The sequence below is a fragment of the Momordica charantia genome, assembly GCF_013281855.1.
Source record: "Momordica charantia cultivar OHB3-1 chromosome 6 unlocalized genomic scaffold, Mcharantia_2.0 BLBB01000006.1, whole genome shotgun sequence".
In the NCBI taxonomy this organism is placed as follows: Eukaryota; Viridiplantae; Streptophyta; class Magnoliopsida; order Cucurbitales; family Cucurbitaceae; genus Momordica; species Momordica charantia.
In genome coordinates this window covers 2586179-2824059 of record NW_028275164.1, presented here as the reverse complement: position 1 = coordinate 2824059, position 237881 = coordinate 2586179, and the positions used below count along the sequence as shown (strand labels likewise).

The 237881-nt window shown below is 33.7% G+C and overlaps 34 protein-coding genes and 1 long non-coding RNA gene across 59 annotated transcripts; 21 read left to right on the top strand and 14 right to left on the bottom strand.

Annotated features, from left to right (window-relative positions):
• Positions 1–10900: 10900 nt before the first annotated feature.
• Positions 10901–14247, top strand: LOC111006846 (phosphoethanolamine N-methyltransferase). 2 transcript variants are annotated; one of them, XM_088126093.1, is made up of 12 exons: positions 10910–10984; positions 11015–11061; positions 11149–11264; positions 11359–11496; positions 11637–11774; positions 12459–12602; positions 12768–12878; positions 12956–13100; positions 13191–13633; positions 13708–13761; positions 13861–13935; positions 14042–14247. In XM_088126093.1, exons 2-12 carry the CDS (start codon positions 11028–11030, stop codon positions 14141–14143), a joined length of 1500 nt encoding a protein of 499 aa, XP_087982219.1. In that variant the 5' UTR covers positions 10910–10984; positions 11015–11027; the 3' UTR covers positions 14144–14247. The 2 variants fall into 2 exon arrangements, with proteins under 2 accessions (XP_022134624.1, XP_087982219.1); XM_022278932.2 differs by having other exon boundaries at positions 10901–11061.
• A 1622-nt stretch (positions 14248–15869) lies between these two features.
• Positions 15870–19699, top strand: LOC111006863 (phosphoethanolamine N-methyltransferase 2-like). Of its 2 annotated transcripts, XM_088126170.1 has the most exons (12): positions 15870–16018; positions 16142–16242; positions 16331–16468; positions 16549–16686; positions 17632–17777; positions 18000–18075; positions 18276–18417; positions 18579–18859; positions 18941–19102; positions 19189–19242; positions 19335–19409; positions 19497–19699. In XM_088126170.1, exons 1-12 carry the CDS (start codon positions 15985–15987, stop codon positions 19596–19598), a joined length of 1449 nt encoding a protein of 482 aa, XP_087982296.1. In that variant the 5' UTR covers positions 15870–15984; the 3' UTR covers positions 19599–19699. The 2 variants fall into 2 exon arrangements, with proteins under 2 accessions (XP_087982296.1, XP_087982297.1); XM_088126171.1 differs by lacking the exon at positions 16549–16686.
• A 1796-nt stretch (positions 19700–21495) lies between these two features.
• WOX1 (WUSCHEL related homeobox 1) lies at positions 21496–24614 on the bottom strand. The gene is made up of 4 exons (XM_022279092.2): positions 23813–24614; positions 23398–23706; positions 23108–23169; positions 21496–21952 (listed from the first exon to the last, which is right to left on the bottom strand). Exons 1-4 carry the CDS (start codon positions 23964–23966, stop codon positions 21608–21610), a joined length of 870 nt encoding a protein of 289 aa, XP_022134784.1. The 5' UTR covers positions 23967–24614; the 3' UTR covers positions 21496–21607.
• Positions 24615–28677: 4063 nt separating this feature from the next.
• On the top strand, positions 28678–31034 carry LOC111006840 (Pentatricopeptide repeat (PPR) superfamily protein). Its single transcript, XM_088124736.1, is given in 10 exon segments — positions 28678–28829; positions 28832–29105; positions 29107–29145; positions 29147–29498; positions 29500–29758; positions 29761–30291; positions 30294–30422; positions 30425–30490; positions 30493–30713; positions 30803–31034. Coding segments are annotated over 9 exon segments (1953 nt in total). The 5' UTR covers positions 28678–28741; the 3' UTR covers positions 30708–30713; positions 30803–31034.
• A 4197-nt stretch (positions 31035–35231) lies between these two features.
• LOC148210559 (putative calcium-binding protein CML27) lies at positions 35232–36080 on the top strand. The gene has a single exon (XM_088126161.1). It carries the CDS (start codon positions 35337–35339, stop codon positions 35850–35852), a length of 516 nt encoding a protein of 171 aa, XP_087982287.1. The 5' UTR covers positions 35232–35336; the 3' UTR covers positions 35853–36080.
• Positions 36081–44064: 7984 nt separating this feature from the next.
• LOC111006897 (ras-related protein RABA6b) lies at positions 44065–47251 on the top strand. Its single transcript, XM_022278997.2, has 2 exons — positions 44065–44391; positions 46723–47251. The coding sequence occupies exons 1-2, from the start codon at positions 44174–44176 to the stop codon at positions 47159–47161; spliced, it is 657 nt and encodes a 218-aa protein (XP_022134689.1). The 5' UTR covers positions 44065–44173; the 3' UTR covers positions 47162–47251.
• An 805-nt stretch (positions 47252–48056) lies between these two features.
• GC2 (golgin Putative 2) lies at positions 48057–55543 on the top strand. The gene is made up of 10 exons (XM_022279153.2): positions 48057–48327; positions 48600–49697; positions 50704–50814; positions 50953–51012; positions 51733–51790; positions 53127–53179; positions 53344–53433; positions 54193–54318; positions 54958–55005; positions 55087–55543. Exons 1-10 carry the CDS (start codon positions 48274–48276, stop codon positions 55456–55458), a joined length of 2070 nt encoding a protein of 689 aa, XP_022134845.1. The 5' UTR covers positions 48057–48273; the 3' UTR covers positions 55459–55543.
• Positions 55544–57834: 2291 nt separating this feature from the next.
• Positions 57835–63713, top strand: MPK9 (MAP kinase 9). The gene is made up of 11 exons (XM_022279154.2): positions 57835–58451; positions 59707–60115; positions 60188–60315; positions 60447–60506; positions 61071–61220; positions 61617–61772; positions 61860–61997; positions 62079–62152; positions 62473–62574; positions 62806–63052; positions 63221–63713. Exons 1-11 carry the CDS (start codon positions 58038–58040, stop codon positions 63293–63295), a joined length of 1953 nt encoding a protein of 650 aa, XP_022134846.1. The 5' UTR covers positions 57835–58037; the 3' UTR covers positions 63296–63713.
• LOC111007017 (Tetratricopeptide repeat (TPR)-like superfamily protein) lies at positions 63658–68721 on the bottom strand. The gene is made up of 4 exons (XM_022279152.2): positions 67147–68721; positions 64905–66606; positions 64652–64806; positions 63658–63822 (listed from the first exon to the last, which is right to left on the bottom strand). Exons 1-2 carry the CDS (start codon positions 68668–68670, stop codon positions 65800–65802), a joined length of 2331 nt encoding a protein of 776 aa, XP_022134844.1. The 5' UTR covers positions 68671–68721; the 3' UTR covers positions 63658–63822; positions 64652–64806; positions 64905–65799.
• Positions 68722–70094: 1373 nt separating this feature from the next.
• LOC111007358 (Putative AT-hook DNA-binding family protein) lies at positions 70095–71261 on the top strand. Its single transcript, XM_022279705.2, has 2 exons — positions 70095–70796; positions 70873–71261. Exons 1-2 carry the CDS (start codon positions 70327–70329, stop codon positions 71243–71245), a joined length of 843 nt encoding a protein of 280 aa, XP_022135397.1. The 5' UTR covers positions 70095–70326; the 3' UTR covers positions 71246–71261.
• A 4966-nt stretch (positions 71262–76227) lies between these two features.
• LOC111006830 (GPI-anchored protein) lies at positions 76228–78405 on the top strand. Its single transcript, XM_022278911.2, has 2 exons — positions 76228–77073; positions 77897–78405. The coding sequence occupies exons 1-2, from the start codon at positions 76402–76404 to the stop codon at positions 78233–78235; spliced, it is 1011 nt and encodes a 336-aa protein (XP_022134603.1). The 5' UTR covers positions 76228–76401; the 3' UTR covers positions 78236–78405.
• Positions 78406–80620: 2215 nt separating this feature from the next.
• On the top strand, positions 80621–90437 carry LOC111007090 (transducin family protein / WD-40 repeat family protein). 5 transcript variants are annotated; one of them, XR_015791430.1, is made up of 7 exons: positions 80621–81190; positions 81533–81694; positions 82336–82522; positions 83456–83878; positions 84211–84618; positions 84797–85104; positions 90110–90437. XR_015791430.1 is itself a non-coding variant. In XM_022279278.2 (6 exons), the coding sequence occupies exons 1-6, from the start codon at positions 80793–80795 to the stop codon at positions 85052–85054; spliced, it is 1836 nt and encodes a 611-aa protein (XP_022134970.2). In that variant the 5' UTR covers positions 80621–80792; the 3' UTR covers positions 85055–85633. The 5 variants fall into 5 exon arrangements, 1 of the variants encoding a protein (XP_022134970.2); XR_002600962.2 differs by lacking the exon at positions 90110–90437 and adding an exon at positions 85257–85633; XR_002600961.2 differs by lacking the exon at positions 90110–90437 and adding an exon at positions 85229–85633.
• LOC111007075 (alpha-dioxygenase 2) lies at positions 85908–90340 on the bottom strand. 8 transcript variants are annotated; one of them, XM_088125070.1, is made up of 12 exons: positions 90206–90340; positions 90024–90140; positions 89765–89902; positions 89412–89672; positions 89078–89227; positions 88809–88942; positions 88413–88626; positions 88046–88191; positions 87662–87889; positions 87112–87314; positions 86627–86870; positions 85908–86399 (listed from the first exon to the last, which is right to left on the bottom strand). In XM_088125070.1, the coding sequence occupies exons 3-12, from the start codon at positions 89855–89857 to the stop codon at positions 86174–86176; spliced, it is 1899 nt and encodes a 632-aa protein (XP_087981196.1). In that variant the 5' UTR covers positions 89858–89902; positions 90024–90140; positions 90206–90340; the 3' UTR covers positions 85908–86173. The 8 variants fall into 8 exon arrangements, with proteins under 8 accessions (XP_087981196.1, XP_087981199.1, XP_087981200.1 ...); XM_088125073.1 differs by having other exon boundaries at positions 89765–89875; XM_088125074.1 differs by having other exon boundaries at positions 89765–89875; positions 90032–90140.
• Positions 90438–95890: 5453 nt separating the features above from the next.
• On the top strand, positions 95891–104111 carry MYB4R1 (myb domain protein 4r1). Of its 2 annotated transcripts, none has more exons than XM_022279423.2 (11): positions 95891–96363; positions 97184–97283; positions 97417–97699; positions 98726–98922; positions 99614–99784; positions 100789–101103; positions 101678–101836; positions 101947–102096; positions 102234–102440; positions 102539–102574; positions 102782–104111. In XM_022279423.2, exons 1-11 carry the CDS (start codon positions 95967–95969, stop codon positions 103731–103733), a joined length of 2967 nt encoding a protein of 988 aa, XP_022135115.2. In that variant the 5' UTR covers positions 95891–95966; the 3' UTR covers positions 103734–104111. The 2 variants fall into 2 exon arrangements, with proteins under 2 accessions (XP_022135115.2, XP_022135114.2); XM_022279422.2 differs by having other exon boundaries at positions 99611–99784.
• Positions 104112–104946: 835 nt separating this feature from the next.
• LOC111006970 (small ribosomal subunit protein RACK1) lies at positions 104947–106975 on the bottom strand. Its single transcript, XM_022279091.2, has 2 exons — positions 106021–106975; positions 104947–105281 (listed from the first exon to the last, which is right to left on the bottom strand). Exons 1-2 carry the CDS (start codon positions 106900–106902, stop codon positions 105180–105182), a joined length of 984 nt encoding a protein of 327 aa, XP_022134783.2. The 5' UTR covers positions 106903–106975; the 3' UTR covers positions 104947–105179.
• A 2937-nt stretch (positions 106976–109912) lies between these two features.
• LOC111007373 (peroxisome biogenesis protein 3-2) lies at positions 109913–114696 on the top strand. Its single transcript, XM_022279723.2, has 8 exons — positions 109913–110130; positions 110226–110287; positions 111284–111445; positions 111538–111737; positions 111855–111985; positions 112828–112955; positions 113397–113624; positions 114223–114696. Exons 2-8 carry the CDS (start codon positions 110274–110276, stop codon positions 114479–114481), a joined length of 1122 nt encoding a protein of 373 aa, XP_022135415.1. The 5' UTR covers positions 109913–110130; positions 110226–110273; the 3' UTR covers positions 114482–114696.
• A 1009-nt stretch (positions 114697–115705) lies between these two features.
• LOC111007458 (microbial collagenase) lies at positions 115706–117304 on the top strand. Its single transcript, XM_022279831.2, has 4 exons — positions 115706–116039; positions 116374–116571; positions 116659–116718; positions 116903–117304. The coding sequence occupies exons 1-4, from the start codon at positions 115806–115808 to the stop codon at positions 117188–117190; spliced, it is 780 nt and encodes a 259-aa protein (XP_022135523.1). The 5' UTR covers positions 115706–115805; the 3' UTR covers positions 117191–117304.
• Positions 117305–118709: 1405 nt separating this feature from the next.
• Positions 118710–120022, bottom strand: LOC111007459 (glutathione transferase GST 23-like). The gene is made up of 2 exons (XM_022279832.2): positions 119607–120022; positions 118710–119135 (listed from the first exon to the last, which is right to left on the bottom strand). The coding sequence occupies exons 1-2, from the start codon at positions 119913–119915 to the stop codon at positions 118773–118775; spliced, it is 672 nt and encodes a 223-aa protein (XP_022135524.1). The 5' UTR covers positions 119916–120022; the 3' UTR covers positions 118710–118772.
• A 3014-nt stretch (positions 120023–123036) lies between these two features.
• On the top strand, positions 123037–127821 carry CDKD1;3 (cyclin-dependent kinase D1;3). The gene is made up of 8 exons (XM_022279162.2): positions 123037–123369; positions 123844–124142; positions 124249–124357; positions 124641–124766; positions 125031–125266; positions 125349–125672; positions 126308–126429; positions 127585–127821. Exons 1-7 carry the CDS (start codon positions 123265–123267, stop codon positions 126357–126359), a joined length of 1251 nt encoding a protein of 416 aa, XP_022134854.1. The 5' UTR covers positions 123037–123264; the 3' UTR covers positions 126360–126429; positions 127585–127821.
• Positions 127822–129463: 1642 nt separating this feature from the next.
• LOC111007022 (protein DETOXIFICATION 16) lies at positions 129464–133620 on the bottom strand. 2 transcript variants are annotated; one of them, XM_022279159.2, is made up of 8 exons: positions 133267–133619; positions 131646–132190; positions 131475–131561; positions 131342–131398; positions 130922–131160; positions 130056–130174; positions 129883–129969; positions 129464–129801 (listed from the first exon to the last, which is right to left on the bottom strand). In XM_022279159.2, exons 1-8 carry the CDS (start codon positions 133525–133527, stop codon positions 129742–129744), a joined length of 1455 nt encoding a protein of 484 aa, XP_022134851.1. In that variant the 5' UTR covers positions 133528–133619; the 3' UTR covers positions 129464–129741. The 2 variants fall into 2 exon arrangements, with proteins under 2 accessions (XP_022134851.1, XP_022134850.1); XM_022279158.2 differs by having other exon boundaries at positions 129883–130174; positions 133267–133620.
• Positions 133621–134243: 623 nt separating this feature from the next.
• On the bottom strand, positions 134244–137670 carry LOC111007436 (protein DETOXIFICATION 16). Of its 2 annotated transcripts, XM_022279802.2 has the most exons (8): positions 137328–137669; positions 136672–137216; positions 136503–136589; positions 136369–136425; positions 135941–136179; positions 135006–135124; positions 134796–134882; positions 134244–134625 (listed from the first exon to the last, which is right to left on the bottom strand). In XM_022279802.2, exons 1-8 carry the CDS (start codon positions 137616–137618, stop codon positions 134566–134568), a joined length of 1485 nt encoding a protein of 494 aa, XP_022135494.1. In that variant the 5' UTR covers positions 137619–137669; the 3' UTR covers positions 134244–134565. The 2 variants fall into 2 exon arrangements, with proteins under 2 accessions (XP_022135494.1, XP_022135495.1); XM_022279803.2 differs by lacking the exons at positions 134244–134625; positions 134796–134882 and adding an exon at positions 135812–135868 and having other exon boundaries at positions 137328–137670.
• Positions 137671–141667: 3997 nt separating this feature from the next.
• Positions 141668–150340, bottom strand: LOC111007088 (DEA(D/H)-box RNA helicase family protein). Its single transcript, XM_022279277.2, has 19 exons — positions 149752–150340; positions 149128–149282; positions 148935–149022; positions 148542–148787; positions 147550–147645; positions 147204–147392; positions 146945–147104; positions 146674–146804; positions 146003–146176; positions 145431–145703; positions 145123–145317; positions 144625–144828; positions 144402–144471; positions 144133–144281; positions 143673–143981; positions 143356–143415; positions 143092–143244; positions 142883–142993; positions 141668–142736 (listed from the first exon to the last, which is right to left on the bottom strand). The coding sequence occupies exons 1-19, from the start codon at positions 150145–150147 to the stop codon at positions 142251–142253; spliced, it is 3645 nt and encodes a 1214-aa protein (XP_022134969.1). The 5' UTR covers positions 150148–150340; the 3' UTR covers positions 141668–142250.
• Positions 150341–151977: 1637 nt separating this feature from the next.
• UMAMIT4 (nodulin MtN21 /EamA-like transporter family protein) lies at positions 151978–154418 on the bottom strand. Its single transcript, XM_088125569.1, has 7 exons — positions 153940–154418; positions 153775–153837; positions 153570–153686; positions 153212–153458; positions 152788–152946; positions 152488–152639; positions 151978–152387 (listed from the first exon to the last, which is right to left on the bottom strand). Exons 1-7 carry the CDS (start codon positions 154131–154133, stop codon positions 152228–152230), a joined length of 1092 nt encoding a protein of 363 aa, XP_087981695.1. The 5' UTR covers positions 154134–154418; the 3' UTR covers positions 151978–152227.
• A 1422-nt stretch (positions 154419–155840) lies between these two features.
• On the bottom strand, positions 155841–162951 carry LOC111007206 (Protein phosphatase 2C family protein). 4 transcript variants are annotated; one of them, XM_088125573.1, is made up of 12 exons: positions 162394–162533; positions 162208–162315; positions 161715–161823; positions 161138–161174; positions 160944–160988; positions 159870–159922; positions 159234–159395; positions 158070–158153; positions 157616–157705; positions 157455–157502; positions 156864–156999; positions 155841–156369 (listed from the first exon to the last, which is right to left on the bottom strand). In XM_088125573.1, exons 2-11 carry the CDS (start codon positions 162273–162275, stop codon positions 156871–156873), a joined length of 825 nt encoding a protein of 274 aa, XP_087981699.1. In that variant the 5' UTR covers positions 162276–162315; positions 162394–162533; the 3' UTR covers positions 155841–156369; positions 156864–156870. The 4 variants fall into 4 exon arrangements, with proteins under 4 accessions (XP_087981699.1, XP_087981696.1, XP_087981698.1 ...); XM_088125570.1 differs by lacking the exon at positions 162208–162315 and having other exon boundaries at positions 162394–162951; XM_088125572.1 differs by lacking the exons at positions 156864–156999; positions 162208–162315 and having other exon boundaries at positions 155841–156553; positions 162394–162950.
• A 577-nt stretch (positions 162952–163528) lies between these two features.
• Positions 163529–168726, top strand: LOC111006812 (uncharacterized). Of its 5 annotated transcripts, none has more exons than XM_022278885.2 (3): positions 163548–164244; positions 166669–167228; positions 167908–168726. In XM_022278885.2, the coding sequence occupies exons 1-3, from the start codon at positions 164083–164085 to the stop codon at positions 167909–167911; spliced, it is 726 nt and encodes a 241-aa protein (XP_022134577.1). In that variant the 5' UTR covers positions 163548–164082; the 3' UTR covers positions 167912–168726. The 5 variants fall into 5 exon arrangements, with proteins under 5 accessions (XP_087982272.1, XP_022134577.1, XP_087982271.1 ...); XM_022278887.2 differs by lacking the exon at positions 167908–168726 and having other exon boundaries at positions 163552–163704; positions 163960–164244; positions 166669–167462; XM_022278886.2 differs by lacking the exon at positions 167908–168726 and having other exon boundaries at positions 163554–163708; positions 163960–164244; positions 166669–167462.
• Positions 168727–169890: 1164 nt separating this feature from the next.
• On the bottom strand, positions 169891–171734 carry LOC111006905 (uncharacterized). The gene is made up of 2 exons (XR_002600917.2): positions 170913–171734; positions 169891–170570 (listed from the first exon to the last, which is right to left on the bottom strand). It is a non-coding gene; the product is annotated as an uncharacterized LOC111006905 (long non-coding RNA).
• Positions 171735–178866: 7132 nt separating this feature from the next.
• LOC111006967 (uncharacterized) lies at positions 178867–181359 on the top strand. Its single transcript, XM_022279089.2, has 3 exons — positions 178867–179992; positions 180621–180782; positions 180881–181359. Exons 1-3 carry the CDS (start codon positions 179090–179092, stop codon positions 181109–181111), a joined length of 1296 nt encoding a protein of 431 aa, XP_022134781.2. The 5' UTR covers positions 178867–179089; the 3' UTR covers positions 181112–181359.
• A 2074-nt stretch (positions 181360–183433) lies between these two features.
• Positions 183434–187772, top strand: LOC111006852 (uncharacterized). Of its 2 annotated transcripts, none has more exons than XM_022278936.2 (5): positions 183434–183590; positions 184399–185294; positions 185412–185579; positions 185676–185954; positions 187545–187772. In XM_022278936.2, exons 1-4 carry the CDS (start codon positions 183437–183439, stop codon positions 185940–185942), a joined length of 1485 nt encoding a protein of 494 aa, XP_022134628.2. In that variant the 5' UTR covers positions 183434–183436; the 3' UTR covers positions 185943–185954; positions 187545–187772. The 2 variants fall into 2 exon arrangements, with proteins under 2 accessions (XP_022134628.2, XP_087981559.1); XM_088125433.1 differs by lacking the exon at positions 183434–183590 and adding an exon at positions 183627–183767.
• A 3924-nt stretch (positions 187773–191696) lies between these two features.
• Positions 191697–194541, top strand: LOC111006815 (uncharacterized). Its single transcript, XM_022278891.2, has 2 exons — positions 191697–192985; positions 193487–194541. Exons 1-2 carry the CDS (start codon positions 191868–191870, stop codon positions 194349–194351), a joined length of 1983 nt encoding a protein of 660 aa, XP_022134583.1. The 5' UTR covers positions 191697–191867; the 3' UTR covers positions 194352–194541.
• Positions 194542–196073: 1532 nt separating this feature from the next.
• LOC111007394 (uncharacterized) lies at positions 196074–199564 on the bottom strand. Its single transcript, XM_022279747.2, has 4 exons — positions 199206–199564; positions 198349–198744; positions 196765–197179; positions 196074–196385 (listed from the first exon to the last, which is right to left on the bottom strand). The coding sequence occupies exons 1-4, from the start codon at positions 199450–199452 to the stop codon at positions 196184–196186; spliced, it is 1260 nt and encodes a 419-aa protein (XP_022135439.1). The 5' UTR covers positions 199453–199564; the 3' UTR covers positions 196074–196183.
• A 1181-nt stretch (positions 199565–200745) lies between these two features.
• On the top strand, positions 200746–203429 carry CYP77A5P (cytochrome P450, family 77, subfamily A, polypeptide 5). Its single transcript, XM_022278874.2, has 7 exons — positions 200746–201395; positions 201659–201769; positions 202025–202241; positions 202401–202734; positions 202838–202899; positions 203008–203080; positions 203218–203429. Coding segments are annotated over exons 1-7 (1299 nt in total). The 5' UTR covers positions 200746–200894; the 3' UTR covers positions 203219–203429.
• A 2507-nt stretch (positions 203430–205936) lies between these two features.
• Positions 205937–206381, top strand: LOC111007315 (non-specific lipid-transfer protein 2). The gene has a single exon (XM_022279632.2). The coding sequence runs from the start codon at positions 205985–205987 to the stop codon at positions 206264–206266; it is 282 nt and encodes a 93-aa protein (XP_022135324.1). The 5' UTR covers positions 205937–205984; the 3' UTR covers positions 206267–206381.
• A 1974-nt stretch (positions 206382–208355) lies between these two features.
• LOC111006925 (uncharacterized) lies at positions 208356–212275 on the bottom strand. The gene is made up of 6 exons (XM_022279030.2): positions 211479–212275; positions 211036–211250; positions 210489–210780; positions 210306–210391; positions 210140–210231; positions 208356–209172 (listed from the first exon to the last, which is right to left on the bottom strand). Exons 1-6 carry the CDS (start codon positions 211746–211748, stop codon positions 208925–208927), a joined length of 1203 nt encoding a protein of 400 aa, XP_022134722.1. The 5' UTR covers positions 211749–212275; the 3' UTR covers positions 208356–208924.
• A 6726-nt stretch (positions 212276–219001) lies between these two features.
• LOC111006965 (LEAF RUST 10 DISEASE-RESISTANCE LOCUS RECEPTOR-LIKE PROTEIN KINASE-like 1.2) lies at positions 219002–222001 on the top strand. Its single transcript, XM_022279085.2, has 4 exons — positions 219002–220160; positions 220442–220489; positions 220586–220870; positions 220976–222001. The coding sequence occupies exons 1-4, from the start codon at positions 219494–219496 to the stop codon at positions 221911–221913; spliced, it is 1938 nt and encodes a 645-aa protein (XP_022134777.2). The 5' UTR covers positions 219002–219493; the 3' UTR covers positions 221914–222001.
• Positions 222002–222062: 61 nt separating this feature from the next.
• On the bottom strand, positions 222063–224833 carry LOC111006926 (glycosyltransferase BC10-like). Its single transcript, XM_022279031.2, has 2 exons — positions 224174–224833; positions 222063–222833 (listed from the first exon to the last, which is right to left on the bottom strand). The coding sequence occupies exons 1-2, from the start codon at positions 224723–224725 to the stop codon at positions 222189–222191; spliced, it is 1197 nt and encodes a 398-aa protein (XP_022134723.1). The 5' UTR covers positions 224726–224833; the 3' UTR covers positions 222063–222188.
• Between the last annotated feature and the right edge of the window lie 13048 nt (positions 224834–237881).

Sequence of the window (237881 nt, the reverse complement as noted above, 5' to 3'; positions counted from 1 at the left end):
AAATAATCAAACTACATGATGTGGGAGTATTTTAGTACATATTTACATTAAATATCTTGTCATTTTTTTTCAATTTACATTATTATTTTTTAAGTATGGAGATAGAAGATTTGAACTCACCATATTTTAATGGAAAATAAATATTTTAGTAAGCTGAGTTCTCAAACTTATTATTCTAATATTCTCTTCTTAATTTATAAAACATATAAGAAAAAGTCAGTATCATGTTATTTTCATTAACATGATGAATAAGGTGAAAATTCTTTTTCTTATCCTCGTATTCAATTTAGAGTTATGATTTCATCATTTTCTAAATTTCAAATTGATGAAATTAAAATCTTCCTTTTTTTAAAATCGGCTTAGTGGCTTATTAGAGATTTAAAGAGAAAGATAAAAGAATATCTACGATGAAATGAATAAATCAAATAGTTAGGCATATATATTTTCTTTTATTTGTGATGTTACATTATTGGAAAAGATCGCCCAACGTGTGTGTGTATAGTAAAATATCTAAATTCTAATCACAAGAAAATGTCTAACACACCCTCCTCAAAATGTCAATTATTAGAAAAATCATAAAATATATGAATTGAAATTATGTTGTGCTGTGGGAAAACCGACTACCCTGAAAGCGAAAATCCGACTCGACCGTGGTGTGATCGAAAATCAACCGTCCGTCCCTCAAGATTAACACGGCAACTCCGAGACACGTGCACTCGTGATTGGGAGTTGGAACACATATTACAATTACCCAAAAATTATTAAAGCGATAGAGAAAATGTACCCTTTTAACAACAGTTAAAAAATAGTAAATAAAACTATTTCTTTTAACTAAGAATTAGTCATTCCGAATATCATTCCCGCCTCAAAAATCAAGAACTTAAAAATAATTTTTTCGAAAATAAAATTCAAATGTTTTTTCAAATGTTACATCACATATGAGGTAAAAAAATATCTAATTTTTTTAATAAAAATACTCGACACAGCTTAAAAAAAACCATCATGGCATAGAAATTATTGCAAATATTTTGGTAAATTTTAATGTAGGAATAATCCTAATAAAATGTTTTAGTGGCCAACTTCAACCTAACTCAGTTTATGTCCGATAGCAATCTAACAAAACTCAAGTGATTAAAGTATCTATTTTCACCTAAAGATTGTAAATTCACATCTCTACACCCTATGTTGCACTAAAAAAAGATAGTTTTTGGATGAAAAAATACAACATTCTACGTGGACCAATTAAGTCAGTTCGATAAAGTCCAAACTATCGAAATAGCCCAAAAGGAAAAGACCCACCGGAGAACTTGGTATTCTCCAACTGGTCTAAAAAAGAAACTTTTTCTCTCTCTTAGATGGGCGTGTGTTTCTCTCTCTAGAGTTAGGAGTTAGAAAATTGGTAAATGGATTGTTGTGTCTCCCACTAACTTTTGTTTGGTCGGCCGTTTCCTTGACAATACTATGTGGTTTTCTCACCTCTCCATTTTCCCTTTCTATTTCTCTCTCCCATTCATCCACGAATTATATTTCGTTAAATTATAAATTTGGTCTTTTTCATCGTTAAAGAATGATAATTCAAATTTCTGATATTCAATCGATTTTTCAATTCTTAATAGATTGTGATACGTTGTTCTTATATTATTTAAATATTACATTGTGAGTTGATTTTTCAAACAAGTTTAAGTGTTTCGTGGCTTAAATGTTGAATTGACAAGTTATCATTGGATTATTATAATAAAATTTAAAGTTTACGGATCTTGTTAATTAAAAACTTTGTGAAATATATGGACTAAACAAATACAACTTCGAAAGTTTATGCACTTATTAATGTAGTGTTTTCAAAATTTGGGATTTAAACACAATTATAAAAGTTTAGAGGCAAAGTTTAAACAAATTAGATCAACACAATTTGGTTCTTCATCTATCCTTTTTGGAGATGTAAAAATAATATATTGCATGTGTTAAAATTGCAGAGAATTTAATTTATAGCATGTAACCGAGATAATATATTTATAAATATATACTTGTTTAAGATTTCTTTTTTTTTTTTTGATAAAAAACTAAATATAATTCCATTACGTCGAAAATGAACAATATTATATTATTTTTGGAAAAACATGGAATTCCATCATGTTGACATCTCTGTATTCTCACGTAGTCACTTTTTATTTGTTTGTTTCTTCAATAAAAATAAGTTATATAGGGAAAAAGAAAGTAAAAAAGGACTTTTCTTCAACGTGGAGTCGGTTTTATTGTAGAAAAATACTATGTTTTTTTACCGGTGAAGATAATTTCTTAAAAAAAATAATGATATCATCCCCTTATATTTATTGTATTAAAAAAAATTAAAAGGAGTGATATTGTTAAATCTAATATAGTTCAATTTCAATTTAGTTAAGTTGTTGTCAGCTAAACATAATTGACACATATTTCCAATCAAGATGTCGTGAGACTAAAAAAAATTAGTTAAATTGTTAATAATTATTTAGAGAAGATTTTAGCATTAGAGAGTAGGGGTGCAGGTCAGAATCGCCAAAATCGAACCAACTTCGGTTTCGGTTTGGCTCGGTTCGTCGGGTTCGCTAAATAATATGCTCAATCGAAGCATTTCGGTTTGGTTGCGGGTTTGCTGGTTCCAAACTGTATGAACCCGAACCAAATCGATAATATATATATTATATATTTGTTTTCCTTGTAATTTGAATTTTGCTGACAACCCGCGCTCGTCTGTTCGGCTTCGCGTTCCGTCCGGCTTCCGAGTTCCGTTTGCCCACCCGTTCCAATTCCATGTCCCTCCCATTATTATTGTGCAATTGAATTTATGATTTTGAAATTCGAATAGTCCACTTGAATCCACAATTAATCAATTGACAATTGCCTCAATCCCATCCGCAAGCGTGCTGGTTATCCACCAAATCGAACCGACAAACCTGTCGGTTCTTCGATCGGTTCGATGCGGTTTAAGAAGACTTTATCAATTCAATTAGGTTTTCTATATTTTATAATATATATTTTCGGTTCGGCTTCAATTCTGTCATCAAGCCAACCAAACCGAGCCATTTATATCCCTATTAGACGGTAGACAGGATTTGTATACAATTTTAAATACGTTTCTCAAAAATTAAAAATAAGAACAGCATCATCATACCAAAATATAAAAGAAATTAAATACATGTCATCTATTAGTAAATAAAATCTTCCTTTTTCAATTATAGAAAAGATGTGTGTGATAAGATCCAATTTGATCCACTAATATTACCTTTTACCTACATCAAATCAAAATGTTTGAGCACTTGAAAGTTATTATGTGCTTTTAGAAGCACACCTTTTAAAATTAAAATATGATATCTATTACCTTTTGCTAAAGTAATTGAATTTTATAAATATCTTTATTTTCTTTTTTAAATCATTCCATGGACATTAAAAGGAGAGTTAGATCAACTAGATTATTGACGTTAATTTAAGAGTTTTTTCTTTCAAAATTCTATCCAATTTTTACACCTAAACTAATGAATATATCATTAACATTTTGTCGTTGATATTAATGTCATAAAATAAATCAAAATATAATTTACCACATGATGTTGAATTAATATACAATTTAATTCGTCTTATTAAAGGTGAAATTTCGCAAAAAAAAAAAGAACCAAATTTCAGTTTATATGAGTTATTTTTGCATTTTACTCATAGTCAAAAACCTTGGTGTTAAAATATTATATTTATCTTATCAAATACCATGCACTTTTAATTTTTTTTCATTTTAAAATTTGATAAAAAGAAATTATAACAATTATCACGAAGATCTATTTGGCCCCATTCACTCACTAGATTCTAGTTTTTAAAAAAATATATTAAATTGCCCACTTTAATAGTTCATCTAAATATTATATCAAACGGTATTTTAAATGATATAGATTGAGTACTCACCTATGATAGCATTTACATAACATATCCAATTTCATAAAAGAAAAATAATAATAATAACAAACACTTTAAAAAGAGAATTTTTCAATATAATTAAAGGATGGGATTAGAATTTTGCTTTTATTTTAACTTGGTTGCTTTGTTTGTTTCTCTAAACACTTTATTATTATTATTATTATTATTATTATTATACATACATACACAATACACATACATATATACATACATACACATATATTATCATTTTGCAGCACTATTATTTATAAAGATTTTTTTTCTTTTTAAATAACTCATATAGAGAGATTATTGATGAATTTTTAAATTCAGAAGAAGAGTGAGATGAAATGGCCCGTGGAATGTCTGCTTTATGGGCCCATTTATCCATCTAAGCCCACGGGCTTTCAATAATTGAAATGCATTGGGCTTCCGGCGTTTGATGGAACCATATCCATTGTATAACAGTTGGCCCAGTAGCTTCAGGCCCACTTTTAAACAATTTTATTATAATTAGTTGTTTCTAAAGGTTACAATAGTTTTTTAAGTTTTAGTTAAATATTTAAAAAAAATAAAAATAAAATTCACAAAAGTTTTAGTTTAATTTTTCAAAATTTGAAATACATACATTCAATGGCCCAAAAAATTCTTGTCGAAAAAAAAAGCCAATCAATTCCCGGTATTTTAGAGCTCGTTTGGTAACATTCCTGTTTCTTGTTCCCGTTTCTTAATTTTTAATAAAGAAAAATGAATTGCATGGCTCCAACATCCATGAATTCAAGTATGATAAAACAATCTTTTTTAGTTATGTTTTGAACAAAGTGGAAATGGAAACAAATGTTCCCAGACAAGGACAATCAAGAAAAAAAGTTAATTGAAAAATGCTTAAATTTATGATGAAAATTGGAAACGAGAACATTACCAAACGAGTCCTTAGTTTCTAAAAGAAAAGTTTTTAAAATTATATAAACATAATGATATTTTTTGTACTCTAAATGTTACACTTTTCTTGACACTCTATCTACTCCTAACTCGGGGCAAAAACTTCCCGTTCCCATCTCTGTCCCCCATTCAATTCTCCATCCTTGTAAAATTTCCAACAAAAATTTGAAAGGATCGAAGAGATTCTCACAGATAATTAGTAGGGATCGAATTTCCTACTTATTATTGTTGTTATTTCTCTGTAGCAAGTGTTGTTATGTATTTAAAATAAATAGCAAGGGGAACGTATTCTCTGTCGTCGTCCCGGTCCCCATTTAGGTGATTAGGACAAAACATCCCCATCCCCATCCCCATCGGGGAGTCTAAATAGAAACTCACTATTTTCTTTATTTAGCTCCACGAAAAATAGATTTTTTTTTTTTGAGATATCGTTTCAATACCTTTTTTTTAGTACGCATAATTCTAATGTTTGAAGAAAGTAAATTGTGTGGTTAAGAAAAAATGGTTGACTCGCAATAATACAGCTCGAACATCTTTTTTTTAAACGTGTTTAATACAATAAATAAGGATGATGAATTCGAATACTAATTACAAACTTAAGTTCATGTTGGCTCCAACATTTTACTTTATATAATTGCTAAATGACAAGAATAAAAATTTAGTTTGATCCTGACAACTAACGCATTAATAATTATTCTTGTCAATTTTGATGGATTCATCTCATATAGTTGTCCTACTTTTTTATCGATAAATCACCATTTTTATGTAAATGATAAGAAACGTTAAATTAAGTAAAATCATATATTATCAACAAAAACAAAAATTGGTAGTTAAATTTTCTAGTCAATTATTGAGCTAAAAGAATCATATATATAACAATCATAGAAGTTGAATGGCAATGGCAACTACCTTACCAATTACTCACAATAATTTCTCACTACAAGACATTGAAATCTTTACATGAAATGTCATATTCCATCCTTATGCGGCTACGCACCCATGCCAATTATTTTATTTATTTATTTATTATTATTATTGTCGTTATCTTTTTTTTTTTTACAAGATCCATGCCGATTATTGAGGCACAAATGTCAATGTCAAAGAATCAAATCAAATGGATTAAAAAAAGAAAAAAAAACCAATTTATTCTCCTCGTTTTCTATTAAATTTAAGCCATTTACATTTTATTTTTTTAGAAAATACTTTTTAAGAGGAGTAAATTTTTGCAATGTGGGCCACAATCTAATGAACTTATGCACCAGTGGCATTAAATCGAGAAATTGGTATAGCTATTTCTATTTACATCTTCAAAATGAATAAATTATCTCAATTGTGAAAATAAGAAGGTTGAAATATTATTTTAGTCCTCGGCATTTGAATTTTGATTCATTTTAGTCTCTGTTTTTTATCTCTATAGTGTGTACTTTTAGCTTTTTTTGTTCATTTAGTTTATATATTTTTAAAATATTTGTTTTGATCTCTGTACTTCTAAGAAGTAATCATTTTAGTTCTTTAATTTTATTTTAATATCATTTTTCTACCTTAATTTTAACAAAGACACTACACTCAATACATTTATTAAAATGTAATCATGATTTTATATTAAAATGGTTTTTGTATATAATTTGTTTTAAAAATGTTCAAATAGGGATAAAAAATTGTTACTTTTTAAAGTACATGGATCAAACAAACCTTCTGAAAATAAAGAAACTAAAATGAACTAGAGTTGAAGCAGGTGGACCAAAATGAATATTTCAAAAGTATAGAAACCAAAATAAATCAAAGTTTAAAAATAAATGGACCAAAATAGTATTTTAACCAAATAAAATAAAAAATAATATCTTATTGGAATACATCGACGTACATGACTCTCCCAACCTTTGTTGGGTATTCTTTGATCTAAATTCTCGAATGTTGTTGTACCTTTGCAATAAATTGTTAAAGTGTTTGCGACTCCATTTTGCTTACATTGTAAGAGCGAGTGATTTAGTACAACATGTGGGGGTAGGATTCGAATTCACAATCTCATGGTTGGAGGAAGGTGTTAATTACCGGTAAGCTAGACTCACTTTTTAAGATAAATAAATATACTTTATAAAAGAAAAGTTGTCATTGTCCGTACTATTTTGGAAATTCCTTTATTTTATCATTTATATTTATTAATATATTGGTTGAGTTTGGAAATTTGGGGTAGGTAGATTTTTTATAAAAAAATAAAAAAGAATTTAATTAATAGAAAAAGATGTTGCATGGCATTGAAGGGTATCACCCTTTGCAGAATTCAATAGCCAAATTAGAAAATTATAAAAGCCAAAAAGATGTGGCTGCTCGATGGAGATGATGGAAAGAGATGGTACCAAAATTTAAAGGCTATTCTCTCAATGTCCAACAACAAATTTGATTCATCCCAAGAGTTGAAATCTTCCCTACTACTTCTAGCAGCCGAATTGTGGTGAGACAATGGAATTCAATAAGAAGGCTGTTGCAATTTAAGGAGCGAGCAATCCGGAGACATTCGAGAATCGCAAATAGCTCAACCAACAAAGGCGGACAAGCAGTAGGAATGTGACAGCTCCTACGACGTGAATTTTACTATTAGAATCACGGAGAAAGAGATCCAAACCAGTAGCATTATAAAGATTTCTGCAAGCCCCATCAGCCATCAACATTTAATTTTTAAGACAACTCGGGGGAGGGAATGTCAAATCTTAGAGGCCAGGGTTCTCGAAGACCCAACATATAATGTTTTTGAAAATATATATGTAAAGCTAACGTGCTCAACGATAATTGGTATATGTCTCTAACTAATAAGTCATGAGTTCGAATTCTCTCATTCCATTTTTTGTACTAAGAAAATAACATTCATGTGAAAAGAAAAGTAATAGTCACACGTTATAACGACCCGATTGGAATCATTATGAAAAGAGGAGAATCCACTTGAATCTTATTCTAAAGTTTGCATTATTATTATAATAAAACAATAATTTAGTGGTGGACGGAAAAAAATGTAAAAGAAATGTCAATAACATGAGTGGACCTCGTGTAAACGTGGCCATCAGCCATTGGTTGGGTGGTCAATTCCATTTAATATGTATATCTCTGTGAGAGGTCATTTTTATCATTCAAGTTTTTCTTTGCATCAAATGATATTTTTCTTCGCAAACTTGTGGGTGAGAGATCAAGCTTTTAAGCATATTAAAGAGTTTACAAATATTTTAATGGTTGAATTATATACTTGAATTGATATATTTAACTTTTTAGAATATTTTTCTTAAATAAAAATTATAGACTATGTTGGAGGTAAAATATAATCTTTCATTTGAAAATATCCAGCGATTGAGTTATTGAACTCGTCCAAAGTGCACCCATATAGCTCGGAACCTATTGATAGCCTGCGTATAGGTTGATGTTGAAGTATATCTCATGCTATCATTTGTAACCGCTTAACTAATTATGTGAATGGCTTAACATATGGAAGTCGTGAGAGGCACAACCTTTCTCTTACAAATAGACATTCATTTCTGCATGCAGATATACTAATTCTTCGTCTTGAGAACTATAGGTCGGGTTCGTACATATTCGAGCGTCGAAATGTTTGTTCTTTTTGTGCATGTCTCTCATCACATAGATCGTTTCGAATAGTTCGATCTATTCCACCTCGCACGTGTTCTCAAGACAGTTAAATTTGGGTATAAGCTGAGTTCATTTAATATTGTGAAAGTAAAAACTAACTATCAAAATTTCTTAACCGAAATTATATTACGTTGGTCGATTTCTTAGTAAAGAAATAATTTTTGTTTTATAGCAAAACTAACCGCAGGACTTTCGTTGAAACCGTGAAGACTAATTATCTATTTATATTATATTCACTTCACTTATTTATTAAAAATTATTATTTTCCAACAATTTAACAGAAGTTTTTTTTCCCATAAAGAAATAATTTTTATTTATGGGTATTTGTTATGCATTTTATAATTAAAAGAATGATAAATAATTTTTGAAACATTACTAAAAAATAGAATACAAAAACTATGATACGATTACAAAATTTAAAAAAAAAAGTAGAAAAATTACGAGGGGAATACTTAGACAAGCATTAAAATGCTTGTATCTTATTTGTTTTGAGAAATGCAATTAGATTCTTTCCAAAAATGTTTTCTCCAACCACAAACTTTTTTTTCTTTTTCTTTTTAAAACATAAAAATAGACCTCAAAAAATCAAAACTTCTTATTATTTGTTATTATTTATTATAGAGTTCGAGAGTGGGACCCACCTTGTGAAGGAATTTGATAATTCCACTCTGGCCCCACCCCCCACGCCTTATTTGTCCGTTTTTGCAGTCTTTTCGCCACTTTCCATCTAAATTTGCCCATTCCCAACAAAAGCGCAAAACACAATTTTTTAGGAAAATTTTTATATTATTATTTTTTTAATATAATCTTTTAATTTTAGGTTAGAAGAAAACTACAAAATATATTTGAACAGAAAAAAAGTACAATATATATATATAAAAAATGGAAAAAAAATATTTAAATTGATCTCTAAAGCTTTTTCTTTATTTTTTAAATTGATCTCTAAAGCTTAACTTTTTTATTTTTTTTATAGTTGCTTTACTTATAACTTATGACCTAAAAGATCATAATATAACACATCTCTAATTTAAAATTTTAATAGAAAATAGGGTTATTTAACCTGAGAGAAGAAAGTAAAGTAATTTTAATGTTAAAAGAAATATTGATCAAAGAAATTGACCATTTAAAATAATATAAATCTCCATACATGTCGAGTAACTTGAAAAATGGTTTTTTTTTTTTTAAGGTTTTAAGGATTTTTTTTAAGTATGGTTTTAACTTTTAGGATAAATTATATTTGAACTTTTAGTTGTTGTGATTTTAGCATTAATAAAACTATTATAATAATTTGTTTAAATCATTGATTTGTCCATTTGGATTGAAGTTAATTTCAATCTTGGTCATATATAAATATATATGTTTGGATTTGAGTAAATTTTTAAATAACTTTGTTAGACACAATACTTAAATATAATAATTTTTTATATTCCTATAAAATAGTTGAGTGGAATTTCTTTGATTATCATTTTGCAATTCATTAGTTTAAATGTCACTTTTGTCTGTTGCCTTACAACTTCAGTCCCATTTAAATCAACTATCCTATTTATTTTACTTTGGTCTATAAAAATTTAAAAAATATTTAATAAATTTGATTCTTATCTTTATTTTGGTTCTAACAAATGCGTGACTCAAATATTTGTATTAATACAAACGTATTAATGGAAAACAAAAATTAGCACCACACAAATTGGGTAATACAATTATCAGATAAATCTATATTAAATGATAAAATAGTACCAATAACTAAAAGTTTTTTTTTTTTTTTGAATTTTATAGACTACCCTGAAATATAAATCCTTTTATTTTTATAAATGTACATCAAGGTTTCAATGGTGATAGAAATATCGAAGTCATCATTTCATACAAATATCGATAAAATTATTGATAAAATGTTGAGGTTGATAAATGTTTTTTGAAAAGTTATAAAAAATTTGTAAAAGATATTTAAATTAATAAGTATTTTATTTATATAAATAAATTAAAAAATAATTAATATTAATACTATGTCTGGGTGAGATTTTGTCGACATTTTTATAATATTATGGAAATATCGATATCGAACCTATAATTTATAAATACATGAAAATATCAACATTTCGATCACATTTAGATATTTAATATAGAGTTTACTACATTTTTTATATTTATCGGGTAGTAAGTATCATATTTACCATCATACAAAAATGATCCTTTTTTTAATCTATTTTCTCATCGTTTATGCGTCTCTCGAAATTGACCATTTAAAAAAATAATAATAAAAAAGTATTTTTATTTTATTTATTTAGTCTAAAGTTTTGTTATGTGATGGTAATTTTTTGGATATGATCATGAGATTGGACTCCATGCCGTCGTATTTATTTTCTAATGGGTGCAGCAGATGGAGAAATTGCTCATCTTCCTCTATAAAAAGCTGCATGAACTGCAAGGCCAAATATATAACCATTGAACTCAAACACAGAGCCAACTGAAATTACTCTCTCTCTCTCTCTCTCTCTCTCTCTCTCTCTCTCTCTCTCTCTCTTTCTCCGGCTCTAATGGCTACTCCGGCTCCGGCTCCGACTTCTAATGGTGCTCTACATTTGTCCCTAATTTAATGTATATTTGGTGTAAGATCGATGGCGATGGAGTGAAATTTGTTGTAATTTTAATTTGCAGGCGAAGAGCGAGTAATACAGAAGAAGTACTGGACAGAGCACTCGGCCGGACTGACGGTGGAGGCGATGCTGCTCGATTCGAACGCCTCCGATCTCGACAAAGAAGAAAGGCCTGAAGTAATTAACTAATATAATCGAACGATTTAACTTTAATTTCCATTCGCTAGCAAATGTGGAGTGTTTAATTTCGAATTCGTTCGAGAAATTGCAGGTGCTTTCTCTGCTTCCGTCGTACGAAGGGAAGTCGGTGGTGGAACTTGGAGCCGGCATTGGTCGCTTCACCGGCGATTTGGCGGAGAAGGCCGGCCAGGTTCTTGCATTGGATTTCATCGAGAGTGTGATCAAGAAGGTAAGGGATTTTTCTTCCGATTTGGATTTTCGTTTCAATTTTTTGCCCTAATTTCTTGTTTGTTTGTTGAGATTTGGCTTCTGATTTGGATTCCATTTTTAAGCCCTATGATATTTCTGTTAATTGGTTGGTATGTGCAGAATGAAAGCATTAATGGGCACCACAAAAACGTAAAGTTCATGTGCGCTGATGTAACTTCTCCAAATCTCAACGTTTCCCAAAATTCTGTGGATTTAATCTTCTCGAATTGGCTGCTCATGTATTTGTCTGATAGAGAGGTAAATTATATATATTATACGAAGAGAGTTCTTTTTTTTTTTTTTCACCTCTAAAACTTGCAACTTATATCAAATTTTTACCGTAGATTTTTTATTTTATCTTGACCATAGACTTGTTAAGTTTTACAATATTCACCTTTAAAAAGTGTTGTAATTTGTATAGTTAAAAAAAAATATTTTTTATAAGTATTTAATGAATTATAAAATATATATTTAGTATGGAATTAAATTTGTGAGTTTTTAAAGTCTTTTACATTATTTTTTATTCAAATTAATGAAAATCAAATAGATGATAAGAATGTCAACATTTATATAAATTTAGGAATAAGATAAAATTGAAAAGTTTATATTTTTTAGTTGGATCTTGGTAAGATCTCATAGCGAAAAGAACGTAACAAGCTTTATAAGGATTTTGCGTGTTTTTGGGTTGAATTTAGTGTAATTTTGTCGTTGATTTATGAGTAATTTTTTATTGTTCCTTTTAAGAGAGATTAATATGATAAAATGGACAGAATGAAAAGGTTAAATTGACTCTTGACTTAATTTTACATTATCCCGTTCAAATAATTTGGGTGTTAATCAACTGAAAAGTTTTCTTTCTTGACTATGATTTATTGCATTTCTTTCTACTAAACTTGGTTGGATTTAAGTAACCATTTTGATTTTGTGTTACAAATTTTGCAGGTGAAGAACTTGGCAGAGAGAATGGTAAAATGGTTGAGAGTTGGGGGTTATATTTTCTTCAGAGAGTCTTGTTTCCATCAATCCGGAGACTGTAAACGAAAGTACAACCCCACCCACTACCGAGAGCCAAGATTCTACACAAAGGTACTGCCAAAAACAAATCAAAATTTACCCTTAAACTCCTTAAACATGGACCACTTTTTTCCGTTAATCTTGTAAATACTTCATAACTGCTACACCTTCCCGATTTCTTGGATTTGGAGTTCTTTTGTTTCCTGCAATAATCTGAGCTTCTGGGGTGCTCTGCAGGTGTTCAAGGAATGCCATATGCAAGATGACGCCGGAGATTGCTACGAGCTCTCCCTCGTCGGCTACAAATGCATCGGAGCTTATGCCAGAAACAAGAAGAATCAGAATCAGGTAATTAACAAATTCCGATCATAAATTCTCTCTTCTGTTTTCTCAATTTCCAAAAATCTGGTGGTGGGTTTCTGCAGATCTGCTGGATATGGCAGAAGGTCAAGAGCTCCAACGATGACAGAGGATTCCAACAATTCCTAGACACAGTACAGTACAAATGCAGCGGCATTCTCCGCTACGAGCGTGTGTTCGGACCAGGGTTCGTCAGCACCGGCGGAATCGGTAATCGATCCAAAAACCGAAGCCAATAGATTAGTGAAGTGATTACCATATAATTAACTAAATGGGTTTGAATTGAATATGAATGAACAGAGACGACAAAAGAATTTGCGGCGAAACTGGAGCTTAAGGCTGGGCAGAGGGTTCTGGATGTGGGTTGCGGAATTGGGGGAGGAGATTTTTACATGGCGGAGAATTTTGATGTGGAGGTCGTCGGAATAGATCTCTCCATTAACATGATTTCTCTTGCTCTGGAACGCGCAATTGGGCTGAAATGCGCCGTTGAATTCGAAGTCGCCGATTGCACCAAAAAAGTGTACCCAGAAAACAGTTTCGATGTCATTTACAGCCGAGACACCATTTTGCATATTCAGGACAAGCCTGCACTGTTCAGATCATTCTACAAATGGCTGAAGCCGGGAGGGAAAGTTCTGATAACTGATTACTGCAAAAGCGGCGGCGCTCCGTCGCCGGAATTTGCAGAGTATATAAAGCAGAGAGGGTACGATTTGCACGACATCAAATCCTACGGTCAGGTAACAAAATCTTCTTATTTTGGTTTTGGTTTTGGTTTTGGTTTTGGGATTTTGACGAAGCTCTGGTTGCTTAGATGCTTGAGGATGCTGGTTTCAACGACGTCGTTGCAGAGGACCGCACCGATCAGGTTTGCAATTTGCAAATCTTTGTCATGAATATAAACAGAAATTGATAAAGCTGTTGAGATTTTTATTTTTATTTTTTTTTAATTTTTTGTTGGTTGTAGTTCATGAGTGTTCTTCAGAGGGAGCTGGAGGCTGTTGAAAAGGAGAAGGAAACATTCATCCATGATTTTTCTGAAGTGGGTTTCTTCTTCATTTTTCATCTTCTCTTTTGCAACTGATTTAGATTCCATTTTTCTGTTTTAATTTTGGTTTTTTTGTTTGTTTGTGTTTTTTTAAATACAGGAAGATTACAATGAAATTGTTGGAGGGTGGAAGGCAAAGTTGAACAGGAGTTGGTGTGGAGAGCAGAAATGGGGATTGTTCATTGCCCACAAAACAAAATGAGCTCAACTTTTACCTTTATGTTGTAATTACTTTGTTATTCAGCAACTGCCTCTATCACTCTATGATTTCTATCATATTAATAAATTAAGAAAATAATTTAAATATATTATTTAACTTAACCATTGATTCCAACGGATACACCTAGACTAATAAGAGATTTAATAGAAAACGAACATAATTCGACAATAATTTACAGAGGTTATGAGTTCGATCTCCATCCTTACATGTTGAAATGACACATTTTTTAGGCTAACAAATTTTAGTAGATTTATTATAATTTTTTTTAGTATAATGGGTGGGAGGGGAGATTCGAACTCTCAACCACATATTTGGATACATATGTCTTAACTGTTAATCTATGCTTTAGTTGACCTTTTAACTACTTATTCAAGATAATATAAATAGAAAAACTAAGATAGTAAGAATTTTTAAATTTTATGCTTATTTACTAGTGTAGGTAACTATTATTAAGGTTAAATTATTAATGTTGTAAAAAATAAATCATTATTGGGGTTGGAGAGGAAAAAGGGAAAAAGTTAAAATAGAAAATAGAAAAAAAACCTATATTTTCTCTCCAATCATTATTGGGGTGAACCGCTCAAATAATTGATGAATGCAATTATTATTCTGTCGCATCACTAGAAGTTGCATGAAAAATCATACCAAAAAAATCCATGAAACTCTTTTACTAGTTGAAATGGTTAAGGTACCTATCTCTAATCAAAATGTCATGAGTTCGAATCTCATCCCCACATGTTATATTTAAAAAAAAAAAAAAAAGAATGGATAAAATTGTAAAAATGATACTACAAATATAAAAAAGAGATTCGTGCTTGCTTACACAATTTTTGTTTTCTTAACAAGTTATTAACTTTCAACTTGGTATGTTTGTACATAATAATAATTAATGTATTTTTATTTTCCTGTTTAGTATAAAAAATGTGAGGTGTGAATTTAGACTTTCAACTCAAAAAAAAAAATAATCGCTGACTTATGTTCATGTTGGCATTATTATCATGATCTATGTTTTAGAAAATGGTACATTTTCCAATCAAATTAACTTATATTAACCACAAATTAAAGAAAAATGATAAGTGAATTCAAGTTTAATAGATAGAACATGAATAAGTTTGATTCACCCTTTATAATTGTTAACTAAAAAAAGACTTTCAAGTCATAGAGGATAAATTACAAATAATATACCTGCATTTTGATTGGTGTGTTCGGAACAATCCAAAACATTTCAAATCTTTCATTAATTAAGATAAAAAGTCAAATATATGTAGAATTCAGAAAAGATTAAAGGGAAAAAAAGTCAAATCCGTGTAAATTACAAATGATAATTTGATTTAATGTAGGTAAGGGTGAAAGTTAGCTCACTTAGTCAAACTCTTGGACCATTAAAACAAACAAAATCATAAAATAAAAAAGAGTAGAAATTCAACCGTTTTGATCAATTGAATTATCATCTTCTAAATATGTAGGTTATTGAATTAAAATGAAAATTTAATAATTATATTAGATTAGATTAAATCACCATTCAATCTTTCCGCACTATATCATATTAAAATGATTAAAATATCATTTACTTCAAAAACTCAAATGATAAACGTTTTAGTAAAATAAATAAGCACTAGAAATTGGAACTCATGAGCTAAATTTCGTGGTAGAGGGAAAAAAAACATTAATTTTTTTTTTTTTTTGAAAAAAACATTAAACTAATTGATTTATGATCAAAACCAACTAATATAATATTTAACAATTTATCAATTTCGAAAGAATGTTCTTCTTCTCCAGATATCAGGATATTGTACTTCTTCTGTAAGCTCCATTTTTCAACAATGGCGTCCTTCGCTGGAGCCGCTGTTGCTGATAGTAAGTCAATAGGAAAACAGAATACCCTTGAATCGACGGATTCTTCTTTCTGCGACTTCGCTTTCGACTTCCATTAATTTAATTGGAAAGATTACAGAGATTATTTTAATGGGTGTAATTCAGGGGAAGAACGTGAGAGACAGAAGAAGTATTGGATTGAGCATTCTGCAGATTTGACCGCCGATTCGGATTCCTCTGAAACTGACTCGGAAGAAATGGCTGAAGTAACTCACTCACTCTAACTTGAAAAGACAATAAAAGCAAAATTTCGACCTAAAATAAATCCAATTCCGCTCTCTCTGCATTCTGCAGGTGCTTTCGCTGCTTCCGCCGTACGAAGGGAAGACGGTGGCGGAGCTTGGGGCTGGCGTTGGTCGTTTCACGGCGGAGTTAGCTCAAAAGGCTGCGCAGGTTCTCGCTGTTGACTTCATTGAGGATGCGATTAAGAAGGTAATTACAAATGGAACCAAGCCCTTGGGTTTTTCTGTATTTGTTTCTTTATTTTTCTTAGTTAGGTTTCACTTTTGCAGAATGAAAGCATAAATGGGCATCGTGAGAATGTTAAGTTTATATGTGCTGATGTGACTTCTCCAGAACTGGATATTTCTGAAAACTCTGTGGATTTGATCTTCTCAAATCAGCTGCTCATGTATTTATCTGATGAAGAGGTAGAAACAGCCTTGATCTTCTTGTCCATTTTCTCCCATTAGTCATGGACCACCTAGTTTTGGGATGTGAACTTTGTTCCACATCGAGTTAACATTGGAAAATTCTTAGTATATAAGTAAGGATAATTTCTCCAGGGATTTTTATTGGTAGCATCCAATATGCTTTTGTTGGGTTTGTAAAAGAGTGAAAAAGAAAGTTTCACATTGGCTAGGGAAGGGAGTGATCCATAGTATATAAGAGAGGATAATTATCTTCAGAAGTCTTTTAGGTGAAACTAATAGTAAAGTTGTGAGGGCTATGCACAAAGCGGACAAAATCATACAATTATGGAGATGCTTGGGGTACCGTTGTCCTTAATAGGTTTCAGGGAGGCTGAGGCCCATAGCGAACGATATCATATGTGAGGAGCTCGGTGTCCTAACAAGTAGAGACGAAGATTTGATGAGAGGCTTGGTGGTCCTTTATTTGAGGAGAAGATTGTTGGGGATGAAAACATGGGTTATTTGAGGGGTTTGAAGACTGCAAAATTCATTGAATATTGGTTTTGGAGTACCCCACCAATGTGACATGACAAGAGTCGATACATATGAAAAGGGCATATGGGATTCCTCAAATCCTCTTGTTTCTGCTTTCCTGTTATTTTCGCATTCGTTCTTCTCACCCGCTGAAGAGATTGAAGCTGGCTCTGTATTTGGTTAACTTTTTAGTTCCTACAGAGCTACTATGTTATCATTTTGTTTTATTAGGCCCGATCAGTTGTTCGGTTTGGTCAACATGCTTCCATCTGTTGGATCTGCATATTGTCTGAAATATGATTTTGTTTTTACGTTTGATTCCTTGGCGTCGTTGTAGCACCTTCTAATCTATTTTGTTAGTAATTCTGTAGTCTCTGTGTTTTCTTCAAATTTGGCTTATCAGCAAAGTAAATTGGTATGTGGATTCAGGTGAAAACTCTGGCAGAAAGGATGATCAAATGGTTGAAGGTTGGAGGTTATATTTTCTTCAGAGAGCCTTGTTTCCAACATTGTGAGAAATCTGATAAAAGGCACGATTTGTCCCACTATATAGGGAACCAAGATTTTATTCAAAGGTTTGTTTGTCTTAATAAGTTTGTTTTTTTTTTTTTTTTTTGGTCTGCCTCATGCTTAAGTCCTAAAAAACACTGTTTAGAATATGATAGCATCTGTTAGCTGCTGTGTTCTGCCATAAAAACTTGTTATTGCCAATCAGATTTGCAAAACATATACTACTCTTCATCTATCTTTACTACTTTATAGGTTTTTAAGGAATGTTATACAAAAAATGATTCTAGGAACGTTTTTGAACTTTCTCTTCTTGGCTGCAAACCCACTGGAGCTCATTTGAGGGACAAGGAGAGTCAAAATCAGGTGAACAATCCTGGTCTATGTTCATCCTTAGCTTTAAATGTCCTGCTGTGCTATCTTGGCTATCAAATGGAGTGTTTTCCGTTAACTCCATGGTTGCTTATTTTCCGTTAACTCCATGGTTGCTTCTTTGTAATGTCATCTTTTCAATAAAACTTTATATCTTGAAAAGGATTGGCGTTGGCCCATGTTTCATGGTATAGATTTGCTGGATATGGCAAAAAGTTCATTCAGACAACGACAGAGGCTTCCAACAATTCTTAGACACAGTTCAATACAAGAGCAGCGGCATATTGCGATATGAGCGTGTTTTTGGACATGGATTTGTCAGCCCTGGAGGTTTAGGTACGACTTGTCGTGTAAGTTTCTAAGAGGTTCAAAGAATTTGACAACTTGGTTAGGCTAGAGCTCTTAACCACTCTGTTTAGCAATTCGACAATTCGCCCGAGTACGTTTACCCTCTAGAACATCCTCATTTCTGTAAGTGATTCCTTGTGTTTGATCAGAAACAACAAAAGAATTTGTAGCCAAATTGGACCTCAAGTCTGGTCAGAGGGTTCTTGATGTTGGTTGTGGCATTGGGGGAGCATGCTTCTATATGGCGGAAAACTTCAATGTCGAGGTCGTAGGCATCGACCTCTCCATCAATATGATCTCTCTTGCTCTTGAGCGCGTCATTGGACTCAAATGTTCCGTTGAATTCGAAGTTGCTGACTGTACGAAGAAAACATATCCAGACCAGACATTTGATGTCATATACAGCCGTGACACCATTTTACACATTCAAGTGAGGCCATCTAATTAAGTTCATATCTTCATATCCCTTTGAATTTTAAGCCACTTCAACATCATGTTTCAACTGTTCCAGGACAAACCTGCTCTCTTCAGATCATTCTACAAGTGGTTGAAGCCAGAAGGTAAACTTTTCGTAACCGATTATTGCAGAAGCACAGGAACTTCCTCGCCCGAATTTGCCGAGTACATCAAGCAAAGAGGGTATGATCTGCATGATGTAAAATCCTACGGTCAGGTGCTTCGATTCAGTTTAACTTTCAGAGGTGTTTTCACTGCGTCTTTTTCGGACATATCTCAATTTGTTTCTCTTTTGTTTCCTAGATGATTGGGGATGCTGGTTTCAGCAAAGTCGTTTCAGAGGACCGCACAAACCAGGTCTGAATTCTGCATCTCTTGCTCTCACATATGACAATATGACATGAAAAGAAACTGTGTATATTGACTTTAACCCTTCATTCTTCCTTCAGTTTATACGAGTTCTGCAGCAGGAACTCAAAGCCGTTGAAGAACAAAAGGACACATTTATCCATGACTTTTCTGAAGTTGGTTCCCTCTCAGTTCTTCCTTCATGTGGCTTATTGTCAATTCTGTCTGGAATACATTTAACTGTCTGAGTTGTTCTTATACAGGATGGTTATAACGACATCATTTGCGGATGGAAGGCGAAGCTCAACCGAAGTTTATCCGGTGAGCAAAGATGGGGTCTGATCTTTGCCAAGAAAACAAACTGAGTTCTGAGTTCTGATTACTGATTTATGGTATAAGATTTCATCCAAAGACTACTGTTGAAAACTTCTTGAATAATAAAATTTCTCTCCGTCATTACACTTGAGCTCTTTTAGGTTGATATTTCTATCATCTTAACATTCATCTTGATAATAGTGTATTGAGTACATGCAAGGGGCGGGATTCAAACTCACTTTTTAGAGAGGTTGGGAGATCGAACCTTCAATCTTATTCTTTGGGAAAGTAATAAATATTTAATCGAATTTCTGATGTACCTTTAATAGTTAGTTCAAGAATTGAAGATTTTCCGTCATGTTTATAAATTGGCGTTTAATTTGGGATGACCAAACAACCAGTTGCTATTCAAAATGAAGAGAGTTTTTTCAGACACTGGTGTGCCTTAATTGCCAATAAATGCCTACATTAAATTGATAATAAATACCAAGTACAAATCATTTAAAATGTGCCTAACATACAAGGGAGAAAATGTATTGAGGGTATTTTTTTAAAAATTGTTTTGCATATTAACTTTTAAAATTGTCTTTCTTGTTTTAATTGTAAACTATATATATATATATTTTGTAACCATGCTTTAATTTATTTTTATGCATATTAATTTAAAATTTTTAACATATTTAAATCTAAGTTATACTTGAGAAAGAATCAATAATTATACATGAAATATTATTCATATTTTAGCCCATTTCTCCAACTATATATATAGATATATATTTTATCTACTGGATTACTTTTAAGTTTTACTAGAGATTTCTATTCTATCAATCTACCATTGTTTGATTCCTGTTGAATCATATATCCTGGTGGGTGCAGGGCAAACGATTTTAAAGCGGACTCCTATTCATTAGATAGAGAATATTGACAAGATTTCGTGATTTCCAATTCAACAGGTGAAGAGGACTTGAACCTCCTTGCTCTTTAGTACGAGATTTTGAGTCTCATGTGTCTACCGTTTCAAATATGAAAAAATCATTTGTCATCCATGATCCATATTGGCAATTTTTCAAAAAAAAAAAATTTGTTCGGTCAAATAAACACAGCTTAGGAGCTTAGACATCTCTGCATAGATTGCGGGTTCAAAGAGGGGTTGCTTATTTATGATGTGATGTTGTAAAGTAAAAATGATAAGAGATTCTTACAGATGAGTGTGTGTGTGTGATATGCATATGGCATTGTCCTTAATTTACTAAAAATGCAGGTAATTCAGGTAAAGAACAAAAAAAGGAACTTCTCGAAGCAATAATTTTACAAGTCACTTCAAAACCTGATCTTAACAACCCATATTATTTCAGCAACGTCATCTCTTTCCTTTCTTCTTCTCCCTCATCGCCATTGGAATCCATCTCTCAGATCTCAGAGATTCCATTTCCATTTCCAGTCCCAATTTCATAAATCTCCATGTCACTTCCTCTGTCATTTCACATCTCTGCAATATTCCATGCATTGCTCACCATTCCACCAACATATATGTATGGGGGCCGGCCGTTTCACAACCTTTTTTATATTTTTTTTTAAGTTTCCTCATTCTTTTTAATAAAGAAAAACAGAATTGCATAGCCAACCACCTAAAATAATGTTTTTATTTATGTTCTGGAGTAAAATGGAACAAGGATAAAAAGTTTTGTTTTGGTTGTTTCTAAAGTTTCTACGTACAATTTTGAAGATCCTTCTAAAAAGATAAGAAATAATAAATATAAATAATTGTCAAATGCTTAAGTTTCTTAATAAAATTAGAAACGAGAAACTATTTCTCCGCTTCCCACCACCGGTATGAATATTTTTTAGACCAAAGATTCTCTGAAGTTTTTAGCAGTCCTCGCTCATATGCTTAATTCATTCTTCGTTCATTCTAACATATATGTGGTGTCGGTTCTTTCACGCGGCTCTAAAGATTGTGAAAACAAAATCACAGAAGAACCCTAATCTTCCATTTGCTATGTTAGTAATAAAGTCAACAGCTAGAAATAGCATGCAGCCAGAAATTAAAAAAGAAGAATCAGTTTTTGAGTGGAAGAAATTCAAAGAACTGAAAAGTAGTAGTGGGGGAAAAGGGGGAAGTTTTGAGGACTGTCATGTTGTCCGAATCCGACATGATTCCCAGCTGATCCTCTTGTCGTCCCTCCCTCTCGCTGTCGTTTTCGTTTTTGCACAACTTGGTGCTCCGGAGAGGAAACAGCTGAAGCGTCGTCGTTTCACATCCGTCCCGCACAAGCCCGTTACTATTTTCTCGGTACGGTTCGTCCACGAGGCCGTTTCGGTGGTGCAGGGTTTTCCTCCTAGGGTTTATTACAAGTTCACCGTCTCTTTCCACACATTCTCTTCTTCTCCTTTCTTCACGTTCCTGCACGGAGATTAATCAATATATTATTGAAACATGTTTTCTTATGAGCCGACATAAAGCTCCGCCTCAAGAGAATTTCGATATGAACAACATAAATATAGCATAATAAATAAGACACTTTATTATGTTCTTTAAAGTTTAAAGTTGAAGGTTTGATCTCAACCAAATATTTCTTGAACTCAAAAACATAAAAGGAAAAACAAGTTCGGAGTCTAAGAGTTATTATTCAAAAACTATAATATCACTATGACTCGAAAAATGTGCTTTTAGAGGATTTAAGGTTCACTATGTTTCTCTCTTCCTCATTCTAAAAAGAGTGATCATCTAAACATATATGGTAAGATTTGTTAAATTTGAACTTTTAACCATAAAAAGAAAAATACCCAAACGGTAGCTGGTCAAAAATTTGACATCCATTTACCTTTTTGAAAAAATATAAAAAAATGTATATTTTACATTTCTCTCTTTTGTCAAAGTTATAATAATCCTATTTAAAGAAAAATACCTGGCTCGTAATTAGTAATGAACAATTTTATCTTTATCACCACTAAATATTTAAGGACAAAGTTGCTCCTCCTTATTAAGAAGCCAAGTATTTTTCCCAGATAAATGTCTAGATATAGTCATTATAAAAACTTATAAAACTAGAAACTAAACCCTAAAAGTTGAGTAAAAGGGTATAAAATTTGGGGGAGAGGGTACGTGGCCAAATAGGGCTAAGCTAGGAGATTGAGATATAGAGAAATAAGGCAGCCACAAGGACATGATATATCCCAAACAGATCAACAAAAACAGCCCTAATCTATGGCCTATGACCCGACAGAAGGGAAGAAATGCAGCCTTTTGGGGCCCTTCTTTACATTTCCCAAAACCAAACCTACCTTTAATTTTAACTTTACTTGATTAAAACCCAAACCCCAAAAAGAAATGAATCTCCTTTTTTTTCTTTTCTTTTGGGGAAACTCATGATGCTGATATGCACCACAGCTTAATCATGTCACTAATCAGGAGTTTTGAACAAACCCCATCTCATTTCTTCTCTTCTCTTTTCTGGATTTAAAAAAAAAGGGTTTTTTTTTAATGGGTTTTTGTTTTGGGATCCGAAGAAAGACAGAGACTAATCGAAAAATGTAGAGAGAGAAAGAGAAGAGAGACCTGTGAAAGTGTAGTAGTGCAGTTCGTCTTTGTCTGTTGAATTTCGTACCCTTTTTCTGTCCCTGTATGAAGACAATAACCAACACAAAAAGAATTCAACCTTTTTTTTTTTTTGGCCCCCTCTCTTTCTTACGTTAAATTTTTCAAACTGCAATCGACACACAGTCAAAAAGAATGTATCATATATGAATATGAACAAGCAAAAACAAAAAAAAAAGTTGTAATTTTTGTCATGTTCTTCCTTGAAATTTGGATGAAGAATTACAAGTTTGAAGTTGGAATTTTATTACCTGAATGTTTGGTTTGGTCGGCGGCGGTTTGACGGCGTCGTTTCTGGCGCTCTCTGGCCTTGTGATTCTGAAACCAGTAGAAGACGTTTTTTCCTTCAATCTTGCCGTAGCGGCGGAGCTGGGCCGTGATGTGCTGAATTTGGTCGGCGGACGGCGTCCGAGTCCCCCGCCGGTAGAGTTCCTCCAGAATTCTCAACTGCTCCGCCGTCGGATTCCACCTCGACGAGCTTACAACGACCGCCGGAGAACTCGACGACGAACTATCATTCAACTCTCTCTTGCTTTGCTCATTCAAATTCAAATAACTTGCTGCTGACAAATTTCACCATAAAATCATACCATTTAGATTAAATGAGGTCATAGAAATTTGAAGAATATGAATAAAAGATTAAATTTACGGTGAAAAAATGCATACCCAGATGGTAATATTGGGCACAGAAGTTGGCGCCATTGACGCGAAGAGAAGCTGGCAAAGGTCGAGGAACGAGAGGCCGAAGCTTGCGGCCGCCATTGAAGGGCTCAGAGAAGCTAAATTCTCCGCCATTATCATCGTACCCCAAAGTCCACATTTTGAACACAAAGTTGGCAACTTTCAGCCTTTAGTTGACAGAAAAAACCAAACTTTTCTCTTCTTTTTTCGGTTTATTGGGATTTTGGGGAGTTTAAAGCAAATGGGTATGATGGGAATGGTTTGGGGAATTGCAAAATGGAATTATGGAAGAATGGGAAGAGGGGAAAACAGTGGGATTAGGGTTTTGGTATTGTATATAGTAAGAAAAAAAGAAGGAATTTTGATGGGTATTGGAAAAGTGTTTGAAGTGTGTGTTTGGAGTTGCAGACATTAAGAGATGGCGATTGATCAATATAACATAACAGAGGAGAGATAAAGAGAGAGAGAGAAAGAAAAATGGTGTTTGGTTAAATAATATGGAAGAAAGGCATATAAGAATTGAAGTTGACTATAGGTAGAGTAGAGGAGAGGTGAAAAATAAGTAACAGAGGGGGAAGAAAGGGAAAGCGTGGGATTCTGGAAGAAGGGTTTTGGGGATAAGAGACTCGAAAACGACATGACGAGATGATGAGGATTATCATAACCTTCATCATTCATACCCCTCTTTCTTCTTCCCCTTTCCCCTTTTCATTTTTACCTCCCCGTTCTTTCAACATTGCTTTAGATACAACGTTAGTGGCGAATTTACAAGGTTGCAATTTGGGTTCGACACCTAGTGACCCTGACATTCTCCTGTCTTCCCTGCAATTTGGGTGTGCTATTTGCTTGACTTGAGTCGTTGCTTGCTTGAAAGAGCGAAGATTGTCTCTACAAATTAAACTATATGTGAGGAATCCTAAGATCATGTCAGCATAATTAAGAAATAACACATTCGTTATTTTGGTGACTCAATCCTAAGAACTACGTAGTTTACGGATGATTTTTTGGATTAGAGATTGGAAAGCAACATGACGAGATGATGAGGATTATCGTAATTAATTACCTTCGTCATTTATACCCCTCTTGCTCTTTCCACTTTCCCCTTTTCATTTTTACCTCATTCCATTGAAACATTGCTACAACGTTACTGACGATTCTAAACAATAGTTAATCTGTATGAGATATAATTGTATTCCAGCTAAGATATCTCCTCTAATTTGAATGAGAGGGATCTCGAGATCATGCAAGAGCGTGATTAAGAAAGGAGCACCCCCGACAATCTAAGGTCACAATCGGACGAACTTGTAATTTAAGGAGCACACGATTTGTTTTTTGTTTGTGTGGGGTCTGCATATTTGTCTCTCTTGTTAATATATTTGTTGTGGTTGTCCAGTGGCTTTCACACTTAATTCTCCATTCCAACTGCCGCTGTGAGCTTTCACTCTCTCTTCTTTGTCTGTCTCTAAAAATTTGTTGGGTTTAATTTTGTCTTTCTACTGAGGGATGTGTTTGTGGGTACAGGCACAGGTAGCTGTGTAGCTGGTGGCTCCATCATATCTCACATACATTGTACGAATGTATTTATAATAATCTCTCTCTCTCTCTGCACATCCACACACCTCTCTTTCCAACATTCTGCCAATCCATCCCACATTATTATTATTATATTTTGCCCCCAATCATCATCTAATCTTCTCCCTAATCTCACATTTAACTTTAACACAACAACACAGCTCTTTTTCCATTCCCTAAGTCCCTTTGCACCAAAAGGGTAGTATGTATCCATTTCGGTTCGATATCGAGTCTCTCTTCGTATATCTACGCAATAGTATGTGGAATTTTCTACTTGTAGGTGTATGATTAATTGCTTTTTACTTATGGGCTCATATGTAATGAGGGTCTCGCAAAGAAAATGGTTGTCTTTATTTATATATATATATCTATATACACACGAGTGAGAGGTAGGATGGGAGTATTAAAGGATATATATGTAAATGAAAGTATGAAGTTTGATTTGTGGATTTTAAAGATTATTGTGGAAAATGGATCCTAGGGATATTCATTGGGATGGGTGGGAGGGGGCTATTTCATTCTCCGTCCCTGTTAAAATTCCCACGAATTTTTTTCGCGGAGATCGGGCTGGGGATTCCTCATAGGGATCAGGTTCTATGTAGGAATTTTTCCGGTTTATTCCTTTATTTTTTAAATTATTTATCAATTGAATATTTTTTTCATATGAAGTTTTAATTAAATGTTGAAATTTCAACGATAAAATTTGATTTATATGGTCCAATTGTCTGTATGAGTGGGTAGAGAAGAATATGATTTTTTTATGACACGTTTGACAACGTTCTCGTTTTTTGTTTCTAGTTTTCAATTTGCTTAAGAAATCTAAGCATTTTGTAACTAACTAACTATGTTTTATGTTTCTTTCCTTTTTGGAAACATTCTCAAAATTATCTAAACATTTTGGAAACAATTAAAACAAGTTTCTACCTTTTTGTTCTCATTTCCATTTGTTCCAAAAATAAATTAAAAAAATTATTTTATCATAATTGAATTCATAGGGTCAGCAATTCATTTTTCTTTATTAAAAATGAAGAAACATAAACCTTACCCAACGAACCTTTAGTGTATATAGTGACTAACAATATTTTTTTAAATCACAAATTTCTCAGCTGTGTTCTTACTTTTTTTTTTTTTACATAATTGAAAACTTAAACAAATATTTAGAAGACTAGTGTTTTCTTTTCTTTAGTTTTTAAAATTTAGATTAGATTTTGAAAATATTTTTTCAAAAAAGTAGATAAGAAAGCAAAATAAAACACATGTGAAGTAGTGTTTAATTTTATAAAATAAAACAAAAAAACTTAGATATCTAATGAGTCATAGTTATATGTCGTCCAATATGACTCATTAGACACCAACTGAAGTTCAAACACTTATTAAACACCTATACAAATTTAAAGACGTATTAGATGTAAGATCTAAAATTTAATGACGTATTTGACTAGTAAATTAATTAACCAAGAGATGTTGAACTTTTGTAATCAAATTTCTTCAGAAGGGATTATACTCACATTTCCAAAATGGGTTAATAATGTAAGTAATAATAATAATTAAACAAAATAGAAGAGATATTATTATATATATGAACTGGATATGTCGTTTCAGAATCTTTGTTCTGTCTGGTGCGACGACCTTGGAGTTACTGGTCCCTTGGTCCATACCATATATTATATTATACTATATGATATTCATACTATATTATATACAAATGACTCATTTTTCGAGTCGAGTCACTGACTCGTCTCTCAACTCAACTCTGACTCGTCTTTTTTTTTTTCCATAATTATTAATTTTGTTCTGAATTTTTGGTTAGAGAGCCTAAGCCTACGCCTTTCAATCCTCTCTCCCATACCCTATTTTCTGCCTCTATCTATTTTGTTTCTCTCATCGATTTCTGCTACAAAATTACAAACTTCTTCAAAATTAATTGTCTTGCTTGGTTGAGTTCTAAGTATTTCATGTGAGTCGTTATATAGATTATTCAACCTTTTGTGTGTTAGATGAAAAATCATGCTATATTATTGATAACTAAAATTAACATCAAACGACGTAATTTAATTAGTTAAAACATGTATCATTGAGCTAAGAGTTGGGACGAGAAATAATTTGATGAAGCATTCCGTTCGCCACACACTAACCTCATTCACTTGTTTATTGTTGAGGTTGTCAGTATACAGTGCCCCACAACTATAGTATAGTGCGGTTGAAAGTATACGAGCATACTCGCCCGTTTCTAATTTCAAGTACACCGCTTTTTCCGGAACGCAATCTAACCATATGTATATATCTATATCTATATATATCTTCAATGCTGTCATTTTGAATGTTAAGGTTGGCTTACGAGTTACATGAATTGAGAACATACTTTACACGCACAAAACACTATGTAATATCTATTTTAATTAATGAAATATGTGAATTTAATGCATAATTTTAGTTCCAAAATGAGAATAACTCAAATAGCCGGCACATATATCTTCGGCTAAAACGTTGGAGATTCAAATTCCACCGGAACTAAAAAAAAGTTACAATGCAAATTATTTAAATGAGTTTGGTATTTTTTATGTAAAGACAAATGATGATCCAAAATATATAGATATGGCACATAGCTATAAACTCAAATGAATTTTTTTTTTAACCAACTGAAGTAAAAAAAATAATTCAATCCCAATTTCTTGACTAAATGTTTTAGATGTTAATGTCTATGTTGATAAAAATGTAAAGGTCTCAATTTCGTAGAAATGTCGATGAAAATATTGATAAAATGTCGACGTTGATCAATATTTTTTAAAATGTTACATAAATAAAAATTTTGTTAAATTAACAAATAAGTATTTTTCATCTTTTCTAACTAAGTTTAAAATGATTAATAGTAATATTGTATCTATATTTGTGATATTTTTTCACAATACTATGAAAATATCGTTTTATCCTTTATGTCGATATCGAATCCGTAAACATATAAAAATGTTGTAATGTCAATAGAAATGTAATACTCGAGAAAATATTTCAATATTAGAAATTAAAGTGTGTGTGTATATATATATATATATATATAAATATTTGTACACATGCGGACGTATGGAGATTCGAACGATACGTGCCTTACCCGTTGAGCATAAGCTAAGCTCAGTATACATTTAGCCCCAATAATAATAATAATAATAATCAAGGTTGAATACAATCTAAAAATTAGACCAATTTCATTGGAAAAGGAAAACAATTTTCCACAAAAGCCCCTCTTTGTATAGCAAAGATCCCAAATTGGTCGCATTTGATAAAAGCGGGAAGGCGAAAATTTCTACCGCCAATTTTAAAGTCCTAACCCACAACAATGCGCCTGCAATGTTTCCCGCCGCCCAAAATCGGTCGCTCTCCATCAAAATTTCCCTTTAAATTATCGCCATTTCGCCGCTTCTCTTGCTCCTCTTCACCGGAACCGCCCCCATCAACCACCGGAAAATGGGACGGGTGGCTGGGAATGGGCACCGGAAGAGAGCATCGCCAGCGTCTCCTACTGGACGAAGAAGATTCACTGCCTCTGCACCAAGGACCGAAACGTCGATGAAGCGATCCGGCTACTCGACGATCTTCGCCTCCACGGCTACCAATTGCACCCTCTCGATCTCTGTAGCGTAATCCACGGTCTCTGTGATGCTCGCCGTTTCGATGAAGCGCACTGCCGTTTTATGCTCTCTGTTTCTTCTCAGTAATGTTCTTATTGCTCGTTTGCTGGATTTTGGATCTCCGCTTAAGACTTGTTTGCTTGTTTGATGCTAAGCCTGAGTTTGTTTCTTCTACAGTGAATTATAATCGATTGATTTATCAGTTTTGTTCGTTTTCTCTACCGAATGTAGCTCATAGGATTTTATTTGATATGACGGGTAGAGGGCATTGCCCAAATGCTGTTTCATATACTACCTTGATTGATGGATACTGCTGTGTTGGTAATGTACCTGCTGCAAAGAAACTGTTTGATGAAATGCCTGAGAATGACGCGGAGCCTAGTTCTCTTACATATAGTGTTCTAATTCATGGTTTTCTTTGCAAGCAGGATTTCGAAACTGGGAGGGCGTTGATGTGCAAGCTTTGGGAAAAGATAAAAGGGGGAAAAGGATCCCTTCACGAACAATGCTGCTCTTGCGAAGCATCTTATTGATTCTCTGTGCCAAGCAGGTTCTTTCCACGAGGTTTTTTTAATCGTAGAAGATATGCCTCAGGGGCAGAGTGTGCATGAGGAATTTGCTTATGGGCAGATGATAGATTCACTTTGTAAAGCTAGAAGACATCATGGGGCCTCAAGAATTGCATATATAATGAGGAAGAGAGGGTTTAATCCTGGTTTACTCTCGCATAATTCTATTAGCAAGGAATTGAATTTGGGTACTCACCATCTGAACTTACAAATAAGGTTCTTGTAGAAGGTCTTTGCCTAGAGATAGACATCCAGGCAAAGGAAGTTTTTCAAATAATGATAGACAAGGAAGGTGTCGACAGAACTTGAATTTACAACATATACTTGAGAGCTATTTGCCTTGCAAATAAGTCAACCGAGCTCTTAAATACATTTGTTGTAATGCTTCAAACCAATTGTCAATCTGATGTTATTACCCTGAATACAGTTATCAAGGGATTTTGTCATATTGGAAGCATTGAAAAAGCTCTAAAGGTATTAAATGATATGATGATTTGTCAATTTTGTGCCCCTGATTATGTGAACTTCACGACTATTATATATGGGTTACTGAATGTTGGGAGGATCCAGGAATCTCTTGATATATTATATAAAGTAATGCGAGAAAAAGGCATTATGTTGCGTGTTGTTACATATAATGCTCTACTATTTGAGGTTTATTTAAATTTCATACCTTTTGACAGAATGGTTAGGAATGGTGCCTGGCAGACAGTACAACATATGCTGTGGTAATTGATGGGCTATGTGATTCCAATAAAATTGAAGAAGCTAAGAGATTCTGGAAAGATATAGTCTGGCCGTCAAAGATTCGTAATAGTTTTGTCTATTCTACTAAGGGCTTTGCAACAATGGAAAATTTAGTGAAGCTTGCGATTTCCTATATGAACTAGTAGACTCTGGGGCTACAATATTGTGATCAATACTGCGTGTAAGTTTGGACTAAAAGGAGAAGCATATCAACTAGTCACAGAGATGAGGAATAATGGGCTAGCCCCTGGTGCCATAACTTGGAGGATTCTTCACAAATTACATCAAAGTGAGACGATGAAATCACCTCCCAAGGATTTAACTAGTCAACCTAGAGATGGCCGTGACCTGACAGATTTGAAGGATTAAATCTCGGTAAAAGCTTGGTCGTTCTGAACAGAGAACACACCCCCGGAACATCCATTCCTGTGATTCTATTTTGAAGCCACCATGTTTTTTCGCAGGTCTCATGTGCATAGTTGGTCTCAAAACCATGAAAGTTGACATAAATAGACCTTTCAAAACATTCCTGAATGCATTTGTAGCTCCTCAGTTGAAGGGTTGTTGCATTCTATATAGACTTATCTGTTTTCTGCCAAACATTCATGTTTCACTTGTAAGCCTAAGTTAATTTCCAGGGTGAACTTGAAAAAAAAAATTTGAAAGCAATTTGAGGAACTATTTTCACTTCTCTAATTTTCACATTCAGGATTCCATATGAACGTAGACTATGATTTTAAGAGAGAAAAGACACATGATCTGGTATATGCTACTATGTATGATTATGGATAATATTTTATTTGTCCAATGGGGAATGCAAACTATTTCTCGATACTAGAAATTCGTGATATTCATGTATTAATTTATTTCCATTTTGTGGTTCATAGGTAACGACTTGTTATAAGGGCGAAGCAATGCTATGAGAATCGAGTGGTTATCCAGCGATAAGGTAAAGTTTTCTTTTCTATGACTTTGTACTATCATTTTAATGTCGAGGACGTACAACATATCTTTAGTTTGCTAAAATATATACCAAAGTTCTTTCTAAAAGGGAAAAATATTAAAAAAGGTGCAATCACATCTACCTTTTTTCTTCCTTTTTTCTTTTATGATAGGATTCGAACTAGAAATATACTGAAATATTAAAGATATAGAAATTACAATAACTTCTAAGTAATTTGAGGTACTTGGACCCTCTCCTTTCTTGAGTATTCTTACTCGAGCCTAACCTAATAATATTCTCAGTTATATCTTGATAGTAATCCTATCTTTTAATGTGATGAGGTAGTGATTAATTTTCATCAAATCATTTGCTTTTCTGTTCCGTGGTCTGAATTTTATGCGTAAGTTTGATCGTTTTGCCTTTACATTTTCTTTGATAATGTTAGAAACTTGATGTGTTATTTTTTTCCTTTTCCTTTTTCTCATATATGGATTTTAGTGTTAATGTTTAGGGGATGCCAAACAACTTCACCTGAGTATTAAGATTAATAGTAGAATAAATCTATTTATTGGAAGCTGATTTCCTGCTGGGATTTTGGCTGCATTATTATGTTAACAACTTATCTTAGATGGTAAAAGGAAAATTATATATAGTTTGGCTTGGTTGATAATGACTTTATTTTATTATTTATAGTTTTATAAATGAGGTGGTTTACTAATAATTCTCTTGTCCTCTTTTTTTTTTCTTCTAATTATACAGTATTTTGAATGCTAGCCCATATTTTTTAAGAACAATTTTTAAACTGTGGACCTTTTTTGCTTTATTTTTATTTTTTAAAAATTTTATGCTTATTTACTAGTTTTTTTTTTAAATCTTATTTCAGTGAGTATTGAAATCGTAGTCAAAATCCAAAAACTAAAAGGAATAATTTTTGGAAATATGTTTTTATTTTTAAAATCTGACTTGAAATTTTGAAGGGAAAAACTAAACAAAATAAATTTTAGATCGTAGTCAAAAGCAATTTATTTATAATGTTCGAAAAGAAAAGGTGTATTCCAAACAAATTTCATGAAAGAATCTCAACGGAAAATAAAGAAAAACATGAAAATCTCTAATTGAAGTGTTAATATAAATGAAGATGATATGATAATGTTATGATTAATAGATAAGAAAAACTTTATCCATTATTTTTAATATTACAATTCAAGCTGAATGAAAATTTTGATATCTTCTCAACTTTTACTTTTTATTATTTTCAACACAAATTATAAACTTATTGATTTTATTACCTATGCTCTTAGTCTTTTTAACTTTGATCTATCACATTATTTCCCATATTTTCTTCTTACACGTATTTCTTTTTCCTTTTTGACTAGTTTCTATAGGACTTTTTTTTTTAATATTTCTTTTGAGTAGTGAGCAAAAGGAGAGATGATTAGTAATATAATGCGTAAATGCTCAGTTGTTGTCGTAACACATTCATGCTCAACTGTTGTGGTAACACAGTCCCCAGAGGAGGATAGGTAGACATACATGGGAATTGGAGATTTAAACTCGTGATCTTTTGGTCAAAGATATGTGTCAATTATCATTGAGTTTAAGTTCATGTTATCATAAAATTACCATTTTAATCTATATTCCAAAAATTTTATTAGTAATTTTGTACACAATAAAAATATTTCAATACAATTTTATTATTATATTTTAACAAATTTTGTGAGTGCATGCCAAATTTATGATAGGAAAAATGATATAAAAATAAAAATGAATTGATTAAAATAGTATTAAATAGACGTGTTTGTAAGTATATAAATTAAAATGAATAAAAAATTTAAAGTAAATAGTTAAAAGAAACCAAAATTGAAATCAACTATTGAAGTAACAAAGCGTACTGACATACTAAAAAAAGGAAAAAAATCCAAGGGAACCGACTATTATTTTGTTTAATATTTTATAGAATCGAAGATCTAGATTAGGCTTGGATTGTACAAATTCTGCACGGAAATCAAATTAAATCAACTTAAGAAAGGGGAGATGGGGGGTCACGTGTATAGGAAGTTAAAAGGACACGCGTCAAGGAATAAGAGGTTCAAAATTGGATAGTGATTATTTAGTCGGTTGCTTTCCTTCTTGTGTGGAAAACGCGTCCGATCCCCACACGGCGTCTATTTACGCTCTTTTTCTTTTTTCTTTCTTTTTAGAAAATTCTTCATTTTCTTTTTTTAATTTTGTATTTTCGATTGTGATGTTTTTATATTCCATTTCGATTTTGAAAATTCTATATCTTGTTGTTTTAGAGTTATGTTTGATAGGTGATTAAATTTATTTATTTAATTGAGTACAATATGTAAGGATAAAACATCAAACTCACAGTCTTTTGATTTGACATATATGTTAATTATTTCATTGAGTTATGTTGGCTTTGGTGGAGTGTTTAAATTTTTAATTTCGTAGGTAAATTTTCTTAAAATGGAAACTGACATTTTTTTAAACTTGTTTAATCTAATTGGTGGATTCGATCGGTTAGTTTTAGTCTAAAGTTGAAGATATATAATTTCTCCATTTTTCATTTTCTATTTTGGATGAAAGACGAAGAGGAAGAAGGAACGATCGAAGATGAAAGAATAACAAAAGGGGTGTGAATTTGAAGAAAATTTGAGGAACCAAAGAAGATTGAGAAAAAGGAGAGTTGTAGCATTGAAGGATAAAAAGAGCATTATTGTCATCTAGTATCATTGCATGAAAAAATCTCCTACACAAAAGTAAGTCTCACCGTTGAGATTGAGACACAAAAGAAATAAAGTAACCTTATTATTAAAATAGAATAAGAACACAAAAAAAAAAAATTATTATTATTTCATTTGTCATACAGTCTAATAATATTAGATTTATTAGTGGTAGGTAAATTTGTAGTCTGCAGACTCTAGTTTATTTAACTTTTTACTCTATTTGTATATTTTTTAATTCAAATGTTAATGTTGATGACGAGCTCAAAATAAATGCAAGATAAAATTTAAACTTCAATAAAAAATGTAAAGTCATACCATCGTTAGAGAATTGGTTGCAAGTGGATTCATGGGATATTTTGAGAACTTATTTAAGAAAATAATATATAAATGCAAGATGTAATTAAGAAATAAGGTTTAAATTTTAATCTTTATGGTAGGATCTAAACTTAAAAAAATAACTATTTTTCAACCTTGAAAATTTTAAAATAATCTTTTTGATTGATGCATGCCAATATCAATACATTAAATTAAGATTTTGTGTAGTAATATTTGTATTTCTTATTTCTTGTTTCCTCTTTTTTAATATTATTAAAATAGAACTACATTGTTTCTCTTTTTTAATTAAAAAAAAAACTAGAAACATGTTTAATAACTTTTTCTCCTGTTTCTTGTTTAAAATTTTAAACTAAAAATTTTAATTTTGTAAATTAAATATTCAAAATTTTATTATGTTATATTTATCCTACATTAATAAGTCAGAATGATAAAATAATGTCTATTCATGTTTTGGAAAAAAATATAGAAAATGAGAGCAAGAAATTCAATTTTGTTTTTTTCAAGATTTCTATACAATTTTAGAAAGGTTTCTTAATAGGAAGAAATTAAAAACACAAATAGTTGCCACCTATTTTTCTCAAAATTTATAAGTGAAAAAGAACATTATCAAACGATGTTAAATATCTTGATTTAAGTCATATTATATATCTATTAAAAGTAAAATAGAATCAATTTGCTTTTGTTTTTTTCTTTAATAAAGACAGGAATTGAAAAATTGAGAATTGAGGGACTAAAATGAAAAAAAAATAATAGTAAAGGTAAAATTAAAAAATCAAAAATCAAAAATGGGGGGCAGATTTTTATTGACCAAAAGGAAGGAGAAGGACCGCATCTAAATTGGTTGGAAAGAGGAAAACGAGGAAACGCAGTCGGCCATCTCCGCGTCTTCTTCCTCTTCCCACTATAAATACCCCTATTTTCCTCTTCCTCTCTTCAACCATAACCAGAAATTTCCTCTCTCTGTTTCAGATTCGAATTTGACCTCTGAACATGGCGACGGACCCGGCCGCCGCGAAGCCCAAGCCCTCCGTCTACCTCCAGGACAGCGAGGAACTCCGCAAGGTTTTCGACCGCTTCGATGCCAATGGCGACGGCAAGATCTCCATCTCCGAGCTCGATTCCGTCCTCAAGACCTTGGGATCCTCCATCCCATACGATGAGCTCCGCCGCGTCATGGAGGATCTCGACTCTGACAAGGACGGGTTCATCAACATCGACGAGTTCGCCGCCTTCTGCAAGGAACCGATGGCCTCCGACGAAGCCGGTGCCGCCGAGCTTCGCGACGCCTTTGACCTCTACGATCAGGATCACAACGGCCTCATCTCCCACTCCGAGCTCCACCTCGTCCTCAATCGCCTCGGAATCACCTGCACCAAGGAGGACTGTCAACGCATGATCTGCTCCGTCGATTCCGATGGCGATGGAAATGTCAATTTCGAGGAGTTCAGGAAGATGATGACCGCTAATTCCAACTCCAATGCGCCAAACGGAACTTCCGCGCCCTAGCCCTAGCTTCTCCTAATTTCACTATCAATTAGCTCGCTGTGAGGTAACGAAGTCGATTTCATCCTCCGTTCCTTATCTCCTTTCATTTCACTGTTTCTCCTTAATCTGAATCCGTATATCAAAGTGTTCTTGTTTTCTTTACCGATTGTAACATTAAACTCCGGATCTGTCTCTGTTCTCCCGGCATTAATGCCAATCTTTAATTTCAATTCCGGCTCCTTTTGGTTCTCTCCAAGCAGGCCTCGGCCTCCGACTCTAGATCGAAACAAAATTTCCGATTGACTTTCCGGGAATCATAACGTGCACTGCAGTTCAGTACTCTTCTTCTTCTTTTTTTCCTGGAATTAGAAAAATAATCGAAAACGAGTCAAACATTCTATTAACGGAAAAGATATTGTTAGCAAAGTCAATTAAGTAATGACAATATTTTTAGGCCCTTAATCACGCCCATAATTTTCCTTAATCCTTCAAATAACAATACCAATTTTTTTTCTCAAAATATATATATATCTTATATACCTTTCATTTCTAGTGGTTTTTTAATTTTTAGGCCTTGTGGTTGTATTGTTATTCTCAAAAAAAAAAAAAAAAAAAAGAGACCAATTTTTTTCTTTTTTCTTTTCCTTTTTTGTGATTCCAAAGTAAAGGCCAAACACAGAATTTATCTTATATGCCTTTCGTTTCAAGTGGGTTTTAGTTTTACACTATGATGTATATTCTTAGAACATTTTAATTATTCTGACAACGATCTGTTATTATTATTATTATTATTTTGAATTTTTGGTAATTTAAAGTACAATAGATAGTTTTAATTGACAGAAGTGTTCCTTTAGGACAGAAAAAAACTACCGAGTAATTTCTCGAGTTTTAATTATTTAATAAAAAAAAGGGTCATCTTTTATAAGGTTTTGTCTTGTGAGAAAATTCTCCCTTATCCAGATTCCAAGGTCCAAACAAATTTATAAAAAAAAAAAAAAAAACCTAAAATAAGAGATGGAAAAAGACCAAAAATTATCATACAACGGAGGAAAATATACATATTATTGATTTATGGATACTGGCAGATGAAGTGTGGAATCAACCGTTTTTTTTAATTTGCTAAAAACAATGCATCGAAAATCAAATCAAAATGATTCGATGGATCATAGCATAGATCATAGGTTGAGAAAAATTCATTTCATCTAAATTGTATGCCTACTTATTTAAATATGTTAAATAAACAACAATTTAATTACATATAAACTTTTTTATAAACTAATATTTGTGTAGAGGGTGCCAAAATTAATGAATTTAGCTCACTAATTGGCACTCTGATTAGAATCTTTAATATAATATAAGAAAGGTAAATTTAAAAATTTTAATAGATCAAGGACAAAATTAGGAATTATCTTTAAAAAATTAAGGATGTATCTAATTTAGCAAATACATAGATTTTGCTACTTTATTTATTGGATGAAAATGGACCATGGCATTAATTAGATATAACCTTTCTTTCAAAAAAAGAAAATTAGATATGCGTTCACATCGATAATAAATTATTAATATGATTGCCATATTGGGACTAATTTTTCTTTTTCTTGCATGCATAATTTTAAACATAAATCACCAATGAAGTTAATAAATTATGGTAAATTTAATATATGAGATATTTAATCTATAACTTCAATTGAGATTGATAAAATTAATGCTCATAGGATCAATTATTTAACTTTGAACATAACTAAACTTGTCTAAAAATCTAAGAATGTAAAGTGGAAAATCTTTACACTAAACAACACTCCAAAAAGCATGTGAGGCACATAAAGGAAAAAATTATTTATTTCACATGAGCTCAACCTATCGACTCATTAAAAAATGCTACATATTGACGACAAACCATCTTATTAAAAGTCACCATGGAGCATAGCTCAACTAGGTTAAGGTATATATCATCAACTAAAATATCGAAAGTTCGAATTCCCGCCCACACGTGTTGAACTAAAAAGAAAATGTCATTGAAAAAATGTCAATTCAAACATATCTCATAATCAGCTATATATTACCTCTCAAAAGACAATAGTTCAACCATACACTACAGAACTAAAAACGAAAAACAATCTCGTTAAAATAATGACATGTACACTCGAGATGCAAAATTTTTTCCCCTCCTCAGAAAAGGATACATACATTCAAACTTCTAACTTTAAAAGAAAAAAAGAAAGATGCTATTTAGGGTTGGAAAGGAGAAAGTCGAACATTTGTTCTTCATAATTTGTATGAGTTTGATAAAACTAAAGTAATTTGATTTATTATATATGGATATGTTGAAGTGCATTTCTTTAATAATTTGGAGATATATGGGGTGTTTGGGTACGTTGATGGAGTGAAAAGACAAAGCAAGAGACACAATAAACGACTTCCACGTCTCAACTTTTTTTGGGTTAACCACTTGCCACTTTCCACGTCATTAAATATATATATATATATATATTTTGAATTTTCAACTTGATGAAGAATTATTAATTTCTTAATTAGTTAATTATTTTGATTACATCCTTGAATTTCAAATATACTTATATTTAATTTCTATTGTTAATATATATCATTAACTAAAATTTCAGCCACCTAAACTTAATTTAATTGGTTAAAGTACCTATTTTCAATCAAAAAATTGTTAGTTCGTAGTCCATCCATACATATTGGATTCATAATAAATAAAATAAAAATAAAAAACCAAAATTCCAGTATCTTAAGAGGTATTCCATGACAAAATATTAGTTGAGCCAATATGATAGACTAGGAAGACAACCCTTTTAGCTTATCTTAGATTAAAAAATTTATACAGAAAAGTTTGGAAATTTTTGAAATTTCTTTCTCCAATTTGCCCTTCTTAAATTTAAAGAATTATCGGGGCACAAAAATTTACTGCTCTTTATACATTTCTTTCTCTACCCAAAGTTTAATAAGCTGAATTGAATAAACTAAATATTATCAAATATTTGTGTGTGAGAGTTTTGTCAACATCGTGCTCCAACAATATAATAGTGTCAAAATAGAGATAAAATTATTTTTAATAATGGATTTGTGCAATAATGAATAAATGAGTACATAGTGACCAAAGTAAGGGCTGTGGAGAAACATATTAAAATCCCGTCTCTATATACATATATTATGCTTCTACTGGTGTGGGCCCCAACAAGAGTGGCAAAATGGTCATATCACCCCATCCATGATTCTCTTCCTATTGTTTTTGGTTTCACCCAAAAAGCCATCATACCAATGGAGATAATTATCCTATCTTATATATCCATGATCATCTCCTTCCCTAGTCAATGTGAGACTTTGTTTGCAATCACCTTACAAATCCAACAGTTTGAATAGATGAATAAGATAAGATCGAGGTTTTCAAACTTGCTCTTTATAAACTCTTCCTCTTCCAACCACGATGTTATTAATGAGGAAAGGAACGTACCCAAAAGGATTTAAAGAATAGGGAGATTAGGTTTTTGAAGTCACACTCTATTTCAATACATTTATTATGTTAGGTGGAGAAGTATTTTTCATCTCAAACCTTTGCGTTAAATCTTTTGAGAGTAGTTTTCTCCTCCACACAATACTTAGGGGCAGTCCCTTTTAAAGATTAGTTCACGAGAGGGAGATATAGAGCTATAAAATATTGTTGTTTAGCTATGCTTGAGAGAAGTTTGGGGTGGTTTGAATAAGAAAAAGGATTTCGAGAGAACATAATTGTTGTTGTCTTGAACGAAATTTCAACACGAAATCTTATCTACGCTATTCAGACGTGCACCCTTCAGAATCAGATTGCAATCAGATCGAAAGCTCAGAAAGATGAAACCACACGTGTGAACCTTCCTATGTGTGACAAGAGTTCAGCATCTTTTGCTTTGTCATTCCCAACGGTTCAGGATTCTCAAAGTTTATTATGTTAGAAAGATTGTATTGAATGCTGCACATTTTTCTAATTTTTCCCATGTTTCTTATGCAGCTCCTTTGTTCTTCTACACCAAAATTTAGAAATGGTTCATGTGGGCCAACTTGAGCATAAATTCAATTGGTTTTAGATATATATTCTCAATTAATGGGTTGCAGGTTTGAATCTGTACATGTTTTTGAACTAAGAAAAAAGAAAAAAATATATATATGGAAGCTCAATCACATCACTTCTTTAATACAAAGATCTCTCTTTTTCCTTCCAATAAAAACTTTCCTTTTCTTTATCCTTGGAAAAACTCATAACCCCAAAACTTTTTCAATAATTAGAGGGAGAGCTAAGCATTTCTAATGATAGACTTAAAGATATAAGAAACCAATTTTTTAAAAGACACGAATTATGGATCTCAGTACCTTTTGAGATTTTGAGAAGAGTTGCTCTTTGGAGAGCACAGTACGATGAAAGTTGTAAGCTGTGTTCGGGGGGGAGTTATTGTCTATTGTTGGCCTCTATGGTAGAATCAGTCGGGGGCCTGAGAGGCGGTGGTTTACCTTGTGGCGGATGTCAGCGGTTCGAGTCCGCTTATCTCCAACTCGTGAACTTAGCCGATACAAAGCTATATGATAGCACTCCATTTTTCCGATTCGGCAGTTCGATCTCAAAAGATGATTGAATTTCTTTTTCCAGTGTTCTTGCTTTCCTAACTAGCTTATTGGGGGTTGCCCTACCAAATTTTTTAAAAAGACATAAATTACTGACTTCAAAAATGATTGATTTCCCTTTTTTTTCCCTCTAGAAAATGATTAAGCTTAAGCTTAAACCTAGGACGTTTCGTTCTGATACCATGTTGAGGATGAATAAACCATCACTCAATCCAAAAGCTTAAGCTGATGGGTTGGATAAATTTAATTCAAATATTGGATATCCAACAAGAAATAGGGTGAGTTTGAGGATAAGTTTTTATTTGGTCCCTTAAGTTTTAAAAACTGGCATTTTAATCATCAACCTTTTGAAAATGATTCTAAATATTCTCTCGGGACAAATTAACCACTGCTGGAGGGGGAACCAATGAAAAGGGGGAAGGGAAGGAAACGAATGGAAACTGTCGCATCAGTAGTAGAAAGAAATATTTTAACACCTCATTTTAAAAATTCAAGTAAGTAGAATCTACCCGTCAATTTAACTACCACGTCATTTTTTTGTTAAATACATTAAGCGTTAATTCGTTCTCAAGAACTATTTAAAATTATTTTCTAAAACTTGGAGGTTAAAATGTCGAACTTTTGAAACCTAAAAAATCAAATAGAAACATATCTTCAAATTCAACGGAAATACATATTTAAAAACCAAAGGTTTGAAACAGGTTTTGAGAGTAAATTAAGGAGGTCCAATTTGGCATACTTGAATGGACCTACCCTAGTGGGCTTCTTGGTGGTTGAGTCCTAAGCTAAACCTAACCTTCCTAATCAGGAAAAGAAAACAGAAATAGACAATTATTTATTTATTTATTTATTTTTATATATTTAAAAAACCTTTTTTTTAATATACTAAAGATATTGTAAAGGAAATATTATTAATCTAGAATACTTTTTTAAATGTTTTATGGTATTTTATTACATATTCAAAAGTGCTCGACTTTTTTCTACAAATATTCTAGATTACTTTCGGATAAAATATTTATTTGGTGTCTTTTTTAAATTCAAAAGTATTAGTATTAGTACGAACAGTTCTTTATTTAAAAAATTATTCCTTAAAAAATGTTCAATAATTTACTGGATAAGATTTAATAATCATTTGAGTTCGAGACTTGTAAAAATGAAAAAAATCATTTTTTATTGGCCGTATTGAACACTGATATTTGTTTTTAATTTCTATTTTTTAAGAAAAATATTAAAGTATTTCTGAAATAGATAATCACCATGAAACTTTAACAAAATCATTTTAATTAGATTGAATTCACTTTTAAAATATTAAAAATAGAATTTCCAAACACATTCTTAACTATTGATATGCAATTATTTTTTTTTTCTATTCAATGGTACTTTCATTTTTTTTAAAAAAAAAACTTGCTCATATTTTTAAAAATTCACAAGGGCTTCAATTAATTATAAATTTATCTTCTATTCTAAAAATATATATATAAATTTATCTTTACGCTGAGAAAATGTAGGTATGTTCACCGAAACTAAATTTTAATAATCCTCTCATTAATAGATATAATTATTATAACCATTGTTCATTCAATTAAAAAATTAATAATTAAATTTTATTTTAATTATAAAAATATATAAAAAAAAGAAGTAACCTAATTTAATGTATGATATGATTATTAGGCAGGAGGATCCAATGCTAAGTTATAATCACATCTAAATTAAGGAAATTATGAAATTATGAAAGTAATTAGATTAGCCATCTTGTTAATCTCGCCAGCCAACTAGGATACAGCGAGAGAACTCCCCAATTGAAAGTTCCACATTAATAACATTATAGTTCACACAAATTTAGAACATTTATTCAATATAATTTACATAACTAGATAGTTTCTTTAATATTATGGTCATGATATGACTCACTATCGTATATATTCATCGATAAAGTTATTTTTTTAATTCTCTTGTATGGGATAAAAACAGATATGTTACGTGGAGAACAACGGAAACTCCAAAGACAAGATCTGTTCTAGAACCTCGGAGTCATTTAGCGACCGACCTTTAAACTTATCCAAAAGGTAAACTAAGTGAACTCCATTTGGTTAAAGATCTCGCTTGACTCCGACCTTGTGCGCCCGACAGAACGGCCTATGGTAACAAACTTTTCGAAAAGCGCGTAACTGACAGTTTGGATGTCTTTGTCAAATCTCAACCCTATAAATAGAGAGCATTATTATGGCATCAAGTGCGCAATCAAAGCTCGATATTACACTTAAAGTCGAACTCCTATTGATTTAAACGCCAAATTGTTTACCTCTCTTGTGCAAGTCTTCCTTGCCAAGTGGACACTCAAACTCGACCTAGTACTTAATCTTCAACGATTCCGAGCTAGACCAAGAATCACCATAAGCATTCTTCTTGAAAGTTTAAACATCCTACTTTAGTCTATAATTTTTCAAATATTACTAGCTCCCTAAACTTTACTTAAAAAAACTATTTTAGTCATTCATGTTAAAAGTTTGATCAATTTTAAAATATAACATTTATTTCATTACATGTGATTTTAAATATTTGTTAATAAAATCGAGTAGACGAACAAAAGACACACGACCTGTAATTAACAATAATGGGTGAAATTACATTTTATGCAAATACACATGGTAAAATAAAAAATGTAAAAATGTAAAATTTAAAATACAATAAATATAAAAATTTGCAGGCAGAATTTGCTGACGGGATTTGGATTGGGGTGACAGCAAGAGATAAACCTTGGAAAGAGAGTGGGAGTGGACGCTATTGGGCCATCTTCTTTCTTAATGACACCCACAGGGCACAGGCCCGTTTAATAATAATTATAATAATTATTTATTATTGTTATTATTATTTATTAAAAAAAAAAAAGGTCCATCCTGATCCATCATGTCGTTTCATGATCAATCATCAATGTTTGTTCACATGCGACGGCACTCGAACGAAACCCATTTCTTTAGAAAAAAAAAATAATAAAATTAAAAAAACTTTCTAAGAAAAAGTAACAATAAAAGAAGCAAAAATTTAAATACTATTATTTTTTTAGTAAAATAAGTGAAAGCGGAAAATTCATACTTATGATTTATTGGTCAAATACATATGCCAATTATACGTTGAACTAAGTCCATATTAACAATTTAAATAATACTGTGATGATATATTTTTTATCTTGATTGATGTCTTGTTTTGATTAGCGTAATTTCAATTTTTGTTCATTTTTTAAACCTGATTTTGATTTATATATTTTATTAATTATAGCATAACATTTTATTTATTAATTTTTTATTGTAATAAATTTATATTAAAATTTTCTTTTGGAAATATAGACTAAATTGATATTTTTTACTGAGCATGAGAACAATTTTTTTTCTTAAAGTATATAATCAAAATAAATCAAAGTTTAAACGAAAGAGATATGTTGTTTGAGTATTTATTTTAGTAAATAAACTTAAATCTCGTTATCATACCACCAGCGAGTGTTTCAAACGAAACGAATATTGAGTAAGTAGATATTTAAAATAAAAAATTTAGAATAAATAGGATTAAATAAGAAAAATTAAAAAACTCAATCGCAATACAATATAATATATGCGAAAAGGAAAGAAAAGGAATAGGAGATTTATAAGTAAGAAACTAGAACTAGAAGGGAAGCGGCGTGGTCATTTGTGTGTCCGAGCCCTGTTTTTAGCAGAGAGAAAAGAAACAGAGGAATGGCGGATTCTTTCGACGAAGAGTGCGATTATCTGTTCAAGGCGGTTCTGACCGGCGACTCCGGCGTCGGAAAATCCAATCTCCTCTCCCGATTCGCAAAATCAGAGTTCCGTTTGGACTCCAAGCCGACCATCGGCGTCGAATTCGCTTACCGGAATATCAAGGTCGCCGGTAAGCTCATCAAGGCCCAAATCTGGGACACCGCCGGCCAAGAAAGGTACGCTCCCACCCTTCTTCTTCCTCCTCTTCCTCTCTTTTTTTCTTTTCTCTCTCCTTTCAATCGATAAAATAGAGGGAAAATTCTGTTGATAGGATTTTTAGGGTGTGTTTTGTTTGGTTCTAAATTTCATGTTTTGATAGCTTATTGATTTTTAAATTAGGACACTTTAGTCTAAAACGAACATAACTAGTGGTCATCGGCTCTGATCATAGGTCGTAGATTTTAAAAAAAAATTAGGAACAGTTTAGAATTTACAATTAACTTAATCTCGGTATGATTAAGTGAATAAGACATTATTATCCGTATAAGATATCCCTTAGAATTGGAGAAGAAGAGAGAAAAAAAAAAATATTTGTTTGTGTGGTAAGTGTAAGGCCGGCCTATTATCTAAATCATATTTGTGTTTTTTTTCCTTATTTGTTTGAAGGGAATCATATTTATGTGTTTAAAATACTAATTTTCAACTTTTTTTTCACCTTACAAATTTGACGTGAATATTATTTAAATAGTTAAATTTTAGTGTTTCTTTCTTTTTATAATCTCACAAGTCTACAATTAGAGGCAATTAGTGAACTATGTTAGTTTTATTTCTGTTACATACTTTTCTTCTCCGATGATATTTACATGTTATCCATAGTGACGACATATAGGAGTAAATCACTATTGACTCAATGATGATTTTTCAATCGAGTAAATCACATGAATTAATTCTATTGACTCAATGATGGCTTCTTAATCGAGTATGTATTTTAAAATTTTGTGAATCACAATAGGTATTTGAAGTTATGAGTTACTCCTTCTTAAAAATGTAGTATTCCTTTCAATAATTTGACAAATGGTATTTAAAAAAGAAAATTTTTTTCACAAGGATTGGACCATTTTTCTTAGTTCAATGACTAAGCTTGAGATATCTAATGGGTTTCAATCAATAATAATGATCAAACCCTATTAGTCAAAATTATGGATTAAAAAGGAGAAAATTTTGATCTTTTTGGAGGGACCCATAAACCTAAAAAGAGAGATGAAACTTGTCCTCTTGTGTCTGATTGAAGGCTAATATGTCTCCAAATTAAACAAATGCATTACCCAAAAAAAAGGAGAGTTGATAGAAGGAATAAAGTGCCTCAATTTTAATTATAAACTTTTTGAAACTTTAGTTTAAGGTATTTATTATTAATCCACCTTTTCCTACCCATTTTTATTCTCTCGAGTCATCAGCCAATTTTGAGCACTAGATAGTTGGACTTTAGTCATTTTTTTAGGTGGGACGGAAGATTTGAATGTCTGACATCGAGAAAATTATTATATACCTTAATCGATTATATATTTTAATTGTTGAATTATGTTTATGTTGGCTGACCATATATATATTTTTTAACTAAGAGTGAGCAAAGAAATATGGAGAGATAACTTTCCTTTCTTAATGTATTTTATATTTGAAAAATTATACAAAAATGTTAAATTTGTTCATTAGAATTTATGAACAAAAATTAAATCAAAGGATAAAACGATCAATTATCCAAATTTTAAAGAAAAATCTATGTTTTAAAAAATTGTTTTGGAAACAAAAAAAAATTTGTTCCAACATGAATAAAAGTATTTTTTTTATCATTATTTTTTTTATTAAAAAAGAAAAAAAAACTTAATCGGGACATTATCAAACAAGAAGTAACCAATCTATTTTTTTTAGTGTGACAAATAAATGAATGGCTTTCCCCACATGTGTTTTCCCTTTTATTTTTTCTTTTGTTAATCAATCCAACGAGGACTTGCCACGTAGAACTATTTTAGGAACAAAATTGGTCATAAAAGTAGGGGAAAATAACATTAAAGAAAGGTATAATTATTGTTTTCCAATTTCCGCAAACAAATGCCGTATTTTCCGAAAAGGCGACAGTTTTTTAAAGTGAACTTTGTCATCGTCAGATAAATTATTTATATTTTGTATAAAATATTTGAGAACGGTATTTAACTCAAAGATATAAAATATTATTTATTGTCTTAATATATTACTATCCAATTTTATTATGATTTTATTTTCTATTTCTTGTTCTGTTTTGTTTAATGTTTCCTTCTAAAAAATTAATTCAAAATCTTAACTAAATTATACGTTAAAATATAGTTTAGATATTTTAAATTCATCTCTATTTCTAATTAGATCTCTAAATTTTAAAAAATTTTAAAAAATTTAGTCATCTTGTTGTTGTTATATTTAACAAATAATGTATGATTTGTTTTCTTGTTGTTTGAATTTATTATTAGAGATATTCAACATTTTCTCAATTTCAAAGACTAATGTTTTAGTTTAAATTTAATTATGATATATAGATTTAGGGCAATTACAAGTTCATATTATCGAGGAGCACTAGGGGCATTGCTCGTTTACGATGTAACCCGAGTGGCGACATTTGAGAACGTGAAGAAGTGGCTACGGGAATTGAGAGAGTTCGGAAATTCAGACATGGTCATAATTCTCGTGGGAAACAAATGCGATTTGGGTCATTCTCGCGAAGTGCAAGAAGAGGAAGGGCGGCTCTTAGCGGAGTCAGAATCATTATTTTTTATGGAAACTTCTGCTATGAAAAATGTGAATGTGGAAGAAGTATTCCTCCAAATGGTTCGTAGGATCCATGAGATTGCTTCCCAAAAAGCTTTGGATTTACCTAAACAAATTGAAAAGCTTGCTGCTTTTCCAAATGGGAAAGAGATTATTAGCATTCATGATGTAACTCCAACCAAACCTGATTCTTATTGTTGCTCTATATGAAAATTTTGTATTAAATACAGTTTGAAACTCTTAATCTTTTTTAGTTTTTATATTTATATATATACATATATAATAAATATTTTAGTTATAGCCTTTAAATATATACAATCATCATGTCTAATATTTGACTTATAAAAAAGAAGTCTAATATTTGACTTTGAATTTAGATAACCTTTATTAGAATTTCATTAAATAAATAATTGATGCTACCTTAATTGCAATATTTTGTACTAAAAAAATGTAATATTTGAGGTATGATTGGGAAAATATCGTATATCCTATTCGTTTAGTGAATGTAATATCATAAATTATAGTTCATTGTTGATATTAATTTTCACCACAATTTGATATTCTACCTAACCCAACCAACTTACCCCATAATTTTAACAATAATCATACTAGAAAATGGCTAATAGAAAAAAAAAGAAAAAACAAGAAAATGAAATATGAATGCAGACATTACTTACATAAATTGAAAGGATAAGAAATTAGAATGAAAATAAATCCAAATGAAATTGATCTGAACGAGAATGATAAAAATCAGATGTATAACCATAACTATAACACCCCTTCTTATTTATAGCTAATTACAAAATAAAGAATAAAAAAAGGATTAACGAGGTTGTTTGTTTGCAAGGATAATATAATCGTCTCGCATGATAACGAGCGCAAACTATTAACTCTGGACAGTATACGAATATCACAGGAACCAAACAGGCCTTTAAAGATTGGAAATTTGAGACGCAGATTAACGAATGCGTCGGTTACAGGGTGGTTCTCACTCGTGTGTGACAGACCACTGATGGTTCTCAGATCTCTGTGACTCCAAACCGTGGGACCCACCCAGAAAATTCAGCAACAATCCACGCGTTACCCTTCCACGTGACCCGCTTGTCACTGTAGACATCTCGGCCCTCCCCCCCTTCTTTCTCTCCCTCTGCCCTCTATTGTCCTGCTTCTTCTTCAATTCTCTGCAAGTGCCACATCTCAATCAAAATCCACGACGCTGCTTTGGAAAATTGTTATTATTGTATTTAATTTGATGAGAGTTGACTAGGTTTCTCCTCTGATTTCAATTTCTCTCGGAGGAAGCTGAATCGCTGGGAAGGATCATGGCTAATTGGATCTCCTCCAAGCTCAAAGCGGCTGAGAGCATTCTCCAGCAGGTGAATTTCCCCTTCCCTTCCCTCTTTCTTTTTGTTCTTATTGTTTTCTTTTTGAGAGTTCAGTGGGAAGTCGAGAGGTAATTCGATTTTCTTTTTCTTGTGCGTTCTTTGGAAATTGTAGATCCGTAATGAGTCATGTCTCTTGATTTTTGGAGAATCTAGCTGCGCATTACCGCATTGACAGTGTAATTTATCTCTATGTGGATGTATGTTTTGCTTTGCTTCGTTTCTTGAGGTTGTTTCTTTGTGTTTGTGTGAAATGGACAATTCAGATCGATCAGCAAGCGGCGGAGTCGCTTAAGAAGGGCGAAAGGCCTCCAGCGGTGGATAGTCTCGAAGCTACTAGTAAAACTGGGGATATTTTGCCTTTAAAGGATCAGCTCAAGAAGAAGAACCAATTAGACAACGATTATCATGGCAAAGTGCGCAGTGATTTAAGTTTGAACGTCAGCAGAAACCAGGATAATGTGATTTCTGCCGTGTCGAAACCCTCGCCAAAATCACCTACTCTTACGGATAGTGACTGGACCGAACTGCTCGGTACACCTAATCAACCTTCAACTTCGGCTGCATCCCGCAGTAATGGTTCATCTTCAATTCGTGGTGTGAAGAGAGACGGTCGCAGACCAAATAATGGAGGTTCAAATATTTCGGTGCTGGATTTCAAGAAAACTCAGAACACTAAAAGTAACAAGTCCATTGGGGAAACAAAGAAATTAAATAGGAAAGCAAGTGATGTGGAAGAATCTAATATTTCAGTTTCGTTGGGGACAAATTCAAGAGTTGATCCGAAAAATGATAAAAATGTTGCACACTCCGAAGGCCAAGAATTGGATAAAAAAGAGGCTGGAGGCAATATGTTAGTCCAAGCAAAAAGTGTGGAAAAAAAAGAAATTGGTGGGGATTTTGATTCTAAGGGTTTTACTTTAGAGAAATCTGTGCTAGCAATACGAAATGGTCAGTCTTCAGAAACAGTGCCGGATAGAGATCAAGCTAAGAGGATATCTGATATGAATTCCATTATGAAAGATGCTCAAAATCATCGAGGAAGTGGTGTTTCTGGGAAGCATAAATCAGACGAAGTTTCTCGTAGTTCTATATCTGATGATGTAAGAAAAGAGTGGACAGGCTCTTCAACTAGTGATGGGAGTTCTGGTTCAGATTCGGACTCAGGTTCAGCTTCTGATTTTGAAATTGAACGTGAGAGGGAAGAAAGGAGAAAAAAGAGGGAGAAATTTCTGGCTGAGAAAGCAGCAGCCAAAGCAATGGAGGCTATCAAAGAACAGGAAGACTTGGTTGCCAGACTGGAGGGTGAGAAGCAGAGCCTGGAAAAAATACTGGAGGATCGAGCAAGAAAGCAAGCAGAAGAGGTAAATTGTGTAGTTTCTTCTTATTAAATTTAGAATGAGTTTGATAATCAATTTTGTGTCTGAATCTGCTCAATGTGAATTTTGAATTGTGGTTCTATTACACCAAAAAGAAAAGAAAAACAAAAAAAAAGAAAAGCCAGGATACTAAATAAGTATCCTTATAAGAAAAAAAATTATGAACTTGAACAAATCACCAGGCAGACCTCTATCCACTTGTATTCTGAAAGAGATATACTTCAATTCCCAATTTAAGATGCCTTTTCAAAAAATTTTAACTATAATATATGATAATCAGCTCCTTCCCAAGCGTTGTGGAAACCAATTGGCTCTATTTTAGTCATTCAATCTGGACATTTAAAGTTGCTATAAGTTACTTCCCTTTGATATCTCTTCCCTAATCGATCCATCTATGCTGACTCACCTACCGTGAAGCATTCTCAGGAAGCAGTTTTTGAACTTTTTGGAGGAAGTAAGATGAATAATCGAATATTTGTTCAATTTTTAAAATTAGAAACGGTTTTATGTTGGTGAAGATGGAACTAGGAAATCCTAAAAAAAAATAAAGAAGATGGAATTATGATATAGAAGTGTGCTTAAGCTAACAGACTTTGATACATAATTTATCCAAAATGAAATTAAGGCTTACAATGTAATCCTATAATAATGACAAAAAACTCCAGTTTCTCACATCCCAATTAAAATATGATTAATAATATGCATAATTGAATTAAACATATTTATAAATCCAGTTGGGATAAAAATACAATATTCCAACCGTTGGCCTTTAGTTAGCCTGCTTTCTTTTTGCCATATAGGTGCCAGGTTAGTTGAAAAGATACCTATTTATGAGGCAACTTTCTTGCGGCTTTTAATCTCTGTTGGATACATTTTTCATTTTTGTACTTTGTTTTGAATGGACTATGAACAATTCGTCAATACCCAAATTCTGATGTGTGGAATATCGATTTTATTTTACAATGCATATGCATATATTTTTAAAATTCAGGCTTCAGAGCTGCAGACATCTATGATGGAAACAATGGAGGCTGTTGAGCTTGAGAAGCAGAAGCACAATGAAACTCGTAGAGAAGCCCTTGCTATAATGGCCAAGCTTGAGGTAATCAACCCACAACATGTTTCTGTTTTTATAGTTATTTCTTCCTAGTGCTTTTGGTGATAAATATTGCACCTTTTTGAAGAATATTACGTGAGCTTTTTATTGTTTTACATTACTAAAGCAATATATGGTTTGCAGACTGAAAATGCCGATCTTGCAAGAGCCCTTGCTTCTGTACAATGGAATCTTGAGTTAGAGGTATGATGAGGATTGGTAGGTTAATATAGGCCACTATATTGATGCGTTGGAAGAATTGTTTATATTCATGCCAATCAGCCGCTTATTAGCCATGAATCCCATTTGAACTTAACTAGCCTATCATATAATGTAAAAATATGCAGGTCCTCCTTATCTAACAGTCAAATTTAAGTATTGTACTTAGTTGTAGTAGTTATAATGATTTAGCATATAAAAATAGACGACTTTGATTCAACAAATTTACTTAAAAAATTTACAGAATGATGGAAAAAGACTACTACCCGGTACCCATAACTTTCATTAGTGAAGATTTAAATGGACACATTAAAAAGTCGTTATTAACACATTTACAAATCAAGGGTGTTTGCCATTATTGAATCTTAATTGATTTCTCTGCCTTCGTAACCTAGTGGTCAAATTAAATGTTTTAGTAACATAGGCCTTACTCTATTTCCCTTTTTGGCCTTATCTCATTGAAGACTAACGATGACTGCCAAACAACAATCTTATGGTTTTTATATCTAAATATTGCGAAAGATAACTGGTCCTGCATCTTGTAATGTTTCATAGCCCACGTCTACCTTTCCTGCTTGAACTTTGCAACATTTCTGTCTGCTTATGAGTTATGGGCAAATGCAATATCTTTACCTCTACTTCATACTGTACAAGTATTTGATGGATGAGAGCAATGGGGCTTTATGTTTCATCTTCTTGGACCAGGGTAAGCGGGTTGCAGGACTTCGACAGCAGATTGAATTGAAAGAAACAACTCATGAAGGTACAATTGTTCTTCTGACAAACTGATCTTACTATTGATTTGAGAAGAAACCCTCTTCAGATTTTGAGAGAGATTGGCACTGAAAGATGGACGCTAATTTTGATTGCCTACTTGATTCAAATTGAGTATTCTTTTTGGAATTTGTTGCCATAATATTTCTTCAAATTTTTATGAATTTCCAATTCTATAGTTGGCAATACATCAGTTTTGGGTTTTCTGTGAAAGCTCCAGTTCTCTTCTTTCATAGTAAGATAAGAAAGAACGAACTAAAAGTACAAAGAGTAGTAGAGGAACTCAAACTTTGACTTTTAAAACACACACATTTTTAATTGATGAGACTTGATTGCGAGATATTTCCTACAAATATTAGTTGGAAATGGTAAGTTGCAGTATTAGTTGCTTGTTTCTGTCTGTGGCAGGTTTAATCTGACTGCACGATCAGTACTTCTCAAAATGGTTCTCATCATTGTTTTTTTCCTAAACAAATAACCAAGGACATGAATTAATGAGCCAAAAAAAAAAAAATAACAACCTAAAGGGAGTCCTATGCCAAAGAGGAAGAATGAAACAGGAGGCTTTAAATCTAAATTGATGAGAAAAGTGGGAACATTAGAAGTGTGGAGCATTCTAATTAGAGACTGTAAATTGTACACGATCACAAAAATTAACAAAAGAATTATTGAAAAAATCTGGAATGCCTTTCTTCCCAAAGCAGTCGAGGGAGAGCTCTAATAGCATTTGACCACAAACCACTAGTTTTATTTTTGAGCCACTAACTTGAGAGCAACTCTAGAAGCCCGCCTTCCACCTTTTTGGGACAGCACCAAGCTAGATCAAAGCGTTGATAAATGAAGTTTCAATCTTTGGAGGCAATTTGAAATGGAAAAAAGTTGACTCAAGGTTTCATCACTGTTGCATTGATCAAGGTCCAAGGTTCTCACTTCTCATCGTGGATAATGATTATAAATTAGTATAAGCAATGAAGAAGTTAACATTCTTTACTAATGGTAGAACTATCTAACTTCATTTCGTCAAAGTACTGTTTTATAGTCCTAACCATATTTGTAAAGCTAGGTCAAGTCAAATGCACTTAATTGTATATCAATAATCTGATCGTCTTGTTATCACGTTATATTGGTTAATCAAATTTTCATGTGACTCGAGCATCCATGTGGATCACGGACATGTTTGTATATAGTTTGGATTATAATATAAGATACTCCATGTGGATTGTGAACATGTTTCTATAGACTTTTGACATTTTGGTATGGTCAATATTGTAAGCGTTTTGTTGCTAATTGTATTATAGTTCTTGAAAGCTCTTGCTTTGTTGTAGAACTTAGGAGGAGGATTGCAAGCTCTCATCAAGCTGGAACATCGACAAAACCAGTAAGAATTCATTTGCTTGTGATTGTACCAGTTCTCTTGTAGCAGTTTCTCTCTTCTTTCTTTTCTCCCCTCTTTTTGCCCCCCTTCCCCCCCAAATCATATGCATTACGACCTTTCTGAGATAATTTGTCTTTTCTGATAGCTTGTACTGCAAAATGTTGTAGTTGGCTTTTAAAGGAATTGAGTTTGAATTGGAGATCCTTGATGCAGAGCACTCTCTCATCACTGATAAAGTCCTTAAATTGCAGGAAAAGGTTAGCTTTTTTAGTAATGGAACTGGAATCTCATATTATTAATTTTCTTCCAATGCATGATCTTACTAAAATGTAAACTTTATAAAGACATTCAGATGGTCTTTTGATTTCTTTGTCAATGGAGCCTCCTCTCTTCGTCTCTTCTAACTGGCAGGCATGAAATAGTAGTTTTGATAGTTACACAAAATCTGGTTATGAGCTCCTTAGCAGCATTTTATATTCTTTCCCATTCTTTTTCAGACTGATAATCATTTAACTGTGCCTCTACATTCACAATGTCAAATCGTCCCCCCCCCCCCCCCCCCCCCCTCAAGAAAATTTACAGTAGTATTATCTTATATAAAAACCCTATTTACAATGGCAGTATGATTAAAATTCCTAATTGTCCGTCTTTCTTTTTTTTTTTTATCGGTGGATGCAGTTCTAGATGAATTTGCATACTTGTTAAAATAATATTCTGCTATTTCTATAAACAAAGTATAATACCGAAAAGGGGTATGCGTGTGCATCAATGTCATACCATACATTGTAACTTTAATCTTTCATTGAGTGAATAATTTGGGGAAACGTGCACATTTTTGGGATTGGTAGAAAATTTCAAAAGTCTGGTAATTTAGCGTCTGTTTATGTACCTCTTAAATCTGAACTATAATGTTTAGATTTTCTAATGATCCAATTGTAAAAATTTGTTATTTTTGAGGCATTTGAAAGAAAATAATTTCCTCAAAATAATTGTATTGCCTTATTTTGGAATTATAGGGGAAAAAGTTGGAAGAAAACATAGAGTTGATGAGAAAAGATATGGAGGAACCAACTGAAGTAGAAGTTGAAGTCAAGCGAAGGCTTGGCCAGATGACTGACCATTTAATTCAGAAGCAAGCTCAGGTTTGTCTTTCAATGTTTCTCCATTTGAATTGTAAATTCCAGTTTTCCAACTTCTATGAACCAGGTTCCATACTATCTCTATCTCTCTGGGTAGAAACTCTACGTGGTATGCATTCTTCCTTAACTTGCAGCTCCTAGATATCAAGAACACTGAACATCTAATAGAATGCGTTATGTGGCATTAATAAATAAAAGATTGTAGAAGCCAGCAATCAGCCCTTGATAAATTAAAGATGAACTGTTTTTGTTGCATGATATGACCTAACTATTAAGGTTCCTCTACAGAGATAGAAAGTTAAATGTGATGGTAAGGAACAAGCCGTTAGTCAATTTGGAACTCAGTAAAAATCAAAGCACATGAGAGAAAAAGGTGCACGATTTTCATTTCCTAGCGGTTTCTCCTTCCTAAACCTCATTCCCTCCCCATTCTCCAAAGAAATTCGAGTTAAATGTGATGGTAAGGAACAAGCCACTGTCGTTAGAAGTTTAGATCTCAGCAACATTTCTTCCTTATTCTTTTATATTCCCTTCTATTTTCCTGTCATCCTACATCAAAACCGTGTCAGATTATAAAATAGGAAGTGTAGCTTCAAGGATCATGAGTTAAAAACTAACTGCTGGAATTTTATTTTGAATTAGGTGGAGGCACTGTCTTCCGAGAAAGCAACCCTTCTCTTCAGAATCGAGGTACTTCCACATCCTAAAGCCATATCCTAACATCTCCTAAACATCAGAAATTAACATGAACCATCTTTCTGCGCCTTGCAGGCTGTGACGAGGCAGCTAGAAGAAAACAAGTCAGTGATGAATACAAACGATATTTCCAGTAGCTCGTCGAGGGACTTGGAGTCGGGAAAATGGGAACTTTCAGGTTCAAAACTGAGACCGATGTTGCAGGACAAGATCCACTCCGGGAAGAAACACCTAGGATCCCTGATCCAGCAACTGGATGCAATATATGGAGCAGGCATGGTGTTCATAAGGAGAAATCCAGCAGCTAAATTATGGTCAGTAGTTTACCTTGTATGCCTTCACTTTTGGGTACTTTATATTCTCATGTCGCATTCTCAAGTAGACACAGAGACAAAGTCTGGTGCTGTTATTTCCTTGGAAAACATCAATGCCTCTTTAAACATGTGATTTTCTTTTGCTCTCATTATCACAAACAGATGCCTCCCTTTTCATAAGTTTATATTATGAAATATACCATCTTATATTATTTCTACTCTTAGTTCTCTCAATGCGAAATAGCGGTAGCCCGCAGGCGTAGTGTAGTAGAGACTTCATGTGCTGTGAGAAGGATTTAACAAGTTGGTAGCATTTCAGTAGGATTTTAGATTTTCTGAGGACTTAGCTTTTGCCATATTATTGGTTTCTTCTTCATTTGAACTGGTCAAGTTCTATTGTATCTACTAACTTTGACAATCAATTGCTGAAACATAAACCATTTTCTAGCTTTAATTTCGAATTCTACTTGAAGTTTAATACTTGCATTTTACTTGAAGTAAAAAACTAAAATAGTTGTTAATAAGTAATCTGTTTTTTTATCCGAACTAAAAATTCCTAATTTTTTTATTCTCACCCCACATGTTGAACTAAAAAAAAGTAAAATAATTTAAGAGTATAGATGACCTTGTAAATTATAAATACGTAATTTTAAAATAGAAGATGTGATTAACAAATCCGACACTAGAGATGCTCTTTTGACTTTTTTCAACTCTCTATTACCAAGGTATTAAGTTTTTATTAACATACATCCCTATAGAATCGCAAAAAAAATCAACAAAATATAAAAAGAAAGATTCACAAAATATTACTAATGATTTTTAACTTATTTAAAAATGATTAGATGTTTTTGTTAATTTAAATATTGATTATGAATTTTTTCATTTTTCATATTTAAAAAATTTCTATTGTTATCGATATTTCTATAAAATTGTGATTTGAATATTTTGAGATTTAAACCATGGTCTATTACAGATTTTAAAATGTCCCCTTTCAAAAATTTTGTCTTTCTTTGATCTTATGTTTCAACTCATCCTATTGCAAATAGATAGATCTATTTTTTCTTTTATTTTTCCTCAATGAAATTAAAAATGAAAATGATTGATTCTTACTAATTAAATGTGGGACATGTGATGTTTTTTTAAATTAATAAATGAGATTAGATACAGGTGGAATGAGACTCTTATGTACAGACAAAGTATTGATAATGAGACATGACATTTCATGTTGACACATCTACAATATCAATTACTTGTTTAATATTATTACAATTAAAATAAATAAAATGTTGTGTAAAAGTCCTATAATCTCCTTCTATCAAGGTCTAATTGATCAATTGGTAGTTTTTAATAGAATTCTTCCCACCCACCATTCCCATATTAAAAACATCAATTTTTTTTTCTTGGGTGTGAAAATCCAAATCTTTAACTTGTACCTTTAATGGAAAATTTTAAATGCACCAAAGAAAAAGAAAGAAAAAAAGAGGATGTTTTATCCAACTTAAAAAACCAACCAACAAGAAACTTGTGTTAATTGACGAGAAAAATCTCCCCCACATTGCTACTATTCATCTAATATTTGTATTTTTAGAGAATTTGAATGATCTTTTTAATTCAATAATATTGACCTTTCGGTAGAAAATACGTCTTAAACAAGAATTACAATCATTTTTTTAAAAGTTGGTTGAAATTTAAATAAAAATAGACTGAGATTCAATATCTAAAAATAAAATCAATTTTCACAAGCATGTAATTTTATTTGTTATTTAAGAAAAAACCAAGAAGTAATATTAACACATAAGTGGAAAGATAAGTTTGCTTTAAAATGTGTGTTTTTCTTTTTTTGACGAATTGCTTTAAAATGTATGTTTATCTTCTACTCCAATATAATATGTTAGACTTAGACATGCGTCAATCATTTTATCCTTCAATGAGACTGTAAAATTGTTCTTTACAATCATCATATTTCCTAGTTATGTGGTTGTTAAATGTGAAACCTATATTATATTATGTGTTAGGAATAGTATATGTCCAACATTGATTGGAATACTTTTTCCAACATATCAAGTTTCTAAATCTCATGAGATCGACCCTTACTCTTTCATTGAAGTCGGAAGTTCAAGTCTCCCACTCCCAATTTATTGTACCACAAAAAGAGAAAGTATTCTCATTTATCATTTTTTAAAATTATAATTAGTATTTTAACCATCATGAGTGACTGGTCCAAAATGACTGGTGTACTGTTAATTAGGAGGGAATGAGTTCAAATCTCATGATCATCACCTATTTCAGAAATTTGTAATTCCTATGTGTTTAATTAGTATTTTATCTATTGAACTATTGATAATTGAAAAATTATAATTATAATTGAAAGTGGAGATTTGAATTGATAATTTAAATTAGTTATGCCCAAACACCTATAAATGAAATTGAAGATTGAAATCATATAAATAAATTAAAAAAAAATGATAAATTAGTATTTGATCATAGAGTCAAAATATGCAAGTTGTACAAAAATGATCGTCAGCCTTCATTATTGAAGAAGCCAAGGCAGCAGAGAGAGACAGAGAGATGAAAGATGGCGAAGGCAGCGAGAGAATAGAGAGATGGAGCGCATAGAGTGGGGAAAATGCAACGCTGTATGAACAGAACAATCGAGTGGCTGTGGATCCGATCAAACCCCCAACAATAAACTCACCATTTTTCCTTTCTTTTATGGGGAGTGGAACTCTCGTGGACGGTGTTCGTCGCTGGTTCCAACGTCGCGCTTCGCATTCTTCTTCTTCTTCTTCTTCTTCCTCTTCTAATTTTAGCCGTAATACACTTCCTCATCCCTCTGATTCTGATCACAATTGCCCCAATAATGGTGTTCACAATCCCCAAAACGGCAACCAGTTTTATCTGAGCGATTTGCGCGCCCAATCGTCCACTGCCCCCCTACGGAAACCCCTTCGGAAACGTCCCCAACAGGGAGAGGGAGAGGGAATTCCTCTTGAACATTTACCGGAAGAGGACGACGACGACGACCTTGATTACTCTGCCTTGAAGCTCATTAAAGTTCCGAAGCGGACCACTCACTTCAAATCTCCTCCTCCTCCTGCTTTCGCTTTAATGGACTCCCACAAGAAGGTATTTCTTGCTTCTTCCTTCTCTTTTCATCCATCTCCAGATCTGTCTTTGGGTTATTGCTGGATTTGATTTCCTTGTTCTTGTTCTTCTTTGATCTTTACATTTTGTTGGTATGTTCGTTTCATGATTGCTATTGTCAAACATTTTCTTCCAGTAAACTTTTCTTTCTTTCTTTCTCCTTTTTCTTTTCTCTTTTCTTGGCATAGGGTTTTCCTAGGCTATCGCCGTGATTGGCTACAGGGCAAAAGTTGGAAATGTGGAAATATTAAATTTGAGAACACGATGCTTCGGCATTTGAAAAATTAGGAACTCTGTCAAATCCAAAATTGCCCAACTTTTCGACACTGAAACTTTTTTTTTTTTTCTTTTCCTTATATTGTCCTCCGTTTCAAACAACTGGTGAGAAATCGTTATATAGGGTATGAGCATAAGTGTTTTGTTTTTAGAAGAAATGGGTTCTTGGAATTATTTGAAGTCCCCATCACGGTTGTATCTTGCAATGTTTTCTTGCCTCTTGTCTTTGGCCTCTTTCTGTTGTTGTTCCATATTTACAGGGATAAGGCATAAGAGTCCTTTGACTTCGTCCAAGTCTCATATTTCCTTGTCCATGTCTTATTTTCTCAATTGGCATTATAATCAATTGATTTTCTATGAAATAGTTTTTCTTAAATAATTCTGTTTCTTGTTAGAAAAATATGGACTTTCTTCTCCTTCCTTGAATGCATACATGAATGCAATTGATTCCTGGTGGGTGGGACTACTTGTTGAATACTCCCTATTCTTCAATTTAAAAAAGAAAATAAGAAAAAAACTGTTTGTTGAGTACGCATTCAAATCAAATATGGGATCAAAGAGTTGTATATTATACTGGTCAGTTTTTGATTGGTTGTACGTTTTTGTTAAGTTAATTCGGAAATTTTTTATGTTTCAATTTCAAGAGTATTCTCAGCCTTGAAATGAGTTCTTCACAACTTCTCCTAAATTCATTCACAGTGGTGTGAAGAAGAAATGACTTCTTGCTGGGGGAAATTATAGCCTCAACCGTGGGATTCTTGATTTTTATATAAAGATCTGTGGGATTGTTAAATATTAGGGCCATTGGCAATTGTGAGACTTTTAGCATAGCATCTTTAACACTGAGTTTTCTCTCTATTATTATAAGCATATCATATGTTAAGCAATAGCTTCCAAATCATAAGTTCACGTAAAATATTTTAATCTTATTTTGTATTTGCTTTCCTATAATGTTGTACAGGGTGGGTTGGAAACAGAGTTTTTCACAGAGTATGGAGAGGCAAGCAGATATCAGGTTCAAGAAATAATTGGCAAGGGAAGCTATGGTGTGGTCGGTTCTGCCATTGATACCCATACTGATGAGAAGGTCGCAATTAAGAAAATTAATGATGTTTTTGAGCATGTTTCTGATGCCACAAGAATTTTAAGAGAAATTAAACTCCTACGGTTGCTCCGTCATCCGGATATAGTAGAAATAAAGCACATTATGCTTCCTCCTTCACGAAGAGAATTCAGAGATATTTATGTTGTTTTTGAGTTGATGGAATCTGACCTTCACCAAGTAATTAAGGCCAACGATGATCTCACTCCTGAGCACCATCAATTTTTCTTGTACCAGCTTCTTCGTGGTCTGAAATATATACATACAGGTTGGTGGTCTCCAGGTATTTATTGACTTTATTGCTTTTCGATTAACTGATCAATTTATCCTTTTTTTCCAGCAAATGTATTTCATCGTGATTTAAAGCCCAAAAACATTCTAGCTAATGCCGATTGCAAACTGAAAATATGTGATTTTGGGCTTGCTCGTGTATCATTTAATGATGCTCCATCTGCTATTTTCTGGACTGTAAGATTGACTATGGAAACTTTGACACTTTTAATTCTTTTAAACTGTCTTGTTATTTTCTTTTTCTTTTTTTTGTATTCCAAGAGTTGGGCTTGTCGTGCTTTTGCTGATTAATATTCTTCTTTTTAAAGGACTACGTTGCAACTCGGTGGTATCGTGCTCCTGAACTTTGTGGCTCTTTTTTCTCAAAAGTATGTTGCTTTGCACCTTGATTATTCTGTTCTTGTAGTTGAGCAGGCTTGGTAATATGACTATTTGATATTTTTAAGCTCAGAATTGACTGTGGCGCATGGGATATCTCTCTCTCCTTTTTTTAATTTACTGGCTTTATGTTGTGTTGAGGAGGAAGTATCTCTTATTATCAGTCTCATATTCTACATGAACCATACACGTTTGAGGTTTGAATTTGTTATTTGTACTTCTTTTCTTATTTACACTCTGTTTGTGGGCAATTTGTTTAGACACACTTGATATTTCTGCTTTCATTTATTTCTCAAGTGCAATCCATCTTGTCCTATATTGGCCTTTTTGTGGCTTGCTGCTAGTGTATGGACCTGTTTTCTACATCTAAGTCTCCTACGGATTGAGAAGTGAAAATAGTTGATGGTTGGAGAAAATGTTGGGTAGCTACTTAGTATTGGGATTTAACTGATATAGCCATTTGGTGTGTAGCAAGCCATAGTAAGTTTACCTAGTGGGTATTCGTTTCTGACTAGAGATGTTAAATTTGACTGATCTTTATGTTATTTTTTCAGTACACTCCTGCAATTGATATTTGGAGCATTGGATGCATATTTGCGGAAATGCTCACTGGAAAGCCACTGTTTCCTGGGAAAAATGTGGTGCACCAATTGGATCTGATGACTGATGTGCTTGGCACACCTTCTGCTGAGTCCATTGCTAGGGTTCGTTATAGCAATTTCAATGCTCTCTGATGTTGGTTTTCTGCTTTCGTTGATTTTAAAGGTTGTAAAATTTTCTTACTTGTCTATCTTGAATATAACTTGCGAAGTTGTGAATCATGAACTCTAATGATAAACCATGAACTCAAATCTTCCTGAGGATCACTTGGCTTGTCTAGGTGCTGTAGACAAAAGGGTCAGTCTAGACCTCCTAAAGGATTGACAAATGCTTATAAGAGGCCTGAATATTATAAATGTTTGAAAATAAACAACGCAGTAGTAATCTGTTATGGAGAGTTCTGGGTGTTCACTGTTGCTACAAAAGAATTTTCCTTAAAATTGCTTTGAGGATTCGTTTGACATTGTCTTTGTATGGCAACCTTTCAATCATATTTACAGATTCGAAATGAAAAGGCAAGAAGATACCTTAGTAACATGAGGAGAAAGCCGCCTGTTTCTCTCACACAAAAGTTCCCCAATGCGGATCCCTTGGCTCTCCGCTTACTTCAGCGCCTGCTTGCCTTTGATCCCAAAGATCGTCCTACAGCTGAAGAGGTAAGTGAAGTGATTACCAAAGCTATCCGCAAGATATTTGTATAAAGGACTCATTTTAGATAATGTTCAATATGGTGATGTACCCAGGCATTAGCTGATCCTTATTTCCACGGTTTGGCCAACGTCGATCGGGAACCATCAACTCAACCAATTTCAAAACTTGAGTTTGAATTTGAGAGAAGGAAATTGACGAAAGATGATGTTAGAGAATTAATTTATCGAGAGGTTTGCCCCAAATTCGATGCTTTATGCTTCAACTACTTATCATTATAACTTCATTGATCTTTTTATTTGATGTAAAAACAGATCTTGGAGTATCATCCTCAGATGCTGCAGGAATATCTCCGCAGTGGAGAACAAACTAGTTTCATGTACCCAAGGTGAAAATCCATATTCATGATATATTATAAGCACTACATTACCTTTGTTAATCTTTGGGGAAAATTCAAAGGTTTACAGGAAATATATTCATTCCGAGTCAAAGATTTGATATGAAGGTCAAAAATATATTATGTTGGTTTCCTTCCATACTTCTACTATTTGTTGTTTTATGTATATAAATATCACACTCTCTCTTCAATATCACAAGCATAGAATAAGTTTTTGGATTCAACTTATAGAAGTCGCTGGCAAATAGTTGAAATATGGGTGAAGGCTGATTATTCTTTAATGACCCTCACTTTTCTTCATATACTCTCAGTGGTGTTGATCGCTTCAAACGCCAGTTTGCACATCTGGAGGAACATTATGGCAAGGGTGAAAGAAGTTCTCCACTTCAAAGGCAGCATGCTTCATTGCCCAGGTAAGATTAAATATCTTTATCATCTTCTTTCGAAAACGAAACAATATAATTATGTTATGGAAGTTGTACAAAAAGTGAGGAAGAAGAATTGTCATTCCCACATCCATCTTATCAATACTCTTTACTGGATATAAAATATAATTGGCATGTTTCCATTTCTTGGTCTTTCTTATGCAAGTTAACAATATTATATCCACGCGACTAACCTTTTCATTGTTATGGTTTCTTCAGGGAAAGAGTTTGTGCACCCAAAGATGAGGATGCTCAACACAATGATATAGAAGGAAGAAATGGTTCATATGTTGCTTCATCTCTTCAGAGTCCCCCAAGGTCACAGCAAGGGGATGGTTCGGAAAATGCAAACAGTAACGAACAAAATGGACCGAACAAGGCAAATTACAGTGCTCGTAGCTTGTTGAAGAGTGCCAGCATTAGTGCCTCTAAATGTATAGGTGTTAAACCAAGAAAAGACCTCGAGGTATGAAGTTTGTTTTGTTTTGAGAATTTTGAGGGTTCTGTTTTCTTTGTAATTTTGTTTCATTAGTTGTATGATTAACACGACAGGTCTCAAAGATGGAAAAAGAAGAATGCAATTTTATGTCGAATCAGAGCATTATTTTTTATGTTTGTTCTCATTGATTGGCAGGAGGAACCGATTACGGAGACTAACGACGAGGCAGTTGATGGATTGTCTCATAAGGTTTCAGCCTTACATACTTGATATTTCATACCTTGTATTTTTCCTTGAGAGAGTGTGACAGAAAGCACAGGGCTGCTCGTTTTGCATATTTTTTTTCCTAAAGGACATGTTGGCTACAAGGCAAAGTGTAGCAAAGTTTCACAAGTCAGGTAGAAGCTAACAACAGGATCCCTCCCATTATTTCATGCTTAACTTATTGTATAATTATTGTATTACTGAGATTAAAAAGAAAAGGGATAGTTCTATGAAATTTGATTTATTTGTATTTTGAAGGGCCCTTTCAGGTTGTTACCTCATGTGGCATAAATACAATACCTCGTTGGAGAACAAACAAGCATTGGCTTATAGCTTTATTTCACAGGCTTGTAACTCAATGATCAAAATGAATATTGTACCTTGATTGGCAAGTTTGATTGAGATAAGTTTAGTTTTCCAGCTACCTTAAAATATTCTCAGTGGGTAACTAGTTTCTGATATAAGAAAAATTACTCTACCAAATCATGGGTTGCAGCCGCTTCAAGTTTCAACATGAAGTGAATTTTTAATACCTGCAGACCAACAAGAATGGCAATACAAGTCTTGGAAATAAGTTGCAGAGAAAAGTACTTGAAAATTCCATCATGATAAATGAACCTAACAAAGCATTTAAATCACCTATGAACTTTAAAGCTTAAACTTATAGATTTTGGTAAATTAATCTTTATAAATATCTTAATAGCTAAGAATACTTGTTTGTAGACTTGAAAATTTACACAATACCCTAGCTGATGTAATCAAACTAGGAGAAAATGATACAACATTGTTCGAACACATGATCTTCTATTTTATTATCATGTTAAATCATCCATCAACCTAAAAAGTTTAAACTTATGAATTACGGTATATTTTTAATAAGATGCTTGCTTTATATATTGAATGACCTAATGCATGCCAGACCTTCCCGGCTCCTTTCTTGGTTTTAAAGAAATTAAGGAATATAGACCCTACCATTTACATTAGAATGTGGGTGAGCTACGTATAATTTTTTGAATACTGAAGTATTTTTACTTCAAAATATTTATGCAGCCAAAAATACTTCTAAAAAAAACAATTTAAAGTGTTTTTGGATAGTACCTAACCAGTGTTATCTTTTTTCTAAAGTGTTATTTTTCTTTTTTTCTTTTTTTATTAACAAACTTACTCTAAATGAAGTTTTTTTAAAAGAATTGTATGCAAACAGGGTAAAAGAGACATGTTTATACATTATTCAAGGAACAAATGACAACAAAGCAACGAATTTTTTTTTTTTTTTCCTTTGTGGAGTAGGACAGGAAGGACGTAAAGGTAAATTAAACAAAAAAAGGTGGGGCCAGGAGTAGTTCCTTGGGGGAACATTACCTCATCTTCCTCTCGAGTGAAATGAAGCTTGCTGCTATACATGAAGAACAAGCAACAATCATTGAGACCTCACAAAAAATATTCAGCCTTTTAATCAGTCATTCGTGAATGTTAAATAACTTATTAGGCTAGCCTGAACCTCCCATCCCTTGGTTCTGCAAAATGGAAGATCAATAAATTATGCAGTTAGACAAGATCAGCAACGAGTCGCCTCAAAAACCAATATTAAGCTCGACAGTCCTTAATAGCTTACCGGAGATTTGGCATACCAAATATGGCGCCAAAATACAATTTTCACTTTAATAATCTCAAGTAATATAGACGTCTCGAGCTACAGTTCTGCACTTCAATTGCTTCTTCGACTAATCGAAAGAATTGAAAACATGGAGTTCATATTTCCAACCTCGGCCCCTTCTAAAAACATATAATGAATTCTGCTAACCTGATGAGGCCTATAAAAGTTTCAGAATCCCTTACAACTCTTGATAGGTTGAGCTGTTTTCCAATTCAATTCCTGAAAATTTTCATAACCTCCCAGTAAAATGAGTCTCTTTAGCTGTTGTGCTACCGACGCCAGTGTAGGTGTAAAGCACCCAAGTTGTAGAGTACATAGCAAAGAGCACAACCTCAAATATCCTGATAGCTACACTTGTCTCACACAATGGTAGAGTCAACTGAAAGCAAATCATAAACAGAAGACTTTCGAATTCCAAACAATATGCTTGTAGTTTCCGAATTGCCAATAGCAGTAGCACAATCTCAAGAAGTTAAAGCCTGCATCTTCAGATAGCAGTAGCATCATGATGTGATACATACCATTTACAGCAACTTTTATTTTCTCTGTAATATTCACTAACGTTCTTCTCGTGTCATATTTTCTCTGTAATACCACGAAACTGCACTCAATGCTAACAAGGTTCAAAATTTTTCGCAGCACAAGCATTATGAGATGGAAAATCTCATCCTGATGTATTTTAAGAAAATCTGATCCCTGTCTCACTCCCGAAAACACTTCCAGATAGCAGTTATGGTTAACCGTGCTAATTGCACCAATTTCTGAACGTCTTTCTACAGGTCATCTAACCGCAGTTCAGGGCTTCCCTGAATAAAATGACCATATTATCAAAAGAATGTGACGTTAAGAAATGTCACCAGTAATCTCCACAAGAGCATGAACCTTCACTGAAGTGGTGAAAGCGGTTAGAATCCCTCAAGATTATCTGTCTTTTGGCAATCTTGGATATGTGTTTGATGGCATTGTGACAGTCTTCACACACCCGCAAATTTTTTATCACTCGGATTGGTCTCCCAGCTGGTATAGCAAGAATCCCAAATGCAACTGCTAATTTTTCGCTGTGATACTTGAGCATGTGCTCCTTTTCCTCCTCTTCCACATCATGGAGCACCAATTTTGTAGAAGAAACATATCCATCCTTCTTCAATTCCAGATCTAACTCGTCTAGATAAGCATATATTCTCTCGCTTTCTGGGTGTGAACTATCTCCAACACTGAATATGTGAATCTTGTTTTGTACTTCAACCCAACTATATCCAGGTACTTTCTTCACTCCCTTGTCCCTCATTTTCAATCTCATCTCACGAACTTCACTCCATCTCCCTGAAGCTGCATATAAATTTGAGAGAAGAACGTACATTCCTGAATTATCAGGCTCCATCTCAAAAATCATCTCAGCAGCCTTCTCACCTAATTCTGTGTCACCGTGAATTCGGCTTGCACCAAGGAGAGCACCCCAAGTTGCTGCATCTGGGTAAAAGGGCATGTCCCGCATTAAATTCAGAGCCTCGTCCAGCCTACCCGCACGACCCAGTAGATCAATCATGCAAGTGTAATGTTTGGAATTTGCTATTATACCGTAGTTCTGATACATCGAATTAAAATATTCCATGCCTTTATCGACTAAGCCAGTATGGCTGCAAGCAGATAAAACACCAACCTAGAATGTCCAATAAAATAGGTAAAAATTAGATGAAATCAGAAAGTTACATATTAGAAAGAGGAGAATAAAAGGAGCTTCTAAGTATGTCCTGAAGTTTTTTCATCTAAAATGTTGTGAGTACAGTTCTTAGTATTGAAAATGCATCCACTCATTCGGATGGTTGTTATGGTTTTTTATTCCACCAAATTACCTGCAGGTTGTAACTATGGTTGAAAATTAGCAAACTAAGGGAGTCAAGTGACCGCAAAAATAAATTTGCAATACGGCATGCTAATTGGTTGCTGCACTCATACTAATAGACTTAGTTTCCTCCTTTAGCTTTCAAAATTAAATTTCATCAGTAATCAAAATCTTCGAGGAGCCTTCATATAAGTACTAAATTAAATTGCTATCTGCATATCACTCTCTTCCTTTTTATTTCTAGTTTATTTTCTGATTCCCAGAATTAAATTTGAAGCAAGTGCGGCTCTAATGCTAATGGTTACAACATGAAGATCAAATTAAACAAAATATCAAAGTCTTAGAAAACTTCCATACCAGCGTGACATCATCAGGTTTGATTGTCACCTTCATTGACTCAAAAACAGCTAAAGCCTCTTTACCAAATCCATGCCTTGCGTAACCTGCAATCATTGTATTCCAGGAAACAATATCCTTCTCTGTAATATCTTCAAATACATCAAATGCCTCTTCTATACTTCCACACTTGCAATACATGGCAAGAAGTGCATTTCCCACATAATACCCTGTTTGGAATCCTGCCTTAACTAGTCGTCCATGCAGTTGCTTCCCTAGCTCGAAAGCAGCAATTTCTGCACACGAACTCAAAGCACATGTTAATGCAGACCTGTTAAACTTTCCCCCATCTCTTTTCATCATAATAAAGAGTTGCAAAGCCTCTTCACTCTGCCCACTTTGGGCATAGCCGGCGATCATAGCTGCCCATGATATACAGTCACGTTGGGGCATCTCATCAAACAAAATCCTGGCTTGATCAATATTGCCAGTCTGAGCATACCCAGTAACCATTGTATTCCAAGAACTAACATTCCGGGAAGGCATTTGGTCAAACAATTCCCTTGCCTTGTCTATTTGCTTGCTCTGCACATACCCTGCAATCATTGCATTCCATGAAACTTCATTCTTTTCAGGCATTTCTTCAAAGATCCTAGTTGCTTCGTCCAACATCCCGTTCTGCACATAACCAGATACCATGGCCGTCCAAGCAAACACATCTCGAATTGGTAACTCTTCAAACAATCTCCGAGCTTCTGTAAGCAGTCCATTCTGAGCATAACCTGTAATCATCGTATTCCAAGAGATATTATCTCTAACTGGCATACGGTCAAAAAGACTCCTCGCATCATCTAGCCGCTTTTTCTTCACATACCCACCCATCAAACAATTCCAAGAAACTATCTCCCAGTCCATTTTCGAATCAAACAATCTTCTAGCATTCTCAATCCTCCCATTCTGGACGTACGCCGCCAGCAACCCATTCCATGAAATTTCATTCTTATCCAACATTTCATCAAATATTTTCCTGGCCTCCTCAACATACCCATTCTGAGCATACCCAGACAACATAGCATTCCAAGAAACAACATCCTTCTCAGGCATCTGATTAAACAGAAGCCTAGCCGCACTAAGATTCCCATGCTTCACGTACCCACTAAGCATCACATTCCAAGAGATCAAATCTCTGTGGGGCATTTTATCAAACACCTCCCGTGCATGGTCAAACTTGTTATTGTTCAAATAACCAGATATCATGGCGTTGTAGGTGACAGTACTCCGACGGGGCATACCTTTGAAAACGCCGAGAGCGGACTCGCATTGGCCATTGCGCATGAAGGCGGTGATTTTCCTGTTCCATTTGACAACATCGGAGTCGGTAATTGTGGGCTTAGTGCTTTGGGATTCGAGTTTCCGGGTCAATGATTTCTTCGACGGAGAATAAGTTGAAGAGGCCCGGAGCTTGCTGGTGATGGATTCAGTTTGAATTGATCGTGAAGAACAGCCGCAAAATAGGCTGAAACGGCAATTCCCGCGCGCTTGCATTACCCCGGCGACCGATTGTGCATCGATGATTCGGCTCAAATATTCTCGATGTAATATATCATTAGGTTAATTTACGTAAATATCCCTTTACATTATTTCATTATCATTTATCAAAATAGCTCCGTCAATTAGAACATTTTCTTATAACCGTTAAAATTAAAACTTAAAACACATTAGTACTAAAAAAAAAAAAGAATGAAAGAAAAGATCCCTTAAAAAGACATTAGTAACCATTGTGGAATTCAAATTGGTAAATATTTTTTTGTTTTGGGGGTAAATTACCTTTTGATAACTTTTTCATTTTTTTTATTAAATTATGTTTGATTTGTACCATTTATTTTTTATATTTCCCACACTTATTAAAAAACATGTTTAAAATTTTTAGACAAATTTCAAAAACAAAAATTAAATTTTTTATTTTGTAAACACTCTAGAAAGTAGATAACATAAAAATGAAATACATAGGTAAATCTAGTATTTCTAAATTTAATTTTCAAAACATAAAAGCAAAAGTAAAATAGTTATTAAACAAGATCTAAGGAGTTGTACCTCTGAAAATTGATTTAAAATTATTTTTATTTTCAAAATATTAATTGCATGATTGAACGAGTTATAAACATTAAGGTCCTTGTCCGTGTTGAAATCTGTTTATGAATTTATGAATACAATATAAAAGTGAATTACAATTTTTTTTTTCTAAAGCCATATTTGTGAGATTACACTAAAAATTTGAGGAGACAAAGACAATTACTTTAACACACCATATTTTAAAGAATTATTTCAAAATAGAGTATTGGGTTTTTTTTTTAAAGGAAACTTAAACTTCATTAAGGAGGGAGAACGAATACAAGATCTGCATGGACATAAATCAATAGTTAGGACATTTTGTTTTTTTTCTAATAGTCGAAACATTTAATCTTCCTCCCATATTTAGTGTACTAAAAAAATTGGGTGTTAGAAACAAATGAAACTCTTTATATTTATAATACATATTTTTACCATACATATATTTTTACACTGGAATAACATTCTTTTCCCTTTAAATTTAGGTTAGTTCGGTCTTGCATAGCAAGACATTTTTCACTCTTCCAAACTATTTAAGACTATGCTTATGTTAATTACCATTCTCCCCTGGAACAAAAATATTGTTTTTTTTTGTTCTGTTTCTCCTTTCAAATAATCATTCATTCCTCTTCAAATTTCCATAGTTAATTAAATTAGCTTGATTTTTTATAAGAATTATTCAAATACTACTTCACAACACTAGACCGTGCTTGTATTATTAAATTAATTAATTTTGTGAAAACAGATATGGTTTTGCTTCTAGATTATTTAGAATGCTTCCCATTAGAATATCAATATCTTTTGAGCTAAGACAATTAACATGAAGAACCAAGTCTGTTGGGAGGTAGGCAGTGAAAAAGCAAAACATACTTAAGACAACCTTAACATTGTTTTTATGTTTGCTTTTACTTAATCTTCTCCTAACCTTGAACCATTCTTTCCTCCCCAAAAAATTTCTCCATTTTTTTCCCTTTAAAATCTCCATTGGACCCCTCTTCTTAAGCCCCATCTCCCTCTCCTTCAACCTCTGCCCTAATTTCACATAAAAAAGTGAGCTCTTTTCCATTGGGTTTTTATCTTTTTGAAAGCTTCATGCAATTAATGGCTGCAGCTGGTGATCAAGATATGGCACTTCACTCTCTTGGGTCTAAAGTTTCTGTGCTTTCAGATCATGAACCTGAAAAATGTGGCCATGTTAACAATAATGTTGGCAATCACCAACAAAGACCTTGCTTTGATCCTAATTCTCTTGTTTCTCCCAAGGCTGTGCCGCCGATTTCGGTGGCGGCTGAGGGCGATCAAGCTCTCCGCCGCCCTCGAGGGCGTCCGGCCGGCTCCAAAAACAAGCCTAAACCACCCATCATTGTCACCCGAGATAGCGCCAATGCTCTCCGCGCTCATGCCATCGAAGTCAGCTCTGGCTGTGACGTTAACGAGAGCCTATCCAACTTCGCGCGAAGGAAACAACGTGGCGTTTGTATTTTGAGCGGGAGTGGATGTGTCACCAACGTCACGCTCCGCCAGGCTGCCTCCTCAGGCGCCATCGTCACTCTTCACGGCCGGTAAATTATATTGCTCTACAAATAAACTATTGAAACATTGCTAATTTGAAAGCTTAAGCTAATAAATTCCAAATAGGTTTGAGATTCTTTCATTGCTGGGATCAATCTTGCCGCCGCCAGCGCCGTCGGGGATCGCCGGGCTAACTATTTACTTAGCGGGCGCGCAAGGGCAGGTGGTCGGTGGAGTGGTGGTGGGTGCGCTCATTGCTTCCGGCCCCGTCGTGATCATGGCGGCAACGTTCATGAACGCAACATTTGACCGCCTGCCGTCGGATGACGACGAAGCCACCGCCGCCATGCAGAGCCAACACTACCAGAACGGGCGGAGCCACCACCACCTCGATGTTTCCGATCTGTACGGAGTGCCGCAGAACTTGATCACCAACACCACTCTTCCGCCGGACTTATACTCTTGGGCGGCGGCGGGCAGAACCATGTCGAAGACTTAGAGCGACGTCGTTTTCCATTTCCATTGCCGTATTCAGTTGTTATATGTATTTTCAGAAGAATATTTTGCGTTTTTGTTTTTAAATTTCGCGAATTTGTATCAGCTGCAATGTTCAGTTCACAGTTTCATAAAGTTTCTATTTATATATATCGTATTGCTTTTCGTAAAATTTGCAAAATTTTAAGATAATCAAATGACTTTTTTTTTCATTAATAATATAAATGATTCGATCATAATTTGTTTAAAAAGTTGATTTTTGTAACATTTTTTCAATTTTATCATACGTTCTTTACAATTATTGCATTGTAGTTTTTTTGTTTTTTTGTTTTTCTAATACCGAGTACATATTATATGTTGGTGTTAAAAGAGAGAATTCCAACCTATACCAAAGCAATTTCAAATTAATAGATGAAATTGGTTTTATGAAGATCATCACATGGAAGGAAAAAAAAGCCACAAGTACAAAAATTCTATTGAGAGTCTTTGATTTGAGTTCTGAGTTATTAATAAAAACGTAAAAATAATTATTAGCATTATTGTATCTATACCAACAAAGTTAAGGTACACCTTAATTTTCTGTGGCTCAATCTCGTAAGAACTCGTTCAAAGTTAAAGTGCAAGTATATGTGCGTGAAAACAAAAACGTGCTAAAAGGACACTATGTTTGGTCTATATATATAAAAATAATCTTCCCTCTCGCATGACATTATAAAACAATTTCGATTTTTGTTTATTGTGTTATGTTTTGTAATCAAAATTATTCTACTTTCGTGCCTCAATTTTCAAAATGCACAAATGATGATATATACCACCTATATGTGTTGGTCTTTTTTTTTCTTTTGATGGTGCAAATTGCATCACATGATTGCAAATGTGTTTCAATATACGTCACTAGATTTCTTATAAATTAAAGGTACACAATCATTTGATAATAATAAACAAAACGGAATTTTTGTTGGTCTCCTGAGATTACACAATAACAAAGATACGTCTTGGGTTTTGTGGTATCAACTATTATAAGGTCTTGAATCATGTGGTTGTACATAGCTCGTTTTTTTTTATCAAGACTACAACGTAAGTAGAAGAAGTTGGCTTTATACATCCTGCTTCAAGAAAAAAAAAAAAAAAAAAACTCTTCCTATCCTGACATTGTAGACATATATTTTGGTCATGTCGAACCAATATACTAACATTAGAACTTCAACACACATTTAAAATAAAATAAAAAAGGAAAAAACCCCAATTGCAAGATATAAAAAAAAATAGCTTTTATCAAAATAGTATATACATAAAATTATACTTACATAGTACGTAGATGATAATAGAGGGTGGGTATAATCGGCTTATAACATATAATATCTACAACTCAAACAAATTTCATGGTTAAAATATTATTTTAGTTTGTTTTACTTTTTGTTTCAGTTTATTTTAGTCTTTATATTTGGTGATTCGTTTTGATCCATGTATTATCAAAATGTTCATTTTCATCCCTATTTTCAAAATTTTAACACAAATTCTAAGCATGATAAAAACTCGTCATGTTTATATTTTGAAAAAATATATTGTATATTGTGTCGTGTTGAAATTGAGATATAAAAAATGAGATTAGAAATAAAATTAACTAATCAAAATGGTCTTTTTTTTCGTCAAAAAGAACATTTTCAAAGTAGAAAGATCAAAATGAACCAAAAACGAAAGTAAAATATTTTGAAAATACAATGATAAAAATTAGGATTAAACTAATATTTTAACCCTATTTTATACACATTATCAAATATCAAGTGGATCTGTGCAGGGTGTACATATTTTAATTAAAAAATTAGAACCCAACATAGTACTTCCTGAACAGACTAAAAAAAGTACACATTAAAAAACCAAGAATAGTACCTTTTTCCCTTGATCAAAACTTAAAAGATGAGTTTTCCGAGAGTCACATGCTTGCAATTCACAAACAGTCAAAACAAGAAAGATTAAGCTCTGACACTCATTAGATTCACCAAAATATTGCCCTAATTCATTACTTAGCAAGAAAATTATTCTTCAACATAAGTCCATCAACTCATTAATATTAAAATATTACCAACCATTAAAGAAACATCATTGAAAATTGAAGGAAGAATCTCAGTTTAAATGTAATATGTAAGGAAAGTTGTTACTTTTTTTAAGCTCTGTTTTTAACTTCCATTTTAATTTACTTTACTCCCTGTAATTTTTTTATTTTTATTATTGTCTCTATCATTCCACTAAAATTTATCATATGCCTCCATCATCCACCAGAATTAACCAAAATAAGATACTCCACATCATTGAAATATATTAGACGTTAATGTCGAAAAATGTTTGAAATAGACTGGAAGTGTGGTTACTCTCGAGCTAGCTTTTTCATTGCTCTGTACTAAAACAAAGTCAAAGTCATTTGATATAACCTATCGCATTTGATCTTTATTACTTTTAGATGAATGTTTCAGAAAAGTTCTACCCTAACACAATTTGTTAAAACATAAATCTTTTATTAAGGAGTCGAACGTTCGAATCTCCAATCTGCTACGTTCAATATATTGATTAAATTTGTAATTTTTTTATTTTTGTTTTTTTTTGTTCTTTAGTATTACTTTTGAACGATGTTTGGATGTAAACAAGGAAATGGGTGGGGTGTGGGAGCAAACCCAAAGTCCCTCTTGCAATGATACATAATGACAAGAATGGTGGACCAAATCCATCTGACTTTCTTATTTTTCATTTTTTCCTTTTTACCATTATGGCCCTTTTTTTAATTAAAAAAAAACTTTTTTATTTTTTATTTTATATGTTATATAGTGGAGGGAGAAGGGCAGAAAGTGTTCTCTGTTGCCAATAAAGTGTAGACTTTTCTTTCTTCTACCTCTGCAACAATGCCACTTTTTACTTTCACAGTCTAAGTGCTAATTGATATTTCTTATTTACAGCGAGAGAGAGAGAGAGAGAGATTCTGCCCTGGTTGCTGCAGCTTTCTACAGATAAGGCGTGCTTGGTAAATATAGAAAACGGTAAAAACGGGAAAAAAATTAATTACTTTTAAAGTTTTACCTTTATATTAATTTTAACGGTAAACTCTTGATTTCATAGAAGGGGCAGTCAACATTTCAAATCCTAGATTACTAATATGGTAATTAATTGATTTATATTTAATTTAAATATTTTTTAAACGGAATTGACTTTATCAAAAAGAGAAATTTGTCGTCAAAACGATCATAACTTAGTGATAATTGACATATATTTCGAAATATGCCACAAACTATCCATTTCACCAGTTTAATGTTAAAATGACTTAACCATAATAGTTGATTTTTTTTCCCTCAAATTCTAAAACATTCACCTCTACTTTGTATCTTTATCTAAAAAGATAAAAAGGAAAAGATGGGTAATATAATTATGATTTCTCAATCAAACAATAAGAATTTATTCATCATTATTTTTATTGGGTGTTCCCCAATCAATGTCATTAAGCCAAAAAATGCAGCTTTGAAAGTGGGTGGTAGTTTTAAGAGAATATGAAGTGAAATAATGAGAGGTTGCTTTCGCTGCTTTAATATTCAGCCGCAAATGATGTAAATGCTATTTCTTTCCAAACCCAAATCACTTTTTTTTTTCCTTAAAAAATTCCCTTCCCTTTTCAAGTAAACCCTAAGCTACGACTTAAAATTAATGTTTACAAATTTATGGTTCTAATACCAATAGTGCCAAAAAAAAATTAATAATAATAGCTTTTGTGTATAATTTTATAGGGACGGTGACAAGTATGTCAAAAATATTTAGTAAAATTAACAAAATAGCAATCACATTTAATTTTTTTCAAATGTAATGTTTTAAAAAGAAAATGGAGGTTCAATTTTAAAATGATAATTTTACTTAAATGATATATATGTGTAATATATGTGTAATATATCTGATATACATTTGATATACTACTGATATGAGTATCTGATATACTTACAATGTGTATGTAATATACATCTTATATACTACTGATATGAGTATTTGTATCATATGTATGTGATATACATCTAATATATTATTGATACGAGTATCTGATATACTACTAATATAAGTGACAATTTTCACTATATTGAACATTTCAAAAACAAGTGACATATTTTGTTACTCATTTTTCGGTGCAGTATGTAAGAAAGAAGAAATAACAAAACATGTGACAACATTAAATATATTATAAATGTAAGAATTTTCCTGCGTCACCCTTTGTGTATGATATCATTTACTACAACATGAGCCATAGAAAATAAATTTGGAAAGGTTCATTTTAATATCACCCAAGAAATACTTCCAGAATAAATTTTGGCAGTTTTTTTTCCTTTTAAAGACATTTTATCTCATATCTAGAACTAGTGGGAAATTTTGTACGGTGGTAATTTCATTCACTAAGTCCACTAATATTTATAAAAGTAAAATTATAGGATGAAAAAAAAGAGCATGATACTCTAGTACTTGAATTTTCTCGCTTGGTGTTGTAGATAAATATGAATACTCTTTCTATTAACTATTTGTCAGTCGACGTCATATTAAAAATGACGTAGGATCTACCAATATTAAATAATCATTTATAAAAATAATATTATAATGTGAACAAAAGAGAGTAGTTACTCTATTAATTTCTCCACTCCCAATGGTATTTTACGTAGCTAGAATTACTTTTAAGTGAGATGAATAATAAAGTTATAAGAGTTCAAGTCCAAACTAGATAATACTATTATGAAAAAGAAAAATATTTTCACATGGACTAGATTCTCTCCTCCAATATTAAATTTTTAAAAAAGATCATGTTATTTCATCTTTCCTAATTAAACCCAACCCTTTAAGAGATTGTTTTTTTTTTTGGATTGGGATACACTTTTTTTCTTTTTGGGTGGTCAAAGAAACACTTGATAATACACACTTTACTTCCATGGTTATTTAATTATCCCTAAAGGAAGTTAGGGAGTTATTCAATTATCTCAAAGTATAAGAGAGGATTGAGATAGCAATTGGCATCCAATTCGCTCGCGGCCTCTCTTTGTCAGTCCCCATTTTGCCTTTTCTTCTTTCTTCTGCTTCTTCTTCTTCTTCTCTTTCCATTACTCCTCTTCATCCGCCATTACCAAACTTTACTCATTCTCTTCCCCAATGTCTTCAAACCCACGAATCTTCCTTCTATTCCTCCTCGGTTTCTCATTTTTTCCATCGTTTTTCTCCCTCCCCCATCCCGACCCACTAACAATCCGCCCCTTTCAGGTGAACCAGTCACCGCCGGCGACAATCCCCGCATTTCCCGAGCAATCCGACGTCCAGGGCTGCCCGCTGGACCTCCCCGACGAGCTCTTCCACGGGATTAAGACGGCGTGCGGCGGTTCCTCAAAAGGGGGTGTCTCCGGGCAGCTCCACCGTAGCCGCTGCTGCCCTGTCCTGGCCGCTTGGCTCTACGCCGCCTACTCCGCCACCGCATTGCAGAGGGCAGGCCGAGCCGGCGCCGCCGCAGGCCGTACGTCGCCGTCGTATGACCTGCCCCTGCTGCCCGATGACTCGGAAACTTGCGTCAGCAACTTGGATCAAGCTCTGAATCAAAGGGGAATCGAACTGGTGAGGCCGAATGAGACCTGCGATGTGGTTTACTGCTATTGCGGCATCAGATTGCACCCCTTGAGCTGCCCGGAGGCGTTTTCAGTGACCCAGAATGGGAATCTTGAAGGAGATCGAACTGTGAAGAAATTGGAGAGAAATTGCTTGAGTAGTAGCTCCAATGTCAATGGATTTCCAGGCCTTGGTGGGTGTTCCAAATGCTTGAGAAGTCTTTATCAGGTGGGCTTTTTTTTCTCCTCTCTCTCTCTCTCTTCTTTAACACCATTCCCTGCATTCTTCTCCATTGCTTTCTGGGTCATTAATAGATTGGGAAAGTTCATTTCGGCTTCTTTTTCTATCTTCCTCTTTCATTACTGCAACTAAGATTTCCCAGAACACTATAGGAAGATGCTTACCTGGTTAACTGCTTGCAATGATCTTCATAAACAATTTTTTTTGGGATTCTTTCAAATTGAAGGAATCAAGAGGAAATGGACCATTTGACAGTGACTCTAGTGAAGAACCATCACAAGCTGACGTGATCTTGATAAATATCAAGTCTATATTACATGTGGCATTCTTTACGTGGCTGGTGCAAAAACTGCTGAATTCTTTTAATGTTGATGAATCAAAATTATAGGTCATACATATTTATAGTTCAAATTTATTGCTGTCAATGGTAGAAGAAAACATCACTAGCCTCCAGCATTCTGTTATAGAATTCTTGCAGGATTAACCCTTTTCTTGTAACCTTCATGTCCCACTCCCATTAGTCTTTAGAGAGGCTTTGTCGACCCGAAGTCAGTTTCAGAGACGATTAGGACTTTAAGTTATTAAGTTTTCGACTCGAGGCGGGAATTGAGAACTTAGGAAATTCAGTGTTGAATGAAACAATATTAAAAAAAAGTGTTGAATGAAACAAACATGTTTTGAAGCTCTTTTGGTTGTTTGTTTACAACATTTTGTATTCTTTAGACCATTTTTGTTTGATTAGATGTGACCAATGCACCAAACATATATGATTATGTATTTGGCAATTGAGACATTAAACATGATAATGCAGCTCAGCAACAAGGACACTTTGAATTCAAGCAAGCCAGAGAACAGGACCACCAAGATGCACCACAAGGAGTGTCAGCTGATGGGTCTAACTTGGCTTCTTGCCAAGAACCGCACGGCATACATCCGCACCGTCACGTCGGTGCTTCGGGCTAAAATGATGAGTGGAGATGGGTCGGATCCTCAGTCGTGCACTCTCAACAGCGATGGAATGCCTCTGGCTGTCGATTCCGCTGAGATCTCAGGCAGTTCTGTTTCGACTCCCGTACAAGCACCGCTGTTTCTTAGCCTGGTTTGGCTGGCTTTGTTGTACCATTTGATCATGTTGTTTTCTACACAATGAGGTTAGAACTTAGAAGGGAATCACTTAGAAATTTGTAACTGACCTTTTTTTCTTTCTTTTTTGTGTAGGTTCTTTTGTGCATTGTGATTGTTGTTTTTGTATTCATGGGGTTTCAGAAATGATCTCTTTTTCTCTGTGTTGATTGGAAAATGCCAAATTATTTTCTGGTGTGTCCTCTGAGTAAATACCATTTTTGTTTAGGTCCTTAAAATTGGCATTTTTGTGTAAATTTTTTAAACTTTGCATGTGCAGGGAGGGCCTATTTATTTGTCACTGATTGGCCATTGTTCTATTATTTTCTGGCACTTTCTTTGGTGGTATTATATAGATGAGATAAGATATGGCATCCATGTTTTCTTGGGTTTTTTTTTTCCTCAATATTATATAAATAATATATTTGGTTAATATCTAAATTTACTCCTTATATTTTGATTATTATCTCTTTTTATTCTCAATTTTGGAATACTTACATTTTTATTTTAACTTTGAATCATGTTACTATTTTCTTGTGTTATTACTGTTAATGGTTACATATATGTTACATGTCAGGTTAGCATTCTATTGATGATATTTTTTTTTCCTGAGTACATCGATGAAATTTTTGTTATTGTGTTGAGTTAAACAATATGTAGAGTTGAATATTTAAACTTCCAATCCTTTCAACAAAAATATATACCCAACTATAAACTGGCCACGGTTGAAACTGAACAGAAGTATAATTTAAGTTTAATGACTGTAATTATGAAAAAATAATTTTATACTATTATAATTTAACTCATACAATCCGAATATAATATCAATGGGTTTGTTTGGGTCCATCATTTGTCAAATGATGAAAAGATCAGTTCTTGTGAAGGTTCTCTATTCCCTATTTTTTTTTTCCCCTCTTATCAACCCAATGAAAAGCTTCATATGAAGCTGTGATTCTAGAGAGTTAGAAATTAATAATATCGGTTCTTCAATGTGATTTTTTTAATTTTGTGTTTAATTTGTGAGTTATGAATGGTGAATTTTTGTGTATAATTTGAGAATTGTAAATACGCTCAACTATCTAATGTTCAACTTGAAGCTAGATAAATCTATAAATGAGAAATCTTTATGCCTATTTAATCTCATTAAATATTATATAAAATTGATACGTAGGGACTTTGAATTTTATAATTCATATAAAAGTACTTGCAAAATAGATGAAAATGTTGATTCTGTTTATATCAATCTCCAACTTCAGTAAGAAGATTTCCTATTCTAAGTACTATGAAGAAAGTAGTAAACGTTGTTTATTTTCTTTTAAATAAAAAATTGCCTTTTAAATTTAAAATCTAAAATAATTTTTTTCTTTTTTTTTTCAAAAAACAAAACGATTTTTTTTTTTTTTTTTTTTGTGTTCCCCATGGTTAATTTCATATTTTATTTTTTTGGACAAACTTTATAAGTATTTATAGTCAATAGAAAAGGGAAAATAATACTAAAAACTTGTGTTTCAAAAAACAAAATGATCATATCATAGGTACTCCAATACATTGCTTTAATATGAATTAAACAATTTTTCGATTGGGATTATAGGAGATGTAATCAAAATTATCTTTCTCAAGTAATGACCGGTAACTACTGGTAATGAAATACAGTGAAATAAATAATAATAGCAGTAAATAATTCATTTTTATATTTATATAACCTTCAAATTACACCATTAATTTATATTTACATGTAATGGGGACCTCAATTAATCATATTTTACAAATTCGTATGACCTTATTAGAATTGATTTTAAACCAGTTTACAATAATTGTGTTTCAAACCTGTCGTTTTACCCATCTTTTATAGGACAACTCCCTTAAATGATTTATAGGAAAATAAATATGTCATAGAATAAATAAATGAAAATACGAAAGAAAAAAAAAAGTTAGAACATGGTGGGAGTAGAATTCAAAACAATACAAAGTAACAGGTTGAAAAATAAAATAAAGAAATTACATGTTTAGTCCTAGATTATGTCTAATAGACTAAATTCCAATTCACTTATAGACTTTCAATTTGAAAAATAATTATGCCTAACAAGTTATTTGAATTTTCACTTTGGTGTGTAATAGGTCATTTGTCTATTCTATATTTTTAAATTAAGACATCGACATAAAATTTAATTTTATTCTTAGAATTCTAAATTTCTAATTTTATGTTTAACAAGTCAGTAAATTTTTTAAAATATTAAATAAGTCAGAGCTATGTTAGAAATAAATTTGAAGTTTCGCAGATTTATCAAAAGTTGAGACTAAACTTATGGTTAGTTTAACTCAAATAATCCATTTAATCATCTTTTAGCGTTCGTCCAATAAAACACCGCCACGTCTTTCCAAAAAAATAAAAGAATTAAAAGGAAAAAAAACGCGGCGACGATGTCGCCTTCGCCGGCAATTCTGTAATCACCGTTATCGTCCTCTTGGTGCGCTGCACGGTCACTGTTACAAATGCAATCAGCTCCGATTTGACTCTCCTTTTCGCCATTTTCCATCACCTTCTCTTCTTCTTCTTCTTCTTCTTCTTCTTCTTCTTCTGAATCATGGCTACGCCGGAGCTCTCTGAGACCTATGCCTGCATGCCATCCACCGAGCGAGGCCGAGGAATTTTAATCTCCGGCCACCCTAAAACCAACTCCGTTCTCTACACCAATGGTCGATCCGTCATGATCCTCAATCTCGACAACCCTCTCGAGGTATCTGTCTACGCCGAGCATGGGTATCCGGCTACGGTCGCCAGGTACTCGCCCAATGGCGAGTGGATCGCGTCTGCTGATGTGTCCGGGACTGTGAGGATTTGGGGCACTCATAGTGGTTTCGTGCTCAAGAAGGAGTTTAAGGTTTTGTCCGGCCGGATCGATGATTTGCAATGGTCTCCCGATGGAATGAGAATTGTGGCTTCTGGTGAAGGGAAGGGGAAATCGTTCGTGCGTGCTTTTATGTGAGTTTGTTGCCCTTTTTGTCTTTTTGGTTTCTGGTTGGTTACTGAGAAATTGCTAGGAAACCAATTATTGATGAAATCAAATGAATTCCGGGGTGTTTTTGCGTTTATAAGTGATGAGAATCTTAGGGATCAACTGGTTGCACTTCTTAATTTAGGGGGAACGGGAAATGGAGCGGGCCACGTTTTTTGAAAACTGCTTTTCCAAAAACAAGGATACAAATTCGAGTCATGCTTCGGATACTTTTCTGCTGTTCAGTTTTGTAAACTAATTGTTATACGTGATCCTCCTTTTATCAGGGATTCGAAATGCTAATCCTTTATGATTGACATCGTGATTAGGTGGGATTCGGGCACGAATGTCGGTGAGTTTGATGGTCACTCAAGGCGGGTTTTAAGCTGCGCATTTAAGCCAACAAGACCCTTTCGCATTGCCACATGCGGAGAGGATTTCCTAGTGAATTTTTATGAAGGACCACCATTTAAATTTAAGCTATCTCTCAGGTTTGTTAATTGTTTTTCTTATGGAAGTACATGCCTTGCGTATTTCCTTCCATATTGATCGATGACATTATAACGAACTCCAATTGCATCTCTAGCCTGTCACTTTCGGAACTTCATGCTGACAATGGTTCTCAAGCATGAAAACTTGTGTTGCTAGTTCTGGTGTGTGCATGTGGCTCGTAGTCTTGAAATATATGCTTCTTCTTTTTCTTCCTTGCAGCTACGTAACTTTAAAATATTTAAGTGAAGTTAAAACTGTGAGGAGCTAAAAGAAGAAATGGAAGCTGATCACGAAAATTACGTTAATGACATATTTCCCTGGAGCTTCAGTGTGGAGGAGTTGATATGAAACAAGGAAATATTTTATCCTAATTTTAAGTAGACACGGATGTTGAGGCTAGTTTAGAATTTAGATAGAACATTTTCACCAGCCATACATGATACAAGACAAGCTCTCAACTTTTTTCACATCCCCCTACTGGACCAATATTCATATTATTATTTTTTATCTTAGATGTTTTATTTTTACTTCGTAAAGTTTATTATTCTTAAGGTTTTATATTATAGCTTCAAATTTTATGCCTCTTTTTAAATCCACTTTTAAAGCCTTCAATAAAAACCTTTGGTATGTTGACCTTCAGGGACCATTCAAATTTTGTCAACTGCGTAAGGTTCTCTCCAGATGGCAGCAAGTTTATTACTGTGAGCTCTGACAAGAAGGGTTTAATATATGATGCTAAGACTGGGGATAAGATTGGTGAACTCTCTTCTGACGATGGGCATAAAGGCAGTATTTATGCTGTCAGCTGGAGTTCTGATGGAAAACGGGTTAGTCTAGATTTATTCTCATGATTTTCCGTTGATCGTACGACTTTTATATTGACAAAACTTCTAATTGTGTGAAAGACATAGTTTCTAAACTTTCTAGCACAGACTAGTTTGTCGAAGAACAATATTGAAGGCACATTATAGAGTGCATCTACTGGCTATGAAATATATCTGTTGTGACATGTGCAAGAATGCATGAGACTATCTATTTGTCACCCCACCAGCACATTTTTCTCCCTGATAAGAAACCATTGTATTGGACTATACTGCACCTCATTGTGAAGGAGAGTGCATTTCTCTAGATAAATATAAAATCCATAGAGCAAACTCCTTGATTGGCCAAGTATTTTTTTTGCTATTTCTTGTAAATATAAGTTAGTGTACATGGAACTTCACCTAGCTACTTCAAGATCCAAAACTACTCTGGTTTCTTATCTTTTGACTAGCATATAAGTCATTCATATCTGATAAATTAAAAAGATACATAGTTCCTTACTGAGCATGTGGTGATAAAAATGGAGCTTCCAATCACACTGACATAGTGAAATTTTAGATACTTCATGTTCATTTTTGAATCCATGGTTAGTAAATTTGTCTGTTTCAACTTGTAGTCATTGGGAAGGTAGTGTTTCTCGCTAAGGTTCGTTTTATTAGTTGTAAATTCATCAATACATGCATATCTACATATAATCTGTTATCCACTAATATATTATTTATTCTTGTAAATTTTAATATTTATATTTATAATTTTCATGATAATTTATTGGCAAATAAATTATGCTATTGCCATTGGCAAACTTTTGAGATGGCTAGACACTTTCTAAACGAGACAAATAAATTATTGTGTTATGCTTCCTTTTTGCCTTGCTTTGCGTTTTTGTTACTTGTATTATCTGTACAGTTTTCTGATGTTTAGTGTGATCATATATTTAGGTGCTGACTGTGTCTGCTGACAAAACAGCAAAAGTTTGGGAGATATCTGATGATGGTAACGGGAAGTTAGAGAAAACCTTGACTTGTCCTGGCTCAGGTGGAGTTGATGATATGCAAGTCGGGTGTTTATGGCAGAATGAACATCTTGTCACAATTTCTCTTGGTGGAACTATTAGTTTGTTTTCAGCCAGTGATCTTGATAAATCCCCTGTCATATTATCTGGACATTTGAAGAATGTTACTTCGTTAGTCGTTCTTAAAACTGACCCTAAAGTTATATTATCTACTAGCTACGATGGGTTGATTATTAAATGGACCCAAGGTATTGGATACAGTGGCAAGTTGCAAAGAAGGGAAAATTCTCAAATCAAATGTTTTGCTGCTCATGAAGATGAACTTGTTACGTCTGGTTTTGACAATAAGGTAATTGCTTTTACAAGTTAATAGATAGTCTGCCAATTTTCCCTCTTTATTTTTTCCCTTCTTCCCATGTTAGAATTCGTCGAAACAAGGGCACTATTAAGAGAGATGTTGTACCTTGTGTCTTTTTATTTATTCCTTATTGAATGAAGGCCTATACTTATCGAACTTGGTGGTTCTACCAAAATTAAAATTCTCTGTATGTGAACTCTCCATCCTATTCTGCAACTTTTGAGGCACATGGCACATATTCATAAAAGAAAGTGAGTGATTTCTGTAATGCAACTTGTTTAAATCCTTATGGTTCTTTTTCTGTCTCTCTTCCAAACTTCCAGGTATGGAGAGTTTCTATCAAGGATGGTCAGTGTGGGGAGGCAGAGGCTGTTGATGTTGGAAGTCAACCAAAGGACTTGACCCTTGCTGCTCTTTCTCCTGAACTTGCCTTGGTTGCAACTGATTCTGGAGTTGTCCTGCTGCGTGGCTCAACAGTAGTGTCAACCATAAACCTTGGATTTACGGTGACAGCGTCTGTACTTGCACCAGATGGAAGTGAGGCTATTATAGGTGGGCAAGATGGTAAGTTACATATTTATTCCATCGCAGGCGACTCCCTTACTGAAGAAGCAACCCTTGAGAAACACAGAGGAGCTGTTAGTGTGATACGATACTCCCCTGATCTTTCAATGTTTGCATCGGGAGATCTCAACCGAGAAGCTGTTGTCTGGGATCGTGCATCTCGAGAGGTAAGTTATCACCTTCCTAACATATTTTGCTTTTGAATTCATGTCTGGCTGTTCTGAATTAACTTGCCCAGGTTTTTAATTGAAATTGTTTTATAGTCGTTGTCTAGATAGTTGAATGGAAGACTTGATGAGGTGTGGTTTTTTCTTATACCAATATTTGTTTTCTTATTACCTGCAGGTGAAACTTAAGAATATGTTGTACCATACTGCTCGTATAAATTGCCTCGCTTGGTCTCCTGATAACACCAAGGTTGCGACTGGTTCATTAGATACATGTGTCATCATTTACGAAATTGACAAGCCAGCATCCAGTCGTCTAACAGCAAAGGGAGCTCATTTGGGTGGGGTGTACGGACTGGCATTCACGGATGACCATAGCGTGGTGAGCTCCGGTGAAGATGCTTGTGTTCGTGTCTGGAAGTTGGTTCCTCAGTGATGTCTACTGGATAAAAGGGAGGATATTAATGTCAGAAATAAGACTTTCAGGTGAATATTTTGAATCGTTGGGTTTTGTTTTTTGTGAGCTTAAATTTCATTTAGTGAACTAGAATGTTGGATTTTAAGAGCCTGCTTCTCTTTTTTGGTCATCGAGGCACCTTGTTTTTGATAGAATGGTGATGCTTTGAGCTTCGTTGCAGCTTGGAATTGGTCTTGCTTTCTCGTTGTTGGTGTTCAAAGTTGATTTTTTGTACAGTTCAATGATGATTATGAGGTTTGATAGATAAATTATTGCGAAAGGTCTCACTGTCTTCCTGCAGAATTGGGTGAGCCACAGTAGCTGATGATTGATGCATCTTTTCGGTTTTGAGTTTAAAAGTTCAGATTTTTCATGGACCAACTTATGTATAATTTTTTATTCCATTATCTTCTTATCACTGTTCATGAAATCAATCTTTGTTGCGTAAGTGCGTGGTTGTTTATTTTAAATGCCAAGTGTCGAAGTGTATAAATCCAAATGAAAGCTGTATCAACTTAAATATTATATTTGGTAATAATTATAACGAACATTCTTGTATTTGTTGTTCTTTACTAAACATTCAACTGCCAGATACAATGTAACACTATTCTGAATTTCAGAATGATTTCGTGTTGGACAAGATTTCCTAACACACTTTATTTGTTCTGTAATTTATTTTTAAATTAAAATTATTGTCAAATAAACTCTGGATGACTGGTTGAGTCAATTAGAAATGTTTGTTAGTGAGAGTTTGACTATTGTTCTAACATTTCCTTGTGGCTTTGCATAAAGGTATTGATTATCAAAATTTAGATACAACATAACAGGGTAATGATATCAAATACTGGTGCTTTTCATTTGGGCATTCCTATTGTTCCAAACTTTGCATTAAACAGATCAAAAACAACTACAACATTCAGTTTTATACTTCAACAGCTAAAAGTATTGAAATGCAGCCCCAATATGCATGTATATACATACAATTGCCTCCAACTATATTTGCTTATCTCTTCTGTGAGCCAATTCCTGGGTATTGTGAGAAATAGGTACATTTTATGCATGTCCATTTTGAAAGAGTTTGGAGAAAGATGGAAACTTTCAAGTGGCTGGTCTGAGGTAAAGGGGAATGTAGTTTGTTGGGTCTGGCAAGGAATCCCAGACAGAGAATGCACTTGAACACCTCATCCATCTCTTTGTCATATCAGGGAAATGCCTATCAATTACATCCTTCAATGTCTCTGTCTTGTTTACCCATTCCAGGCCTTCCTCTGTGTATGTTTTCGAGTTGAAATTCGTCGTAAAGAAACGATCTGCCTCCAGCCTCCTGCACATCAGCATCGGTTACACGGTAGGATGATACCGATGAACAACTATAGCTGTCTCACTTCTCTCTCTCTCTCTCTCTCTCTCTCTCTCTCTCTCTCTCTCTCTCTCCTTTTTACATATTCCATCTTGAAAGTGCGAGTATCAATTACCTCTCTCTCTCTCTCTTCTTTTGGTTTTTCATTACTCTACTAAGCATCTTATCATTGTGAATAGCATAGTGCATACCTTGAAGCAACGAGGAGAAAAATGAAGAAGGCAGTCTCACTGATTGCAAACCCCTTAATCTTCTTCTCAGCATGTAATCCAACAAGCAAATCCAGCTTCTCAACATCATCTCCATACACCTCTTTAAGAGCAATCACAACTTCTTTATCATCAGTCAAGTCTTCCCATTTGCTTATGGGAATCATCAATAAATTCCTACGAAACTCGTTGTATCTCGCAACGCCCCTCTCTCTATCCCTGAAGACTGATCATCATTTATAATCTAGAGTTTAGCATTGAAAGGCTTGGCAATAGGTAGTGAAAAACTAGCGAAACAAACAAAAGGAAAATTTTCTTTTTTACAATCATGTTTGGAAAGGTAGTTTCAACGATCTTTCTTGAAAGTTCTCATTTTGACAAAACTTTCAGAGAAAATCTTGTACTCTTCTTATCCTAGCTGTTTTGCAAATAAGTGTGTTCTTCCTACTTGAGCCTAAGGGTCTTACTTTCCATGGCAGCCATGTCGACTGGATCTGGTCTATCGTCTCCATCGACATCATGGGCAATAAGGTTTCTCATCCACGATGGATAGTTCCAGAGAGATAGAGCTCCACATGCCTGATGACCCATCGACACCAACATTTGCTCCATTCCTAGTTTTGCTAGCCTTTTCCCACCTTTTTTTCCCACCATTTCCTCCATAGGCACCCTGAAAAATCAATATCTTATCCAATCATGGAAAGGTAGAATGTTCTGAAGATTCAAAATTTGTGAAAATTTTGGTATAGTCGGTACAGTTCAGACAAATCAAGCTGAAACTGGATTTCAAGATATTTATGCCATGATGTAGGCTCTTATTGATATAATTTTCAATCATAAAATTTTGGATTATTTGTAGAATGACAGTCTATTAATTTTGCCAATAATTTGAAAGTAATCTTTTCTTTACCAATGGTTTCCATGATTGACAATATGTCACCTTCTAAGTTTGCTTTCATGAACTCTTGTAACTACATTTCTAGAGGCATACGCGAGAGTAGGGAAAAGAAGGGGTACTCTTCAATGACAGGAGGGCCATTATGATCTGGGTTGGTGGAATTCAGGTCCCTGATAACCAATTTATCAGGCAGAAGACAATGCATTCGGTAGACGCTTACGAACTCTTCTGTTAGTGAATATGGAATTCCATGATCTATTGGCTTCTTTAGACCAACCAATCCACTGAGTACCGGTCCACAAATGTGGCCAAACGAGTCCTTAAACTTCTTTCCCAAAAATCCGTACCTGTATAGAACATGAATAGTTCTTCCGTCATATTTAAGATTGAGAAAAATTTTTGTAAAAGGACATTCCTCAACAAAGTTTACCTCTGATTTTCAGAGACAATTGGAGAAATTTTCTAGCTAGATTGACTTGTTTAAGTCTCCTCACTTGTCTTACCAGTTAATTCTCATTCCTGCTAGAAGAGTTTCAGTCTTTAAAAGCTCCACAGTCCAATCAATGGTGTGGATTTTAGCAATTACAGCTGAAGTCACCAATCTGGCATGCCTATAGAGCTGCTCATCGTCGAAATCCGGGTAACGTTCCTGAAAAGCAAGAGAAAAATCTCTAGCCTATTAACTTAAATCTATTGTATTGTTTCTATTAATCAAAATAGATCCATGAAACAGTGAATGGGATTTCATAAGCAGGAGTTTCCACAAAATAACAGTATTGGATGCCGAGTCGGAAAAAAAAACTGAGTTTCTTTGAAGTGCATAAGAATCAAAATTCTGTCACAGATAATAGACAGAGAAGTTAAACTTACTTTTAGCATGTCACATACAGCATTATGCTCCTTGACGAACAGGGCCTGTAAGAGAGAAAAGCCAGCCCAGGAATTCCGAACATCTCCAGAGATAGGAATGCCTTTTTCGTCATGCTCAAGAAGCCCATCTCCTGTGATCTTCAGTTTTCCATCTTGGAATGCCCTTACTCTCCTCATCCCCTCATCATTATTGCCATATATTACACTTCCATCCCTACTCAAACGCCAGCAGAAGTCACATATTTCTTTTTATAAATTGGTATCACTCTTTATAGGTATAGAACTTACTTTCCATATCTTTTACAATCCTTTTCAAACCCCAAACCACGAAATTTCGAAGTAGTCGAGTCAAGTCATATGGCATATATGAAGCATGAAGAGATCGAGACTACTCACCACCAAGGAGTTCTTGTGTTTAGAGTCCCAGTCTTGAGGTAAGGTGAATCTGTAGAAACCGCCTTGGTCCTAAAGAACTTGAATGACTTCAAAGGACAACCATTTGCAACTTCATCCGGAGCTCTAAGTTCCACCTGCACAACGAACTCCAAGGCATCAGTGTCACTGACCCTTTTCTACAAACTCATAACTTGTTCATTTGATCATTACTGAAATCGAACAAGTTGGGTATCTTTACCTATCTATCTAGATATGGATACATGTTTTACCTGTTTGGTGTCCTCCAAATGATCAATCCAGTCATGAATCATGAACTGTATCCACGAGCAAGCGATCATGTTGAATTGCTTGCCATTGTCGATGAAGTCCTTCCTCTCCAGTAGCTTTGTGGCCACCACTGTTGGGTGAGGATCAAGTACCTGAACTTCACATATAACAACCAAACATCTATTAGAGAGCTTCACATAAATGTACCATTCAATGCTAATCAAGACATCGGTCCACAGACCGTTCAAATCACCATCGACGAAACTCGAGCTTGTTTGGCTAAAACTTAATGGTACATGAAAAGCACACACAAAAACTAGAACTAGAAGAGATTACCCCATAAGGAGAAGTTGATGGAGGCATGTTCCGGCCAAAGAAAGAGCCCTGGCTACCCACCAAACTGTCAAAAGGGTGATTACAACTCCCATCAGCGGTCCTGTAGCAGAACTGTTGATGGTCATACTTCTGCCCATACATCGCCCCAACATGCAGCAGATTATACCGCTGGTGTAAGTGCCTTCTAATCCCCATATAAGCCAGCCCCAAGAACACTGGAAACCTATGCCATAACCCAAGCTTGTCCACAAAATGTATCACCTACCAAAATCAACCACAAACCCACATGTATTTCAGTTCCAGAGTTGCCATAACACAGAGAGAGAGGGGAAGAAAGAGAGAGAGAAACTGACATAAAACAAGAGAGTATCCAGAAGGGTCATCTTGGCCACAATCTGCTGAAGCTGGGGATGAACAAAAGGGGAAGAAAACAGAGAGGAACCCATTTTCCCCCTCGAAATCAACTGAATGAGTGGAAATGTTAGAGAATCCTGTTCGATTTGAGAAGCAATGGTGTGTGAAGTTTGCATGTATATATAAAACAGAGGGAGTGGTGGCGGAATGCAAAATTAAACTATGAACTGAAAAAGGAAATAGAGAGATCATGCAAACCTGCCCACCTACTTTACACTCATTAATTGCTTATTGGTAACTGCTCCGATTGGTTCTCTTCTCACACGGCTCCATTTCCATTTCAGGTACTTGAATTTATCACAGCTTCTTCCGTCTCTGGAATTGGAAATGGAAACAATCAGAATCAGACGTTTATGCTGAAGAGAAAGGGAATGGTTTACGCTTTCTTTCTTCAAATTGCATTTATTTCTTCAATCCCTCGCCCGAGCCCGCCCTCTCAATAGACTACTCTGGTTTGGATACTCTCAACTCTCCCTCTTCTACTTTTCTTTTTTCAATATTAATTTAATTAATTCACTTTTATTTTTACTTTTTTGTGGTTGGAAATTGGAATTTCAATATTTCATGATATGGTTTGGGCAAAAATATAAAATATCTAACATGTTCTATCTACATTTGTCATTATTTTCGCTATCTTTTCTTTCATACACAAAGCCCAAATGATTACATCTTTCATGGACAAGAAAATAATGGCATTATTGGCCAAACAAGTACTCCTTTCTTTGGGAGTCTTAACTAGTTTTTCCTTTTAACAAATTAATAAGTAGGTGACAACAAGCTTTAAAATAACGAGTTTCATTGTAACGCCAACTTGAATCTAGATCAATAGGTTAAGGTATGTATCGTCGATCAAAAGATCGTGTGTTCGAATCACATTCCCACATATTGTATTTAAAAAACGATTTTCATAGTCACCTTGTTTCAAAGAGTCTAACTTTTAAAAAGTTTCATTTAGTGTTATGTTATTTAAGTCGTAACTTTTTTCTCTTAAATGTAGGATAAGTGTAACTTTTTTGAGTTTGAATTGGATTTTGATCGTGTTATTTTTATAAAATTTTAAACATTCTGTTACATTTAAAATATACATATGTATGTATGTATATATATGCTATTTATGCAGTCTTTTTATTTTTTTTCTTATTTATGTAGGTGAGCATGTCAATTTTTTTATGCATGGGAACGAATGATTATGACTTTAAAATAATAATAATAGTAGTAATAATAAAAATCTGTCTTGTAATAATTAATAAAGTCAAACGTTATACAGCACATAATAATGTATTAGATCTTGTCAATCTATTAAACAAACATTAAGTATATAATTTTGTCTTATGTGTTGATTTTTAAATTTGTCTCCAATTCTTTAAAAATTCGATTCGATGTTTTTTTATGTATCAGAGTTGTTTTTGATAATCATAAGCAGAGGTTTTTCTTTAAAGGGAACAAACCTCAATTTGTTAACGTCGAGTTAATTTGCATGTTTAAATTATGAATACTAAAATAATTGTTAATGGGAAAATTCATTTTAAATTTGTATAAATTATTTTGTGTTGAATAATGTGGAGACATTATGTTTTTTTTTCCCCTTTTGTTACCTCCTTTTAGAAACCGTTCTCAAAATATAAACCAAGTTTTGAGAACTTGTTTTTGTTTTTTAAATCGACTACGAATTCAAATGATTTTATGCCTAAATTTGTAAAAAATTAGAGATAAACTTTTAAAAAGTTAATTATTAGAGAGAAACTATACACTTAGCATTGAACACATGTACGTTTTGTTTGTGAGAAAATATAATTATTTATATTCAAAAGAGAATTATAGGAGAATGTGTATATATATGTCAATTAAAATATAACATTAAAATATATTGTCCTTTTCTACAAATATATATATTAATGAAAACTCACAAGTTCGTCGTTTCCAAAGTTGGGGTCGTGATTAGGTGTACCATTGAAACACCGTGGCCCACCCTAATTATTAGCATACAAAGTCAAAACCACCCAAAAGACCTCTTTGGCCTCACAAATCCAACATTTACTTTTCTTCCCCAAACGCCATTATTGAGATTTCTCCATCAAATCTCAACTTTATCTTCTCACAATACAAATATTTGAAATAATATATATCTAATATCGCATCTCTCTTCGACCCGAACATAACTGAAGTAGATAAGAAAAAAATTGTTGGATTGAAATATCTCGAATATTCTCTATCTGTCCCTAGCTTACAGTAAAATTATTGTGCTTCGTTCCTATCAGGACAACTTAAAAGCTCTTAGAAGTTCAAAACCAAAAGACAAAGTGTATCGCTCTCACGCTCGTCAGTAAAGTGAATTATTCGCCTTTTATAAGCGAGTTGTACTAATAGACTTGCTTACCGTAACCGCAAAGAAAGAAATAACGGTTGTATTTATTTATCCTTATCCATAACCATAAGGGTTGAAGTGCCTTTCGAACGTATAAGTTACGACTTCGCTTTCGAAAAGAGAGATTTGACTCTGATCCACCAGCATCCACTAGGTAGGTTGTCCCCTAACAATCTTTATCTCTCTTCTTACTTATGCGAGACTTCTATCATTCTAGAGTTGTATTTGGATTCTCTTACTCGTGAGTGATACATCTGGTCATACGTAACACAAAGTCTTGTTCAAATGGTCAGCTCCGGGGATATAATAACTCGAGATGATCTCAGTATGTTGCTCAGACAAAAAAAATCGATCTCATTCCTCCCAACAACATCAAAATAAGCTAGCCACACCCGGTAGCTCATATCATTCGACAACTCAAAGTGCTCTTATTCAACAGGCAAATTAGAAATGTCAAAAGCAATAGCAAGCCTAGGCACTGCAGTTACTCTATATAACATTGTTACATATAAATTTGTAGATAACTATCTTATCATGTCATACTAATTAACAAGACTATGTATCAAAATCTACAAGACCAACAATACTTTAATGTAGAATTAATATATTTGAGTTCAAGTATTCTTCTCGATAAAACAGAGCACGTCTCGTCTCCCGTACTTTAAATAAGGATGTAAATAATCTTCCTAAAGAACAGTACATGGCATGGTTAGTGTTCGAACATATTTATTGGACCATAAACAGTTTATTATTTGATTTTTTTTTTAGAAAAATAAAAACTTTTGATATTGAATGATAGGGCATTGACAACAAAGGATGATGAGGGGTGATGTTGATTGGAATAAATGCAAGAGTGCTCTCATTTTTTTGGAGACCACATGGCCATTCATTGATTATTCATTTTCAAAATTGATGTCAACTTTGCCCTTTAGAAAGAACTTCTTCATCTTAAAGTTAATGCTTGGAACCACCTAGTTGATTTGCATTAATATCTAAAACCACAAAATGATGTAACAATTTTTTTTTTTTTGAGGTCAATATTCAATTTTATGATATCAAGAAATGAATATTTGTGTACATTGAAAAACAAAAAATAATTAAGTTTATTATGAAATATAGCATGTTATATCTTTTTATCCTTTCATGCATTGGAACTTGTAGAATCCAATGAAGTCGTTCAAATATATTTTGGTTATATTAAAAGTTATAGGACAATAAAAAAATTGGTTTGAATTATTAGAGAAAATATTTTTTTTACTGCTTAAAAGGGTTATTTTAAACTAAAAAAACATGTCAACGTAAGCACAATTAAATAATTAAGGTATCTCTATTCCCTTTTAGGAGGTCGTAAATTCACATAACTTCCTTCATTTATAATATAATATTCTAAAAGAGAGATTTGAGCCTCCAACATTTTTTTTAATTCAATAATTGCAAACATGGTAAGAAGTATATTGAACTATACTCGAGTTGACTTTTAATATAACTTATTCAAAGCTATTGATTTTGAGGGATAATTTTATATTCCCACTATATATAATTTTTGAAGAGATACTATCTTGGTAGGCCTGTTTTAGAAACTTATTTACATAAATATCTAAATCTCTATAAATTTACACTGGTAAGATTTTAATTTAATTCCGTATTTACCCCTATTTATTGCATTTTCATTTATTAATGAATTTGAATTTTTTTAAATATTAAATTGTTATTTCCATAAATTAAAATCACAATCATTTAATAAATGTGGGCCCCGGAGATATTATCTCAATTCAAATTCCTTAATTCTCTCCTCCAAATCCCTCAAATAAAATTTATTCAATTTTTTAAAAATTCGTTCACTCCCCTTGGAAGCCGCTTTCGATGACGAGGCCGATAAATTGATATTACTCCCCTTGTTTCTCGTTTTTTCTTCCATTTTTTCTTCTTCGTTCACCGCCCACGGATTTTCTTCTTCGTTCATTTTTTTTCTTCCATTTTTTCTTCTTCGCTACGGTGCTATGAGCAGTTTCCCTTCGATTTCTACTATGGTCCACGGTGCTACAATGTTTCAAAATGGTAATCTAAATTTTCTGCACTACTCTCACATTCGAACTTGTTCAAAAAAAAATCAATATGCTGTTTGCACGCCACTGCCAAGAGAAACAATCCTAGTTCAAGGCCAAAAAAGTTCTATAGACATGGTATAAAGTATAACATATTGAATATATAATATATCCGATATAACATAGACTACACATCATGAGATATAAAATTTATCCATTTGTATTGATGTAAATCCTTAACGGTATATATCCAATAGATTTTTAACTTTAAATCACCATCCGTATATATCGAGATACATAAATCTTGATATATAATATATATCCTTATCTAAACACTATATATCCCCACACATACGTTACTCAGAACAAACGAATAAAGAAAAATATATTCGTATATACCAATGTAATACCGAAGTTCCTATGTAAAATTCAGATATATTATATATCCTAATACATTTTCCATGGAAATTGTTCCTAGATATATATTATATATCCTAATCAGTATCACTATATTATATATACTCAAATATACACTGTTATAAAGGATAATAGCAGATAGGAATAGATAATGGAAACAGAGAGCAACATATTCTGTCAAAAAAAGAAACCTAAATTGAGCATATACAATAAGAAATATATACATCGATTCTGTGCAAAATTGAAACAATGTTGACCTATAAATGCGACAGAGGCGGCCGGAGATGAGAAGCTTGGGTACGTAGCCGGTGACAAAAAAAAAAGGAAGATGTTGCCCTATAAATGCGACGGAGATGTAGCCGGTGTCGAGTTGCCCTATAAATGCGACGTAAGCCGTCGAAGATAACGTTGATGAGAACCTTGAAGATGAGAAGTCTTCTGAAGCAACCGGCGGAGATGACGGGCAAGTCTTCTGATGGTTGGGTTTCAGTCGAAGCGGTGAAGATGGAGATGAAGAGGTTATGAAAATTTGTTTTCTAAAAATAGTGGGTTACGAAATTGTGGATTCTAAAAATCTGAATTAGCTTAATTTCAGGGATTTGGTATATTTTAACAAGTATTTACCAATTTCATATATTATTAATCATTTAATATTGAGATGGATATATTAGTAATTTCTATTATGGGTACCATCAATTTTGGTAATTATGTTAGACAAAAATGTAAATTCTTTAACTAATTAGGTCTCCTAAATAGACATGTATGTACTAATCCCATTTTTGAATCTAAGCCGAATTAGACCCAAGTTTGGGCTTCTATCTTAAATCTTCATAAGGCCCAAGTTTTGGTTAAAACCCAATAAGACACATATAAGCTCTTGTAATGGGCTTAGCACCTTCTTCAAATTTAATCCATTTAGGGCCTTATATATAATTCGAAAATTTCAACTAAATTTATTATTTGTGTGTAATATTCATGAACAGTAAATAAAAATAATAGTTGTACTAAAAAATAATAAATAAAATTCTTAAAAATTCAATGACTAAAATGGCTATTTATGTTAATTGCCTTTTACTTATTTATTATTTTCTCATTTTGTTTTTCTTACGTAATGGGCCGAAAGCTCGAATTTCCCAAGGAAAGCCCAAATTAGGATCAAGCCCAATTAATAAGCCCAAAATATCGCCGCTTGGAGTTTCGACAAATTGAAAAGAAAGGCTTATTTATTTAAGACCGCCACAATTCCGGGAAGTCCCCTTCGGAGTTCCGACTGCAACCTTGAGTCAGTGATTCGTACGTCCCGCTCATTCATCAATGTCTCGCCGCAGCCATAACGAAGGCGGTGACCAGGAGCTCTCCACCGGCGAGGAAGACGATGAAGATGATGTGTTTGATGAGGACATGGAAGCCCTCCGGCGAGCCTGTAGGCTTGTTGGAGCTAATCCCGAAGAGTATAATAATCCTCCCTTGTCTCCTACCGCCGGAGCTGGCTCGTTCGGCGGTAGCAAACCTGGCTCTGATTCTGATGATGTTGATGATCTCGAACTTGTTCGGAATATACGGAACCGGTTCTCGATTGCGGCCGATGATGAGGACCAGGCTTTGTCTCTGCATCCGTTGAGTACTCTCCCACCGGTGTCGCCGGACGAGGAGGAGGACGATTTCGAGACGCTTCGCGCGATTCAGCGGCGGTTTTCGGCGTATGAAAGTGGTAGGTCTCTCATGATCACTAATTTTGCTTTTATTCCCATCAAGAAAATAAAAAATAAAAAAAAACAAAAACAAAAAAAGCTTGTTTTTTTGAATGTCATCACTGTCTTGGCTGTTCAAGACGCTGTTAGTCCTAAGTCATTTGGTGGTGATAACGATTACACATTCTGAGCTGCACCCACGCAGTATGTAGTATTTTCCAATGGCTTTTTATAACTTGGGAAGAATTGTACATTCCTCCCTCAATCTGGGTTTAAGTTTATGATACTGCACTACGATTCTGTGGCTGCTGTTGGGTGACGTCTCTAACTTGCAAATTAATTCCTTAAGTGCATCTAACCAGAGTTGTAAGATTGATTTTGAGTGCATATTTGGTTGTCGAATCATGGTCAACACTGTTTTGTGACCGGGTAAATATCTTCCGCCAATTCACTATTACTTAGATAATTAATTTTGGGGAAGTGGAGATAAGGACGTCCGTAATGCTTTGCTAGTATGTTTAGAAGTATCCGCACTAAGTGTGCTTTTCATGGGCCTGCTTAGGCATGTCTTCTCGAGTAAGCATATTTGTGAAAGGTTTTAAATGCTACCAATTTGTAGTTGGCCTGTGAACGATATATTAATATTTTTAATCTGTTAGAAATTTCATATCAAATGGTGTGATTTTTCGTGCTTCTACAGCTATTTTCTTGTATATCATTTGCAGTTTTTACATTCTGCAACTTGGTTCACTTAAGCTCTAAACTGAGTATGTATTGGAAGTTTTCTTTTAAGGTTTTTGTTCCTCTTACCATAAAGACGTGACGACTTGTATTATGCAGATGCTTTGAGCAATAATCTCGATCAGTCTTGTGACTTTGGTGGGCCTCTAGAGATGGATTCCAACGAAACAGATGTTGGGAGACAGACTTCCTCAGGAAGGTACCAACATGTTGTAGAATTTGCAATACTAATGCTTTTTAGTAATATTTTGGTTCTAAACTGCTTCTTCCTTATATTTTTTGTGCTGTATATTACTGAGCCTTTATTGGGTGGTGATTACCCAATGTTGTAGGTCGTCTATGCTAGCCCTTGAAAAGGGAAATTTGCCTAAGGCTGCATTGGCATTTATTGATGCAATCAAGAAGAATAGGTCTCAGCAGAAGTTTATTCGAAGTAAGATGATTCACCTTGAAGCTAGAATTGAGGAGAACAAAAAGCTTAGACAACGTTTCAAAATTCTCAAAGATTTCCAGAGTTCATGTAGAAGGAGAACAGGTTATCAACTGTCTCAGATGATTGATCCTCGAGTCCAGTTAATTTCAGCACAAAAACCACAGACTAAGGATTCATCAAAGGTTAGATGATAATTTATGCTTGTCTGTCTCATACTACTGACTGTTTAAAGTTTTGAAGTATATATACAATATCAACAGTTTGTCTATTTATTTTGAACAATTTTTGAACAATAAACAAACTTTTCATTAATTTGGTGAAATTTGATATTACCAATTCTATCATCTCATTGGTCCAAAGGAGCTCGGGTAAATCGAGAGGGAATGAGTTCAAATCTCATGATGGCGACCTACCTTAGAAATTAATTCCTATGTGTTTCCCGCACCAAATGTTGTAGGATCAAGCGACCTCCTGTGAGATTAGTTGAGATTAGATGTATTATTTTAATCCTTTAAGCCAAATTTAATCCTTTCATTAAAGCTAGCCAGAACATAATATTAACTTTTTAAAGACCTTTGACTTTGTACAAGGTTGAAACGAAGGTCTTTGCAATGAAACGTTGTGTTGAACTGAAATTCCACCCTCTTATATCTTCACTTTCAAAAATTATGCACTTTCATGAAGATTCTGCCCTCTCTTTTCCTTTTTGTCCCAAGTTAAGAGCAACAGTTTTTGGGATTTGAAACTTACATGCAGTAAGTTGTTAAGCTAGATAGCACTGCACTAGACCACGTCAACCTTTCTCGCTTAGCTCATCTACTGTTCCAACCTATTAGATCCTTTTGTTTGGAGGTTATTGTATATTTTGTTACCATTAACTGACTAACAGTAAGTAATGCCAATGAACCTGGGGCTCTATGTTTTACAGTAATGCTGATCTACCCGAGAGTTCTATGCTTTTATGTCAATTATACCAAGAAGTTTTTAAAAGATCATATTCCATGCACGTTGGCCAGTGATGTCGGCTTTGTTTAAGTTTCATGCACCATTCCTAACATTTCTGTTCTGTGATTTCTGACGTTTGATTCTCGGTTCTTGATCTGAAAATCTTCTTCCTCTGTTTTTCTTTCTTTATTCTTTTGCCTTAAGCTTCTGCTCGTGATTTATCCCTTTAATTCTTATGTGGAGTTCTTACTTTGTTGCTACAGAAGGACAAACAGTTATCTGCAATGTATTATGGCCCAGCTGAGAATTCTCATGTTGCATGCTACAGAATGGCATTGACAAAGTTTCCACTTTCAGTAAATCGAAAAAAATGGTCCAATGTAGAAAGGGAGAATCTTGGGAAGGGAATAAGACAGCAATTTCAAGAAATGGTTCTTCAAATTTCAATGGATCAAATCAGGTAAGTTTTTGTCTACTACATTAACCTCATGCTATAATTTTAAGCAGTTCTAGAACTTTCTTCGAACCCTGTTTCCATTTTGCAATGGTATTATAATGATGCCATGAGAGTCTTTCATTCTTATTATTATTAAAATTAAAATATGTTCACTCTTTTAACTATTAAAATAATTACTTAAATCTCACATCGCTCTAAAGATTTTATTTGTTCAGAGTTCCTTTATTTCCCCGTTTTCTCTAAATTGCATAGGAGAGATAAATTTTCAAGTTATAGGAAATGGGTTGCGAGGAAACTGTGCTTTTGCTTAATGCTATTGGGGCCATTCCTGGGAAGTGTGGTGGGAGAGAAATAGGAAAAATTTTCCAGCAGTGAAATGTTATGTCAGGATATGTTGGATGTAGTTCTAGTTGGTCTTCTGGCCTCCTTTTTGGAGCGTTGTATCCAATAATTTTTGTAACTACTTATCCTTTTTCCTACTCGATTGTAGTCTTTTTGTGACTCCTTTGCTTCTTTGAGGGGGAGGTTTCTCTCCTTTTTTATTTCATCTGTCAGATGAAGTATCTGTGTTTATAAGAATGGAAGAAAGAGAAAAGGTTGTTAAATGTTAATGTCCCTTTACTCAAACCTATCTCTAGGTCTGATGATGCCCCTTTTCTCCAGAAGGCTTATTGAAATTTATGGTTTTTAGCAGTGGGCTACAAGGATTTTCAGCAGATTCAGATGATCTGGATAACATTTTTGCATCAATAAAAGACCTTGACATTACTCCTGAGAGGATTAGGGAATTTCTGCCAAAAGTAAATTGGGACAAATTGGCTTCCTTTTATCTTGGGGGTCGCTCAGGTGCAGAATGTGAAGCCAGGTATGTAATTCAAGACTTATTTTTCCTGGGCAGCAATGTTTTCTTTAAATCTCTATTTTGTGAACTATCTTTACATTATCACATAGATATTTTTTCTGGCTAAATATATAATTTCGTCTTTAAATTGAGTACATCAAATCAACCTTGTGATTGATTTGACATTGTATTAAATATGATTAACTGTGTAGGAACCACTGAATGTTTTAATTTAATGAGTAAGACATGACTGTCCATAAAATCAAACACACAAAAACACCAATTTTGAATTTCATCATTATTCTTAACATTTATGGGTGGTAAGGACTAAATCTAACATAAACGAATAAATCTAATAAATAAAGGAGGATGAAGTTGAAACTTATATAACATTGGGATCAATTGAAAGGGACCAAATTGAAAATTATTAGCCTAATTTTTTAATGGCTGTCAATTTATCTTGGAGTGAAAATGTTGACCATAGAGGATCCTTCCGAGAAATATTTAAAGATGAGCCTGTATCTTTCAAGTTCAAGCACTTTGACGCTTGAATAATTCTCAAGTTGTTATCCCTAGGAATTTGAGGCTACAGCGTATGCCAGTGCTTTCATCAACCTGACTTGAACCAATTTTTAACGATGGAATTATGTGCCCTTCTTCGATTTGGTAGTTATCTTTTTTTTTCTTTAAATAATACAGGGGCTTTTGTTATTGGTATAGTGCAGTTCTTGCTGAGTACATATTGATATTTTCTGTGTAGCATGTCAACTTCAATCAGCATCGCAGAAGTCTATGACGATCATCATCACAGATATATTGACCATAATTGGTTTTGAATAATAGTGCGAGGTCTTCGTATTATAGTACAGGTGGGACCAACTTGTAACAAGTGCCTTATTCAAACAGTGGTCTTGAATATGTCTGTGATGACAATCATCACAGACATCTGTGATGTCTTATCTGTCCTTGAATTACACGTTTGTATGTATATTATCTGACTTGATGATTGTCGTTGATAATCCTTGTAGGTGGTTGAATTTTGAAGATCCTCTAATTAATCGGAATCCATGGTCTACAAGTGAGGATAAGAATCTTTTGCTTACTATCCAACAGAAAGGGCTGAATAACTGGATTAACATAGCAGTTTCATTGGGTACGAACAGAACTCCTTTTCAGTGCTTGTCTCGGTATCAAAGGAGTTTAAATGCTTCCATATTAAAGAGGGAGTGGACCAAAGATGAGGATGATAAACTCCGATCTGCTGTTGCCGTTCTTGGTGTAGGAGATTGGCAGGCAATAGCTTCTACTTTGGAAGGACGAGCTGGTACACAGTGCTCTAATAGGTTGGTCTTGGTTACCATATGTGACCATTTCAGTTTTTGCTCCGATTTCATCTTTGCAGCATGTCATGCGTGAATCATTCTTCAAAGTGAAATAAAGTGTCCCTAGCAAGGGCTTGAGATGTTTCAGGAGATTTTCTCCAAGGTCTTACGTTTAAATTTCAATTGTAAAGTTCAACATATCAAAATCCCCATTATATCCTATTGACCTCTAATGAGGGTTTGAGACATTTCGTGCTGGCTGGTTATTTGTGCATATGATAGTAGATGAACAGTTTCTTTGTTCTTGTAAAGTGTTTGCCAAGTTCTTCAAAGAGCCTACGAGGTGTGCAATTGCACAATTTGAGTTGTCTATGTCCTGCCTTGCTGATGGATAGAGACCATCTGCTGACTGAAGATTATGACAGCAGCTTAGGAATTATGGACATATAACATGTCAATAGTTTTATGTTCCGTTCACCATTATATCTTATTCATTCTCGGTTTCCTTTGTGCTGTTCTGTGCCAAAATGACGATTGGTTTTTTGTGCATTCATTCAATTGCTATAATTAATTTCTTCTATTATGCATTATGCAGATGGAAAAAATCCCTTGACCCAGCTAGGACAAAAAGAGGCGCGTTCACTCCAGATGAAGACAATCGCTTGAAAATTGCCGTACTGCTTTTTGGGCCTAAAAATTGGAACAAGAAAGCAGAATTTGTACCTGGTCGAAATCAAGTTCAATGCAGAGAAAGGTGTGTTAAGTTGACCTCTTTTCTACCTTGTTCTCATTAACGTAATGCCTTTGATAAACAGAATATTACTTCTTAGCTCTGATTTCACTTTTCACTAATTGTGATGGCAGATGGTTCAATTGTTTAGATCCTTCCTTGAGAAAGTGTGAATGGACAGAAGAGGAGGATTTAAGGCTCGAAATAGCAATTCAGGAGCATGGATATAGCTGGACAAAGGTAGCTGCATGTGTGCCTTCACGTACAGATAATGAGTGCCGGAGGTAATGGTTTGTCGATTGAGTCTGCAAGTTTCCATCTGCTTCAAACCTGTTATTTGATTGAAAGAAATTTATACTTGTCGGATGTTACTTTAAAATTTTCTGCATTCTCTTATTTCTATATTTTTTCTTCGTATTAGGAGATGGAAGAAGTTATTCCCCAATGAAGTTCCCTTGCTCCAGGAAGCTAGAAGGATTCAGAAGGCTGCTCTTATTAGCAACTTTGTTGATAGAGAATCAGAGCGTCCTGCTTTAGGTCCTACTGACTTTCGACCTATACCCAATACAAATTTATTATGTAATGCGGATGATCCAAATCCTGCCCCAAAAAGAAATGTCAAGCCGAGGTTGGTTCTAGTATGACACCCTTGTAATTTCGTTTTATTTTTTTTTCATTTCGTGCAAGTTGTACTCTAGTTTTGACTTGAGGTATCATGGTTTACAGGACACGAGTGCCAAGGAAGGAAAAGAATGCTACTGGGTACGTTATGTTTTTCCTTTATTGATCTAAACTCGGGCTTTTTCTTTTTTCTTTTTTCTTTTTATTTTTGAAAGACATCTGTAGTGGGGCATTGAAGCTGTTATTAATTTTTTCTTCATATTTGTTACTCTGCAGTTTTTTGTTTCCTGAATTAGCATCCACGTTAGAATTTTCAAGTCTATTGAACTTCATTTTATTTTTCTACAGCGATGCTCCAAAGAGGAGGAAATCAAATAACCATAGCAATCAAGCTAATGGAGCAACTGAGCAGGTATCTAAAAAACCTCAAAGAAGACAAAATAGAAATGGAGCTTATACTGCTAAGAGGAAAGGGGTTCTGGAGCCACGTCCTAACAATGAGAAATGTGCTGAACAAAATTTGGAAACTGAGAGCCTCGAGGTGCAGCTGAATAGTAGCGTATCAGGGAGGACCAACAGTGAGTGCCCCGAGATTGTTTATGAGAATGGTATGGAGGAATGTGAGAACAAAGTGGCAGAGAAGCTTTCTAAAAGTGATTTATTCTTTTCAGAACAGGAAGAATGTCAGAACTCGACAGGGTCTTCTGGAGTGTCAGTATTGTCAGAAATGATGAACGACATGGACGAGTATAATCCCTCTATCCTTCCAGACACAGCACCGTTGGCTTGTACTACTGGGGATGACGATATAACGGAAAGGAAGGACACAAGGGTTGCAGACACGGATCTGGTTGACAGTAACAGTTTCTCGTTACCGCATGGTTGCTTAGGACTCAGGACTAATGACAGTGAAGGCGTCGATAGCTGTTCTGTCGGTGAAACTACAGATAAAAGCGATATGGTTTATAAGCACCAAGGTAGAAGGAGGAGAACTAATCAACCAAAGAAGGAGCTGGAGAGATCAGCGAACAAGGAGCTTCATCCTCATAACCAACCAAAGAAGCGAAAGCATAACAGCACATATACAAGTGAGTCGGGAACATTGGAGCCAGTCGAAGAAGCAGATGACTGCACTCTCCAAGGCTTTCTGCAAAAGAAATTGAAGAAGACAACCACTCATAAAAGGAAATTTGATGGCGGTTCTAGCGATAAACTAGAAGTTGAAAGCAATGGTAATGATACTACTATCGCCTCGTTTCTCAAGAATATATCGAAGAAAAAGAAGCATAAAAGCTCCTAATGGTGGTGGGTGATGTTATTTAGCCATCCTGTTCGGCGGAGCTCGGAAGCAGAAGCAGATTGATGATGGAAAGCTGTACAAATATTAGGCCAATGGTGAGAGCGAGTGTACCAAATAAAGCTCAGAGGCCGCAGAATAGTTAATTCCACAGCTAAAGGATTTGAGTTTTATGGTTGACGTTGACGAATTTTTGGTTTGTGATGTAGCTGAGAGGTTTAGTGATTTTGTCTGTGTCAAAAGTCATTTTTTGCGCTAATTTCCTTTGTCAACATTTTCACAAGCGAGCAAATTTTGATGAGTTGCCCGGTAGTGATAATCTTCTCTTTGTATATTTCTCGCCTTAAATGAAATCAGAGGATGTGTATAGGCCTTTTTACCTTTTTGGTTAGTTCGCCCTATTGTTGGAAATTGTTCTATTTTTTTTCTGTTCTTAATATCAATGGCTTTTTATTTTTGTTATATAAGTACTTCAGAAGTACAAATGCCAACGAACGATCTGATTGGATTATATCCTGATTCCCATGTACGGCTTTATACTTTCTCTGGTTTGTAAAAATATTGGTCCAATCTGTTTCACCTTATTATTGCTTTAATTGACCAACAGCAAAAATTGTAAACCGCATGCTCTAACTTTTCTTATATTTCTAATGCTGTTTAGAAAATTCCTTTAAAAAGTTTTTCTGTCCTCTATTTTGAATTACACATGAAAATTACTATCCCAGCAAAAAGTAACTTTATTTCTTTTTGAAAAAAAAAATATGCCATTCATAACCATCATATTTTGTTATTAAGAATTATGTTTAATTCCTCATCATTTATTTGATAATATTTTTCTTAAAAATTGCTTTACTTTCTTGATAAACTTGAAAATGTTGTCTGACACTTCAGTTTTTGAAATCTATAATAGACAAGCCGTATAACTACAAGACAGAAGTTTTAATTCAAACCAGGGAAAAAAAATCTAAAAACAGTTTCAAACGGAACATCAGCCAGAAGAAAGTTCTGTTTCGCAGTTGCATATTGTCGTGGCATCATCAATCATCAAGAATTTATAGAATCAAAATGTTGTCGCGCATAAAGACCACATGCATTCACCAGCAAAGACTAATTTCAAGTGTTCCAGTTCTTAGACTTGAAGATGCTTTCAAGACAGTGGACATGTCGTCATCATCATCGAGATTTTACGGTGTAACGATGCTTCTTAAAGAAAATATCAGCAGCAAATTTAACTCTGAATTTTGGCATACTCCAAAGACAAAACATTGTTGACCTCGAAGTCATTTCAACATAAACTTAAGAAAACCAAATAATTCATCACTCCCACAGCAAAACCCTAAAGAAAATTCTAAGTACTGATACTTGTAATGAGTAGTAAGGTCTGAAAAGTTTCTTCTCAAAATAGAAACAAAAAAGTGCATCTGGAAATAATCATCATGGATTTTCTTTCTAATAGCGACCAATTCCCCAAACTCTGATCACTCCATCCGTGTAGCCACTAAACAATGTGCTCCCATCTGCACTCCAGCTCAAACTTGTGCAGTAGATAACCTGAAAATCAAACACAAACTTCAATCAGACACAAGTCATTCAATGAGAGATTTTGTTGAACTTCTCCCAAGACGGTCACTCTACAAATCACCCTTATTACGGGAACTCTATTCTATGCCACCATTGACCAACATGATAACAACATCGATTTATGTTGGAGTACTGAGTACCATTTGATTCTTTGATGTGCATGGAAGGAAAGAACGAAATAAATTTACATCTTTTTCACACCCAACAACAAAAACAAGGAAAACCCATGTAGAATGGGTAACAATCTCCACAGTTCATATTAAATTGACCGGAATGTGTAAACCTTGATTTCATCAACCAAGTAAAAATGAAATATTATGAAGTGGAAAGGAACATGCGAGGCAATTACAGATGGAAAAGAGGCTAAATCAGTAATCAACTACACATGCATTGCTAATGGCCAACAAAAATGAATAATAGAATTGGATAACAAATCAATAAGATAATTGAGTCGCTCTATCTTCAGAGTCACGAATAAGTGCTGAAACAGTTCCAGGAAAAAGTGGAGTAGCAAAATGCACCAGGCATAACCAGTGTAATTGGTAATTGCAAGCAGAACCAGACTAATTCAATCAACCATAAACGAACAAAGAACAACAATTGAAACGCCTCAAATTATCGCAGCGAATTGGGAAATAGACACACGAGTGTAAAGCAGAGCATTCAACGAAACGCATGAGCAATGGAGAAAAGAATAAAGTGAATATACCTTAATCTTGTTGGCAGTAGCAGCATGGGTGTCGTCAGTTTTCTCAGCCTCGGTTTTCAAATCGACTTTCAAGTCCTCAACAATGCTCTTGCTCTCCAAGTCCCAGATCTTAATACTGCTCTCAGTGGCAGCACAGAGCCAGTACCTGTTGGGGCTGAAACAAAGAGCATGAATAATCGATCCGGCATCCAACGAATAGAGCCTCTTACCCTCGGCCAAGTCCCACAGCAAAATAACTCCGTCTTTGCCTCCGCTGGCGCACAGCGAGCCGTCCGGCGAAACCGCCACCGTGTTCACATAACCGGCGTGGCCAGCGAGAGTGACTCTCAACTTGCAATTGGTCAAGTTCCAAACCTTGACGGTTTTATCCCAAGACGCGGAAACAATCGTCGGCTGCAGCGTGTTAGGGCTGAATCGAACACAGCTAACCCAGTCAGTGTGAGCGTCGCCGTCCTGAATGGTGTACTTGCACTCGCCGAGAGTGTTCCACAGCTTGATCGTCCGGTCACGAGAGGCCGAGACGATCTGGCGATTGTCGATCGAGAAGGCGACGGAGAGAACATCCTTCGAATGTCCGACGAATCGACGGGAGGTGACTCCGGTGGCGAGGTCCCAGAGGCGGAGCTCGCCGTCCCATGAGCCGGAGAGCGCGAACTGGCCGTCGGATGAGAGGACAACGTCCTGGACGAAGTGAGAGTGGCCATTGAGCCTGCGTTGAGGAACGCCATAGGTCTTCTCCTCCTTGGTGAGGCGCCACAAGATGATGGATTTATCGCGGGAAGACGTCACGATCATATCGGAATTGTCGATTGGGGTGGCTATGGCCGTCACCATGTCGGTGTGAGCCCTCATTGTTCCTCGAAGAACAAGCCCTTCCGCCATTGTTTTTCTTCCGCTGCTTAGCTTTCGTTCTACGCGGCTGTGAAAAAGATGAGAACTTGTGAAGGGAGAGAAAAGATTATAGTATATATAGTGTAAATAGTTAGGGTTTTGCAAAGAAAACCCTAGCTACCACCTTTGGGCCTGTAGAAGCCCAAAGCCCGGCTTTTCTTTTTTCAGTTAATTAACCTTTCAAATAATTTTTTTAAAAAATGAAAAAGATATATAATAAATCAATCAAAATAGTTGTTTTTTTAAATATACATTAACCAAAATAAATATTTCTAAATTATGAAAATTAAAATATACAATATCTAGAATTAACCTTTCATTATTTGTTGTGCCAAAAAATAATATAATGAAGAAAAATATTATGTCTTTGTTTCTAAGAACAGATAAAATATACCTAACAAAACAACAAAATTTACAATTAGTAGGAGTTTTTTTAGAATTTGTACTTCTCAAGCATTACTCTTTTTATGAGGGAAAAAAACGTATTTTGAAGGTCTTATTAATGTTCACTGTCAACATGAGTTTAGAGGATAATTGACGTATATCTCTTAACCAATAGGTCATTAGTTCATTTTTTTTCCAAATAATGTTTTTTTCTAAGATAGATAACGGAACTTAACCTCTTTTTCTTTGATAGGTAAATATGTTGATTGAATCATGTTTAAACAATGCTTCCATACATGGTTAGTTGAGATCTTTTTTCAGATAAAAAAAAAAGAACAACCCTAGTTGCCATCTCTATATCTGGTTTACTTGTAAGTTTTACGGGGTATGCCTTATATACTGCTTTTGGGCAACCCTCTCAACAATTAAGAGATCCATTCGAGGAACACAGAGACTAGTTGAAGTAATGAGCCTCGGGAGAACCAGCTCTACTATTTCTACTGCTACATTCCTCCCATAGTGCGAGGGAACTTTCATACTACTTCAACTCAAATTATGCCATGTGTAAAGGATTTCTATTATTATTTTAAGTAAAAATATTTTTAGTTTTTATATAGGGTCCACGGACAAAATTATCAATCAGGATCCTACATTCTCTCTTAAATTAATCGTACATTATCTATCTTATTAAATATTTTAGATGTTATTATTTATTTTCACTTTCCTAATTATCTCTAGTCATGTTCATATGTTGGCATTTAAAAATTCATATTAATACAATATGCAATATCATAATGAAGTATACAAATATAAAAACAATCGATATCTTATAAATCAAAATTTGCCTCGCATTAACACATTTGTTAACGAAGTAAATAAAAATAATAAACTCACACGAACCAACAAATAGGGAAAAACAAAAACTCACATTAATATATTTGCCCGATTTTAGTAGAAAAAATACAAATAATATTCAAACCTACTAAAATATTCAACTTTTATTATTATTGTTATTATTATTTTATAAATCTATCGAAACAACCACACAAGATTTTCAGCCCTCGACTAAATAAACATCAAAACAATCTTATTTGAGTGAATAAACTAATAAATTTATTATTTTAAAAATTCATTATTAAAAATTACATGCTTTTATATTTTATCTTATACAAGTTTCTAATTTTGTTTGTTTCATGAAAGTATAATTATGCCAATAATGTATATTTGTACACATTTAATTTAATTGTCTAAATTCATCATTTTTTTTCATGAAGTCTAAATCTTCAATACTTCAAGATAACGTAATGATTGAACTTTGTTTTAAATAGCAAGGATCTAACAACTTGCATCGATTTATATAGAATTTGAATTTAGTTTAAAGTATTGTTAGTTACAAATAGAAAGACGATATTAGTTTATATTAATTGGATAGTGCATGTATCTACGATTAAAATTTCGTGTTCGAACTCCACCCTCACATATTTGTTACTATTTTTAACTAGTTTGATTTTATAATCCCTCGCCACAATCAATTGTGCACACTTTAATCAAAATATAGAGAGAATAATAAGATATTATAAATATCATGATAGAAATAGAAGCAAAGGAAGTTTTTGCATCATCTAGTTAAGTTTATATGACAAAAAAGGAAAAATTTAGACATATATTTAGCATATGGATTTGTTCATCCCAAATTATGAATAGGTTAATCCCACAAATTACATAACTTTAGACTTGTGATATTCATTTTCCATTTTATGATTTATGTATTGATGTATGTGAATTTTAAATCAACTGAGGAAATACTCATTATATATACTAAAGTTTATATTAAGCATATAAGTCTCATCTGTATTTGATGTATCAACCTTTTATCGAGTATATACTCTCCTTTTTATCATGGTGCCGCTAACAACATAATTTTTCAACATAGCTCCTCCACCGATAAACCTTTGAACTTTTGTCGTAGAAAAAAAGAACTCTTAAATTCGATCAGTGTTTAATAACTCATGTCCTAACATATTAAAATTTTAAATAATTCACAAATTAGAGTAAGCCCTTATATATATATATATATATTATTGAACGGTTCAATAAATTTAAGTGTATATATATATTGTTGAACAGTTCAATAAATTTAAGAAAGTATCGGATAGATCATTAACTTGATACGAAATTATAAATCTAAAGTCATATTAGATATAAAGTTGAAAGTTTAAATACTTATTATACGTCAACTGGTCAAAACTATATTTTCGATTCAAAGATCGTGAGTTCGAATCTCTTCATTCCACGTGTTGTACTAAAAAAAATACATATTATACATTATCGTCCAATTAGACATATAATTTTTTTTTGATATTGGTGAATGTTCGAACCAGCTTGCACAAAAACCACCTAAGTCTAATATATTGGTTGCCAAGGTAATTGGTAGAATTTTTTCCAACCAGCCCTTTGCTATTACATAGGAAAAAAAACATGTAATTTTTCTTACAAACCAAATTTTAATGATAGAGTTCATAAAACTCAAGATAAAGTGTGCTAGGACTGTTACCGTCTTCTGTGCGTGGACAAAGGCCGAACTCCAAGAGGTAAAAGATTAAAAACGAAGATTATTCTTATATTAATCAATCAATCGAAGTGCCCATTTTCTCTCGGCTTGCAGATTCCTTGTCTTCTTCAAGCTCAAAACCCTCGAAATTTCATTAGAATCCGCGTTAAGGAGGGCAAGACCTGCTTCCTTCTGTTCCTGCTGAGTTGCTTCCCGTGGGGTTTTCAAGTTTGCGGGCCTTATCGAGGAGTTGCGGCGTTTCTCCATCTCTTTTTCCTATCTGGGTCCGTGACTGTATTGGTTATCAGCTCATTTGATTTCCGCTTTACGTCCTTTTTCTTCTAATTTCAATCATTGTTTTGTTGGAATGGATTTGCAGTTGGCTAAGGCATGGTGATGGATATCCGGTTTAATTTATGACACCAAAATGATTCCGTTAAGGTCAGTTCTCATGTTCCTCCTGCATTCATTATTTCGCATGGCTCTCATCTGTGTTGCTATTGATCTGGGTATCTTTTTTATTTCATCGCAACTATTATCTTGAAGCTGAATTTGTAAAGTAGTGGCTATGTTTGATAGCTGATCTAATTTTCGGTTCCGTTGTTCGTTTATTTGGTAGAAATGGTGCTACTCTCTGATTCGAGACAATTGCGAATTGGATGGGATGATTAATTTCTAATCGATCAATGTAGAGTAAATGGTTTCACATTATTTGATGACAAATCGATTCTGAATGAATGCAACTTCCATTTTCCTGTTTGAATGTATTCCCAATAGGAACTTTCTAATACCTCTACCATTATAATTTACACTTTTATCAAGGATAATAATTAATAATTGTGTCTTCAGTCTTGTATGTGAATTGAAAGAAATGAAAGAGAGAGCGTCAAGAGGGGGAAGGCTTGGGCTCTACGTCTACCTGATACGAAGCCTCCACAATGAAAAAAATTGTCTGTGTACCATTAAAATTAAATGGCTTTTACAAGTAGATTACAAAACAGTGGAAATAGTTAATAAGCAAGCAGTAAAATCAAAATTGTCATCAAACGAGTGTATGTATATTTGTTCAAAACCATAGATGTTTGGGCAAATTTAGATGGGCTCCAACTAACTATTTGGGACAACTAAACACTACAATTTTTTGCATAAAGGAAATTGTAGAACATTAGATATCTTCGTTAGTAGGCATGGTTGGAACACATGACCTCACAAGTATCTGTTTTGCACCTCATCCCTTTGATTATTGAGCCACCCCTAACATCATTTGATATCTTAAAATATCTATAAATTTCATTCTATTGATCTCAAAACATGGTTTCAGAATAAAAACGATATTGAAGGCAGATTGTGAGAGTTAGTAGTTGATAGGGAACTGCGACAATACTTTGGTTTCTTACATTTCATAATGTCTTATTATCTCTAACACTGTGCGAGCAGGGATTTTTGGAGAAGGCATAAGAGGAAGATTTTAATCACAGCTGGTGTTTTGGGAAGTGGGTATTTTCTTTACAGACAATATGATGCTTATAGTCGAAGGCTTCATGATATCCAGAGAGAGTTGGCTAATGAACGTGAAGCAGATGAGCTCATTAAGGCTCAGTTAAGAGATGCTACCTTTTCTTCCCTTATTTTCACCAGTATCGGTTCTCAGAGTTATTTAACTTTTGTGTTTTCTGGATTCATGTTTGTAGAATACAAGCTCATTTTGAGAATATTCAAAGGATAGCTGACACGACAACACTGCCTCATGCTATACGACATTTACATAGTCGGATAGAAGAAGATTTGGATCTTTCTCACCTGACAGAGAGGTTAATGATGGGGAAGGGTCAGCCAAACACTTTGACATTGGCTGAGAAACTTGATTTATGGGAAAACCTCAAAATACTAAGTATGAAGAGGGCCCAGGCCCACTTTGGTGTTTATTCTCTGGTCTTTAACTTATAACTTTTCTCCTTAACTGAAGACTATAAACTTAGATCACTTTGATCGGAATGTGTTTTTCCAGGCTTCACAAAGATGGTTATATCACTCTGGGCAATAACCGTGTTAAGCTTATACATTAGAGTTCAAGTCAACATATTAGGAAGACATATGTACATTGATACTGCTCGTGGTTTTGGTAGCTCCCATTTACTTGTAAGGCCTGCTGTATTTGCCATTTCATATTTTTGTGAACTGTTTTCATTATTGTTCCTCTCGGAATTACTGGATTAGTCATTTTACCTTTAGTTGTTATTTTGGTGCTGTTTTTATCATTTCTTATATATAAGTGCTGATGATGTTTTCTGCGTGTATCATTAGAAATTTGGATTTATGATTTATGCAATTTTATCCAAATGTTTTTGAGATTTTTTATGAGTTAATAATCATTTAATAACTCAAAAATATTCAATGCTTTAGATTTCTTACTGGAAGTTCTAACTTTACTCCCATATTCAGACTTCATAGAGTGTACCAGATGTTAATCTTCATATAATTTATTGTTGTTGTTATTATTATTATTTTGGTAGCCAGAACATATGTATATTTGCTTAATTGTGTTTGCCATTATTTATGACCTGAGCTTTACATGACTGCGGTTTTGAATACGTTCTATGAAGAAAGAACTATTAGGAAAGGTGGGATGCAAAGTGGTTCCAGCGGACCAGTGGTATCTCTGTTCTGTAAAGGAAAAACAAATGTTCTACAGTGTGGAGTGGATGTGTTATTTGTTTCACCAATAAATAAGTAATCATTCTACAAAATCTAATAACCAGTAATTCGTATAATCCTGATCCAGTATGCTGCACCTGCATTTATTTTGCTAACATGGATGTCAATGCTTTTGCCAGTTGTAAACTTCTTAGAATGATGTGAGACGTTAAATGTCTTAGATATCATAACTAGAAAGTTGTGCAGTCTATGTTCTTTTTTAGTTATTCTTTGATTCATTGTCTACTTTTCTGAAATATTAGTCCTTGTGGTTCCTGATTCTGCAGGAGGAGGCTGATCTCATCGATAGGGACGACCAGCAGAAATTTCTAGCCATCTCTGATTTCCTCTCCAATTATGGTTTGAATGCCTTGATTCCTAAAATGCAGGTAGCAGTAGCAGAAGTTCTCAAGAGGTAAGAGGCTCGTTTGAATATAGTTTCAGAAAAATGCTTGAAACTTTCACAAGTATACATGTACATCACATCAAAGATATTCTTGTAAAATGGTATCTAGAGATCCCAAACGCCCCCCCATAGTGACCTAAAATATCATGTTCCTTAACTATTTTCCTGTTAAACCATTTTGTCATGCATATGAATCACACAAGTGGAAGTTTTTTTTTTTTTTTTTTTTTTTTAATTATCTGGGAACTGAGATTATTTCTTCATAAAACTTTATTCAAGTTCAAGACCAAATTGTGTTACTGATTCCAAGCTCTTCCATCAAGAAACTTGATGAACTGAAGCATAGTTATCCTGAAGCTTTGTTTGATAATGTTTTACGGAGATTATGTCTGATTGTACTATGTCTTTTATATCTCATCATTAGTATTCTTTATTGGTTCTTGGTTGCAGAAAACAGTTGCGAGATGTCTTTAACACAACTATACTTCGCGAAACTACAATGCAAATAATCAAAATCTTCATGAGCACAGGAAGTCCCCATCATTGGTTGGACTACTTGATGCCTGAGGACAATCAATCAAATATTAAAGCCGTGCTCTCCACCGATGAGGATGCAGCTGATCCAAATTTTAATAAGTTTGACCAACTTATGATGGAGACTAGAGCAGTGTTACTAAGGTATGATGATTATAAACCAACAGTCACCATAATGAATGTAGATGAAAGGCTCATAATCAATTTTACCAGGAAACATGCATGGAGTTGTGAAGGTTAATTTACAAGTTACGTCCCTGATATTTAGTCTCTATTTTATAGACAATAAAGTGTCTAATGAGTCTCTAAACTTTCAATTTTGAGTCTAAAGGTTCAAGAATGAAAAAAAAAGGTAAGTTATGGACTTGTTAGGCACTTTTAAAGTTCTGTAACTTATCAAACACAAAATTGTACACCTATTTAAAATTAATGGATCTATTAGACACACTCTTATAAGTTCAAAAACTAACTTACAATTTAACCGGTTTGAATGAACATGAAAATTGTGCAGGGGTCAGAATTACTTAAAAACCATTACTGTTTGCAGTGTAAAATGCTTGCTTAAAAATGCATTTCTTCTGTAATCATGCTTCCTTGATACTTCATACGAGTTTTTCGTCGATCCTACATCCTTTAAGTTGATGCAATATCATCGCTCAAGCATCCACCCAGACGAATGTAAATGGAAGTTTCTTTCTACTAAAGATGTATCAGTTTATTCTCTCTCCTTTTCTGGGTTCAGTGCCGAATTTGGGAACGTAGTGGAGAGATCGTTAGAAGCAGGAGCTGATGGATTGATGGAAGAAATGGAGGCTTCGCTTGCAGGAGGCAGCAGTAGGACATCAGGGATACCACTGGCAAGACTTGTGCCAAGAGTTGCCCAGATGGGGCCATTGCTCCTTGAAGATCCAATCAAAAGTAGATTCATCCAAATGATAAGAGGTATACCAGAAGCGGAAATCTTCTTCACTCTCCTCTATGCAAATATGCCTGCCTCCTAGAAATAAAGGCCCTGGCCATGGCTTTGCATCCACATTCTTGCCACTTCATTATTAGGTTCTTGTTTTGCTGTGGGGTTGCACATCTTTGTAAAAATGTCTCTGGCTTCCTTCGGCCTTGGCTTGGATCCTTGGAACCTTCACAATTTGAAAGGAGAACTTGGGGTAAGATGGTGAGAATTTATTTGATAATAATTTTTGAAATTCTTTCGATTCAATGTTTGTTGGTTCCATGCTTTTAATATGATTTGAAATTATGATTCTACGTCTAGAAATCTAGCTTTTACTAGCAGGTCTTATACTTCGCTTCTTAAAAATAATGCCCCTAAGAGGCAAGCTTTGTTGGCTGAGGTCCACGCCCACAGAGTAACACCTACTCGAAGGTCACAGGTCATGGGAAAATTCCTCAACTCTCTCGAGTTTGGGCTTTGGGGCGAGCACATACTTTTTAAATTAAAAAGCTCAGTGTAAAAATAAATTGTCTGATTGACAAATATTCTACTTCATAAACTGTGTGTCTTGGGGATAATTAGGTTGAAGTTGCAAGTTTGCAGTAATGAGATAAATGACTTGTTTTAAATTTTGAAGTGATTTAGGTTAAAACATTAATAACCTTCCATCAAATTAGAGGATCTTATATCCATTGTTTAAACTGATGTTGAAGCCATCGAAAGTATTTGTCATTCTAAATCATAGTTACTATTTTTTTTTCCCGAAGAAATAAATCTCAGTCACTGTTATTTGAACACATCTTACATTTTTTTCATTTTTCTTGATTACTTGAACCTTGGATCAAATTCTTGAGGAATACTGAACCTTTAAACAAGGTTGAATTAATGATATGTTGTAAAATTGTTGATGTCTTTTAATTATTACTTACAAAATATGAGACACCATATAAAAATCAAAATATAACTTAGTCATTATGTTCTACCTTCAGTTTTTATTACATTTTTATATTAATGTCAAATTTTTTTGTTGGAATATTTGATTTAGATCCAAGTTTGAAAATTCCAATCTTAAACTTGTAATTAACCTTGATTGTAATATAAAAACAATAATAAAAATATCACAAATAGAAAGATATTAATAAATTAAAGTATGGAGAGCAAAGATATAATTTGGTATTATTTAAATCATCCAAGTATTACGTTTGAAGAAAAATTAAGTCCATTCATCTTCATCAAATTAGAGGATTCAAATTCCACTGCCAATCATGGTATACAGAGGATTTGATCCGCACCCGATATTCTATGGATGAAAGGAAGACGAAGAACCTTCCTCTTCGGGCAAAGAACACCACCATCACTGGAAGTAAATAGCGACCATGAGTTCACTCGTAATGGCGGCTTCCACCTTCAGCTGGTTCGCTTCGAGTTCATCACCAAAAATCTTCCCTAAAACCCCTTCTAATGCCAACCCGTCATACCCCATTTCATTCAAATCCTCGAATCAGCCTTCACTTTCAAGATTGCTGAGAGTGAAAACATTGGCAGCTTTGGATGGAAAAGACCCAAATGGAGCAGCCCCTCTTCTGGTAGAGGAAGAGAATTCCAGCAGTGTATGTTATCTTTTTGCTTTGATATTTCTCTACTCGGTTTGAATGACGTTTATATGAGTTCTATCGAAGCCTCTGGTTGGTTACTACCGAATTGCACGAGGATAGTAATAAATGGATTCAAATCTGTGATTTCTGAAAGCTCTTTTAGAACTTCAATTTGGAAAGAGTTGTTCAATTTTGGAAGTTGTATAGAAGAATGAAATACGTTATATTCGTTAGGTTGTATGGTCAACATTTTTCTACCTCTCTCTCTCTGTTCACGCACTGCTTCACAATTCAAAGTTTAAGTCAAATGGGGCTGTACTAATAATCTATGACCAATTGACTCGTGTAGCTTATTATGGATGAGGAAGTGGAAAAGAGTGTCAAATTGCTAAAAAGTGCGGCAAAGACAAGACGGGTAGCAGCAGAAGAAATTCTGTCAGCCCTTTCCATAATTGAGAAGGCAAAACTTGATCCTTCAAGGTTTTTTGACACACTTGGTGGAACAAGCTCTCCCGGGAGAACCTGGATGCTTATTTTCACAGCTGAGGTTGATTTTGTTTCCGTTTCTTTTCCTACTTTAGAGTATTTAATCATTCCCATATTCTAATTTCTGGATTTTAGTACTGAATTGCAGAAAAAATTGGAAAAGGGGCGGTACTTTCCTCTCACAGCCATCCAGAGGTTTGATGCCGCTGTAAGTTTATCTGTCTCTCTATGGATTTTGCTCTCTGATTTCCACATTTACTTTTTAAAAAGATTGAATGAATTTATATGTTTACAAACTTTAGCGTGTAATAAGAACAGAAGCCTAGGAATGCTCTCATTGACTTTTCAGATCTTTTTTCTTTAAACTGATTCACCACTTCCTGGATTTTTAGGGAAAAAGAATAGAGAATGGAGTGTATCTGGGGCCTGTTGGAAGCTTAACATTTGAAGGTAGACTTTCATGGAAGAATAGAATACTGGCGTTCATTTTCGAGCAAATTCGGATAAAAGTTGGACCTTTAAGCCCTTTAGAGATAAATCTTGGTAAAAAGGAAGAAAGGGAGCCAAGCAGCAAGGATCCTTTCTTTATCTGGTTTTATGTTGATGAGGAAATAGCTGTTGCTCGTGGTAGAAGTGGGGGAACTGCATTCTGGTGCCGGTGTCGCCGTGTCAATAATTAGTTTCCTTTCTTCAAACATTTGACCTTTTTGATTTGTACATTTGGATATGTATACTTGTGTGCTGTAACTCACTGCCATATTCAAATGTTAAATGTATTATATTTGTTAAGAACATTTATATCCTTCGCTAACTCTGAGCTTCACCTCTAGAGAAATCTATGGCATTCCATTCTGCATTGAATTTTTTTTTTGTAGAGCATACTCTTTGCAGCAGCCACAGAAAGTTGTACCATGATTTTCAGGCTGTTTTCTCAGGTATCTGTCACTTCCTTTTCGATTTTTCTTGGTCATAAAGTGTTTGGATGTAGCAATCGAGTCTTGATTAAGTTATTAAACTCACCTTAGGTTTCCCTCTATTTCTCTAAAATTTGGTGTTGGAGGCTGGTGCCAATGGTTATTTCAATGATTGTCTATCATTTTGAGATTCTGATAGGAATGTCTTTAGAGTAATTAGGGATTTTTTTTTTTTTTTTTATGCGAAACAATACTTTCATCGAGAATAATGAAAAAGATACGAGAGCTACAAAAAAGCCTACAAAAGGGCATAAAAAAACAGCCCTGAAAGAGGAGATCCCCTGCAAAAAAGGATTCCAATCGAAATGAATAAGGCCTAGCGAATAATTACAAAAGGGCTTAGAAACCGAGCCCCATAAAGAAATGTTAAAATTAGGGATATTAATAAAATAGTAAGAGTTTGTTAGTAACTAGATAAGAAATTGGTTAGTATGGATTTGTTATAAATAGAGTGAGGGATAGGGAAAGAAGGTAGGCAAATGTTTAGTATGATTTAGGCCTTAGTAAAAATACTCAAGAAGAGGGGAGGATCCAAATACAACGAATTACTTCGTTAGTTATTGTAGTTCTTCTATCTTTTATATTTCCATATGTTTCTAGTTGTTTGGGTTCTATCAGATTCAAATGCAGTTGAACTAACAAGCGGTAAACTCAGTTGTTTGCCAATGAGCTATCCTGTTCATTTTTCTTAAATTGTTGCTGGAAGTTCTTAATCTTCAACTCATATTATTAATAGCAGGTGCACCTTTGGGATGAGGACCTGTCCTGATTTCGAGGTTTGTTTTTCATATTGAACTTCATAGTACATCACATTTTTGTTTGGAATAATCAATCTATTCTTTTGTATGTGGTAAAATATTATGATTGAGATTGTGCAGTCCTGAAATTTATGCAAAAGCAAGTCGTGGAGTGATGGATGGTTTTGATGCAATCAGTCTAGACCGGAAGGAATTAGTTTCTATTAAAAAATAGTTGTTTTAATTTCTTTTGTAATTTATTTTGTGATGAATCCATGTTTACGTATTAATTTGGCGAAAAACAATCAAATAAACAAAACAAAAGAGATGTAAAGACTTGAATAGCAAAACAGATGCACTTCACTTCACTCCAGGCTATCAAGCACTAAGCAGTAAATATTCAAACACAAACACCTCTGATGATTTTTTTCCTATGGACTTGTTTCACTCTGACAAGTTTTATATATGTGTGTGTGTATATATATATATATATTTTTTTTTTAGACAAAAGACTTTTTGAAATGAAATATAATTGTAGGATGAGGCATCTATTACTTATTCGCAGCTAACGACCGGGCGTAGCTCAGACTGCCCTTGAAGTTGTTGACAAGATTTTCTCTGGGTGGGAGGGATTCTTTGATAACTGGAGTGTGGATGAAGTTTTGAGCCCATTCATGAAGGGATGGGACTCTCTCTTTGTCAAACACCTTCATTTCTCCAACTTCATCAAGAACATCGAGCCAGTGGCACATCCAACCTGCAGCTAGATCCAGGTAATTGATTTTCTCTCCTCCAAAGAATCTTTTTCCTTCGATTTCTATGTCAAGCAATGCCAAATTTTGTATTGCAGCCTCTACAGCCTTCTCCTTCTCTTCTCCTTCAGCCCGGCAAGCTTCCCAGGTACCAAACAGACACTGGATTCAGAAAAATATGGTAAAGTATATTAGTCTGAGAAGCCATGATCCTGTGAAGGTGCAGAATTGGAGTGCATCCAGTTTTATCATTTAAAACCATCCATTTAGTCTGAAGGTCTAAATTTTGCAAAATTAAACTCATTTCTCTTAATGTTAATGTATTGAAAAAGAACTTATACCCAGCTGATGTGTCATATCTAAATCACATACTTTAATGAAACTGGAGGAGAATCCTTAGGGGTTCGTTCGAGAATTTGTTTCGAAAAACAGTTCGAAGTGACGACTTATAAAGCTTAAGGCTATTGTACAGCCAAAGTCATTAAGAAGTCCACGATTTTAGTTATTCTATAAAACCATGTTGTCCATGAAATGATGAAAATAAACCAGGAGAAAACAAGATAAACCAAACTTAGAACATGCTGTCTTCTTAACTGTTGTCTCAAGTGCGAGGTCAAAAGGGACTTTGGTTACCTTCTCATCTATAAACTTGGCCCAGAAGCGAGCTGTGGCTCTTTCATATGGCCCTTCAGGCAAGATCGGGTTCTCCTTCCACGTCTCATCGATGTACTCGAGAATGAGAAGCGACTCGGAGATGGCTTTGCTGTTGTGCAAGAGCACAGGGATTTTCTTGAGCACAGGATTGGACTTGAGAAGCAGCTCGCTTTTGTTTCTCAAGTCTTCCGCTATGTACTCGTACTCAATTCCTTTGAGCTTCAAGGTCCATTCAACCCTTATGCAGAAGAGGCTTGAAGCTGATCCAATAATCTTTACCTCTGCCATTGTTGGTGATCCTTAGCTTCAAACTCTTGCTTTTATAGTCTCTGTGTTGCTCCTGAATGATATATGATTGTTTTTTCGGTCTAAATTTTACCTTTCAACTGCAGGAAATGGCTTCTTTTACAGGGAGATGGAGTCAAAAGGAATGTGGTAACGAATTTTTCAACTGGAGTCCAATCTTCAACTACTGTTATGGAGAACAGGTTTTTGTTCTTTTCAAAGTAAATGGAACTAAAAAATATGTTAGGATAAATGTTTGTTTAAAGTTTTTTTCTTTTGTTAACTTGCACGTTTAGTCTTTGAAATAGGTTTTGAACCTTAAAAAGTGTCGAGATAATGTACTAAATTGATTTAAATATGTGGAATGTATGAAAATTGGAGCTCCTGGAAGGATTCAAAGTCTGCCATGAAAATAAAGACCAAGTATTTTCCTTATTATAAAGAAATGTTCACATTCTCCATTGCCACATCAGTGCTTGCGATATGATCTCTTGCTTCTCTCTCCTCTCTTCTTCACTTTTACCCGTATTGAAATATATATATATATATGACATTTCATTTCATTTAACATAATTTTGTTGTTTCACTCAACTCATTCATCCCGAAAAATAATAAATACTTTTACAGTTTTCATACCATAGTTTTTTTTTTTAATTCTCGAATTTATCTTTAATGTACAGAAATTTTCAATTAGGCTACTTGGTAACCAAAATAAATAGTATCATTAAATTACTATATTTAAATACTTGACATGCCAGCCATAATATCATACGAAGTCTAACTCTTATCAACAAGTAACTTTCAAAATATGTATTTTAATCTCATAACTTTCACAAATTGATGTATTTGATATATTAAAAAGAGTTCTATTTTATTAATATATAAGATATACTAATAAAATATTAGTTAAAAAATAAATTTATCTCTACCCGCTGCAGTAGGAACTATTTAGTCCATTTACGTTAAAATTGGTTATAGTTTAGTCCTGTTGTTAAATATTATGATAAATTTAGTGGAACTTTGACATTACTATCAACAATGGGTGGGTTTAAGATTGAATCAGTGTTCAAACTTGAGTTGTTTAAAAAATAAAAAGTTAAAAAAGAAAGAGAGAGAAATTAAACTCCTCCCCACCCTTTCGCCGGTGATTCAGGGGTGTTTTTCCGACGCACTACGGGTGGAATTCTTCAGTGGAGAGCATTGCGTTCGGAACGCCGGCGGTGGCGTTTCCGCAGTGGACATATCATCCGGCGGGAGCTTAAAATCTATGAAGAAGAGAGATAAATTTGAGAACGGGAAAGTTGGAGAAGAACAACACTGGAAATGGTGAGAGACACTGGATTTCTTAATTGATTTTGCTCTGTGTCTTATAAATAATCCTTTGCTTTTGGGGAGTTGTCGGAAGTTGAGGGGGAATTGTGATGCGCCGCGAAGAGCAGGGGAAGATTTTTTGTGAAGCAACACCGAGAAATGTAAGGAACTGCCCCAGCAAATCGGAGCTTCCAAAATGATGGGGAGTGTTTAATTTTTCTTTCTTTCATTTTTTAATTTGTTAATTTTTGGACCGGCTCAAGTTTGAACCTAAACCGACCTATACTTGACAGTTATGTCAAAGTTTATGTTAAATTTAAGATTAAATTATAATAAAGATTAAATCGTTAGTTTTTGAAAATTCATTAAAGAGATTAAATGTGTTTTTTAACCTAAGATATTTATTTGAATAAGATTTAAATAATATAAAATTTTAATATATGAGATATTAAGAGATTTGATGGACTAAAGATCATATTTGATAAAAATTATATTTTATTAATATATAAGATATACTGATAAAATATTCATTTGAATAAGATTCAATTTGATATAAGATTTTAGTAAATGAGATATTAAAAGATTTTATTTAAAAATTCTATTGTATATGTGATATAATAATAAAATATTTATTTGAATAAGAATGCCACGAGTCTATAAATAGAACTCTTGGGTAAGCCAAAGATATAGAATTCTCTCCCATCTTTCTCTGCGGAATAAGTTTTCCTTAGTTTTATTTCAAGCGTGGAAGTCAAATTGAGGATTCTATAAAGGTAATTTTCTTAACTTCTAGGTCATAATTTAGATCTAAATAAAAATGCTAAGGTCAATCCAAGATTTCTAAATGGTTTAGAAAATCAGAATTCCCGCTGAATGATTTGTTTTAAAAGTTCATAACTAAAATAGGTCTAAAATAATTATTTTTTAAAATTTCAAATATTAAAAATATTATTTTAAAAATCAAAACGGAAGGAATAAATAAGATACGAAAAACAAAAATCTAGGGAAGATATTTGCTATAATTTAGGCCGTGGCTTGGCCAAACTATCGATAAGTTGTTCGTTCGAGGAGGGAAAGGGAAAATCGTCGAACCAGGTCGTTCCAAACCCTAATCGGATCAGATTTCTTAATTTTGTATAATTAAAACTTATAAATTATAGGTATATACGTATCTTTAAGAAAATTAAATTCATATTTTTTAAATATATATAGATATATTAAATAATAAAGAAAATTTGATGAAAAAGAGAGTTATATTTTATTAATATATAAGATATAGTAATAAAATATTTATTTTAATATTGAACTTTTAACGTATGATCCATTAAAAGATTTGATTTGAAAATATAAAATTATATTTTATTAATATATAAGATGTAAATAAAATTCAGATATATAAGATTTTAGTATAGGACATATTTTTTTAGTACAATATGTTGGGGTGGGGATTCGAACTCACATGCTCGCTATAATGATAAGATATTTATTTGAATGATTATAAATAGTTTTTAGCTTTCTATAATGATAAGATATTTATTTGAATGATTATAAATAGTTTTTAGCTTTCTTTGAAGGTGGAGCGATTCTAGAAAGGTAATTTTTTTTATTCCTAATTCATAATTTAGTTCGAAATTTAATGCGGATCCAAAGATTTCTAAATGGGTTATAAAATCAAAATTTTTATATAACTAAAATAGGGCATATAAAGGTTCAAGATATGAAAAAATAAATTATTTTAGGGAAGATATTAGGAATGATTTGGGCCGTGGGCTTGGCCCAACTTTCGATTTAATAAATTTTCAAGTCATCCCTTCGGAAAAAAGGGGGAAATCCTTGAACCAGCCGAAAGAGGCTGCTTTTCCACGCTCTCGTCTCGTCTCTCTCTATCTTCAACGGCTTTCTTTATGCTACGAACTGAACTCCACACTCACCATGTCCAAACCCTAATTTCGTCGGACTTCCTTGGAGAATGGTTCTCTAGACAATTATTTATTCCGATCCTATGCGTCTCTTGTGAAGCAGGAGTAATTTGGAGGCAGCAATGTCTGAGCTCGATCCATCAAAGAAAGTAGCCGATAGATATCTAAAGCGCGAGGTTCTCGGGGAGGGTACCTATGGTGTTGTATTTAAAGCCATTGATACTCAGGTACGTCTTTGTCCAGCTCTCTATTTTTTTTTTCCTTTTACGATTCTGCATCTAGTGTTACGAGGCTCCTTGTGACATGGCTTTCTTTGCATGAAAGTTAATCACGGTTTCGTTAATTCGAACGACGACATGGGAATAGAGAAGAGAAGAATAAGAATAATTCGGAAAAATATAATTTAATTTGCTCCTCGATTGATTTTGGTTTCTTTGGTTTTGTTTCATTGTGGTCGAGTGCCCGGTTCTTTTGCCCTTAGATGTACTAAAATGTAAAAATCGTTTTTCTTCACTCGAGCTATATCTCACCGTAGCTGAATGGATGTCAAGGTGTAAAGGGGGCGGTTCTTAGGTTTACTTGCCTTAAATTCTGATAGTTAGATGTCTGACAATCGAAACTAAAGCTATATATTAATTTCTATTAGGTCAACAAATTAGGGTTTTAGCTTGTTTTATCAACTTTCCTTTTTTACTTTTTAGACTGGTCAGACGGTTGCAATCAAGAAAATTCGGCTTGGGAAACAAAAAGAGGGAGTAAATTTTACAGCTCTTCGAGAAATCAAGCTGCTAAAAGAGCTCAAGGATCCAAATATAATTGAGTTAATTGATGCATTTCCTCACAAAGGAAATTTGCATCTTGTATTTGAATTTATGGAGACGGACCTCGAAGCTGTGATACGTGATCGGAACATATTTCTTTCCCCAGCTGACATAAAATCATACCTTCAGATGACGCTGAAAGGCCTTGCTTTTTGCCACAAAAAATGGGTTTTACATAGGTATCAAACTTTTGTATAACATTAATATTTTCTCTGTTGAGTCGTTTAAAATGTATAGCATTTGCATACTTGTGCTTTACTAAAGATGTTTACTTGTACTTTATAGGGATATGAAGCCAAATAATTTGTTGATAGGATCAAATGGTCAACTGAAACTTGCAGATTTTGGTTTGGCTCGGATATTTGGGAGCCCAGATCGCAGATTTACTCACCAGGTATATTTCTTCTCCCTCTTTTGCGTTATTGAGCAATGCAGGTAAAGATTCATTGCTCTGGAATTTCTCGACTATAATTCGTTATCTGTAGTAGCCATTGCTCTTAAAGCTACAGATATTAAATGACCTTGTAATGTATCAGGAACATAGAGTTACTTTTTTCAATATAAAATGGCATAGTCGCAGAACCCATCTACATTTTATTGAAGCTTAATGTTTGATTCTATCCCTGAATTTCTGTGTATCTCAATCGTAACCAGTATGTCTGTGATACTTGAAACAGGTTTTTGCTCGATGGTACAGAGCACCTGAGCTATTGTTTGGCACTAAGCAATATGGTTCTGCAGTGGATGTATGGGCTGCAGCTTGTATTTTTGCTGAACTACTCCTCCGTCGGCCTTTTCTTCAGGTAAGTCAATATGTATAACTATAAATGATCGCTTACACGATGCTGTTCAACCCATGAGATTCAAATAAACTCGTTTAAATAGCTTTAGTATATACTAGATCTTATTCATAATACTTAGTCACTCACAATTTTATTCCGGTATGTTTTCACTTGTTCTTGTTGGATTGCATGTATTGCTATATAAAATAGAGTTAAGCTCAGATTGGGTTTCTTGTATTTCTTTAGAGTTTTGATTGTTTCTCAAGTCACATCTATTGCTTATAGGGTTCGAGCGACATTGATCAATTAGGGAAGATCTTTGCAGCTTTTGGAACTCCTACCCCTTCTCAGTGGCCTGATATGCTGTATCTGCCTGATTATGTGGAGTTCCAATATGTTCCTGCACCTCCTCTTCGATCATTGTTCCCTATAGCTAGTGATGACACACTGGATCTCCTATCGAAGATGTTTGCTTATGATCCGAAATCTAGGATTTCCATTCAGCAAGCATTGGAGCACAGGTTTCATTTTTAATAATTTGAAAATATAATTTAGAAACCTATAATTCTTTTGGATGCATTGCTAACGTTATTTCTCTTTCAGGTACTTCACATCTGCACCGCTCCCCACAGATCCTAGTAAGCTTCCAAGGCCTACTTCGAAGCGTGAACCTGTGAACTCTAGAGTCTCGGACTTAAATTCAAATGAGGGTCCCATTGTCCTCTCACCCCCAAGGAAGTCAAGAAGAGTAATGCCAGAGCGTGAGGGTTTTGAAGGAAATGCACATAGAATTGATAAGCATGATGACCATGTTAATGAGTTGCGAGAGGTAGCTGCTGAAAACACAAGCAAGAATGAACCAGTGCCAATGTCATTAGATTTTTCTATTTTTGGTGGAAAACCTCCAAATAGACCAACAATCAACAGGTAAAATGTTTTTTTTTTCTGCCATAATATTTTTATTGTGTAAAATACAACGTAGATTGCCTGCCTTAGCTTGAAAATTGGTTTAAAACCCTGGTGTGTAGGAGATATGGGCCTTCTTGAATGTAATCTCAATATATCATACTCAGATTTGAATTGAATTAAAGTTTGACATGTAGTAGTCTTAGAAGTTCTCATATTGGAGATGCGAACTTGATGTTTTGAGATGGTTGGACCAAATTTTATTTGATTTTTTAATTCGGAGTACCTTCTCTGGCTGTGTTTTTCTTTGATAACTAACTATAGCTATATAGGTAGAGAATTGGTCATCTTTGTGCGTTATTGAATTTTTCTCTTTTGAGGTGTTTGTTTCAACCGACTTGTGAGGTTTTTTGAAATCACAACCCATCAGCATCATATGAAGATCTATACTAATATTACATAAAATTAATTGTTAACCCTTCTAAAAAAATTGTTAACATATTTGAGGGATTAATTAATTGGTCAAAGACAGCTAGGAGGATTGCCACTTTTTCCCCCTTTCTGATAAGAAATAAAACATATCACCAATGATATAACAATATGAAATTTAAGTATGAATCTTGAATAGTTTCTGTTCTTTTGTCCCATTTTTGCAGTGCTGATAGATCACATCTGAAAAGGAAATTAGATCTTGAATTCCAGCAATAAGAAGATTCTATATCAGTGTACTGCAAGATGAATTCGGCCTTTCAATTGAATGCTGGCCTGCATTTATGAGGTACGATTTCTTTGGAGTTTTTTTTTAACAGTCCTGTAATCCCTGCAGGATCTTTTAGTTAGTTGTTTTTATTAAAATGTAAAGTCATTGAGAAAAAAATGAAAGAATACGAGGACACAAAAAGAAAAAGAACTGCCTAACCCAGAAGGGGCCAAACTAAAAAGGGGCTCCAATCAAGCACAATCAAACCTAAGGGATAATTACAAAAGTCCTCAAGTGCTGATACCCAAAGAGAGACATGAAATCTAACTAGGTCCTCTGCCACTCTCCTATAGAAGATGCAACGCCGTAGCCGTAGGTAGCCCTATCAGCCCAGAAACTGCCCTAAAAAAATTTGATCTTGGGGTTTTAACCTTCCAGAAAATTTGGTCTTGGACATTTTGACCTTCTGCAGCAAGGAGAAGATAGAGTTGCTAGAGGGAGAGGGGTTCACCAATCAGTGAAAAAAGATCTACAAGAGAACCATCTCATTGAAGTAATAGAGGCAGTCACCGATCAAAGATAGAAAGGCCACAATATCTATTGGTTCCCTATCAGACAATGGACGATGGAATTCAAGGTCTATAGAGGAAGAGCTCTAAAAAGTAAGGAAGAATCGAGGCCACCAAGTGGTTCCTCTTAGTGGACAAATGGAATAAGCGAGGAAACAAAGAGCAGAGGGGTCTATCCCCCAACAACTTATCCTACCAAAAATATGGATCATTTCATCCCCCATTGAACATTGCACAAACTGGGAAAACAAAGGAAGCTCATTAGAAATAGCCTTCCACATATTTCTAGAGGTGCCTTTTGAAGTTCCATTTGAGAACTGGTCAAAAGGATGAGGACTGTGCTTACTATAATTCTGTTTTAGTTTAGTTGTTCATGAAGCACTGACAATTTAGGCATACCCTAAAACGTAATAGTAAGCTCACAAGACTAGTGTAAGAAGTTCTAATGTTTCCATTGTACTTTTTTCCCTTGGGATTTGGAGATTGGAATCTTGGGGTGTGGCGGGGATAGTGGGCTGAATATGAGAGATAATAAGGTTTCCCCCCCTTTATTTTTCTTTTCCCAGCTAGTTCTCTTTTTAAAAGGTTGAGTGTTTTTTTTTTCCGATTGATTAAATATTTCAGGTAAATATCCTAACATATTGCTCTTTGGTTGTTTTTTTAGGGCAAATTATGGAGCTACTTCCAAGACTGGCCGGATAAATTACCTTTCACCCTCTACTCCTCGAGTGACTGCCAAGTTATACCAGTGTTTCATTATGTAATTTTCACATATAGAGCTAATTTAAGTTGATTCATTTGATACCATTTGTGCTACAATTCGGTTTTGGAAGTGTAACACTCTTACAGCTCTATTCGGTACACAGTAACAAAATGAAATAAAAATTATACATTGTGCAAAGATTCACTGATGTTCCTTTAATCATACAAGGTAATTGTTATTTGATTAGTTTTGCTTGTTTTGGATCTCTCTTGTTGTAAAGGTTACCATCTTTCGAGATGGCTTTACCAGAAAAGAAAAAGAAAACAAGAAAAATATCCAAAATTGACACGAGATGAAATGGTTTTCAAATACTGCATTAGGCTGTTATAGCCATTGATGTAATCCCAACCATGGAATGATTTTTTTCTTCATAGGGGCAGTTTCAAAATATGAACTTCAATCAGATAGTGAGGCAACAGATCTTTGTAATGCATAATGATGGGTGATTGTTGAACTGGAAATGTTCCCGTAAACTGTTAGATTGATCCTAAATTGTTGAACTAAAACAGTGCTGCTCTTTTATGATCAGATATGGACTTGTTACCTGTGAATTAATTGTGACGTTTTTGTAGGTCTAACCAATTCCAAATTCCAAGCCACAGTTGAGATGAATGGATCAACCTCTCTAGAATTTTTCAAATTTACCCTCTTAAATATATATTTAATAAGCAGTTAAAATAATCAATATGAAAAAATCCTTAATTTATTATCATACTAGAAGTTATCGTACTAATGAAGATAATTATCTTCTCTTATATACCCATGATCATTCCCTTTCTAATATAATGATCATGACAAGGCAATACATGACTTCACTTGTAATTAAATGTTTGTCATGTTCATTCAATAGCCTATAAAATGAACTATAGAGTTCAAATATAATGGTACATCATTTCCTTTTTGGAACCATTGATTTGCAAGGAATTCTAAATCGTATTGATTTTTAATAATTTGAAATCACAAATAATTTAAAATCAGTTTTTTGTAAAATAAAAAAAACAAATTTCATTCAAATAGGTCGGATTTGGAAGGATTTGAAATTAAAATGTAATAAGTTACAAATTTACCCTATTTTTAGGAGAAAAATAGATTTTCCATTTTTTTTAATTTATTCACATCACTCTACCCTAAACCCATATAATTATTTTATGAATATGCAAATTGTCAAGTACACTACAATTTTTTTTTCTCTTTTATCTTTCTACATCCGAACCATTCAATCAAAATCTAATCTAAGTTGATTTCCTATTTTATTTGATGTTCTCGATTAGTTAAGGTCAAAAGAATTTCAGTTCCAAATAAGATGGATTTGCAAAGGAATAGGTTGCTTAATACATTTAAAATTTTTCTTTCATTTTATATATATATATATATATATTTTGAAGTATTGTTTTGTAATTCTTTTGGAATGTTGTGTTTTAATGTGACATTTGTTATGTTCGTTTTTTTTAAATAAGGAAGTATGAGCACACCCGTCAAACAAAAAAAATTGAAAAATACGAAGGAAAGTGGATTAATGATTTAAGTTTTTTTAATTATGAGTTTAGATTTTAAAATATATATTTCAATAGAAATATTTACAAATATTTTTTGCCCTTTTTTAAAAAAATGTAATTAAAAGTTTTAATTTATTAAATTGATTTTATTAAATGATTATATTTTATATGAAAATATTATATTAATATTACAAGTGCATAATAGTCTAGTCAAATGATATACTTTCTTTTCAATTCTGGTTACATCCAAACAATAAATTTTAATTTCAATTATTTAGAATCAATTTGGTTCTAAACACAAGTGAAATTCGAAATCATTTCCATCATTTAAAATGTTGGAATTTGAAATTATTTTCTATCAATTCCAAAAGGTGGAAGGGAGCATAAAGCTTCGTGGGTGTGGGTAGCTGGAATAATTTCCAAACATGTGAAAACTGAGAAACCAACTTCAGGAGCAAAAATCTTCGGCTAGTTTTCGTCCAAGAGTCAGTATTGCAAAAAATGAGACTTTTGAGTATCGAGAAATTGATTACAAAGCTTTTCCACCAAGAAAACTCCAGTTTCATGAGACGACATTCACTGGAATTATTGCATCGTGTACTCGCTTTGTAGCGATCTCGGCCTGAATATGACGATGAACGAATGCATTAGGAACATCAAATTTGGAATGAAGGAAAGTTGAGATTTGAGTCGAGAGTTTTACTTCTTGGTCCCAGTTGGTGCGAATTGTAATGATAGCAAGAGAAAGTGTTTGGACAAAGAGTGCACAGATGATGCCAAACCACAGCCCCTGTTAAGGACCATTTTCAATAGAAAATGGTTTGAAAAATTATGGTCAGTAAGAATTAGAGGACATATGTAAAATATCATTTTTACCTTTCCACCAACGTGCAAGACAAACGCTAGTAAAACTGCAGATGGGATTCCCACAAGATAATATGATCCGAGATTCACATATGCACCAATTTTCTGCCAACCACATCCTCTAGCAATGCCTGCATTTTGTTCATTCACATACAAACAGATTCTTCAAGATACCATTACAGCATTACTGTGTGCAGGTAAAACGTGTAAATAGGAGGATCAAGTTATGGCAGACTGTACAAATGTAATCCCGAGTCTAATCTTAACAAAGAGAAGAACAGAGAGATTTAGCAAGATTTACCTTCTCTGGCATTCTGTAAAGATTTTGCTGTATAGTTTTTTAGAAAATAGACTTTCAAAAAGATAATGTTTGATTTCTTATGACCCAACTCGAAACAAAAGGTACTTTTTGCCTATGTTTTTATGGGAAGGCATAGGATTCCTCATCCATTTCCATTCAACGTCTTAATGCCCGACTTGAAAATGTCATCTAGACAAGTTGGCTCGGGAGTAAATCTTAATGATAGGGTCACAATCACTATAAGTTACCTACTAAACTAAATATCTCATAAGTTTTTACACCAAAAACTATAAGGTCAGGTCATATAGTTATCTCGTAAGATTAGTGTATATTTATGTAAGTTGGTTCAAACATTCACAGCCTTCAAAAAAGCCAGAGCTAATCAAAATCTATAAATAGAAGTTGATCTCTCAATAGTAGTATCCTAGATGTCTAGTATACTAGCAGAAGGCAGTGTATCTCGCAGTCATTTGAACCTCTACTTCAATTTTCATTCCAAGGCGAGTTGGATTTAAATGAAATGAAATGTATAGAGAGAAGAAAAATATATGATTGTAAAGTATTAGAAAATAAGAACCTGAAAGAACACATTGAAGTCCATCGAGAAAACTGGACAGTGCAATTATGGGAAGCATGTCTGCTACATATCTGACCACTTCTTGTTCATTGCTATAAGCATAACCCCAAACATTACGTACAAGAATCAAGACAGTCCCAAGTAGTAGCCCCTCGATAACGGCTATTGTCATAACCAGACACGCTGCTAGCTTTGCTGTGGTGGGACGGCCAGCTCCTAGTTCATTTGAAACTCGCGTGCTTACCAATGAAAATAGGAACATAGAAATCTCATTACGTTTGTAGTCTATCCATTCTAGTCAGAAATGCAACCGTTCTAGTTTCCAAATTCAGGCAAGATGGAGAAAAACATATGAATAGTCATTTTTAAGTTATTGTTAGAGAAGATGGAGATTCCTATGAGAAACAGTAGCACATTTACCTTGCCGCAGCACTCAGACCCATTGGGATCATCCAAACTGTTAAATCTGTATTGAGGCTGATAAAGAAACGTGTTAGTCGAGTTAAGAAAAAGAACTAGCTCCTGAAGAACTGATGATGTCTCTAGTTTATACCTAATAGAAAGTACTGATGTCTCCAATTTTGGATTTGATAGAAGCCCAGATAGAAGAACCACCATCTCGAAGGACCACAGTTCCAGGCTGTTGAAAATCTTTTTGAACATTCTGAGAGAGCTGCATCTTTGTGATTATGATAAAAGGAGAAACAGTAAAAGTGAGAATTACCAAACCATGACAGCTGAAGGGATTGCAAGTTTAAGGAAATATGGGATGTTGTGAAAAGCCTGCGCTGAAAAGCCAGTCCAAGACTTTGAACATGAAGAAGAAAACTTAACATAAAGTATCAATATCAAGGCATTGATCCAGTAAGAGATGGAGTTTGCCACGGCGGCTCCTCGAGTTTCAAGCCCAGCTTTGAATATCAGAACCCAACAGAAAAGGATGTGAAACAAAGCTGCTATTCCAGAACTCATCATCATAGGGAAAACAATGTTTTGGGTCTGTAAGAATCTGTTCAGGCATTGAACAAGACTATGTGCAAAAAGGCTTGGTATCAAAAAAAGAGCATATTTCCCAGCTTCTGCTGAAATTTTAGCATCTTGGCCAAGTAATTTCAGGATTTCTCCTGTGTTAGCCCAGATGACCGCAAGAGGTATGCTCACAAGTAAGAGAACAAACATTGCTCTTTGCATATGGATGCCCAGCATGTGGTACTGCTTTGCTCCATAAGATTGGCCACAAAATGTATCCAGAGCACTAGCCATCCCTATCTACACATATATTCAAATCAAGACCAGTTTAATTGAGATGACTAGTTCACAAAACTAAGTGCCTCATTCTAAGTGAAACATAATTCAATATATGAGATATCACGTATAGAAACTAATATTGTGATAGAAACCAGAGTCTTGGAAATTACAGTGAAATGTGAGCAAGAAACTACGGCAAAAGTGTTTTGAAGTATTGGATCCTTTCCTCTTGAGAAGATTCAAGACTAAGTGCCTGATTCTACTATATGCTATTGCCTGACTTTCCAAGTCCCTCTTATTTATGAGAAACGGCTAAATTACAAAAAAAAAAAAAAAAAGAAAAAACCCCTAAATATTGCCATTTATTTAAAAAATCTCCTATCATCTCAAAAGTTTCAACACTACCCTTAATCTTTCTCAAAGGTTTAAAAATTACTCTTTGAACAAATGTCCGTTAATATTTTTAATGGAAAGTTGACGTGGTATAATTTGGAATGACGTGTCAATTAACGTGGAATAAGCTCCTTCCACATTTCCTCTCTTTTCATACTTAATTTTGCCATAAAAATCTTCTTCCTCCGTTGTATACCCAATTTTGCCCTGATCTCCATTTTAAAAACCATAGCTTCTTCCACATTTCCTTTATTTTAAAATTTAATCCAAACAAACTTCTACGTTAATATCCTCGTTCCAGATTCTACCACGTCAATTTTCTATTCAAAATATTAACCTATGTTTGCTTAAAGATATTTTTGAAACGTTTATATAAACCTTTAAAAGAATAGAGATATTTTTTTAAAGAAAGGTAAAGTTGATGGGTATTCTATTTTTGTAATTTAGCCTATAAGAAACAGTCTCTAACAACTACTTTTCTAATTACTATATTACCCCTCTTCATTGGTCATATTGCAGAATCCAAAAGGGATTTCAGCAAGCATCGACAGTAATTATAGTAAAATGTAACACTTCAACCAAAAGAAGCATCGAAATCAATAGTAATTATAGTAAAGCGAAGTAGTTTCTTGCATTTACTGAAAACCAAAAGAACCATCGAGAAAATGTGTGTTTCCCAAGAAAGAAACAGAAAACGAACTCACCATCACGCTGAAACCAGTGACGGATGCAAAAGAAGCAGCCATGGAAGCACCGGAGAGAGGCAGTTCGCCGAGATGACCCACAAACATGATGGAAATCATCTGCAAGCAGTACTGTAGCAGATTGACCGATATCAGAGGCCCTGCTAGCCATAGCTGCTTCTTTAATTCCTCGGCTATTTGATTCCTTCTACGGTTTTCTTGTTCTTCGGATATGTGAATCAAGGGTGAGCTCATTGACGAGTTCTGATCTTTCCCCATCATTTCTCTGCTTGCACAGAACGAGAGGAGATGGGGGAGAAATATCAGAATTCAGACAACTTGGGCTTTTCATTACTCGCTATTTTTGTCTGCACATTGTTAAAATACCTTTTTAATCTTAACCTTTTTTTTTCTTCTAAATAATTGGCCACTTTTAGAGATATGATATGGTTTTTAATTTTTAAAATTAAACATTCTTATCATTCTTTTTTTCCTTTCCTATTGAGTTCAAAGTCAGTTTCAATGTTTGAAACTTATCCATTTTTATAAATATTTGTAACTTCTATTTAACTGTTGGATGCTTTTTTTTTTAGATTTCAAGCACGTCTGGTCTCGACCCCCTACACCCAACTATTTAGTTAGAAGACTTGTTAGGCCGTATGAATCAAAGCAAGTGGGACCCTCCATAGCAGCATCCTTCTATAGTCTCACTGGCCGACTTGACCCACGTCTAAAATCACTTATATATCATTGTCAATCATTAGTGCTCGTTTTGAAAGCAAAATCACTTTCATTTTAAAAAGTAATATTTTACCATCCTACACACAAATGACAAACATGCCCTAAATATGATTGTTCTGTAGGATGATATTTTTATGTTACAATTAAGCTTGCTTGCTAATGAAAATATTTTTGAAATTTAACATTTTTTTTTAAATAAAAATTTATGTGAAAGTGGAGCGGAAGATTATGGTCTCTTAATCTGAAACAGGTGTCAATTACCGTTAATCTAAGCTCTTGTTGGCTGTTATCTCTGCCTTCGATTTCTAATGAGCTATTCAATATACAAACAAAGTAAAATTGAACTATTGAATTCAAATATAAACTGCACCTAATGGGTAAGCTAGAATGATATCCAAACAGAAGGAAACTGAGAAATCTAACTTCAAGGGAAACAATCTTTAACTAGTTGTTGTCCATGAGCCCTACTGCAAAAGCGAAGCCTTGGAGCTCGACGTCCACTATTCATTGGTTTTCAAAAGAAAGTAACTTCACATCGAGATATCGATTACAAAGCTTATCCACGAAGAAACTCTAGTTTCACGAAACGACATTGGTTGGAATTATTGCATCGTGAACTCGTTCTGAAGCTAGCTTTGCCTGCAATAGAAAAACTGATTTCGTTAGAATCGTTGAGATTTCCCTTAACGACCTTCTCATTAATTGGAAGACATTTTGTAATTGCCCCTGGGGCCTTTTGTATATTTCATACCATCAATAAAATACTCGAGAGAGAAAAAAAAAAAAGAGATTTTATTCAAGAGATATACTTCTTGGTCCCAGTTGGAGCGAATGGTAATGATAGCAAGAGAAAGTGTTTGGACAACGAGTGCACAAATGTTGCCGAACCACAGCCCCTATTAAGAAGAATCATTTCCAATAGAAAAAGGTTCAAAAGTTGTGGTCAGTAAGAATTGGAGGACATGTGTAAGATGGTGAACATTAAGAGTTGGAGATCATTATGATTATCATTTTTTTACCCTTCCACCAATGTGCAAGACAAAGGCAAGCAGAACTGCAGATGGGATTCCCACAAGATAATATGAACCAAGATTCACAAATGCACCAATCTTCTGCCAACCACATCCTCTAGCAATACCTGCATATTATTTATGGACATACAAACAGATTGTTCAAAATATTATCATTTTGTGCAAGTAAAATGTGCCTGGTTAGATTGCAACGGGTAGAAAAATCAAGTGCAGTCAGAGGAGGATCAAGTAATGGCAGAATGTATAAATCTAATCCCAAGTCTAATATCAATTAGAAGGACAGAGAGATTGAGCAATTTGGACATGTCCAAAAGATATAGAGTAAAACTCATTTGATTGCATATCGATTAATCTACATATGGATTGAAAAATGTGATATCCTGTAAAGGCTTTCTGCATTTTTTTTGTTTTACACAAAAAATGGAGTGTGATATTTTATGACCCAACTTGACAAAAGTGGTACTTTTTGTCTAGGTTCTTATGGGAAGGTGTATAGCATTTTCTCGTCGATTTCCATCGCACGTCTTAATGACCGACTAGAAAATGTCATCTACAGTCTGGACAACTTGGCCTAGGAATAGATTTTAATGGTAGAGGCTAATCACAATCACTATCGGTTGCCTACTGATCAAAGGGGTAAACTATAAACTCTAATGTCCTTGAGCAGAGGTAATGCGAGCGAGATTAGTGTAGCATGTGCATTGGTTCAAACATTCCCGGTTATCAAAAAATCAAGAGATAATCACAGAAAAAGAGTCCCATCTTCGAAAAAGAACTTGGTCTCTCAACAGTACTTTACTAGCAGAAGGCAGTCATCTTGCAATCATTTGATTCCTTTCCGAGGCTGGCAGCTGGGATCAAATGAAATGAAATGTATAAAGGGAAGAAAAATACATAATTGTAAGGTATGGGCAAATGAGAACCTGAAAGAACACATTGAAGTCCATCGATAAAATTGGACACTGCAATTATAGGAAGCATGCTTGCTACATATTCGACCACCTCTTGTTCATCGCTGTAAGCATAGCCCCAAACATTACGTATAAGAATCAAGATAGTTCCAAGTAGTAGCCCTTCAATAATGGCCATTGTCATAACTACACGCCCTGCTAGCTTTGCTGCTGCGGGATGGCCAGCTCCTAGTTCATTTGAGATTCGCGTGCTTACAGAATGAAATGGAAACAGAGAAATCTCAGTTACATTTGTATTTTTTCCATTTTAGTAAAAAAATGCAAGGTTTTCAGTTTCAAATTCAGGCAATATGGAGAACAACATGTGAAAGTGATTCAATTGGAAGTATTTGGTAGAGAAATTAAGTAGAGATTCTAATGAGAAACTGTAGCAAATTTACCTTCCTGCACCACTTAAACCAAATGGGATCATCCAAACTGTTGCAGCTGTATTAAGGCTGGTAAAAAAATGTGTTAGTGAAGCTGGAAGCGACTAGATAAGAAGAAAGAAGAAGAACTGACGTCTCTAATTTACCTAATAGAAAGCACTGACGTCTCTAATTGTGGATTTGGCAGAAGCCCAGATAGAAGAACTATCAACTCAAATGACCACATTTCCAGGCTGTTAAAAAATAAATCAACATTGTGAGAAAACTGCATCTTTGTGATTATGATAATAGGAGAAATCGTAAAGTGAGAATTACCAAACCATGAGAGCTGAAGGAATTGCAAGTTTAAGGAAATATGGGATATTGTGAAAAGCCTGCATCGAAAAACCTGTCCAAGACTTGGAACATGACGAAGAAAACTTAACGTAAAGTATCAACATCAACACATTGAGCCAATAAGAGATGGCGTTCGCCAAGGCCGCTCCTCGAATTTCGAGTCCGGTTTTGAATATCAGAATCCAACATATGAGGATGTGAAGCAAAGCTGCTATTCCAGAACTCACCATCATAGGGAAAACAATGTTTTGGGTCTGTAAGAATCTGTTTAGGCATTGAAGGAGACCAAATGCAAAAAGGCTTGGTATCATACAAAGAGCATATTTCCCAGCTTCTGCTGAAATTTGAGCATCTTGGCCAAGGAATTTCAGGATTTCCCCTGTGTTAGCCCAAATTACTGCAAGAGGTACGCTCACAAGTAAGAGAACAAACATTGCTCTTTGCAGATGGATACCCAACATGTGATACTGCTTTGCGCCATAAGATTGGCCACAAAATGTATCCAGGGCACTAGCCATTCCCATCTACACACATAATCAGATTAAGACCATTCTAGGTAAGATTTCTAGTTTTAGAAACAAATTTCATCATTCCATATGAGTTTTTTCCGCGAACCAAACAGAAAATCAACTCACCAACAGGCTGAAACCAGTCACGGAAGCAAAAGAAGTGGCCATGGAAGCACCGGAGAGAGGTAATTCGCCGAGATGGCCTACAAACATGACGGAGATCATCTGCAAACAGTATTGGAGAATACTGACCGATATGAGAGGCCCTGCTAGCCATAGCTGCTTCTTTACTTCCTCGGCTATTTGTTTCCTTGTGAAGTTATTATCGTTTAATCGTGTATCGCCATTGGAACTCACTCCTTCCGCAGATATGTGAATCAATGGTGAGCTTAACGACGAGCTCTGGTCACTCTCCATTATTTCTCTGCTTACGGAGAAGAAGAGAGAATGGGGACAGGACGCTACAGTAATATATATAAATATATATATATATGTAAAATGTAATATATAATTTGAAAGTTTGAAAGAATGAAGCAGTGGAAAATTTGGAAATGACTTCTATGCTACTTGGGTCCCATTATCCTTAACATCTGTTAATTTAATATTTACATGACATTATTTAAAGACAACGTCCAAAGCCAACCTATCTTATCAATATATATCCATCTTTAGCTATGATATTCCTCTTCATGAGGAAGAATATTTGACTTAATCTACCTTTTTTTTTCCTACCTTTTATTTGTAGTAATGAAAATAGATATTTATTAGATAGAAAGTTTAGAGATTTATTAATATATATAAACATAATTTTATTTATTTATTTATTTATTTTTGACATAGCACAATTAAATTGAACGCGGCTCCTATGATATTTCTTATTTTCAGTATCAATATCTTCATTTACTTTTTTCTTTTAAAAACAGTTATTGAAATCTCAACAAAAATTTTTAAAAACACTTCTATCTCCAAGTATGTGACTTAAAGACTCTAAAAACATTCTATAATTTATTAAAAGATATTGATTGAGTGAGTTGGGGAGGGAAATTTTTATTTTTTATTTTTCCTTTTCTCTATTTAATATTGATTTTAATTTATCTATCCAACAAATGCTTTGATATTTATTTAATTTTTCTTAAAATTACACAAATCTTCATCTCTTTATGGATAAAAGCCGTGGTAAATAAATATTTATGTATAACAGTATAAGTATATATGATAATTTCAAGTTTGTCTATTTTTATTTTTTATTTAATGAGAAACAATTTTTTTAAAAGTTGCAAATTTGAAACAACACCTTTTAACTCCAATCTATAATTACGATTTGTTAACAAAGAGTATTCAAAAAGAAAATATATATATACACACACATAATTACGATGTGTTGTTAATATAATAAATGAAATTATTTATAGTTCAACCAACACTTCAGTTAAAAAGTGTAGGTTTAAATCTTCACCAATTATTTACACTATATTATAATATTATTTATAAAAAAAAGTAAATAAAAATGATTTACATGTGATAAAATTTGTAGCTTTCAATGGTCCTTTTTTTGTTTGGCAGCACGAAAATGTTGTTATGTAGTTTTTTCTTTCAACAATTCACAGTGTTTAGAGTTGCTTCGTAAAAAAAATAAAATATCTTTTGCTTGGCTGTAAATTAAAATGATATTGCGTAGATGAACATAGTTTGAATTAAAATATATTTATATAAAAATTTAATTAATTAAAATATTACTTACCTTTTCAATTGAACTAAAATAAAAACTAATAAAATCAAAATATATGTTTCTAGGGTCGTGATTATATATATATAATTCATTCTAAAATTTGAAATTAGAAGGAGTAGATAATAATGTCCAATTATCTTCAAAAAAAAAAAAATTGTTATTATGATTGAAATTTGCATTACCAAGAAGAAGACACAGAGCTTTCAGAAATGGACTTGTTCCAGAGGAAGCATTAAAACTGGCAGCTACTTGATGATCGACGGCTTTATCTACACATCAAAGAGTCAAAATTGGTTTGTTCATGAATTTAGCAAGGATTGTGTACGCTCCTTGAGAGTTGGAAACTTGAGAGCCGGTTTGTTACCAACTCAGATTCTGTTTTTTCTTTTCAGATTCACTAGATCAAATGGATCGAGCGAATATGCGTTTGTCAGATTTTGGATATTTGATTATAAACATTATTTTCGGATTATGTGATCCGAAATTCTAAAAACGACTTTTTTATGTTTTCAATGTTTTCATATTTAGAATTTGAAATTTTTAAGATGCGGCATTAAAAATCATAAAAACTTTGATAAATATATTACTTCATATTATAAACTCATTTTATGTTTGTTAAAATTAAAAATGTAAAATATAATGTATTCTAAATTATATAAGCATGTAAAATAATAATTATATAAAATTTATAAAAAAAATGTTAATCAATTAATTAATATATATTTAGATTAAATTAAATTTAGTTTGTAACTACTCTTAGTTTATAAATATATTACTAAACACACCTCAACAATTTTTTAAATTGAGATTCAATTACCAAATCTGCTACCAAACATAGATGTGAAAACACAGAAAACAAAGAATAAAACTTTGTTTTCATCGAATCCTTTTGTTTTCAAATGTCTGTTTTTTTATTATCAACCAAACATACCCTAATTGTCTTAATTTAATTTTCTCTTTCAATTTCTAAAAAATATTATTGTTTCCCCGTAAGAGAGAAATTATAGTTGATTAAGTGGGTTGATTAAGAGGACTTGGAAAATAATTCATTTAAACTGAGAAATATATTCTAAAATTTGGTCAATTATTATATGCTTTTAATTGGTCAAAGAAAAAAAAAAATAAAATTATGAGTATGGATGTGATTGGCATACTTTAGCAGCAAGTCTTAGAGTTTGAAAAGTCTTTGTTTTCTATTGTAATAATTACCACATTGGTGGAGGAAGGAACATGGAAGATGATGAATTTAAAAGTTGTATAAAAGTTTGATTTTAAAGTTTCTCTTAATTTACTTTTTCTAAATTTTCCAAATTTTTTTAACTATATATATAAAGTTACAGCGTACAATTTACTCCTCGTAAAAATCTTTAGTTCTATTCTACCCCTCACAATCACTAGTAAGACTCCATCTCCAACAATAATAGCACTATTATAGTTCATATCATATGTAACGTTAAAATATTGGATTTTTCTAAATATAGTAATAATTTAAGTTGCAGTATGAATAAATATAAGTGATACATAATACCAACAATTTGATGTCCTAGGTTCATTTAATGCTACAATATAAAATGATAAAATGTCAACGAAGGTAGGACCAGGTGGAAGATTATTATTATTATTATTTTTTACCCTCCCACTTCTAAAATTTCAGTCTTTGGAAATATGTTGCTTGAGGCCAAATTCCTTGAAAAAGTTGATATTATTATTATTATTTATTTTTTTTGTAATTGTTTTTGTTGATGTATGAGATTCTGATGGAGGTGAACAATGATGATGTTGGATTTGAATGGGTGATGACTCAGCCAAAGTTCATGTGTGGCCGAGGTGCTCTACCTCGGAGAGGCGTGTGGGCCCCACCTACTTGGAGACTTGGAGTCGAGGTGTGATTTACTTCATCTTGATTTTTTTAGTACAACATGTGGAGTTGGGGATTGAAATCACAATTTCTTGATAGGAGATATATGTCCATTAGTGCTCAGCTATGCTGGCTTTGGCACCAAAAGATGGTATTTAAACACTCATAAGAGTTATTTATTATTTCTAATCATTTTAGTCTCAATAAAACGTTAAATAAACATAACTGAAAGGTACCTAATTAACGAAATTTAGAGATAGGGACAAAATCAAATTGAAATTTTGTTGTCACATTTGAGGTGGGGCTTGTTTTGATTGGCAACATTCTCGTCCCAATGTCACAACTCACGACTAGTTCCATGTGAATACGACATTTTATTTGTTTATTTTAGACTGTTTTTGCATAGGATGCGATTGAAAAAAAAACGATTAAATTGAAAATATGTTCGAATCATAGGAATTAAGTTTAAGGATTAATTTGAAAGACAAAATTAAAATTAAAACAAAGTTATAAGAATTGAAGTGAAACTTTTAAAATTATAGGAATTAAATTAAAATTAAGTCTAAATTATGAAACATAAGGAGACATCCGCGAGGAAATCTGACACCAAGTCCAAAGACATTGGCGAAGAAAATTGTAAAAACTGAAGGAAATAGGCATTAAAATTTTTTCCAATATTGAAGACGTGAATGGTTGTAATAAATCATTACATCACAATCCATTAAATTAAATTTTAAAACATTACATTAACACAATCAATTATTTAAAGAAATCTTGTGCCATTTTTTTCTCGCTTAATCTTTTATTTCTTTTATTGTGTTTTGTTTATTTTAATATTTTAATCAAACTTAGTCATTATACTTTTTAGAAAAAGTAAGATATTAACAGACATCCTAAATTTATTATGGAATACAATCTATATTTAACATTAGTAATATTTGTGAGAATATGTTAGAACAGTAAAATATGGTGAACAAGCAAGGTATACAAGCAGACTTCCAATTCTGCTGTAGCTTTTGAGGGCATATTTTGGTTCCGTTGGCCTGTACAGGAAGGGTAACAAAAATCCCAGTACAACAGCTTCTCAAGCAGCAATCAATCAACCATGTAGCCCGGTTTCTCGTCTGGTGAATTTCTATAGCCTATTCCTTAAATCTATGGAGGAGGATTATTAACATTGTGCCTACAGTAACTTGCTTCCTTTTGCGTTAAACCTTGAGTTTTCGTTCGAGAAGAATAGTGCTCGGTGCGCCCTTGCAAAAATGTATGATTCAAGGTCATCTCTGAGCCGAGATCTTGTACTCGCGATTGAACTTGATTGACTGTTGCCTAGCCATGGCCAGAAAATTGATCTCCCTCAGTCTTGAAAATCAAAACTTCAAACGTCAGTGAGTTGCACAGTCATTCAAAGCCGATAACGAATCCACGATTGTGGTCTTTTTCTACTCATCTATCTGTCGATCTAACTCCATTTGGCGCTCCGAAATGATGTTCTATCATTATTCTTTTTGCTTTTTTTTAGAAGTATGGAAGCGTGGTCAATAGCTCGGGAAGATGAATGCGTCTCGCCCTTTAGCCATAGCAGAGCCTCAGAGGCTGCATCCTTTTCTGCAAGTTTCTTGCTGCCACAGGGTTGGCCCACAAAGTCCAACCCGTTGAAAATAACAGTGGAGCGGAACTGGTTAGCTTTCAGTTGTTTAGTTTTGTAAGTTGGTGCTTCATGCCCAGCTCTCAGAAGTAGGGTCTGAAGCTGACTCTTAGAGTTATCACCCCCACCTCCATCACCGTTTCTCTGTTGAGGTAGGCTGTCGCTCGTCACCTTCTTTGATGGTACAGGCACATGGCGACCAAACACAAACCTACCCTCGCAGCGGTCCTCTGACACCAACAACCTTATCGCTGATAATAGTTCATTGTGTGGCTGCATATCTAACTTCGGATTCAAAAGCTGCCAAAAGAGTGCACAAATTGAGAAGGGGGGACAACAATATCCATCACAAGAATACGTAAAATTTGGGATTAAGAAATGTGGTGAGTAAAGGGGAAATTTGGAACAAAATATGAGGTTCTAAAACAAATATATATACAACTTACTTTTTGATGAACAAGTTCTTCAATCTCCCTTTTAAGGCTCAAATAAGTCTCGGCCAATGCTGGTGTCATGAAAAACTCCAAATAACCATCCAGCATTTTAAGGTGACCATCCTATAAAATTCAAATTATTGGTTAAGCACAGGATCTAATTTTGAAAACAAATTGTGAGAGTAATATGCTGAAGCAAAGTTGAAAAAAGAAACCCGTACAAGTCCTCCTCTTGAAACATTTCCTCCAAATAAAAGAAGGATAGAGTCGGAAACACCGCTCGAGTCCCGAAGGAAGACTGAATTGACTTTCACCTTTTCATTAAACACCAGCCACGGGTAGGGAATTTTTGGATAGCCAGCATTAACTGAGTTCTGTTCAGTTAGTCAAAAGATAATTTAAGTGAGTCGTTTCTCTTAATGCTCGAAGACCTCCATTCAATAATTGGAAGTAAACCAAGTAGCCAGTAAATGAGAAAAACTTACCGAATAAAGCATAACCTGACCATCTTCCATTGTTTTCAAAGCTACTGATTTCTCTTTGTTCTGTTCAAATCGATTCTAGTCAGTGCCTACCTAACTTTTATTATAAAAGCTTTATGAGTAATCAGTCTAATTAAACCATAAATCAAGTTCTTTCGAGAGTTGATGCAGTGATTTATTTGCTCAGTGGAACTTCAAATTGGATCATAAAAAACAATACCAGCAAAGCCCAAGCTATCGCAATTTCAAATAAATGAAATCCCAAAGAAAGGAGAAGAAATGAAAAAGACATAATGAATGAAGTATCAAAAATAGCTTACCACCACAGAGCAAATTCCAGGAAACAGACCAGCACAGATGACTGCACGGGTTAAATGTTCATCGTGGTTCGAGATGTTGAGCTTTTCTGCATCAAGATCAACTATACCAGTGTCCTTCAGCAAAAAATAGAACTGTTTCCTCAGAGAGTCGATGGCTCTGAGAGTTTGCATGGAGAGGAAGTTTCTCCAACAGTACTCATAACCGGATTGCTGTCTTTCAGCATCTCTCCAGCCCTCATAAGCTCGAACTAAGGCAAGATGATCACTACAGTCACGGGCAGCAAACTGTGCTTTTGCTGATTCGGCTAACTGAATCAGGAGAAGGACCCAAATTAAAACCATTTTATTTATGCTTTAACAGATGGTTGTAACAAATTAAGTTTATAGCAGCCACTCCTGAAAAACAGCCTCTCATCAAGTAAATAATAAATGATTTACTATGACATGATGGCAAACTTACATCCTTCTTATCAGCTGGCATTAGGAAAGGATCTCTGACACTAAGACCAGCAACAATAGTCATAATCGGATCGAGACAGTTGAAAATAGCTCCTAATATAAGCATTTTTCCCAGTTTAGGCTCAACTGGAAGAACTGACAAGTGTTTCCCTGCAGGATGACAAACCAGAGTTCAATGCTACTGCCCTTTGTTGAAGTAAAACAAATAACAGTACTAAAATTCAGAAATATTTTTCAACAAGTTAAGGGAAGGGAGGACAGAATTTGCACCAAGAACTGTCAGGTTTTCTTTCTCATCTAAAGCTCCAATTGTCTTCAAATACTCTATGGCGTTTTGAACCTTCAAGAAGAAAAATAACACATAGGCATGGTGGAATATAAACAATAGTCAATGGAAGCATAAATGCTAAAAAGTTTTGTAGAAAAGGCTCATCAAATTTATCTTCCATGGAAGATCACAACTGTAATACTGAAAAATTAAAGTTGGAATTACCGATAAAGGTTCTGGCGGCTGCAATGCATTTGATAAGAACTCTGATATACTGCCAAGTTGCAGACTCTTGATTTGCAAACACAAAGACTGCAATGGGGTCCTTAAAAGTTCTGGCATTTGATAATCAGCAAAAGCATCATGCACACATCTAGGATATAGATGGTAACACTCGCCAGGTTGAACACGACCAGCCCTACCTCTTCTCTGGTTGATGGGGGTGGGGGGTCAACAAAGTTAGTATTAATGAAAACGTTATTTAAACATCCACAAATTAAAAGAGTAACACTATATTCAATACAATAGGAATCCTTTTCTATGAACTGACTGAATTCCTTTTTATTTTCTTTTTTAAAAAATGTTGTGTTGCAGTTCGTAGACATGCACCTTTTAATTCAAAATTTTATAATACAGAAAACAAAATATATAAAGTTAAACTAGGATATAATTTTCGGATGGCTGAATCAACGTACAAATCAAGTATTATCGGATTATTCTTACTTGTCGTGCGGCAGCCTTAGAGATCCAGGATGGAAGCAAGCAAGGGGTATTATTTAGTGCATCATAGGATGTCTCTTTTGCTTTTCCACAGTCAACAACAAAAACAACGTCATTGATGGTGATACTGGTCTCAGCCATGTTTGTAGCTAGGACTATTTTCCTAACTCCATCTTCGGGTTTATCAAATATCAATTTCTGTTTCAATTGAGATATAAAATGGTAATTGTCAGATGAAAGGCAGCTTTCAAATTCAAATATGCCAAGCAATATATCATATTGGCAATCACACGTGCAAGTAATACAGTTACCTGCTCAGAGCTAGCCATCGAACCATGACATGCAAGAAGCAAGACTCTGCTAGGATCCCCTAATATAGGATGAGACTGGAGCTGGTCCTTTAAAGAGTTAATATCATCCCAACCGGTCATAAAAACTAAAATAGCACCTGGCCTCTCCCTCTTGACAATGTAAGAGAGGACATGCTCAATGAGGTTGAAACCAATTGAGTCAGGGTTCCAACAGGACAGAGAGTCCTGGGTCCTAGGACTGTATGCCGAAAAGTTAGCAGCCTCAAATGCATCCTACGTCAAAGCCAGGAGATTTAGCCCAGGCAGAGAAAAATAGAGAAAATAAGAATGAATTATCTGCTGCAGTAATTTCCATCAACTACGACATCCTGGTTCTAGTTTTTATATTTAACTCATTACCAAGTATAAATAGAATTACAATCTCAGACGATATCCCACTACCTGGTAGCAGATTCCAACAACTGGCATCTTCTTCTAGAAGAAGCTAGATCGATCCCTAAAATCTTCTTACTAGCTGCGCTACCATTAAAATCAATTTGCACCAATATATGAGAGGGAGAATATCTGTATACCTCAACAGATGAAGCAATCTGAGTCTTCCTTTTCCTTAGAGCTTGTGCTTGCTTCTGCATTTTCCATGCCTTTTCTTGACCATAGTCATCAATTTGATTATATTGAGTCAACCGATAGCCAGTCATTTCTAGAATATTTTCCAGAAAGTGTGCACGAACTGGATATGTAAAACCCTGAAAGTAGAATGGGTTAGAAGAAAGTTCATTCCTGGGAGCACTGTGTTTAATGGACTCATTGAACTCATCCAACCAATAGCCACGTTCACAAGAAGAGTCCCAATCCATTGTGCAAGAACCCCATGAAATAAAGAACCAGGAGAATGTAACATAGCATTTGCAATCTTTCTTTAATAGATATATAACAGGAGCCTTAAGGTAACAAGAGTCACAATACTGTGCCCCCCCATTAAAATATGTGCAAGGAAACTGAGATAAGACAGGCATTGAGACTCAAGCTTAAGAGTATAACAAATAACAGAGCACTGAAACAATTGTGCAACAAAAGAGAACTACCATTTTCCCATCTTTTATATATATATATATATATATATATTACATCAGAAAGAACAAATAAAAACAGAAAAAAATAAGAAAAGGAAAAAAATAAGAAGAAGAAGAAGATATGGAAATTCATTTTTATCCACTAAAGCTTGTAATTTAGATAAACTCACAGGAATATGCATTGTTGGGGCACCACCAAAATAAGAGGAAAAAAGTTCTGCATTTAGAGTAGCACTCATTAAAATCAACCTCAAATCTGGCCGTCGAGGAAGAAGATCTTTCAGGACAATCACGAGGAAATCTGGTAGAAAGATATAAACTGGTCAATCTAAATATTCCAAATTAATCAATGGCTACAACATCTTTATATTTTAGTGTCACCTTCATTAAAATCTTCAAAAATTAATCCATAGATACAATCTCATTATATTTTAATGTTACCTTCATTCATTCCTCGTTCATGAATCTCATCAACAATAACATGAGTAACACCTTTCAAATTTCTGTCAACAAGCAATCTTCTCAATAGTACACCAGTGGTGCAGAAGAGAAGACGAGTGTCCCTCCCCTTAATGCCCTCCAGCCGAACTTTATAACCAACCTTCCCAGAGAAGAAACAAAAAATAGAACTCGTGTAATCAGTAAGTCAAAAGGTTACCCAGAAAATAAAAATAATCAAAACATCAAATCTGCAACTTACAGATTCTCCCAGTTTCTCTCCACGTTCTGCAGCAACTCTTTCAGAAACAGCCATAGCAGAAATACGTCTAGGCTGCGTACAGATAATGCTACAAGAAGCTCCACGAGCAGCTTCGATCTCAGATTCTAATATATACTGCGGAAGCTGTGTGGTTTTACCACAACCAGTTTCGCCTGAGACAACAATCACCTGCATATCAATTCTTTTAGTTAGTTCATATTCACAATAATTTGTTTACATGTAATGAACAAAGCAGTACTATCAGCTATCCAAAAAAACAGTACTAACTTGTGTTAAATTTTAATTTCAGCATAAACTATGCTAATCATTAAACATAATCAAGTACCTGATTTTCTGAAATGGCCTTTAACAATGTTTCCCTCTCTTTGAATGCAGGGAGACTTTTGCGAAATTCCATCATCTTTTGGCCCTCAAGAGATTCCTAGAGAATTATCACATGTCAAACATGTAAGTACTTCAATAAATTGAAGAGAGGAAATGACGATGCAAACAAGAAAGCAACAAATTAGAGAGGGGATAATCCATAAAAATACAACCACCGGCAGAAAATTATGAATCATGAGTGATTGTATATCTCATATATGCCTTTTTTTTGTTGAACAAGATACAAACTTTTCATTGATTAATGAAAAGGAACAATAATGTTCAATGATACAAACTCCATTAGGAGTGAAAATAATAAACAAATAAACAGAAAAGGCATAAAATAAATATATCGAATGCAGAACCACTTATGGGGAGTTATAAATACCTCCCAATTCATACCAAGTGTATTGTTTTTTACTCACAAAAATAACGCTTGTATGAAGTTCAGCTTGGACAAGCTTATGTGAAATAACATTGGTTTCAACTTTGACTAATGACAAACTTGGCATCCATGACATTACCATTAATATTGAACAGTTTTAATACAAGAAAACCTTCCGCCTACCTTAGTTTATTAGGACCGATTCAAGTAGCGTTAGACCTTACAACTACCTCACTTGTTTTAAATGTGCAACTTATCTGAAATTGTAATTAAGAGGTTGCCTTTCCTCTTAACTAATTTTTAACTTTCAAAAAAATAATACCACTTAAGAAATTACCACCTAATCAACTAGAATGACTTAGTAAGCAGAGAGAGACATAGAAATCTATGACGTAGTTGTACTTATCATCTAAAAAAGCCAACCTCAGATATCAATTACCATCATCCATCACAAACTTGAGGCATTAGAAAGGGAGTATTTTCAGGCGGGCAAATTTACAGTTCATAATTCAAATGAATCGAGTGAGGCTTCACAACTCAATGATAAAATTAAAGGAAAAAAAAAGAACCTGCCAATCCTGTTGTTGATTCCTCAGTTGCAAACTTTTGCGGCGAATAATTTTCTCCATTACAACACTTTGTGTTGTCAAAGGCTCCTGGTGCTCAAACAGACCATTATTGTTAGCAACATTTCCTGAAATGCCAGATGTTGACAAGGAACTATTTGAAAAACGTCCTCTTGTTGTAGAGTTGTGCGATTGGTACAATCTTAGATGGGTTTCAACTTCCCTTTGGACCCCAAAAGGTAAGACCACCTGTAATGACAAGGAACATGAATGACTCAAGATGGAAGAAGAAGAAGAAATACTTGTTGCCTCGTAAACCAACTAATTGAGTGCTAAATAGTGAATGAAGTAAAAAGAAGAACTCTAGAAAATTTGGGAATGAAAAAGAAAGGGTACCTCTCTCTGTGGTCGCTTATCATCTAGATCCGGCCTGTAATTTGGCAGAGGTTCTTTACTAAATACGACCACTCTTGCATATTGACGGCTGCCAAAGTAATCGAATACAACAATAATAAGCGCCATATTGGTGCAGAAATAAGTAATTCAAAAAAGTACTCAAAAGAAAAAGAAAAAAATAAACTTGAAATACCTATGTAAACCCATTCTGGTTGCCAATGCTGAAAGCTGCTCAAAATCACGTCTATCCTTTTTCTCCCTTGACACCACTTCTTGATCATCATTATTGCGTAGAAGCATAGTTAACTTCCATCTCCACTCATCTATGTTTTCAAGGGTTGATGCACTCTGGAATTCGTGAGACAAAAAAAATAAAAATGAACCAAAACCAAAAGGACACGAGATGACAAAATGAGAAATATAACAGAGACTGCCAGAAGTAGCTATTTCACTTTTCAGGAATCGAAGCTCGAAAGATACTGGGAATTCCAAAATCCAATCTCTAGATTTTTGTGCTAGCTACTTACACACTCGTTCAAATGTCATACACTGTGCACAAAAAAATACACTGTTTGAGCTCCCTCTACGGAAACATACTTCTCAATTCCAAAAATCACTCGTAAGGTAATCATTAATTGTAGTTCTTATCCTTTGGCACTACTCTCTTGCTTCCATTAACCAATCACAATTCGATTATCATAGACGGTAAGTAAATGCAACTCCAATCCTTTTCTAGGAGCTAAATACAATTCTATCTCACTTCCAGAAGCAAGAATCGTTAAAAGTGAAATTCAAAAGACGCAGAAGATAAGCATACCATTTGGCCAGGGGGAGACCCAAATTCGATGTCGGAATCATCACTGGACACATCCTCGTACGCAAACCGGCCATAATTGGAGGTGGGCTGATGCTGCCAAAAGGGGAGCGCGACATTCCTCTGCCTCGAACCCCTCACGTCGTGCTGCTTCTCCCTCGACGCAACTTCAACCCACTTGGATTGGCTCATACATCTGACACCGGAGACGGGACCCGGATGGTGGTGCAAGTTCAGAAGGCCCATGGAGAGTTTCCTCGAGAAAAAAAGGCGACGAACCCAAGGTCTGAAAACTGAGGAGGGTGTGTAGAATGGGAATGGCGAAGTGGGTCTGAGGGAAATGGAGACGGGGGCCCTGAAATAGCCGCGGAAGAAGATTGAGTAAGGCATTGCTGGCATGGGAAGTGAGGGTTCTGTTGGGTGTTGTTCTAGTTGCAGAAGTCGGGTAACATTTTCTAAAATTGGGGGTTTTGGGAAGTTGGAGGAGAGGCGCCGGCAGCCGGATGAGATTGCTGCGCCACGCTCTCGCAGCGGAACTTATTCAGTTCGTTTCAACGCTCAACCAAAAGATTGGATTTTTAGGTAAAATTTTATCTTATGAAGTTGTCTCCCCCCAAAGATAATTCTAATTTCTAAGAATCAGCCACCAATTTATTTTTAATTTTTTGAAGGAGCATACAAAATACTTTAAATAGTTAGTTGGAATTGTTTTGTAATTTATGAATTACATTTATAATTATAATATAGATCAAAGCGAGCTTAGTTCAATAGTTATGGATATATGTCTTCAATTAAAAGATTGTGGGTTCGATCCCCACTTTCACATGTACTAAAAAAAATGGGTGTCGCTTTTACCATATATATTTAATTATGTGTTAAAAAATTCATTATTTAAATTAAATATGTTATTGTTGCATAAGTCTCAAAAATATATATATATGTTTTAGCAACAATAGAGTTCAAAAAATTTCAGCTTAAGTCTTATATTTTAGCTTTTTTTCAATTTAATATCTCATCATTAGTTATCATTAAAATTTAGTGATATAACTAATATCGTCAAGAATAAAAAATTCGAAATTTCTATAAATTGCTTGGAAAGTTGGAGGATAAATCAAAATTTAAGTAATAATATTATTGAATTGCCGGTGGTAAAATAACGAATTTTGGTCGCACTATTTAGAGGTCAGAAACTTTCATCTCTTAGTTACACTGCTCATTCTTTATATTTAGGTCTTATTGTGTTAGGACTAATATTTATTTATGGTTTTAGAAACTCGTTTTAACATTTATTTACCACGGGATATTAAATTGAAGTTTTCAAACATTATGGGCCAAAATATATTTAGTCTAATATTTATTAAATAATTAAATAGTAATAACAATGTTAAAACAACACCTTATTAGCTTCAAAAGTTTGTATATATTCAACTATTATTATTAATTTTTTTTAATATAACATACGAGGGTGGGGAATCGAACCACAATCTTTTAGTTGGAGATACATGACAATTATCGTTGAGTTATGTTTGCTTTGGCTCGATATTTAAAATAATTTTTTTAGTATAATATTTCAAATAATTGATTATAGTCTTTACGTAATAAATAAGTAAATAAATAAATAAATATATATATATATATTTGAAATATGGAAGTGTAACTGCACTGATTAATTTTCATTATGACAACAGCATATGAATCTTAATTTAATTATTAATTAACATGGGTACTAAAAAAATTAATTAACATGGTAAATTTTTGTTAATTTCTTTAAATAATTAACTTGGTAGGTTTTTTTTCTTTTTCTTTTTTCTTTTTTTATAGGAGTTAGCCATGCTATTTAGCAATAACTTTTCTTAATTTAAGATTAATTATATACACATTTAGAACTCTTTAATATATAAGTGTTACATTACAAAACATTATATTGAGCATATTTTATGTTAAAATGATGGACGAAAGGAATGGGATAAAAAATTAAATAAGGGACCAAAACAATAACTTTTTAAAATTACAGAAAACAAAACAAAATAATCGAAAATAGGTCGGAAAGTGCGGATAGGAAAAAGAATATTTGAAAAGTATAAGATTTAAAATAAACAAAAAAAAAAAATCTTATAGGGAAAAACAGAATTCTAATGAAATAAATTCGTTAACAAACGATTCGGTTTGTTCAACCTGATTGTTTTTTCTGTTCTCCCAAACAAAAGGAACCAGAGACAGACAAAACAATGCAAGAAACTAGACAATTTAGTATGTTTTAAGATTGTCCCAAACAACAACTCCCATATTTCTTGTTTGGAGCAGAAACATTTGGGGTTACAAAAAAGTTGAAATTTATGCCATTGTTTTTTCTTTCTTTTTTATCTCTAACAAGACAGCATCCTTCATCTTGTAGGATCAGCCAATGGCTTTTCTTCTTCACAACTCTTCTGCTAAAGTAAGTATATATAGATGAAGATCATGAAAATATTACAGTTGTTCATGGTATGTCTGAAACAACATTGTCTTCTTTGTCCCCATTTTGGGCTTCCAAAAGGGGCTGTTTCAAAGATTTGTCCTGTTCTTCCAATGCCTTTTCTTCACTTTTCCCCCACAAAACTGAGTACAGCCCAAGTGTTATAAGAACAGCACCAATAAGCCTGCATTTGAATCATGAGAAAAAGGATTAGTCTCCATTCATGTCTGTTTATGAGCTATATATTTTGTTTTTCGGTTTTGTTTTCGGAGAGTCGATTTTACCCGCCGGAGAACAACTGGTCGCCGAGGATGAGAAATGCCATGATGACAACTAGGAATGTTTGCAGAGGCTGGAAGACAGCAACAAAGACAGGATCACTTTTGTGGATGCACCATGTTTGGAGAGAGATCACAATTCCAGAGGCTACAACACCCTGAAAAAATTTTAAAGCAACAAACTTTAATTCATCATAAAGTGCTTATAGAGAAAGTATTTTGATAAGCACTTTTTTCAAAGGAATCCCAAACACACTCTTATAATTGAAATGTATGGGAGATTTCAGAATTTGGAGAGGGAATTACAGCATATAAAATGGTGAAGAGTTCTTCTGCAGATTGGATTTTCCAGTACTGGTAGTCTGTTTCCACAAAGCCAGCTATGACTAGGAATTGGATCAGTCCAAAGAAGCATGTGTATGAAGTTAGTGTTAGTTTTGCTGGATATTTTTTCAACACAGAAGCCTGCAAAAAAAAAAAAAGTGTTTTCTTTTTAAGTATAAACATGTCACGAAGACGTGAAAAGTAATGCTCGTGCAACGAACAGACACATTATTCTCGAAACTGTGATAAGATATAATCAATTTTCAACCTAGACCCACGTACCTTTAAACTCTACCTGAAAGGTCTTAAACCAATGAAGATGTTATCTTTCGGTTATAAATCAGTGATCTTTCTTTCTTTGGCCATAAAAATGCAATATAGAGATGGTTTTGGAAATGAAAATGACCTGAAAAACCATCCAACCAGCCCAAGAAAGGCAGTGGCCTAGCAGGTATATACAACCCCATCTCCAATTCTGCATTTTTGCTGTAGGGTCATCCATCTCCAAAATACTACTTCCTTGAGTTTGGTAGTTGTTGTGGAGAAGAGGAGGTCCTCTATAGAGAGTGATCACAGTTGCACCTCCAACACTTCCAATGGTTCCCAGAAGCTTTGCCAGACCATCTCTCCTTCTGAAGTTCACTTTCTCGAGCCTGAAACATGCAGGGAAATTCAGAACGAAAAGAACGTCGGTTCGCTGAAAGAAACAGAACATTCCACTTGAAGAAAACCAAATGCCATTAGAGCCTACAAGTATAGTGTACCTCAGAACAGAAGCCATGATAAAAGTAATAGCAGGAACTGAGTTTTGCATTGCAGAAGCAAAAGTTGGAGATGCATAATTCAGCCCCAAGAGATAAAATCCTTGATTGGCAGTGATCCTAAAACCAGACGAGTTCCATACATTTTACAAGATCATAAAGAATAATGGGAAATCAAAAGATTGGGAAGCTCTATTTGATCTCTTACCCCAATAAAGCTAGAAGGAAGAACTGAAGCAACAAAGAAAAAGTAAGAGGAGGCCTTTCATTCCTGAAAAAAGAAACAAAAACCAATAACCATATTCAACAGATGAAAGAATGAATTATCACAAATCATCAAATAAACTTGTATGCAACCACTTTTGAAGCTTACTTCTCCAGAAAATAAGCAAAAGGACTCAACAGAGCTAAAGCAATCGCGTTTCGATAAACCGGGTAGACGACTTTACTAACGCCAATGTTTAAGGCAACTCTAGACACAATGTGAAATCCTGCATAGCAGAATTGCAGAGCAACCAAGGCAAGAAGGAGCTTAATTTTCTCAGAGACAAGTTTTCCCTTTCCCATATTTGTTTGTTTTTCACTCTCTTTTGCCTTAACACCACAATAATAAACTAAACCAAAAGTACCCCATGTATATATACATACACTATTTGATACTTGAAGGCTAGGCAACTACCACAAGGCATAATAATTCAAGGCCTGTCATAATCATGAACCTTTTCATTATTGGCAATATCCAGAGGCATAAAAAATTGATCTTTTTCATTGAGTCTAGTTTCTAACTGCAATTGAAACATCCCCAGAAAAAAAAAAAAAAGTTCTGAGTGTTGACTTTTGGATTGGATTTTGTTGGGGGGACAGAATTGGCATTAAGCATGTTAGCCAGATAATGAATGAGAGGATGATCTCAGTTTTATTTTGGCTGGGCAGCAAGATCCCACTTCCTATTTTATCTTCCTATATGATTAATTTAATATGACCCTTGTCTCCTAATGAGTTTGAATTATGATAATGAGCTTAATCATGGCTGCTTATCAATCCAAGTGTTGTACTAGACAGGAATATTATTTTATTTGTAAAAGAAAACATGATGTAATATCAATAATTGTTATGCATAACAGTTGAATTATGCAACTAGGATAACTATATTGATTGTGGTGTTGGTGTATCATATACTTATTAAAAATGAAAAAAATTAGGTCCATTGGTTTATTGTTAATGTTTTGGAACGAATCAAATGAGGGGAAGAACCAATGATGGCATGTGCTTGAGATTATTGATCAGACAATTTCTTTCCTTCTTGTTTTGTTTAATTTATTTTTTGTTGGAACAAATTATGTGTTGCTATTTTCTTCGCACAATATTTTGTGAAGAAATTGTGAGTGACAATTTAAAAAGGAAAGTTGTACACTCGTCGATCCCAAATTTTAAGAATGTTATAATGCAAATAAGAAAGAGTAGATTCGAACTTAAATTCTGAAAAAGAAAACAACGTGGTTTTACTTATCATGTATTAACCTAATTCTCATAACAATCCGTCGGAAAAAGAACTAGATTCACATAGCTTTTTCATGAATGGAAATTGAAGGAGGAAAGAAAGAAGGAAAAAAAATTGGTTCTTATTGTTTTTCAACAAAAGAATAGGAAAATGGGAAAGACATTTTAATTTGATTCCCTTTAATTAATAAGAGTTGTTCTCAATGGTCCATCTATTTAATTTTTTTTTATTAAAAATACAATAGAGAAATACACACAATACATTTATGTGATGACAAGTAAGGGACACATAGATCTCTGTATTACAATACAAATCAGACGAATCTCCATCAATTTTTACCTCTCCAATCATGAGATTCTTCCCCAAAAAGAAAGCATGTTGAAAAATGCTTCTTATAATCAGTCCAATATAATATGAAAAAGATAAACACGACATTCAATGCAGAAAGTATTTTGAAAAATTTATAATACTGCAATAGTATGGATACTAGTCAACCACGTCAGCATCAATTAAGAATAATGTAAGTTCAATATCATTCAAAAATGAGAAAATTGATATTACAAGAGTACTAGAAATTTTCTCGGAAATCATTTGCATTCTAAAAAAATAAAAGAAAGAAAGAGAATCCCTTTAAACTCTCCATGACGATCTCAATCCTGATTAGTTCAACTGGCCCATAGAAGCCAGATAGAAGAATATCACAAATCATGAACTTTAGGCACAGCCTCAGCAAAAAGGAAGCATGGAAAAATCTGTAGAAAAGTTAAATCATATTGCAATCAACAAGTCCCTAGTTTTTAGTGATTTTAGTTATGAATATAATTGAGTTCTAATCATGAAATCATCACTCCTGATTGTTTGGTCATGAACAAGAATACATATCTAAGCATGAAATCAACACTATAGTAGTTGTTTACACATATTCAACCAGCATACAAACAACTAAGAAAAAGCTCTACTTGCGTAATATTGTTGGAAGGTAATAACATCGGTATCTCACAAAATCTTGAAACTGAAATTGCTTCACACAAAATGGTTCACTGGGTACCCCACTGCTTCCACATCAGTTCCAAAACCTTGACGTCTCTAACTAAGCAGTCCACTTGTACAAAAAAGAAAACATCTTGGGAGCTTGCTTGTACAGTATCAGTAACACAAATCTCACATCATTCCTGATTATTTCCTGCTTAATAATTTGGGCTTGAAGACAATGATGATTGCAGTACAGTTATCTTTGCAGCGCCGCTCACGAATAGCTTCCCTCACAAGACGTCGACTTATTGATGTTATGGGCAAGCCATCCTGTGCAACAAGGATATCTTTGTAATCTTTGATCAAGATGAGTGAACACAAAACAACTTACCATAGTCACCCTCATGCAAAGGCCAGAATAGATACAACATTGACTTCATAGACCATGGTTCTCATGGAGAATTTAATAAACAGGTGGCTTGAATAAGAATTGGAGCAAAGAACAATGCTCCAGCTGCATAATGTTAAAAATTTATTTCATGCTCACGTTTAAACATAGTGAACTGGTTCTTGTTCATTGATTTTTTTTTTTTTGGGTGAACTTTCTTAGTACGGTGCAACAATAAAATAAAAACTACCAATTCCCTTTCTGCTCATGGAGGATGGATATTCTTAGTCGGTTGGTCTATAGGCTATGAACTATGGAGTTCAATTTGATTGAAGGCTTTAGGGTGGGATGAAAAAAGCTTCACTTGCAAACAACACAGTTTTGTTTGCTTCAGATGATAAAAGCAAGATAGATAAGATCTCTGGCATTGTCAAACCTCATGGTCAACTACAAAAGTAGTTTTGCAAGTGTGGATGTTCCTTGGGACATTCTCTTGTGCTCCTTCTCTTTGGTAAATGAATTATCTCAGTCTTCCCCTTGAAAGTCATTTTGCTCTCTAGATTTTTGGAACCCTATAGTTAACGAATTGAAAACTAAATTATATAAGTAAAGGAGTTTTGGCCTCTCCAAGGAGAGATTGTTTACTATTACTCAAGCTACATTCTCAACTATGCCTCCCAAGAAGATTGTTCTGGGTTTGGAGAAAATTTTCAGAGATTTCTCTTTAGGATGGTTTGAATCCAAATAAAGGTAGTCATTGAAACAACTTGACCCGGAATTCATTAAAGGCATAAACGAATGCCAGAATATTTTTTGATAAGAAAAACAAGAATGCCACAGTTACGGACATAGTTTGACATAGCCAACCAAAAATCATAAGAACAATGGAAACCTTGCTTAAAGATGAGATTAACGTGAAAAGTGGTGCCCCAAAGCAAGGGTAAACAAATAAATGAAGTAATTCCACATGATAATAAAGGGATCCCTCAGATAGATTGTTGGCAAAGTATGAAACATGTGCCCCTACCTTCAATAATTTCTGCACAAAATCGACAGCATCACTTGGTCCAAAAACCTAAAACAATTTCGAAAGAGAAGTCAAAATGAAAAGAGTAAAGGAGGTAGAGAAATGAGGGACAATAATAGGAATGATAGAACAAAAATGTCGGTAGTGAAAGTCAAACTAACCCCCCAAAGTCCATCACATCCGAGAATGATAAAATGCTCCCTATCAGTCAATTCGAAAGAATGAATGTCTGGGATTGCAATAACGCCCAACTGCAAGTGGCATGTGTTGTTGCTCAGATTTCAGTTCAAAAAATAATGCTAAAGGTAGAATGTTCAGTTGTAGAGAACGGTTGCCCATGTTATAGTTTGGTTAATGCCTATGCATAAAGGCAACTTAAAATAGAGCAATTTGGTTGTAGTTTTTTTTCATCATACGTAAAATGGATAGCCTCAGATTTTCGTCTATCACAGAAAAAAGATTGTTTATTAAAAGATTTCAGTTTGCTATAAATTCTCTCAAGATGCGATGTTTCTCATCCAAATTAATGTTTTCCGCGAGATTTTTAAACTATAAAGAATGAAAGCATGAACTAATGGATAAAAAACACGGGTGTATGGATGAGCACACTAAAACCTTTTTAAATTGGCGATCTCCAAGTGCTCGAGAAACTTCAAGCCGGCCCTGCAGTCGACCGTTTGAACCAACAACACCACCAGCCTGGAATAATTCATATTTCTTTAACTATAATCAGGATTGCAATGACTAGTGTAATTTGATGTACAAGTACAATGAGTAAATACAGGCAACAATTCTGTGAGGCACCAACCAGACAGCACATATCTAGAATTGTACAACATTGAACATTCATAGTTCTTATTTAGGTTGTTTGTTTCATGAGAATATTTGACAATCACATAAGATTACCGCTAATTTAATAGTTTACTACTGCATTTGTTTCGAACTTTCATTGGAGCATCCCATTCCTGACATCTGAATGCCCCTCCCTCCCATCAGTCCATCTGACCTTGCAGCCTAAAAGATGTGTATTTGAGAACCCAAAACATTGGTCCATCAGATGCTAATTTTTTAACTCTATTCATCAATTTGGTTAGGTTAACCCTTGGAAGTTGGCAGGTCTAATATCATGTACATCAAAAGTGCAGTTAAGTAAGCATAATAAAGGAATTATCTTTACTCAAGCCTACACTCCTTTTCCCTTTTAATGCTGAGGGTATCTTGATCGACTATGCATTTAACAAAAAGTTTAGGCGAGAAAATTGATTCGCTCCTTCAACAGTCATTTTTTAAATGTGAAAGTCTGTGATTATCGGTTCTTATCAGCCAAGTAGTAATTTGACAACTTATATAAAGAGCTAGCAGGAGGTAAGAGAACAAGCATATAATCCTTTCTCCAATCAGTTCCTCTCTTATTCGTTGCCTTGAGGAACTAAACTGGTCATGCTCTTCAATATATATATGCATACATATAAATTAAATAGTTGAAAGACATCCTGAGCCTTTTTTTTAACAAGGAATTCTTAAATGACAAGATATCAGATACAAGGCTCCAACTATCTATTAGTGCAGTCTTATTCAGAATCTTCAGAAGATATCAATCATTGACCACGTAAAGGTTGCGTAAGATATTGAAGCATAAATTCTTTGCTTGTAGTATGTCTTGCTATTACCCTTCTAGCCCAGTTCCTCTTTTTTTTTTTTTTTTTTTTTTTTTTTTCCCCTTTCTTCTTCTCGTTCTTTACTTCAACAACACATATAATCCATCTCCATAGTTCTTACCTTTTGAATTCGAGCTCTCTCCTGTGGGAAGATTGCCTTATGTTCCCTTGTCAAAACGATAGCCCTTAAAGAGCTTCCACCATTAGGATTATTTGACGATTTGTCAGCAGTCAAAGATCGTGCTACAACTGCTTTAGCATCACCAACATTAGCAACAAAAACCTATAAAATTCCTTGGTCAGAAAAACACTATCTTTGAAGATGGAGGAAATTAATACAATACAGAAAGAAGAATAACTTAGGCAAGCTGCATTTGAATTAAAAAGGCAAAAGGATGACATGACAACATATATGCCCATTAGAGTATGGCAGTTCCATTAAGATGAATAAAAGAATGAAGGGGCTCCATAAAGTATACACCTGGAAAGGAAGCAATGTCGAAGCAAACCAGAAAGGCAAGACAAAAGTACAAACAAGTATCTAGGTTTATATCCAAGATTGCTTTCCATGTGCCCATCGTAAAACAATGTAGTTAACTTTTTGAACAATTGCATGTCATTGATATTTACAAATAATAAAACTTAACAGCATCTACCCTTCTCAACTTAAAAATAACTTTCTGATCAAAGGCATGGATTTTATTTCAAAATATTTTATTTTGCAGCTGATCACCGGTAAAATAGTTAACAAACTCACCGTTTGACCTAATATCCAAAGGCAAACAGCAGTAGCGCCATCCTGCCATCCCCCTGAAACAAATTGTCAAAGGCCAAGATATGAATTGAGGTCCTTAACCACAGCCTAAGAAGTCTTCAAGCACCCGGTTAGTTATTTTGAGAGGGGGAGGGAACAATCTCTGGGAAATGCAGCTTATAACATTATATCAACTTTAAGCAGCCTAAAAAACACCTTTAAACCCATGAATTGCATATGCATGTAACTTGTTATTATTTATTATTATTATTTATATCATTGAGCGTCTGGGCCAGCTTGACATACCGTAACTATTCTCACAAAACAATTGTTTAACCTTACTACATTTGGTTACCAAGGTAACTCATAACGTACTAAATCTTAGGTAGATGAACACCATAATTTGAATCCTAGCATATAACTTATTACCTTCTCAAATAATAGTCATGCCACTGCATGTTTCTGATTTCTCAAAATAATTGCTTAAAATATATATTTTTTAATATAAGAAATACAAAACTATCAACTACGTATCTTTTTTATAACTATTAGCTACATTCTTTTTATCAACTGCGACTGCGACTGCGACTGCAATTTTATTTTTTATTTTTATAACTTAGCAACTGCATATATTTTTTCTCTAATATAAGAAACATAAAACTTCCGTGAGATTGTGAATGGAGCCTATTTGGCTTCAAGGTGGGCCTCTTCAACAACGCTTCCATTATTCAAGTCAATCAGAGAGTTTTTCTATAACTCCTTTGGCCTTATCAGAGATGGCTTATCCTTCCCTTTTAATTAATGAGGTCTTATTTTTTAATTTTAAAAAGAAAGTTACTAAAAGTAAATAATTCGAACATCACTGTGACCAATAGGCTATATTATGGTGAATCATTTACTTCCCTTTACCAAAGAACCACACTACCTATATATGACAGCTAAGCTTCTTTTACGGTATAAAGTATAAACACAATTTCAAAAATTTATAGATTGCCAATCTTATTCTTCAAATACGTTGAATGCTAAAAGTGACCAACCAGAATAGCCTAAACGTAAAAGTCTACTTTATATTGTTACCTGCAGAGCTTTCTTGAAGAAGAGACTCATCAGTTTTCCGGAAACCTGCAATATGATGGGGAAAAAAAGAAAGAAAGAAGAAGAAGAAGCAAGAAAGAAAGAAAGAAGCAATCAAATACATCAAGAGGCAATGAGACAACAAATGCCATATTCAGAAGTCTTTGATGGAAAGAGAACATAAAAATTATTCATACCATCAAGTATAGCCTTTTTAGTTGCTTTTACATCCAACTGGATCAACACAAGGCAGGAAGTCAGAAAACGAGAATATAATCAGGTGCAGGGCAACTATTTGTATTATATGAAATGGTGATGCAAGAATCTCCATGCCATTTACATAGCAGGATTAGAATGCAGGTAAAGAAACTGACAGGGAAATTGATAATGCGATATATAATCATAGGGCATCATGACTAGGCAGCCAGATTTAATCAAAACTTGCCCAAAAATGGAAATTAATGATAAAGAGAGGTCATGAGCAATGAGCATAAACATTATTGTATGAGTCGAAATGCCTACTTTGTTACTTATTTATCCTAGTAAAATATTTTTGTAGCTAAATTTGGGTCATACTGGTAAACACGCTAGTTGCTAGAAATTAATTCATATTTTTATCATATTCTGTACTATCTACTCTAGATATATGAGATTAGCCAGTGCCCCTGCATTTGACATAAACAAATATAAAACAGGTTCAGTGTATGAGGTCCTTGTTTCTAGATGATGTAATAGTATAATAATATGCAGAAAAGCAGACTAAGCAAAACACACCAACTCACGTGGTAACCCAGCCGAGAGAACATTTGTATGCAAATGCTTTTGAGCGTAATCGGCAGCTAATCGGCCCCCATGTCCGTCGTAGATAGCAAAATGTGAACATCTGACCACAAAAACAAATAACTAATTGAAAGTTTTCTTCACTATTAGTCAGAAAAACAATTACGCTCAATAAACCAATGAAGTTCATAGAGTTTTTTTTTTTTTTCCTTCTTCTTCTTCTTCCTCCTCCCTGAGTGTCCCAGATAACTTGCGTGCACTCCGCCTAATCTCATGGACAATCGCCTAACTTTACTACATTTGATTGCCCTAGGATCTTAAATTCTAAGTAGGTGAGTACGATAGTTTGAACTCATTTCTAACTATTTACATTTGATCTTTTACTATTTACTTGGTTAGTTCATTGAGTGCATTTTGAATCTGCCATAGCAATAAACATTCACAGTTCAACCAGTTAAGGGAGCAACATCGTCTTAATACAAATTACCCGAAATATGATACGGGTGAAGACGTTCCCAGATAAAGAAAGGCCAACATGGAGCAAATGTAACGCATGCTTCCAGATATTCGGAGATAGCCAATTCAAGATAATGCCCTTGAATCATATAATATAAACTCAACAAGAGCACAAGTGAAATATAATCGTGATAAAGAACTCAAAACAACTATGAACCTCAACTTCCCAGGAGAATCCAAGCTCGCATCCAAAAGCAAAACCCAGGCATCCTCCATTGTATGCCTGGACCCTTTATCCTCCGCCGCATCCGCTTCAATTTCAAGCTCGACTTCCCTCTTGACGATCTTATCTTCTTCATCACCGTTACCAGCTTCCAACTTTCTGCCGGTACAGTCTCCAGAATCAGCAGCAGCTTCCGTTTTAAACTTCTTCGTAGTAACATCGGGATCTTCAACATCTGCCTCGCGCTTGGGCTTGGTTTCAAGTTTCTCAATCTCCTCTTTCGAGGTTGATTTTGCGATATCGGTCATAGTGTTATGCTCCGGAAAAACTTTCAGAAGACGGAGGAAATCACTGTACTGAAGAAAATACCCTATCAAACTAATCTCAGGGCATCGCGGCCGTCAATGGAAGCAAAAAGTTATCGAGATAGCCATTGTTAAATGAAACTTTGTTACAGCGAAAATGACTTCCCGGCGCGAAGAGAGCCCGGATTTGTTCGTGAAAGCAGACGTTTTTTCCTCCCTTCTTTGGGGCAAAATTTACCAATATCAATGTATTTCAAAACTAATTGTGAATCCAGCGCAATTATATTATTATTATTCTTTTTTGAAAAGGCAGCGCAATTATATTATAAATCTTGATTATTTGTTATGTCCACTGTTTTTTCAAGGGGGATCTTTAACAAAATTATATTTTTCTTATGATAGCTTGGTTTATAAAGTTTTAAAATTAATGTTTATATTTTTAGTCTTAAATTTTGAGAATTTATTAGAGTTTCTTTGATTGTTAATGGCGATTTGATAACGTGATCATTTTTTATTTTTAATATTTTTAGACTTTAAATCTACGAATGATAATATATTTAATAATGATTTATATTTTTCATTTCTCATAAAAGAAAATAAATTGGATAATTATTCTCCTATTTTTATTATAATAATTTATGAAAATAGAGATTTGAATTAAGGACCTCTAAATTGAAATTATATATCTAAGTTGGTTTATTTTTATTTCTAGTTAAAATAAAATTTAATATATATAACATATATACATCGGAGAATATACTATTTTGTCATATAACTTATAAGTTGATTGATATAAAAGTCCAAATTTAAATGGGGTTTTCACTTTTTTTTTCCCTTTCTTTTTGGTCCAATATGGCCGCTAAACCACAATTGAACTTGAACCGATTGTGGAAATCCCTCTTTGTTTATACTTCCATTCATGGCCAAGTCATCGTCGAAGCTCATCAATGGTTAGGGTTTGGCCAATAAAAACAGCGGCGACTTTTTACTGCTCAAAAAAGTGGGTGAGAACTGAACTGATGTTGAAACTTGATTGGAAATATGAAATGTTTCTACTATCTAATTCTATAGCTGTATCAGAGGGTATCTTTAGTCGTTCCGTTGCATGGTGAATGAGTCAACGGGGTCAAATTTATCATATTATTAGAAGCTAGTTGTTTTTATTTTATATACATGTAATTTTTTCAATTAAGAATAGTTGATTCTGGTTCAAAATTGAAAACCCAAATCGAGCTGGATCTGAATTCGTTTTCAGAGAATTGAAGCCCTTCGATAGGAACCATCCGAGTGGCTTTTACGGTTCTATTTCGGCTTTCCATTGTTTAGAAACAGCGTGCATCATCAGAAGCGAGAAGAGAAAGTTGAGTGTTGAACTCCAATGGAGGAGGCGGCCCTTGACTTCGTGCTCGTGCCTCTGGGTCTCGCTTTGATGGCTGTTTATCACGCATGGTTGGTCTTCACCATTTTTCGGAATCCCAGACGGACGGTCATTGGCCTCAACGCCGAGTCCCGCCGCCAATGGGTGTTCAGCATGATGACTGTAAGTTTCTGAGTTCCCACAACTTTTTTTGGAGGTGGGGCTTATTACTCATGAACATTGTCTTCATCTGATCAGACAATTATGCGAGAATTAGGTGCACTATTAATTGAATTGTGATGGTAAATTGTCTATAAACTACTCGGTAGTGTTTTGTTTCTGTTTCTGTTTTTGGGTGGGGCAATGGTACTGAGCATGTACTAAAAATTCCTTCGACGGTTATGAGATGGTAATTTTATCACTTGAATGACTATTATTTCTGAATGGTTCTTTTCATGCTCTTGTGGTCACCGTTATAGTGATGGAATGGTATTTGAGAAAATGACAGATGAACGTCCTCTTCGTAGCAGTAATGTTTCAGGACTACCTTTTCCATTATTTTCGTTCAACATCTCTGTATCTGTTAAGATGAGTCATCTTGGAACGTTAAAATCCTCCAGTTTTGACCGGTCTTATCCCATGATTGATTGCTTTTTAGAATACAAAGATAATAGTCCTTCAACGTCGCCGAGCTATATCAAATCATCAGTGGAGTTTTCCGAAATCATGTTACTATTATCTTTATGGTAGCATGCTTTAGCTAGGACCATTCCTCCATGTGATGGGGATTGAAATTTAGGTGACCTAAACCCATGTTGTATTTTTAAAGATTCTTCCAAACTGTAATGGAGACATTGAATCCATGAGTGACCTATTTTCCTGATCCAAAAAGTCATAAATTTGGCTGCAAGTTGAACCAGAATAACCCAGGGACGGGTAAAACAAGTTTGCACCTCCTTTCTTGATTTAGTATTTGAACTCAAATTAATTGTTCTGATGCCCCAGAAAAATTACACTTTTAGTGAGACATCAAGATAAGTTCAAGGACATCTTGCATAGAAGTTAAAAATTGTTTGCTCATGATGGTTCAAGGGGGTTTAATTATAATAGAAAAATTCCATGCAAATTGCTACTAAGGTTCAAATGATAAAAGTTTCTATCAGGTCAACTTGGCCAATTAGAAAAACTCAGGTTTCCAGTATTCTGTATGCAAAGTGCTACAGTGAAGTGGGATAAGTGACTTCATTTGACTTTTTTAAGATCTATGAAATTTCTTTGGACATGAGATTGACATATGAAAGATCTCGCTAAGAAGAGGTGTGTTGTCAACTTTTATGATGTGCAGAGAAGTGTGGGAAGAAAATATGATACTTTTATCTTTTTTTATGTAAATGGGTCTCTTATTTTGTTTTTAAATTCAGTTAGCTGTTTATGGCTTTATTTTTCAAAGTAATGTAATTTGAGAATTACATCCCTCTGCTCCAATAAGTTTTGACGCCTGATTCCTATTTACATATTTACAATTTCTTGTTCTGCATTCCTGTTGAGAATGAAGAAGAAGAGAGATCCTCTTTTGAACAGGAAAATTTGGTAACGTAGATCCTCGATTTTGCCGGAATTCGTTGATAGGCCTTTTTTATGCGCCGCTTTACCCTGAAAGGAAAATGAGCTTTGCTCCTCCGGGCTCCCGGCGCTCCCGTGGTTTGCGAGAAGTCTAGTATTCTTTTTCCAATCTATATGGAATGGATAATTTTCTTTTTTACTTTCACTTTCACGAGCAAAAATGATCAGCTAGTGGAAAGAACTAGGGATCTTGACGGAAAGTGTTCTTGCAGTTCTCATTAGCTCGGGTAGTTGGTGTGGTTGATAATTAACTCCCTTAATTATGTGTGTGTGAGGAACCATGGAAATGGGGTTGTGGATGAGCAATACAAGTGTTGTACTGCTAGGCATGCTATATCCTCTATATAAAGGAGAGAAACAAGTCTATATATTCTAATAGCTCAGAGAGATTTAAATTTTATTTTGCTTATATTCTCTCGTTCTTTTGTGTATCCCTTGGAGCTATATACAGATCCGAGATGCACCATTCAATTAGTTTATGTAAGTTTATGCCTAACTAATAACTATGGGTACTTTCAAGCAAATAGGCCTCTTGGAGGGCATAATTTTATGAAATACAGATGATATGGTGGGAACGGAATAAATAAGCACAATCATCTTCACGAGTGGATATTTCGTTTCCTTAGCAAAACCAAAGATGTTTCAAGTTCTGGACTGTTTCCCATCTGAAAACTGGAAGCTCTTCAGTGTCCTTTTTCTTATTCACGTAATACCAATTTAGCCTCCTTGTAAGTTTTCGTACTGCAAAAGCAACTTAGATGTTCAGATACTCTATTTGTGTTGCAATTGTACTATTTGACAGAGGTCCATGGCTATGGCTCCTTTACAGTAGATCCTCCACTTTGACGTTCACTTCTTTTTGCAGAACCTATTTTATGCAATGCCAGTTTCCTAGTACATATTTATATGATGGGTAATCCATTTTTGTCAGCTTTAATGTTTCTGTCATGCATGTTGCTTTAATGTATGATATCTGATTTTCAGGATCCGTTGAAGAATGGCGTCTTAACCGTCCAGACAATACGAAACAACATAATGGCATCTACACTTTTAGCAACAACAGCAATAACTCTTAGTTCGTTAATTGGTGTTTTTGTGAGCACCTCAGCGGACTTGAGTAATGCAAAGCTGCATTTAATTTATGGCAACAAGTCTGCCCTTTGTACTTCAATCAAGTACTTCTCAATCTTGCTGTGCTTCCTTCTTGCCTTTCTATGCAACGTGCAGTCGATAAGATATTATGCCCATGTTAGCTTCTTGGCCACTGTTCCTACATGGAGAGATCACAAAGAATCTATACATTACATCGCTAGAAACTTGAATCGAGGCAGTTTCTTCTGGTCCGTTGGACTGCGAGCATTCTACTTTTCATTTCCTCTCTTTCTCTGGATCTTTGGGCCAATCCCCATGTTTGCTTCTTGCTGTACAATGTCATGTGTTCTCTATTTCTTGGACACAACTACAAGTTTTACGCGGCATCTTCACAGCCGCTCGTTGAGGGAGAACCTGGAAGTTGATGATCTGGAATCAGCTCATCAAGCGTCGTAAGTTGATATTTCATAATACTCTTGGCAGTTTTATGAATATATGTTTTTCATGTCAGTCTAAAATATAGTCATCAAAATTAACTTGTCTGTATAGCAAGTTTGGAGGAAGTGACTACAAATGAATCATTGGTTTTATCATCCAAAAATGGGATATGATTAATTAAGTGCAACTCTAGTATATTTGAATGTAATCCTTCCTAATGATTCCATCCAATTTTTGTTTTATTTCAACATGGATTCGAACCTCTAACCTTTTGGTTGAAGATATATGCTTTAGTCAGTTGAGCTACACACTCAAGTTGGCATTTCTATCCAAATGGCACTCTATTCCTAGAATAACATTAACCTATTCCTATACTAACACACAATTCATTATCAACAAAGGAAGCTCATTGACCTGCTGCTGTAACATTCCCATATGCCCAAATTTTATGAATTTTAAAACTGACCTTTCTCACACTAAATTTTATAAATCTCAAACCCATTAACAAAACACAAATCATCCAAACTCCCATGCCTCAAATTTCACAAAGTCAGACTTGCTCAAAAACACCATCTTGGGTCCGTCCTTTCAACACCTATGCAAAATGAATATAGTCTGTGTACTGTTAACAAATCAAAAGAACGTAATTACTTCCTCTTTCTCATGTCGATCCTGATTGTGCGTCCATTACAGGTAAAGCCATGGCTGTAATTCGGCAGCGTTTAGCCCCATTGGACTCTGGCTGGCATTGTAGCAGACACTCACTAATGGCCAAGATTAATTTGTACAGAACAGTAACATTTGCTTTCCATTGTCAAAGCACAAAGAAAAAGAGAGTGGCCAGGTGAGATGAAAATAACACAACAGAATTTGTTTGTTTGTCATTTCAAGAACACAACAAGGTGAGTAACAGTGCAATGATGAGATGTGGGGAAGTCAATTTGGATGCCTCTCCCTTCCCTTCCCTTCCCTTCCCTTCAAATATTCTTTTACTGAATTCTCTCACCTTTTCCATTTCCAAAAAGTCACCCAGCTGCCTAATATGGCCAAATGCCACTATTGAGCCACAGCCCACTGCAGCAGCTTTGGCAGAGCCAATAAGGTGGCGTTGACAAGCCCCTGTGCAGATGCAAACAGTCAAAATGTGCACCATTACTGCAACACCAAGCTTTTTTCTTCTTCTCTGTGATTCTGACTCGACAAACTCCATTTGGGGCTGTCGCTCTGATCTTATCATCATCTCCAAGCTAATTTTCATGGAGTGGCCCAAGATCTTGAACAAGTGCAAGTCTTGGAGTGGAATTCTTGATGATTTTGGGTTATAGTGGAGCACTTGTTTTGTTTGGTTAAATTTGGGAAACTCAGATGAGGATTTTTGGTTGACCCTTGCATGAGAAAATGATCATTATGCTGTTTTGTTAGATGTCATTATGGTTTGACTGGCCATTAAATCAGATGCTTAGCAGATTTAATTTGGCAATTAGAGAAATGGAGTAACAACCATTTCCACAACTGAAATTCTTGTCAAATGATCCCAAATGGCCTATTTCTAGAAGCCTCTCACCATATCTTAGCTTTAATGTGGTACATGCAATAACTTGTGGTGATTGGATGAACAGAATCAAATTCCATTTACCTATAGCACAGAGAAGACAACTTCCATTTACCAGAAAGAGACTCATCAAGTCATTTAAAGAGAGCAACACAAGAACAAAGATCAAGTTAAAGACAACTTGTCCAAGGTATCTATTGTTTGCAAATTAAGAACGAGCTAACAAATCGACTCATAGCACCGTAACATGACGAAGAACTAGATTCCATAAATAAATCTATTTCGATCTTGAACTTGAAATACGAAATTCTCTCAAGTAGACTCAAATCTCTTTCCCCCACCTAGAGCAATTCATTGGTAGAAAACGAAAGTTATCAATTTCATGTTGGGATTTAGCATGTTTTAAATAATTGAAGAGATATTTAGCAACAAAGGGGATCCATGGTATCATGTAGGTTCACAATCAAATAAGAAAAAATCCCTCCAAATGGTGGGGGACATTGATAAAAAGAGAAGGCACTTTGAATATTATGATTCCAAACTTTGCTATCTCTCTCTAGAGAGAGAGAGAAATGTAAAAAAGATTTATAGATAAGTTGAGGAAGTGGGTGAAGGGGGGAGACCACAAGCGGCAAGGGCACTAGTGGAATATCTTTCCTCTTTTGTGTGTTTTTCCTTTGCTTCAAAAAGACAAAGGGCTAGTGTCTCACTCTCTAGCCCATCAAAAGCCTCAAGCATTTCACCAATTTTAAGGTAATAATGTAAATCAACAAATTAAATCTCTAATATTATTGTCCCACTTGCCCACTAAATATATACCGCTTTCTCAAATAACAGCCTCAATCTCTCATCTTTCCGTTGGATTGAATTCTATCTCCGATAAAGAGGTTATGAATTTAAATCTCTCACCTTCATTTGTTTTACTAAAAGGAATCTCTTTTTTTTTTATTAGGGCAGATATTTATTTTTTTTCCATCAACATTATATCTTCAAATCATTTTTGTGATGGTTTCACTTCTCTCTCACTTTTGTTCCATATCCTTTACAGATAATTTTCGTCAAATAATAACATCAATTTTATGACTGATATTAATGTTTTAGAATTGGTCGGTCAAAAATCTACATTGCAAGACAAAAACTTCATAGAAAAATCGGATAATATATTCATTACACTATAACAAAGAACCTTTAGATATTGTGTATCTCTTAATCCACACAACACCTATTTATTGAATTTTGGGTTCAATTCATTATGTTTCTTGTACCCAAGTCCAAAACTTTGTGCAATTATTTTGGCACAATGAAACTATATGATAGAATTATACAATATGACCAACCACAATGTAGCTGCCCTTAATAACATATAGATATAAATAATGCATAAGAAAATAATTTTAAATTTCTCTTGCATACATCAAAGAATGTAAAACTACCAGCCACATTATTCCAACCTTTTTAATCTCTCTAAAACTATGGTTCTTCCCCTTCAATCTTATCTCAGACCTAGCAGAGAAGAACTTGTGCAAATTATGAAAGAAGCTTGAGAAGAGATGCAAAATGATGGGCTTTGGTTTTTGTAACCCTTCTCTGATCAGTTGTCCCCTCTTCTTTCCTTTTTGTCACAAAGACACAATACAATTAATATTTATATGCAAAAATAATGCACAAATTGACCACTTTCTCCCACAAATCAATCAAAGCAAGTGGAGTATAAGCCTCATCCGCTCTGAAGAATGTTCACTTTACCCTCTAAATTTCCTCATCGCAAAGCATCTCAAAACAAGATGTTTCAGCCCTTCATTTCCTGCATTTTAATGACACAAAAGAAACAGAAATTAGAGAACTTTATCAATTGATTTAGAAAGAAAAATTGGTCTCTTGTTGCATGTTTATTCTATATTCCAACAGTTATGGGAAACCTTCTTTTTTTTTTTTTTTTTGATGAATTTACCCAACGAGTTGGGCTTTTTCATCAAAGTTTGGAAATTTATCAAACGGGTCCTTATGGAGGTAGTTAGCATGAATTTGATTAAAAAAAGCATTGAGATCAGAAGGGAAAGTTGGAAATTAAACAATTATGAGAATGAGAGAATACCCAATTAAAAGAAGTCATAAGAGAAAAATATGAATTAATATAAACCCTTACCCAAACAGGACATGATCAAAAATTGCATCTTTATCTCAATTCTCCCCACCACTTTGCTCAATTTGGACTGCAACACACAACACTAACTGAAATCAGCACATTTCTTAGGGATGTACATACATAACAAAGATCAATGATCTGCAGAGAGACAAATTTGCAATTCTTTAATGCTGAGTTTTGAAATACTTATAATAAACTGGAAAACAACACATAAAATTGAGAGTAAATTTGATGAAATTCAAAAGGAGAGATCATGAAAGGTGGGATTTGAGGAGGGTGAAGAGTGATGACAGAAGCATAGAGAGCACAAATGGAGTGAGATGCAGACTCTAAAACTTTTGTAATTAACTAATTTTTGCATATCATCATCTGTGCTCTCTATCTTCTGTCAACAGCATCACCTGTTTTTTCCTCCTTAATTTTCCCACCTTCACTTTAGAGAGAGAGAAAAAGAAAAATAAAGAGTGAGAGAGAGAAGAGGAGATGAATGAACCTAATTAAGGACTCCATACAATTGGCCACTATTTATAGGAAAGCTTGAGAAGAATTTGGGGAAAAACAATGGTAAAAAGGTAGATACTTAGCTTTGAAGGGCTTTTTTTTCTTTCTTTCAAAAGGGTATCACACCCTCCAAAAATATATGTGGCTGTTTTCCAATGTACTATCAAAATTCTAACCGTTTCTCACGGGACCAAAATCAAAATCTTCACAACAGAAACTTTTTGCCTACTCATCTTATTCTTACCCATATCAGAAAGCTATCTTACCAACCCCACCTGATGATTTAAGGTATAGGCAAATAAAAAAAATTACAACTTAAAGGAAAAATTAATTGATAATTAGAAAAACATTGATAAAATTTTCAAATACTTTACAATATACTGAAATAAGAGAGAATGTAATAATGGGTGTCGTGTAAAATCATGAAGTTTTTTCATTTCATCAATGAGCCAAATTAGGCAGTGACAGAAGAAGGTGAAAAAAGGGTTTGATTTGAAAAATTCAGCAGAAAAATCTCTTCAGTGTACTGTGTGTACACTGTACAGTACAGCCTGAGTTTTGCAGTATAAATTGCACAAAATCCGCACAAAAAATCAGGTCCAAGGTCAGTTTGTTATGATTCTCATCTTGTTTTTTTTTTCCTTTTAAATTGACTCATTCTTCGAAATGGGGTGAGACCCACTTGAATTAATGCAGCCAAGAACAAAACCCATATCTTGATTTAGGGTTTCATACCCAAAAAAGAAAAAAAAATCAGAACTTTTCATACCAAAAAAAAAGCTAGGGTTTGTACCAAAACTTGCATATAGTAGTGGGGAGATGGTAAAATTTTGAGATTTTTTTTAAAAATTTTCTTCTTGTTTGTTTCTATGTAGAGTGAATATTATATTATTCTATAACATGACATGTTGTGTTGTGGGTTGAATTTATTCTTTCAAAGGAAGATGTAATAAATCAACTTTAAAGGTTGGACCCAGCCACATTCTATCACCCCAAAAAACAGTGTCAACTTTAATGGATGCATGGTTCGAGGAGTCACCATCATCACATCTCACCAGCACTTAATTTAGTTAATGAGAAACTTCTCAAATTTTCCTTACACAGAATCAAACAATCAAAGTTATAGGGAAATATAGCTGGTAGGAACTCTCAAAAATGGAAGTAAAAATCATTTAATATGGTTTTGTTTGGTGGGTTATATTAAATTCTGTGTGACGAGTGCAGACCTTGAGAATAGTGCCATGCAATACCCAGATTATGCTTCTAGAAAGGGATTTTGGAGTGTGCGTCTTGTTCAATCAATAGTGAATCAAAAAAGTTCTAAGCTAAAAATTTGATCTTTTATACCTATTTGGAAACTAAGCTAGGGCGCTATAATGCTTAAAAAAAGAAAAAAAAAACAAGGGAAAAAACAAGGGCTATTATATAAAATAGGAAGAAAATAAATGACATCTTACGAAAATAGTTAATAATTAATTTCAACTCGCTACTTCGGATAGCCTTCAAATGGCTTATGCCGGGGACAAACGTCCTCATGATTGACTACTAACCCCGATATCCCTCACTAGGTCAGTCTCGACTCGGATCGGAAGGATGTAGTTGAAGAAGAAAGCTGATGTCTTGGTTCATCTTTCTCTGTCTTGGTAGACCTTGAAAAAGGTATAAAGAAAGAAAAATGGAAGTCTAGAAACGAGACGAAGAAAGATCAAAAGAGTTTAGTGCATAACTCGATAATTGACACGTATATAAAGTTAGAGGTTCAAGATCTCGTACTCCTAATTTGTTTTACTAAAAGTTAAGTCATCCTTTACTTTAAAAGTGGATTTTATTTTTAATTTTTAGTTTTTAGTTTTCTTAAATTGTGCTGTATTATTCTCACAATTTTATTAGTGTACTTTTCATTTTGCTTAAAAGTACACATTATATTCTTGGCAAAATTTCAAAAACAAATTAAAAATGGGTTGAAAACGCTTTTAAAAATAAAGTAAATAACAAGGTAAAGAAATATATAGGTGAAAGTAAAATGTTTTAACTTAATTTTTAAAACAGTAAAAATAAAATGAAATGATTATCGATTGGGGTTATGATTATATTAAATTTAATGTCTGATACATATTACTTGACCTCGTTTCGTTGCTTTATAATGCGACGGATTTTGATCTTCAACCTTTTTGTCGTGTAATATGCGATGAATATAGTTTATCGTCGAAATTTCGTCACTGAAAGCTATATTATTTTGTTGTAGTGTTTGTTATCAAGGTTAAAGCCTGAACCTCTTTCCCATTAGAAAGAGAAGTTGGAGAGATTACTTTCCAACAGAGAAACAAGAGAATTTTGGTCAAGGTTAAAGCCTAAAACTTCTTTCTCATTCAGAAAGAGAAGTCAAGAGGTTACTTTTCCAACAGAGAAACAAGAGAATTTATAACACAGGATTAATAAGCTAAAGGTAAATTTAATCTTTTATACGTATTTTTTAACAAATAGTGTCGATCGTAACTCCACTCGAACTTGATTTGGTATCAAAGTTAGCATCTTCCACATACAGAAAGAGAGATTTTCTGTGGATTAAATCCCTAAGGAGCAACTTGTTGCCAGAAAAACATTGAGAAATAATAGAAAAGAAAAGAAAAGTTGAGATCCCTCGACACATATTTCTTATCTTGAAATGGGGCTGTTGGGTCATTTTCAGATAACAAAATAACCAAGAACACGACTATGGAAAAACCTCCAACACTACACGTGTCGACACCCCACTTTCACATTCATCATTCACTCACTATATGCCCCTTAACGAATGCCCTCATAATTGAGTCTCAACCAAAAATACAGCGGATCTCTCCATATTTCTCGTTCTATTCTTTATCAAGTGGAAGTGCAGTATATGCATCTCTCCATATTTCTCGTTCTATTCTTTATCAAGTGGGGTGCAGTGATGTAAATGCAGTTGAGGCAACCTAACAGTTCGATAAACTTGAACCTTGTTCCTACATGAGATCGGATCAATTTGATTAGACACTCGCAATCTATTTTTCAAATGTTCAACTCTTTGACAACACGAAAAAATCATGGTTAAATTCTTTAAAAACATGGAAAAACTAAAAAATGGTTATGAACTCCCTCTCTATCTCCAAAGGATGGAAGCGCAAAGGCCTTTGATGTCCCCTCCCGTCAAGAATTGAGGCCTCACAATCACTAGCCGAGTTCAACTATTATCGTAGAAGTAGAGAATTCGAACAATGTGTTGGGACACTAGACTCTCTCCAAATTTCCACAATGGTACGATAGTATCTTCTTTAAACATAAGCCCTCGTGAGACTTTGCTTTTGTAAAAAGGCCGGCTCATATGAATGAAATTTGTTTGCACTTCTAACAGTATAGTCGACTTTAGATATGGTAATATGTGTCTTATCCATTTGAATTATACGTTTACGTACGTCTCAACAACAACATTCATATAGAGAAGCTTTTTGAGCTTGCTACCGTAAGCTGTGTTGGGAGCAAACTACGAAATGATCAAAGGGGCACAGAGAGTTTTTTTTTTTTTTTTTTGGCATCTAATTTTTTGACTGCTTTTTTTGGAATGTTGAAAGAGCAAGGAGCAGAAACATGTTGTGTTGGGTTGCGTTTAAAGTAGGCTGTTTCTTGATAAAAAGAAACTAGTGCCTAAAGAATTCCTCTCCCAAAAAACATAATATGTTTTTATTCTTCTACAAATTGGGCTTATCCAAATTGATTATTGTGGGAGTAATTAATTGAGACTATTATTCCCATTTCCCAGTCTTGAATGGATTTGACTACTTGATATGCCCTTGCCCTTGCTTTCCCCTTCTGGATGGACTTTGATTTGATCACTCTTTCTCTCTATACTCAAAATTGGCATTCTTGATCAATTCTCTCAAAGTCTGTGTATCCCTTCTCCACATATAGATACCCCAAAGCCAATGGTTTAATTTCTCTTAAATATTATTCTTTCCATACTTTTTCGAGGAGGATACGTGTCTATTATTTTACTCAATATTTTTTTCGGTGGAGGCAGGGAGTCCAATCACAATCGCTCTAATGATTCGCAGGAGGCTCTGTCTTTACGAAGATGCTAAGTAAACCTAATGATTTGCAAGAGGCTATTTGACCGACATATATAATGAATGACCTATGACTTAGAAGAGATAGAGATATATTAACCACATCATTTTGAGGATGAAAATTTGAAATATTAAGCTAAAGGAAAAAAATGATGAACACGAATGATATACAAAATTAACATTGTATCGTATTTGACAAATAATTATCTGAGACAATTTGACGAGAGGATACAGAAATTCACAATCTATGGTTGAAAACTAGAAGCTCTACATCTGAGTTGTACAAATATTCTCAAAGAATATTCTTTGGTTTTTTTGTATGGATGCTTCTAAGAATTTTGAGGAACTTTTGGATTACTACTAATATTCTGAGCAAATTATGGAAAAATATGAGATTGTCCTAATTCAATCCTCCTTTTTGGTATTTTTTTCTCTCTCTAATAATAAACGACACCAACGACCAAATATGGTAGAAACCAAGTATAACAATTTTAAGTATGGGAATTTAAGAGTCCGTTCGGTGAATATTTTTGTTTTTTTTTTTTGTTTTAAAATAGGCCCTTTGATAACCATTTCCATTTTTTGTTTTTGTTTTTGTTTTCCTCAAAGACGATTTTAAAATCTCATTTTTCATTCAAATACTCAAACTTTTTTTTCTTTGGCATATTTATTATCTCTAAATAAGAAATACATGTCCCGACCGTCTTCTGATTCCATTTTCTAAATAATCTGTATATATTTTATTGACATATTTATTAAATTGTGAATAAAATATTAAATACTTTTAACTAATTATTTATACTAGTAATAATAATTTTAAAAATAATTAATCTATATATTTATTACAGTTTTTTTTATTTCTTAAATTCTAAAAATAATTAAAATGAATTATAAAATTGGTAGTTTTTCCCGCAAATATCTCCGTCCCCAAATAAGAATTCTTTAGCATGGATCTCCATTTTCGAAATGAAGAACAAGGTGGAAATGGAGAACTACAAATTTTCATCAATACAGTGTATGGGAGAGACATCCTCACTCCCGTCCTATATCATTCCTATTTGTAGTCTACATAGAATTTTCTCTCTCTAATATATATTTTCAATTTTCTAACTTTAAAAAATATAACTAAAAATAGTTAATTACTAACCCTGTTTTATTTTCAATGTTTAAAAACAAAAAACAATTATCATAAATTTTTAAATACAGAAAACAACAAACAACAAACAAACCAAAAACCAAAATAGGCCCTAAATGTTTGACCTCTGTTTTTCTTATAAATTAATGGTCTTATTTTCTTCACTGTGTTCACTAGCTAAGGACAAGTTGAATGCATCCATTAATTACTGGTCAGTATCATGTTGTCGTTGAACTAAGAAAAAAGTCCAAGTTATATGGAAAGTATCATATTTTTAATTGGGTTAAATATATATTTTAATCATGTTTGAGATTTTTTTAAAAAAATTAATCTCTACTGTTTTAAAAGTTTCAATTTAGCCCATCATATTTGAACATTTTCCAATTTAAGTCCCCTCACTATAAATAACGGTAAAAACTAGTTGATGATAAACTTACATAGTAATTGAATGGGTAAAATTTAGAGGGGAAAAAGATCGACAGTAAAAAAAAATTTGAAATTTATATCAATTTCTTATAATCTTGAGAAACTAGAAACTCTATTATCTTAAACAACTATTTTTTTCCTGAGTTTATCATTAGTCAATGTAACAAGAACTAAATTGAAAATGTTAAAATATAGTAAACTAAATTTTTTAGACATTAAGAAACCAAATTATATATTTAGCCATTAATTATTATAGTATAATTTTTATAAATAAATCCATATTTAGGATTTAATATGTCTTTTTCTTGATTAATTTATGTTAGTTTAAACGATCCTGACATTCAACATTAGATATACGCGTATATACACACACTTCACACCTAGATGATTGGGCCTCGTATAACGGCCCACTAACCCTCCATCAGAAAAAAGGAGGAAGCCCACATTTGATCAAGCTCAAAGCCCATACCATTGGAACCCAATCCTTGCCCATAAAAAACAAAAAATTATATTATTTTTTAAATTTGTCCAAAATTTATAGATTTAAAATTGCAATCATATTTCCACAGAGCCTTTTCTTTCCTAAAAATGGGGAAAAAGAGAGAAAAGGTTCCATTATCATTTCTATTATACCCCAACTTATAGAAATGCTCTTTTCCATGACCTTCCATAAATGCCATCGGAAAATAAAATGTTTTTGGAATAATATGTCTAGAAATACAAATTTTTTTTTTATAAGCAAAAATATTATTGTATTTGATTTTGCATAAAAATGTTATCATATCTTCATTAGAATAGAATGCGTGTTTGTATTTATTTAATAGGAATAATATGAGAAATATAATATAATTATGATATATTAATTAATAAACTAATTAAAATTAATTTAAAACAATTAATAGAGATTACCTCATGAGAAATTAATGAATCATTTTAATTGAGTAATTAATTATAAGCATTAAAAAATGTATTTTTACCCTAAATTAAGTTAACGCATTAAAATTAAATAATTAATATATGATTAAAAGTTTGTTTAACTATAATAAAATAAATATTAAGCCCACCCTATACAAATATTAAATAAAGCAATTATTTCTATTTATTATGTTTATTTATTTATAATAATTTATATATTTAATTAAATATATAATTAAATTAACACTAGTGGGTAAACAAAGTGAATATATGATACTCCATTAGCGATTTGGATGACCAACTCACTTCTCCTCTCATTAGTACTGCATCCCGTTGAGATATATTGTAAGTTTACAATCACTTTCTTCTAAGTTTTTGTTAGTATGATATTTTCCATTTAACATAATTTTTATGACTTTAGTTTTGGTTTATCTATTAATACGAAGTATTTAATAGCAGATCTTTCTTCTCTCCACAAACGTAGAACTTTATTTGCACCGTTAACATTAGTCTTCTAACGAAGTTTGAGACAGGTGAAAAGAACAGTAGGTATCACTCCATTAAAAAATTCTCAATTCTAACTGAAGAGATGTTCATTTTTCTATGGGACTGTCTGGCGGGAATGCACCTAAATAGGGTGGAATATTGCCATTTAAATTTTATGCAGGGCGGAATAATGAGGGAAAAATTTTCCCCACCACCTAAATGGGGATGGGGATGGGAATATTTTCCGTCCCGTCATTTTTTTAATATTTATATTATTTTCTTTATTATTTTATTATTTATATTATTTCATATATTTTATCTATCCATTTACCTAATATATATTTGAGAGGATTAAGTCTTAGAAATTAAGTAATTAGATAAATTTTCTTTAAAAAATATTTATTAAAAAATAATTTAAAAATAAAAAAAAGAAACGGAGAAAAATTCCCATCCTTACGCGGCCAATCCCTGTCCCGCTCCCTTATGGAAAATTTAGCCGGAACGGAAAATTAAATGGAGGGCGAGGCTGAGGACGGGGAGGCTTCCTCATCCTTGCCCCGCTACACCCATGAACATCCCTACCTGGCTCTCTTAAAACTGAACCTACTCGAACCCAATCAGTTCAGTTCTTTATGTTTGTTTTTTTTTTAGGGAACTATTTAGAGAGCAAAATGCTGCACCGGTGGCTGCTCCCTCTTGCACTGATCATAGCAACGGTTCCATGCTCACAAGCTGTTCAAAATCAAATAAACAACAACAACATGATCACAAAAACCCAAACTTTTCTTTCCCCACCATTCATTTCCACACCCGGTTCAGTAATGGAGAGATTCTACCACAACATCAACTTCCCAACACCCCACATCGCCATAAAAAGCTTCGACCTTGAAGTTGTAGACCAATCAGGCAACAGCATCTCACTCTTCGACACATTCCTCCATCACTGGTCCCTCGTGAGGTACTTCCAACACAGCACCGCGCCAGACCCAACTCCCAATACTTCATTCACTCAACTTCACGAACCAGATTTCATCATCGCTACCAACAATGGAGTCTGCCAACACCATAGCTTGCCGCAGTTCTATGGCATGGGATCGGAATCGAGAAAAACGTCGACGTTTCTCCCACACCCATATGGGATAGAAGTTGGGGATGCCGTGCAGGTCCCTGCAGGGTATGAAGAGAGGTGGAGCCTTAATGTACACGTAATAGACACCAGGGGCGTGGAGGACAGGATGGGGTGTACGGATTGCTGGTGCCATTTGTATAATGTTACGAAGGATCAGTTTGGGCGGCCATTGAAAGGGGATTACAAAGGAGGGAAGCTGTGCTGTTATGATCAAACGCAGTGCAGAGTGAGGGAAGGTTATAAAGGAGAGGAGAGGAAGTTGTATGTGAGATATAGAGTGAAGTGGGTGGATTGGGATGATGATTTTGTGGTTCCTGTGGAGGTTTATATATTTGATGTCACTGATACTTGGAACCCATTGTTGAATGACTCAACAGGACTATCTGATCAACAGCATCACTGCCTTGTAAGTTCTCTCACTTTTTAAAGCTATTTTTCAAGGATCAATAAAAAGGTTAAAAGTGTTGGGTTTTTAAAGGTTCAAAAATCTCACGTTTGAAAGATTGAATTTTTAAAAGAAATTCATCCCTTTTTAAGTTTTGATGAAACACTTTGACCTGATATAAACGTGGCTCATTGGTCCAAATAGATTAGAGTTAATTAAGAATGAATGAATTTAAACTCCGCCACCTATCTAGGAATTAGTAATTCCAATGGTGAATCTTCAAATTCTACCTAAATGATATATATCTATCTATCATACTACTAATATGAGTGTAGAAATAGGAGACATATTTTGAAATACACAAATGATTTTTGCTATCCACCACAATTTCCCTTTTTTTTTAATTTTATCAATTTTAGAGCTAAATTCAAAGGACGAGTTTTGAGTCAAAAGATTCTCATTTTTTTGTACTTTTTGTAATTGGAGTCGAGAAGAGAATTTTGTAGTGTTTTCTCCAAATGAGAGTATTTGCACATAAATTATTGTGCTATTAGATTGTTGGTATTCCTACGGTAAAAGCGTGAGTAATTTTTTTTTCTAGCAACAATTGATGCTGCAATGAATATCTTGTCTTCTCGCCTATTTGTAGGTCGCGTATGATGTAGAAACTTGCTCTCTCGCGAACAAGCTCCATGGTAAGTGCAATGCTACAAAAACATCAAAGGTAATCTTTCCGGGAGACAGTGGCTACATTATCTATGGAGTGGCTCATCAGCACATTGGTGGGATTGATGCAACCCTTTATGGAGAGGTAATCCAATTATGGCCTTCATATATTCATTTATAGTCTTTTTTTTTAACAAAAAATGAATTAGTTTTTTTTTTTGTGTGTGTAAATGGTACGATTAGGATGGAAGAGTTTTATGTTCTTCTTCACCAATTTATGGAAGAGGAAATGAAATTGGAAACGAAAATGGTTATGTTGTTGGAATGTCTACTTGTTATCCGAAGTTGGGTAATTATGTGAAGATCAATAAAGGAGAAATGGTGACTCTTGTATCCAACTATGATCCCTCGCAAAACCACACCGCTGTTATGGGTCTCTTCCAAATTATGGTTGCACACAAAATTCCAAATTAGTATTTCTTTTTTCTTTTTAAATCTACAACTCGAAGAAAAAAAAATATTCATAAACTAATTGAACTATATTCAGGCTGGCATTGAAGTTGCTACTTATTTTCCGATAGAAGTCTTTCATCTTAAATGTCTAAATATGATTGAGAGAAAGGTAGGAGAGGAGACTTGATTTCAGCTTTCATTTCCTACAAAGTTTAAAATAAAAAAAATAAAACCTTTGTCCATGTTTTATTGGGCCATGTTTCTGAGTAGTAGCAATTGAGAAAATCTCTTAGTAATATAGCTACTCCGTTACGAAAAATTTAGATACTTACCCCTATGAAACTTTTTACTCACGAAAATCAAATAAAATTCGAAATTCGAAATAGATAAGAAAAAGAAAAGAAAAATCTCTCTTCTAATTTATAAAATCTCTTGTGATTATTCTTTTAGATTATAAACGATGGAATCATTGGCCTATTTCAATATAATAATAATATAAAAATGAATGCATGCATATTTGATACTTTATGCTATTTACCAATCGCATTTGTAATAGTATATAGGACGAGATTGGACTACCTCCTACATATTTGATACTTTATACTATTTACCAATCGCATTTGTAATAGTATCAATTACCTGTTAATGGAAAAAAAAGAAAAGTTAATTTAGCTAATATTCTTATACTTTCTATTGATATCTCCTCATCACTATTAACAAAAAATAGAAAACTAAGAGATAGTAAATAGATTTTTAATAAAAGAAATAGTTGTTTTCTCCAAAACGACAAGTCGACAACTATCTAAATTTCGCTAATTAAATAGAAAACTATAAATAGATTTTTAATAAAATGAATAGCTGTTAAATTTTTTTTTATGACCGAACGTAAGGTAAGTATTTACGGACGGCAGGTGTAGATACCAAAACTTAGGTGTCGGCAGAAAAGGCCCAATCAAATCCATCCCATCCCCCACCAAACCTTCTGTCGTTATTAATCAAGTATTTAATTTCTTTTGTCGATATTTTCGTGCGTAAGTTCAAATCAATCAACGTTAATGTAAATTACTTTTCTCAGAAAAAAAAAAAGTGTAAAATGCTTTTTCTTTTTAATTTAAATATTCGAGTATTTTTATTTTTATAACTATTTTCCTTAAATACATTTTTATCGACATTCATGACACGGAGATTTCGATATTTCTATCCGCTATCAATATTTAAAATCTTGATTAAAATATATGATTATTTGAGATTCTGTTTGATATTTTTTTTATTTGTAACCAAGCGTAGTTATATCTTACAATTCATTTTTTTTTAATACAACAGGAAGCCTATAATTCACTGTTGATCTTAAAAAGATAATTAAATATTTCATATAAATTTCAATGAAACATAAATAAAAAAAATCAAAATTACAAGTATAGTCTCAAAATTTAGAGAGTTTAGGTCGAATAGAACTTTCAATTTTATATTTGATAAATTTCTGAAGTTTTAAAAGTATCTAATAAATATTTATCATATTCAATATTTTTTAAAATCATAAAATATATCGAATATAAAATTGAAAAGTAGAGTCTATAAAACACAAATTTCCATTAATATCTAATAGGTCAAAAAAAAAAAGGAAATTACTAAGCATATAAAATTGAGAAGCGAACTAACATCAATTTGAGGGCAGATGTATCTATTCAATTTATAGAAATGTAAATAAAAAATATTGATAAAATGTCAATGTTGTTAGACAAAAAAATTCATAAAAATTATTTAAATTTACTAATAAATCTTCACTTTTGTTTTTAAAATGACTTTTACAAAGCTAACAAGATAGCTTAAGCGTTGAACTATTCTAATATTAACAATATTTTGTTGATGTTAATTTATATTTCATCAATTCTTTTATAATATAATGTAAATGGTAAAGAGACCAATAAAAATATAAAATAATGTTTCTCTATAGATTCGTCCTTCAATTCATTTGGTCCTTCCTTCCTTCTCCCTCCGAAAAAACCAAAACTTTTTCAACAAGTAGAGGTGAGAGAATTTCAAACTTACGACTTTTTAATCAGGTGTCAATAACTAATTGGCGAGAGAAGTAACTTACTTGTAGTATAAACCATCATTGACATGTCCCTTAATGTTCACCAATCTTAGATCGGATTCTATTTTTAGACCGGATACTCGTTTGAGTTTTTTGGACTCTAATACTATATCAACCGATTGACATATAGTAACTCACTTCTATTATATTATAAATCCGTGTTAGGTTTCATTGGGTATATTTATATTTTTATTAGGCAGATAAGATTTAAGTTGGTGTACATGATGTGGCCATTAATCCGACAAATTAATATGGCAATTATCAAAGTCTGTATCCACTTTATCATCTTTTGTCTCGGGCTGATCCACTTAGTTCCCAACCATAATCTCCATCCGCTTAAAGGCGACGACCTTTCTCTCCAATTTCTCAAGTCTCTGTATAACGTCGCCGTCGTCATCCACTACGGTAACTCATCATCCGGCCATTCTTATTTCCTAATTCTGTTTCCATTTCTTTTCCAATCCTCTCCTTCGCTTCATTATGTTTCTTAATTATCTTCTTAATTCTTCTTTGATTTTTCTCCTCATTACTAATCCACTTAAAAGCTTTGAATATAGCTGTTTATAGTTCATATTTTTATTGGTCAGCATGCTATTCTATCTTACTGATTACTTATTAATGTTTATAATTTTTCTGTTTCCATTCATTTTTGTCCTACCATGTTCGTTGAGATTTTGATTCTTTTAAAAATTTGGATCTCATCTTCTCGATATTGTTTCTTTATATCATAATACTTCATTCTTTTTTTAAATGTAGTCATAATCTGTATTGAAATGTTTCAATTGTAATAAAATTTATGTTAAAGTTTTATAAATAAAAATCAAATTAGTTGTTTTTTTTAAGTACATGAACCAAAAGAAAATATTCCAATGAAGAAAGATTGAAAGTTACCCTAATAGTATTTAAATTTATCACTCGGTTAAAATGAAGAAAGGATTAAAGTTCGTACGATCGAATTTTGTGTCTAGTCTTATATTTTCAATTTTATGTCTGAATTTTAAAATTTTCAAATAAGTCTAAAGACTATTCACGTTGGATTTATAAGAAAAATACAAATATCATCATAGTTCGTTGTGCTTGATAAAACATTTATTAGACACATGGACTAGACTTATAAATTAAGGGACAAAAATAATTTTGAGAAAAAAAAAAGAAATTTGCTACATGAAAAAACACATTTATAATTTGATTTTCTGTGACATGATCTTTGAAGGTGATCAGAATTATCTGAAGATCAACAAAATGTTGCAGTACAGCTGGCTGCTCCCTTTTGCAGTGATCATAATGGCGAATGCGATGGTGCCACTGCCATGCGCGGAAGGAGTTCGAAGAAACGTCCAAATGAAAACGATCATAAAAACCCAAACTTTTCTGTCCCCATTATTCACTTTAACGCCCGGTTCAGTGGCGGAGAAATTCTACTACCACATCAACTTCCCCAAATCCCACATCGCCATAAAGAGTTTCGATCATGTCGAAATTGTAGACGAATCAGGCAATCCCCAGCCACTCTCCGAAGCATATCTTCACCACTGGGCCGCCGTGAGGTACTACCAACGCAAAGACGCAGCAGACCCAGATCCCAATACTTCATTCACTCAACTTCAGGAGCCAGATTTCATGATTGCAGGCAACAATGGGGTCTGCCAAAAACAGAGCTTGCCGCAGTTCTATGGCATGGGGTCTGAATCAAGAGAAACGTCGACGTTTCTTCCACACCCATATGGGATAGAAGTTGGGGATGCTTCACAGGTTCCTGCAGGGTATGAAGAGAGGTGGTGCCTGAATGTGCATGTTATAGATACTCGAGGGGCAGAGAACAAATTGGGGTGTATGGAGTGCTGGTGTGATTTGTATAATGTTACTGCAGATCAATTTGGAGTGCCTTTGGGGCCACATTACAGAGGAGGATTGAGGTGTTGTTATGATGGAGCACAGTGTAGAGTAAGTGGAAGTGGTTATGGAAGAAATTTGTTTGTGAGATATACTGTGAAGTGGGTGGATTGGGATGATTTCGTGGTTCCTGTGGAGGTTTATATATTTGATGTCACTGATACTTGGAACCCATTCACAGATGATTCTGATCAAGATCCTCAACATCACTGTCTTGTAAGTGCACTTCCTCTTTCGTACTCGGAGACAAAATCTTACGTTCTAACTTTTTATATATATAATTTGAATAGATGCAACCGCATGAATATTGATATTCTCCCGTGTTTCATATAGGTGGAATATGACGTGGTTGCTAATTGCAATAATAATCCGACAAACAAGGGTTATGATGAGTGCAATGCCACAAAAAGGACAAGGCTAATGCTTCCAAGTGGTGGGTATGTGATCTATGGGGTGGCTCATCAGCACATTGGAGGAATTGGTGCAACCCTTTATGGAGAGGTAATCCAATTTACAGCTCTTTTTAAGTTTGAACAAAAGTTGAATTGAATTAGTGTGTTTAATTTGTGTAAATGGGGTATGATGATTTGATCACAGGATGGAAGGGTGTTATGTTCTTCTTCACCAATTTATGGAGAAGGAAATGAAGCTGGGTATTTAGTTGGAATGTCGACTTGTTATCCGCAGCCAGGCTCTGTAAAGATAAATAATGGAGAAATGATGACGGTTGAATCTAAATATGATCCCACGCAGAATCATACAGGTGTTATGGCTCTGTTCCATGTTATGGTCGCACAAAAATTGCCAAAATCATTGCTTAAAATGGAAGCATTATCCAAGGTTCCTGATGACACCAATATCTAATCTCACGCGCAGGTGAATCACAACGCATTTCAACTGCTCTTGACCTAATTTCAAATTGAATTTTTACATTGAAAAAAAAAACACGGAATAATTGGATTGTGTCGGATTTTATAGAATTTTAGAGTAAATTATTTATTCAACTTTGTGATGTTTTGATTTTTGTTAATGAATTTTGATTAAAAACCTGTATCATTAAACCTTTCATTTTCTTTTTCTTAACGAACAAATTTAATTATATATATTCATTTTAAATCATTCTATAATCCAAAACAAGATAAAGAATTTAAAATAACTTCTCGAAGTTCAAATCATTTCTTGAAATGCCAAACCGAGGTTAAATCTCTATTTTAGTAGGTTTGGGTCATTAGGTCTGGTAACCTTTTTTATTTTTGTTTTTTGTTTTTTATTTCCTCCTTTTTTTAATAAATAGAAACCTTATTTTTTGTTCATTCTTTCTTTTTAAATGAAAAAAAAAAAAAACAAAAACATGTTTCATAATTATTGCAACTTTTCTCTCGTTGTCTAAAAGTTTAAATTGGAAAAGTAAAAGTTTTTATATTAAATTTTATTTTAAAATTAAAACTAAAATTAAAATTTTTATGTCATCTATTGACTTTTCAAATATTTATTACGCTTTTATAACATAAGAATATTAAAAGAATACTTTTATTTACGTTTTTGAACAAATTGTAGATACGAACAACTTGGTTTTGTTGTTTCTAAAATTTGTACACAATTTTAGAATTGTTTCAAAAATAAGAAATGTAAATAGTTATCAAATGTTTATATTTTTCAAAAATTAGATAAACGAGAAGTGAGAGAGACAAGAACATTGATCGGACAGGCTCTAAACTTTTAAAAGGTTCCTTTTGCTTTCTGAACTTAAAATATTCCTTATATTTATTAATTTTCTCAACAAATTGGCAATATATGAACTTCAAGTATGTATATTATTACTAATATGATTATAATGTGAGCATATCTATTCAAGCCATGTAAATTAAGAGTACTCTTGAGTAAGTAATAAAATAGGTGACAAAATAATATATTAAGGATCAAACTAATGTTTGCTTTTTATATGTCAAGAACTAAAATATACATTTTGAAAGTTCGGGTATCAAAATAGGAACTAGAGCGGAGAGTACATGTCTTTAGAATTCTAGCTAAATTTATACAATTCAATATTGATTTTTGAAAACTAATTTTTTAAAATAAATTTGTCTTTAAATATGGTAACTTTATTATTATTTTTAAGAGGTATTAAGGGCTTTGGTAGCGATTCTATTTCTTGTTTCTCGTTTACAATTTTCTTAAGAAATTTAAGCATTTTACAACTAACTATATTTCTTTTTTTTTTTTTTAGGAACATTCTCAAATTTGTATTGAAATTTTGGAAACAATGTTTAAAACAAGTTTCTCTTTTCTGGTTCTCATTTCCAATTTGTTCCAAAATATAAATAAAAAATTGTTTTATGATACTTGATCAATTCATGGTTATTGGAGTCATGCAATTCATTTTTCTTTATTAAAAATGAGAAAATAGTAATGTTACCAAACGAGTCATAAAATGACTGTTTATTAAACTAGCTAGGGTTTGTGCAGGTGGGAGCGCCAAGGGCATTAATTACCTTGCAAGCTAAGCTAGGAAGGGAAAGCCCTAAAGCCATTGTCAAAGTTCTTTCAAGCTTGGGCTGTAATCTTCTGCTTATTTTTCCTCCCTAAGCTCTTTCTTCTTAAATGACATGCCTTTCGTTAGGTGATTTGTTCACCTACTTTCTACTCTCTCAAGTTTGAGTTTCCAACTAAGTCCAGTAAATGTTTGTTTAACTATTCTTGTGTTTATTGCAAAATCTTATTAGTTAGGGTGTTTTCCCTCATACTTTGATTCATGTATATGCTACTTGGAGCGATGTGAAAGTTAAATATAACACTACAAGAAATAAAGTCTTTCGGTGACGCACCAAATTTCGTCGACTGAAATCATCTTTGACGACTAAACAAAATTTGGTTGCTAGAGAGGATCTTTGGCGACAAAGTTATTTTCGTCGTCAAAGAGGACCTATGGTGACGAAGTTAATTTCGTCGCCATAGACCTTTCACGACAATCTTCTCATGACAATTTTAATGACGAACAAATTTCGTAACCAAAGGTCAAAAAGAAATAATATAAGTATAAAATAACTGGTAAAAGTTGTAAAGTAGTATTATAAAAGTGTGAGGTTCACGAAATAAGGAAATGATAATGAAATTGAAGAGGTTATAAGAGATGAATGAGATTACACCGTTTTGGACGGAGTGATTACAAAGTTTTGAGGTGAATTTTTGATCCCATTCCAACAATTGAGTAAACACCATAAAAACTAAACACTGGCCTAGGATTACAAAAATCTAAATCTCCCAGCTTTAAACTACACAAATCTAGGATTAATTATTAGAACACAGACCAGTGTTTTCACTTTGCAATACCCATTTTTTAAAAGCAAAGAAAACTACTGTTGAATAATAAATCACTTAGGATAATTATACACAATATTAAGTTCTCATTTATTAAATGTAACTTATGAATGATACCTAATTTGGTAGTTGGATGATCAAAATTTCCACCATTAGTTTCCCTTCCCCCTATCAGATAGCCATAAATGACACAGATTATTGTGATTTCAGTTCTCTCTCTCTAGAAATTAGGAGGAGGCAGCTGAGAAGAAGGGGAAGAATGAGGATGGGGAGGATCAAAAGATCATATGAGAGGCTAAGAAGTGAAAATGCAGAAGAAGAAGGAGAAGAATATGATGATGATGATGAACAGAAGAAGAAGAAGAATAATCCAAGAAGAAGCATTAAAGTTGCAGTTGCAGAGCTATGGAAGAAAATGGACGAAGGAAAGCCAAAATTAGGGCTGCCCTTTAAGAGCTTCATTGCTACTTATGAAACAATGATGCTTTGTTTTGCCCACAATCTTGTGCTCTCTCAACAATGGTAATTTTCACTTGTTCTAGCTATTTAATATACATGCCTTTTCAGTAAGCTTTAATATATTTTTCACACTTATTTAGAACTTCTTGTAATTTAATCTTGTTTAGTGCCATACAAATATGTTTATTAAAGAGGGTGGGAGGAAGAATAAAGGAGAGTGATTATCACCCTGTACTTAGTTTAACAATAATTAACATCTATCTTTAATTAAGAGAGCGTGAGTTCGAATCTCTCATCTCATTTTGTTGTAAAAGAAAGATAAGTCATGTTTTTAGTCGATCTTAAATTAAAAAAGTTACGTAAAATAAGATACAATTTTAAGACTACCTCCCTAGAAGAATTTTTTACTTCATCCTTGTTTATTAGTGAATACATTAATCATGCTCTAACGATGATTGTAGTGATTCACGATCGTTAAACTCAAAAAATACATAGATCTTTATTTATTTATTTATTTATTTTGCTATTTGTGACTTTATTTTATTTTATTTAAATTTGGTGTCACAGAATTTCAAAATTGTTGTAGTGAATAGTTGGATCATACCACACGTATACATAAACCTTATTAATTTATCTCATTTAAAGGTGGCATCACAAGATTGTATGCTTTTTAGGTAAAATACTTTTTTAAGTTCCATAAAATTTTCTAATTACTTTTTCATTGTCCCAATAGACTACGAAAATCAGTAAAGAGTTAATTCTACATAATAATATTATTCAATAATGTATAAATAATTGTAAAAGAAGATATTTGAATAAATCTTCCCCATTTTATACATTTTGAAATTCTAGAATAATAAAATGTAGCAATGAATATTATTTTGCATTATATATATATATATAGTTTATACTTAATTAAATTAGCAAAAGATGAGAGAAAAAATCTCAAACCCTCACTTTCATTAAATGCAGTATTACATTATTATTATTTTTTTCTTTTCCCAACTGTCGACAGATAGATCACATCAAAAGAGAAAGTCAATCTATTTATTAATTAATAATAATAATAAATAAATAAATAAAGAGGAAAATAAATATATATGAAAAATAAATCTAGAAAATTCGGAAAAAGTACATATTAAACTAAGATTCAAAATTGGAGTTTGTATTAATTGTGATTTTCTATGACCCATCATGTGACTGCAACAGAAAATACCAAAAATGCCATTTATCATATGAACACATGCTGGCAGTGAGAATATTCTTGAAATTTTAATATTTTAATATGTTCTTACCCACATAAATTTATGTTACACACTAGATTTACACACTATTAATTTAAAAATAACCAAGGAACAACAATTCAACCATACTTTTATATTATAACGTGTAAAATTATAGGATAGAAATTTTACACCCTTTAATCGTATATGTTACTCATAATATTCCCTTCAAATAAGATTGTAATAAATATTTGAAAATTTTCACTCCATAGTATAAATTCAATTATTTGTCTTAATTTAATTTAGATTATGCTTTTCTTTAATTTTAAACTTTCTACTCTATTTGAAAAAATATGTTTATTTTATATTTGAGTTTGAGTTTAATTTTCATGGTGTTATTTTTATAAAATTTCAAAGATATATATAAATAAAAATTTAATTCTCTCAAAAAAAATAAAAATAAAAATTTATTTTTACAATATTTATTTAAATATCTCTATTAAAAATACAATTACTCGCATATTGAAAATAATAACATTAATAATAATTAGTAGAAATATAGAAATTAAAAATATATTTTTACGAAGAAGAGAAAAAAAGGGCAAGTTGGAAAGTGTAAAGAGGGTAAGGTAGCGTTAAAATCACGAAATATGAAGAGCAAGTGCACGCATCTCACTCTACTATGCCTTAAAATTCTCAAATTCCCTTCTATATATTTTTACTTTTTACATATCTTTTATTTCATGGCCATTCCTCACTTCCTTCGAATTTTCAATTTTATCCCTCTTTTCGATGTACCATGTTCCAACCACAATTATTTTTAACTTTAGCAACATACGAATTTCAACTTCAGCAATATATGGGGCGGGAATTTAATTCTCCAACCTCTTGATCAAGGATATACGTATCTTAATTAGTTGAGTTGCATAATGATCGAGTGATTCGAAGTAGAAGATATCTAGTTTTGTTGAGATAATAATATAAAAAGAACCGTGTTATTACATTATTAGGATACTTAATTTAAGGGTTAGTTTAAGTTTTGAATTTGGTCAAGTCTCAATAGAGCATAGAGTGCACCTCCAAACATGATGATTACCACTAGTCATAGATTGCCTAGTAAAAATTGTTGTACCTCTCCTAATAATTAACTAATGAAACTTGATAGGACCGTATAGGGTGTGGTCACACATTATTAGTTATGCCTTCGTAATATTAGGATTGGGACGTGCTAGCTAGTATGAGATTAGCATAGAGGGTGGCAACACACCACATGAAACACTCGTACATATGAGTATTAGGCCTAACTTCTCGTCATGTGAGTTGGATATTTGATACTAGTTGTATATGAATGTACAGATAAAAATTTCCTAAAATTCTTCCATTACAAGTAATGAAGATGATTTTACATTAAAAAAATCGAGAAATAGTCCATCGATGATAAAAATATATATATAGTTGCTCAATTCTAAAAAAAGTGACAAAGAAAAGGTCATGCATACTATTGCCATAACTTTACTCAAATTCACTATTGCAATGTAAACTTGAAATGTAAGAAATATTCTCATTTCATATAATCAAATTATAACATAAAATACAAATTTTTATATTATATTAAAAAAAAAGGGAATGGGCATTTTTAATAACATGACTTTTTTTTTATAGAATAGAAATAAAAAGGATTAAATAATACCCATGTTTCAATTAAATTGGCCAATTGTGTGTTCCATTCCAATCTTGAATCTAATTTTGCCATCTGAGAAACAGAATTCAATAGTACTGGTTGACTAAAATGGATCCACCACCTCCGGCCGCTGCAGCAACGGCCGCCGCCGCCGGTCAGCACAACTATCAGGATTCCGTAGAGTCCTCGCCCCGCTCCCACAATGCCGACTCGTGGGACGACCCTATCGCGCCGGTTCCCGGCGCCAAGCTCCGCCTCATGTGCAGCTATGGCGGCCACATTATCCCCCGCCCCCACGACAAATCCCTCTGCTACGTCGGCGGAGACACCCGCATTGTCGTCGTCGATCGCCATTCCTCCCTCGCCGACCTCTGCATGCGCCTCTCCCGAACCCTCCTCAACGGCCGGCCATTCACCCTCAAGTACCAGCTCCCTCACGAAGATCTCGATTCCCTCATCTCCATTGCGACGGATGAAGATCTCGAGAACATGATCGAAGAGTACGACCGAATCACCATCGCTTCACCCCTGAAGCCTTTACGCATCCGCCTCTTCCTCTTCTTCACGAAGCCTGAAACCGCGGCTTCCATGGGGTCGCTGCTTGACGATGCCAAACACGAAACGTGGTTCGTCGATGCCCTAAATAACTCCGCCGGGATGATTCCGCGGGGGCTCTCCGATTCGGCCACAATGGAATGTATGGTGGATCTCGACGCGGTTCGGGAGAGTGATTCGTGCAATGATTTGGAGAATCAAGGTCGCGACTCTCTTGGGCATACTGACAAACAGGTGGCGAATAATAGCAATTCCGTCCATGACGTGCAATCCATTCCCGATTCTCCTGCGGTGGAAAATGATTCTTCGTTTGGCTCGTCTTCTTCGGTTCCGTCGATGTCCAACTTGCCTCCGATACGCGTCCGTGTGGAGGAGACGGAGGGCAGAGTTCAAGATCCGAAGGTGGGACTGGAGGAGCAGTTTGGGCAGATGAATTTTGGCGTACCTCCACTTCCTACGGCCTTGGCTACTGGTGTAACTGTTCCAACAACTGCCATTCCTAATCATGAAAACGCCAACCGTGCCTTCTCCGACGACGAGAGGCCGGAGCACGGTGGTCCGGTCGCGTTTCGGAAGCCTCCATTGCCCTTACAGATGTTGCAGAACAGGGCTGTTGCCGGTCCTGCCGTCAGCGGCGGTTTTAGTCTACCGTCGCCGGATTCTGTTGCCAGGTAAAAATTCAGCATGAATCTGACTTTCTTTTAAAAACAAAATTTGACCTGCTCTGAATTAGTTTGGCTCATTAATATAATTTGTCTGATGTTTTCCCAATTTCTTGTTCCGTTCCTCTGGGTCCCATTCACTTTGCCTTTCTCTCCAAAATCCTGTTTTAAGTTCATGAGCTTCCAACTTCTTTATGGAAATATAATAATAAGATAGTTACTAGTTTACTCTTGTGAAGTACGTATGATCTCATTTTGATCTTATAGTTGTTGTAAATTGTTCTGATCTGAGCACATGTTCTTATTTGGAGCTGTTTGTGCGTGCCAATAATTTATGTTCTTTGCTTCTTTATATTTTCAAGATCATACGTGCTTCTAACATTCTGTTTTTGAAAAATTGAAAACTAAACATGAGAAACATCTCCAAATTAAGAATGGAAAACATGTTCTTGTTGATTTCTAATCAGTTTTGAAATGGTTCTTCATTGGAAAGTGTTTTTGGTGTAACAGCGATAGTAGCATAGCATCTGCAAATTCTCAGTCCAAACCCATGTACTACCAAGACCAGATTTTAAGAGACAACACAGTTCCAGGCATTCCCATTGCTGAAAGTGATGGTTACATGACAAGTCAACAAGTCCCAATTCAACAGCTCCATGACCCTACCTATGTATTAACTTCACAATTAGATCAGAAGCAGCCTCAACAACCACAACAATTTGTCCACTCCACGACCCATTACATCCACCACCACCATCCTGCAGCGACCGGGCATGTCCCCGTTCAATCGTATTATCATCCTATCTACACACAAACACCATCTCAACAGCAACTCCATCATCCAATTGATCAGCAATATCCAGTCTATATTATGCCCATTGCACAGACTCAACAGGCCTACAACGTGCCTGTGCAATCTAGTGCTGCTGAGACTCCAATGGCTGCACCGAACCGGCAAGCATCACCTAGTCCTGCCATGGTTTCTTCTCCAGTTACCTACAATGACAGTAATCCGCCACCCCTCTATGCCCAGAAGGCTGCTACCCCAGCAGCTATGCAAGAAATGGCAGCAAACATGTACAGAACTGCAGTGACCTCGACTCCTCCTCCCTTATTACAGGTTCCTCACAATCAGTACCAGCAACCATACATGGGTCTTGCTCAAATGAACTATCCATCTCAATCTATAGCTGTCGCTCCCTCGGGTGCGGCTAATTATGGTTTTGACTACACTAATGCTCCAGCCCAGAACATCACAGCTACCCCGATGGCTTCTCAGTACCAAACCATGAACCAGGCAGCAGCAGCAGCGGCTCTATCAGACGCTTCTAGACAGCTTCCTGCAGATGGCAATCAGCAGCAGATAATCAGGTAAGACAAGTAAATTATGTGTTGTGTTTTACTCCCCCTTTTCCCGGAAAGACTTATTAGTTCTTCCACATTCGATAAAATAATGCAAGCAAGCAACTGTATTCTCATTGATGTATCCTGTGCTTTTAACTGAAAAATGATGGATATTATGGTAAAAAATTTGTACCATGCACTATTACTCTGCTTTTAGATCAGATTGAGAGAAAACGTGTAATACTACTGGTATGGAAACTTTTGAAAGTTTAAGAAAGAGGATAGTAACAGTAGAAGTAAGTTCCTGATACTAATTAGATACCATGAAAACTCAGTTGCATGTTCTGTCAATAAATGGGGATATAAAATGAATCTTAACATTCAATTGAAATAATGTTTTGTGTTATGCCTTCTAGTTGATCGTGCATGAAGGGTAATAACTTTCCTCAAGAACATGGAGTATATTTGATGCTGTAAACCATGCTAGGAAATAGAAGGATTGAGGAAACTGAATTAGATTGACTGAGTTGATGAACAAATCCACAGCCACAGAAGACCATAAAATATAAATTACTTTTGAGATCAGTTGAAGTTATTTTGATCCTAGGAAGAAATATTATATTCCTCTCTTGGGAACCTCTCATTCATTTAGATTTTCCACATTATTCATCAAAAAGCTCAATGGAAAAGTACTTTATTAAGATACTTCTAGTCTTGAAGATAGTTCCAATTGGTCCTAACATCGCTACCGGTGACTTAACAAAAGTTGATGTGCTAGTCAAAAGCTTGGGTGGCATATCTTTTATGTTGGCAACTAAATTGATATGTTTATTGTCCTCGTATTACATAAATTTTCAACTTTTCATTAAAAATCAATGGAAAAAATATTTGCTTTAAAAAAAATGTCCTTTTAGTTTAAACTTTAAAGAGATGGGTTAGAGTCACGAGCATAATGGTATGATATAATGTTACCTATTTGAGATTAAGTTCACATGATTTTAAATTTCAAGATCTTTACCTTTTTTTTTGAGATTATGTAATCCTCAATAAATATAAATATATATATATATATATATATATATATATATATTTTAAGTACAACATGTAGGGGGTGAGCCCTGCTCGCTTTTGCACGTAATCTTCAAGAAACGAACACCATTTAATCTTCTCAAACAATCATTTATTTGTTCACTCTACCCCATCAAAAACTCTCTTTACTCAAATCAACCTTTCTAAGAGGTGTCATTAAAAAAAGAAAAAGAAAAAACTCTACTCAAGTCATGAGTCTCTCTAAACAATTTTTTCACATGAACATATTGCTACGACTGTAAGATTGAGTGACCATTTGCTTTAATTCAGTCCGTGTAGGAAGAAATTATAAAATTTATAGTACTGCTGTACTACATAAATTTAAATCGAAACTTTTCCGAAGAAACTCTATGCTACCTGAAACTTCCTGTATTATGACAATAAAACATCAGGAAATTTCTGTATTTTTCACGACCAATTATTCATATCGCTACTAATCCCAACAGAAGCTTTTACTTGTTCTACTACATACACTACACACCTTTTGCCTCTTTTTAAGCCTAAACAAAATTTAACACAATATGTCTCCCCTAATATTAAGCTTTTTATATATTAAAAATAGTAATAATACACAACTCTACTTTCCAGCTACAAGGAGGAAATAAGTTGATTCAGAGGGGAAAAAGTGGCAACAACATCACCTTATGGTTTCTAAAAATTCCACTGTTTTTTCTCTATCTCCTTGCCACAAACAAATAGTGACAACGAATTTGGTAAGAAAATATTTTAAAGATTACCAATGATTGGAGGAGGCATCATCCAGAAACAAAACAATCAAGCAGGCAAAGGGCTTGATACTTGTGAACCCATCTTCTTGGCACGCAGCCTCTCCATGAACTGAGGATTTGCCCGCAACCTCTCCTTAACATACGAAGCTCGAGCATCCTCTACAAGTTTGTTGGCTTTCCCAGCCTCCTCTATCAGAGAATAAAGAGTCCTAAGGCAATCCTTTCTATTTTCCTCTCTGTGTTCAAACCTGACAAATACAATTGAAATTATAGTCTTTTACAAATGTAGAATAATGAAAAGGAAACCCAACAAAACATAACAAAGACTGCGCATGTTCGGGTTCATGGTCAAATATTCCTTGATCAAAAAAAGATTTTAAAGTCAAATTGGTAGATAAAGGAACCATAATGATTTCTTATAGTAGTCAGAGGAACGAAGAAACAGAGCAAAACATACGTGTTGATGGATCCTGTTAATTTATTGTCTAGAATTGGCTTCTTCATTAGTTATGTCAGAGACATGTTATAGTCCAATAAGACGAGTCAAACTCCAACATCTTAGTCCTAGGAGAAGTATCAACAAAGAATTGAGAATTAAACATTACAACATACCACTGTTGACCTTACCTCTCACTAGTAATCGTAAGCTCATCTTTTCCAGGATGATAGCGTTTGCCAACCAATTCCCTCAGTCGACGGAATTGGTACTTCGATAAACCAAGCTCCTTCACAGTAACAGACAACTTCACTTTTCGATTTTTGGGATGCCATGCATCCCCACCTGGTGCAAACACAACCCTTGTTTGCCACCTAAGAATTGGCCCTTCGCCGGGTGGGTCATCCAAGTCCTTTTTGTTATCTGGCACATCGGTTTCATCAAACTTTGGTGGTCCTTCCGCCTCCATCATTTTTCCATATTCCATGACCATCTGATCTTCAAACTCTTTGAACATCGAGTAAGCTTCTTCAGGTTCAAGTTCCCCTTTTTCACACATATCCCCCAGCTCATTGAATTTCTCTTCCACCTTTTTCTTCATTTCATCTGATGAACAGTTAAGTACCGAGAAATGGAAAAAAAAATATTATTGAAAGAGTATTATACGAGATGGTAATGATTTCCATGCATACATACACAAGATAACAATGATTGAGTGATTGCACAAGTTAGACTGGGAGGGTTAAGGACGTACGTCAGCAGTCTGGGTAGGATTTGAACCAACCACCAGCCAATTAACAGCTTTCATCAGTTTTTACCATACCCAATGAATTTATGGAAATTCAATTGTTAAATAATTTCAACCAGACTAAAGCAATAGCTCAGTGAAGATCAATTTTCAACTGAACAAATCAGTTCGGCTCAAACCAGTCTTATTCTCGTTAGTTGTGCTATACGCTTATTGCCTCAAATGGAGGTACAAGTTTCAAGGAAATATTATAGGTTTTCAGATAAGTGGAACTTACAATTTTTCAGTCGGTGGGGTTTTACAATTTTCCACTGAGAAGCGGGGCTCACCACTAATTATTTTCTATTCAGAGGGCTAGCAATTTATTCTGAGGGAAAAGAGGGCACTATACAAGGGTTACTAGTATTTTCCTGAGACTGATTGAAAAAGAAAATATAATAGCCACGAAACACATATATAAGCATGGCATCTGCCATACATCTCAGCAGTAGGATGAAATCGAGAAACTGCATGAATGGCGAGGCATAAAGAAATGAACCAGAGACAAATAAGGGCTCGAGAACTCAGATCGTGGATTTTAACATCCAAGTCTCTTGTCATTGTGTCAACACCGAAGGGGAGTAAGTAACCAGATATCAATAAAGCAAAATATAATTGAAAACCGTTACAGAGCCAATTTGGAATCTTTAGCCTGAATGAAAAAACAATAACTTAGAACATCTACATAGTACTGATGTACAAAATAAATAAGATGCAATTATAATCAGTTGATATGAACCGTCAGGAACAAATGGATAGAGTAAACAACGCCACAAAATAAAAATTTAAAGCCTTTTACTCCAAAAGTAAAGCACATGGAAAAGAAGCATGAACGTAAAGAAAAGTGACTCGACTCAGAAACTAAATAACTAGTCCAGGAAGAAGAAATAAGAAATTGTAACACAAGAAAGATGATGGAATGTTGCACGTTTATTTCTTTTAAGGAGTGATACCAACCAAAATAAGCGTATAAAGAAAAGAGGCAAACCTGGAAGGAGTTTGTCCCAGCTAAGCATATCCTCCAAAATCGCTTCACACTCCTTGGTGTCCTTCAGAATCCCATGCTTAATACCATCCTCAACAAGCTCATCCCATTTTTTGTCATCCATGTTGAAGTATTCGTCCTTCACCATTTTTTTCATAACTATATCCCTAGCATTGTAAAGATCGTCAATCTCTTCATCTGTCTCGTACAATTCTTCAAAATCAGATTCGAACTCTTTGTCCTTGACATCATCCAATGGTTGCATTCGTAGTTCTTCAATAAGTTCATCATCCGTATCCTCGTGCTTTCCAGCCAATTTCCTCTGAAGAATAGCTTCAAGAATTGATGGCAGTGCCTCCTCATCACCTTTAAAGTACTTCTCTATCCGCATTTTCAATTCTGGGGGCAGAAATTTTATGCATCAAATGACAAATGTAATTATTTTGACCTGCCATGACTTATGATTAAGTCACATTGAAAAAATTCCTAATTTACCACGGAACCAACGTCAGATCCAGAAATCTTTACTTCTTAAGCAAATAAAACAAGCACCGACATCAGCTACGAAAAAATAGAACACCCAAATGTTACCCCATCTCGAATGTAAAGCATTAGATCATAGAGGTAAGCAAAGTCATAATTTCTTGTTATAATTAAAAAAAAAAAAACCAATATCAAAACTATCATCTAACTTCAAGCACTTCCCAATGTTCGAATATAACCTACAGGCTTTCCCGTCCCACAGATTCATTTTCATCAACAAAGAAAACCTGCCGACTATATGAATACTAAAATGTACAAAACAGAGACAAGATATCAATAACGACTTCACAATCCTTCAATTGCCAATGGCAAACTACCTTTATTGCTCACGTCTTGGACGTCCAGAGATATGCCTTTCTTCTGAGCCGGCGCCAAATTCGCTTTGGGAGCACCTTCGGAACTATCCTTCGGCGGCGAATCGTTCTCAGAAGAGAAGAGCCTGAATCGAGACCTGGCCGGGGCAGAGAGCAAGCATGGAGGAAGGGCATTGGGCCTGTAAGTAGGAGAATTAAGGAGATGATGGCAAGCTCTGAGAGAGACGTTTCTCAATAGAGTCCATTTCATGGCTCCCCTGGTCTAGGGTTTAAGGTTTGATCCGATTTCGGAGAGTGAGGGATTTTGCTGCTGTTCGTGCCGGACGCCGTTACCCACTTTTAGACGGAAAATGCACCCATGCCAATTCGAAAACATGGGAAAATAAGTAATTTTTGGTTGTTTTTTTTCTAATATATATTTTCTTTTTATTTCCCAACATTTAAATTTTTACCATTTCTTTTAGTTATGAATTTCGTAAATATTGGTTAGAAGTACTTCTTTTGACATTCTAGGAAAAAACATTTTGTTAAACATCCATCATATTTTGAGGTGATTTTACCACGAAATTACTATTTATTAAACTTTTGATTGAAGTAACTATTGAAAAAAATTACGTTAAAAATATCTATTCTTCCTTTTGGGATGGGAGGTTGTTGTTCTCTTTTTAGTTTAGTTTAATTTTTTTTGTCTTTTTGATATAATATTGTAATGGATCTAAGATGACATATCTTATACCAATAAATAGGGGATAAACTTTTTCCATACTTAAAAGTCACACACTCTCCCTCTTAGAATATTTGTAAGCCAAAACAACACAATTCAATAATAAAAAACCCCTCGCACCATCTTCTTGCTAAACCCCTCCTAGCACGACCCATTACCGTATTGTCCTATTACAAAATTTGGACCCACAAACGCCACTCTACCAAGATTATTCGTGTGTACATAAAAAGTACAGTGGATCCTCTCCTCTATCACATTGCAATTATGAGGTAGTAGACATAGATTTTTTTTTTTTAACATGTGATGATTGGGATTCCATCATTCGACTTTTAGGTGATATATATCTTAGTTATATTCAAGTTGACATGTATGTAGGTGTTAGAACCTGGTAAATTTTTATTTTTTTTTTTTTAAGGAATGAACCTTGATAAACATTTATTGTGGCTTAAGCATTAAATTATATGTATATTGGCTCGACGTAAATAATTTAAAATATAATCTACCTATGGGCAAAGTTTAATGAGATAGAACTAAAATTGTAATTAATTTGTATGAATTTAATAAACAAATATTTAATAGAAATTTTTTCAGAGCCAGAATCTAATAACAAATAATAATTCCCCACTTATTATACTAAAAAAATAATAATTTATTGATATCAACATGTAGACCAATAAAATATTAACATATAAATACAAGAAGATTAGTAAACATATAACCTTATTTAAAAAAAGATTGATTATTGAAAATTAAAATATAAATAAAATTTGTACGGTTCTGGCCACAAGGGAAGTTAAAAAATTGCAGTCGGCACCGTGCTTTGTTTTGTTGTCTTCTGGTTTTGTACTTGAGAAAACGAAGAATGACAAAGTCAATTGTTCGCTTTCTCCGTTGCCGGCCGATCGTTGATCAGCGGCGGAGATCAAATTCCCCAAACTCACAGCTCCAATCCTCTCCTCAACACTCTCATGAGTTTTGCTGGGTTCTCTATGCAATTGAAATCCTATACTGCGTCTATTTACTGTCCATTGTTCAACGCTCGAAGCCAGCGAAAGGGAAAACCATCTATACCCATTTTCCCACAGTGTGTGAAGCAGATGGCGGCGGCGGCGGCAGCACCGGTTGAAGCCAGAACGAGCTTCGGGTTCAATAATTTAATGGAGACGTTCACTGTAAATGTGCAGAGAGCAGAGAATAGGCCACTGAATGTGCCATTGGTTGCGCCATTTACGATTGCATCTTCGAGGCTTGAAATGGTGGAGAATGTAGCGATAAGGATTGAGTTGAGTAATGGGTGCGTTGGATGGGGTGAGGCGCCGATTTTGCCTTTTGTCACTGCGGAGGATCAGCCTACTGCCATGGCAAAGGCCAAGGAGGCTTGTGAGTTATTGCAACAGAGACCGCCGACTACTTTGCGCTCAGCGATGATGCAGATCAGCGAGGTTCTTCCTGGACACGAATTTGCTTCTGTGAGTGATTAGCACACTGGATTTTGGCTTTTGACTTTCTTTTTCTGTTTCGTTACTGGCAATGTTATGCATTTTGATTTTGGTAAGACCGTGAGATGAAGAATTGCTTCCCTAGAAGTAGAAGGATTTTGTTGCGTGGCTTCGTAACATAATACTTGGAAAGCCCATTTTCACACACCATGAAAATGTATCTTTTAAAACCAATCTGTTAGTTCCCAAACCCACGTTCTTTTAATCACTGTATATCCTCTACACCATTGAAGGTCAGAGCAGGAGTTGAGATGGCGTTGATTGATGCAGTTGCTAACAGCATTAACATTCCTCTATGGAGGCTGTTTGGTGGAGTTTCAGATAGTATAACCACTGATATAACAGTAAGTCTAATTTTAGCCATTTCATTGTATCGGTTTGTTACTTTGAATCTCATTCATTACTGGAGATGATGTAGTTGGCCTTTTGACATTGCCCTTGTTTCTGGAGATTTTGGTCATGGACTGCAGTGGATTCTTTTAGCTTCATCCCAATAAACTCAGTAAATATTGGGATAAAACGAAATCCTAATCATTACGGTTAGAAGTAAGCCAAAAGAAAGTGTCGCAGAACTACTCTCATCCATGTTATTTATGCAGATTCCTATTACTTCTGCTTCTAATGCTGCCAAATTGGCTTCAAAATACCGTGAGCAAGGATTCAAGACTTTGAAGCTAAAGGTTGGAAAGGATCTAAAAGCGGATATTGAAGTTCTTCAGTGCATAAGAATGGTCCATCCTGAATGCGAATTTATCCTGGATGCTAATGAGGGGTATGGCACTGAGGAAGCTATACAAGTTCTTGCAAAATTATATGGTAATGGATGAGTACCTCTGTACTTGGCATCAATTTTGTCCACCTTAGGGCCTTTTGAAATATCTGCTCCCTTTTCATCCCTGCAAATTTCTAGAATTTTGTGCTTTACTTTCTTTTTAATGTGTGGTTTCCCTAAAGATGGAATGATTATTCATACAGAACTGGGGGTGACTCCTACTCTATTTGAGCAACCAGTTCATAGAGACAACTGGGAGGGTCTTGGACAAGTTAGTCGCATCGCTAGAGATAAATTTGGGATATCTGTTGCAGCTGATGAGAGTTGCCGGAGTTTAACTGATGTTAAGAGAATAGTGGAAGAGGACCTTGCAGATGTCATAAATATTAAGCTTGCCAAAGTTGGAGTTTTGGGGGCCATTGAGATCATCGAAGTAGCGAGGGCTTCAGGATTGACTTTGATGATTGGTGGTATGGTAGAGACTCGACTTGCCATGGGCTTTTCTGGTCATCTTGCTGCTGGCCTTGGGTGTTTCAAGTATTCACAGTCCTTATAAACAAGAATACATGCCTAGTTGGTTTATCACGCATGTTCATTTTTACATTTCTCATTATCTCAATTGTTTTTTGTCCAATTGCAGATACATCGACTTAGATACACCTCTTCTGTTGTCAGAAGACCCAGTTCATGGGGGTTATGAAGGTATTCTCAGCTCAATCTTCAACTTGGGTTCATTTAAGTTTTAGATTTCCCAAAACCTGTAAGTTGTTTGGTAACTCTGATCTAATTGTAATGAAATTTGGCAAGTAGTTTCTGGTGCTGTCTACAAGTTCACAAATGCCAGGGGCCATGGTGGTTTTCTTCACTGGGATAACATTGCATGGTAAGTTGTAAAGTCTCCTTTAAAAATGCAGATATGGGCTTATCTGCTACTTTAGGTGCCATGGGACTTCGATTTTACATGAACCTTGGTTGATTTCACTCAGTACTGATACAGATGCATATGTGTAATTTTTGTAGATGACAATTGCTTTCAATCGAACCTTCTACATAAGCGGAACTTTCAGTTCATGCTTTCACCTGAACAAAAGCCTTTCCAAGTCCGAATTCTCTGGGCAGTCTTGTAATTGAGAATTATAGAACCTTTCTATATACTAATTTTATTTGAACCTTGTATTTTAAATATCGGAATCGTAGGATATTTTTCATGAATGTTGATCAGGATTCATAGATGTACATCTTGTCATAGCTCTGGTTGATTTCTTACTACACATTCACAACTAGTTAATGACTACAAGTCTACAACCATGGTAAAAACATCAAGAAAACAGTTGCTTTTTTCATTTTAAACTCTTAACTTGCTGACAACTCCTTGAGCAGAACATTTTTAACCAGCCTTCAAACTGGATGGAAATGTATTCCACTTAAACTAACTTTTACCAGGTCTATAAAATGATCCAAATTCTCAGATATGATCCATTGTTTGACTTGGACTATGAGAACAGATGCAAGTTTCCTAACAAAATACTACTAAACTTATGAACAAGTTGAGCTCAGGTTGGCCCTTTAGATTGTTAATATTTGTTGTCCTAGAATCCACTTCATCTCTACTTATTAACAGGACATCCAAAAGGAGGGCAAGTGGAATGGTTCCAAAAGGAGGGCATGCTTAAAGTTTATACGTGATAAATGATGACACCAATATGAGCTACAATATATGAATAAAGCAGAGCATGAGGATTCAAAAGGTGAATCCATAACCATATTGATCTTGAAGGGCCACATAATAATAGCTACCACTTCTTTCAATCTCCAACCTAAATGGACCACTCTACTACATAACCATAAATTTATCCTCCCACCTCTACCACTAGATCCTTCTTTTTCCCTTTACAATTCTCTCTAATTAAAAAAAAAATGACAAGTTGAAGTTTGTTTTTGTAATCTAAAGAATTTGAATTCTTCCATTGTGAAAAAAGTTCAGTAATTTCAACTTTCCACTTTGTAAAGAATGGAATAGAGTCCAATCTGTATTACTATGTATTGTCACATCATTAAAATATCGTTGAATTGCTGAAAGGCTTGTCCCTATCTTATATTTACATAACAAAGCTCTTACTTGAGTGTATAACTGTGGTTCAAGTAATAAAAAAATCCCCCTTGGTATGCTAGTTCTTTCGAGCAAACTCTCGAACAGTCTTCTTCAAAGAGTTCTTTCTGCACCTACTAGGATTGGAACTTTCATTTCCACCATTTTTCACCTAATTCATCCACATGAATGTATAGTAACACCATACTCATTTACAACAAATTTACAGCATAAAATAAAAATAACCATTCCATTTTGAATGTTTTCAATAAGGATCGGGTCAGTAGAGTACACATTTCTTCTAATGGTCATGTTGTTGTAAGAAAAAAAAGAAAAATGGAAATTAATAACACATTAAGTAATCAGTATATATTGCCACTTCTTTGCTCTCTCTCCATCTTCATATTTTTAATGTTGCAAATGGGTTATGATGATTAAAGTAGAACTTGTGGTTATTGCGCAAAATGATGTATGTGGCAGAAGCAATATTTGCACACACCCACTCTTTTTCTCAAGTGTGTTCACATAAATTAATGGAATTTTAGGTGCCACTCAATGATGAAATTCCACGTGGCTATAAAAATAGGACAGAAAGTACTCCAATTGCCACATCACACTAATATTCACTCATTATCTGAACCTTTCACCTTAAATTATACTGAAATAAATTTGTACGTAAAGACTAAGATAAATGGTTCAAATCTTCATATTCTTGTTGAATAAAAAAATTGAAAAATGTTACAGATATATACATAAACAAGTATTTTAGATTATGGTATTTAGAAATTGCAATAGGAAAATTTAATCATTAAAAATATTTTTATGCAAAGTAAAATATTATTTTTTATTTAAATAACAAATTAAATAAGCTTGGTCAAGTGTATATATAGGGTTGGAAAGTTCTTTTTAGCCCTAAAAATACTTTCTTAAAAAGAGTATTAATCATTGTGACTGTAACTTTTATATATATGTATTGGATGCATACCAAAATAAAAAATAAAACTTAGGTGTGACCGATGAGTGCAGGCATCTCTCCTACTTATCACCATTAAAAAAATTAACAACTAACAAAGATAATGCATAAAAGAAGAGATAAAATATAATAAATAACTGTCAATTTTTTAATAGTGGTAAGTACAAAGAAAAAATACGTCTAAATTTCGTGTCCATATAACTCAAAATAATTCCCAATCAATCATACTTATAACTAAATAACTATTTTTATAGTACAGCATGTGGAGGTGAATATTCTAACTCACCATTTTTTGGTCGAAAATAGATAGGTTGACTATAATTAAATAACTTTTAACCACTTTTTTTGATAAATCATTAGATCACTGTATATTGTTGGATGCATGCAAGAGAAGTCAAAGAAGAGTATTTCAAACTCATATGAAATAGTTATTCAGAGGGCAAATATTGAATAAATTTTTATATATATTAGAATATCATATTGTAAATTGAGAAATTCGAACCTCCGACCTTTGAGGTTAGAACTTAACCGATATAATTAAACGTATGATGTTGAGGTAGGAATGATGGAGTTGTGCTGCTCCCAATAAACAATAATAATGATAATATTATAGTTTAATAATTCCTCTCCACTTTGTAGCCCTCATTCTGGATGGTGTGTATAAATAGAGAGAGAGAGGCCAAACCCAAGGCATGAGCAAAGCACCAACAATATAAGCTGAAAAAATGAAGGTGAACTCGTGGGGACTGGCGATTTTGGTGGCAGTGGTTGTTGCGGGAGTGGTGGAGGTGGGATGGGCGGTGACATGCAGCCCAATGCAAATGAGCCCGTGCGTGGGCGCCATAATATCATCGAGCCCGCCGTCGGCGCTGTGCTGCAGCAAGATCAAGGAGCAGAAGCCGTGCCTGTGCGGCTACCTCAAAAACCCTTCGCTTAGGAGCTTCGTGGACTCTCCCAATGCCAGGAGAGTCGCCTCTGACTGTGGAACTCCATTCCCCACTTGCTAGTTTGAATCCATATATATATATGGAGTTCCTCTGTTTCATTTCCTTCCCTATGTAATATGTATTGTGTTATAACTCTGTTTGTGACTTTTATGTTAAAATAATGGAGTTTTCTTTTTGTGTGTGTGTGTATTTTGGATAATTCTGTGATCCAACTCTCTGTTTCATGAAAAACTTTCATAAGTCAACTTATTTCATGTATGCTGAATAAAAGACCTTGAAATTTTTGTCCAAAACCTTTTGACGTGAAAGTATTATACATGGGCGATTCATCTCTCATATTTGATTTGATTTCAGAGTGATTTTGACGGATCAAAATCACTTTTGTCATGGTCAAAATTACTTCTTTTTCATTGATCATATTTGGCAAATTAGAAAATTGATTTTAGCAAAGTTTAAAATCACTTTAAATTGGTATCACTTGCTAATTTTAGAAAATCGATTCGAATTAAATATTTTTTTTTTCAAAATCCTTAATTCTACCATCACACTTTGAGAAGAATAGTGGTTGGGAAAATCAATTATCAAGAAGTTTGGTTGTGCACATATATGAATTATGAACAGAAGTCTGCCTAGTGAGCTATAAACCAGCGTAAGAATCATCCTTTATTGTTTTTTTGAGAACCATGTAAGAATGATCTTTGCTTCTCCGTATTTAAAAGTATTGCATTCTCTCATACCTGTGTCTTCAATAAATCTAACTATTTAAATGGAAAATACTTGGTTCTTCCTTTTAACAACTTACTACTGAGTAGCTAAGTATTTTCCTATTTCATGCTTACTCATCTTTCTCCCCTGTAGAATGACTCACTTTTCTTTATTTCTCTTTTTAAGTTTTTTATTTCTATTTCACAAAATCACTAAGTATTTCTCTTATTCTTCTATATTTAAAAAACATGACGAAAAAAAATAAATGGAAAGATATGATTATTTTTTCTTAGGTTCAACTTTCTAGTCTATGTAACTTTGAATAGTGAAAAAAATATCAAGTTTTGTTGTTGCAAGTAGAAAAATATTAGATTTTTTTTTCTTTTTTGTAACCAGGAAAAAATATATTTTTTTAAAATATAAATATATAGTATTGAAAAGATGCGATAAGAAAAGATACAATAAATTTGAAAATAATATAGTAAAATTGAATTAAAAGTCCAATAAGAGATTGAAAAAAAAATTGAAGGTGAAGCATCGCGTAAGAGAGAAAAATGGGAGATATGAGACAGAGAAAAAAAATGTAACACATTGATGAGAAGTTTTTTCTTTCATTTAATGTACCTAAATTAAATTAGTGCCCCTTAATGCTCCACAACCGACTTAAGATAATGGATTTAACACTAATTCCACTTTAACCTAATATCATTATTTAAATTTCTTTTCTTTTCAAGTTCTTTTTTTTTTCTCTCTCTCTCTCTCTCTCTCTTTAATATCTCATCCACTTTTCTTGGAGGGAGGGAGAGATAAGAAAGAGATAAACCTTTTCTCATGATAAAAAGTGAAGTCAAAGAAACCCTTTTGACTTTTATGATGCATTGCTTTTTTCTACTTTGGTTTGTGTTTGGATTGTGAATGGAAAACTCCAATTCCATAGGGAATTGAGGTCCAAGAAAACAAGAACAATGTTGAAGAATGAATTCCATACTCAAAAAATATTTTGCATACAAAAATTAGATGGTCAGAAAAAATGGATCATTTTGTTTGGTCCATGTCAAATATAAAGTAATGTTTGATATTAACTAAAAATACTAAAGTAAAAAATATACTTTACCGAGGAATAATCTTTTATTGATTACTATGAAATTTTTATATGGCTACTGCCCAATAAGCACATTTATCGTCTCTTTATAGTCTGGGCCAATATGTTACATTAACAATTTCAACATCATCTTCTTTCAACAGAATTTCAATGGAGGTAAGATATAATGAAAAATTCTTCTGTAAAGTTCAAAGTCACAAACAGAATACCATTCCCAGTGGATGGGGGAAAGAGAATTCTGCGATTCTCCATTGGTGGGATTTCTGTCAAGCAGTGGATGGGGAATACGATTCCAGTTCAGTCTAAGATATAAAATGCTACACACAAAGATGGTATCTACTGTTTTCGATATGAAATTCGATCTAATCTCTTTCATTTATACTTCTTCAATTCTAAAGAAAGATACATCACATCAAAAACATACGTAATATACATGGAAATTTATACTTCTTGACGTAGAAGTTTGACGAAACTATATTGAAGAACACGTCGATCAACAAAACAAACCATGACGACTCTGAATTTGAAGGGAGTGCACAAAAAGAGATTAACTTCTCCCCAAGTTTCCATGGATTAAGTGTAAAATGATAGACAACCTGCATCTTGATTGCCATTATGTATTCCATGTTGCTTTTTGCCCTTCAGATTCCACTTCATTTGAGCCCTGTTCTGTTCTGCTACCACTCCCATTTCACAGTTTTACTAGTTCTCCACCATTTCACATGTTTTTAACAAGTTGCTGTGAACTTTTTTCTTACCTGCCTCTATGAAATGTATTCCCAGAAAGAACAAAGCCACCCAAAATCAAAATGCATCATTAACAATCGTTGACATGCGACTGAGTTTGTTATTTTGGGCTGTAGTTCAAGCGGGTAGCATGGAGGTAGAGACACATCTCGAGTCATCGTTTGTCATCTCCAGTACGTCCCGTGCGATGCAAAGAACTGAAAATCAGGTTGATGAACCTGAAGAAGCCTCAGCCAGTTATCCGCTGCCTGCATCAGAGAATTTGCCATCTGATGCTCCTTGACTCCATTTTGCGCCCAAATTGAGCCTTTTAGCTTGTAAGAAGCCAATCCAAAAACAGGCAAGGAGACCTTTGGGACACCATCCATGTCATTTGGATATATCATCACTGGTGCCTGGCCATGTCCATTACCTGTGAACCACACGAACGAGCCAAAAATACAATCTTTAAAGAGCGCCGACAAAACTGAATTTTGGTAGACAATGGTGGCTACTGATAACAAACAGGCTTGAGTACATAAGAGCTCCAAACGAAACAGAAAAGTAGATAATGCATTATATATTTTGAAACAAAAGAGCTATAGGTCAGTGCATTTAGACCAGACCTTTCCGATGGTGAGTAGATAGAAACCATTTATAGGAAGAAATAAGAATATTGATCATGCTAGAAATAAGTTGATGCAATAAGAATTTTCTTGAGCAGAAAAGTGAGGACATAAAAACTAGGTAAAGAAACAATATCAAAATGTGCTTAAAGAATGAGCACAAAAACAATGAATAAGCAAGCTCCAATTTACCCTCCCCTCCCTCCAACCCCAATAAATTTATATATATATAAACCTCAGAAGTTGGTTTGAGAAAGCAGCAAAATATTTAACGCAATACTCAGATCATTCAAAATATGAAATATTACTCGAACTCGGAATAAATTTTAGTGAGAACAAGATGAAGAATGAATGCAAAAACCTAAATTTAGTTTTTAGAAAAATTATAGAGATTTCCTATGCACATGTGAATAATGCATCTTATACAATCAATCCATGATTTAACAGAATATAGCTCCATATATGTACACACCAATAAGTTTTTGGTCAGTTTAAATTTTAAAAGAATTAAATCTTCATTGATTTCCCCCATATACTCTAACTTTTCATTGGTAGTCACAGGGGAAGAGATCATTCTTTCAATTATTGAAGTGTATGTTCAAGTGGAATGAGCTCTATGTATTCAAAGGATAAAAGTTACAAATCAAAAAAAGGCAATGACTAGAAAGAAGATACATAAGCAATGAGTGAAGAATGGAGCCTAGGAAACATGTATCTTGAAGGCTACGCAAATTACAGATGCAAACCAAAAGAAAACTAAGAATGTCATATTACCTCTAATGGGAGTCGAAAGGGAATGATATGTTAAAAAGCAAGCATCCAAATCTTTTAATGTCGGACCGGTGGGTATACGGTATATCGGGTACCTACAATTCCAATGGATGAAATGAACAGCATGTTTTACAAAGCTATTAATATCATTGAATCAGCAAATATTTACCATGCGACAGAGACCCAACTGGCTGGCTGGATATCACAACTTCTTAAAGATTTCAAACCAGGATATTGGTAAGCAAGATCAAATATCTGTCATAATATAAATAATACTAGAAATTAATAAAGTTTTCAAATTAGCAAAATGTGTAACAATATAACTACTTTATGAACTAAAAAACCAACTAGCCTTATCAGCCAATGGAACTCGTTGATAAGGAAGATCTTGCTCAAAAAACTGAAAGAGCAAAACACTCCTAGGATTTCCAGCATCCCCATCATCACTCGAAAAACCTTCTTGTATCATGCAATGTTCATCTCTTACAGACATATTTCTCATTTTAAGTGTGTTTTCACAAGTTAGAAGGTCATGAACCCATTGCTCCCTAGAAATTTGAGAGTTTTTTCCAACTTCATATTCAATGCTACCGTCGCTACTTGTATCCCTGGAGGAGTCGAGGTCACTGTCCTCACCAGCCAGCCTACCAATATAAGAAACATCAGTTAGAAGGCAAAATTCACCTTCAGAGTAAAATTCACCATCAGCCAGCATCCCCATCGTACTTTGAGAATGATGGAAAAAGTTTATGATCACATCTAAAAGAGTGGCAAAATTAGAATAGAAAATACAACTTAGTAGAATTGCTCATGATATGTTAAAAACAGATATTTAAATTTCAAGCAGAAGAATTCAAGTACTAATATGAATACATATATTCCAAACAAAGATCAAATACCTGCACTTAGAATCTGATCTCATTGCAGATTCACCATATATTTGGATGCCAGACAAATATGGAACGTAATATTGGACAACAGAGTCGCCTCCATTAAGTACTAAAGGAACTCCAGCACCGTATGCACTCCACTCCTTGAAAGACTCCCACAGATCATTCAGAATGAAATAAGGTTGAAACTCAATATCACAAGTCCGCCAACCCCTCATAGTTGTCTGGAAACAAAAAAACAAGATCACAAATTCAAATAAACAAAAACAGTGAAAGAAAGAGAAAACCCTCAAAAGGGAGCATTCTAGACAATCTAAACTGGAAGAGACGAAAACCATAAAAGGCTAAAAGAAACTGAAATAAGATACTGATCCAAATTTGATTATTTAGTCCATTTTTCTCAGCTACCAATCAAGCTTACGTCTAATCAACTTTCTTTCGCAAACACCCACCTTAGAGAAGTACTGCGCTGGAACTGAAGGCGTTGTGGCGTCCAAGAATCTCTCCAAGTTGCTCTTATGCTGAGGAGTTAATGGCTTAGAAGGCTTAGTAGTAGAAGCCACGACTTTGGTCTTCATATCTGAAGAAGGGCTCTCAGTTTCATCGCTCTTGACGGGTCTCCTCGACGGCTTTTGCTGATTATAATTCTTCCTTGCCTTTACTGGAATATAAAACCGATCCTCACCCTTGATTCCCCCAAACTGCAACGCAGTTCCAAACATTTCTATCGCCAGACGAAAAACAAGAAACCCAGATTACAATGGGGGAAACCCAAAACCCAAAGTTCTCTACCTTTTTCTCTGAAATGGGCAAAAAATGAACTCAACCCAGCGGAATAAAAATGGGGAAATGAAGAAAAAGAAATTATGGGTTACTTATGGACGTCGCAGTTGGACCGACGCCCAAACTCCAAAGTAGTATAAAGCCGATGAAATGACGCTTAAAAGCAAAGGGGATGCTGATTCTTTAATATCTTCTTTGTTCTTGCTGCTAAGACTCGAAATCCAGTTTCCCCAAACGCTGAATTGAATCGAGATCAGAGAGAAACCCAAATTACAGAAGGAGCCGAATCAAGAAGAAAACTGAAAAATCAATTTGAAAAAAACTTCGTAGCGAAGATGTGAAGCACGCACGCAATGAATGACCCAAATGCGTTTTGTGTGAATTAAGAAACCTGGCGAGAAGGAAAGTGCAGAGAGAGAGAGAGAGAGAGAAGCCTGAACCAGAGAGTGTATTATAAAGGAAGAAGATGACATACTATAATAATTTAGCAAAAATATATTTACTATTTAGATTCTATTTTTTAATTAAAGCAAACTTCGGGGGTTTTTTGTTAGAAATTTTTTCTTTCTTGGGTAAAGATTGAAATAATGAATAATTTTGGGGAAGTAAGTAAATTGTTTAAAAGAAACAGTGATTGGTGGCTTCGTTGCGTTGGTGAAGTGAAAACGTCGACGTGTGGTTGGCACGTGAAAACGTGGTAGGTGTGACACGTGCGAACCACGAGTAGGTGACACTCGTGTGAATTGTCAAATATAGCCTTGGAAATTTTAGTCGGAGAAGTACTTTTATACTTATTTCGCTGAAATTTCTTTTTTTTTTTTCTTTGAGAAAATCTCTACCTATTTTGTGGTAATTAACAATCATTTTTCTACAACTTTAAATTGTTAAAAATATATTGCAAATATCTTTGCATTTCAATTTGCTATGGTAATTAGGAAATATAACTTATTTCATATTTTCATGTAAGAGTTGTTTTGTCCTTTGCCTTGATAATTGAATAACTCCTTCGGGCAATAATCTAAACAAGTTCTGCCTACTATAAAAAAAATTTAATGTAAAATTGGTTACATTTCAGGAAGTTTAGAACTCGTTTGATAATATCAATAAACTCAAGTATAATAAACCACTCTTTTTATTTATGTTTTTGGAGAAAATTGAAAATTATAACAAGAAAGAATATAATTTGTTTGGGTTGTTTTCAAAATTTATATACGATTTTGAGATTTTTTTTTTCAAAAAAGAAGAAAAACAATAAACATAGTTAGTTACAAAATGCTTAGACTTCTTAAGAAAATTATAAAGAATAAACAATAAATGGAAACGTTAAAAAACGAACCCTTATTGATTATAGTATTGTGTTGAAATTGTGAACAAAAGAATGAGATAAAAAATTTGATGATACTAAAATGATCACTTTTAAAAAGTACAGTAACTAAAATAAACACTATAACCAAAGCTGAAAATACACGATAACGTCTTGAAAGTTTAGTAACGAAAATAAATGAAAGTTAAAATTAAGTATTGAATTAGTATCTAATACTTTTTCCTTGTTATAATACTTCAAAACTAAAATGAGGGGTTAGTATTTAAACATTATTCGAGAATAAATGGAATACTTTCTTTTTGTAATATATATATACACTATTTTTCTTGAAATAGAATATATACTTTACCTCGACTAAAAAGAGTATTATTTGTTAGGGTTTTTTTTTTTTTAAATAGTTCGAACCTTTTACTGGCTTTAGTGTTAGAGTGTTTATATCTCTTTTGTAGGTCTTTTTTCTATTGAGATTTGCAAGACGTTTGAGTGTCAATGTCAATTTCGTGTTTAGACAAAGTTATTATATAAAATTTATGAAATTATATATGGTATGATAATTAAAATGAAAAAAACGACAAATAAGAAGTAGATATAATAGATATTATAAAAATTAATAAACTAATAAATTTATTTAAAATTGACTAGTCGTATGTAAAACAACGTGATTGCATTATTTAATATAAATATTTTATCCAATAAAAAAATCTAAATTGTTGTTCTTTTTAGGTATTAGATTTAGAAAACCAAAATGGATCATTATTCAAAGTTCAAAGATAATATATATTTTTTTTATTTCCTTGAAAAATTGAATGACCTTACGTTGAAAATAACAACAAGAAAATGACTGTATTGATATAAAAATGAAGCTCTTGGTGCGATGATTACATCAAATCTTTAGGACAAAAATGTCTCAAATGTGTTTCGATGAATTAAAAAAATTTCCTTTCCAAAAAAGAATTAAAATATTGAATAAGAAAATATGGATATAGAAGAGAACAAAATAAAATGGAAAGAAAAATAGGGAGAGAAATATCAAATTCAATATCCAGCATTCATGCCAGCTTTTCCCTTTCTTCTTCTGTTTTATTTATTTTTTATTATTATTCTTTTTTATATGATTTATTTTTTCTACTTAACTGAAAAAGAATATTGAAAGATGAATATGAAAGATGAATTTTAAGTTTTATTACAGTCTGCCAATATTTATTTTTACTACACTTTCAATTATTTTTAAAAATTTAAATTGTTCTGTAATAGTTATGAACTTGAATAAAAAAAATATTCTCACCTCCTATATTTTTTTGCCATTAAAAAAGGGACAATTCTTTATTTTTTAGAAAATAGAAAATATATAATTTTTTCTACATTTTTATCTCTTATTTATAAAAAATTTAATGGTGACCAACAAATAATGAGTGTTTACAGCAAGCAAGTAAGTATTATTTTTCAAGTAATATGTTCTCTTCCCCTTAAAAATTGTCAAAAATAATAATGAAATATATGCTAAATAATGTTTTAGTTTTTATCTGGTTTTTAAATTTAGTTATTGTTATTTAAAAATTTTTTACTTTAATTATTTTGTATCAATATGTTTTTAATTGCACCTTAACTATTTTTGTAGGTTAAAATTGGTTAATAATATACTAGTGCAATACTTTGTAGGCTGTCAAAAATTTAGAAGGAGAATTAAGTCATTAAAATAAAAGTAGAAAGTTTCTAATTTATCCATTAAGTTTTAAGAAGCTTGCATAAATTTTTAACTTTTACTTTGTTAATCGACTACTTTCTCTTGTGGATAAACTAATTTTAACACTTACCAACAAATATGATAAATTGAAACTTGTTTTTAATAATATTGGACTACATTTAAAAAATACTGAAACATTAAGAACTAAAACACATATTTAATCTAAATTATAATTTGGATCCTTAAAATTTATTTTCAAATTTTCAAAGTCTCTATTTTAGTCAATTTCCAATTACATACTGATATTAATGGTTGAACGCCCAAAATTTAACAATATTTCATTCAATATTCTTCTTTGAATGAACATGTTTAATTTAGGGTCTCTCTAAGTTTTACTATGAGCGTAATGCTAAAAAACTTTTGATGTTTCTCTAGTCCGGACCTTGAGGCGAGTACGGGTGTCTGTCCCACTTAACAAAAAAAAAAAAGATTGATGCTTCTTCTTCTTCTTCTTCTTTTTTTGAATAATCATCTCCTTCATCTTTACTCCGTGGGAGTAATTAAAATTTGAAAGATTAATACATAATTTTTCGAAAATGGTAGGGACTAAATTTGAGGAATATACATTTTAGGGACTAAAAGTCTAGAACTATATTTTAATATCTTCCAAATCTCTCTTATAATAATAATTGAGCTGCTATAATTTGACCTTGTCATATCTATCCGACCCACATGATTGATTTATTTATTTTATTTTTATTTTTCTAATCATTGACTCAATAATACCACATGACGGTCACAACCACCTTTTAATCAGACCTTTATTAATTATTATTTTCATGATTTATTTAGTTTCCCCATATCTTATGTTCGTCAAATATTTAATGTGCTTCCATCCTGCCCATATTTCTGTTTTCATTTTCATCATTGAACTTGTAAAGGGCCTATTTTTATTATTTAACCAGAAAATTTATTATATTTTAGTGATATGTACTTTAAAAATGTGTATTTAAATTTATGAATTTTAGAAAAGTAACTATTTTAATTTTTACCTTTATTTACTTTTAAATAGATAATATGACGTGAAGTACATATATCAATGTATTAGCATGAACATATATTGAAGTCATATAAATTGATTGAGACAAATATTAACTAAATAAATATTATGTTACAAAAGAATAACTAAGATCAAAGATCTAAAACCAACATTTTGAGAGTTCTACTGGAGGAAGCATTCATACTATCTAACATACCTATTAATTAATCTGGAGTATCATCATAAGCAACCAAAAATTTTCAACCACTTATATTTTTAAGGAATTGAGTTGCTTATGGTACATTAGAAAAAAGCCCAAGCAAGAAACTCTCTCACTATTTTCTCAGTTTTTTTTTTCTTTTAAGAAATGATTTTATCCACTTTTAAATGATTTACTTTAATATTATTTGAAGATGAGAATGAATTAAAAAAATATATATTAATATAGACTATAATTAATCGAAAATTAAAATATGACAGGGTTAAATAAGTCATTTAAGGTAAAATTATATGACATCGTGCAAAATCTGATCATTTTGGTCATAAACTTTTTTTAGGTGAAATAAATCATGCAAAATTTAAAATCATTATCTTTTATGGATAGCTAACAGTGAAATTAATTTGGATTTAAATTGAGGGCAACCAAACATAGAGAGTTTATTGTGGATAATTTGAATGGAGAGGAAAGAGATGAGTGAGAGGAGCATCGAATGGTATGAAATAATTGAGTTGGGATGAGATGAGATGAGATGGAAGGGTCTAAATCAAGTGGGGGCCCAAGGTATTCAGAAATGGATTCGGTGGCCCAGTGGAGGCCCAACGTGGAATACAAGAAGTGGGCCCAATTGATTTGTGATTGGAGACTACGACATTTTTCTGGTTTCTTCAGCCATCACCATCATTCATATTCATATTCTAAGGCCAACCATTTCTCACTCCCCAATCAATCAAATCACATCCTCAACCTCATCCTCTCCTTACCTTCTCCTCAGGTTCATACCCATTTTAATTTTCCTTTTTTCGTTGCAAAACAATGATCAGTTTTCTATCCCCAATTTGGTATGACGGGTCAATTTTAACTTTTAATTCAATTGAACTGAATTTAGACTTCGAGAATACATGTTTGCAATTTTTGTCATTTGTTTGGCAAAGTGCAATGTAAGAATATGTGAAGTTCTGCTAAATTCAACGAAATTCAAGTTTGAACTAGCCAATATACTATATCAATCAATTGAATAAGTATCTAAAAAACTTACCTATTTCATGCCAATCAATTGAATTGGGCCAGCCAGGCCCAGCCTAAGACATATATTGGGCCAAAGGCCATATAAAGTATATGGGCCTAAATCCAAAATGGAAACAGAATCCATGAGATGAGATGGTGTTGTGTAATTTCCTTAGAAATTAATAAAATAATAATGTAATAAAGAAAATTCCACGTCAGAGTCATAGTCAGCGCCGCCCTCTCTCTCTCTATCTCTTTATATATATATATATATATATATATATTTATAAATACCCTCTGCCGCCTGTTCTCTCAGTTCCAAAAAGAAAAAATAATGAAGGCATTTCTGCTTCTGCTCCCAATACATTCTCAGAGCGCCGCCGCGCTTTTCACGTTCGCCGCCTGCTTTCTCCTCCGCTTCCCGTCGTCTCTCGCCGACCACGACTACGATCCATCTCCACCTGGTATTTTTCCAACCTTTTCTTTTTTTATTTTCCTTTAGCCTCTTTTTTTGGCCTCTTTATGTATAAATATTATTTGCTTTTTGTATATGCACGTATCCTTTAATCTTATTTTGCTTTTCCCTTCCTCATCGTGTTCTTGCTTTCAAATTTTCTTAAAAAGCAAAGACAAAAGGCAACGTTTTTTTCCCTCAAAAAAAGTAAAATATGGAAAACAATTGGCCATGTGGGCAAAGTCATTCATAAGTTTCATAAGATGTACGTAAAAACAAAAATGAGGACTTTGGATTCAATACCGCGTTACAAGGCGGCTTCATTTCTGTATGTTTTTTGTCCCTTTGACCGGGTCAAAGTCATAATTTTATATGCTTATTTGGCGAGTGGCTTTCCCACTTCCGTTGGTTTTCGTTTTAATTAAGTACATTTTCGTTAAAGTTTGCTCATTTTAATTAATTTCAATCCAACACTTCACTCACTATGTTTTTAATGAGTCATAAATTGTATTAAAGATTTTCATGATATATAAAATTTTACAAATAGATATCAACTTGATCACTTTTTCGTGAAATAAAAAAATTGTTTTGAAATTACAATTATTAAAATTAATAAAGGGATCAAAAGTATATAAATTAAAATAAAAACAAAGTTAAGAGTAAAGGTTACACAATGGTATGGAAATCAAAATCTTTCTACATGCATCAAAATAATGTATAGTATTGTCTGTGGTTGCACTCTTTTGATGCTTTTTAAAAGTCTAACATTTAAGCCTTTCTTCTAATTGGTATTTATTTTTTCTTTCCGCTTTGGAAAAATAATTATTCCACCAGTGAATTGAATAGAAACATCAAGCTCTGGAAAATGTTTAGACGAAATGTCCCACAAAAGAAAAAATATTATTCATTATCCTAACATGTACATTTCATCCATTATCAAAGTTTTCATCTCATAAGTTTGTGGAGTTAGGATTTAAGTCTTCTCTTTTGATAAAAAATATATAATTAATTAATTAACTGTCTCATCTTATATAGCTTTTATTTTCATTGAAAATGAATCAATATTTAATATCTTAGTTGTATTTTCTCAACTAATATTTAATTAACTATTTTATAAGCATGATAGTGATCTAAAATTCCAACGATTGACATAATTTTGTTTACGACATAAATAGATATTATACCACAGTGCTACATTACATATTATCTCACCTACTAAATGTCTATTAAATTTAAATCATTAATATTTGTCTATTTTATCTCACCTCCTTCAAAGATAATCAATATTTTATCATTAATTAAGTTTTGTTGATGATTCTTTCAACTCATTAATTCCTAGTTTCTCACATTAATAAAAACAAGTAGATCAAAGTAAATATCAATTAAAAAAACATTGAGAGAAAGGACTTGGAAGATTCTACATAAAAGCACAATTTTCATGGGAGCAGGTATCATCTCTCTCTCTCTCTCTCTCTCTCTCTCTGATTCCACTTTTTTGAAGTAAAAAACTCTGCATCTAGTTTTTCTGTGCATTTTCTTTCTTCTTCAACCAACCAAACCTTCCCACATGGAAACCATGGAAGTCGGTCTCCTCTACCAAATCATCCGCATTTATAATGACAATTTTGTCCCTGTCTTCCAATGGGTATTTTCCACTCAAAATCCCACCAATTTCAGCCGGACCCAGTAAAAGTTTGAAAAACACCGTCTTGTTGAGCCGTTGTTTGGTCTGAAAACTGAAGTTTTCGTTTATGGAAATTTGGGGGTCGTGGGTGGTTGTTGAAGAACTGGTAAAGTTTGTCCTCTGTTTCTTTCCTTTTTCCATTCTCCGTTTACCAAATTCAACAGATTGAAAAGCAATTTCGAAACTTCTTCGAAAGGCATGTGGTGCTTCCCTTCCTTCGATTCCCATTTCTCTACCCCATTTTCATCTTCTTCACTCTTCTCAACTTCTTCCTATGGACTTCAAACTCCAAACCCTCTTCAATCCCACGCTTATTTGCCTCTTCACTGTCTTCTTCTCGACTTTTGCTTCTGAAATCGCCTCTCTGGACAAGAAATTCAAGGCCTGTGCGCCTCGAAGCTGTGGAAATGGTCCAAATATAAGCTACCCCTTTTGGATATCTGGTGTCCACGAACCTTTCTGCGGATACCCAGATTTCAAAATCGTATGTAATGATGAAAAATACCCTGTTCTTGAAATTTCCGGCGAGGGTTTTATCATCGAGGACATTTTCCCCCAAAACCATTCGTTTCTGTTGGTCAGTCCTTCAGCTTACGGCTATGAACATTCATGCCCTTCTCATAACACCAGCCTCACTCGAACACCATTCCGTTGTACTTTGGATAATGAAGATTTCTTCTTCTTCTATGATTGCCTATCGAAGCCCGCGGATCAGATTTATGAACTCAACTGTTCTAGCGACGATTCCTCCCTCTTTTCTTTTGCGACTTTCCACCAGGACCTTTCGGAGCATTCATGCCACTCTTCGATTCGGCTGCCTATTCGCAAGAATCCGAATGTTAGTCCAAATGTCCTAGGGGAAATGAATTATGTTGAGATTTTGAAGATGGGTTTCGTTCTGAATTGGACTGCACAGTACTGCAGCGGCTGCGATCAAAGTGGTGGGCTCTCTGGATTTGAAAATAATAATCAGTAGCGATGTGCCTAATTTCGTTAACTGCAAACCTGATATTTTGGGTTGTGTGTCTCTCTTCTTTTTCTGATTTACATATTTCTTGAGACTGCTAAGATTGTTTTTGCTTGAAAGTTTTACTTAGCATGAACTGATGAACAGATATGGGCATTCTTTGGCAGTGGTTGTTTCAAAGGTTTCTTTTCCAAGTTTTCTTCTTACGTTTAGTCTGATATTGTTGTTAACTTTCCTTATTGCTTAATGTTTCAGAGCGCAGGAATGATAATAAGCATGATATCAGAAATAAGATTATAATTGGTAATACACGAAAGCTGCTCTGTTTTTCGTCCTCTGTTCACATGTTTGCCTGTCTAACAATTGATTAAAAACTCCATTGTTTTCATTCGTGCGCAGGCACATGTGTTGGTTTTGGAACCTTGCTTTTAACTTTACTTGTTCTCGGCATCTGGTACCGGCGGCAGCTCCGCCATAAAACTTCTCGCACGCTGCCGTATGTGCAACGAAGCATTCCCTCGGATCCGTTGAACCCGCCGAATCCGCCTTCTGTGGAAGAACTTGAGAAGGGTGGTACTTACTTGGGTGTTCACCTCTTCTCCTATAAAGAGCTTGAAGAAGCCACCCACCATTTTGACTCCAATAAAGAGCTTGGAGATGGAGGTTTTGGCACAGTTTATCATGGTTAGAGCTTAAAGCAGCCGTTTAAATCTAATCTTAAACATAGTGCTTGCTTAATTATCAGATGGTGATTGTTTGATGGATCTTTTTGTTCATATCTCTGTTTAGGATTACTCAAAGATGGGCGTGCAGTTGCTGTAAAACGTTTGTTTGAAAGCAATTTTAAGAGAGTTGAGCAGTTCATGAATGAGGTGGATATCCTTGCCCGCCTACGCCACCGCAACCTCGTTTCGCTTTACGGTTGCACCTCCCGCCATAGCCGTGAGCTTTTGCTTGTGTATGAGTACATCCCGAACGGCACCGTGGCTGATCACCTCCATGGCAAACTAGCAAAGCCTGGCAAGCTTCCATGGTCTACAAGAATGAAGATTGCTATAGAGACTGCAAGCGCTTTGGTGTACCTCCATGCTTCTGAAATCATCCACCGTGATGTCAAAACCAACAACATTCTCCTTGACAACAACTTTTGTGTTAAAGTAGCTGATTTCGGACTGTCCCGTCTCTTCCCTCTCGATGTCTCACACATTTCGACCACTCCACAAGGCACGCCCGGCTACGTTGATCCCGAGTATCATCAGTGCTACCAACTCTCCGATAGAAGTGATGTCTTCAGCTTTGGAGTGGTACTAGTTGAGCTCATGTCCTCAATGCCCGCCGTTGACATCACAAGGCATAGACAAGAGATCAACCTGTTCAACATGGCCATCAACAAGATCCAAAGCCACGCATTGCACGAGCTCGTCGACCCCACGCTTGGTTTCGAGTCGGACTACAAAATCCGAGAGATGATAACCAGTGTAGCCGAGTTGGCATTTCGATGCCTGCAGGGTATGAAAGACGAGAGGCCATCAATGATGGAGGTTCTCGAGACCTTGAACACCATACAGAAACAAAACACCGATAAAGGGAAGGATCAAGAATCCGAAATTTCGGCGAAGGACGACGCCGTGCTGTTGAAGAATGGCTATGCTTCTTCTCCAAATTCCCTATCTACATCTTGGGTTAGCAGCACATCCACAGCAACTACCGAAACCGTAAGCGCTTGATCAAGCTCTCTCCTCCCACCATTATACCACCACTGTAAACTCAAGTAGTTCATCATAATCATTCCATTTTCAATGATGGGTTGCTGCATATATGTTTTGTTAGTGTTCATTAAATTGATTCTTCAGTCTTTAAGAATATTAGAACCTAATAGAACAAAAAGGCCAAGGTTTTTACTTGTCCCAGGTTGTTAAATTACATGCGAACGAATGATATTGGCTCAAAAATTGAAAGGAATGAAGATATAAACTATATAGAAAGTATGGGCGCATAAGGTTCAATGATCGAACCGCATGAGCTTAGGGGCAAACATTAGGAGTCTATTCAAAGAATTGGGCATGAATTTCCTGGCAAACAAATGGCAGACATTGGTGCTCACTCCATTGTAGTCGCAGTGGGAACCGGTCCTGAGCCGCTCGAGCAATTCAACGTTGACGTCATTCCGGATGAAGCGGGTCGGGTGGGGCCCGCCCCGGGACCAGTCGACCCAGGTGAGGGTCCGGTTGGAGTTGGTGGCGGAGAATTTGATCCCGACGAGGGTGGGGAGGTAGTGCTCGTCCATGTAGCAGGGGGGCGTGCAGAATTTGTGGAAGACGGGGAAGAATTTGTGGTCGGAGACGACCTCGGCGGCGAGGGGGCGGTCGATTTGGAACCACTGGGAGCCCTTGCGCCACTGGTGGAGGTTGATAGTGGGCCGCATGCGAGGCCTGTAGCGGCCGCGGCCCACTGGGCCGGGTAAGTCGTAGGCCTCGATGAAGGTGGTTTTGGAGCCCATTAAGTAGTTGTAGACGGTGGAGAAGTTGAAGAGAGGGATGCAGGATTCGGAGAGGAGGACGAATCTCTGGTTTGAGAAGTCTAGCAGCGCATTCGCTAGCAGCCGCCGCTCCGCCTCCATCATGCTCGGCTCCCCCCATTTCACTCCCTGCAATTTTTTTTTTCTTTTTAATGTTATTTTAATACTCTAAATAAGTAGGATAATTTTCGTTGACATATTAGACATTCATTAAGCTGGACAAAATAAAATAAAAGTAAATTGACCATTCATAGTATTGCAAACTAATGGATAAAATATTAAAATATCAATAAAATATTACTTATATAGATATAATATTAATATTTATCATTTTTAATTTAATTAGAAAGGGTAAAATGCTTATTTCTTAATTTAAATATTTTTTACAATTTTTTTATTTTTATAATTTTTCTAAAAATATATTTTATCAATATTTCCATCAACTTTTATCAATATTTCTATTGACACCCCCATAAAATAGTGAAATAAATATTTTAATTTATAGCGACATTTTAAATACAGTTTTCTTAAACGGAGCTATACCTAAACCTACCAATTAAACCTCAAGCTATCTAAACTAAAGCTTGCAAGTCCAAACCCGCCCTGAAATCACTTAAGCTCGTTTTTATTTAAATCTCTTTACTTTTTCATCCGTCAAGGTCAATCTAGAGTTCTTAATGAACCTCTCCTTTTGTTTTCCTCCTAACAAGCAAGAACCAGGGAAAAGGGGAAGGAAAAAAGGGGTTTGATTCTTTGTCTATATATGGTGAAATCTAATATTCATGTGGGAGAAGAAGAAGGCATAAAGAAAAGAATGCAAAGAAAAGGTTAGAATGGGAAAAATGCACACACAAAGGAATTGATTGGAAAATTTTCTTCAACTTTCTTGAGTAGAATCCAAGTAATGCATGTGAAAGTTTGAAACATTCCTACAAATCCATTTTTGGTATCTTTACAACCAAAATCTCCAAGCTGTAAAATAATTCTTTGATTTTATGCCATTTATCATTACAATTAAGGTAAAATAAAAGGAAAATATTAGAGAGAATAATCTCATGAAGGCAAATTACATTAAATTACAATATACACCCACGACCCAGCTGTATTTGGTTTCCTAATTTGACCGTAGAAGTTAAAAGGTTCTTTTTTGCCTAAGTGGACACAAAAATTGTTAATTTGAACCGACATGATTAACTTAGAATATTTCATACGTTAAAACAATGCTTTTAATAGGTATTAAATAATTAGCCTGTAAAATATATTTATTTAAACAAATAATGGACCCAGAAAAATAAAACCATCCTCATAACACAGTTTATGTTATTCAATATGTCAAATTGCAAGCAAACGGAAAAAGAGAAATTATAATTAATTAACAACGATGAATAAACATCACATTTTTTGATCATATCCTACTGGATTTGAATTGAATATGGGAAAATTGAAAACTAGAGAATGACGAAACTGACCTTGCTGGGGATGGTGCGGCGGAAGAAGACGGAGGAGGTGGAGGGGAGGGTAGAATTGGAAATGGAATTGGAATGGACGTAAATGGAGAAGAGGGAATGGTGGGCGGGTTTGAAGAACAATTCCCAGAGGGGAGCCAAAGCGACGCCGTTTTTGGTAAGAAATAAGAAGGCGATTTTGGGGGGCGGCGGGGAGGGGCCGAAGTTTGGAACAACACGGGGGGCGAGAGAGGCCCTCCAGAGAAGCTCCTCGTCCGACATGTCGTGCATGGGCGGGGGCGGCGTGTCGTCGTCGGGTAAGCGGAGGAGAGATGGCGGCGGCGGCGGAGGCGGACGCGGCGGAGGGGAGTAGGAAGAGGTGGCGGCGAGGCCGGGGGAGATCTGGAGGAGAGGGAAATTGAAGAGGGAGAGGGAGAAGCCGATGGCGAGGCCGGAGGCGAAGAGGAGGAGCTGGGAGAAGAGGGATTTCAATTTGAAGTGCATTAATTGGAGTTTCAAGAAAATAAGGTGCGCCTTCGGATCCGATTGCTGCTGCTGCTGCTGTTTAATCGTCATTGAAAGATGAAACACAGAGATCGATGAAGAGAAGAAGAACTCAAAAGTTTTCCACACTGCAACAAGCGGAAGCAGCCATGGAAATGGAGAGACCTCCTTTTCCCTTCACATTCCCCACCTTTTATAATTATCATTATAATTCTTTTTTTTTTTTTACTTTAAATTACAATTTTATATTTTATGAGTATGTTTCGATTTTTTGTTTTTTACTATTGAAAAAGAATGTAAATATGTTTGGTGATTTTTTTTTGTTCTCTAAAATTTTAGATTGAAAAATAAAATTTTTATATGAAAATTGTTTAAATTAAATATTCAAAAATTTTAAATTGTTGTTATTTTTAAATATCCATTATGAATTTTATAAATCAAAATAATAAAATCATGTTCTTATCCATTTTTTGGGGAAAAAAATAGATGCGAGATGACTAAATGAGAAATTTGATTTTGTTGTTTCAAAAATTTATATACAATTCTAAAATGTTTCTTAAAAAAGATAGATACAAAACGTGAATATTTATGAAAAATTTAAAATGAAATATAATACACGAGAAACAAGAACGTTATCAAACGAGTTCTTAACTTTTATTTTTGTGTTTAATAAATTTCTAAACGCATAAACGCATCATATTTGACGACTCGAATATAAATAATCTTATTTACGTATCAAAATATCAAACTTCACGACAACTGATGATTACTTTTTCTTTTTAGGACACAAATATTAGTACTACAAATATGCAATTTGGTTTTCACAATTAATTTTAATGTTTGGCTAAATTGATTTTTAAGACTTAAAAATAAAATTTAAATATGAATTTCATGTAAACGAAGTTATTTTTATATCTAATATGAAACAAAATGTTTTTTTTTCCAAATATTTGTAATTTATAAATTATAAAATCATTGAACTAAATAAATAAAACTTATTGTGTTTGTATTAAAAAAATTATATATCTGAAATTCATGCCTAAATTGGTAAGCGTGTATAAACAGCCAATGTAACAAATCTGACTTGAATAGGTTGCCAAAGTGATGAGTTGGACTTCCCGAGAAGAAACGAAAAAATGATGACTTGGTTTGCTTGGGACAACATATATACGCATTAAACTTAAATTGAAATAATAACTCATAGAATTCAAATTTATTTTATTACATTACACAATCAATTAGGGTCTTTTCATGGTTAAAAAGATATATTTATAATCTGTTGGGTAATATTTTCGTTTATTGTTTCTGTTTTTTAGTTTTATTAAGAGAATTTTAAGTGTTGGACAACTATTTATATTTCTTATTATCGTTTCCTGAAACATTATCAAAATTGTTTAAAAATCTTGGAAACAACGAAAACAAGTTTTGTTTCTGGTTCATGTTTCCAACTTATTCGAAAATAAAAATAAAAATATTGTTTTATTATTTTTTAAATTTATAGGTGTGTAGTCCTACAATTTTATGTTTCTTTATTAAAAATAAAGATAATAGATGTCATATATGAAAAGTTACCAAAAGGTAATATATGTCATTCTCAATTGAACAAGTCTAGAATTGACACATAAATATTCAACTGTTTGAGTTATATTTTGAGATAATTATTATAAGTTTATAAAAAACAAAAATAAGTTGTTTTGATAGAATAAGTGAGAGTGGAATTTTTACCCGTGACCTATTGATTAAATACAAAAACTAATTACCACTGAAAAAAACTACATTAATATATATTTGAATTAAGAAAATGATTATTGGATTTGGGAGATCTAGAAGAAGATGGGACGAATCACCCAAAAAGTAAAAAGAAAAAGAAAAGAAAAGAGAAGGGTATTGTGTGTGTTTGTGGTTGAGGCCGCCATGGTCGACCTTCACGGGCTTCACGGCGGTTCCTGAACGTTACATATCAGCAGCCACCCACCAAAAAAAGTTTTTTTAAAAGAAAAAAAAAATACCTAAGTCCTTTCTCACGTGGAACTTCATCCAAAATATATATATATATATAAATATATATTTGGCTTTTTTACGTATTATTTTAATCAATTTACTTTTCAATTTTAGCTTTGTTTTGTTTTTATCTACTTTCAAAACGTTAATTTTATAAATTTGGTGTTAAAATTTTGTAAATAAAAATCAAAATAAGTAGTTTTATAAAATTAAATACTTAATAGATATTTTGAAAATATAAAATATATATAGATATAGATACATATATATAGGTACTTACTTAAATGAATTATAAATAAAATTATGGGGAATAAAGTAGTATTTAAACGTTTATACTATGTTTTTGAAGCATAAAAACAATAAATGAAACTAAATAGATAAAATATCCAAATTACAATCTCTTTCCAAAACCGTCAATAATTCCAAATGGTCCTTTTCTATCAATATCGCATTTTCCTTCTTCTGCAATGCTCACCTCGTTAAAAAATGAGCAACCTTATTTCCTTCTCGTCTTGTAAAATTATAAGTTTTATGGAGCTGATTTGCTATACATCCCTTCTACCGCTTAACAAAATATGAAAGAGTTTAGATTAAGGGGAGAAAACGTGTTATTTCTTTAATTCTTTCATATTTGTTAAGGAAAAAGTAAATGTTTGTTAGGGAAAAAGTAAATTAAGAAGTAATGATTAGATTAGTCATAATTAGAAGGGACAAAAGTATCTTTATCCAAAGAGAACGGAAATACAAAATTCTAATTGGTTTGTTCCAATTTGAAAAATAGTAATTGTAAAACATATGTTGGGAAGGGAAAATATTTACGATTATATACTTTATGTTTAAATATTTTCAAATATATATTGATTTCTTATTATTCGTTTATATTATATTTATTTCCTTAAGTACCGTTGCTTAATTTGATTATGTTTTGCATTATTTTACTGGGTTTATATTCTTGCCTTACATGTTTATCTAATTAAACCGTAATCTTCACCCACTTTTAATTAAAAATATATTTACATTTATTAATAGATTTGTTCTTTAATTCATGACTTTTTCTTTTTGTCCTAGGTATTTAATTTTTTTTCCCATTTCTTTCTCACTCTGATTTCGCACTTGCAATACAATTCTCGGATATTTTTACTTGAACTTTAGCAGTCATTGATAAGCTCATGTTTTCCCCTTTTTATTTTCTGGTTCATCATCTCTTGAAACTAAAAATTGATTTTTGCTTTTTGGGTTTTTTTTTTCCCTTCTGGTTTTCGCTCGGTAGAATCTCTATAACCGAAATTTGATTGTGTTTTTTTTGCATATAATTTGAACATATAAAAAAAAATATCATTTGAATAGAAATCCTTCAATCCTAGAAACTTGGTGAATATCTATTTGAAAAATGGTCGGCATTTTAGGGTAATTTATGGGCCGGTTGTCATTGTACGGCATTGGGCTTCTAGGGTTGAGAGATTTACGTTCATGGGCCGCTTCTATTGGGCTCTGTTCAATAGAAGTTTTATTCATGCCTTACATGTTTATCTAATTGGGCCGCTTGTATTGGGCTCTGTTCAAATCAGAGTTGGGCTGTTTGTTTGCTCTGTGATGGAAGCTGGATTGTTGAGGAATAAAACTTTGTCGTTTTGGTGAATGTGAATGACACCTCATCAACATTTTCGAAAAAGAAAAAAAAAATGAAAATGACACGTCTTCAGAGGATGATACTTTTTTTTTTTTCTGGAGAAAAGAGGATGATACCTTAATTCTTAGGTAAAGTATAGTCTTAAATTTATTAAAATCTTATCTGTAATTATTTGTTATGATGTATTAAACTTCTCATACGTAAATATTACACTTTCTGTAAGGTTGTGTTTGGGAGCGCTATTTGAAATTAATTGAAAAATATTTTTGGAGGAAATAAGAAATAAAATGCTTTGAGAGAAAGTAAATGTGCATACGTATTTTTAAAAACAATTTTTAAAGTATAGATTTTTTAGTACAGCATATGAAAATGGGTATTCGAACACATAACCTTCTAATCCGAATAAGTGCCTTAACCAGTTGAACTATGTTCATATTGACTAAAGTATAAACTATTTGATTGTTTATAAAAGCGCTTTTAAAGTACACAACCAAATATTAAAGTGTAATAAAGGTAGTGTAAAACATACCTTAATTTTTAAAAGTGATGTCAAATACAATAGTAGCAAGCACACACATGAATGCTTTGTAGGTTAATTTATATGTGGATATCTAATATGAGCTTCACTTAGAAAGAAGAGGAAAATGTTTTGTGAGGAGGATTCCAAATTCTTTAATTGTATGTCTTTTTAGTGCTGCTCAAACACACACAAATATCATACTCGCGCCAAAAGAAAAAGAAAAATAAAAATTATTCACTAATTTCAAAAACCTAAATTTACTTAGGATGTTGAGTTTTATAAATCTTTCCATTTTCCAATTGGAATATAAATTTACATACTAATTAAATATGTAAGTTGGCATTTTAAAAATTGGGCAAAGAAACAAAAGGAATAATGTGGGGTGTGGTGTTGGGTTGCCATGTCTGTGGTTATTGATGCTTTCAAAATATGGATGATGAATCTAATGGCACTGCAAGAGTCTTAATCATGAACATAGATATAAAACTTACTTACTTATCACCATTAAAAAATTTATTCTATTTCTAAATTTCTTGATAATTCATTTTTTTTACTTGTCTATTTAAATCATAGCAGGTAGGAAATATCCCCTTAGGGTTAGTACCTAAATTTTATTCAAAATAAAATGACGACATTATCATCTCATAACTACTTGGAAGAATATAAAACTTAACTTTCTTGATCTTCTTCTCATAGTAAAATTTGTTGTTCATTAAGTTGTACATTTCCCAAATATATTATAGTATAAATTTGTTGTTCATTAAGTTGGAATTAGGGAAAAAAAACGAGCTGGGATGTTTTGAACTTCTAGCTTGAAAATCTTAACGAAATCTTATAACTTGAGTGTATAGGTCAAATGTGCCATCACATCCTAACAAAATCTTACTGAAATTTTGATACCTCTTTCTTTACATAACGGTGGGATATGCGAAGGGAGCCTACATAGTGTGCATCTATATTTGATATTTACACTGATGTGAATCGTTCTTGTTTTTAATTTTTGAAATGTGTGTACAGACAAGAATTTTCACAGTATACATCAGTGCTTTGGTAAGAATCTTATCCAAAGAAAATATCAATTATTATGATGTTGAAGGTGGTGTCTCAAAGTGAAAAAAAAAAAAAGCGAGTCAAAAATGAAAGGAAAAAAAAAGGTAATTCAACAAATTTTTATTAGGCCACAGAAAGTGCTGTTGATAGATAAGTTACCAATTTATGTCTATAAACTATATGGATAAAGTATAATAATGTGATATGGTGCAATCCTCGTGGATTCATCTAATCAAAATTTTGTTAGAAACCCAAAAATTAAAAAGAAAAAGAAAGTTTGAAAGAAAAATATTAGTTTAGAGTTTAGAGTTTAGAGAGAGAGGTGGAAGTAGTGATGGGCTCAACTCAAATAATCCCATTTGCCTAAACTAAGGTCTATCAGGTAAGAAATTGTGTGGCATGCATCTCAAATCCTAGATTGTCTCTGCTTTATTTGAGGTGACCACACCCACCCAAAAGAATGTTATATATAATAATAATAATAATAATAATAAAGATAATATCTCGTACTTAATTATTAAATTTTAGTATCTAATCATTTAGTTCTTTGTAGTTTAAAACTTGTAACGATTTAATCCTTGTCGTGAAAATTGTTATTAAGTTAACGAGAGATATATATATATATATATATATATAAAATGACGATGGACTAAATGTGTTTATAAATTACAAAGCCTAAATTGTTACACGTAATAAAAATCGATACTTAGTTTAAATGAGATTTTTATAGTAGAAACTAAAATTGTTTCAAATTTTTAAATGGGGAGACTAAATTGTTACGCACTAAAATTTAGTGACTAAATTATTACCAATTTGAAATCGGAAAAATTAACGTTGTTACCAACCAAAATTTTAGAGACAAAAAAATTTTTAACCTATTTTTTAATTAGATTAATAATAATAAAGAAAAATTATAATAAAAATCAATCACAAGAGAGAGAGAATGTTGTAAAAGCACTCATCAAATTTGATTAGGGTGGGACTTTCATTTTGGATAATAATTAGAGTGGGTCTTGATTTTAGTTACTTTGATATTGGGTTCACCACTTTCTGTTTCTAGAATTGAATATGCCAAAAATCCAATACCATATGCCAAGATTTTGCGTTCATTTTTATAATTAAATTATTTGGATTTTCCACGTAAAGGAAACTTACTTTAAGAGAGGATTTTAATTTACGTGGTTTAATGAAATTATCTTTTCGGATTATCCATATTTTTTATTTGCCTATTGAAATATTGATATTGCTTTAGTGTATGTGTTGCAAATGATGGTATTTTCCAAAAGATGCATTCGATATATTGGATCATATGGTATTTTCCTGTTTTCTTTCTCGATCTAGATATATCATCTCTTTCACCTAAGATGAATTGATTGAACTATCAAAATTTTGAAACTTAAAGTGTAATTAGATCTATTTTTTGAATAATTCATATTAATATTATTAATTGGACTGATTTATAATTTTCTTAACTTGTACTAATAAAATGAAATATCTAGGGAAAAACTAAATTTAGAATTTGTCTATTCTAGAATATTATTTATGTCATATTCTATTTATAAAAAGTACATATAGCATTGATATGGAACTGTTCAATAAATAATATGATGAATAGGTTATGTTGAATATTTGGTTGAAAGCTTTTTTGGTTTAATAAGAAAAAAAGGGGAAAAAGGATAAAAGAGGGAAAGAAAATGACCCTTACTCTACTAAAGAATGGCTTTTTGAGAGTTTTTGAGTGGTGGTAGTGCTTCAAAGATAAAGAATCTCCAACTCAAGAGGAGATTTTTGTTATTATTGGGGTTTAGATACTATTTATTTTTATTATTTTTAATATTGATTCATTTTGGTCGATATAATTTTAAAATGTGATTGTTATTCACCTATAATTTATCTATTGTTCATTTATAATTTTAAAATATCTGTTTTTCTCTCTATACTTTTGATTTTGTCCCTATTTACAAATGGTTAACGCCGTATAAATATTTTAACACAAATTTATGGTTACGTTTCAAGAAATTAATTAGTAAAGTATTATGCTAATTTGTGATGAAAAAACGAGATAAAAACAATTAAAATAAATGAACCAAATTAGTTACTTTTTAAAAGCATAAATATTGAAACACACCGATCAAAAAGTATAAAAATTAAGATGATTAAAAATTTACAGCAGCAACCAGATACTTTGAAAGTAAAAAATAAAAAATAAAAAAATAAAAGCTAAAATATATAGTATTTAAAACTTATTATTACTATTTTTTCTAAAACTCGTTAAACTATCAATTAATAATTATAGTACACAATATTGATTTCTTGACTCAAATAAATTTATTTATCTATTTTATTTTTTAAGTTGGAAGCCGACTAGTGCTTGAATTGAGGTATGAAAGGATATTATTTAACTCAAAATTTCAAGTTGCTTAGATTCTACATTCGTAAACTTAAATTTAAGTCAATTAATTAGGCTATAAAATTTAAAATTTTCACTCCTAGTCTAAATTGAAAAAAAAAAAAAAAAGATTTAATTTCCATTAAAAAACAAAAAACACTTGTTATTACAAAAACAAAAAAAGAGCGTTTATGCAATTAAGAATATATTTTAAATAAAATTAAATACACCATGATCTTTTATCTATTTATCTTAAACTCTTGAGATCTAATTATAATTTAACATGAAATTAAAATAAAAAATTTTAAGTTCAAATTCTTGTAATACCAATTTACCTTCGATTAATATTAATATTAATAATTGGCATATGACAAAATATCTTAATAGTGTGAAATGATACTTGAATCTAATTTGACAGATTTAAAAAAGAGTGTAATGGTAAAACCTTTTAAAATTGAAGAATAAAGAATGATTATATTAATCAAGTTTGTGGCATGCGAAGGCATAGCACAAGCGAGCACCCAAAGAGAAGCCTCAAATGGATCATGCTAAAACATTTTTAATTAATTATTTCCCTCTATATTGCTAATGCAAATCTCCACAATCTTGATAGAGAAAGCGACGTCCACAACCTTGTATATATTAATGTTCAATATAACACAATACATAAGTTCATGTTGATTTCTTTTTTTCTTTTAAACAATAAAGAAATTATAGCAATGAGTCACGGAGAATAAAGAAAAAAGACGTTTTGATGCTAAGGATGCAAGTATAATTTTTTTTAGAAGAGTGCAAGAGCCCTAAATAGAGCACGTACCTCATGACATCATCAAATGATAAAATCTAGGAAGGAACTCCTCACAACTATGAAGATTGAAAGGGAGGGAAGAAGCACAACGAGCAAGCCAGTAAACACAAGAGTTGTCTTCCCGATAAATATGTTGGATATCAACACTCCAATGATGAGAGACAAACCGTAAAATGTTCAACATCGTGGACCAAAAAGAGGACAACAGTGAGAACGCCTAATCAAGATTTTACGAACCACTTAAGAGTCAATCTTAACCAATAGGTTTCTTCGTTCGAGAAACCACCCCACAATTTTAATTTGACCGACTGAGAATATGCATGAAATCCTTATAGTACTCCAATTACGGTTCGAGTCCCTCACGAGGCCACCGGCACTTGTACTAAATTTGAGATTTTTGCGTGTCGAACCATCCGGAATTGGAGGCTTCAGCCAGCCAACAGATGACCAAATTCGAGTGGGCTTTGCCGTAATGGAGGAAGCTAAACTCCACAACTTAGTGAATTTTTATGCTGGAACAAACATGTATAGCTTTTACATTTTAAAATTACACCTCTAATTTATTATATCTCTCAACCATTTTTAAAATGAGCTCAAATTAAATTAAACGAGATGGATTTTAAAGTCAAAGTCGAAAATACTACAAATAAAGGAAATATGGAGATACTCATTGGTTGAATACTTGGAATTACAAAAGAAAGGCCAATCACCATTATTGGTGATCGTGATTTTCAAAATTTTGGAGACCAGAAACGGGGATTTCTTTTTAAATAGTGTTAAATTAGAAAGTCTCCACTTATTTCAATAATAATATTTAAGAAATTACAGGTCATTTTGTTACCGTATTCAACCTATTACAAGAGAAGGAGTATGCCACTTCACTGTTTTTGACCTGCATGGTGTTGCTCGTTTTTCTTCTTTTTAAATCTTAGTATGTCGTCTATATACAAAATTTAAATAATTCTGCCAATTTGCTAGAGTGACTATACTCCCACTTTAAAGTTTCCGTCTCTACAATGTCATTTCTTTTTTTTTTTTTTCAATCCAATAGAATGTTATATTGCAATTTTTTTCTTTAAATAAATGTTAATTATTAAAGTTTATTTTTTCTTCAAAAATAAAATAAACTACAAATTCTAATAAATAAAATAATGTCACAATCTCAGTTTTTGTTTTTTTCCTTTCCATTTAATAATTGTTATTTATTGATGTCTCTGATACTTTAATTGTCAAACATGAAAATAATTAAACGGTAATTAATATATGTACTCATTCCTTCGAAGTTGAAGATTTTCCATAATGATATGATATTGTCTGAAGGTCCCATATTAATGAAGATAATTATACTTATCCATATATCAGGTATCATTCCATAATTTTGAAATGAAAAGTTATTATAAAACACGTATATTATTTTGAAAAGAAATATAAAATTTATTACCCAACTAAAAATCATGCAAACTATGCATAGTAAATAAATATCCCTAAAGTTTGTTATAAAAAAAAAAAAAAAGATGTCAATGCTCTCCATCCCAAAAAAGAGATGGAAAGATTAGTGAAGATATTACTCTAATTGATTATTAACTATATCGACATTATTTAAAATTGATGTGGGTTTAGTAATATTGAAGAATTATTATTATTACTTTTCGGTTGAGTTCGGATTTTCAAAATTACGAAAAAAAGAAAGAAGAGAGAGAGGGAGAGAGAGAAAAGAAAAAAGGAATTGTATATATGGAGACTTGGGATGGTGCGGGGTGGCCATGTGGCGTACGCATCATCAGCGCGCTCCCCACGCGCCTCCCGTGTGGCTCCTTATTACCCAAATTACAACCTTGAATGCCACTCCATTAATATGCCTTCCTCATTCTATCTTCCCAAATTAAATGCCATGCTCTTCACCTTATTATTTATTTATTTATAAGGTTTTCTTTTTTTTTATTATATGAAACTAAAACAAATGGAAGGAACGATTCTCCAACCAGGTTGTGAGTTCGAATTTTCACCCTCTCATATCATTATATAAGAAAAACAAAACATTATGTCAATAAGCATAACTCAACTGATATATGCATATATTTTTTTTTACCAAAATATAATATATTTTAATCTCTCACTCACATATTTTAAACTAAAAAAAAATTAATAACTATATTTTTATATCAATCTAAGCATAACTCAATGAACCTACATAGTTTTTCAATCACATTAAATACAATAAATTTCTTGAAATGTTGTCATAGTTTGGTATGAAGAGTCTTTTCGATGTGTTGAAGTTGTCTTAGGGTCTTGTAATTAATCATACATTAAAACAGTAATTTTTTTATAGATGTCTTAAAACTTTTGCTCATATGGGCAACAAAGCAATATAAGAATATAAGGATTAAAAAAAAGTTTAAAGCCGCAATTTTTTTTTATTAGACAAATGTTTTTTTTTTACACGCCGTAAGTAAAGGACATACAATAGAACATTGTTTCATTTCAATACGTTAGGCGAAGGAGGAAAGAGTAAGACACAAACGAGACATGCGTGAATTAGGATTCTTTGACCGTTTTTTTTTTCTAGTATTGTTTTTATTTATTTATTTATTTTAGAGTACTTTCTTTTTTAAAAGTTATAGTTAAATGACTAGTAAAATTTGAAGACATCATAATGATTACGTGACTTTTTAAATAAAAATAATTTTAATTTTTTAAGAGAACAAACTTGCCAATTAAAATATGATTAAATTTGGGAGATTTATTCTCACACCCTACCTTTGTTAAATAGAAAACAACAAGCTGCCCATTAGGAAAAATTAAAGGAAAAAAAATGCTTTTTTAAAATAATGTTTATATATATATATTTTTTATTTCCAAGGCCTAATGAGAGCTATAAACGACCATTTAATCCAAAAACTTAAACTGATGAGTTGGATAAATTTAATTTATATGATGGATATCTAATACAAAAATTCCGTTTCAAGGGGAGTTCACGTATAATATAATTTATAAGTTGAATTTTCAAAGAGGTTAATTTTCATAAGTCCAACTGTCCAAGTCATACATGGCGGTTCACAAGTCACGACTTACACTTAAATTGCATTTATGATATTTCAATTATTTAAATTTGTAAATATGTATTTTTTTACTTTTTTAAGGAAAAAAATTAAGTACAATATCACTGGTTTTCTTGAAATCCTTGAAAACGAACCCAGATCAGGCCTAACAAACCTGACAAGTGACAACTACTAGTACTTAAATTGTAGTAGTTTCTTTGTTTCTTTTCTTTTTTAAATTCGTTTTTTATATTGTTATTCTTTATCCACAGTGTTTATATATATATATATATAATTTAACAATTATAATAAAATTAAATCAAATAGATCATTGTGAATAATATCAATAAATACTATTTAGTATTTTTAATACCTAACCAATAATTATAAAAAAAGAAAACTCAACCAATAATTATTTAAGTAGGTTTTTCTAAAAAAAAAATATAACATTACAAAGATGTGGTTGGAATTAGAGTTTGCCCATATGCGGCCCTCCCATTCAAAAACAAGTGTTTGAAACATAGTCCGAATTCATTAATATTTATGAGATTCTATTTCCAAACTAATTGATAATAGGAAAAATAGTATGTCTATTATATATTTGAAAAAAAAAATTATGAGATCCTTAATCTACCTTCCCAAATAGTAATTAGTAGTTATATTAGCCTAACTAATACTTTCAAAATAATATTGGTATCGTCATATATTTGCTATCCCCATCCTCTCTCCAATAGAAGATAAGACAAAGAGGAAGCCAAATCAAATTTGTAATGGTGTGTTTATTTCAATATTTTTATAACTCCACATATTTGACTTTGACAAAAGAAAACACATATAAAATATATAAAAATTAACTCAACTAACTATATGCTAAAGGACAAGTTTGATTATGGTAACAATATATTTATTATATATGTTCCTCCATTTCTTACGTTGTCGGAGAAGCAATTTTTTAACGACTCTTTCCAATTCAATTCCTTGTATTTGAATACTTTTATGTTTATCTCAATTCTCAACAGTGACATAATCCTTTTCTTTTAAATCATTGTTTCCCATCCTAGTAATAATCGTGCATCATCACATCCTAGTTATTATTATTTTTTCATAAAAAAAATATTTATACAAATTACAAAGGGACTCTAAATCTTTAAATAATCAAAACATAGGTATAAAAAGACTTATTTATATATATTGACAACTGACATATGAATTGTAATTTTCTTGGGGATTTGTTCGTTGAGGATATTCTACTGCAGAATATATTATCTTTTGAGTCCAAACAGAACCTAAGCCAGTAGCAAAATATCATTTAAAAAAGGAAAATAATCCGAAAGCGATGGATTTCCGTTTTCATTGCGCCACCTAAGATCTCCTTATTTGATTAATCAAAGACAAATTCCGGTTTAGGAATATTCAGTACCGATATTTATGCTTAAAAAAAGAGCGGGGAAAAAACACATGAAGAATTTTAGAATTTGATTGGGATTAATTTCACAGAGCGAAATGTCGAAACTACCCAGATGTAACGATGAATCGAAACGATCGAGGAAGGCGTTTTTGGGGAATGGGAATTTGGAATATGGGGGTGTTTGGTTGCGGAGTTAGAAGATTTGAACTTTGAAGGGCTTGTGGGAACGTGGGGAGGTCACGTGCCAACATGACGGTGGCATACTCAGCACGCACCCCTTGTGTGCCCCCAAAATGCCAACCATTTTTTTACCTTTCTTTCTAATTAGGTCAAATCTTTAACCACTTTTGAATACGACTTTTTTAATTTAACTTTCCGGCTGTA

Coding starts and splice junctions, on each gene's coding strand:
- LOC111006812 (XM_022278885.2), top strand. CDS start 164,083: ATGGAGGAGGCGGCCCTTGACTTCGTGCTCGTGCCTCTGGGTCTCGCT. Junction 164,245..166,668: donor GGGTGTTCAGCATGATGACT/GTAAGTTTCTGA, acceptor TCTGATTTTCAG/GATCCGTTGAAGAATGGCGT.
- MYB4R1 (XM_022279422.2), top strand. CDS start 95,967: ATGTCTCGCCGCAGCCATAACGAAGGCGGTGACCAGGAGCTCTCCACC. Junction 102,097..102,233: donor ACAGATAATGAGTGCCGGAG/GTAATGGTTTGT, acceptor TCTTCGTATTAG/GAGATGGAAGAAGTTATTCC. Junction 102,441..102,538: donor AAAAGAAATGTCAAGCCGAG/GTTGGTTCTAGT, acceptor CATGGTTTACAG/GACACGAGTGCCAAGGAAGG.
- LOC111006830 (XM_022278911.2), top strand. CDS start 76,402: ATGTCTTCAAACCCACGAATCTTCCTTCTATTCCTCCTCGGTTTCTCA. Junction 77,074..77,896: donor GCTTGAGAAGTCTTTATCAG/GTGGGCTTTTTT, acceptor ATGATAATGCAG/CTCAGCAACAAGGACACTTT.
- LOC111006863 (XM_088126170.1), top strand. CDS start 15,985: ATGGCGTCCTTCGCTGGAGCCGCTGTTGCTGATA. Junction 16,243..16,330: donor ACTCGGAAGAAATGGCTGAA/GTAACTCACTCA, acceptor TGCATTCTGCAG/GTGCTTTCGCTGCTTCCGCC. Junction 19,243..19,334: donor CAGAGGACCGCACAAACCAG/GTCTGAATTCTG, acceptor TTCTTCCTTCAG/TTTATACGAGTTCTGCAGCA.
- LOC111007358 (XM_022279705.2), top strand. CDS start 70,327: ATGCAATTAATGGCTGCAGCTGGTGATCAAGATATGGCACTTCACTCT. Junction 70,797..70,872: donor ATCGTCACTCTTCACGGCCG/GTAAATTATATT, acceptor AATTCCAAATAG/GTTTGAGATTCTTTCATTGC.
- LOC111006967 (XM_022279089.2), top strand. CDS start 179,090: ATGTTTGTTTTTTTTTTAGGGAACTATTTAGAGAGCAAAATGCTGCAC. Junction 179,993..180,620: donor ATCAACAGCATCACTGCCTT/GTAAGTTCTCTC, acceptor GCCTATTTGTAG/GTCGCGTATGATGTAGAAAC. Junction 180,783..180,880: donor ATGCAACCCTTTATGGAGAG/GTAATCCAATTA, acceptor TGGTACGATTAG/GATGGAAGAGTTTTATGTTC.
- LOC111006970 (XM_022279091.2), bottom strand. CDS start 106,902: ATGGCGGAAGGGCTTGTTCTTCGAGGAACAATGAGGGCTCACACCGAC. Junction 105,282..106,020: donor CTACTGCCAACAAGATTAAG/GTATATTCACTT, acceptor TTTGATTTTCAG/GTTATCTACTGCACAAGTTT.
- LOC111007394 (XM_022279747.2), bottom strand. CDS start 199,452: ATGAAATGGACTCTATTGAGAAACGTCTCTCTCAGAGCTTGCCATCAT. Junction 197,180..198,348: donor CTGGGACAAACTCCTTCCAG/GTTTGCCTCTTT, acceptor ACTGTTCATCAG/ATGAAATGAAGAAAAAGGTG. Junction 196,386..196,764: donor CTTACGATTACTAGTGAGAG/GTAAGGTCAACA, acceptor TGTATTTGTCAG/GTTTGAACACAGAGAGGAAA.
- LOC111007075 (XM_088125069.1), bottom strand. CDS start 89,941: ATGCAAACTTCACACACCATTGCTTCTCAAATCGAACAGGATTCTCTA. Junction 87,315..87,661: donor GGCCCTCCTGTCATTGAAGA/GTACCCCTTCTT, acceptor TTGATTTTTCAG/GGTGCCTATGGAGGAAATGG. Junction 86,871..87,111: donor CGACATGGCTGCCATGGAAA/GTAAGACCCTTA, acceptor AATGATGATCAG/TCTTCAGGGATAGAGAGAGG.
- LOC111006846 (XM_022278932.2), top strand. CDS start 11,028: ATGGCTACTCCGGCTCCGGCTCCGACTTCTAATG. Junction 13,101..13,190: donor CGTCAGCACCGGCGGAATCG/GTAATCGATCCA, acceptor ATGAATGAACAG/AGACGACAAAAGAATTTGCG. Junction 13,634..13,707: donor ACATCAAATCCTACGGTCAG/GTAACAAAATCT, acceptor CTGGTTGCTTAG/ATGCTTGAGGATGCTGGTTT.
- LOC111006925 (XM_022279030.2), bottom strand. CDS start 211,748: ATGTTTGGAACTGCGTTGCAGTTTGGGGGAATCAAGGGTGAGGATCGG. Junction 210,781..211,035: donor AGATCAGATTCTAAGTGCAG/GTATTTGATCTT, acceptor TTATATTGGTAG/GCTGGCTGGTGAGGACAGTG. Junction 210,232..210,305: donor AGTTGGGTCTCTGTCGCATG/GTAAATATTTGC, acceptor TTGGAATTGTAG/GTACCCGATATACCGTATAC.
- LOC111006926 (XM_022279031.2), bottom strand. CDS start 224,725: ATGACGATTAAACAGCAGCAGCAGCAGCAATCGGATCCGAAGGCGCAC. Junction 222,834..224,173: donor GCCGCACCATCCCCAGCAAG/GTCAGTTTCGTC, acceptor AAAAAATTGCAG/GGAGTGAAATGGGGGGAGCC.
- LOC111007017 (XM_022279152.2), bottom strand. CDS start 68,670: ATGCAAGCGCGCGGGAATTGCCGTTTCAGCCTATTTTGCGGCTGTTCT. Junction 66,607..67,146: donor AACCTGATGATGTCACGCTG/GTATGGAAGTTT, acceptor TGGACATTCTAG/GTTGGTGTTTTATCTGCTTG.
- LOC111006965 (XM_022279085.2), top strand. CDS start 219,494: ATGGACTTCAAACTCCAAACCCTCTTCAATCCCACGCTTATTTGCCTC. Junction 220,161..220,441: donor CAGCGGCTGCGATCAAAGTG/GTGGGCTCTCTG, acceptor TTAATGTTTCAG/AGCGCAGGAATGATAATAAG. Junction 220,871..220,975: donor TTTTGGCACAGTTTATCATG/GTTAGAGCTTAA, acceptor ATCTCTGTTTAG/GATTACTCAAAGATGGGCGT.
- LOC111007459 (XM_022279832.2), bottom strand. CDS start 119,915: ATGGCAGAGGTAAAGATTATTGGATCAGCTTCAAGCCTCTTCTGCATA. Junction 119,136..119,606: donor CCAAGTTTATAGATGAGAAG/GTAACCAAAGTC, acceptor TTCTGAATCCAG/TGTCTGTTTGGTACCTGGGA.
- LOC111007458 (XM_022279831.2), top strand. CDS start 115,806: ATGAGTTCACTCGTAATGGCGGCTTCCACCTTCAGCTGGTTCGCTTCG. Junction 116,040..116,373: donor AGGAAGAGAATTCCAGCAGT/GTATGTTATCTT, acceptor TGACTCGTGTAG/CTTATTATGGATGAGGAAGT. Junction 116,572..116,658: donor TGCTTATTTTCACAGCTGAG/GTTGATTTTGTT, acceptor ACTGAATTGCAG/AAAAAATTGGAAAAGGGGCG.
- LOC111007206 (XM_088125570.1), bottom strand. CDS start 162,707: ATGACCGATATCGCAAAATCAACCTCGAAAGAGGAGATTGAGAAACTT. Junction 159,923..160,943: donor TCTTCAAGAAAGCTCTGCAG/GTAACAATATAA, acceptor AATTTGTTTCAG/GGGGATGGCAGGATGGCGCT. Junction 157,706..158,069: donor GAGATCGCCAATTTAAAAAG/GTTTTAGTGTGC, acceptor TGCCACTTGCAG/TTGGGCGTTATTGCAATCCC.
- LOC111007088 (XM_022279277.2), bottom strand. CDS start 150,147: ATGCCAGCAATGCCTTACTCAATCTTCTTCCGCGGCTATTTCAGGGCC. Junction 146,805..146,944: donor TGAACGAGGAATGAATGAAG/GTAACATTAAAA, acceptor TCTTTCTACCAG/ATTTCCTCGTGATTGTCCTG. Junction 143,416..143,672: donor CTGGAATTTGCTCTGTGGTG/GTAAGCTATTTT, acceptor CGATTTGAACAG/AACAAAGAGAAATCAGTAGC.
- CYP77A5P (XM_022278874.2), top strand. CDS start 200,895: ATGAGTTTTGCTGGGTTCTCTATGCAATTGAAATCCTATACTGCGTCT. Junction 201,396..201,658: donor CTGGACACGAATTTGCTTCT/GTGAGTGATTAG, acceptor ACACCATTGAAG/GTCAGAGCAGGAGTTGAGAT. Junction 202,900..203,007: donor AGTTCATGGGGGTTATGAAG/GTATTCTCAGCT, acceptor TTTGGCAAGTAG/TTTCTGGTGCTGTCTACAAG.
- LOC111007373 (XM_022279723.2), top strand. Junction 111,446..111,537: donor GATGAGCTCATTAAGGCTCA/GTTAAGAGATGC, acceptor TCATGTTTGTAG/AATACAAGCTCATTTTGAGA. Junction 111,986..112,827: donor TTGGTAGCTCCCATTTACTT/GTAAGGCCTGCT, acceptor CTGATTCTGCAG/GAGGAGGCTGATCTCATCGA.
- LOC111006815 (XM_022278891.2), top strand. CDS start 191,868: ATGGATCCACCACCTCCGGCCGCTGCAGCAACGGCCGCCGCCGCCGGT. Junction 192,986..193,486: donor TCGCCGGATTCTGTTGCCAG/GTAAAAATTCAG, acceptor TTGGTGTAACAG/CGATAGTAGCATAGCATCTG.
- LOC111007315 (XM_022279632.2), top strand. CDS start 205,985: ATGAAGGTGAACTCGTGGGGACTGGCGATTTTGGTGGCAGTGGTTGTT.
- GC2 (XM_022279153.2), top strand. CDS start 48,274: ATGGCTAATTGGATCTCCTCCAAGCTCAAAGCGGCTGAGAGCATTCTC. Junction 51,791..53,126: donor GAAAGAAACAACTCATGAAG/GTACAATTGTTC, acceptor GCTTTGTTGTAG/AACTTAGGAGGAGGATTGCA. Junction 53,434..54,192: donor TCCTTAAATTGCAGGAAAAG/GTTAGCTTTTTT, acceptor TTGGAATTATAG/GGGAAAAAGTTGGAAGAAAA.
- WOX1 (XM_022279092.2), bottom strand. CDS start 23,966: ATGTGGACTTTGGGGTACGATGATAATGGCGGAGAATTTAGCTTCTCT. Junction 23,707..23,812: donor TGCCCAATATTACCATCTGG/GTATGCATTTTT, acceptor ATTTGTCAGCAG/CAAGTTATTTGAATTTGAAT. Junction 21,953..23,107: donor GCACTACTACACTTTCACAG/GTCTCTCTTCTC, acceptor ATCTCCGTGCAG/GAACGTGAAGAAAGGAGAAG.
- LOC111006897 (XM_022278997.2), top strand. CDS start 44,174: ATGGCGGATTCTTTCGACGAAGAGTGCGATTATCTGTTCAAGGCGGTT. Junction 44,392..46,722: donor GACACCGCCGGCCAAGAAAG/GTACGCTCCCAC, acceptor TATGATATATAG/ATTTAGGGCAATTACAAGTT.
- LOC111007022 (XM_022279158.2), bottom strand. CDS start 133,527: ATGATGGGGAAAGATCAGAACTCGTCAATGAGCTCACCCTTGATTCAC. Junction 131,161..131,341: donor GGTCTGAGTGCTGCGGCAAG/GTAAATGTGCTA, acceptor TTCATTGGTAAG/CACGCGAGTTTCAAATGAAC. Junction 130,175..130,921: donor ACTTCAATGTGTTCTTTCAG/GTTCTTATTTTC, acceptor AACAAAATGCAG/GCATTGCTAGAGGATGTGGT.
- UMAMIT4 (XM_088125569.1), bottom strand. CDS start 154,133: ATGGGAAAGGGAAAACTTGTCTCTGAGAAAATTAAGCTCCTTCTTGCC. Junction 153,687..153,774: donor TTCCTTCTAGCTTTATTGGG/GTAAGAGATCAA, acceptor GTCTGGTTTTAG/GATCACTGCCAATCAAGGAT. Junction 152,947..153,211: donor CTGGTTGGATGGTTTTTCAG/GTCATTTTCATT, acceptor TTTTTTTTGCAG/GCTTCTGTGTTGAAAAAATA.
- LOC111007436 (XM_022279802.2), bottom strand. CDS start 137,618: ATGGAGAGTGACCAGAGCTCGTCGTTAAGCTCACCATTGATTCACATA. Junction 134,883..135,005: donor TCTTGCACATTGGTGGAAGG/GTAAAAAAATGA, acceptor TCTTCTTAATAG/GGGCTGTGGTTCGGCAACAT. Junction 134,626..134,795: donor GCTCCAACTGGGACCAAGAA/GTATATCTCTTG, acceptor TTTCTATTGCAG/GCAAAGCTAGCTTCAGAACG.
- MPK9 (XM_022279154.2), top strand. CDS start 58,038: ATGGGGAGTGGAACTCTCGTGGACGGTGTTCGTCGCTGGTTCCAACGT. Junction 60,116..60,187: donor TCTGAAATATATACATACAG/GTTGGTGGTCTC, acceptor CTTTTTTTCCAG/CAAATGTATTTCATCGTGAT. Junction 61,221..61,616: donor CTGCTGAGTCCATTGCTAGG/GTTCGTTATAGC, acceptor TCATATTTACAG/ATTCGAAATGAAAAGGCAAG.
- LOC111007090 (XM_022279278.2), top strand. CDS start 80,793: ATGGCTACGCCGGAGCTCTCTGAGACCTATGCCTGCATGCCATCCACC. Junction 81,695..82,335: donor AAATTTAAGCTATCTCTCAG/GTTTGTTAATTG, acceptor GTTGACCTTCAG/GGACCATTCAAATTTTGTCA. Junction 83,879..84,210: donor CGTCTGGTTTTGACAATAAG/GTAATTGCTTTT, acceptor CCAAACTTCCAG/GTATGGAGAGTTTCTATCAA.
- LOC148210559 (XM_088126161.1), top strand. CDS start 35,337: ATGGCGACGGACCCGGCCGCCGCGAAGCCCAAGCCCTCCGTCTACCTC.
- LOC111006852 (XM_022278936.2), top strand. CDS start 183,437: ATGGCAATTATCAAAGTCTGTATCCACTTTATCATCTTTTGTCTCGGG. Junction 183,591..184,398: donor CGCCGTCGTCATCCACTACG/GTAACTCATCAT, acceptor TGATCTTTGAAG/GTGATCAGAATTATCTGAAG. Junction 185,580..185,675: donor GTGCAACCCTTTATGGAGAG/GTAATCCAATTT, acceptor ATTTGATCACAG/GATGGAAGGGTGTTATGTTC.